General features: G+C 41.7%; 2 protein-coding genes and 1 non-coding gene across 3 annotated transcripts; 1 reads left to right on the forward strand and 2 right to left on the reverse strand.

Moving 5' to 3' along the window:
• Positions 1-4574: 4574 nt before the first annotated feature.
• LOC145416098 (pancreatic lipase-related protein 2-like) lies at positions 4575-32454 on the reverse strand. Its single transcript, XM_080285193.1, has 10 exons — positions 32341-32454; positions 24340-24623; positions 15031-15244; positions 13049-13213; positions 12047-12181; positions 9889-10019; positions 9331-9463; positions 7830-7950; positions 6746-6949; positions 4575-4873 (listed from the first exon to the last, which is right to left on the reverse strand). Exons 1-10 carry the CDS (start codon positions 32447-32449, stop codon positions 4627-4629), a joined length of 1743 nt encoding a protein of 580 aa, XP_080141319.1. The 5' UTR covers positions 32450-32454; the 3' UTR covers positions 4575-4626.
• Positions 32455-45007: 12553 nt separating this feature from the next.
• Positions 45008-171806, forward strand: LOC145415519 (pancreatic triacylglycerol lipase-like). The gene is made up of 13 exons (XM_080284755.1): positions 45008-45082; positions 45362-45563; positions 46009-46184; positions 128892-129099; positions 153166-153357; positions 156949-157232; positions 157930-158143; positions 158503-158658; positions 160091-160225; positions 168021-168148; positions 169486-169633; positions 170988-171102; positions 171587-171806. Exons 1-13 carry the CDS (start codon positions 45008-45010, stop codon positions 171804-171806), a joined length of 2253 nt encoding a protein of 750 aa, XP_080140881.1.
• LOC145417176 (5S ribosomal RNA) lies at positions 80625-80743 on the reverse strand. Its single transcript, XR_013900431.1, has one exon. It is a non-coding gene; the product is annotated as a 5S ribosomal RNA (ribosomal RNA).
• Positions 171807-280731: the final 108925 nt, after the last annotated feature.

The following is a 280731-nucleotide window of genomic DNA, read 5'->3' on the forward strand; positions in this document are numbered from 1 at the left end:
TGGATATTGTGGGCCCTCTTCCTAAGACTTCTTCAAGATTTTCTTATGTTTTGACCCTGATTGATATGGCTACTCGTTATCCTGAAGCCATTCCACTTAGAAATATCTCAGCAAAGAACGTGGTTAAGGAAATGCTAGGGTTCTTCACAAAGTTTGGTCTGCCCAAGGAGGTACAGTCAGACCGGGGAAGTAATTTCATGTCAAATGTTTTCAAGCAGTCTCTGAAAGAGTTGGGCATCACCCAGATCACGTCTTCAGCTTACCATCCCCAGACCCAAGGAGCGTTGGAGAGATATCATCAAACATTCAAATCGATGCTCAGGAAATACTGTTTGGAACATCAGAAAGACTGGGATAAAGGTCTTCCATTCGTTGTATTTGCCACTTGAGAATCTCCAAATGAATCACTGGGCTTCTCACCCTTTGAACTACTGTTTGGCCATGAAGTAAGAGGACCCCTTAAGCTACTCAAGGAATGCTGGCTGTCGGAGGAAGATGACATCAACCTGCTGGAGTCAGTGATGAAGTTCAAAGAACGGCTGTCCACTGCTTTACAGCTGGCGAGAGAAAATTTAGGAGCTGCTCAGGAGAAGATGAAGACTTGGTATGATAAGAATTCCAGGTTACGCCACTTTCAGCCAGGAGATCAGGTTTTGATTCTGCTACCGGTGCATGGGCAACCTCTTCAAGCCAAGTTTAGTGGTCCTTATTTCGTGGAGAAGAAACTCAGTGATGTCAACTATGTCATCGCCACACCAGACCGTAGAAAGAACAAGCAACTTTGTCACATGAACATGCTAAAGTTATATCACAGGCGGGACGAAAATAACCCAGTCTGCACTGTAGCTGTTCCACCGAGTCTGCAGGTGAAGTTCTCCGACGCAGCATGAACCTGAGTGATAGTTTGGGTAAGAATGCTGATATCATGAATGATCTCCAGACTAAGCTTTCTCATCTAGCTCCTAAGGAAAGGCAGGAGTGTTCGGCATTACTGCAGAAGTACCCGGAAGTGTTCCGTGCCACTCCAGGAAGAACCACTGTGTTGATGCATGATGTCGATGTTGGAGATGCAAAGCCAATTAAACTGCCTCCTTACCGTGTGAACCCAGTGAAAGTTCCTCTCTTCCAGAAGAAGCTTGGCTACCTGTTGGACCACAAGATGATTAAGCCCTGTCAGAGCGAGTGGAGTTCTCCTGTCACTCTAGTCCCTAAGCCAGGTGGGTCACAGCGGCTTTGCATCGACTACAGATGTGTTAATCAGATAACCAAAACAGACACTTACCCTCTCCCTCGCGTGGAAGATTGCATAGACAAGATCGGAAAGGCTAGGTACATAAGTAAGTTTGATTTGTTAAAGGGATACTGGCAAGTACCTATGACTGAACGTGCTAGGGAGATCTCATGTTTTGTAACACTAGGAAAGACTTTTGCATGTTCTGTAATGCCATATGGTATGAAGAATGCACCAGCCACTTTTCAGAAGCTCATGAATGTTGTAACAGAGGGTTTGGCAGGGTGTGTTGTTTATGTTGATGATGTATTAATCTTCAGTGACAACTGGAAAGATCACCTATGCCATGTCAGTAAATTTCTTGAGCGTTTGGTTCAGGCTAATCTTGTAGCTAATTTATCTAAGTGTGAGTTTGGTTAAGTTAAAGTTCAGTACCTTGGGTACGTAATTGGTGATGGACACGTTGCACCACCAGCAGCTAAGGTTCAGGTTATAAATGATCTTCCCAGACCTAAAAGTAGGAAAGAGCTACAAAGATTTTTGGGAATGGTAGGTTATTACAGGAGATTTGTTCTTAACTTTTCAGTTCTTGTATCACCACATACAGATCTACTGAAAAAGGGAGTTAAATTTGTCTGGACCGATAACTGTGAATCCTCTTTCAGTAAACTTAAAGCTATCCTATTAAGTCAGCCAGTGCTCGCTACTCCAAATTTTGCTAAGCCTTTTAAGATGGCTGTTGACGCAAGTGATACAGGAACTGGGGCTGTTTTGCTGCAAGAGGATGACCAGGGTATTGAACACCCTGTATCTTATTACAGTAAGAAGTTCACTCCACCTCAAAAGAACTACTCAACTATTGAGAAAGAGCTTTTGGCCTTGATTTTGGGTTTACAGCATTTTTCATTTTATTTGTGTTCTGGTTTTGACCCCATAGTCATTTATACCGATCATAACCCACTGAAATTCCTTAGTAAGTTTAAAGATAAAAATCAGAGATTGACAAGATGGAGTCTACTTCTTCAGGAGTATTCATTAGACATACAACATGTCAAGGGGAAAGAAAATGTTATTGCAGATTGCTTATCTAGACATTAGACAGATTGTTTTAGAGTAATAAGAAATTTCCTTTGTAAATTTCTTTTTTTTTGTGGGGAGGTGTTACATAGCCTATGATTTCATCATCCTTTGTGTAATTCTAACGTACAGTATGCTGCATGTTAGATCACGATTCGCCTCGTGGCTTCCATAGTGACCAAGCTTCCGTGTTCTACCTCACTCCCTCCTTCTCCTCCCTTATAGTAGAGTAAGTCTTTCTTTCTGTTGTTCAGAGCAGGATTGTCAACTCTTTGTTCCCTATGGCTTCATTTGCGCGTCCTTCTTACAAGTTGTATCAAGCTCTGCCGGCCCTTATAATAATGAGCTCAGTCTCTGCATTAATTGCCACTTAGATCTACTCCTCATTTTGTTCACATCTCTGTCCTCCCCTGTACAGTTGTTATTATTTTTGTGAGTGCTCAGGAAGTCTCCAACCATCTAGCAGCTGTGTAATTTGAGTATGAGTGTTATTTCATTTTGTTCTTGTACTGTATGGCATAAGGTGTTGATTCGTGGGCCTGGTAAGGTTTTTGTGGTTTGTGTGGAGTTTTTGATGTCAGCCATTGTTAATAATATTTTGTATCTGTAATAATATATCTTGCATTAACTGAGCATTATCTGGTTTTCTCATTTTATCAGGGCTGACTTAGATAAATTTATTCTTGCTAATTTCTTGTTAATAGAGGCTATTTCAGTTAACCATATATTTAACCTGTTTTTTGCCATTACATTATGCTTATGAGTCCTGAATGTTTAGTTGTTAGTTTGAGCATTAAACTTTAACTTGTAATTTTACCTAACTCTTTTGTTTTGAACCTGGAACTTTGCGGGACAGTAGTGATTTTTAGTGTTCTCACTTGAAGTGTTCATTATCTCTGTCTGTTCCGTAACAATACATATATATATATATATATATATATATATATATATCTATATATATATATATATATATATATATATATATATATATATATATATAAACCAGACGTTTGGGAGCAGTAATTTATTTTTATTGTTAAAACACATTTGAACACAAGCAGCTCACTGTTTATTGTCACTACAATACATTCATATGAATACAGGTTAGATATTATGTACAGCACATATTCATATCTTAATATACAACAGTATTTCTCTTTATTCTTGTAGTGAAAAAATAATACTATCTACCTATTTCTACGTGTCATAAAAGGCAGTTAAAGAGGCGAATTGGGATAGTGGAAAGCTGCCTTCCATTCCTGTTCCATGGTCCGTGTATTCATGCGCCAGCCCACTCTGTGTACAGGCAACCTTGATGAGGGAGGCGGGAAGACAGAAATGAGACTTTGTTTACCGACTTGTGATGTGAAGAGATAATTGGGCTTGCACTAGATCTTGTAAACCTGGAAAGCTGTGTTAGAATTTTTATGGTAGTGATGATGATGACCGTGATGCTATGATTGTTATGGAGTTCATAGTAAACTGAGTAAATGAGAAAGGTTCATGGTGCATTAACTGCTAGCTACGGAAAAGATACTTCATTATCGTGTTTTATTGTGAATATTTTTAATACGAATTTTCGGTTTAGAAAAAAAAAAAAAGTACTAATATGATTCTGTACCAACTGTCTTAAAACTAAATCGTTGAAATATAGTACAGGATTTTTTGTTTACTAAAGTTTTTATTGTGGTACTTGTAATAAAAAGCATGTAGGATGATTCACTAGTTGCCACAATATAAAAGAATAAAACAATGACGTGTTGAACAAGACATGATTTACGTAATCGAAAGAGAGACTCTCGTATACACAACTGTGCCATCTGGGGACCAAGATTTATTCGAGGATCGTATCCCAGAAGGCTTCGTATAACCTCTTCCCTAGCGATATATTTTGCATACGAGTGTTACACCGTAACATTATCTTGTATGTAATTTGTCATATTCTTATCGATATGGTTTGCACAAGTAACATCCGTCTATCTATCTGTCTGTCTGTCTATCTATCTGTCTATAGCCAGATGCCTTAATCCCATAAGGGGTGACCAGAAACAAATCGCCCCCACGTCGCCTTGTCCTCTGTCATTTGGCAACCCTCCTTCCAATTCCCACACCCCTCTCTCAATTATCTCTCCACTGCTTCCCTCCACCTCGTCCTTAGTCTCCCCACTCCCCCTTACTCACGTACAATCTCGTCAGGCATCGAGGTGTGAGTGCAGACTGTATCGCTTAAGGAAGAGGTGTTATGGACTCGCCAAAACGACTCAGAAGACGATCCCATGCCACAGAACTGAGAGCATTGTGTAGGACGACGTTGGCCCCTATCGAATGGACAGCATAGATGTTATTGAGGCGATTCCAGCACTGATTAGCTCAGCGGTGATGTTCTGGGGGCTGAAGGTGTTGATGGATGTGGTGCTGGTGTAGGTGTCGTTGGTGGGGATGAGGCATGCAGGGGACGACACCACTTTGACTGTCGCTTCACTAGCCACGTTCACCACGCCCAGACCCTGTTTGTGGCACATCACTACCTCATTCGTCCTGTCTTCTCGTCCCAGGGTGTTTTGTCTGTTGAGGAGACATAATCAGTATTATCTATGGCTGGTGAAGCAGCATGTTCGTCAAGCAAGCGTATTTAGTATTATCAGCGACTCTTGGTTCATGCATATTCAGTATTCTCTATGGCCGTCGAGCAAACATATTCAGCAATATCTGTGGCTGTTGAACAATCATATTCGGTATTATAATTATGTGGCAGTCGAACAAACGCAATTAATATTGTCTCTGGCTGTCGACCAGGGACAATAGTGTCAATCAATAACCGTACAGTCAGTGAGGCTTTGCAGTAGAAGGTGGTGCTTCCAGTGCAGCTGCAACATAGTTTGTATTCATCAGCATTAATAAGACAGTTACGAATATGCCCTCTTCAGCCTATCCACCTTGTATCCCTAGCACCTTCCCTCCTACTCTCCAGATAAGGGGAAGCAGATCGGGTAATTTGTGAACAGAGTTTTACAAGCGTCACACTGCACACCCCTATCAGTTTTGTTTCTTGTTCGGTTTAAAAGATGAAGAAAGGGGGAACATTGTTAATAAAAATGGTTTTCAGATTTCTCCCTGTTTTAAAGACTATCCCATGACACACGAGTATGTGGTGTTTCCACTCTGAGGGTTGTGCTTTCCGTCACGTTTTCATTATCAAAATATTGATCAAGTAAAATATGGATGTTACAAAAGCATACTTAAGCCCTCCGGTCCTAATACGTATTTTGTTTTATTGTTTTTATATCCAGAGTTTTATTCGTCTTAAGATAAACTTTTCGAATTGGAATGATCCCAGGCACTATCGGGATGAACAAAACATTGATTAAAATCGTCAGGTGGTGGTATGATATAAATTTGAAAGACGTCACCTGATTCAAGTGGTTGAGATTACTAAGTCTGGTTGTTATTTGTAAGTCCATCGAGCTACCGTATACAGCACTACCACCCACAGTTGTACAAATCACTCTCGGCATCAACAGGTAAAGTCCCAATCTTCCTTACATCCAAAATATGGAGTCCATTGCCCATTACGAAGTGTGGGGAGGAGTTTGGCAGTGGAAACTGTAAACTGTATGCAGTTGGCAGGTCTCAGATTTAATGTCATCTTTGGAATATGCTTTTACGTCTTGTACTTAAAATCTTGCTGGTTATATGCAAAAAATGATAATTTAGGCTAAATTATACGTACTTCTTGAAGAACAATGTGGTCTCATGAATTTCAGTTCAAACACGTGCCTTGTGTGGCTATGTTTGTGGGCAACACTGCATAGTACCTATTATCTATACAAGTGTTACACGTAACTGTCAGATGTAATTAGGATAATTACTTAATATTTAAGTAAGATGATTAGGTACGGATGAAGAAAAAGTATTCAGTAACATCTCTAATCACTATTTGTTATTAAATTCAAAACTTTCTCAAATATTATATTTTTCTTCTGCTGATTTATTTACCAGAGTACTGGGTTTCTCTGAAACTGTAATGAATAAACAATAGTGTGTAATTCAGGACTCATAGGCTAATACTGATACTCGTTTCGCGTGATGTTGTTTGCTTACCTAATATTAAGGCGTATTGGTCAAAGAAGTCCCTGATTAATGCGGGACATAACGGTAGGGTATAGGCTAGGTGCGGCATGTTTATCGAACTCAGGTTTTCACTTGCTTGGTGTTTCATTATCTAATGGAATTGTGGATTGCCGTGATTAATGATTTTCATTTTAAACAGACCTTCATGTAATAGGCGATGAATAAGGTAAAAGCTCAGCCGAAGTAAAACAGCCTCAGAGCCTCACACTACAACTTGACGAATAATACTGGATTATAAAGGTACCTATTACTTAATATGCTTGCTTGGCGGCTATGGATATTATTGAATACATCTGTTGGTCTTACGTATCAGGGATCATGTCAACACTGGTGAATGAGAGCCTGGCCAGGGGGAGGCTGGTGTCGCAGAAGAGCACACAATAGCTCAACGGGTCGAACACATCAGCCTCGTAGGTCCAGTGAACCAGAGCTTCAGTTGCCGAGCTCAGGTCTTCGTTGTGTTCCAGGAAGAACTGCAGCGACCCTCCACGTTTCACCCTTATTGGATCACTGCAAATGGCAAGATTATCTTACTACTGAGACATCTCATTTGGACCAAAGCTTATCAAGACAGAACCTCATTTTACTCCATCTCAAATCCCGGTATGTAGTGCATAGGACAAATTTGTTGTGCCTGACAACTTGTTAGGGTAGCGTATGCAAGCACGTTCCTCAACTTCCACATTTTTTAAGGCCCTACACGCAGAATGGGATTTCCAGCCCCTCGGTCCAGCCCATTTTAGTCTTTTCCATCAAATCGGAAGTTGCGGGGGAGGGGGGGGGGTTAAATATGAAGGATAACAATGGTAAAATGCACACAGATGAAACAGAAAATGGGGAAAGGTTATGAAAATCTGATGAAAAGGAAATGACAAGGGAAGAACAATGGTCAGTATGACTGATTTTGGTGATGCAAAAAGGAAGATTGAGGTGAATAAGAATGTTTCAGTGGCAGAAGTAAAAAATGCTTTGAAATATATATATATATATATATATATATATATATATATATATATATATATATATATATATATATGAATGGGGCGGAAGCAGTACTGCATTAAATAATGATAAAAAGGCGTGACGAGAATACACTGAACTGTAAATGAGTAATATTCCAGAAAACTCTGAGGGCAAATGTACCACAGCAAAAACTGTTATGAATTGTATCTACTGGCTCGATTGGTAATATTCAATGTAAATAAGTAATCAAGAAGGCACAACATATATCAGAATATTCAACGAATGGTGAAGCAGACTTGTTTGTTGAGTGGTAGATGTGTGTACAAATACAGTAACACAGTGTACAGGAAGTGAAAAGAGCTTGTGAAAAAGGTTGCAGGATATTTATGGCATACTTATATTTCAGAGAGAGAGAGACAAAGCATACCGCGGCGTGAGGTCGAACTCTTCGATGTTGCCATCCTCCCTTATGATGGACACCTTCAGCGTTCCACGCAGGCTGCCCCTACCGCTTTTGCCCAACTCTACCACCAGTAAGTAATGGTACACTGTAACGGGAGGGCATGTTGTAGCATAGACATTGGGTATATGGCTATAGGCATTTCACATTATTATCATTACCTCGATCGCTTGTCATTTTCAGAGTCCCATTAGTTTCCATACCTTACTTTGTTATACATTCATTACCTAATATATCCACCCTTTCTTGGACTGACACTCCTCCTGCCACCTTCAAACTCATATAAACCCTTTAATTCTCTTCTTACAAAATTATGTGCTAATTTTGTGCAAGTTTGCAATACTTTCATGACTGACAATAACGATGAACAGCGTAATATGTTTTAAACTGCCTCAGTCATCAAGAATGTCCATTTCATATATTCCTGGTACCTCACAACTATTCTTTTCTTCTATGGTAACCCTTTTAGGATGTATTTACTGCATATGTTAATCTCCTGCTGCGGGTTTTTGTATGTCTTAAATGAGCATGAAATCTGCCCTTAAAGAAAAATTTGCATTGAAGTATGAAGTGCGTTCAGACTCAGTATTTTTTTCTTGTGCCTGGAGCTGCAGCACTCGAGTGGTTTGTGTGGAGGAGCGTGGGTAGTACTGCATAAGATGAATGGATAGGGTGGGGAGAGGGGACCAAATGTAATTTGGGTACGGCAAGTGAAATCATTAGATGACTTAAGAATCACAAGGCCCCCGAACCCATAGGGGGTTAATATGCTTCACTCTAGCAACAGAAGAATTAAAGATACCAACAGTTTGTTGGTGGGTTGAGCGGTGTGATGGTGTTGGTGGGGGAATGTGTGAGGCTACTAACAGCAGTAATGTCCTCGCGCCGTGGAGAGGTGGAGATGAAAGTCAATAGTCTGAAGATAACGCGAATAGAACTGAAATACTTTCGTAGTTGAAAGGATAACAAGAAGTGACTTAATCATTCGCTGCTGCTGGTGCATTTGGGTATTTTATGTTCTGACTAACTCCAGAAGATTTTGTTAAATTGGACAAATTTTAGCTGTCAGAGGTTTAAGAAAGAGTTGGTGGAGGTAAGAAACTACCTCCTCCAACTCTTTCTTTACCACTGGCACACCCAGGAATTTTGTAAGCTAACATTAGACTATGCAGTTGAGGGAAACCGTGGTAATCGTAGTAATTGTTGTTTTCGTTACTGTTGTTTTAATGCAGGCTTATCTGAACGTGAACCCGTTGGACTCTAGGCTTAAGTTGCGCATTTCATGCAATTCAACATCCTTCTTTCAGGGGAAAGGGAGAGAATTGATGGGCGACTGTATACCCAGGCAGCATAGCCGCTCGGTTTTATCGGTGCCACTACGTGAGTCGTCCCTCTCCAACACCAGCCCTAGCAGTGGAAGAGTTAAACAGTGTAATGATGTAGAGGGTGAATGTATGAGGGTACTAACAGCAATACTGTGGTCCTCGCGTGGTGGAGAGGTAGAAGGGCACGTTAGTGAGGTTGCTGCCAGCCCAGGCCTCCGCTCGCAACCCCAGGCGGGCACATCGGTTCCCGTCCTCCCCACAGGTCACACACGAGCCCTGGGGTCACACACTTTAGTCCACGTTGGTCCGGGATTCACTCTGGATTGCAAAACATCGCTGAGGAATCCTATTAATATCCTTCTAATAATTCAGTCATTGTGAGTGTTTGCAAAATTTTGAAAGAGTGATTCGCATTTACTGTAACAAGTTAATGAACTTACCCATATCCTGACAAAATTACTAAAGGTATCTACATAATGACACTATATTGTGCCTACTTTAACTAGTGCTAAAATTACAAGCTCTTCATCCTAAACTCTTAGCTGTTACAAGAGTTTAACACGAGAATAATGCTGTCATGAAGAAGTGCTATGGAAAAAATGTAGGGCCTTAGGACTGTCACTCTGACCACTGAGCCATTTAAATTACGCTGCAGGAGAACAAAAAAATGGCAGTTTAAGCTGGACGACCTATAGCTTCACCTTCATGTAGGCATTATACGAGGTGCAGTAGAAGGCGGTGTAGGGACAGGAGGAGTGGATGGAGTCCGTGAACAGCTTGGCGGCCCGGTTGTGATGGCACGCGACGAATTCTTTCTGAGCAGCGTCCAGTCCTGTGTAAGAAGGCCCTTATCAAGCATGTAATCTGAACTGTCAGTATAAAACACCAAGGATATCTGATGAATCACTCATATTTGTTCAGATTTTGACCCTGGACTATATATATATATATATATATATATATATATATATATATATATGTATATGAAAGTACACGACCTGCTCACGGTTTTATTACTTTATGTTTTATATAATTCACACAAATATTCCTTTTTAACCCTTCCACAATTTTTTTTTTTTTTTTTTTTTTTTTTAGTTCTTGTTACTGCCGGGCGATTTTATTTAACTGTTACAACCTTTGGCCCCTGGAAGTGGAGGAGATAGAATTTCTATTAACCCCTTTGAAATCGCAACTTTATTTTATATTTCTTTTTGCCAGACAATTATATTCAACATCTTAAGAAATACCTCGCGAACTGAAAGGGTAAATATATCGTCAGCAATCCTTCTGCCTTCTTAGCTGCTGACTCTCTTATGTTACAGGCTACACTGTTTCTTTACCAGCACTGAATGTCACAGCAAGTGAATGTTATGTAAGGGACTTTTCTGTACATGGTCTCATCCCTATGTAAGCTACATAGCTTACCCATATACCCACATACTGAATAGTTAATTGTGAAGATACATGAAAAGGATCTTAGTTGGTCTGTAACTTATATCTTCACAGTTAACTCTGATTTCAGTATTTAGGTATAATTCCTGCATTTCAGCATCTTGCAGTACTTTGAAATCGACACTTAAGTAGCATTTTCCGAGTTAGGGCCTCAGCACACTGAGGTCTGAATTGGCCTTGATGCCTATTGTCCGATTGCACATGTCTGTCTAATACTGTAGTTGGAAGAAAAACACCACCTTCCACTGAGCCAAGTTCTGAGCTTTTGATTAATATTGCTTCACGTAATGCTGGTGACAGTGAGTAACGGAAGGCCTCGAAAGTGACCTTGTGAAAAAGGTGCTCTTCCAGCTTCGGACTTGGCATACACGATCGAACAATTTGCATCAAGATGTGGGCAGTATTCTAGGTGACATGGGAAGCTCCGTGGCACCTCATCCTTAGCTATCATTTTTGCATTTGACACTTCGACATCCTCTTGTGTACTGTTTATATTATTACGAAAGAGGGCAAAGCCCTCAGGAGTCTTGTCAAGTGGTGGCATTTTCTCACATATGAACGGCCCAACCCGGCTCGACCGTAACACGTTTGAGAAGTTTATATCTCAGCAACCGCAGGGCTGATCACTGCGTGGTTTGCACCATATGATAGCCCAATTCTTTGAGATTTGTTTTGGACAGGTTGCATCACACCCATGCGGTGCACGTGGGACACGACACGCACCAAGTGCAGCTTGTCGAAAATCTTCAAAAGAGGGCAACAGGCCAGACAGTAGTAGTAGTAATCATAGTAGTTGTTCCCTAGGCAGTCTGGCCGAACAGCCCCGAGTCCCTAAGGCCACGGCCGAGATCGGGCTTTCCCACAGAGCTCTCAAGGAGTGTATGTTGTGTTGTTGGCGCAGGTGACTGTGTTTAATAGTATGGGGTGCTGTGTTGCATTCTGGACATGCATCAGCGACGGAGTCATCCAGCCTCTTCTGGTAACTTAAGAGGGCTGGATGATCCCCACATCTTAGCCTGGCCATATGGACCCTGTCCTCACGAGGGAGATAGGATTCGGAGGGGTGGATATCAGGAGGCCAGACAGTTTGTCATAAAGGCATGAAACTTGGTAGGTAAATAGCAATTAATATACTCTAGGCATCCTCGGGGTGTAAGGTGACATTTCAATGGTTTCGGATTTAAATGGCCTCGCTCCTACCTCGCTGACAAAGGCGTTTGACTGTTTTTATATGGAAAAACAGTAGTTTGGATCAACGACATACAAGAAGATAATACCACTTAGGTGTACTGTGCAGAATAATTGGCAACGGAAGACTTGTTACGAAATCTCCAAAGGCACTTAGAAGGCAACTTTTTCCGATGCCAACGATGAACTTACTACTTACCTGATGCCCTTACCACTTACCCTCCAGCAGGTTGAGTCCGTCAGTGAGGGCGGTGAGCGGGATGCGGGCGAGGGAGTTGCACCCTGGTTGACTCCTGCCGTCGTTTGGGTAGAAGTCAATGTGGCCAGACGCCTGCCTCATCCCATACCCTGCGCCTGTACAACCACACTTTTCGTCATTTAAAGGCACACTACATTTTCATTTATGTAATTTATCCCGTGTTAATTGCATGATTGTGTCTATGAGTGCTAAACAGCAGCAATGCCAGCGGCAGTGGTGAATGTAGTGGTAACCTGAGGTTCATCTGACTGTGAACCCATCAAACTACAGAGATAAGTTTCCCCCTGCTACAGTTCGCTGTCACCATTTCAGAGGATAGCGAGTGAGTTCAGGGGTGTTTGTATAACTAAATGAAGATCTTTAACAGTAGTTCACAAACTTATGTTATATCGTGTTCATCAGTACAACAGTGAGCTTTCTTGTGAATTGTTACCATAGTTGTAGCTGTGGTTAACTACTTTATTCGTATAGATAATACTTCGACTGTCTACATCTGCGATTTCTAATACAGGCAGAATTTTGAAATAGCCTACTTTGTGACGTTATAAAATTTTGCTTTCACTATGCTTGGCATGGCATGACAGTTATGAAAGCAGAATAACTGACTAAGAATAGATAAAGAAAGGTGAAGTATGTATTGGGATCCGCTTAAGGATTACGTTCTATTTTTTAACTTGGCAGCTGTGCAGTGACTCATTTCCACGGACATAAATGAAACACTAAAAATAAATCTGACGACAGTTAGCCTGAGAGGTAAAGCGGAGGATTTCAAAGGCCTAAATGATGAATGAATAGATGTGTGGCCAGTTTCACTCTGGACCTTATGACTGTTCCTTTTTTGTTCCTTCCTTCCTATATTTCAAGATCCTACTTTGGTGAAGAAATACCCAAATGGCAAATGATGATGATCAGGCAGATTTTATTCTAAGATCATCTAGATTCATACTGTATTTCATACGTACCTATGCCGAGATTTAGTATAGAATCAATGTCAGTGTGGATGACGTCGACAAAGAGAGCATCTGATGGGTCGAGGCGGACAGATGGCGGCATGAACTGGAAGAAGGGCTCTGCGGGGTCCAGCCCTGTGATCCTGCCCAGACCCGCCACCCGCTCTCCAGCATATCCTGCATCATCACACACGCACACTCAAACACCACCACAGTAGTAAAAGAAACGGCTGTCTTTTCAGTTCGGTCTAAAGAAAATTTATAGCTGGCAGAACACAATGAAAGTCGTATCTGTACTAATGCTTGCCTCAGATGCGACTTTTCTGCTATGTAGCCTAGTCATAACATCTTGGGAAGATACCTGTTTCTATGACTGTACATAGTAAAATGGAAGATCAGTATATATTTTGCCTTTGGTGAAAGATGCTGGATCGATGAATGTAAAGTACTGTAGTTAAACAACCTTGAAATTACCACAGGAAATTAGACCTGTCAAATGCCAGGAAAGTGTTTGGTTCCACCGTTGTGTAACTGATATTGTTCACTTACATGATGTTATCAGAACTGATTTGTGTCAGCGCCATACTGGGATGTCATTTATATATTTAAATGTGTTTTGCTGAGAGTTCTGAGGTAAAATGTCATTGTGCTGACAGTGGTGATGCAAATTACCCTTTTGCAATAGATGAGCCAGAGACAAGATTTAGGGATTTTTAAGTAAGTGAGAACTAGGAGTAGCAGTTCTGTCTGACAAATGAGAAGGCTGAATGCAGTTAATAATTGACATAATTCCAGCGAGAGTTATCTGCCATTTGAACTGAAACTATAATTACAGTCCTTCTACAGTTGGAGTACTTCAGCACCGTTCGTCTAGAATTTAGGATGCGATCTATGCAATTTGGTACTTCTTTGGTCACTTCATGGATAGATTTTTGATGACAGATGAAAACATGTAATGCAAGTAATTGGTGTAATCAGGAGAAAAACATTAAATTCATGTCTCGGCACTCAAGCTGTTAGTAAGTGTGGTGCACGGAATTTATTAGCTATTTTTCATCATAAATAATTCAGATGGTTGCAGATGCAAGCAATTTTTTTTTTTTTTTATGTGTCCGACTTTGGGCAAAGGCGTCAGAGCCTATTCCCAAGTCCCAGTAGTCCTTCTTGGGGTCCAGAAGTCCTCCTACATTTCCACATGTCACCACTTCGGCGCTAACACCCACCATTATTGAATACATGCTAGGGCTGGCTCCTACAGGACTAGTGTACTGGTATTAGCAGGGGTACTTGTATGACATGTCGGCGGGTCATCAGGTAGATCAGAAAAGTTTGCTTTTCAAGAAATTCAAATCCTTTAACTGTTCCCTGCCCCAGCCGGGATTCGGTAGAGAGGCGGCCTGCAGTCCCAATGGACTGCAGGCCGCCTCTCTGGGACTGCAGGCCGCCTCTCTACCGATTCTGCCACCGCCTGCCCCGAATGTATGTACTTTGGAGGCAATCATTACACACGTGATGAATATGTTAATATTTATACCTGCTGTGTGAGAATAAGATCAATGTCAAATAATGTTAGTGTCCAGTGATATGATTTCCCACTTATGCGAGTACCCAGCGACGTGAGTGCGTAATAGTATGTGTGTGTCCAATGACGTGAGGGCGAGGTGATATTTATGAACCTATTTGCTGCGTAAAACCAAAATGAGTAGGCACTGGGAGAACTGGTGATCACGTGGTTACAGAGGTGGTCTGTTGTCTGAAGGGAAAAGAGTTCGATCCCAGGCTGAGGGAGAAGACATCTTGCTGATTCAGATTTCAGTTAAACAAACTTTACCGGTCTTCCACAAAATTCATTGATGTGTATTTGACTCAGACCATGGGTATTAGTATCAAAGCGATGATATGTGAAAGTAACACTGTGGGAGGGCTGGTACGTTTTAGAGGACAGGTTGTCAAGACTATGCACAGAGCCTAACACACATGAGAAATAATCTTACCTGCTGTGTGAGAACCAAGAGAGTGTCCAATGATGTGAACGTCCTTTGGGTCGAGCTGCGCCTTTTCCTTGAGCCAGTTTATTAAGTGCGCCACTTCGAGGCCCACCAGTCTTGTGTTGGCAGTGGCCTGCGAGTACAGTGTCTGGGACCCTGCCGACCAGTCCACCGTTATTATGTTTAAGTCCTCAGCAGCCAGCAGCGCCCTCACCATGTCCTGTGGGAGTAATTATTTTTTAAGTTCAGCTTTACCCACCCAGTAATTTAGTATCATGTACGTATATGGCATTACCATCCCCACATTGTTTTTTGTACATTAATTTGAATCATCGTATCACTGCTGTACAGTACACTACTTTGTAGTATTGTTATGCATTATTATCTTGAGCACATTATATCATACAATTCTTACCATTACCAGCATTAGCCTTTCTATGTGTTATTTAGCATTACCATCAACGTTTTCTATACATTATTTGGCCTTACCATCAGATTTCCCTATTGCATTAAATGATATTATCATCATTATACTTTTCTGTGCACTACTGAGCAGTACCATCATTTAACCTTTCTATACGTTATTAAAATCACATTATTTTATACAGCATGTAAAATACTGTTACGTCCCTGTCCCACACTGCCACAGGCTCCAACAGCAGTAGTTCACTACCGGAAGGACGTTGTCCAGTGAGTTTTTCTTCCTATGGTCAGCCTTTAGGGATACAGTACACAAGATCAGCTGAGGCATTGTAAATAAACATTGGCTTTCACTGTCTTCATTTTCCAGATAATTACACTGAATGCTTTCCAGCTTCACTTCATTATTCTCACAAGCACTGGAACTATACAAATTTTACTAACTGCAGTTACACTTAATGCTTGACAACACTTCACTGTTTTCACAAGTACCGACGATATACTGTTTCACAAGTACCGACGATATACTGTTTCACAAGTACCGAAAATATACAAACTTCACTGACACTGCACCACACTCAGACTAAACTGAAAATCGACTGACTTGCTCTAGCCTCTTCCCCATCCTTATATAGGCTTGCTTTGTTCTAGAATCATTTACATTTCTCCACAGCTCTAGTGTACTCCAGGGAGAGAGCACGGTTGCAACAGTTACCAACTCGGAGACATCCAAAACATGCCAGAGTTTTCTTACATTAAATAACACTGTAAATTATCTAGCATACAAACTTAAAATAAATTACATAATTTAACAAGCAATCACATAAATAAAACATTATAGAGAAAAAGAGCACAAAAATTAATGTACAACTTATGAAATAACAACGCTCATAATAGCAGGCTAACTGGCAACTCTGACATGCAACGGTAAAATATCAGAAACACTGAGAAACATCTGGACTACCTAACTAGCTAATCCAGCTTCTCAACACTACCCCCTCCCTAGTCCTTTTTTCGTCCCGACAAAAGTACACAATATATACAAACATAGTCCTTAATACAAACTAATTTAATTATACACAAAATAATCCTTCAACTTATTAAGTCTTCTCCTATGCTGCTTCCGACGACGTCCTTGCTCCTCCACACAGTCCACTCCTCCTGGAATGTCTTGGTCCTCTTCCTGATGCACTTCTTCTCTTGGGAAACTGTCACCACCCTCTCGCACTTCAGCTCCTTGGCCCTTCTCAAAATCCATGGTTGAAAGAGAGCACAATTCCTCGGGGATGTCCCAGTTGTTCTGTTCTGGCCCATGGTACTGCCACAGACGATTCATGTGCACCACCTTAGAGCGAGAGTTCCTGCCTTCCCAAATCCGAAATGTTACGTCTGATAGGCAGTCCAACACAGTGTACAGCCCGTCTCACGGGCTTTGCAGCTTCGGTGACTGTCCCTTCTTTCACTGAGGATTGTATAACCAAATCTGGTCATTATTCTTGAAGCTCACCTTACGTGCCTTGGCATAATACTTGCACTTCATCCTCTCCTGAAAAGTTGAGGGCTCCTCGCAACTGATGATGTACCTCAGCCAGCCTTTCCTGAAGATGCTTTGCATAGCTGGAGGTGTCTCTAGGCAGCTGTTCGCCAGGTGGTCTACCTATTAACAAGTTAATGGGTAAACGTAACTCATGGGCCAACATCAGTTTTGCAGAAGTGTAGCTGGTAGACTCATGGGATGCAGACCAATATGCCATCAACAACACAGGTAATTTCTGGTCCCATTCCGTTTGTCCCTCTATGCAGTAACGTACTTGACCAGTTCTTGTCCCAGGGTCCAGTTGAATTTCTCCACCATCCCATCTGATTGTGGCCTTAGTGGGGTTGTCCTGGTCTTCTTGATCCCCCACTAACTTGCAACACTCACAGAACACAGCAGACTCGAAGTTTCTACCCTGGTCTGGATGTAGCTCTTGTGGCAACCCAAAATGACAGAAAAACTGATCAACCAACACCTGAGCAACAGTTGTAGCCTCTTGACCAAGGATGGCGTAGGCTTCTAGCCACTTTGTGAGGTAGTCCATGGCGACACATATATACTAGTTTCCTCTTTCAGTGAGGGGCAAAGGTCCAGCAATGTCCACCGCGACTCTTTCCATCTGTGCACCCACTTGGTTCAGCTGAAAAGGGGTTCAACTACGTTTCTTGGGTCCCTTCTTGGCACAGCACACATCACAGGCCCGACACCACTCTTCAACATCCTGACACATGCCAATCCAGTAGAATCTCTGTCACAGCAAGCTTGGAGTTTTCTTTACTTCCAGGTGCCCAGTAATGATCTGGTTATGGGAGTCATCCAAAATCTTAGACTTCATCTTCTTCAGAACCACCAGTTGCCAATACTTGCTGAGGCCATTGGGTGTCTCCCACTGACGCTCCAGTAATCCGTTGTTCAAACGCAGAAGGTCCCACTGACTCCAGTAGCTCTTGGTTGCAGGGTTTAACCCAGAAACTTCTTCCCAGGATGGTCACTTTGTACTCCACTGCAGCCACTCTAGCACTGGCTGTAAATCTGCATCCTCCATTTGCATCTTCTTCAGGCCTTCTGCATCTGACGCTTGCCCGGTCATTGCAGTACAGCAGCATTTCATGCTAAGATTCCCATTCCTACTACACTGTTTGCTGTTTGTTCTTCTGTCTTCTCACACACTATTCATCAAGGTTCTTCTGCATTTCCTCAGTGGTGGGTCTTCTTGGGAAAAACTGGCTGTTGCTGCCTCTTGTCACCAGCCTTCACTAATTTACCCTTATCCTTCTCATTTAGACGCTTATGGCTGAAGTGTCCCAGCTCACCGCATGTCCAACACCCGTTTGTTGCAATCGTGGGTTTCCTTGCACTGCTCCATTCTTGTCCTGGCTTTTCACAGTATTAGCCCCTTCCTTCAAAATTTTCCATTTCATGTATCTGCATCATTCTTGCCTTGAATCCTGCACTATGACCGGCCTGAAAAGTGGACATACTGTACCTGACATGGGACTCGAATTCTAGAGCCCTGGTTCTTGCATGCTTTTGGGTTGTGCCTGTTTCACTTGCACTTTCAACTCTGCACTATCAAGATCATCGATGAACTGATCCCTCAGAAGAATAGCCAACAGGTTAGGTGCTGCTCCAGGGTACACCTTGTAGCCATACTCTCCAGGTCATGAGCGAGCTGCTATAGCCTGGACATGGCTCCCGAATCTTGCTCTGCAAACCTCAGTCTAGTATATGGTCTTGTATCTGTGCTTCAGCACTCAATCGGTAGAGAGGTGGCCTGCAGTCCTACCGGACCCAGGTTCAAATCCCCGCTGGAGCAGGGAACAGTTTATGGATTTGAATTTCAGTAAATCAGACTTTACTGATCTACCAAAAGTCCCGCCGACCTGTCGTAAAAATACCCTCGCTAATACCAATACACCAGTCCTGTATGAGACAGCCCTAGCATGTATTCAAAATGGACGGTGGGTGTTAGCTCTGAAGTGGTGACATGTAGAGGTGTATGGTATGTAGGAGGACTCCTGGGCCTTGGAAGCAGGCTATAAAGCCTATGCCCAGAGTCGGACACACACACACAAAAAAAAAACTAAAGACTGATGACTGTTCCTCTCCTCTACTGACATCTGGCCCAGAATTTCCACTGCAGCACCCTTAAGGCTAGTAGCAAGCTGCACAGACCTCTGCCTATCATTCCAGTCATTCTGGTCAGCAAGTAACTCAGAATGCACTCTACCATGCAACTCCTAAGGTTTCTTTTTAACTGGACCTCCGTTATAGCCATGCACTTCATTGGTTTGGGGCCTAAAAACTGGGGAATCATAATTAAGTCCAGGACTTTAAACTTCTCATTTCTTATTATTCAATGCTGCAATGCTACCTTTAGATGCTTGGGATCCATCAAGAGTCACCATACGCTGTCCTGAGGCTCAGCAGTGCACTGTTTCTCTACAGCCTCAATTCTCTCACTAATTATCTTCTCATGGTCGACAACATGCTTCAGCTGGTTATCTATATGCTGTCTGAAATCCGTCACTATTCCCTCATTAATCTTCAGCTTGTCATCTACATACTTCAGCTGGTCATCTAGAAGCTGTCTGAACTCCATCACGTTATTGCTTACCTCACACTTCTGTTGCCGTAGCTCAGCATATATTTCCTCCTTCAATTGTTCCTGGTCTTCCTTCATTTCCCCCATGAAAGCATTTAGCTGTCCTTGCATCCTCAGTTGTAACTCCCACTGTTGCTCCTGTAATGCCTCTTGCAGATGTTCATATACTTCGTAGTTCTTTCTGTTCTTCGTTCTGTCCCTGTAATTGTTCTTTGACTTCTTTCTGTCCTTCATTCTGTGCCTGTAATTGTTCTTTGAGTTCATTAGTTTGTGCCTGTAAGTGTCTTTTAAGTTCTCTATGTCTTCCGTTCTGTGGCTGTAGTTGTGCTTGTAATAGCATCATAATTGCGCCCACCAATGCCTCCTAGCTTGGCCTCTCGTCTGTACACCTTCTGCATCCAAGTCAAAGGATAGACTCACTGCAGTCCTTAATAATCCACACTCCTGACACCACTGTTATGTCCCCATCCCACACTGCCACAGGCTTCAACAGCAGTAGTTCAGTACAGGAAGGACGTTGCCCAGTGAGTTGTTCTTCCTATGATTAACCTTTAGGTGTACACTACACAAAATCATTTGAGGCTTTGTAAATAACACTGTCTTCTTAAGTTCACTGTCTTTATTTTCCAGATAATTACACTGAATGCTTTCCAACTTCATTATTCTCACAAGCACTGGAACTATACAAACTTTACTAACTGCATCTACACTTAGTGCTTGACAACACTTCACTATTTTCACAAGTACCAATGATATACAAACTTCAATAACACTTCACTGTTTGCCAACAACACGTCACCGTTTCACAAGTACCGAAAATATGCAAACTTCATTGACACTTCACTGACACTGCACTACCCTCAAACTGAACTGAAAACTGACTCGCTCTCGTCTCTTCACCATCCTTATGTAGGCTTGCATTGTTCTAGAATTATTTACATTTCTCCACAGCTCTGGTGTATTCCAGAGAGAGAGAGCAAGAGAGAGAGAGAGAGAGAGAGAGAGGGAGCACGGTTACAACAGTTACCAATTCGGAGACATCCAAAACATGCCAGAGTTTTCTTACATTACATAACACTGGAAATTAGTTAGCATACAAACTTAAATTACATAATTTAACAGGCAATCACATAAATAAATCTTTATACGGTAGAACCCCGGAATTCGTACACAATTCGTTCCTGGAGGCTGCACGAGTTGCGAACTGTTCGAAAGCCAAATCATTTTTTCCCATTAATGTATTTTGCATTAATCCATTCTTTAGTATGGATGAAACGGTAGATTTTCCCATACCATAATGAATGGCAAGATCGGAGACATGGGTTCCATTTTCAAACTTTGCAATGAGTTCTTTTTTCAGTTCATTTGTTGTTCTCACTGCTTTTCTTTTAGTTCCAGCTGACTCACTGATTTTCTTATGGCCCATGATTATGTACAGTTTTCTAACAAGAATACATAATTTATGACAAAATTTAATGGAGCCTGTATGACTGATGCGTAGCTGGCGGAAGACAAAGCAGGACTGACGATTATGTGGCACCTACAACTCCTCGTCTCTTAGTGCGAATAACGGGTTGCCATACAAAAACTGAAGCAATCTTTGCATGAAAAAGCTGTATGAAAACCGAGTTGTATGAGTAGAGAGGCGTACGAATTCCGGGGTTCCACTGAGAAAAAGAGCACAAAAATTAATGTACAACCTATGAAATAACTACGCTTACAATAGCAGGCTAAACTGGCAACTCTCACACGCAACGGTAAAATACCAGAAACACTGAGAAACGTGTGAACTACCTATAGTCGTTCTATTTTATGAAGGCAGTTTGGGTGGGGCAGCCTAAGACCTCACATCACTAGCTCTGTTGCCACATCACCGCCACCACACACATGTAATTACGCCTGCTTACCTCTCTCTCTCTCTCTCTCTCTCTCTCTCTCTCTCTCTCTCTCTCTCGTATTTTAAGTTAGTAACTACTTATAAATGAATTTTAAATACTCTCTATAAATGTAATAATAAAAAAAAAACAATAGTAGAGTATAAATCCGGTACGACTTGTCAGAATTGTTTTGCAACGTTGTCTGGTGGAGTGACACAGGAGATAGCCTTGTGTGTGCGGCTCATACTTGGTCAGTCTCCCGCCATGGAAGCTTGCCCATCAAAATTCAAAACAAGAGAAAAATATAAAGAAAATAAAAACAGAAGTAGTTAATATAAATATAAATATGAGAGAGAGAGAGAGAGAGGAGGGGGGGAGAGAAGCACGTGTGTGGCGGCGATGTGGCAACAGAGCTAGCGGTGTGAGATCTTAGGAGGCACCACCCAAACCGCCTTCATAAAAGAGAAATCCTTTAACTAGCAAATCATGCTTTCTCAACAATACCATCATCACGTCATTTCTGTTAGTACCATCATTACATTGCCCAGCATTTAGTATTTGCATTATTACATTACCCAACATTTAGCCTTTCTGTTACATTATACATTAAGGAAATACTAAAGCACTGTTCTGTAGATGCAAAGTGGCAGGGTGGAATGGAACAAAGTATTATAAAATTATTGAAGAGCAGTGGGATGGGACAGAATAAAATTGTGTACTGCAAATACATAAAAATTGGATGGAATATATCGTACATACATACATACATCACTTAATCCTGTGTTTCCATATGAGGAGCGTGGAAGCCCGGAGCTAGGCAAGTTGGTCCTGACATTTAAGATGAAAGTGACCAGCCTCATTCATCCCTGAGTGGCATTACGTGAGCAATAAACCCCAACCACACCTTGGATGTTAACCTATTTAAGCTCAATCTGCCAGAAGCACCTTAATTACCCATTAAACCACCAGGATCCATAGTTTGGTTATATGGTTACCACCCGGCACAGTAAATGGTCTTTTGGTGTACAGGAAACCTACATTTGGCCTGTCACTCAGTGTACAGTCACCCATAGACAGAGGGAAGAAGAAAGAATGAAGGAAAGAAAGACAGAAGAGGAAGGAAAGAAAGAAGGAAGGAAGAGAGGAAAACGCAGTCACCCGAGAACAGCACTACATTGTGAGTGGATGGTGGGTGACCCCACCTACCCGTGGACAGAGAGAAGAAAGAATGAAGGAAAGAGAGACAGAAGAAGAAGGAAGGAAGGAAGTGAGGAAAGGGCAGTCACCCGAAAGCATCACTAGCGAGTGGATGGTGAGCGACCCCACCTGCCACTGTGGAACATATCAGTGTTCATTAATTGAAGAACTGTGAGATGGTTCGGAATAAAGCACTGTACCGTAAATATGAAGCTGGGATTATATAGAATAAAACACAGATTCAGTAAAGACAGAACGCTGGATGGAATAAGGCACTGTCATTAACTGAAGAGAGGCGGGATTGGATGGACTAAAGCTACGTAAAGTAAATAAGAACCAGGGTGGGATAGAATACAGCACTGTACAGCTAATAAAGAAAAACTGTATGGAACACTAAGGGAAACTCATCTCCTGTTTCCTGTTTCTTCCTTATACTATAATTTTCCCAAAACTTTCGGTCGCCAAAGAATTTAGTGCTTAGCTCCGGGACTTACTGTTGTCCTGCAAGTGGAATGAAGTTTGAGTTTACGGTCGTTTGAAGATTAGACTAACCATATATAAAAAACCTTTTGAAGGTTCTCTATGTTTCTTGATGCATGCTCCCCACATAACAGTACTTGTCAGATTCCCAGTCTGTTGACGATCATATTTTAAAAAAAAGGGGGGGGGGGTTGCCAAACTCATATTATGTTTTCTTCCGTACACAGTTCATTCAGAGTATTTAACATCAGAAAGATACATTCAGTCACACGTAAACAGTTAAAGTTCAAGCTAAATTTCTAACAACATTCCAGATCTTACTGCACATCTGTAATCCCCCCCCCCAAGAGCTTCCAGCAACTGTTTAAGAAGCAGACAGCTGGAGTTTGTCTTTGGTTTAGCATCGAGTCACATCAGGTGTACCATGGCCGACCGCAGTTATGGTATTACTGAGCCTCTTCACTACGATGACATTTGTGTAGCTTCTTGCTGCTGCCGGATAATATTATTCAGGTTAGGAAAGCACCCTGGTAGTGAAAGGATTAATGACGGCTGTAACGCCTCCAGTTCGAAAAGTCTTTCCCAAGCCATGTAAAATAGTGTTGAGACTGCAAGAAAAAGAAAAAAGAAAAAGAAAATACGTTATCGTAGCAGAGGGATTAAAAGAAAACACGGCGTCATTTGATCTGATTTGATTTCAGCATCACTTATACATTTTCTCTAGCAGTATCCAAACCCTTGTCGGGTCCACCTCATACATAATTCATGCAGCACATAGTAATATCGGTATTTCAGCAGCCTTTGTACTTCTCATTACCAGCATCCAAAGCCTTGTCATGTGCTCTTCTGTACTTAATTTGACCAGTACATATAAACATTAGTATATCAACAGCCCGTCCACATTTCCCTTTGTGGCATTCAAACCATGATCATGTGCTCACATGTACACAATTCATCCAGCACCAATTAACCCCTACATTTCGGTGACTTATTTTACACTTTATTCTATCCACATACGTTATGCTCAATTTAAAGTAGACTTTTCGAACCGAAGGAATGAGATATACTCATCACTAATCCCTCCTCCATTTGAGGTGCTTTGTAAAAATGAAATAAAGTCGTCTGACGGCATAGTGAATAATACGGTGTCGTAGTGAAAGTCAGCGTCAGTATTTCATCACGCCTTACTTTCCCCTTACCAGCATCCACGTAACTCCGGTGTGGTCCAGGAAGCCGTGGATGAGGATCTTGGTAGGCCTGGTGGGGGTGAAGGTGGTGTTGAGAATGTCCGCCAGTTGCAGAGCCTCTACCCTCGTGCCCTGCCTCTCCTCCTGCGTGAACACCGTGAACACAACCTGCACCTCCTCCCGTCGGTTGGGGGGCAGGTTGAAGGGCCGGTGGATCGGGTGGAAGAAGTCTTTGGTCATAGTGAGGCAGCCCAGTTCCCCAAAACACAGCTCTGCCATTTCATCTTCGCCCTTCCCTGAAAAATGACATACAGGTAAGAAGAATGAATTTAAATACAGTAATGTGTTAGCATACAATTGCATTTTTTTAAAGAGAGGAAATGACCTTCACCTTCGCAGTTGCAATTCACTCTTAGTGTATAAACAGTATATCCATTTTTAGACGTCTTCTACATGAATTTTCATCGCCAAGTTGATGAAACGGCCAAAATGCATCAGACCTACTATAATTACATCAGATTAAACATATATTCACGCTTATGTTTTTGAAGGCTTTGGCTTGCATGGAGGCAGGCTTTTTTTTATTTTTATTAACAGTGACACGGTGACATGTGGAGGTGTATGGTATATAGGAGAACCGTTGAGCCTTGGGAGCAGGCTGTGAAGCCTATGCCCAGAGTCGGACACAGAAAAAAATATGTATATACTAGCAGGGGTACGCGGCGTTGCCGGGCCAAAAAAGGTGAACACTAATCTTATTTGTTCTAGTTTCTTTCTTTCTACTCCAGAAAGACCATGTACCTCTTATGCTTTTGATGAGGGATTATAAGATCCAGGAACTTTCTATTTCAGCTTTGGCAGACTAACACACAGTATTTGTCTGCACTTCTAATATAGCCTACTATAGCACTAGCCGTGTGTGTGTGTGTGTGTGTGTGTGTGTGTGTGTGTGTGTGTGTGTGTGTGTGTGTGTGTGTGTGTGTGTGTGTGTGTGTGTATTTTGGGCAAATCGCACCAAAATTGGCACAAAAATTGATAAAAAGTCGCTGATGTGAAAAAACTTGGTCCCATCACGATTGAAAAACTTTTCCTATATTTAATGAGCGATCACATTAAAGCTGCTCTCGGCACCCGGCATAGGATCTCCGTAGAATTTTTTGCCAATAGCTACAGCAGCGCGAGAGCCCTCCGCAGGAGCAAGTGCGAGGGGCCCGAAATGCCCACTAGTTCTTCTATCTATCTATCTATCTATTGCCAGACGCCTCAATCCCGTTTGGGGTGGCCACAAACAAATCGCCTCCAAGTCGCCCTGTCCCCCGCCATTTCACTCCCCTGCTCCCAACTCACACCCCCCTCTCTCATATACCTCTCCACCCCATCTCTCCATCTCATCCTCGGCCTCCCCCTCCCTCTTTCCCCCTCCACCTCACTCACATACTCTCTCTTCGTCAGTCTTTCACCCTCCATCCTCTCCACATGGCCCAACCACCTCAGTGTGTTCCTCATAACGCTTCCTATCACATCCACATCAACACCACAACGCTCCTTTATATCCTCATTCGTCAGCCTGTCTCTCCACATGACTCCACAGGCTCCTCTTAAATAACTCATTTCCACGGCTCTCACTCTTGACTTGTGTCCTTCCAACAACGTCCAAGCTTCACTTCCGTACGTTAGAGTTGGTATCACAATACTGTCATGTAGTAACTTTTTCACTTCCATGCTCACTTCCCTGTTTCTTATCACTGCTTTCTTGTGTTTACTATTACCGGTGACCTCAAATGACCTCCGATCAGTGACCTCATGGCCTCGGAGGTCAACCTCACATAGCCTATGTCTGAACCGGAGGTCATGTGAGTCTCCATGCCAAAAATTGGGCTGCTTGGTGCAGTCTTTCGAGCATGTATTACCGGTGACCTCAAATGACCTCCGACCAGTGACCTCAAATGACCTGGGAGGTCAACCTCACACAGCCTGTATCCGAACTGGAGGTCATGTGAGTCTCCATGCCAAAAATTTGGCTGCAGGGGTACCCGGCGTTGCCCGGGCCAAAAAGATGAACACTCTACCGGTGATCTCAATTGACTCAGATCTGAATTTTGACCCCCTGAGCTTGGGTCGCCCTGATTCAGAATATATGTGAATCTAGGGGTCTCTGACCCTTGGTTTGGGCGGGATTGAAGGACAAATAAACAAACAAACAAATAATGCGGCTCTTTTATATATATAATAACTCCATCACCAGCGGTGTGCATGCTACAAGTAACCTTTTCATTATGACCGTATGCCCTTTGGTGTTGCCAGCACTGTCTGTATTATCCGGTATCTATTTTTACCCTATATTATTTTCACACGGTGTGTCTGCATGTTTGTTTGTTTAATTGTTTGTGTTTGTTTGTTTATCTGTCTGTCTGTTAACAACTTTACGCGAAAACTACTGGTGCGATTTTGACTAGAATTACAGGGAGGATGGGCTATGACCCTCTGATGACCTGATTAAATTTGGGGCCAAACTGGGCCAAGGCCCAGGCTGTAAGGCCAAAAAATGTAAAAAATACAAACAAACAAACAAACACACGAGAACGGGTAAAAATCGCCTTTTCGTCATAACCTATTTCAAATTCGTCATATCTACATGAAACCAAAACTTAAACGTGCATCTTTCAAATCTGCATTCTATAACATGCCTCATTACATCAGGGGGGTCACCCCAGGTTAGCTGTAGGGGGGTCAATATCAGATGGGTCGGGCCCAGAATTTCAAGTGGGCATAAAATCGTCAATTATCACCAGATTTACTCCAAATTTGATATGTGGCATCTTTGACTATACTCCATTTCGCGAAGTTTGTCACCATCAGTGATGTCCTCAGTGCCTGTAGTGTTCATGTTTGTGATTTGCACCAAGTGAACCTCTGCTTATTACCTTGAGAACTAATATAAAAGGCAAAACAAAAAGGTATGAGAACCCTTATCAATGCTACAGGTGTTGAGGATATCACTGATGGTGCCAGCCTCGGTGATATGGAGTATAGATATCCTGTTGTGTTTATACCTCAGCACTAAAATGGCTTCCGAGGACTGGTTTGCTGTGCCTTGGCACCTCCTCTTGTTAGACTGTAAGTGTGACGTAATTGTTCAATACACTTTCTCAGCAGTTGTCACGTCAGTTGGCGCGAAGGGTTCTTCCTTGTCTTACAGAAAGTTATGTCTCTGGCTTTACCACACTTGCTGCACTCACCAAATCCTTTGTTCAGAGGTTTATTTTGAGAAATTTTGATTTTACTCAAAGTTTAACTTCTTCAGCCCGAGGACGTCTTTCTTATGTTCTTGGTATCTCTAGACAATATTATTCAGCGTACAATAGACTTTTGACCTGGAGAGGTTTGATATGGCCTTTATTACCCTTTCACAGTAAAGGGACTCTCTCGCCTAAGCCGAATGTACGAGTAATGGTCTGGTGGCAGCAGACATAAACTACATAAAGACGTCATTATCTTGGGTTAATCTAATAAGAAATCCCTTTTTTGTAACTGCTCTTCCACTTCATTCTTACACCTGTTTTTCATCTGATACTCATGAGTTTGCTGCTTAGTTATGCTCTTCCTCTGCTTCTTTCCTACTCAAACCTAAAATGTTGCCAGTCGCAGGTCAAGGGATAAAATGAGAGGGCGTTTTCATATAGTTAACTCAATAACACACTTCCTGCTTTCATTCAGATTTTAAAAGCTAGCTTTATTCAGTGTTGAGCATGATGCTTTACCTCGCTCATTCGAAATCTGGGACGTGGCTATCAGTCCTACTTCTCGATTTCCATTTATATATTTTATTTTGTTTTAGTTAAGTCAGTTGTCCTTCATTCCCATGAACGAAACATTATTGCTCTCCTTGGACATTTTTTTTTTTTTTTTAATAAGCATTTCTTCCAGAGGCGTGTGCAAGGTAATAACGGAAGAAATCTGTGCAGCATGTGAGGTGGTGTGTGGGGTGAAGAGAAGACGAAAGGGGGTTCAGCATGGTGGAATGAAGAGGTGAGACAGGCTGTGGCACAAAAGAAGAAAACATATAGTGAGTGGATGAGAAACAAGAGCGTGGAAGATGTTGAGAGATGGAAGAGAGGGTTATTTGTAGAGAGGAAGTGAGAAGGAAACGAGTAGTAAGAGAGAGTAAGAGGAGAGTGGATGAGGAATTTGGAAGGAATTTGAGTGTAAAGTGGAGGGAATGCAAGAAAGTGTTCTGGAAAGAGGTAAAGAGGGTTAGATAGGGTGGCAAAGAAGTTAGCTGAGGAGTGAAAGATAAAAATGGTAGATTACTAGTGGAGATGGGGGGAAAAGTGAGCAGATAGAGAGAACACTTTAAGGAATTGTTGAACATAGAGAATGAAAGTAATGCGAGAGTCAGTGGCTAGGGAATGGCTGGGAGAAGGAGATGTGAGAAGACAGGAAGAAATCAGTAGGATGGAAGTTGTGGAAGCAATGAAGAAAGTCAAAATGGGGAAAGCCTCATGAATTGATGGGGTGTGTGGTGAAATGCTGAAGCATGGAGGAGAGATAGTAGTAGAATGGATGTGGAAGATGTGCAGATTGGGCTGGGAGGAAGGTAGAGTCCCGGAGAACTGGAAGTCAGGTATAATTATTCCCCTGTACAAAGGAAAAAGGGAAAAAACGTGCCCTTTCCTCTCCTCAATCCTTCTTTCCTTCCATCCTCTTCTGTCATTCTTTCCTCATCCTTCTGCCTACGGTTGACTTTACACTCCCTCTTTTGTCTTTCTTTCCTTCATTCTTTCCTCTTCCATCTGCCTGTGGGTGACTCTACACTGAGTGACAAGCCAGATGGTTTCCTGTACACCATGAAACCATTTACTATGCTGGATGGTAACCATACAACCAAATTTTGGTGCCTGGTGGTTTAGTGGGTAATTACAGCGCTCCAAACGGATTGGACCCATGTAGGTTTATATCGAAGAGGTTGTTGGGGTTTATTGCTCACGTAATGTCATACAGGGATGAGTGAGGCTCGCCACTCGCATCTTAAATGTCAGGACCAACTTGCCTAGCCCCGGGCTCCTACGCTTCTCATGGGGCAATGTAGGATTGGATGATGAACGAATGAATAAAGGAAAAGGGGAAAAAGAAGTGTGTAGTAATCATAGGGGCATTTGTCTTCTTAGTGTAGTAGGAAAAGTATATGGTAGGATACTTATTGACAGAGTTAGGGAAATAACAGAGGATTTAGTTGGAGAAGAAAAGGAAGGTTTTAGGAAGGGAAGAGGTTGTGTAGTTCAGATATTCATTCTTAGATCTTTAGTGGACAAGTTTCTAGAGAAGGGAAAGAGGTTGTATGCGGCCTTCGTGGATCTGGAGAAAGCACATGACAGGGTGGATAGACAAGGATTGTGGAAAGTATTAAGAATATATGGAGTAGATGGGAAGTTGTTGCATGCCGTGAAGAGTATGTGTGTGGGTGCTACGGGCTGCAATGCGCGTGGATAGTGAACTGAGTGAATTTTTCTATTTGAAGGTTGGATTGAAACAGGGATGTGTCATGTCTCCATGGTTGTTCAAAATGTATATGGATGGGGTTATAAAAGAGATACAAGGTAGCGCAGTGGATGCTGGAGCGGCCCAAGTGAGAGAGGGCTGTGTTTGGAAACTCCCTGTACTGTTGTTTGCAGATGATATTGTGTTGTTCAAAGAAGACGAAGGGGAACTGTAAGGCTTGATGGATGAGTTTAGGAGAGTGTGTAGGAAACGGAATCTAAGGTGAATGTAGGGAAGAGGAAAGGTCTGGTCTTCGAGAGAGGTAAAGTCAGTAATTGTACAGTGAGGCTGGATGAGGAGGAAATGGAAAATGTGAATGCGTTTAAGTACTTGGGTAGTGTGATAAGTGAGGATGGAAGTTTAGAGCGTGAAGTGCTTGAAAGGGTACAACAAGGAAGAAGGTGCTGGTTCCCGAAAGCAGTGATAAGAAACAGAGAAGTGAGCATGGAAATGAAAAAAGTTACTACATGACAATATTGTGATACCAACTCTAACATATGAAAGTGAAGCTTGGAAACGTCGGAGGGACAGAAGTCAAGAGTGAGAGCATTGGAAATGATTTATTTGAGAGGAACCTGTGGAGTCACATGGAGAGACAGACTGATTTGTTTTTTTTTTATTCATTTGTTTTTCCTTCCTCTGTTCTGTTATTAAAAAAAAAAAAAGAGGAAGTGAAGGAGCGTTGTGGTGTGGATATGGATGTGATAGGAAGCTTTAGGAGAAACTCACTAAGGTGGTTTGGCCATATGGAGATAATGGAGAGTGAGAGACTGACGAGGAGAGTGTATTTGAGTGAGGTGGAGAGGGGGAGAGGGAGGGGGATCCCAAGGATGAGATGGAGAGGTATATGAGAGACCTGAGTGTGATGTGGAAACAGGGCAGTGAAACGGTGGGGGACAGGGCGACATGGAGGCGATTTGTTTGTGGCCACCTTTACTGGATTAAGGCGTCAGGCAATAGATAGAAAGATAGATAGACTTCTTCCAGTAATGTATATAGAAAACACAGCACTATCTTCCGTATATTATGCATTTTTTTTTTTTTAATTGTCGGTTTGGCGTTGTTGTTCTGTACACTTCCTCAGATGACACGTCATTTGGCGTGAAAGGTTCTTCCCTGAACTGCAGAAAGTTATGGTGTTGAGTTTACCACATTCGATGCACTGAATGGAGTTAAGAGATGCGTAGTTCTTTGTTTTATTACGGGGATTTTTTTTTTTTTTTTTTTTAGCTCAAAGTTTAAATTCTTCACCTCAAGGACGTCTTTTGTTTAGTTTTATTGTTCCTCTGTCTAAGTAATATTTTCAGTTTAGAAAGTACTTTTGAACTGGGTGGGTCCTCCTAAACTGAATAAAACTGCCTGGTAGCAGCAGTCATAATTAGTAAAACGACCCCATCTATTAATGAATCGTCTCTGTATCCGCTCTAACTATTTCACACCTTCCTACACCTGTGTCTCAACCTTATATCCTTCGTCATTTCCGTCTTCCCTTCTTTCCTGTCACAAAATATTTGCAAAACTTAATTTCGTAGAACCAGTAATATTCAATATAAACCAGCTGACATTACAAGTTATCTTAGTTACTTATACAGGTGTCAAACTCTTCATAATGGGTACTATTATTATGAGTAAAGAATCTAGGTAGGGTGAATTGAGTGTTGCCTCTTTTCCATGGATAATCTCTACTTTCTTATCCTTTTTTTTTTTTTTTTTTTTTTTTCCTGGTTTCTACTAACAACTTGTGCTGGGCAGCGTGTACAGTGAGATGATGATGGTGATGATGATGATGATGATGATGACGACGATGAATGTTACGTATGAAATTTGGTTTTAGAAAGTTTTATATATAGGCAAGGAGTTAATCATATGCATTCGACCTGTTAAGAGGAACCTTTAAGGCCGATAATACAAGGGGGATATGCAGAAGTACCTTGCTGTCAGAAGTCCTCTTTCACCGTAGTGGTTTATGACTGAGGTGAGACTTCAGGGCTTCCAGCATTACCGGTTTGACATTGTGACAGATGTGGGAAAGAAGTGCAAGAAAGCGTGGGTAAGCAGTGAAATTATTTCCGATTGGTTTCGCTTCTTCACTGGAACTGAAGCGGTATGCGAAGCGGTATGGGAATAATTCACTTTTCCCTAACGCGTTTTTCTTCCCCCTCCTTCCCACATTACTGTTGTTGTTATCATGATCTCGTATGATTTTGAGTTACGAACCAATGTAAAAGCTGTTGACTACAGTTGTAACTTCTAACTGAAGAAACCTACATTGGCTGAAGGAACTTGAACAAAACAGTGAACAGAAGACAGACTAGATTACTTGGAAAATGATGAATGCGTGGAATGTTGGTGTTGGAAATGAATTGGAAGACTTACAGAGAAACTGGGCGAATGGAAAGGTAATGAGGTTCCCCGTCCCCCCTTCCCACCCTATCTCTCTCGGATACACGCACAAATACACGCAACAAAACTTACTATTGGTGATCCTTCGCTGGAGTGGGCTAACAAGGGGCCTGTAAATGGGATGCACTGCTGCCCTCAGAACATTGCCGATGAAAGGGAGGTTACTCAGCCCCGTGATCATTGAGCCGAACAAATCTAGCCTCCGCCCTTCCTCTTCATTTTGTTCCCTCGCCGCCACCACCACCACTATCACTGCCATGCATGAGAATAAAATCCGCAGCCACAGTTGTATCGCCATGTTTTTCTTGGGTTCAGTACTAGGTAGTCTTTTCGTCTGGAGTCCTGCACAGCAACTCTGGAAGGAAAGTAGGAATGTGTTAGTATCATCGTCGTTGTTATTGTCTTCATCAGCATGGTAGGCCTAATTATTTGAATCAGTTTTTGCATCTCACCCAGTAACGCGGTGTATCATCTCGTGTGTGTGTGTGGGGGGGGGGAAGGGAGTCAGACAACAGCGTATTTTTGCCATTTTCAAAGTCACGGAGACGCCCTTTAACCTTTTCTGCAGGATATGACACTGCTGTTTTATTCTTCTCCACAGTCCTAATTACCACAGTGAACTAGGCTACATTTCACATTTATTCTCGTCACCTCCACATTTGTTTATTGCGTACTGATGGGAAGGACCTCGAAAAGTGGAAAGGCTAGAAACTGTCTCTGTTTGCCCCAGAACTAGTGACTACAATTCAGTTATATTCATGGCATCCCCAGATGTTTGTAGTAGTTTAGAAAGAAATTCGCTGTGAAAGTGGACTTGTAGGAGTTACAAGTAGCTTTCATTAACCCCTTCTATACAAACGGTCTTTCCTAAGTGGAATAAAATCGTCTGAAAGTAGCTGGAATGAATGAATTACTAGACTACATCACCGGTTTCAAGAGGTTTACCATTTTAGTACGCAAGATCTTTCCTGGAATTTGTCTGCCCGCAGCAAGAAGAAACTGTAATTACAGACTGCCAACACGCCTGTAGGAATATAGGATGGTCTCCATACAGTCAGTACATTGCCATACTTCTGTGTAAACTACCATGATGATTAACTACTTTACAAGAGCATATCATCTCAAAATTTTTCATCGTGTGTTTTGACCTTAAACCTTCTACATCCCTTTAAAAGGATTAAAAAGAAAAAGTCTGTGGGTATTTGCCCAAGGAATGATTGTACCAGATATGAAGCGAAATGGTGAAGAAATAAAGGAATGGTACCAAGTTGAAAAGTTTTTTTGGAAGGAAGCAAAAAAATAAATAAATAAATAAACTGAGCAAATGTGATACATACTGTGGAGACTTAAAAAAAAGAAAGAAAGAAAAAAAAAAGCTACCGTATTTAGGGAGATACCCCCAAGGGTAATGTGTCGCGCCAAACTAGCCGAGCCTCTGTGTTCACCCTCTGGGTGGGTGGAAACAAGAGCTGTGTGCTGTGCATGGCAACCCATTCACTTCAGGGCCGGCGTTCTGATTTAATTCATGGAGTCTCTTGGCAATTATTTGCCGATAATAGAGATTCACGCTCGCGCGTGTACACACACACACAGGTCGCCGACAGAGACGGAGCTCTTCCTGGATCTTGGGGAAGTAATCGCTGAATCAGCGACGAAAAGACCAGCCTATTTGTGATTATGTTAATGAGTGCGTGAGTGGTGGTCCCGTCGGACAGTAGTTAAAAAAACCGAGGCTTCGATTATAAAAAAAACAAGATATAGTGAAAACACAAAGTCTCCATATGGTTGATTCATGGCGGAAAGGGACGGTGCAATGTTTACAATCGGCGAGAGAGAGTTGAGGGCTTTTCTGAAGAGGATGTGGCAAATGGAAGTATTAAGTTGAACCAAAGAAGAATAGCAGGTGTAGAGAAAGCAGCAGAGAGGAATGTCCAGGAGATAAAAAAGGTATGGGCAGTAATTAAAGAGTTACAGGAACGGACTATAGAGCAGGAAAACGAGATCAAAAGTCTGCGAAATAAACTGGAGAAAATTTGTTTAAAAGTGAGCAATGAATTAGCCTCAAATGAAATAAAACAGCTTAAGAGGGAGAATAAGAGGTTGGAAGAAGAAAGAGACAGGATGAAAGGCAAACTAGATGAGTATAAATCCAAATCAAGAATACGGGACGAGAATATTAAAGAAATCAAGGAGCAACATAAGGTATGGAAGAAAATTTAGGAAGATGGAAATGTAAACTTGAAAGAGATTATAGAACAACAAAGCATGGAAAAGGTGGAGAGAGAAGTGGTTAGGGTGCTGAGAAGTAGAGAATCTTTAATTACGGATGTAGCAGATAAGAAGAAATGTGTAATAATTTCATGAGTTAAAGAAAAACGTATATCAATAAGATCAGAAAGAGAAAGAGAAGAACTGAGTAAGGTTAAAGAAATAATATCAGTAGTCATGGAGGAAAACAACGAAGCTCAAGAAGTGATTGAAGAGGTGTTTAGGTTAGGAAAGTACGAGAAAGGAGGGGCAAGGCCACTGAAGGTAAAGTTTAAGTCTCAGTAAACGAAATTATCAGTAGAACATGGAAATTATCAGACAAGGAAGGATTCAAAAATGTTTGGATAAGGAGAGATGCAAATGAGGAAGAAAGAGCTAAAATAAAGGAGTTAGTAAAGGAAGCAAAGGTAAAAAAAACGAACAGAGAACGGAGGAAGAGAAGACAGTATTTTGTTGGAAAGTCATGGATCAGAAATTAAGGAAGTGGTACCGGCGGAGAGAAGAAGAAAAGAGGGTATAGAAAACATCAAGAATAATTGGAAAGTGGCATATACTAATGTTGATGGTTTAATATCGGCAAGGCTAGAAATCAACGATTATTTGAGGGTACATGAACCTGATGTTACGTGCTTTGTAGAGACCAAATTATGAGAAGATACTGATGTTCACATGGGAGATGGTAAATACAAACTGTGGAGAAGAGATAGAAAAGAAAAAACGGGAGGAGTGATGATAGCAGTGAAGAACAACATTAATTGTAGATGCTGTGGAAATGGGAGAAGGCAGGGCCGAAGTGATAAATATGAAATTAGAAACTGGAGAGAATAGCAAGAGAGATATGGCGGTAGTGTATGTTCCTCCTAAAACAAGAGTATGGAGTAATGATGAATACCAGGAAATGTTGTCAGACATGGCTAGTTATTTACAGAAAATGACTGAGAAAAGGAACAATATAATTTTAATGGGTGGCTTCAATTGTAAAGAGGTGAACTGGGAGGAATGGGACTCAGGAGGCAGCGAAGATTCGTGGGGCACTATATTATTAAGTATAACAATGAACAATGTGATGACGCAATAGGTCAAAGAAGAGACATGGTTCCGAGGTGAGGACACACCAGCATGACTAGACTTACTGTTTACCAAAGAACCCGATGTAACACAATCCTTGAAATATCTGTGTCCTATTGGAAAAAGTGCTCATGTGGTCACTGAGTTCCAGATGATAACAGGAAACGTGGAGCCAAGAGACGAGCTTCATAGACAGGGAAGATACAACTTTGGGAATGCAAATTTACAGGATTGAGAAAATTTTTCGAAAATGCAGATTGGAGAAAATTCAGAGAAACAAGAGAGATACAGAGGAAGTGGGATATTTTTCTAGACATCTATAATTCGGAAGTGGAAAAATTTGTGCCAAGAGTAAGGGGGAAAGAAAACAGGAAAAAGTAGTTTAATAAAAGGTGTATGATAGCAAAAAAAAGGAGAGAGACATGGCATGGAACAATTGGAGAAAGAGAGGTAACAACAGAACAAAGGAAGTATATAAAAGAACTAGAAATGAATACACAAGAATACGTAGAGAAGAAGAAAGGAATTTTGAAAAAGGTATAACAGATAAATGTAAGGATGAACCCAAACTGTTTTACAGATTTGTCAATGGCAAACTGAAACAAGAAGAAGGAATCACCAAACTGAAATTAGAAGGAGAGGTCTATAAAGACGCGGCAATGCAAGCAGAAATAATGAACAAATGTTTCCAGTTAGTTTTCACTAATGAAAAGGAGTTTGTGGAAGGAGAGGGAGTGAAAAGATATTTAGTGATAAAAGATATAAAAGTGGAAGTACAGGAAGTGTATAAATTACTGGAAACTCAAGATGTAAGGAAAGCCCCAGGACCAGATGGAATCTCTAATTGGGTACTGAAGAAATGCAGAAAACAACTGGCGGATAAGATTCACAGTTTAATTGTGTGTTCTCTGGAAGAGGGGAAAGTGCCTCAAGAATGGAAGAGGGCAAATGTGGTACCAATTTATAAGGGAGGAAACAGGGAAGAACCCCTGAATTATAGACCAGTGTCCCTAACCAGCATGGTCACAAAATTGTGAGAAAGACTCCTGAAAGATAGATGGGTAAAATATCTGGAAGAGATGAATATTTTGGCTGATAGTTTGGATTTTGAAGTGCAAGGTCATGTGTTTCTAACTTGTTGAGTTTTTACTCAAGAGCGATTGATGTGCTACAGGAGAGAGATGGTTGGGTGGATTGTGTGTATTTAGATTTGGAGAAGGCCTTCGACAAGGTACCCCATAAGAGACTAATGTGGAAACTAAAGCATATAGATGGACTGAAGGGGAACCTCCTGGAATGGATGAGAGACATTTTAAGAGACGGACAAATGAGGACAGTAATAAAGGATAGGATGTCTGGATGGAGCGAAGTAACAAGTGGAGTCCCACAGGGTTCGGTGTTGGCGCCAGTAATGTTCCTGATTTATGTAAATGATATGGTAGATGGAGTGAACAGTTATGCAAGTCTGTTTGATGATGATGTAAAGATCTTGAGGAAGGTAGAGGTTGGGGAGGATTGTAAAATGCTGCTTGAGGATCTGGATAGATTACACGATTGGAGCTGGATGTAGGAAATGATATTTAATGCAAAGAAATGTAAAATATTGGAAATGGGTAAAAGTACCAAGAGGCCATCATTGAATTATTTGATGGGTAACGAACCAGTCACAAAAGCGAGAGAAGAGAAAGATTTGGGAGTGCTGGTCCAGGACAGTTTGTCACCTGAAAAACACATTAACAAGGCAGTTACAGAGACGTATAAACTGACTAATATAAGAGTAGCTTTTCATTATACGGATGAGGAGATGATGAAAAAATGGATAGTGGCCATGATTCGCCCCAGGTTAGAATATGCAGCAGTAGTGTGGTCCCCACACAAAAAGAAAGATATAAACAAGATTGAGAGAATACAAAGAACAGCAACCAAAATGGTCCCCAGTCTGGCAGATCTGTCGTACAGGGAGAGGCTGGGAAAGCTGGATTTGCCTTCCTTAGAAGAAAGTAGAAAGAGAGGCGACATGATTGCAGTGTTCAGGACCATGATGGGAGTAGATAAAATTGACAAAGAAGATCTGTTTTTATGGGATAAGAGAGCAACAAGAGGATACGGAATGAAACTGAAGAAACCAAGCTGCTTGAAGGATATCAACAAATATAGTTTTCCTTATAGATGTATAGACCTGCGGATTAGCCTGGACAAAGAGATCGTCCAGTCTAAATACTTGAACGAGTTTAAAGCTAAATTTGACTTACTGAGAAACAGAGACGGGACCCCACGAGCGTAGCTCATTTCCTGTATAGTACAATTAGGTATATACAATTAGGTAAATACACACAAACTCTCTCTCTCTCTCTCTCTCTCTCATCACAGTTAACAAATTTATCCGACAGCCTATGTCATTAACGTTTGGACTTCGGGTTGTTACATTTTTCTGTATTTTTCCACCAAGACTATGAAGTATTAATGCATCTTCAGAACGATGACTCCTTATATATTCCACTCAGGTTGCCACCGGACGATTTATCTAGCTCAGCAGACGATTTTTTTCTGGCCCAGGGGAGCGCTATCGTAGTTGTGGTGGTGACAGATAACTCCATCACGATAAGATGTTTAGAAAGGCAACTCCAGACGAATTCAGTCAGCGGATGGAAGGCCTTGCGTAGTGAATATGCAAAGCCATTAAGCACTTCCGTTCGGTGGCATTCTGTTCCCATTTCACTCTTGCTATTTACACACGATTTTATTCTGCTTAGGAGATTTTTCAAAGTGGTGAGTATTGATGAAGATATACGATTTTATTTTGTATGGGAGATTTTTTTGAAGTGGTAGATGTTGATGAAGGTATACGATTATATTTTGTTTAGGAAATTTTTCGACGTATCAGACTAATCTAGTTCGAAAAGTCTGTCGTAAGGTGAATATAATCGTCTGGAGGTAACAAAAAGTACAATGTAGTATTACATCATCGGAGAGGGAAAGGGTTAACGAACAGCTGCAACACCAAGGAAGCCAGTGAAAGGGTTGCAACATATCTGGGAGTAAGATCGATTAAGGAGGCTGAAAAAACTAGTTACTATTTCAGGGGCACATCCTATACTTGTTATATTCTAGTACAGTAGGACAAGGTGAACCCCTTTCCAGAGTGGGTCTACAGTAGACTACCATGCAACGCTACACCGTTGTTTAATTAACCTGCCCAGCCTTTAATCACTACACGGGAAAAGAGAGAGAGAGAGAGAGAGAGAGAGAGAGAGAGAGAGAGAGAGATGCAGCATAAGACCAGCCTTTCACCAGGTTTACCGTGACTCCTGACACGTACTTAGCCAGTCTGGGTTTCAAAAAAGGAAAAAAGTTTCAAAATGTCTCATCTTACATTTACCATTACTTAGTAGCCTCAAAGTGTGTATTGGATATCTTCAGGGCCAAATGCTTAATTAGTTCAAAGATAAAGCCAATGACATTTAGTATTCAGTTTGAGAAACAGCTATCTTCCCACTTTCGCGTGAAGAAAATGTACAGCTGGTGAAATACAGTGAAAACCTTATCTCTGCTTGAGCGTACGTCAGGTGTTTCGATTTCCCCGGAATATATTTGTCATACTTTGCTGAGATACGTGTGTGTCTGTCTGTACGAGCAGCATTTATGATATACATTCTTTTCAAAGGCATCCATTAACCTTTTGACTTGACAGGTGGAACCTTGTATATCAGCCTTTTTTTTTTATTTATTTTTTTTTTCTTCAGATAAGGGAAGCTAACTGCAGCAAAAAGTTTAAAGGCTGTCTCTGTTTATGTTTTGGCCCTGGAATTACGAACTTTGTATGCTTTTCCAGAAACGCAATGCGATGTGTTAACAAGCGAACAGACCGCAGATAAAGGGTTAACTTTTTTTTTTTTTTTTTTTTTTAATAACAGAACGGAGGAAGGAAAAACAAATGGAGAAAAAAAAAATAATCCATACACCAGATTACTGGTGTCCTCTGTTCATAAAATATCTGTAAGAATTAGACTTGAACAGTTGTAGGTTGAAATTTGGAGGAAAACAACTCTGGGGAAGCGAGTTCCAGAGAGATGCAGTTCGGGGAATGAAAGAATTCTGATAGGCAGAAGTTCTGCAATGTGGTTGAGTGACATTCCAGTCATGAGCGCTACCAGATGCCCGTGTAGCACGAGGGAAGGCATGGAGAGGTGGCACCATGGACGCAACTTCGTCTGAGCATTTGTCAAAAAAATATCTGTAAAATAATGCAAGGGAGGCAACATTCCTTCTTACTTGCAGGGGAGGTAGTTTATATGTAATGGCAGGGTTGTTAATGATTCTAACAGCTTTATTCTGAATTTTGTCTAGTTGTCTTAATGCAGCCTCTCCACAACCATTCCACAAGGGTGAGCAATATTCAAGCTGAGAGCGCACATGACTCTTATAAATTATAGCTAACTGCTCATCGGCGAAGAAGTTACGGACTCTGTACAATAATCCAAGTTTCTTTGAGGCGGTTTTAGCAAGTGATCTGACATGAGAGGTCCAGCTGAGGGCACTGTTAAGTGAGACACCAAGAATTTCAATACTTTTGGAGATGGGAATATTAGTAGCACTGAAGGTAATGTACGAATCTGGCAATATCTGTCTATTAGTAAACTGTATATATTTAGTTTTACTAGCATTAAAAGAGACAAGGTTGTTTTGTCCCCATTCACTGATTGTAGATAGATCTTGATTTATGGAGATGGCTGTATTGAGTTGAGAGGTAGAGATATTAGACTTTGTAAATGGATGTCTGAGTGTGAATGAACTATGTAGTGTTGAGTCATCTGCATATGAGTGAATGGGATTGTGAGTGACAGATAAGAGATCATTAATATGAACCAGAAATAGGGTTGGCGCCAGAACTGATCCCTGTGGCACGACGGCGTTAATTGAGTGGAAATTCGAATATACATCATCTACTTTTACTCTTATTTTCCTGTCACTAAGATAAGAAGAAATCAAAGGAACAAAAGACGTTAGTCCATAGCAAGGGAGTTTGGACAGCAGGAAAAGTCACTCCTCACGTGAAGAAAATCGTGTCAATAGCAAGCATAACGTAGCTAAAATTTCTACTGCCATCGTATGGTAAATTCTGTAGTTGTTGTTGTTTTCTTCTTCTTGCCCTAGGTTCATCTCAGTGAGAACCCTGTGGACTGCAGGCATAAGTACGTCTTTTGCAGGCCATCCTTTTTTTTTTTTTTTTTTTTTTTTTTTTTCGGGGAATAGGGAGGGAGTTGAGGGACATTTGTATAACCAGGCAGCAGAGCCACTTGGTTATATCGATGCTGTTGCGGGAAGGCGTTCCCCTCCAGCACCTGATATGTCTGATCACAGGAAACCATTGAGCATCAGAATAAAAATTATCGTGACATTAATCCCTTTAGCATGTTGAAGTAATCTTAGTTAAGTCTTGCTCGACTGTTTTTACTGCAACTGGGCCTAGATTTTCGTCCTCTTGCGGCTTATTTTACGTAGATGTATGGCAGAAAAACGCAATGCTGTGGCCCTACATCCTTTCCATAGCACTTCTTCGTGGTTAGTATAGCGTTTTTGCATGAATCTTTTGTTATACTTCAGCATTCAAGATGGAGAGCTGGCTATTTTAGGCCAAGTTAGTGTGAAAGGAGTGTAACAGTGGAGGGTAGGATACCTAGCTCTTCAATCTGAAGCATTTCCCTCAATATAAACTAAACAGGCATTAAATAATAAATGAATACATCTTCAAGGACGACTCTTGCAGTGAAGGAATCAAGTACTGTCTCCATCAACTCATCCGATATTTGTATCTCTTCTAACTTATTCTTGGTAGCTGCCACTAGACAAATTTATTCAACCCAGGGGAAGCTGTGCGTAGGAAAGCCTATTAAAACAATTCCATAAGTCATTAAGTACGATGAGACTCTCTCTCTCTCTCTCTCTCTCATTACTGTTGCCGCCATATATATATATATATATATATATATATATATATATATATATATATATATATATATATATATTAAGCTCGGAACCCCATTCTCAATGAAAGGATTATATATAAGTTGCTGTACTTTGCAGTCATTATTCCCTGGCTTTTTATTTTTTCCTATCTCCGTGCAGATTTATTTACTCAAGGGAGACGTCTCGTGGAAGGGTTGCCAACACGTTTAGTATAATGACGTCTCCTTTAATTATATTGCTACCACCAGACGATTTTATTATTATTTTATTCTTGTTATTTAAATTTATTTCTGTTAACGCCAAACGGTTTACTTCATATCAGGAAAAATCACTCGGGATAAAGATAAAGTGTTTCTGCAAACTCCTCCAGTACACAGAGACCCCTGCCCCCTCTTTTTTATTCCACTCCCAGACGATGATATTCAATGAGGAAACCCAAAACCGACCAAGGTGGTGAGATAGCAAGGTCATTGTTTCTTATATGGCACAAGAGAATTATTACCTTGCTCCACTGACCACGCCAGAATGCTATATTTCTTTTACACAAACTTGACCTAGATTTTTTGTGTTTTTGCAGCTTATTTCAGCTAGATCAGTAACAGAAAAAGACTACCATAGCTCTTCGTCTTTCTTTTTAATAACAGTTTCTTGACTAGCATCATATTTTTGTGTTAATCTGTTGTGACAGCTCTGCAGTTTTAGGCCAGTTTAGACTTAAAAGGGCTTAGAACCTATCTTTGACTTACCCGCCTAACAATCTCTCGACTGAGATCACTTCCTTTGTCACACAGAGCACGTAATCATTCAGCACAATCCATGGCTTTCTTGGCAGTCTTTACCCTACTGAGCACACAATCTTCGGCCCTTATAGCACAGTCTTTGCTAAACCAAGCACACATTCTTTGGCCCTCAAGGCACACAATCTATACTACACTGAACACACAATCTTTGGCCCTCTAGGTGTAATAACGAAAATTTTTATCCCACCACTGCAATAACGGAAATTTTTGGTGCACCACCATTATGATGCTGATGATTAGTCACCAGTGTAATGATCAGAATTTAGATACCTCCAGTGTAACGCCGAGAATTTTAGAGATTATAGAGAAATAGGGTAGCGTGATCTTATTTGAGAATATATGGCTTTATGAGAAATGAGGTAGCGTGATCTTATTAGAGAGGGCGTGAGTGGTTATATTTTAGCACACCTTGCGGGCCACTCAACCTCGTCTGTACCACTCCTTGGAGGATGGCAAAATTCAGACTCAGAATGACTTAACCTAAGATTTACTAAGTATTAAGAACTGAGATACAGATTACTCTTCACACTGGGAATGATACCAAACAAAATATAATGAGGATCTATATCAACGGAAATATGAATCTTCTCAAACTGAATATTCAAAGAATACTGTTACACTTTTCAGAAATATGAATCTTCACGAACTAAATTAATATTCAATAATGAGGATTTACAGTATAACTCCAGAAATGTGTATCTTTACACACTAGATTAATATTCCAAGAATACTGATATGCATGGATATAGTCCTGTGGCCTCTGACGGACTCGTCGGGAAGTAACCTAAAGATTATCACCAAAGAATATTCTCTAAGACTAAATACACGATAATTGAAGAATCTTATATAAACTAGACACAGTAATCAAAAGGACCCATAATCACATGGACCGTAATCAAATGGACAAATGGACCAGCCGATATTTACTTTGATTCCATGAACTAAAGGGGGGAGGGGTGATTTTGTGTTAGAGGTTAGGCCGCGGCTAGAACGCTCGAATCCTTGGGATGCGAGCCACGGCCCTCTATAATTCTTGTCTGCAACGATGAGCAGAGGACCAGCGATCTCATTATTCAGCACAAGGATCAGGGGAAAATATCACTAATTCAACTCACGAACGTATGTCTTAATACACGAGGGAGAAAAGAGGAGGGGGGGTGAGAGCTCGGGCACTAACCTGCAACGATGAGGAGAGGAACAGCGGTCTGGCGGTTGTCGCTGTCCTGTGCCTTTGTATGAGCATCACACACACAGTATTCGGGAATCGGCTAAAACTTTAACTGATTACTTTATAATTTTTCTGCTTCTACTCGATCTCCAAAGAATATGAAAGATATGCTTGCACTCAACATAAGTAGAAAAGTGGCTTACGATGTTGAAATTTTTGTAATAAAAGTACAGGAACTTTAATCATAATGAAGCCAAATGAATTAGAAATTCGAACAGTTTTATTTCCCATGTCGGTTACATGCCTATGTGACCGTAAACAAGACTCAGTAACATGAATTTTGCGCTTCACAAATGACAGTCTTCAATATTCTTACTTCAGTCAACTCTTAATCACCACTGCATAGTTCAAAAAGGGAAATCTATTAACTTCGGCAGGTAAATCTCTAGATTAGAATATAAAGGAAGACATTCGCTATTTTCAATCGCTGCTAAAATTTCTGCGGTTATACGTCTTTGTTGGGGAAGAGCTGGTCCATAGCCTATGTATAACAGTTAATCATATTCACATTAATACTTGAATTAGTACTGTCAATAGCAGATTCATGTTCAGATTATGAATATCAACTAAGACTACTTAAATATAGAACTTAACGGTTAAATCATGAGTTATACTTACAACCATACTTAAGCTTAAGATTACATATAGAGCACATGATCTTTGCCACACTGAACACACATACCTTTGCCACAGTGAGCAAACGCTTTGCTGCTTTCAGCACACAGGTCTACGCACGGAGCACATAATCTCTGAGACAGTCTTTGACAAACTGAGCCCAACCTCCGACATGGATGAACGCATGTCGGTCTTGAAAGTGATTCATTTGTAACCACAGCATCCACAGTGTGGTAGAACTACTGGTATCAATACGTCATGCACGTACCACTTTTCATTCACACACACACACACACACACACACACACACACACACACACACACACACCGCTCGCTGGTGCACACCGCTCGCTGGTGCAGTGGTAACGTTCCCGCTTGCCAACTGGTGGACGGGAGTTCGCGCCTCGCTCAGGTTGCGAAAAGTTTCACTGACGAAGTGGGTGGTTACTGTCCCCCTTGAGCAAGGGGACGGGTGTGTGCGTGTGTGAAGGTCACAGCCTTGCCCTTAGATCGGACTATATGAGCTCTCAGCTTCCTTCCGGGAGGGTAAAAGCTGACAATCACGACCATCAAGTGATCCTGACCGACCCGGTGAATTACACATACACACACACACACTATTTAATGCAAAATTTAACACCATTGGTTAGTATGGAATATCGCTGTATTACTAAGTGTTTGAGGCAAAAAGGTTGAATTTAGTTGCTGATTCAGTGTCGCTGATAGCCCAGATGCAATACCTGTCATTTATTCTAATTCTTTACTGACTTCGCTGCACGTGTGATTCTGCAGGATGGCATTTGGTGCACCGCTTGCCCTGCCGCCTCATACTTGCCACGCTCACAGGTCATACTTTAGGTTCCGCATTGTTGGCTTGAAAATGCGTCCAAGCAGGGCATATTTCTGGCGCTAAGCAGCAGAATTGAAGGAGTACTCATTACACCAAGCTTTACATGTAATAATAGATAGATAAATAGATTGATAGATAAAGTTATAGCTAATTACATAGGTAGACAGATAAGTACTGTACGTTGTTAGGTGGTGAAAGAGTGGACTACTATCATATCAGATCGATCTCGCCTAAATTAGGGAACACAGTGAGAATTGAAAAAAATCAGATAAAATAAACTTAATTTCTCTTCTACAGGATCCACCGAAATATAATAAAATATTCCCACTAATACCCTTACCCAGCCCCAGAAGAGATAAATACCGTCACACCAGTCCTAAAAGAGAAAAGTACCGTCACACCAGTCCTAAAAGAGAAAAGTACCGTCACACCAGTCCTAAAAGAGAAATATACCGGTACCGTCACACCAGCCCTAAAAGAGATAAATACCATCACACCAGTCCTATCTATCTATATACCTGGGCTGCATCCCCCAAGGAAAGGGAGGTAGCCGAGACAGGACGACACACTCCCCATTTACTCATCCATTCAAACACATTCATTCGCATCTTAGCCCCAAAGGGAAGAAGGGACAGATCCTCACTGCATCACACCGCACAAGGGTCAACTGCACAGTGCAATCACCAGTCCTAAAAGATAAAAATACCATCACACCAGCGGCATATCTGTATCGACGGTTCACAATCAGTCCTTAAGGGTGTGAAGTCACTAGTTGGCACGTGGAAAGACTGCCGAACCTCAGGGGACTGTCCAGCGTCCTTACTGGTACTGCACCGCAAATTACGCCACTAACAGAGCACGAAGAGTGATGAATGGGTGAAAACGAGACAACGCCTGGGGTTAGGTTAGGATGAGCAGGCTGACCCACCCACCCACCTCTCCAGCTAAGGACGGTCACAGGGCCACTCTCACCTCCAGCTCACCACACCAAGCCACACCACAACACGCCACATCATACTACACCACTTCGCACACCGTAACACCGAGCCACACCACACCACCCCGCACACCACAACACGTAACACTGAGTCGCACCACACCACCCCGCACACCACAGCACGTAACACCGAGCCACACCACCCCACCCCACACACCACAGCACATAACACCGAGCCACACCACACCACCCCGCACACCACATCACACTGAGCCACATCACACCACACCATACCATCTCGCACACCACAACACAGCACGCCATATAGCCCATGCCGAACCACACTATTATTTTATAGCCACAGCTGGAGATATTATAATCACTATTTTTTTTTCTTTTTTCACAAGCGTAGCCATTTTCAGTGACGTACATTTATTTCCAGAAGTGTAGCCTTTTTTTTTTTTTTTTTCAGTACCAAAGGCTCTTCTCACCTCCGTAGCCCTCTCATCTTGCTAGTCACAGACATAACTTTCTTTTTATTGTATATAAGAGTCGTAAAAAAACTAAATACCAAGTGTGCTTTGTAGTGTGTGTTTCTTCGTCATGCTGAGCTGAGCTGGTATTCAAAGCTACACATGTGTCCTTCACCTCTTATTAGTCACCAAATTTAGATAGATAGACTGATAAACAGATAGGTAGACAGAGAGATATATAGATAGATAAATAGTGTATATATAAAATGTTGCACATTTGTGGTGCGATGGAGAATAACACACAGGTCAAGAATTCATAATTACCAGCACCACCAAGAGAATAGGAGTTCCATTCTACAAATAATTTCAAACTTCATCGCTCCCAGGGTGCAGATGATATATTGATGGTGGTTACTTTACTGATTCAGACACTTTATGTTTGGATGAATGGAAATAACCTTGCACATTTGCACCGTGATCCTACCGTTAGGTTTTCTGTCATCCCAGAAACGGTGAGACAGATGCACGAGTGGGTTGGTAGACACGGATGAAAATGTAACCTCCGTCAACGTTCGGTGTCGGAAGTATAAAAAATGTAATTAGGGTATAAGGTTACCATTGAGAGTGTTTATAGCTGGCTGTCTACTGTACTTTACACACGAAACTCAGGTGTTACTTGTTCAGCTCAGCAAAATTACTACCGGTGCTATGCCACCTCTTGTTTCCCCTCCAGGCTCCACGCCTATCACCAGAAAGTAGTCAGCAGCTTGAATCTCTAGTTAATAATCTGATCTCTTAGAAACTAGTTTAATCTGAATATCTTATTAACACTGAGACTACTGTAACTCATCTTCAGCTGTATGGTGTTAGCTGGACAATAACAGTGGTCCCGAACATAAGAAAGTTCCAGGAAATTATTTCAGGTTCTTGTCAGGACAGAGAACCGTACCTCATGAGCATGACCGGTGCTTCTAAGGGACGTAGTGGTCATTGTGACGGTGGTATAGTTGGTCTGTTTTTATCTTCGGGAACTGGGCCTCTCCTACAGCTTGGATATTAAGTCGTGTTTGGGTGAAATTCGATGAGCCTTAATGAGATAAGAATGAGCCTCCTCCGTTAAGAGTCAAATTAATTCTCCAGTCTAACTACACCCAGCCATCAGCTGAGATGAAAAAGGTAGCAGATCTATGTCACGTTAGACTAAGCGCAATATGACAGCCTTGACCTGGTATGCTGACGGTTGCAGGTGCACCCCGCGGAGGGTCAGCTGTCGAGTCACCCGTTACCTTGACCGGATTCACTGGCCGCCGTAGACGAAAACACCTTGACAGAGGAGTGTCGTCTGCGCAGATGATAATATTCTGGTTGTGAAGGGGTTACTGGAACGTTTCGATTCCCTTCACTACTTGGGATCTCGTTTAAATTGAGTATAATCGTTTGTGTTGGCAGGAGGAAAAATTAAAGACGTTGCTGTACGATGGGGATATTGGTGAAATTTCTAACATCTTCATAACTCAGGATCTCCTTAGCTGAATAAACTACAATAGCGGTATCAAGAAACTAATGCTAATTATGTGATAAAATTTCTATCCTCCTCTTAAAAAGAAATCGTCTGGAGCAAGCAGGAATAAAATGTATACATCGTATTGATGAGATTTAGTGAAGTGTCTGACAGAGATCAGTGATAATTTTCATCGTCAGAGATGTGATTGTTTGACTGTGAGGTAAATTAAAGGAATAAGTGATTTAGTCATCTTTGGCAGGGAAAACTATTTCCTGTTCTGAGTTTCTCTCTGCTGAATGTTATCGTTTAATCCTAACCAAATAATATCCGAATATAAGTTCATTGCTTGGAAAGAGTAATTCCTTCAATTCTATTACGTACATTTTATTCATTATCTCGTGAAGATATTTATTCAGCTTACAAGAGCCCCATCATAGTGAAGGGGTTAATGAAAGCTAAATCTAACCTCTCCGGTTCTAAAACTTTTCCTAATCAAAATATAATATTTTGGTACCAGCAAGAATAAATTACTGAACTTCCTTATTGTAATGGTTATAAATTCCGTAACTGCCTTATTGTAATGGTTATAAATTATATAACAGCCTTATTGTAATGGTTAAAAGTTACAAAGAAAAGGAACACACACACACACACACACACACACACACACACACACACACACACACACACACACACACACACACACACACACACACACCATGTCTGTAGGCAGTGACGTCCCCGCTTTCACTCTCCAAGGGAAACCTCTGCTGGTAATCCACCCCGGCCTGCTAGACAGGAGCCACATGCGAGGCTTCAACATACTGTCCAGTTCTGACAGGAATACGGAATAAGAAACTCTCTAACTGTACCAGCAACACGGAACAAGAAAGACTGTCTAACTGCCAGGGATAAGGAGTAAAAAAACCGCCACACTAACCCTGTCAGCAATACAGAACAAGCCACACGCATTAACACTGCCAGCAATACGCTACAAGAAACTGACCGTGCCAGGAATATGGCACAAAAAAGACTGCCAGGAATACGGAACAAGAAACGGACAGTGCCAGGAACACGGAACAAGAAACAAATTGCTAGAAATACGGAACAAGAAACAGACTCTACCAGGAATACGGAACAAAAAACAGATTGCCAGGAATACGGAACAAGAAACAAACTCTGTCAAGAATACGGAACAAGAAACATACTGTGCCAGAAATACGGAACAAAAAACACTCTCTAACTCTGACAGGAACACAGAACAAGTAGCAGACTCTGTCAAGAAGACGGAACAAGAAACAAACTCTTACTTTCCTAGGGGTAAGGAACAAGGAACACTTTCTCTGCCAGGAATGCTGAACAACAGGACATGAAACATGAATTGTTTATATTTCCGGTATGTCCACTCCAACTTGTATGGCTCATACTGTGTCCATTATAACTTGTACTGCATATATTGTGTCCATTATAACTTGTACTGCATATATTGTGTCCATTATAACTTGTACTGCATATATTGTGTCCATTATAACTTGTACTGCATATATTGTGTCCATTATAACTTGTACTGCATATATTGTGTCCATTATAACTTGGCCTAAAATTTACTGTACATCTCTCCATTTTGAATGTAGTAATAGTCACGAAAAAATGGAAAGGATAAAGAGCCTTATTGTTGTACTGTATTTTGCCACTGAACTGGAGGAAGTAGATGCAATATTACAAAACTGTTCACCAAGTTAAAGTAAGCAAACTTCAATTTTTTAAAAAATGCCTCATATCTGTATATGTACAAATGGCGTCAACACTTGACGAGAAATTTTCTTATTCCTAAATCTTTTTCTTTATCAACAAGAATACAAAAGTACGATAAAGATATCTTTTGGCATTTTTTGTGACACGTCGTAAACATGCTGTATCATAGACATATATTCCTATCTAAAACTGTGTACGATAGAAATATAAAAAAAAAAGGTCAGGCCTTTATTGCTTTATTTTTTAACGTGGGTGAGAGTCGCTAGTTGAAACTAACTAATAAATCCTTAGAAAGCTATCCTTAGCAGTCTTCAGCATGGTCAGCCCTGTAGGAACAGTTGGTCTCATACTGTAATTTTAACCCCTTACCTGCCATTACCTACTTTGCACTTTATTTTGACTAACGTCAGACAGTTTTGATATGCTCGAGAGTAACTTAGTACGCTGAAAAATTATAGTAACGCACTTGCCGGGAATAAAGAAGTTCGTATTTTATTCCAGCCTCCGACAGACGACTTTATTCAAATGACACAAACTCACCACGACCGAAGTGCTAATTTATGAAGAGGAATGAAAACCTCCGATTCTGACGAACTTTTAAGGAATGCCGGAGTTTCGATCACCCTGCATGCAACATTACATAGTGCTTCCAGCAACGATACGGAGGCAACCCTTCAGAAAACTCTTGTCAAGAACTGTGGGCTCTCGTTTCGTCATTTAAGGTGTAACCAAATCACAACATTTGCGCATCACTGTAGATTATTTCCGCAACATCCAAGTGATTATATTCAACTTTGGAATGGCCTCTCGTATAACTGAGGTTAAGGAAGAACGAACAGCCTCCATTCATGTATTATCCATTTTTCCTTTGCCCATCAGGAGTATAATGTCCTGGGCCAGGCTACTGATTCCTATCATTTAAGGTGGGTGACCAATCTGACTCGCCCCTAAGTAGCATTAGGTGGGCAGTAAACTCCAGTCATCTCTCGGATATCAACATTAACGAGCCCCATCCACCTGGAGCGCCGTCACCAGCACACCACCAGGTTTTCAGACCACCAGGAGTCTTAAAGTCTCTAAGCTTAACAAAAATCGTCGTGGAGTTCCGAGAATTCAGTGAAAAAGACGTTATCGTACGTACTGAAGTGGTTGAGAGTTCGGCCAAGTGTTCTCTGCTTACTGACATTATGATCTTATTTCCTGTGAGAGCAGCTTCAAAGAAATGATAAAAGGAAGATAAGGAAACTATTGGTGCAGGAAGCGTCCTGGTTGTTATTTTAATTACTTCATTAATGATGAGACTCTCTCATATATATATATATATATATATATATATATAAATATATATATAAATATATATATTTTATATATATATATATATATATATATATATATATATATCATCATCATCATCATCAGCTGTTTGAGTATCCACTGCAGGACCGGCCTATCCCGACCGAAGTCGGGACGATACAGCCAATGTATCTCTACCAAGTGGCTTAGGCTGTCTGGTAGAGATTGTATGTAGGGTGAGAAGTGGTTGTAAGTGTAACTGTAGTGGCTTTGGATGTGTGTGTAGTCTGTGAACCAAGTGTAATCGGCCCGCGCAAGCCGACTGGGTGCAAGCATATTTTACAGTAAGCGACACTGGTCCAACCACAGCACCCCCTGTGTCCGCCAATGCAGTACGTGGCCGGGTGAACACTTCCAAAGTTTATTACCCTGGCGGTATATATATATATATATATATATATATATATATATATATATATATATATATATATATATATATATATATATATATATGTGTGTGTGTGTGTGTGTGTGTGTGTGTGTGTGTGTGTGTGTGTGTGTGCTTGTATATGTAGTAGCGAGTTTACAAAGTCGAGGTCGCTCTGTTCCCTGTAGATCAGAGTTCCTCAATTACATTCTATGAAGGTCCAGTTGTACAATCTTCCGATGTGTCAGGGGTCCAGACGTAAAACCTTGTATTTAATATTAATGGTGGAATAAACTACTTGCATTTATTTTAGGATGCAGAGTAATTAGTTCTTTAAAATATACCGAAACTGTGCGGAGTTAATACCCTGAGAAAAACTGAAATCGCTTCAGATATTGTCTTCTGTTGTTAAGGTGGTTATATAAGACACAAAAGTCAGTTCTCCAGACTCCCACCTTCACAAAGAGACAAGATGGCGTTCATATATTGCCCAAATTACAAATACCATCCCTACATAAGCACAGTCATTAGCACTACCACCACCACTTTAGCACCATACCGTCCACCAGTAACCAGTCTTAACACTTTCAGTAACTTTCCGTCAGTTCGCCAACTGAACAAACCTATGACAACGATCTGTGGGTACGAGTACATGCAGAGTAGCTTGCTAAATACAGAATCCTTATGAGTAGGAATCCAGTTCTCATGTTACCAATATTTAATGCTGACGGGATCACAGTGATAATATGCTATTTAGTATTATCAGACTCATGTTACTTTGATTGATGTGAGCACCTAGAGTGACAAAAAATTAGCAGCCTCTGTGTTGATCATTTAATTCATTCGTCTGCATTGTAACCACCAAGTGGACTGCAGTAGGTAAATGTAACTGGCAACCCGATGAAATTATATTTATTTGAGCCGTATTGTGGATATAACCAAAGATGCTAAATAATGTGTTTCTTTCATTTGAGGACTATGCTGAACATTCATTGATGGAAGTCGCTGGGGTCCGTACCGAAACTCGTCACGGTCCGGATTTGGCCCGGGGTCCGCCAGCTGAGTACCATTACTGTAGAAGAAACATTGAAATTGTGAAGTACATCGTCAGTTACACAGTCCTTCAGTTTTAGTGCGGGGAATTTTGATAATGCAACGATAATTTGGGATGACTGAAGAAAATTTACTTTCCGAGCATTTCTTTCCGATTACAATTACTGATTAACAGCCTGACTTTGGGCTAGGTGTTCGGATGATTTTTTTGTAGGTAACTCCCTGGGAACATTTTATTAGCAAAAAATTTCAGTTGCAATCAAACCACACATATGCAAGGTAATAGGAGCCAGATTATCGAAACATGCAAGATGTGCCCTCCAGGAAAAAAAGAAAAAAAAATCATGATTCATTCATTTCGAGATGCCTGGACACACTGATGTTTAAAATACAGGAGGTCATAGACAGAAGGAAAACAGATAGAGGAAGACAGTTCCAGAGTTGACCTGTTACATGCATGAAGAGCTGAGAGTATCGGTTAACTCTTGCATTAAAGAGTTGGACAGAGAAGAGGAGAGAGTTTGCTACAGGACGTGTGTTAGGCGCCCACCGTAATGGAGGTGGGATGCAGGCAGACACTTCAGATGTGCAGTGACTATTATAATGGCGATAGAAAAGGGATAAAGATGCAACAGTGCGTCGAAAAGACAAAGATTGAAGGGAATCGATAGGAGTAGAGCTGACGAGACAAAAACTTAAGCTTGGACTTTTGCGCTGTCATTAGCCGCGGGTCTGTGATTAATATATCTGTAACGTGTACCTATAATTTCATGTCTCATCAACCACCAAATGAAAAGTAAGTCAAAAAATAAAATAGTTGTTAGCCATGAAGCCACATTTACTTACAAAATAATGGCACGTGTGGAAGACTCAAGGGTCAGACGAGGCCGGAATACTGACGACTGACTTCTTGACAGGCTCTTGGCTGTACTGGCGCACACTTCTGTATAGATTTATTATTCCTGAATACTTCCAAATAGAGACGTATGCCAGAACTGTAGGTTTTACAACAAACACTTACTTCTCATTTTGGGACGCTTAATGATCTTTGTTATGCATGGTTCAGAGCAGAGTCAGCACTGAAATGTTGAAATCAGCAGTTGGTGTTTGTGAATCACCAGTGCAAGTATGTCCAGTATGGCGTAACTCACTATATACTGACACGGTGAAGTCGCCTCTACGGCAACCCACGCAACACTCGATACACTTTTACTTCTTCTATATATACCGTACCTCTACAATACTATATTATTTTATCTAAACTCGTAAGTAGAAACGTAACGAAATGCGTAACTGTTATTTTAGCATAATTTCACATCACTGTCAATGTACTGCATCACGTGCGAGGGGAAGACCGTCAGGTGGGAGTGTGCGAGGTTCCCTTCCTCCCTCCGTCTCCCACAACACTGGCCACACTCTCTAATCTAACACACGCCACTCAGCCCTTCCTCCCTCCCTCCCTACCGCCCTTCCTCCCTCCGTCCCTCCCTGCCTTACATCCTCCCACCTTTCCATTATTCATCGCCCCTCCCCTCGGTCTTCCTCCCACCCTTCCATCCACCCTCCCAATCTTCCTCTATCCATTCACACTTAAGTTTTTCTTCGTGTTTTTCCTTACGGCCTGCCATACCTCCATTTTTTCCTGTTTCCAGAGCCCCATCCTTCTATTCTCCTTTCCACACGCCTCTCTGTCTACTGTCTCCCTCTCCGTCTGGTTTTCCTCCTCCCCACGCTGCCTCCCATCCTTCCCTCAACCCCTCAACCAACATGTACCTTCCATCTCCACAGGTAACCATGTGAATGAAGGGGGAGAGAAGGGGAGGTGCAGAGTACGTGGAACACTGCAGTAACCCAAATTTGTATTCAGGTTAGATAATATCCCCTAGTGGTACATACACTGCCAGCTGGTTACTAAGTTTACGTGTATTGTTCTCAGTGGTTCCTATGCTCCCTCTCCGAACCTAATGACCGACAATAACGTGGGTTGGATTCACTACGATGACTTCGAACCTCCAGAAGTATTTTTAAAAAAGTATTATCACTGTACCAGAGATTCTTAACTCTAGCTTTTGATATAATTCTTAGTTGCATTTTTACAGCTTTTATTTTATTCAATCTATTTATTTTCCTGAGTTTGCCGTACATGGGAATTAGCCAGAAAGGAATGGACCTGCCGCAGAAGTATGCAGACACCCTGAGGAGAGCAGAACACCAATTACAGTCACTGGGGCAAGCTGTTTAAGTCCTCCCCTTCACCGCAACTGTTCCACATTCCTCTAACGGTTAGCCAAAGCCTTAAGTCGCTCCAGTAGCCTTAGTAAAAGAAAAAAATAATGAAAAATAAGTAGTTCATGACTGCAGTGCAAGTGCATAATAATCACATAAAAGTGATGAAAATGTACTAAAAGAATGTACTCACCACACACACACACACACACACACACACACACACACACACACACTCTCTCTCTCTCTCTCTCTCTCTCTCTCTCTCTCTCTCTCTCTCTCTCTCTCTCTCTCTCTCTCTCTCTCTCTCTCTCTCTCTCTCTCTCTCTCTCTCAGGTTTCAGTGGATGACCTCCAATACTGGGGCACAATGTCAAGTACTGTATTCATGCAAACACCAAACGATTTTATTCTGCTAAGGGAGATCCATCACAGTCACATGATTTGTTAGTCTCCGTAAAACCTTTGTTGCAAGAGATACGACTAGAAACTTAACTGAGCCAACACCAGATCATTCTATTTAGCTAAGAAATCCTGGGAGTCATGGGTTTTAGATCGATTTGTCTTTAGGTTTTTGATGTCGTGGATGGACTCAGTTGGCAATTCTATTCTGGCATACGGAGGATGATTTGGTTCGGCATGAAAAAACTGCATCTTTTTTTTACTCACTTATTTCTTTCGTTGCTTTAGGTACACTTAAGAAACTTATTCAGGTTAACACTGGATTAGTTTGTTCATCTGAGAGTCATCGTAGGGTCGAAGGGTTTGCAACAGTATCAGGCTAACACCGAATGATATTGCTAATTAAAAAAATAAATAAATGAAAATAGGGTAGTGAAGCAGCCTTTGCCAGTACACAAGGGAGGTATTTAGAAAGACTCTTAACCAGTCTTTGCCATATCGAGTCGGTTTTAGATTTGGTGTACTTATCTATTTTTCACTTTAATATCCACTCAAGTTTAAGTCTGAAATGATTTGTAGTTTTCATTCGCAGTTGACACTTGTACTATATTACAAGTTGCGTAGGGGACATCATTGCATCTCTTCCTTAGCGATTTATTTTACGTACTGCACCTTAACCTTCTCTTGTATATCCTTTATATCAACGAAGTATCGATATCGTTTGCAGCATTAACACACAATATATTACTGACGTTTAATGTGCAAAATAGATCGCTTGGGAAGAGGTGCCACGAAATCACCACACACTTAGAATCCGATTCTTAAATTCAGGAAAGTTTTAAGCAGTTCCAGGAAGATAAAAGTAAAGACCAGCAATCATACCCACGACTTGGAAAAAAAAAAAAATCCTAGGTATGGTACCACCCTTGACCACTTTCTCACCCCGACATCGCAGCCTGTAGGAGGGAGCGTGAGGTCGCTGAAAGCACGATCAAGCAAGACTGAAGGGTAAGCACTGCAAGTATGGCAAGAAATTTAACAGTAAACAAAAACTCGACTTGACCTTTATTTACTAGTGGACGCTTTGTCATAAGACAGGAGTGACAGGAGCCTGTGCCTGTGGGTAGATAGACGGGGGAGGGTAGATGGGAGCTATTACGTAAAGGGATCCCATGAGCTATACTGAAAACGTCTTACTTTCTGTGTGTACGAGCAGAAATAGTTCATGCATAGTGCTTTCTTAGCCACACCCATTAATAGACTTGACTGAGTATAATGCTTGAATGACATAGCGATACCTTAACCTGACCCAGATTTTCATCCTTTTCCAGTTTCTTTTTACATTCTTATACCTCAGCTTGACCCAGATTTTCTTCTTTTTACAGCTTCTTTCCCGTAGGTCAGTGACAGAAAGAAAAAAAAAATGCCTTTCCATAGCACTTCTTCATGAGCAGCACCCTATTTTAACTGTAATCTGTTGTTACTACACGGCATTCAAGATGGAGAGATGACAACTTTAGGCTAACTTAAAGTGAAGAATATAATTACGGAAATGGGGAATGATACAGGATATGTGTGGGGACTTTCTCCTGGTGTGGCGGGTCGGCAGTGTGGCAGGAGGCCACGCCCACTCCCTCCACGTAAGGGAAACGCTTATTGTGTACAGTACCACTCTTGTCTGTCTCCGATTCTCTAACAAGCCACTAATAAATACCATTAATTTACACTAAATTTTTGCTATGTGTCAAAAATGCCTTCCGGCATATCAACTTTTTTCTTACATGGGGAACAGGTGAATCAGCCATATAGATACCAGTGGAAAGGTAATAGGCAGCCTTAATGGAATTTACTGTGCATTTATTGAAAAAACACACAGCATATCTGACAAACCTTTCTTGGCATCTTTACATGGGTTGTCAGTCATATGGTGTGTCAGGCTTGAGTTGCGGTGTGTTCAGCGGTGTGAGGGGAGTGCGGCGAAGTGCCACATGTTGCTGTCAACATCAAACAGAAGACAAAACCAAAAGGTTCAGTGGCAAATGAAAGTCGCAACTCAGACTAAGCGTGGTAACTTTCTCTTCTGACCACGCTCGTGCGAGGTAGAACAGCTCAGTACCTACAACAGAGTTAAAGGATTATGTGAGGTATTGCATTCTTTGAAATTGAAATGTCCACTAAAAGCTACCACTGTGCTCATAGTGTTGTTCTGTGGCTGACAGCTCTAGAATATTACGGTTTAAATTATCAGTCAAGGATGAGTGAATTCTGTGTGATCCCATGTTAAACTGAACTGGTTGTTTTGTTGCCGTCACTCGTGACGTCATTCATGACATGATATTAAAAAATATGTTACGAATGAAGTGTTTACTTACTTTATTCTATTTATCACAGACACAGTATAATATTACGTATAACCAGCAAGTCATAGCTGTGGTATCCTGTAGAAAAAATAAAGTTGTTAGGCCTACCTTCTAGTTTAAACAATTTCCACCTTGTAGATGGCATTCCTCTTCATCTTTTTTTTTTCTTTTTTTGTCAGATAAGGGAGCACAGATAGAGCACTGAAAAAGGTAATAGAATATTGTAAACTAGACACACGTATGATAACTGAAACAATACTGCAGAGTTGCATAATCATTAACCCAAACAATGGCAAACAGGTGTGGAAGTGATTATCATTTACACCACACTCCCATGCACAAAAGTGCGTGCACACACACACACACACACACACACACACACACACACACACACACACACACACTCCAGCATAACTCTCGCGTACATAGAGACCAACGCCTATGTGTGCAGAAGTTTCTCATGGGCAAATAGAGAGCGATGTACTAAACAGAGTGGACAAATATGCACATTGCGACACACAGGGACGCTTTGCTATGAGGCGTCTCCCAGGCTGAATAAAATCGTGTGACGGTACCGGTATCGAGAATAACGTGAAATTACTTCTTTGTACTGAATGGGTTTATGCAGCCTTCGTTTAGCCCTTTCAGACCGGGTACGTCTTTTGTAGTTTGTTCTTGCTATCCTGTGAACTGTTTCATTCAGCTTAGGAAGGATAAATATTAGCGAGGGATTTAATTTAGGGTATAATCTAACGTTTACATTTCAGAAGTCTCCTAAACTGTATAAAATCATGTGAAGATATCGTAAAAACAAGAAATACGTCATCGGAGTGAAGGGATGGACTACTTGTAATACGAGTGATCTTCCCTAAATCAAATCTCGTGGCAGCAACAGGACTGACGTATAACAAGTGCATCACACTCAGTATTTTCACCAGCAATCCGTTCAACAGAGAGAAAAACAATAATAAGGACTACTCAGGGTGCATCAACAGCGCCGATTATTTAGCCTTAACACTTGACGTTGCATTATTACCCTGACCTTCGACCTGTTGCCCTCGAAATCATAGTACTTCATTCTTGCCTGATCCTTAACGCTTCCACCAGCTGCTGATCAAAGCTGTCTGGGTTGACCTTGCCTTGAAACTAACTTTTTACCTACTGATTTCAGTTGAATCTCATCATCCTTGGCTGACCATCAATTCTTCCACCTAGTTGGTTCAGACTGAATGAAAACAGTTTGAGTTATAAGGTACAAAATTTGGCCTTGTTCTGTGACCTTGCTCTTTGACCTATTGTTTTAAAAATCGAATCCCTTCATTCTTGCGTTATCCTCATCCCTCCTTGAAGTTTAGTCAAAATCGGATAAAAACTGTTTGACCTAATCATGTAACCTTTATCCATGACCTTTCCTTCTGACCCTGACCTTCGACTGGTTGTTTTCAAAATCGAATGCCTTTATTCTTGCCTTACCTTGAACATGTGACCTTGACCTTGATCTTATGTTCTTAAAATACAGTAGATCATCTCCTGATTATTCCCAATATCTAGTTTCTTCGTTCTTGTCTCGCCCTCAAAATTTGCACGAAGTTTGCTCTAAATCGGATTAAACTTGTCTAAGTTGATTTTGTAAGGCCAAGCTCTAACGCAGTTGTGTGACCTTGACCCTTAACTTCTTGTTCTCAAAAACAGTTGGACTATTCCTTGTCTGTTCCTCACCCCATCCGCCAAGTTTGGTTTAGATCAGATTAAAACTGGGCTAGTAATTTTAACACGCGCGTCGAGTACAGCGTATCCCGCTCTTCCTTCGCTGCCGTCAGTGTAATGAGAGGGGATAATCGACAGTAACACCTCCCTATCGTGATAATATCGCCAGTTTTGCTTCGTTCATTAGCCCTTTTCCGCGAGGAATTTCCCTTACCTGAATATGTTTATCTGGCATTCGCGCAGCAATAAACGAGTTAGTAGAAAGGTGTGAGTGTGCTTTTTGTTGCAGCTTTCCAATATGAATCCTAGAGGACAAGAAACATTGGAGAGATATGTCTGTGGAGCTTCAGCAGTAAAGAGCGACGACCATGGGTTTACAAGGTTACAACATATGCCGAAAGAATAATCCCCCTAGCTAGACGTTATTGGATTATATAGCCCTGTTAGGGTGACGGGAGAGCGCTACCCCTCCCAACACGGCAGCCTCCCCTGCAACGTACGCCGAGTAAGAGTATTCTCAACAATAGAAAACAACACTCATATGCGGTTGTGCATTTGTGTAAAACATGAAACAGTTCTGCGTCGTAAATACAAAAGGATGGAGTGACGGTAGCCGTATTGTGGCTGATGTTAGAGGTTTTAATACAACTTTATCCTGAGCGATTTATTTTCCTTCTTACACCTCAGTATTTTCTTCCACTATTTATATGTCTGATATAATATCGAAGTATGTTGCATCAGCAACATTCATAGCGATGTTTTATGTCCCTTATACGGAGATAAACTAGTAAGAAAGAAGTGAGAACGAGCTCCCAAAGCAAAGACACTGTGGTCCATTACGTGAGAGGACGAGGCTTCAGACTCTGGACATCCCGGCACGTGTTAGTCTACTCCCTGACGGCCGAATCCCACACTCCGTCAAATGTCACCACCAAGGTCATCTTCGTCACCACAAGGGATTATGCCGAACTGAAAAAAAGGGGCTTCAGTAACCCTTTCGTGACACGTAAACAATCCTTATAATCTTGCCACCAGACGATTTTGGTCAGCCTGAAGTGGCTTGGGAGAGCTGTGAGGTAAACTAGGATCAGAAATTAACTGAAGTTCTTTATTCTCAAACAGAACGTTTTTCGTGGCAACTCTGGAGTCCTGAGTTTCTCTCGAGCTTAGTAACAACCTACTTTGTTGACCCAAATAAAATGCACAAGAGGTAATTATCAACCAAGGGCTAACATCTTCATTACGATAACATACGATTATTTGTCTATTCTGGCTAACACCTGACGATTAGATTCAACTTACGGACGACATCGTGTAGAATAAAGGCTACATCCAAAACCCTTAGTTCGACAGATATCTTGAGCTGAATGAAATTGTCTGGAGGCACGTAGAATAGGTGGAAAGAATTAGCATCATACTAAAGGGGTTAAATACGTTGGCACAGGACGAGGTGAAACGAAGTAAAAGCGGCCAGGATGACACAGCGGTGAGTCGTGCCACTAACTACATCCGTCAACTATTTGCATTGCCTGCTGCTGGAGTGGGACGCCTTCACGTGGTGGCACCGATATAACTGGGTGGCTCCACTACCAGGTTATACTAACGTTCCTCAGTTTCCTCCCTGTCTCCCAAGAAAAGGATGGTGGACTGCAGAAGGACAGTTTCAGCCAGCATTTCACTAGGTTCACGTTTCAGATGAACCTGGAGCTACAACTACTGCTTTTTACGTTGCCGGATGTTAGCGGTACTACTGATAGATGAGGTACAGCCTAACTGTGGTGCACCATCTTGGAAGTTTCATTATTATTATTATTATTATTATTTCAGTGAAGCCTTAGCAAAAGTTTCCTGAATCATCGTCGTTCATTACTCTCTCCGACGCAGATATTATTCAGCTCTGAAGGCACCCCACGTCGTGAAATTAACCCCTGAAGCACGATGACATCTCTTTCATTGTTGCTTCCCTTTTAAAACGCTTATTTAAAGCTTGGGACAGATTTTTCCATTTCGAGAGATTAGATAAAGTGTTTGGTAAGCTCTGATTAACCCGAATATTTTGTTGCATACAAAATATACCTTTAAGTCCAAGGCATGAAGTACGGGATACATAGGGACTTGGCTTACAGTCTGTTTCGGGTGAGAGGTATAATATTTTGCATTCTTTTTAAGTTTTGTATATATCTTAGAAAATGCTGGATAAGGAAACATTAAAGTGTAGAATATTTTTCAGGCATAGTAACTCTGTGATAGGTTAAAATAAGACAAACACGTATACTGTATTTTACCAAGACCTTTAAGTCTTTCCGTACGCACCTCAATCTCAAAAATGATCACTGTCTACCCACAAAGTCTCTCTGTAGGTGTTCACCCCAGCCTCCACCTTGGTCGATGGTTTATATCGACGATTGAGTCCCTGATGTCCAGCAGTTCTTTTTGTTTGTAATTTGATTTGTTGTAAAGAGTTTCGTGCGAGTCAGACCAAAAGGTAACACAGAGGCAAAAAACACCAAGGAAAATGACATAAGACTGGTGCGTCAGTAACGAAGCCTTCACTCTCAGCCATTAGAGTTTGTTATGAAGCCGAAGGACATCTCCCCTAAACAAGTCCATAGTCACTAACCCTCTGCACACTACCTCCACCCACACACTGGCCACACACCGGTTCTCAGCCCCTCTGCTTTGCCTTGGCATGATCTGACTTATACCTTCATGTGCCGTACTTTTTGTTGGCTGGTTTTTAATATTTTTCGACTTATTTTTAACTACTGCTCAGATGTCGCTTCTTTTATTTACACCAAACTTCTGATTGGCACTTAGGCTAACCTTATTAATGCATTTTTATTTGTTCACCCGGATGCCCATTGTAACTAATTCTATACCTTGAACTTTTAATTCTGATTATTCTGTTACGTTTCAACCACTTTTATACGTCTGGCATTTTGTATTTAGGTCTGAGGTTAAGGTCACAGTTCCAGCACGAGATCAGAACTGTATAACTGAGCCTCGTACTGCGCTCCAACCGTGATTTCCAACATAACAGCGAGCACCGAACGTCTAGTGCTAAAACATGGCTCCAGCCTAAATAATTATTTCATATCAGTATTCACCAAGGAAAATCTAAGCCTGGTCCCTCAAGCAGCAAATATTTACCATGAGAATACGGAAAATATTCTTAGTAAAATAACCATTAGTAAGGAGGACGTATTGAAAGAAATTAACAAGTTAAAACCTCAAAAATCGCCAGGTCCGGACGATATATATGCAAAAATTATAAAAGAAACCAAAGAAGAATTATGTCAGCCACTTTTAACGTTATTTAATGACTCTTTAAGTTCAGGAGAAGTTCCCGAGGCGTGGAAAACCGCAAACGTAGTGCCCATCTTTAAAAAGGGTGATAAATCAGCTGCGTCGAATTATCGTCCGATAAGTCTAACGTCAATAGTAGGAAAAATGTTAGAGTCAATTTTGGCAAATAGGATTAGAGAACACTTAGAAAGATTTAATCTTATAAACGAAAGTCAGCACGGATTCAGGCAAGGACGATCCTGCCTCACAAATTTGTTGTCATTCTACTCGGAGGTCTATGAGGCAGTAGATAGCGATAAAGCTTACGATGTTATTTATCTGGACTTTAGTAAAGCTTTTGATAGGGTCCCACACGAAAGGTTAGTTAGAAAGGTTCGAGCACACGGTATAGACGGCGATATCTTAAAATGGATAGAATCCTGGCTGAAAGGACGAAAGCAGAGAGTATTAATAAATGGAACTAAGTCGGACTGGGGATTAGTAACTAGCGGTGTACCACAGGGTTCAGTACTCGGTCCCTTATTATTTATCATATATATAAATGATCTAGACTTAGGAGTCAATAGCAGAATCAGCAAATTTGCCGACGATACAAAAATAGGGCGTATCATTAACTCGACTGACGATTGCCATTACTTACAAAAAGACCTCGATACATTGTCCAAATGGTCTAAAACTTGGCAAATGGAATTTAACGTTGAAAAATGTAAAGTACTTAACGTAGGCAAGACCATTGGAGATACTAAATACAGCTTAGATAACAAAGAAATTAGCAAATCGGAATGCGAGAGAGATCTAGGAGTTATGATTAGTAACGACCTTAAACCTAGGCAACAGTGCATTAATGCGAGAAATAAAGCAAATAGGGTCCTAGGATTTATTTCGAGAAGCGTGAGCAATAGATCATCTAAAGTAATACTGAAACTTTATCTAGCATTAGTAAGGCCACATTTAGACTACGCAGTACAATTTTGGTGTCCTTACTATAGAATGGATATTAATTCGTTAGAAAATATACAGAGAAGAATGACTAAAATGATACATGACGTCCGGAACCTGTCATATGAAGACAGACTGAAAAGACTAAGTCTGCATTCGCTAGAGAGGCGTAGAGTAAGGGGAGACTTAATTGAGGTTTTTAAGTGGATGAATGGTATAAATAAGGGAGATATTAGCAAGGTACTTAAAGTGAGCATACAGGATAGAACTAGAAATAATGGTTTCAAACTAGAAAAATTCCGTTTCAGAAAGGAAATCGGTAGAAATTGGTTTGGTAATAGAGTAGTAGACGAATGGAATAAGCTACCTAGTAAAGTAGTTGCTGCCTCTTCCATTGAGAGTTTCAAGCATAGGCTAGATAAGCATATGACAAATAAGGGGTGGATATAGAATAAAGAAAATATTATAACCAATACTAATTCAAAAATAAATTTTCTTTTCAGGTTACACTATGATAGTCTCTATTCTCCTTTCACACTTTCCTGTAAAATGTCCACGCCAGTTTTTCTGTACGGCGTGGTGTTCTTTCTGACTTTTTCCTGCCGGCTTCGGCTGGAGGGTTTGGAGGGCGGGGGAGAGCCTTCTTCTTTGCTATCCTTATCTCATTCTAGTAGTTCAGTTACTCTTCTAGGAGCTGCCTAGCATGGGCCAACCGGCCTACTGCAGTTATCCTCTCTTCTTATGTTCTTATGTTGGAATCATAGCTACATAATTTCGGCCGGCCTACATTCTCAGAAGTTTCACAAATTCTAACGATGAACACTTCTCCATATCAACTGTATATTATAATTAGATCATATTGTTCTGTCTCATTTTCACTTTGTTATTTATTCTAGTTTGTTTTGATGTGTTTTGCAACTTTAAGACTTTTTTTTTCTTGCTACCGCCAGAGAGAAGAAACTTTTCTACATGGAGTGGTCAAATATAATGTGTTAGATATAGACGTCTTATTATTGTTTATTCTTGGTACCTGCAAACCACTTTATCCAATTTAGGAAGGACTTTTAGTAGTGATGGAAGTAGTGAAGGCTATACATGTAATCCCTACAGTTCCAAGCATATCTCCTAAGCGGAATAAAATCGTTTGACGATACGAAGAATAATCCTCAATAGACATCGTAGTGAAATATATCGAATTTATGAGTCTTTTTTAATTATATAGTCAGAAGTCTCTAGCTTTGCTTAGAATTCTTTCCTAAACGTACACAAGACAAAATGTACACACGTACTTTTGGTATACCGGGGTAGAGAAAAAAGGAAACAAAAAGCACTCGGGCCAAACACTAACAACAACAGATAACCTACACCACAACTATACTCCAAGACTGTGTTCTGTTTCACCCAGTGTATCATCCTGCCAAACCTTTTCTCATCTCACTATTCACCCTTTTGAAAGTAAGTAAATAAATAAGTAAGTAAATAAACTGACGAAGATCTCTAAGTCCCCTCTGGTCAGTTGTCGGCCACGAGAAGTCAGACAGAAAGGTCAAACTGATACCCATGGATACCATTTCTACCTTTCGACTAATCATAAGTAAGGCTCATCGAATGTCATGCAACCACGACTTAGTATTCAAGTTGTGGGAGTGGTCCAGTTCCGTCAGGTGAAAACAGACCGACTACAACACTGTCCACCCTCGCTTTCAAACCGAGGAGAGAGTGGAGTAGTGTGAGGCGATGACACTTGAGCTCCCACATCAGGTTTTTCATACCTGGCGACCCTGCCCTGAATCCTACCTTATGTTCCACTTCTGCAGCCCAGAAATCTTCAAAGGGAACCCCTAATGAGTTGAAATGAATGGTCTGGTGGCTTCAAGAATATAATAATATTAAATTGGCATCTTAATAACTCTTACCTTATGTTCTACTTTTGCAACTCAAAACTCCTCAACGGGAGGTCCCTACCGAGTTGAATAAACCCGTCTGGTAGGTGTGGGAATAAAATAAGAAAGTCGTCATGCGAGGGGTTAATGGAAATTACTTACACCTATTTGCCATGAGGGTCTCAAGATGAATAAAATTGTCTGGGAGTATCCTGCCAATACTAGAAAAAGCGACATCACAGGGAAGTGGTTGACTGTCAGGTAACGATTTATTTACTGGGGATGTAAATGGCGTGTACTTAATTTATGGCACGTGTATTCATTATAACTTACATGAAGATACCGTCATTTAAGCATGCAAATTACTATCTACATGTACAGGACGGCCCATACATACAGTAAGTCTCAGTAAGTCTCCAGTTCCAGCCCCCCCCCCCCCCGGGCGATTTCTCGTGTGTTGTGGGCACGGTTCAGTCAGTGTTGCCAGCATCAACCCCGCATCACCTATTAATTTCCTACTCTCACTGCCACACCCACGGCCTCACTGAACCGTCCCAGCCAAACACAAGATGCTGCCACGTGAACTTCTATAGCGGACCGCTATTTACCTCCCAATATAAAACAGTACAGAACTAAAAACTTTCACCTTGGTTTAACGCTTAGGCTTTCATAACTCACTCCCATAACTCACTGGCTTTAGCTGGAATAATTTTATAGAGTTATCACGATTACGAGAGGATAAAGATGGCAGCATATTTGTACTAATTAATGTAGCTTTCATATTAACTTTCTAATGTGGTCTAAACGTTTCTTTCATTTTTTTTTTTATCCAGGCCTTGTCTTTGTGTCGATTTATGTTTTTTAGCGAATTGGTTCAGTATACCGTCTTACAGATATCGACATAGTTTGCATGATGAGTAGATGGCTTGGAATCATGCTTGTCCACTGCATGAGGGTTATTAAGACAACAGTTTATTTTTGTCAAGTACCAGTCTTTTCTAGAATACGACCTGCTGTATCCGTGGCTCCAGGTGTACTGCTGGGTGAACATGGACAAGAGGCAGACACGGGGATTCCACGAGCTTTGCATTAAAGAGAGAGAGAGAGAGAGAGAGAGAGAGAGAGAGAGAGAAACAGAAAAAGAAAGGGAGAAATGCAAGTATAACAAGACAGGCTCTAATGATTCAGCAAGGACCAAGCACAATGAGTCCAGCAGTTCGACTCTGCATGAAAAAAAGACTATTAACGGGGGCTCCTTTGACTCACTTACCTGAATAAAATCGTCCTCATTGCCAGTAATAAAATGATAGAGTTACCCCGACCACAACAGGGCTACTGGTGAGCATTTCTTCTTAGGCTTCTCTCTTCACTCCCACGTGAATAAAATCGTCCGGGAGAAGCTGGAATCGAATACCAGAGTTGTCCGAATCATGAAAGGGTTAGCGTGCCATATCCAGAAATAAGCTGAAAGACAGAAATGGTAGTGAATCTCCGAAACCGACGGAAAGGGGCTCCGAGTGCGTGAGAGAGAGAGAGAGAGAGAGAGACAGACAGACAGACAGACAGACAGACAGACAGACAGACAGAGACAGAGACAGACAGACAGACAGACAGACAGACACACACACACACACACACACACACACACACACACACACACACACACACACACACACACACACGGTGAAGTTCAAGGTTGGAGGGGACCCGAGGGGTTTGGCTGTGAGTGGGGGTGGGGAGTTGGTAGCGTGTCACGGGAGGTGCTGCTTTTTACTGAAGTTAAGAAATAGTTGGAGTTCTTATCCTCGAGGCCACCGTTACAATCGTTGTTCCTTTGCTTAGAAATAAATGACAAACGGAAAATGCTGTCAAATGAAATCGTTCTGTTCACATTCCACTGAACTTTTAGGTGACGATAATCTTTTGCTGGTTCGATGTGTCCTAATTTTTGTTAGAAGCAGATGAGATCCTCGATAAGAAATGTATACCACTGGTCGTACGGCAAGGTGTCATATACAGTGGGTCACTTCAGACTTAAAAGAACAAGGCATTTGTAGAACTTATGAACGGATTTGTCCAATATTTTACTGCCAGAGAGCTTGACATGTTTTGTCACTAATGTCATTATACAGAGACCCACTGAGAGGCCCATGGATCAGAATTAGAAGCCAGATGCTCCTTGAAACTCTTTAGTTGTCTGTCTTGTCTGTATCTATCGCCGAGTTTGTATGTTTTTGTGTTCCACCTTTAATTCCACAGAGGAACGAGTTAAAGACCTGAAACACACACATGCATCATTAGTTCCACGACAGCCCACCGTCGTACGAAAATGTGTTTCTAAATGCATATACAGATTATTCTAAATTCCTTAAGTAATGAATTACTCCAGGTTACAAAGTAAGCCATCCGCAGTCAAAAGTCCCTTTGTAACCACCAGTGACGTGGAACCAGTCCACTGACAGCCGACTGAGAGAGAGAGAGAGAGAGAGAGAGAGAGAGAGAGAGAGAGAGAGATGCTTCCCACTTCTTATTTCTCGCACTTCCATTTATTTCGCTAATTTATAAGAAATTTTGCTTTCTCAGCTTCCCTACCTCGTTTGCTCACGCACTCCCTGTATATTATGAGCATCAGTGTTGTGTTGCGCTATTTAACGATCAGTGATTTAGTGTAAATATTAATGTACTGTGATAGGAAACATATTGTTGACGGAGAAGAAATAATAGACGTGAATGGATTAGTTACCGCCAGTGTTGCCAACCGCTGGTAATGAGTACGATATTTTAAGTTTCTATAATCTGTGTTTTATTGCCGGAAGAACTTAGTTTTTTTTCTCGTTTATCATAGTGTTTTAATACGTGTTTTTATCGTCCAATCGTGCGTTTGGATTCAGCAGGTGTAGTGAGTGGTGAGTGGTGGTGCCTCTTGATACTGGCTCCTGAGACGAAACAAAAAACCCTCACAAAAGAACCAGGAAATCCCGTCACTTGGCCACACCAGCCTCAGGTAAAGAGAGATTGATGCGTGTTGCACTGCCTGGTTACCTGTGCTTGGTTCAGTATGTACATGCAACAGATGAAGGTGATGTTAATGACTGTGATGGTAAAGTGAAGAGCACTCACAGCTGGCGGGACTAGAACGGATGTTATGTTTTGACTTGAGCCAGTGGTGTGTGTGTGTGTGTGTGTGTGTGTGTGTGTGTGTGTGTGTGTGTGTGTGTGTGTGTGTGTGTGTGTGTGTGTGTGTGTGTGTGTGTGTGTGTGTGAAAATGCAACTCAGGCAGTTTTTAATTGATTTAACCAAACGTGGTGGAAAAGTGGCAGCCCACAAGGAAACTTTTTCTTCTTTAGGTCAGTGGGTCAAAGGTCAAAGTCACAGACGTAGGTCAAACGTTGACCTATTAAAATCGACTTAAACAGTTTTTATCCAGAACAGACCAAACTTGATGGAAAGTTTATTAGGTAAGAATGAGGTCACTCGTTTTTTTTTTTTTTTTTAGAACTGTTCGACAGAGGTCAAGGTCACAGAGCAAGGTCAAGGTTGGGTGTGGTAAGAAAAATAGCTCAACACAGTTTTGATCCGATTTTAACCACACTTGGTTGAACTGTTGAGGATCAGCCAAGGAGCAAACCTAATGTTTTTGAGAATCATAGGTTAAAGGTCAAGATCAAAGGTCAACTTAAACAGTTTGTATCCGATTTAGAATGAAGTTTGTGGAAGGGTAAAGATAGGGCAAGAATGAAAGGATACAATTTTGAGAGGAATCAGTTAAGGTCAAGGTCACAAGGAAGGGTCAAAAGCTAAGGTTACAAAGCAAATGCAACGAAAACATTTTTCATCTGATTTGAACCAAAATTTGTGCAAGAGTTAAGAGTCAGGCAACAACGAAGGTCAGGGCTAAGGACAACGGCCAAGGACACAGAGCAATGTCCAAGTTCCATCCTTGTGTCTATATGTGAACAAAATAACTTTAAGAAAATATGTGTGATTTGGATTAAAGCTGGTGGCTGAGTTAAGGATCACCCAAGAAGTTGACGTGTTTTTTTTTGGACAATAGGTCAATGTACAGTTTTTTATCTGATGTAGACTAAACTTTGTGGACGAGCTCACGTTAATATTGAGATACAGAGATTCGATTCCGAGAACAGTGTCAGTTTTAGGTCACAGGAAAATGTCAAAGGTCAACCGAAATAGCATTACTCCTGTATGAAGGGTTAATGATGTGGCAAGAATGAAGTAAATCAATTTTGAGAGTAATCTGTCGAAGACGAAGGTCACAGTCAAATATTCGGCCCGTACACCTGTTGCTGTGCGTAGGGTTGTACTGTCGCACTGTTTCTTTTTCTTTTTTTTTAGGTTTACTAACTTATATTTCATTACGTACAAGCGTTATAATAAAAATGCATTGTGGAACTTCGTCCATTCAGAGACAAAAGGTCAGTTATAATTCCACTGCATCTCCCTCACACTAGAGGCATGTCCGTTACTGATGCATCTTATCAAAAGACAATCATATCGGTCAGACAAACATACCAAGCCTCTCTCAGCTTAGAAGTTATAGCCAACAATGGAAACTGAGAAGTAGCAGAGATATAGTATTATTTGAAATCCCCTCCGGCAATGCATAAAATAATACGGGTGGGTAAGTAAAGGGATGTGTATTCAAGGTTGCTAATGTAATTTTAAATGGTCGTGGATGTTCAACAGAGCGCAGCTAATGATATGCATGTACTAGAGGGACTGCGTCAAGAACGCCCACAAACTCTTTGGTACGTATGGACTCTACTTGTATGTGGCCAGAAACTGAAATTATTTATATATTTAGAATATGTGTATCTAAGATTGATTCATCCGGCTAACTATGTTCATTTTACTCTATCCTGACCTAAAACTGCCGTCGCTTCATCTTAAATACTAAATTGCAATACTAACTGAATACTAGAATACAATGTCAGTGACGAAGAAAAGCTAAGCAAAGCACATGAAGCCATCCCATTGTCTTTTTCTGCCAGTTGGCTACGTTCAGTATGCCGTAACAGGAAGACAGTGTGGACCAACTTACAATGAAAAAACTGTTGCACTTACAGTATCATCATTCACTATCACCACCACCCTCCCATGTATTAGTGGGAGAGAGGGGAAGGATGATGACGATGATGATGATGATGATGATTATTATTATTATTATGATGACGCAAAAGCTGGTGGGTTCGAAGGATCCGTTTTGGGTACATTTTATGGCAATGACGTAAGGATTTTTTTTTTATTTTTGCCACTGAAAATATTGTATAATTCGTACAACAAGCGTTTTATAGCAGATGTAGGATGCTTATGTCAACAGATCTGCCCTTTTTTTTTCATGCAGATGAGAGATAAGGTAAAGTTACGGTTACTAATCAATAAACACGTCAAGGGAAGTTAGGTGATGAGATTGCAACCCTTTCATTATGCTCGAATATTACTTAGGTTGTGACAGTTTCAAGGAGGTGTAAAAGACAAAAGTTCGTTTACTACTCCATTCCGCCTTCTTCACACTTCTGACATGTCCGTCACCATATCTCTTCCCGTAGATATATATACGGGAAGAGAAATATATCATGCCTCTCACAACCAGGGAATATCAGCCAGCAGAGTAAAGCGAGATGTAAAAGAAGTGAACCTTTAGACGAACTTTTGTCCTCGATTGTACACAGTGACTGGGCCGTAATATAAGTCGCACTGTAGAACTTCGTAATTTCTTTTTGTTTGTGATTTATTTTGGATACAGCGCTTGAACATTCTCTTTTATGTTCTTTATATCAGTGTAATATCGATATAGGTTACGGAAATAACATGCAAGGGAATATTGAGGCATAAGGTGCAGAATAAATCGCGGAAGAAGAAGTGTTCACGAAGTCAGCCAGAGCCACTTGTAATACGATCCTGTGGCATGTGAATGAATGATCACAGTTGTATACACGACACTGCATCATGAGCAGTTGACCTCTCCACCTGATTCCCACGCACTGACCGTTCTCGCAATCCTGACAACCTTGCCTTGGCCACCTCCATTTAGTGATGCAATAATGCCTCGCCACTACCAAAGTTGTCAGCGGCTTATTATGTACTCTCAGTGTATAAACACACTCTAGCATCAGCAGGAACAGAATATTGGTGTTGTTCCGACAGTATTAAAACTCCGACTCTTTATCCCTTTCTCTTTTGTTAAATACCATAGCCTGGTGTTAGCTGGACTCAAATACTAAAGTTGTCCCGTTCCTGAGAGGGTTAGTGATGGCAGTATACACACTCACGCTTCGATGATCACTCGAAGCTGCATGAATTTTTCTGGTTGTAGTTGGCATATAATACGAGAGAAAACCCCAACGTGAGAGGGTTTATGGTAAATCACTGAACATTTTTAACTGCACTGAATTAAATCTTACCGAACATCGGTATATTACATTTATTCAAGCGATGTACGCGCTGTGGATTGTCAGACTGCAGAGTATTCCCTTGATACTGAACTTGGCAAAGAGTGAAGGTGCACAAAGCTTGATAATCCCCGCCAGGTGCCGTGCTGAGGCAAGAGTGACTGCCGCCACACTGACTGCTCCACTACAATCTATCCATCTATCTATCTATTGCCAGACGCCACAATCCCGTAAGGGGTGGCCATTTGACTTTGAGTTATTTGTTTTACGGGGAGGGGCACTAACCTTCCACCAACCCGCTTGTTGACACGTAGGGAGCACGTATGGTTTGGTTATATGGTTACCACCCAGAGTTGTAAATGGTTTTCTGGCTTACAGGAAACCATTAGGTTTGTCACTCAATGTAAAGCCACCTGTAAAGGAAAGAAAAGCAATAAGAAGTGACAGGAAAGATGGGAGAAATAGGAAGAGAGGAGGGCAGCCACAGAAAAAGAATGATAAAAGCTAAGGAAGGAGTAGGCAGCACTACATCAAGTGAGTGGATGATGGTCGCCACCATCTGCCTGTTTTTTTTTTTTTTTTTTTTTTCCTCTGGTGGTCGAGTGGGTAGTGTTTGTATTTACCGATTCTGCTGATTAGGGTTCACTTCTACCCAGGAATAGACATTTAAGAGGATTCAGTAGTGTGGCCTTTGAATGTGACGTCAAATGTTCGTACCCAGTCTAGGTTTCCTTGATGGCATATAAAGACACAAACACAGCCACCTACGCCACATTTACTACATGCACTTGTCACCCGACTCTCCAATATTCTTCTGCATCTGTACCCATGCGTGAAGCACTGGATCGGGGTGAATAACTTCCCCTATAATTGAGAGTGGCGTGTCCCGGTCATAAGGAACAGGTTCCCCTCAAAACCCCTAACGCATGGCTTGAACGTGTTTAGTAGAGTTGGCCACCGTTGCTAAGCGCTTACATACACACTGACACACACACACACACACACACACACACACACACACACACACACACACACACACACACACACACACACACAAACACACACACACGTATGAAATTATCTAGACGATTTTTAACGCTTTGTAGAAATCCCTTGTAGTGACGGAGTTAGAACAAGTCTCCATTAACCTCTTCATTACCTCTAAGCTGAATACAATCGTCTGAAGATAGCAAGGATATATATATATATATATATATATATATATATATATATATATATATATATATATATATATGTATATATGAAGTAATGTGAGTGGAGGGGCTATGCATCGGAGGTGTGTAAGGAGGAAGAGATGCACTGCGTTGCGGTGCAGGTGAGGGTAACGGTACACATGACTGGACTGGGTTAGTGGTATGCTGGCCTGTGTCGCTGCACCCAGGCACCTATTCCCGTCTGGCGAGTAAAAGCCTTAGCACCGTTTCCCTACCGAATTATCTCTGCAGAGGACTAATTAGTGTGGTCTCGTATGTTATTTATGATAAATCTATCGGTATTAAACATGTAAAAAATATATTTAAAAAAAAGTATCAGTTGCAATGCACAAAATAAATTGCTGAGAAAGAGATGGTAGCAAACCTGCTAACGTGAAGAGAATACAACCTTTCGTCACTGGTCATGAAAACAGGATATGGACACAGCGTCATGGCCAGCACAGTACCTCCTGCAGTGGTGGAGGGAGTAGAAGGAGGTGTTGGTACTGAGTTAGGTACATTTACTGGAAAATCATTACACCCACGTACCGAAACTGTACATACTGTACAGATCCATCAGTTTAAGCACGATTTGAATCCTCTGCAGGTAGGAATAGGGACTGAATATGAGAGAGAGAGGGGGGGGGGAGGGCTCACAGGGGCCAAGGTGTAGGGAAAAATACATTGCAATATTGCTTATTCTCGTGTTAGGTCAAAGCTGCTTTCTCCCACCCTGCGCCTCCACCCCCCCTCCTCCTCCTTCTCCTCCCTCCTTTGTGGTTCCCCTTCCCAGTCCTGATCGCTTGGCTGTTAAATACTTGTTCTGAGGTAACGTCATCGCTGAATTCATTGAAAAGGCGTCAGCGTACTTGCCAGAAAGTACCGTCATCGGCAGTCTGTGTATACGAGTGTGATGCATTTGGCTCAACCTCATGCATTTATCGTTCGATATTACTGTCTAATTTGTGTATATTCCAGTAAACGTCATGCGATTTCCTTCAGCTGGGATTAGGAGCCTGAAAATGTTTATGCTGATGCCATTAACCTTTTGCAGTTCGAGATAACGCTGGTATTATTCAGCCGAGGGTGAATCATGGGACTCTGAAAGTGTTATGATCAATCAAGAGGTAGTGGCTATACGGTAGTCAGTTTGTCTTCACCTGACGGAACTGGATCACACATCCTGAACACTAAGTCGTGTATTGTAACATGAATTTCAATGAACCTTCGCTGGGTTAGGCATGAGCCCGTGGTTACTAGTCAAATCATTAGCCCACTCTAACTGCAACTGGCCACCAACAAAGCTGTGAGGTCAGGGATCAACGCCAGGTTAGAGCAAAAGCATTATAATGATCCTTCCAGTAATTTTGGTGTAACACAGAAACCCTTATTCTTGTTAGAAAGAAAAGTTACACGTAAAGTTAGTCAGAGCACTTGACGAAGTTAGGTTCACTTAATTTGCTTTACATATGGCGACAAACAAGTAGTCGCCAAAGATTAATAGTTTTCACATAAGACTGAGGGGTAGTAAATCGGACAAACTTAATGTGACATGCGTGTTTACTTAAACATCCAAAAATCATCACCACGTCATTTAGGTCAGATTTATGGCTGGGATGATTATGATGATGATGGAGTGACAAGTTAGAAAATAGCCTGAAACATTTATATATACCGGTACATATATCTATCTATCTATCTATCGAATCGCCTGCATGTCACCCTGACCTCCACCATCAGGCTGCCCTATCTCCAACCCACGCCCTTCGCTAATGTCTCCATCCCATCCTTGGTTCCCCATTCACCCAATTCAGTAGAAAATAATATAAATAAGGCAAGATAAAACAATACAGAGATTATCACAACCCTCCAGTATCGTGACCATCTAACCTGAAATACTTGTTTACGCTCACCTTCACCCAGACTGCAGGGTTTGTCCGAATTAGCAGGTTTTAGGTGGCATCACAGTGGGTATCAATGGGTCAGCTCAAGGTGAAGGAGATATATAGGTGTTTATGTATCAGATGTCGTCTGTGTGTGTGTGTGTGTGTGTGTGTGTGTGTGTGTGTGTGTGTGTGTGTGTGTGTGAGAGAGAGAGAGAGAGAGAGAGAGAGAGAGAGTGAGAGAGCGCATAGGGCTTCCCTCAGAACAACGTCGTCTGGAAAAAGTGAGAGAGTAATTAGTGGATATTCAAAGTAATTTACCCTAACGCATTGCTCTGTGTGACTCACTCTTAGCTAGATATATTTTTCTGATGTTCACAAAAATTATCCCGACTTTCAGAGGGTGACTTCACTTCTTAGGTTATTCTTGCTACGGTCAGATGATATTATTCAGTTAAGGGACTATATATAATAGTGAAGGAGCCAGTAAAGGCTTCTTCCGTTTCGAAGTTTTCCAAGGCTGTATACAATTCTCTTTAGACAGAGGAAACAATATTAACTAAAATACTTCATCGTTGTCAAGATATTAGTGCGTGCGTTAGATTTGATGTATTGAGTAAAACAGTTGAGAAACAGATTGATGGTTTTACTTGTTACAAGATTTTTACTGCTGTAATATTCACCCTTGCGTAGTCTGAAGACTTCTTTTGTATACAGGACAGCTTTTGAGCGGTTTTTTAAATGGAAAGATTAGATATTGGCTAGAGTAACTTTAGCCTTCGCTTGCAATCCTCCCTGACTTGTGTGGAATTGACTGGAAATTGCCTTTTATGAGCATAGCAGCATTTTCTTTGGTACACACACACACACACACACACACACACACACACACACACACACACACACACACACACACACACACACACACACACACACACACACACACACACACACACACCATGTAAAGTGGAGATACTGAGTAACAACGTTTCGCACTACTAAGCTTCGCCAAAGACAGTCTTTTTTTTTTTTTCTTTCTTTCTTTTAACCAGTTCTGCCGACATTACTTGCCACGGTTTTCACATCCACATTTTCTGCAACAGATCCTTCATAAACTGAGTATAATAGACTTATGTTAGCCTGAATACAGAAACACAAAATTCATGGGAGTGAAGAGGTGGTAGAAGCGAGCACAACATGAGCCGCATTTATAAATTCTTCTCAAGCTTAAGGTGTGTCTAAGATTGCTTCAGTATACCTTTGCCCTCATATCTTACGTACAGTTATCAAACATCAGGCAGTTAAATTAGTGAATACTGAAGTGACAAAATACGAAAAAACCACGACGGATCTGATATTAGGTAACCGTTTTTGAGACTTGTTTCTCGTCAGCTTTGGTTAGGATCCATTATAAATATGGCCCTGGATGTGTTACGGTAGTTTTCTTGCCGTGAAGGATTAGTTAGCCCTGCCGGGTTCTTCTTAAGTTGAATATAATCGTATGGAGACAGCAAAAAAAGAAAATGCAGAATATACGTCACTTTATTTGGTGATCAAGACAGCAGGAGTGAATGTATGTTCAGCTTTCTTGCCTCGTGCCGTTACTTAGCCCCTACAGAGTGGTATAAAACTAATGAAATTGTCTGTAGATTGCCAGAGTGAAGCAGAAATATACGTCACTGGAGTTGGAGATCACAATAGGACACGATGCTTTTTCTGTACAGTTTTGTTGCCTTGAGCGGCTACTTAGCTCTGGCATGAATCAGGAAGTGAAACTCAGAAGTCAAATCTTTTTACTTTTTTACAATCAAAAATTATTTTAGGCTGCGTAAATCTCACGTGTAACCCCCAGCTATTCTATTGTCCCTCGTATTTATAAAAGATTCTAGCCACTTGGTAGGCTAAACGAGTCTTTATCAAATATTGTATTGACAGATAGTTTAGGCTGTTTTTTTTTTTTTTTCAAGTTAATAATCTCTTTAGTTGGTTGAAGGGTGTTTGGTAGATATATGAGTCTTGTCAAACGTAGATCTTGTACAGTAGGCCATATTGGAACTTGTCACTGAAGCAGAGGTAGAGCCACGCTTTCCGGCAGATGCACATCACAGTTTCATGGCCATTTCATCTAACAGTAGCAAGTTCATTCATTTTACTGCCACCAGCACACATGTGAAATAGTCAAGGTTGTCAGGTACACCAGAACTTCGCTGCACACTGATGCTGTCCCGGGTTCATATATGGCCACTTGTACATAGACACAATCTTCTACGCAGACTGATCTTTTAAGAGAGCTTATCAATACGATCCCTGACCGGCGCAGCAGACGTCCCCTTCACCCTTTCTACCATCCTGGGTGATGGGGACATTGTTATGACTGATAAATTGATGGCTTTCCTGAGAGAGACCGGGCTGATCAGAGTGATGTGACTTTTTTGCTATATGGTTATAGTTTTTATTACCTGTAAATATGTATATATAGTACTGTTAATTAGGGTTGACAGTTGACGTATTTGAAATAGTTCCTCCACCCACTGATCTATTTCTAATATAGATGTCCCCTACATTAAACCCCGTTCCTCGACTGACAGTCACCAGCTGATGAGTGTAACTGTTCAATATAGAAAGGTATTGGGCACTTGCAGTCGATGGTGGTCTGTTGGCCGAGGTTCTTCACTTTTTGTACAAATTATGTAAATACATTATACCATCTTGCTTAAGTTATTCTAATTAGGCCCTACAGCTGATGTATATGGAAATGTTCCTGACTCGTCTGGTTCCCTTTCATATATTGATGTTCCCTATATTAGGTTGTGCCTTGACTGACGGTCACCAGGTGATGAGTGCAGGTATGTCATGTAGAAAGGCATTACATATCTGCAGTTAATGGTGTTCTCTTGGTCAAGGCTTTTTTAACATTAGTGTAGGTCTAGTTATTTGTCTCTTAGTATTTAGTATAGGTTAGCGATTTGTATGTTAGGTGGTTAGTTTTACGGTCTTTAGATTAGATATTTTTGATTATAAGTAATATAAGGTTAAAAATATAAAAAATTTAAAAAAAAATAATAAAAATAAAAATATAAAAAATTAATAAATTAAAAATTATTATATATATATATATGTACATGTGCATGAAAGTGTGTATGTTCATATCCATGGATGTGTATATATATATATATATATATATATATATATATATATATATATATATATATTTTTTTTTTTTTTTTTGCCTTAATGACCAGGGGCTCCGGCCTCAATGGTCGATACGGAAAAAAAAAAAAAAAACTAACGACAAAGTTGTTGGCCTAGTGAAGACGGGACGCAAAGTTAATGGTCTAGTGAAGACGGGACGTTGGACTTGGTAGACGACGATGAAATTCCAAATATGCATATTTAACAAGAAATATCAGTCCAGGGCCAAGGACCACGAATTAACGTATGAATATTTCCATGTAGTGAGTGTGATTTATTTATTTATTTATTTATTTATTTATTTACTTCTTTGGCGGGAAGGACCAGAAAACCATCGCAGCCGGAGTGTAGCATCGTGTAGCATCTCTGACGTTAATTGACAAAAAATATACGATCACTTCCTTGTGAATGTGAGTTGTTTTTGCGGGGAAGGCAAGGAACACATCACAGCTGGAGCCAGACTTCCCCGACGTTAATTCACAAACAAGCACATGACCACTTCCATGTGGTTTTTTTTTTATTCTTACCTGTAACACAAGACGCTGGGTAAATGAGAGCAACGCCAATGTTCACCTTCCTGAAGAAAGTTTTTATTTTAACCTTTACTGCACTCAAGAAGTCATTGATCGTATACAGCATTCATTTTCACAGGTTATAGCCTACTTACATGGACCCTCTTGACACCCCACCACAACTCCAGCTCACCCCACCCATTTCTTTGTCCCTCATGCCCACTTCTTTGCTTCCCATCCCTCCTCCCAACACTTTCATTCTTGGAGGATATTTTAAAATAACCGTCATAGCACTCAGACCTTTTCTATTCTATAGCATCCATTTTTACACGGTATGTTTTTCTGTCCCAGACCCACCGCCCAACAAATTTTCGGGCAATTCCATCCATTCTTCTTCTCACGACGTCGATTCTTAACCCCTCTTCGGCGGTGTGATGGCGCGACACAGTTCACACAGACGACCAACGCACATGTTGCTGGAAATGGAAGGCATCACATCATCACACCCAGAGCGTAGCATCTGTGGCCTTAATACACCAACTACAGTCACTTAATAATCATTTACCTCTCTTAATGAAGATTTATTTTTGGTGGATGAGTAAGAGAGAAGTGGAACTCTGCTCTCCCCTTTCCTTTTCCTTTCTGGGAAAACAAATAAGTTACGGTAAGGGTACTAATAAGTTTGTGACTCTCGGCCAATGTCCTAGATTTGTTGCCTGTTAGAGTTTTAACTTGATCACTACAGTGATGGCCTTTTTTTTTTCGACTTTGGACGATTTCATTCAGTCTAGGAATGACTTCTTGCACTGAAAGGGTTAGTGAAGGCACTATTTAACACTTTCAGTCTGAAGTCTCTCCTTAGCTAATTAAAATCCTGTGAAGATAGCAAGAATATTAAAAAAAAAAAAAAAAATCATAGTGAAGGAGTGGAACAGCAGAGGGCAGCTAAGGAGGGGAATGGGAGAAGGACATGGTGAAAAGACCCAGTTCCCCCTCTTTATTTACTGTATTTATTTATTTGTCTCAGTACTGACATCAACAGTGGAGAATGATGTCGCTGAACGCCAAACATGAATGGACTGACTATGACAAAGAAAATTATAACTTCATAATATGAGTTGATGTAACCATTGTTGACACTACAGCAATGTTTATATATAGACTGACGAGTTTGCACGGAAGCACATATGTATGGATGGAAGGTGATGAGACTTTAAACAGTTGTCTGAATGATAATATAATGGGCTAGCGAAATTAGAAAAGAGGGCGAAAATGTCCCTCAGAATATCCCAGTTTATCACTTTTACTGCAGAGACCTTTTATTTCGGCTGCCACCAGAGGATTGTGTTGGTCTGGAAGGTCCTGTGGTAGTGAAGGGGTTACTCATGGCTAACTCCTGTAATTAGAAATATCTCTTCTAGTCAGAATTAGATGGCCGGGATATAGGAAGGAAAATAATAGAAAAGACTCCCTTGGCTAAAAGAGTTAACCTCATCAATCTGGCGACGTATTATCAGTTTATTCTTGTTAGCAACGAACGATTTTTTCCAGGTTAAGAAAGACTCATCGTACTAGAGGGTTTGCGCACTGCCAGCTTGAACATTTTCACCACAGGAAATTTTTCCAAAGGTGCACAAAATCGCCTGGCAGCAGTAAGAGTAAAATACAAGTAACCTACTGGGCTTGCAGAGGTAAAAAAAAAAAGAATAAATAAATAAATTCTCCGTCGAGGTACCGAGACAACGCAATGACAACCACTATTCAAGATTTTTTTCTTTCTTTTTTAAGCGAGGTAACAGAAAAAAATCATAACCCTGTGACCCCGATTACTTATTTAATATAATGTATTAATGTTATAAAATACAAAATATCCATTGCTGGTGGTTAAAATCGGTTCGTTTGAAGACAGAATCAGTTATTTCGATGGTGAGAGCGTGTGAGGTGTGAGATCATTGTGGACTGTATACTGCATTCATTCATTGCCAGACGCCATGTATCCCAAATGGGGTGGCCAAGGGCTTAGAGTTAACTGTTTTACAGGAAGGGGCACTAATCCTCCACCAACCCCACTTGACACGTAGGGATGCCAACAGCATCTGGTGTTTCCAGGCGGTCACCCATCCAAGTACTAACCAGACCCAACGTTGCTTAACTTTGCTGATCGGATGGGAAGCGGTGTACTCAACGTGGTATGGCCGTTGTATACTGCAGCTGACATGAAATATCAATACAATTCACTACGATAAAGAAACAGTGAGCAGTGACTTTCGAAACGCAGTAATGCGGTCATCGGCGTCCATCAGACCCTTCAGAATGTGGTATAGTGGTGCCGTATTTATTTGACAAAAATTGGAGAGATATTCTTGTCTACAACTGGAACCCCTTCTCCCCCCCAAAAAAAAAAAATAATAATAATAATAATAATAATGATAAATAAAAGAACAGTTCCTGGGATTCGATGGATATCTGAATGAGCAGATTCCTGAGGCAGATGTTTCTGTTAAGATGGTATATCAGGCTATACGTTATCCTGTATCATGACATTTGATGTAATGTGGAATGCCAAAATGCCTAGGATAACTTATTCATTTACATCATAAGATGGTTAAGGTATCATATTTTTTCCCTCCTACTTCAGAATGTCCAGTGCTGCAACGGACGGTGTACACTTGTAAGATGTGTACTACTCTTGTTACTTGGGACTTTTCAAGAGCTTCTGAGGCAGTATCAAATTGTAATAATGAAAAGCTATGTCCGCCAGACAATCATCTTCAGGCTGAGGTATGTACTTAATGTCATGATTGACACATTTTGGTTTTGTAGTCTTTCATCTTGATTCTGATCGTAGGTTTGTGGCACTGAGACTTTTTCTTAGCAGCCTGAAGCTGTAACTAAAGACACTGTCTGGACGCTGTCAAAAGAACAGTCAGAAATTATTTCACTGGTGTTTTAAAGCTACCCTGGTTTCCTCTCGTGCATATGTGTTGCAAGTTGCATGCTGCAGACTGTTTATTGATTCATTAGTTAGAAAGATATTGTATAGACATTAAAGTCTGTGAATGCAGTTTCCCTATTTTAGCTAATGCAAACGGGTATGTTAAGCCATTCGAGGGGCACGTTTACTGGGCGGTTCCGTAACACCAGAGTATCGGTCCAAAGATCAGTAATAATAATAATAATAATAATAATAATAATCCATCCGTTGCCCCACGAGGAGCGTAGGAGCCCGGGGCTAAGCAAGTTGGTCCTGACATTTATGAGTGAATAATAATTATTATTATTATTATTATCATCATCATCGTCATTATTATATTTACTATCAGTTGCCTCAGGTACATATAGCGCCAGGCCTCTTTTTTTAATTGTCTTGTTTCAAAATTTGTAGAGATGGCATTTTATTTCATATTGTTATTCTTTATTGTTTAGTTTCTTCATTAATTCCTGTTTGTGTTGTTCACGAATCGTAGGCTACATTTTTGAGCCATTTCGTGCAAGGTCTTTTGTATGTACATTAAAAACCATAAAAGGTGCTTCGGGTTTATATTTCCGGATTTGTATTTTTTTAACATTAAACGTCTAAGGATGTAGCGTACATGAAGAAGCGCCTGAGAAAGACCTAAGCTACAGTGTATGAGAGAGAGAGAGAGAGAGAGAGAGAGAGAGACTTGCTACGCGCCTCGCACAAAGTTACCGTAGTCTATGCTACTTAGAACGATTTTCTTTGTAATTTAAGTTTAAATGGCATATTCTACGCCTGTGTAAACTAAACTATTTCACGCATTGAACGTATATTATAATTCTTGCCATTTCTAGACGATTGTATACAGCTTACGAGAGGTTTTTGTAACTGGAGGGGTTAGATACAACCATCATCAGCTCATTCAGTGTTAACCTTCCAGTATTGAGTATAACCGGCTGGAAGCAATAATAAAATGAAATAGACATTATCAAATGGAACGGGATCAAATGCAGATTGATATAGTTCTTTTGTCAATGGCACTGATTTTCGTCCTTTATTACAACTTATTTCAGGTAGCTCAGTGACAGGAAAAGACATTACTACGTACGACTGGACATCCTTTCCATAGCACCTCATCCTGACTAGCACGATGGTAGGCTAACATCATACTCCATGGTTAATCTTTTATTACGTCTCAGAATTCAAGATAAAGTAGTGATATAGGTCAAGTTAAAGTGAAAAGAGTATATTAAGAAAATCATGTGGAAAAATTCTAATGAAAGCTGTGGTGCGGTGACCGTCGTTCCGTTGGGTAGAAGGGCATTTAAACATCAGATAACCCTCTCATGTCAGGAACAGTTCTAGCATTCTCTTTAACCTAACGCCAGACGAATTTATACCGTTAAGCGTGAGTTATTGCTGCCATTAACTCGCTTTATTTAAGAACAACTCTAATATTTTGTTTCGTGAGGTGTACCGGGACATTTACACCACAGCGTGCGGTGTACCGGGACATTTACACTATATCGTGCGGTCGACCGGGACATTTAGGCTACACTATAGCGTGCGGTCTACAGGGAGATTTACACAATAGCGTGCGATGTACCGGGACATTTACACAATAGCATGTGGTGTACCGGGACACTTACACAATAGCGTGCGGTCTATCGAGACTTTATTGCGTGCGGTCTATCGAGACTTTTACGTTATAGCGTGCGGTCTATCGAGACTTTTACATTATTGCGTGCGGTCTATCGAGACTTTTACATTATAGTGTAATATTTACCTGGACTTGTGCATTATTGTGTGAGGTTTACCGGGACTTTTACATTATACCGTATGGTCTACAGGGAATTTTGCATTATAGTGTGCACACTCGTAGACTGTGATAGTGTGCTGTGTACCGGTTTGCTTTATACCGTACTGTTAGGATAGGATAGGATAAGATAGGCTGGGTTAGGATGTTAGGATAGGTTCTATCCTATCTTATCCTAACACAATATAACCTATCCATCCTAACCGCACGCTATACTGTACATGTCCAGGTAAACAGCACACTATAGCAGCACCCACATATGAAACCGAGAGAAGTAACGAAGTACTTGACACATTTCCTTCATTCTTTCTTTTTCTTTTGTTTTCTTTTTCCAGCATCATACAGGAAGGCGCTGATATCCCAGGTTAGGTTAGATTAGTTTAAGTTTGGCAAGGCATGGTGTTTACCTTGTAATTTCCCTCAACTGTCAAGCCCTCTTTTTTCCCCCTCTGTATAGTTCTACGTGAAGCTCCAAGCCTGTCCCTAAACCCCTGCAGTCGCATGACGTGTTTTCGTTTTATTCTTCCTTCATCCTAAGCTGATGACAAGCGTCTGGATATAGCAAGAAAAAAAATTAAAATAATCCATCGTACTGTACAGAGGGGGAAAAAAGAGGGCTTGACGCAGGGATGTTCTGCCCAGAGACCCAATATATCGTACCGTAGCATGAAAATTATCGTATCTTAAGAGCTAATTTTCGAACGGTATTCCACAGGGAGATTAGCTATTTGAGGGAATGCCAGGTCAGTGGGGATCCCCAGGTCATAGGTCAGGCGCAGGAAACAGGTGGGGATGTCCGTCAGGTGTCTGTGAGGGGGGAGGTGGTAGATAGGAATGTAGTCCAGGTGACGGAAATTAACTCAGCTCCAGTACCAAACAGACGTTCAACCAGTGAGAAGTATAACGAGTTAATAAATATAATACACGGAGGCCAAGATAGATATATTCCTTCAAAACCGTTTAGAACTAATAATTCAGAACCAAGATGGTTAAACAACAGATTAAAATCTCTCATAGGCCAAAGGAAAGGAATATATAGAAAAATAAAACGTGGAGAGGAGCACTTACGTAACCGATACACGATTTGAAATAGAGAAGTAAAGAGGGAGATAAGAAAAGCAAAGAGAAGTTACGAAATTAAGGTTGCAAGTGAATCAAAAGAAAACCCCAAGGGTTTTTATCAAATGTACCGTACGAAAAATAAAGATAGGATAGGACCACTCAGAACAGAATCAGGTGACATTACTAGTAAAGATAAAGAAATGTGCTCCATCCTAAATAATTATTTCATATCAGTATTCACCAAGGAAAATCTAAGCCTGGTCCCTCAAGCAGCAAATATTTACCATGAGAATACGGAAAATATTCTTAGTAAAATAACCATTAGTAAGGAGGACGTATTGAAAGAAATTAATAAGTTAAAACCACAAAAATCGCCAGGTCCGGACGATATATATGCAAAAATTATAAAAGAAACCAAAGAAGAATTATGTCAGCCACTTTTAACGTTATTTAATGACTCTTTAAGTTCAGGAGAAGTTCCAGAGGCGTGGAAAACCGCAAACGTAGTGCCCATCTTTAAAAAGGGTGATAAATCAGCTGCGTCGAATTATCGTCCGATAAGTCTAACGTCAATAGTAGGAAAAATGTTAGAGTCAATTTTGGCAAATAAGATTAGAGAACACTTAGAAAAATTTAATCTTATAAACGAAAGTCAGCACGGATTCAGGCAAGGACGATCCTCTCTCACAAATTTGTTGTCATTCTACTCGGAGGTCTATGAGGCAGTAGATAGCGATAAAGCTTACGATGTTAATTATCTGGACTTTAGTAAAGCTTTTGATAGGGTCCCACACGAAAGGTTAGTTAGAAAGGTTCGAGCACACGGTATACAGTAGACGGCGATATCTTAAAATGGATAGAATCCTGGCTGAAAGGACGAAAGCAGAGAGTATTAATAAATGGAACTAAGTCGGACTGGGGATTAGTAACTAGCGGTGTACCACAGGGTTCAGTACTCGGTCCCTTATTTATCATATATATAAATGATCTAGACTTAGGAGTCAATAGCAGCATCAGCAAATTTGCCGACGATACAAAAATAGGGCGTATCATTAACTCGACTGACGATTGCCATAACTTACAAAAAGACCTCAATACATTGTCCAAATGGTCTAAAACTTGGCAAATGGAATTTAACGTTGAAAAATGTAAAGTACTTAACGTAGGCAAGACCATTGGAGATACTAAATACAGCTTAGATAACAAAGAAATTAGCAAATCGGAATGCGAGAGAGATCTAGGAGTTATGATTAGTAACGACCTTAAACCAAGGCAACAGTGTATTAATGCGAGAAATAAAGCAAATAGGGTCCTAGGATTTATTTCGAGAAGTGTGAGCAACAGATCATCTAAAGTAATACTGAAACTTTATCTAGCATTAGTAAGGCCACATTTAGACTACGCAGTACAATTTTGGTGTCCTTACTATAGAATGGATATTAATTCGTTAGAAAATGTACAGAGAAGAATGACTAAAATGATACATGACGTCCGGAACCTGTCATATGAAGACAGACTGAAAAGACTAAGTCTGCATTCGCTAGAGAGGCGTAGAGTAAGGGGAGACTTAATTGAGGTGTTTAAGTGGATGAATGGTATAAATAAGGGAGATATTAGCAAGGTACTTAAAGTGGGCATACAGGATAGAACTAGAAATAATGGTTTCAAACTAGAAAAATTCCGTTTCAGAAAGGAAATCGGTAGAAATTGGTTTGGTAATAGAGTAGTAGACGAATGGAATAAGCTACCTAGTAAAGTAGTTGCTGCCTCTTCCATTGAGAGTTTCAAGCATAGGCTAGATAAGCATATGACAAATAAGGGGTGGATATAGAATAAAGAAAATCCTATAACCAATACTAACTCAAAAAATTTTTCTTTTCAGGTTACACTATGATAGTCTCTATTCTCCTTTCACACTTTCCTGTAAAATGTCCACGCCAGTTTTTCTATACGGCGTGGTGTTCTTTCTGACTTTTTCCTGCCGGCTTCGGCTGGAGGGTTTGGAGGGCGGGGGAGAGCCTTCTTCTTTGCTATCCTTATCTCATTCTAGTAGTTCAGTTACTCTTCTAGGAGCTGCCTAGCATGGGCCAACCGGCCTACTGCAGTTATCCTCTCTTCTTATGTTCTTATGTTCTTATGTACTGAAGGGGCCAGGGTAGGGTAGTGTTGTTTCACCATGGCTTAAATGTTTGTATACAGAGAGAGAGTTCCCAGGGTGGGGACGATCAGGATGATGGTCAGATAAACAGGAGTTTAAACTCTTTCAGCTTGAGGACGCCATCATTGTAATCTCCAGTGAGATTATTCAGATTAACCCCTTTAGTCCGATGACGTATTTTATATTTTATTGCTCCCTGCAAATGATTTTCTGATACTTATGGAAGACATCTTGTAGTCGAGGGATTAGTGAATACTGTATTGATCTCTCTAGTCTGAAGAGTCTCCCCAAAGCTGAGTAAAGATCTCTTGGCACACACACACAAAAAAAATGTCATCGTGTTGAAGAAGTTAATACAGTACCAAAGTAGATACAGCCTTCATTAGAAGGCTGTATCTTAACCCTCCAATTCGATAATTGTCTTAAACGTGAAAATAACAAAAGTCTGGAGATAGAAAGAATGTACTAAAAACAAAGTCATGGTGGTTAAGGAGTTAAGTGTTTGTACATACAAGTTTATGGAATCCTAAAAGTGGAGAAGGTTAGGACGTAGGCTGAGTAAACAGTAACTTGAATGACAGTTGGAAGTGTGGTCGTCGTTTGGTTATAAGCTGATACAGAAGAAAATTTGATGCTGATGTTTGTAATTCTTCTTGATATTGTGTAGGGTGTTAGAAAAATCTGTACACAGGGAGACGAGAGGTGTAGCAGTGTGAGGTGTGTTAGCTTGAAATGTGACAGTGTGAGGCATGCTAGTAGATGGTGTGGTAGTGTGAGATTCGGCAGTGTGATGTGTGGGAGTGTGTGAGGTGCGGCAGTGGTGTGACGTGTGCTAATGTTTGGTGTGGCAGTGTATGAGGTGTTGCACTGTATGGCGTGGCAGTATTAACTGCGGTGGCATGAGGTATGGTAATGTAAGGTGTGTCAGCATGGAGCATTGCAGTGTATGGTGTGGCAGTGTAAGGTGTAGCAATGTGAGCTATGGTAGTGCAAGCTGTGTCAAGGTAAAATATAGTAGAGTATGGTTGGGACTCTGTCATGCTAAATTGACTTATGATGCCGCGTAGGTTTTCTATATATTTTCAAAGTAAAAACACTGAGGCTGGATGAATGTTGTGAGAAGAAGCGCCTGATCAGGGACCTGGTTTTTAACGTGACAGCGTTCGGATTGACTCTGTCGGATACGTTTATGTGAAGCTACAGAATATAGTGAAAGTTTTTGGCGCATCGGATAGAGCCAGGATTCCGGGGGCTTGCACTGGGCAGACTTTGGCTGTCTGAACGTTGTTATTCCTTACCCCGCCCTAGGGTGGGACAGGAGGTCCGGATGATGATGATGATGGTGATGATGATGATGTTAATGGTTATTATTATTATTATTATTATTATTATTATTATTATTATTATTATTAAGTTGTTGTTACGGTTTTTATTTACGATCAAGTCCACTGGAAATTACAGAATGACTGAAAATTGAAGTTCCACAACTATGTTTACAACTGATTTGCCACTTTACTCCAGTTGACAGTAGACGTGGTAATGGAAGAGTCCGTGAGATTTTTTGCATCCATGCCACACATAACAATCGCTGCTTGTATATGAAGACAAGACGCCATGTTCTCAGAGGCGTGAAGTCCCTGCCAGTGACCCGTATTACAACCTCTTCGGTCCGATGACGTCTATCTATTTATCTATTGCCAGACGCCTTAATCCCGTAAGGAGGGGCCACAAACAAATCGCCTCCATGTCGCTCTGTCCCCAGCCATTTCACAGCCCTGCTCCCAGCTTACACCCCCCTTCTCCCATATACCTATCCACCCCATCCTTCCATCTCATCCTTGGCCTTCCCCTCCCTCTCCCCCCCTCCACCTCACTCACACTCTCCTCGTCAGTCTCTCACTCTCCATCCTCTCCACATGGCCAAACTACCTCAGTGTGTTTCTCCTAACGCCTCCTATCACATCCACATCCACACCACAACAATCCTTCACTTCCTCATTTGTCAGTCTGTCTCTCCAGGGGACTCCACAGGCTCCTCTCAAATACCGGTAACTCATTTCCACTGCTCTCACTCTTGACTTGTGTCCCTCCAACAAGGTCCGAGCTTCACTTCCATACGTTAGAGTTGGTATCATAATACTGTCATGTAGTAACTTTTTCACTTCCATGCTCACTTCCCTGTTTCTTATCCGTTCTTTCAAGGAACCTTTCTTCCTTGTTGTACCCTTTCACGCACTTCACCCTCCAAACTTCCATCCTTACTCATCACACTACCCAAGTACTTAAACGCACTCACATTTTCCTTTTCCTCCTCATCCAACCTCACTGTACATTCACTGATTTCACTTCTCTCGAAGACCATAATCTTACTCTTCCCTACATTCACCTTTAGATTCTGTTTCTTACATACTCTTCCCGACTCATCCACCAAGCCTTGCAGCTCCCCTTCGTCTTCACTTAACAACACAATATCATTTGCAAACAACAATACAGGGAGTTTCCAAACACTGCCCTCTCTCATTAGGGCCACTCCAACATCCACTGCCCTACCTTGTATCTCTTTTATAACCCCATCCATATACAGATTGAACAACCATGGAAACATGACACATCCCTGTTTCAATCCAACCTTCAAATAGAAAAATTCGCTCAGTTCACTATCCACACGCCTCAGCACCCTCATACATACTCTTCACGGCATTCAGCAACTTCCCATTTACTCTATATATTCTTAATACTTTCCACATTTCTTGTCTGTCCACCGTCACATGCTTTCTCCAAATCCATGAAGGCCGCATACAACTTCTTTCACTTCTCTAGAAACCTTTTCACTAAAGATCTAAGACGTATTTCTGATTTCATTCCTGCTAGCTCTAGAATTTGCTTATCAGCTGAGTGAAACTTTTCGAACATCATTCACCCCTTTGGTACAACAGATTAATGCAATCGCCTGGTAGTAACTTTAATTAATTACTAATACGTCATCAGATTGGTAAGGTTAATTTGGAGGAATGGGAGAATGTAAATTACATATAGTAATTTATGTTAAGATGTTTGAGGAACTGTGGAGCAGAGCAGTGAAGTGAGGGCAAAGAAAATGAAATAAAGACCAGAAATGTGCAAGAGAATGAGAGTAACCAGAACAGAATAGGATGAATGGAAAAAAAAAGAAAAGTAATTGCGAGAGGAAGGAAGGAGCAGAGCAACAGGTAGGAAAGTAAAAAAGAGTGGAAACCGTGAAGGAAAGAGGGACACTGTGAGAGGAACAGGGAGCAGTTTTTATTCTAGGAGACTTGAAATTGGCTGCTGGTATTTTTCCTCGAAGTTTCTATTTAGTCGTATATAATGTACTGAGCACAATGTTACCAGTGTTTTGCATAATTCACTTGAGGGTAGAAATCACGTAAACCTTTTCTGCACTACTTAACCAAGCTATGTAAGGCAACCATGAACATTTAAAGTAATGTGTAGTGCGTGTCTTAGCCTCATCAATCCTGTGACCTATTCATTACTTAATTTTCCCTACTCCATACAATTTTATATTATAGAGAGTTTCCGAAGTGTGGGACTGGCTGACTCCCTCACTACAAAGCTTCTCTCCCAAGACGAATAAAATCGTCTGGAGATGGTAAGGTTACAGCAAATACGTTCTGGGAGTGGCCAGGTACGCATTCTATACCCCGCCATGTGGTCCCTGGACGGCCTTCACACTCCTTATTGTCTGTAGACGTCCTTCTGACTTGCCTTCACACAACACTCATTTATTTACTTATCCACTTATCGTCTGTAGACTCTTAACTGGCCCCCACACAACGGCCGGCTCCCCCCCCCCCTCTTTCTCTTCACACACACACACACACACACACACACACACACACACACACACACACACACACACACACACACACACACACACACACACACACACACACAGACCAATAATTCTCAGTAGCTTCGAAGGCTCACTAGAACCTCTTCTTTACTGGCCTTTTTTTCTGTATATGGAACACTGATATGTTCATAGGCGATAATAAAGCACTGAATCGATATCAGAAAGACGTAATTACCATTAAAGTTTACAGTAGGGTGCAATAAAAAAATAAATCGCTAAGGAAGAAGTGCTGTTAAGCCCAATAACAGTACGAGAATACGAACCACAGAACTTATGGTGGTCCTGTCCATAGATCGGTGTGTAACACTTTCAACGTTTGTACTTCCCCTGCTGACCCACCAGGAAGCCTTGACAGGGTTATTACTGATGCAGAGAAAATTAAAACTGTTATGGCTCTGGAACCTTTATCTTTATCTAACTTCTACACGTCATTGGTTCTCTAGTTTCTCCTTTCACTGTTCACTGTCCATCCGTCACACCACTGAAACCTTTACAAGTAACATTTGCCCTTCCAGACAAATCCTGAGACCATCACTGACTCCCAAACAACTGCAACTCTCCCTCGGAAATATTTCTGTAGGCAAGTGTAATGTTAGCGATCGAACGTCAACGACCAGTGACACCATCATTTTGGGAGGTTTGTTCCCACCATGATCATGCATTCTTTGATGCTTAGGTCCTGGATTCCTATTCCTAGAAATAACACTCGTCATAAGATGCAGTTTTGGTAGCAGTACCAGGACCATAGGATTGTACATGAATAAAAATAAATGTAGCTCAAAGTGTTGGATTCATTGTCCTGTATGGCCTGCTGAAGTCGAAGGAAACTGGGAGAAAATGACTATGACGGTTGACAGCAGTGTGAGTGGAAATCGTTGCAGAGGTGGTTATTTACTCACGGACAAAGTGTGATATTTCACGACAGTATTCATGACCATTTGGAGAACTCAGTGAAAAAAAAAAAAAAATCACCAGCAGTCATGGAAAACAAATGAACTTTTTTGGGGGGAGGGCACAAAATTAATGACGGGACACATTTTTCAGCCGTACCTTACTGTAGGAATGAAGCCGAGACGTGGTTTTCCATTTCATATCCCCTGTCAATATCCAGACTGTCTTTATATTGCCTGACATGAACTTTTCTCCTTCCTGCATTGTAATATTAGTCAGTAGGGTGTCATAATACAGTATTCTTAACATAGGATTCTGTGAGGTCTAAAATATGTTTGTTGGTTTATTTCATTATTGCGCAATAACAAGCGCTGCCGAGCAACAAACACATCTTGATGAGCAAGCGAAGATCACCTAATTATGCTCGTCTTCGTACATTCATGTTCTGTTGTACTTCAGCATCTGTCAGCACCGACACAACGAACTTTTTAAACTAAAAATGTTTCATTTTTATCCGGTAGCTGTGGACCCACTCAGGCTTACTCACAGACCACAGCTGGTCATGGCCTAACAGTCAGTAGAGGTTGAAATTAACCTTGTCTGTTGGATATCTCAGGGCGTAATTCAGGGGTCTGTATTCTTGTGAATCAATAACATTTCTCAAAACTTACAGAAACATTATAATATATATATATATATATATATATATATATATATATATACTGTATATATATATATATATATATATATATAAGGGTTCGGTGTGTGTGTGTGTGTGTGTGTGTGTGTGTGTATATATATATACAGTATATATATATATATATATATATATATATATATATATATATATATATATATATATATATATATATATATATATATATATACACAGGCTGTCACATGACTTGACGTATTAGCTCCAGACAGTGACTCTACGTCTGTTTTTAATTAAAATATTTTATACCAACATGGATTCAATTCTCAACAGTTGTGGTAAAAATATTCATGAGCTCATGAGTTTACTATGAGGGAGACATTTTCGTCCATTAGGTCATCAATAACTGTAACCCCGTAACGATTAAGAGTCAACTTAGGGATGGTAAAATATTTCTTTAAATAGTAAAATTAGCCCTAGAATCACCACCTGAAGTTAGTGCGACAAGTCCCGGACACCGTGTGTGTGTAATTCACCGGGTCGGTCAGGATCACTTGATGGTCGTGATCGTCAGCTTTTTACCCTCCCGGAAGGGAGCTGAGAGCTCATATAGTCCGATCTAAGGGCAAGGCTGTGACCTTCACACACACACACACACACACACACACCCGTCCCCTTGCTCAAGGGGGACAGTAACCACCCACTTCATCAGTGAAACTTTTCGCAACCTGAGCGAGGCGCGAACTCCCGTCCACCAGTTGGCAAGCGAGAACGTTACCACTGCACCAGCGAGCGGTGTGTGTGTGTGTGTGTGTGTGTGTGTGTGTGTGTGTGTGTGCTAGTGACCTTCCTTAACTAAATATAACAGTCGATGGCAGCGACAATGACGTAATGTCGTATAAGCTACAATATATTACCTATATCCGTCCATAGCACCAATGGGTGTCAATACTTAACATGTCAGGGGATTTTTCTGTCTAAATAAACCTGCCTGAGAACAGTCACAGGGATATTGTCTTGCAAAATGAATTACTTAAATATGTCCAGAGCAGCAAATCATCTGACTTTTGTTAGGGATTTCCCTTTGTCAATCAGCTGGCAGTAACTGTTAGTAACCAGAATAAAAATCATTAACTTCTGCAGTTGCGTTTCGATCTGCAAAAGTGTTAATCAAGACAGTTCTCAATATGCTTGTGTATCTGAAATATCACGAAAATCATATTACCCTCGTACCATCGCCTCAACAAACTGCGTGATAAATGCGATTAAAATATTTTACCTCTTCGTCCTTCTCACTTACCTTTACTGGTAAATATTCCTAAGGTGGCAGTGGCGCATTATGCTTCTCTGCCAACAGATTGTTCTCTTTGATATAATGTGTAAGAGGGGGAAGTGACGAGCTTGCCCTAAGTGGGAAGTCAGCTCACTGAAATAACAGATGAGCTTTCCTCCCAGACTGTACATACCCAATTGCTGTAGAGCTTCCATCCTTTTGTCTGTAAGGCTGTGTTGTTCACATTTCCGTCAGTTTAACTTGCAGCAGTTACATCACAGCAGGCGGATGGTAGGCTGGTCTTGATCTACTTCTGTTTTCAGCCATTGTCTCATCTCGTCTCATACTATAAATTTTTCGAGTTATCTTTTGTATCGTCGTCACGGGTATTTTAGGGAAGAACGTCACTTGAATTGTTCAGAACGTATTATGCTCAAGGGCTTGTATTCTCCATATGAAGAATACTTCCTAGCGCCTCTTTATTTCCTGCTTTACTCTATATATTCATTCGGTATTCCCTGATGGTATGGATGCAAGCTAAGTCGATCTTATATAAAAGAAAAAATACATGACACAAGAGAATACTGGAGTGTCATATGCAAGAATGAACTATTATGAAGGAGGTGCTGGAAGACACTCCCAACCCATGCAACAAGAGTGCAGCCCAGCTAGTGTTGATTTCTTCCCCACTACCCTCACTACCCCTTTGTGTGATAACGTCTTACACACACACACACACACACACACACACACACACACACACAAACAATGGGTGATTATAAACGTTATTAACATAGTCACTGCAGTGTCCGCATTCAGTTATTATATTCAAGGTTACAGCGCAATATTTAACACCGGCAAGCAGTTTTAATTCAGCAGAGGAATACCTTCAACCGGCAGATGAATAATTCTGATCATTTTCTTTGCTATGGATGCAGACGGATTTTTTTTTTTTTTTTAATTCACGCTAATTCCAGGCGATTTTGCTCAACTAAATAATAAACTGCCACTCAGAAGATTAAATCGCCAGGGAAACTTGCTCTTGGCCTTCATCTAAGCTGCTCGCAGTTTCACTGCCTGCCATCGGTGCTGAACAGTCAGTGTGGAAGGTCGTGACTTACTGTTTACCCAGAGGAAGCCAAGTGTTACATGTGTGTGTTTGGTTGTTTTACGCGGTTCACGGATATTCCTGCGTTGACTGGCACCAGTGAGCCTCGTTATCCTTGAAGCCCTGAAGGACAAAGTTGGTACTCCTCCTTGCAAACTGACACGTAATTCAGTACGAATGGCTTTGTCAGTGAGACGGGGGGGGGGGGAGGTTAACCTCTTTACTTCGATACATTTTTTTTTTTTCTTACTCGCTACTTTCAGACGATTATATATACCTTAGGAGAAACTTTTTGAATTGAAGGGGTTAGCACAAGCCCTGGATGCAGCCTTAAACAATCCTTTCAGTGCAAGAGATCTTTGCTAAGTTGAAAAAAAATTGTCGTCTGGAGGAAGCAAGAATTATATATATATATATATATATATATATATATATATATATATATATATATATATATATATATATATATGTAAAGGTGAAAGAGTTTTAGGCTGTGTTCCTTGTGTGGTAGGAATCCTCAGTGGGCAAGCAGGTAGGTGGCCGGGGCAGGTGTGGGGACGGGGAAGAAGACTAATCAAAGGCCGTCTCGACAGCTATACTTGAATTCCTTGAGAAGCGGGGAAAAAAAAAAAAAAAAAACTCGCAGGCACACCTATAAACTGAGTGGTAAAACAAGCCGCTCTTAGTGTTGTTACAGGATCGCTCGGACATTGACATCCCCCTCCCGCCCTGTGCAGTGGAGAGTTTTGTTTTTTGTTGTTGTGAGTCGCATAGAGTCTCTAGGCATCGGGAAGTGTGGATTGGCATTGGCAAGGACGATCAGTGTGCGTGTAAGGGTTGTAGCGCGCGGGGAGGTTGCGGTAGTGTGTTGGTGGTGGTGTGGTGTAGTAGTGTAGGTGCTGGTGCGGAGGTGGACGCATGGCTGGTAAGTTACCCACGTGTTTTGTGTTACTGTGCACGTGTTAAAAGTGTTACATTACCCAGTTCGGAAGTTCTTGCGCTTCGTTTTGCAAGTTTTGTACAGTTGATGAACCCTCTGAATTCGGGTGACGCCATTTTTAGTTTGTTATTGGTACTACCTGACGATTTTATGCAACCTTTGATAAGTCAGTCGTGTTGAAGAGGTTAACTATAGCAAAACCTAACCCTTCCTGTTCGAAAAATCTATTACAATCCTAATATAATCGTCAGGTGGCAAGAATACAACGAAAAAGACATTTTCAAGTGCAGTGCGCTAATTTACCTACTTCTAAAGCTCCTGTCTTTATCGTACACGTTTTTATGATGTTACTTATGTTACCCAGTTGGAAATTTCTTGTAGCACTGTGCCTGTGTTAATGGTTGCTGGTGAAATTATCGGCTTCAGAGGTTTCTATAGTGCTACTTAATCAGGCTCGTGTTAATTACGTTCATTGTATTACCCACCTCAGAAGTTCTTGCGTTCACTGTGTTCGCATTTACGGTGTTCCTTGTATTACCCAGTTCAGAAGCTCCTGTGTTTCTTTGCTTACGGTTTTCCATTTATTACTCACTTCAGACATTCCTGCGTCTCATTATACACGTATTTATGGTGTTCCTTGTATTACCCATCTTGGAAGTCCTTTGCGTTTTATTCTGCTCGTATATGTGGTGTTCCTTTTAGTACTCATTTCAGAAGTTCCTCAGTTTCATTGTGCTCGTATTCATGTTCTTTTCTTACCTGTTCAGAAGTTGTTGTGTTTCATGAGTTAACACTGTGTAGAGCCACTTCCATCAGTAATGTGCAAGTGTTTATGGTGTCCCTTATCTTTTCCAGTCGAAAACGTTGATATTTATTTATCACTATTATTATTATTGTTATTGTTGTTGTTGTTATTATTATTATTAGTAGTAGTAGTAGTAGTAGTAGTAGTAGTAGTATCATTATTATTATTATGGTTATTATTATTATTTATTAATATTAGTGTAATTATTATCATTATTATTTTAGTATTAGTCATTATTTTTATTATTATTATTATTATTATTATTATTATTATTATTATTATTGTTATTATTATTATTATTCTTATTATTATTATTATTTTGGCTTATTATGACCCACTTTTTATCAGTGTACTCTATGGCATTTTCTCGTCAAATTAAGAGAAAACCGAAAGTCAGAGCAAAAGTAAAAAGTTGAGTTAATGTAAGAAAAAAAAATCCATTGTGTCATATACGTGTCATCATGCACGACGTGTGGTGCTGATTGCTATACACCTGTCCAGAAATTCCTGCAATTCATTATACAGGTGTTACTGTTATAGTACTCACTGAATTATACAATGTACAGTGTTCTGCGCCAGTCGTGCTGGCTTTTACGGCCCTAATTAAATAATGTAGTCTGTAATTTTCTGAATTTTATGATTTACGTATTAAATGTACTGCATCGGCTTATCATGTATGGTTTATGGCACGTCTTTAAATTCCTGTGTTTTATGAATTGGTTTATGGTGCTGTTTAGTGTAAATGTAAAGTGCTAAAAGCAAAGTGCTTGACATGGTCAGAACCGTCGAAGATACCAAGTACAACTTAAACAAAGACGAAATTATTAAATCGGAATGCAAGAGGGATCAAGGAGTCATGTTAGTAAAGACTTTAAACCAAGGCATCAATTTATTTATGCGAGAAATGAAGCAAATTGGGCCCTAGGTTTTATTTTGCGAAGCGTAAGCAATAGGACATCCAAAGTAATACTCCAAATTTATGTAGCATTAATAAGGTCATTTTTAGACTATGCTGTGCAGTTTTGGTGTCCGTACTATAGACGGAATGTAGATTCGTTAGAAAATGTATAGAGAAGAATGACAAAAATGAGGCATGATGGTCGGAACCTTTCATTCGAAGAAAAGCTGAAAAGACTAGACCTGCAATCACTAGAAAGGCGTAGAGTAAGGGAAGACTTAATTAAGGTGTTTAAGTGGGTAAAGGGACAAAATAAGTGAGACAAAAGCAAGGTACTAAAAGTGAGCATACAGGACAGAACCGAACTAATGGTTTCAGACTAGGTAAAGTCCGTTTTATTAAGAGGATATGTTGAAATTGGTGTGGTAATAGAGTAGTGGACGAATGGAATAAGCTACCTATGTGATACATTTGCTGCCGCATCCACTGAGAGTTTGAAGTATAAGCTAGATACGCATATGACAGGTAAGGTTTGGATATAAAAACTATTCTAGTTAGTAATTCATTTTTCCTTTTCAGGTTTTACTGCGGTAGTCTCGTTTCTCCTTCAGCACTTTCTTATAAACTTTCCAAGTCAGTTTTTCTGTACTGCGTGGAGTTCTTTCTCACTTTTCTGCCGGTTTTGGCTGGATGATTTTGTGGGCAAGGTAGAGCCTTCTTAGCTATCGTTTTCATATTTTAGTAGTTTATGCATTCTTTAGGAGGTGCTTAGCGTGGGCCAATTGGCCTACTGCAGTTATCCTTTCTTCTTATGTTCTTATGTCATATTTCCACTGCTTGCACTTTTTATGCACGTGTTTATGCTGATGATTCAATCGCGCCGACCACAAGATCCTGCGCCTCATTATAGCTGCTTATATGATGCTGCTTAGTGTCATCATGCACGCGTTTATGGTGTGCCTTATATTACTCAGACCAGAAGTTTTCTTGTTTCAATGTACACGCGTGTATAGTGCCAATTAAATTATCCAGTTCAGAAATTCAGACGTTTCATGATGTATACTATACACGTTTTTTGCACGATTTTCTTCCACCATACACGTGTAAATGGTTTTGGATTATATATTGTACTTCCACTTTATTGCGTTTAGCCATGCATAGTTTATGTATAGCCTTGCATGTTACTCATATCAGAACTTGCCGCGTTTTTTCATGCATATATTTGGAGTGCTGCTTATATTACCAAGTCCTGTACTTCCTGTCTTTATCCATGCACGACTTGTGGCCATTATTTTTTTTCCTAGTAGCTTAGTCACACTCTTGCAGGAGGTGCCTAGCGTGGGACAACCAGCCTTCTGCAGTTATTCTCTCCCCTTAAGTTCTTTTGTACTTATGATCGTTCCCTTGTCGTTAATAGGGATTGTTTTATAGGAAGAAATGGAGATATGGCAAAATCCTGCATTCCCTTCTCCTTTTCTCTCTCACAGAACGGCGCAGCTTTAGATTTTTCTCGAAACTGATATTTGTAGGAAAAACAAGAAGTATGGAAAATCTCTGCATTCTGCTTTAGTTGCCCTTCCTGTGCAAAACAAACATGGTTGTAAGGGGGAAGAGATCGTAAATGTGTTCGAGAATCCCGCCCCAGAACATCCTGCACTGAGTGACAGAAAATAAGATAATAATAATAATAATAATAATAATAATGATAATAATAATAATAATAATAATAATAATAATAATAATAATAATCAGAAGAAGAAGAAGAAGAAGAAGACGAAGAACGGGAGCAATCCGAGATTGCAAACCTCCACCAAAGCGGAGTGTGTGGTAGATCTTATGGAGATGTTATTATATAATTTTTGTGCAAACATTGTAGGCATTATTTGTCAAGTTAAAGGCAAAAATATTGAAACTGCCACTATCCCGCAATGGTAGAGAATCCCTTAAAAAATTCGTATATCCGGATGATGATCCCGATCACCACCAAAATCTAATGGATTTTCCCTCCAAAAAATTTCGGCAGTCTTTTCATAACTTTTTGAGTAATCCTGCTAACAGACAAACAAACCAACGCCGGTAAAAACATAACCTCCTTGGCGGAGTTCATGATAATAATAATAATAATAATAATAATAATAATAATAATAAATAGTCACACGAAAGACGTCACTGGATTCAAGGAGTTAAGCTAAAGGTTAATTATTGTGCGCCGGTATACTGCTGTGCGCTTATTACACCACACTGAGCAAAATGCAGTTAATGAATGACGTGCTCTCTCTCTCTCTCTCTCTCTCTCTCTCTCTCTCTCTCTCTCTCTCTCTCTCTCAATATCATGTGTAATCGAGGGAGTCTGTTTTTTTTTTTTTTTTTTTTTTTTTTCTGAACGACATAGGCCTGAAATGGGAGAATATGTGAAAGTGAAAATTTCTTGGAGTCCACAAACCTATTGTGAGTTTCTATCGGAGCAGCAATGGTGGTCCAGGACAGGAAACTACTATAATTAATGGTCGTAGAATTTTTGACAATATCTAATGATGATAGTGTAAATATGTTCTGGTAATTTATAATGTCATTATGAGAGTTATATTTGATTATGGTATTAAATGCCTGGCGTATCTAACGTTCTTTGTCGGTTGTTAAAAATATTTTTCTTACTGTTAAGTAAGTACAGTCACAAGTGGAAGTGCCAGGAATTCACGACTCTGTAATTATTGCTGTAGATGTTACCCTTTACTGGATGACAGCAACAGCCACCACCCACGACATTACTTGACAAGTCCATTTATCTTTACCTGTGGTTTGTGTTCGTCAGCTGAACGAAATCGCTGGGCGTTAGGTATCATTAAATACAAATTACTAATGTTTAGGCGGAACATTAAGCAAGAGAGTACATAATTTGTTATGGTATATTATATGTCATCCGTCAGTCGCCGACATGACATACTATAAGCTTACATTTCTCTGCCAAAAGCTTAGTGGCAGTAGGCGCAACCCAAGACTTGTCTGAATGTGAACCCAGTTGACTGCAGACCAGAGTTGTCCTTTTGCAGTCCATCCTCCTCCTTTTGGGAGGCAGGGAGGGGTCTGTGGGATGTTTGTGTAACTAGGAAGCTCCGCCGGGAAACCATAACTGTGCCACCACGTGAAGGAGTCTTTTATCACCACCAAATGGTTAATTTTCATGGAAGAACAAATTCCGTAGGGTGGCGTGCATAAGGTTGGGTGATCGTTCTTCCGGTATCCAGTGGTGTCCTATGTCAGAGTCTGGGCTGTTTTTTGCCTGGCCTCTTACTCATCAGACAGCCCTGTCCCGCCCTGCCAGCGCTGGCTCTGCCCTTTTAGTCCCCTCCCAGTCCCTCTTCCCCTTCCACGTTCTCCACTCTTCTCCTCCCCTTCCCTGACTTCCCTCCCCACCTCCTCTCGTCCTCTAATCATCTTTCCTCTCCTTTCCCGGTGCTCTTCTCCTTTCCTATCCTTGTCTCTGACAGATAACATAATCACGCTGGTTTTTACCCATCCTGTAACAAACAGGCTCGAAAGGATCAAACGATCTGATGCCGTTTTCTTTTCTTTGTACCTTGATGTACATTGTACCTTTGTACTTTGATGCTGTTTGCTTTTCTCCCTCCCCTTATCCTCTTCTCTCCTCCTTCCCTCGCCTGACTTCACTCCATAGAGGTAGGAATAGGGAGAAATTAGTGTTAGGAGCAATTTACAGATCTCCTAAATTAAGTAGAGCTGATAGTAAATACCTCTGGGAGGAAATTAGGAAAGCATCACGGTCCAGCTTAGTAATAATTGTAGGGGACCTTAATCTACCAAGGATAGATTGGAGAAATCAGACAGGGGATGCAGAGTCAGAGGAATTTCTAGAGGTAGTACAGGATAATTTCCTTTATCAGTATATCAGGGAGCCCACCAGAGGTAATAATATACTAGATTTGGTTTTAGCTAATAAAGAAAATATCATTAGCGATATAGAGGTTGGTGGACGACTTGGTAATAGCGATCATGAAGAAATTAAGTTCAAATTTATTTGGGATGTCTGTTCCACTGAAAATACCTCCACCGTTCCTAATTTTCGTCTAGGAGATTTCGATGGCTTAAGAACTTATTTTCGAACGGTATTCCACAGGGAGATTAGCTATTTGAGGGAATGCCAGGTCAGTGAGGAACCCCAGGTCATAAGTGTGCAGGAAACACGTGGGAATGTCCGTCAGGTGTCTGTGAGGGGGGAGGTGGTAGATAAGAATGTAGTCCAGGTGACGGGAATTAACTCAGCTCCAGTACCAAGCAGACGTTCGACCAGTGAGAAGTATAACGAGTTAATAAATATAATACACGGAGGCCAAGATAGATATATCCCTTCAAAACCGTTTAGAACGAATAATTCAGAACCAAGATGGTTAAATAACAGATTAAAATCTCTCATAGGCCAAAGGAAAGGAATATATAGAAAAATAAAACGTGGAGAGGAACACTTACGTAACCGGTACACAATTTTAAATAGAGAAGTAAAGAGGGAGATAAGAAAAGCAAAGAGAAGTTATGAAATTAAGGTTGCCAGTGAATCAAAAGAAAACCCCAAGGGTTTTTATCAAATGTACCGTACGAAAAATAAAGATAGGATAGGACCACTCAGAACAGAATCAGGCGACATTCCCAGTAAAGATAAAGAAATGTGCTCCATCCTAAATAATTATTTCATATCAGTATTCACCAAGGAAAATCTAGACCTGGTCCCTCAAGCAGCAAATATTTACGATGAGAATACGGAAAATATTCTTAGTAAAATAACCATTAGTAAGGAGGAAGTATTGAAAGAAATTAATAAGTTAAAACCTCAAAAATCGCCAGGTCCGGACGATATATATGCAAAAATTATAAAAGAAACCAAAGAAGATTTTTGTCGGCCACTTTTAACATTATTTAATGACTCTTTAAGTTCAGGAGAAGTTCCCGAGGCGTGGAAGACCGCAAACGTAGTGCCCATCTTTAAAAAGGGTGATAAATCAGCTGCGTCGAATTATCGTCCGATAAGTCTAACGTCAATAGTAGGAAAAATGTTAGAGTCAATTTTGGCAAATAAGATTAGAGAACACTTAGAAAGATTTAATCTTATAAACGAAAGTCAGCACGGATTCAGGAAAGGACGATCCTGCCTCACAAACTTGTTGTCATTCTACTCGGAGGTCTATGAGGCAGTAGATAGCGATAAAGCTTACGATGTTATTTATCTGGACTTTAGTAAAGCTTTTGATAGGGTCCCACACGAAAGGTTAGTTAGAAAGGTTCGAGCACACGGTATAGACGGCGATATCTTAAAATGGATAGAATCCTGGCTGAAAGGACGAAAGCAGAGAGTATTAATAAATGGAACTAAGTCGGACTGGGGATTAGTAACTAGCGGTGTACCACAGGGTTCAGTACTCGGTCCCTTATTATTTATCATATATATAAATGATCTAGATTTAGGAGTCAATAGCAGCATCAGCAAATTTGCCGACGATACAAAAATAGGGCGTATCATTAACTCTACTGACGATTGCCATAACTTACAAAAAGACCTCGATACATTGTCCAAATGATCTAAAACTTGGCAAATGGAATTTAACGTTGAAAAATGTAAAGTACTTAACGTAGGCAAGACCATTGGAGATACTAAATACGGCTTAGATAGCAAAAGAAATTAGCAAATCGGAATGCGAGAGAGATCTAGGAGTTATGATTAGTAACGACCTTAAACCAAGGCAACAGTGTATTAATGCGAGAAATAAAGCAAATAGGGTCCTAGGATTTATTTCGAGAAGCGTAAGCAATAGATCATCTAAAGTAATACTGAAAATTTATCTAGCATTAGTAAGGCCACATTTAGACTACGCAGTACAATTTTGGTGTCCTTACTATAGAATGGATATTAATTCGTTAGAAAATGTACAGAGAAGAATGACAAAAATGATACATGACGTCCGGAACCTGTCATATGAAGACAGACTGAAAAGACTAAGTCTGCATTCGCTAGAGAGGCGTAGAGTAAGGGGAGACTTAATTGAGGTGTTTAAGTGGATGATGGGTATAAATAAGGGAGATATTAGCAAGGTACTTAAAGTGAGCATACAGGATAGAACTAGAAATAATGGTTTCAAACTAGAAAAATTCCGTTTCAGTAAGGAAATCGGTAGAAACTGGTTTGGTAATATAGTAGTAGACGAATGGAATAAGCTACCTAGTAAAGTAGTTGCTGCCTCTTCCATTGAGAGTTTCAAGCATAGGCTAGATAAGCATATGACTAATAAGGGGTGGATATAGAAAAAAAGAAAATCTTATAACCAATACAAATTCATAATTTTTCCTTTTCAGGTTACACTGTGATAGTCTCTATTCTCCCTTCACACTTTCCTGTAAAATGTCCACGCCAGTTTTTCTATTCGGCGTGGTGTTCTTTCTGACTTTTTCCTGCCGGCTTCCGCTGGAGGGTTTGGAGGGCGGGGGAGAGCCTTCTTCTTTGCTATCTTTATCTCATTCTAGTAGTTCAGTTACTCTTCTAGGACCTGCCTAGCATGGGCCAACCGGCCTACTGCAGTTATCCTCTCTTCTTATGTTCTTATGCTTCACTCCGTCTTCTTCTCTGCTCCTGTCCCCATCTGCTGTCCTTCCGTCACCTCCCGCCTATTTTAATCCCCTCCCCTAGTCCTCCCTGTCCTTCCTCTTTGCTCTCTCCCCCCCCTCCCCCCAGAAAAGTCGAACCTACCTGAGTGTGTGCGTGTGTGTGTGTGTGTGTGTGTGTGTGTGTGTGTGTGTGTGTGTGTGTGTGTGTGTGTGTGTGTGTGTTGAACTGGCTGTTTTCCGATATAGCTTGGTAGTCAGTAAATGTGTGGTCAGACTTTTGGGCCTTGCCCCTTTTGCTTTCCAATCATCTTGTCTTGATTCTTACTCTTCTTACCCGTCTGCTTATACTTATCGCTCATCTGGCTTCTTACTTCTTACTCCTCTTGTTTCTTACTCCTTTTGATTCTTACTTCTTGCGTTTTACTCGTGTCTTCTTCTTTGCTATCCTTATCTCATTCTAGTAGTTCAGTTACTCTTCAAGGAGCTGCCTGGCATGGGCCAACCGGCCTACTGCAGTTATCCTCTCTTCTTATGTTCTTTTACTCGGCTTGCCATGTACTCGTCCGGCTTCTTATTCATCTTCCTATTTTATCTCAAGTTATTTTTACATGTATCTTATGCATCGATATTAAGTCAGGCACCAATGACTCACTCAGCTTAGCAAAATCATCTAACGGAATGCGGAATAAACGTTTGAGCTTTCCTGATCATGAGCATTGATGTTTACAGCACTAATACTTTCAGGTTCATATAGTCACTCAGATGAATAAAATCGTCTGACTTCTGCTGAAATAGAATACTAAAGTTTTTCTACCATGGGAAGGTTAAAAAGAAATACAGAATATAAAAGAATAGTAAGATATAATATGCAGAATTAACGCTCAGGAGGAGATGCTGGAACGCCTTATAAGCCAACGAGAATAAATGTCGATATCTGGTGATGCGCCTTGGTGGATGTGACATATATTTATTTATTTATTTTGCTGGCTTATTTATTGTATTTATTAATTTGTATTCATTTATTAAGTCTAGTTTTATTTGTTTTATTTGTGTGTTTATTTGCTGTATTTATTTGTAGTCAGTTGTTATTATTATTATTACTATTATTATTGTTATTTTTTTAGCCAAGTGAGCCATTGTGTCTTGAAGAGGAAGTGGAAGTTTAATATCCTTGTTCCAGGATTGACAAACAAACTTACGATGTTTTGCCTCTCGTAACTCAAGGTTTGTTTTGCAGGAAGAACTAAACACAGGAAGTATTGTCACTTTTATTTTCATGTCCTTCCTCTTAATATAAATCCAGTACTCTGTTCACGTTACCTATACTCCTTTAACTTTAACTTGGCCCAGACTTTCGTCCTTTTGCATCTTGTTTGGCGTAGCTTTTGGGCAGAAAAACACAATGGTACGGTTCTACATCCTTCTCACGGATGTTAAAACTCAGCATTCAAGAGGGAGAGATGGCAGTTTTAGGCCAAGTTGAAGTATGAAGATTATAAGAGTAAATTTGCCTTTTTGAATTGACTTGTGATAACAGATCAACGGTCGAATGTTATTAGTCAAGAAAAAGTGCTTTGGAAAGGGTATTGAGCCGAAGTAGTGCTTTATTCTGCTATTGAGCCTCGGGCCCCAAAAAAACACAATGTCTGCCTAGTTCACGTGAATTACGTTGGGAAATTTACCGCAAGTGAGTATGTGAATCCCAGTCCTTATTTTGAAATGATATCAGGTCACTTGAGTTTTCCTGTTAGTTTTTCCTGTCGTGTAGCTTGGTCATGCTGGGCGAGGGAAAACTGGTGTGACCTATTTGTTGTTGCTGTCTGAACTCCAAAAATTTTCCTTGTCTCCTTCTCCCAGTCTCTCTCTCTCTCTCTCTCTCTCTCTCTCTCTCTCTCTCTCTCTCTCTCTCTCTCTCTCTCTCTCTCTCTCTCTCTCTCAAATATATATCAGTATTGTACATCTTAACTTTCTTAATTATACCAAATTTAACATAAAACGTAATATACACATGTGGTACGATTAAAAGAACTTATAAAATAGGAACATACACACGTGAACATTGATTTCGATGAAGCTACGATTATTCACTGGTGTGGCTGCCCTAACGAAAGATATCTTGAGAGTTACAGACAACACTATGAGTTAAAATGATGACCTGTGCAGTATAGAGAATAAAATGTTAAAACTATTACTGAGAGACGAAAAAAAAAAAAAATCAAGCCAGCCATACGTCCCTGTCCTCGTGTGTTCAATGCAGACCAATGTATAAATAGCCTAGTGGTTAATGACGTATTCCCCCAGGTATTTAATGAGGTATAAATCCCCAAGGTGTGTAGTGAGGTATTGTACAGCCTCGTGATCTGACGTGAGTGGCCCAGCCCAGTCAGGTTTCCTCCTTGTGTGTACGTTTATATGTAGCTTGTGTGTTGTTATGTTTTGTGAGTTGCTTGACGATTAGATGTTTACGTTTTATGCTGTTGGTGTAATTAGGAGGGTTCAGTTGTACGGTACTGATGGACGTGTGTGTGTGTGTGTGTGTGTGTGTGTGTGTGTGTGTGTGTGTGTGTGTGTGAGTGTGAGTGTGTCGTGTGTCTGTGTGTCTGTGTCTGTGTGTGAGTGTGTGAGAGTGTGAGTATGTGAGTGTGTGTGAGTGAGACAGTGTGAGTGTGTGAGAGTGAGACAGTGTGAGTGTGTGAAAGTGTGAATGTGAGAGGGTGTGAGTGTGAGTGTGTGAGAGTGTGAGTGTGTGAGAGTGTGAGTGAGAGTGTGTGAGTATATGTGTGTGTGAGAGTGTGAGTGTGAGTGTGTGAGAGTGTGTTGTGTGTGTGTGAGAGTGTGAGTGTGTGAGAGTGTGAGTGTGTGAGAGTGAGAGAGTGTGAGTGTGAGCGTGTGAGAGTGAGAGAGTGTGTGTGAGCGTGTGAGAGTGAAAGAGTGTAAGTGAGAGAGTGTGAGTGTAAGTGTGAGTATGTGAGTGTGTGAGTGTGAGAATGTGCGTCTGAGATTGTTTGTGAGTGTGTGTGTGTGTGTGTGTGTGTGTGTGTGTGTGTGTGTGTGTGTGTGTGTGTGAGAGAGAGAGAGAGAGAGAGAGAGAGAGAGAGACAGACAGACAGACAGACAGACAGACAGACAGACAGAGACAGAGACAGACAGACTGACTGACTGACAGAGGATGGAAAGAACGTAAAATTATTGTGCAAAAAACGAGTACATTTGGCGGCCACGTAATGTCACTGGGATATTATAATTCTGAATACCTTCTTAATAGTATCCTACTCGTTTGTATTGATGTGATTGATTTAAACAAGTAATAGTCTTAGAATGAAGTTTGTTCTTGTTTTAATAATCTATTCTGTGTTAAAGCGATGTGATTATGAATTCATACATTCTTTTCACCACCTCCATTTCCTGCCCTTTCACCTCCTTCCCCCACAGCCCTTCCTACCTGCCCCTCCTCCTCTCATTATCCTCCATCTACCTGTTCTCTTCACTTGAATTTCACTCATCCCTCTTTACACTTTGTTGTTCCTTAGCCTTCCAGCTTATTAATTTCATCTTATAATTTTTCCATTATCTTTATCTTTCTTCCACTCCTCCCACCACCACCACCACCACCACCACCACTTATACCACCACCACCGCCTCCTCCTCCTCCTCCTCTCACTTCATTATCACTTATCCATTTCCTCTTCGCATTCCTTTTCTCTCAGTTCACTCTCCCTCATCTCTTCTTACTTACTCTCCTGCTCTTCTTGACTCTCCTCATTCTCACTCACCATGCACGCACTCTCATCTTATCTCCTTGAGTCACTTTCCTTGTCTCCCCGTTCACTCAGCAGTTCTCAGCTCACCCTTTTTCTTCTGCTAAGTTCCCCAGTTTCCTTCGCCATTCGTCATTCTCACTCACCATTTACCTACCTTTATCTATACTCACTGACTCACTTTCCAGGCTCTCTACTCTTTCACTCAACAACCCTTACAACTCACACTTGTTTCATTATCCCTGCCTCTTTCTTCATTTACTCTCACATTCATTCACCCTCATCACTACTTCTTGAATCACTTTCCCTTACTTTTTCCCCTTTCACTCAACTCTCAGACTCATCCTTTTCCTATCCTTCTCCCTGACTCTCCATTTCACATCCTTCTCCCTGACTCTCCATTTCACTCATCATTCCCTCATCTGTCTTTCCTCCCTGACTCACTTCTCATTCTCACTCATCATTCACTTCATCCCTTCGTCCTTTCCCAACCCCGTCCCTCACACCAACCGTGCTGCCTCCCTGGGGAATGCAGCAGCATCTTTGTGGTCCCCCTTCCCTTCCCTTCTCTCTCTCTCTCTCTCTCTCTCTCTCTCTCTCTCTCTCTCTCTCTCTCTCTCTCTCTCTCTCTCTCTCTCTCTCTCTCTCTCTCTCTTATTTATTTTGACAGCTCCTGACCTCAGCTGTTCCGTAGCTTCATTTCCGCTGTTGGTAGGTGTATGGCTGTCTTGGGTTCCCGCGCTGGGCACATCACTTGCTTTTTGTGAATGGATGAACAGAGATCACGTGATGGGATGCAGTGGAAGTTTGGGTGGGCATATCAGTTACAAAAATTACGTGGTGAGATGCAGTGGGATTTATGAGACTAGATGCTTGGTGGTGTGGTGGGTTAAGGCGCTCCAGTCCGATGTGGTCCCTAAGGGTTTACATCTGAGTGACTTAGGGATATTGTTCGTAAAATGCCACTCAGGATCGAGCGGCTGGTCACTCTTGCCATAAATGTCTGGGCAGACTATCCCCGCAGGCCCTCTTCCTTCTTGATGGGGCTGTAAAGAATTGGCTGATAGATAGGTAGATAGATGAACACATAGAAAGACAGCTAGGTAGATAGATAGACAGATAGATGGAATGCCTTGACCATCCACACTTCACTTGTACATCAGAGAATATAAAAACTATCTTCCCAGTATCGTCTATAGAGTACCCCATGCCAGGTCCTGCCCCATGCCCTAAGTGTGACTGTCTACGTACGCGGCTTCCCTTATATCTGACTCACGCGCTCGGCTCTGGAGACTTCGTAACACCTCTCCTTAGGCTATTTATTTTGCACATTACACTTTAGTATTGTCTTGTATGTTAATAATGAACACAGTGTCAATATTAACATGATGTAAACTGTATACAAGGATGTTAAAGTGTAATATACAAAATAAATCGTTGAGGAGAAGGAAGAGTAAGTAGGTGGTGTACCAAGCCTTCAATTTTCCGATTATTTTTGGATGAGGGTTGAAGGTTGTGCGTGACCCGACAGCGACCTAACAGGCAAACCACCACACGATCATCTCACCTTCTCTAACGTCACCTCCTCACCTTACCTCACCTCACCTCACCTTGCCTTACTCTATCTTATCTCACCTTGCTTCACCTCGCCTCACTTTACATGTAGGAGCGATTTGACTTCCTCATTTATTTATATTCCCAGTAGATTTATGCTGCTCGTTTATTTCCAGTTTATTGTGCTGTAAACTGCAAGCTCCTGCCGCTTCCTCCTATACCATTTTCTTATACCAGTTATTGGCTAAGGACTTAATTTTTCACGAAGCGACGAGGGCTGTCCTTGTGCCAGGAAAGGAACTAAACATAAAAGAATATGTTTACCTCCTCACACATACACATCTCTCTGTTTACCTGTCTACCTGCCTGTCTCTGTGTCTGTATGTCTATCTATCCATATCTATATCCATCCTATCTATCTATCCATCTGTCTATCTATTTATATATATCTATAGCTATCTATCTACCTATATCTATCTATCTATATCTTTATCTATCTATCTATATCTATCTATCTATTTCTCTCTCTCTCTCTCTCTCTCTCTCTCTCTCTCTCTCTCTGTATATATATATATATATATATATATATATATATATATGGAGCCTCTGTGGTACAGTGGTAAAGTGTGCGTTTTCGTACACTGAAGAACGAGGGTTCGCGCCCCGCCAGGGTAATAAACTTTGGGAGCGTTCTTCTGGCCACGTACTGCATTGGCGGACACAAGGGGTGCTGTGGTTGAACCAGTGTCGCATACTAAAGTATGCTTGCACCCAGTCGGCTTGCGCTGGCCGATTACACTTGGTTCACAGACTACACACATCCAGAGCTACTCCAACACTACAATTACACTTACAAGCACTTCTCACCATACGTACAATCTCTACCGGACAGCCTAAGCCATATGCATTGGGTGTATCGTCCCCACTTCGGTAGGGATAGGCCGGCCCTGCAGTGGACACTCAAACTGTTTTTGATATGAGATTATATATATATATATATATATATATATATATATATATATATATATGCAAGCATGTTGGAGCCTTTAAAAACGAAACGTGTATATATATATATATATATATATATATATATATATATATATATATATATATATATATATATATATACGTTTCGTTTTTAAAGGCTCCAACATGCTTGCATGAGTCGGCCTTGGCAGCTAATGGCGGCTATCCATGCTGCTTGATCTCTGGCAGCCTCCCTGTTCAGTCCCTTATCCCAGAGGTCACATTCAGTGACCACGTCACAGGTCTTTTTCGGTCCACCTTTCGCAACCCTATCCCTAACTTTAACACTTCACACTTTTTGCACTCAGTTGTCATCCCCCATCCTCTTTAAATGCCCAAACCATCTTAATCTACCCCTCCTCATTACAACACCAATACACTCAACTCCCATCCTACCTCTTAACTCTTCCATCGTAAACCTAGCCCACCCCCAGACCTCACACTCAAAGACGCACTGCACATCCCTCTAATCATTGTCATTTTTGTACGTTTGATCCTGCGAATATCCTCTTCCTTTACTACCCAGGTCTCACTTCCATACAGCATTACTCCCCTAATACATGCCGCATATAGTGATCCCCTAGCGAGTAGGGAGCGCCCTCTATATGTCAAGAGTGGCAACAGCTCCCCAAACTTCTTCCAACCGCTCCTCACTCTTGCCACAGATCTAGCTCCAGCCGCTCCTCCAGCGCATAATATTTCCCCAAAAAAGCAAGACTCTTCCACACACTCGAGAGACTCACCAGCAAGATCAGTCCTTTTAAGCCTTATAGTCTCCACATGCTCTCCCTTACACACCGTACACATGAAATCAGCATTATCTCGCATTCTACATCTAATATCACTACATCTGTTATGCATCCACTTGTCACAAACACTGCACAAGATGGAATTACTTCCCACGCCCTTGTGGCAAACCGTACATGGCCACTCTCCCTCTTCTTTGACAGAACCGCAATCAGCCCTAGATACCATTACCTATGTTTTATCTGCATTTACTCCCAAGCCCTTGTCCCCTATACCATCTCTCCACTTCCTAAGTCTTTCCTCCGCCTTCCTTTCATTCTCTGCAGCCAGCACCAAATCATCAGCATACATCTCCCACGGGAGTCCGTTTCTGAAGTCACGTGAGAGGGCTTCAAGCACCATGATAAAGAAGGGTCTCAAGACTGACCCCTGATGCACACCAACATTAAAGGAAAACTCATCAAAATCTCCATTCACTCTTACCTGGGTGCGAGCACCCACATACATAGCCATAACCACCCTAACCAGTCACTCCTCGATCCCAAGCTTTCTCATTGCCCTTGTGTGTATATATCCCATTGGTTCCCGGAGTTCCTGGGCTGGCAGGGTATTAAACGTACCGCCCTCCGCCTATCGGCTCATAGTCGCAATGCTCACAGGTCCCTACCCGGGGGGTCTCTACTTTATTAACTTTTGAAAATTCCCAGTTCCGTCCTATATTGAGGACACTGGGCTCAGATGGATTTTATATATATATATATATATATATATATATATATATATATATATATATATATATATATATATATATATATATATAAGCAACTTTAGATGGTTTAGCTATGTGCAGATAATGGTGAATGAGAGACTGACTAAGAGAATGTGTGTGAGTGAAGCAGAGGGGGTATGGGAGGAAAAGGGGAAACTGAGGGTGAGATGGAATGACTGGGTGGAGACGTATAGGAAATAAGGGACTGTGAGGTCGGCCAGCCTGATGTACCAGGAACTGGCTTTAGGTAGACACGATTTTTTTTTGGAGGGGGAGGGGACACGCAACATTACTAGGTATTTTTCCTTTATTTCATAAGCTCACGGACACTACCCAAGCATTGTGTATAGTAACGATGATCCACTACTGTAGGTACCTTGGACTTCTCTTAGATTACTCCTGTGTCTTGAATGCTCAAAAATTTTACAGATTTTATGGGAAGGGAACGTACATGTAATAAATGATAAAAAATTAATTACCGTTATCTCTTTGCCATATCTGAGACAAAGCCTTTCATCCCAACAACTTATTTTTATCTTCATATTGGCATCTCGTGATAATTTTATGGATCTTAGGATAAGCCATTTGTGATGGAGTCAGTCAAAGCTACAGGTATAGCGTTAAAAAAAAATCCCTCCTAAACTGAATAACATTGTCTGGAAATAGCAACAACATGCGAAAAATTACACCGATTCAAGGAACTAAATAAGAAGAATAAGCAGAATAAGCACAAAATAAAAAGACCTATTCAAAAGGCTAAAAATAACAAGAATAAGAAAAAACACCAATTCGAGGAGCTAAAATAACAGGAATGAAAGAAAAATATAAAAGTCACGGATTCCAGGAGCTAAAGGTAACCAAAGTAAGCGAGAGGTGAAAAAAGTTACGGATTCCAGGAACTACAGTGGGCAAGAGATGGGACCTGGCCTCCTCTTTTCCCCTCTCCTCGTCTCCCTCGCACTTTGTACTGGCGGGATGTAGCAACCTCACCTGCAGGTCAGGGTCGACACTGCAGGTAGCCTATGTGCATGCAGTCTTATTTGCTTAATAGGGCACAGGAGGAGAAGGGGATTGTATCTAACTTTCTCTCTTCTTTAGGATGGTTTGACTGTGTGGAGAGAATGGAGAATGAGGTATTGACTAAGAGAATGTATGTGAGTGAGGAGGAGAGAGGAAGGGGGAGGCCGAGGGGTGTAAGGATGGGGTGAAGGGACAGATGAGTGAGGGGGGTGTGAGTTTGAGACAGAGAAGCCTGTTGGCGGAGGATAGAATGAAAGGGAGGCGATCCGTTTTGCGGCCACCCCAATCGGGATTAAGGCCGGTTCACACGAGCTTAATCGCGGCCGTTTTTTTCGCCGATTTGCGGGAAAAAATGCCGGTTTTCGGCATTTCTCCCGGAAAGGTGTTCACACGTACTGGGACTGCAGAGGCAGGAGCGCTGCAAGTGTTTACAAGGATGGACCACCGTACTCGTACTAGGTGTGCAGCTCTTGTGCTTTTCCAACTTCAAGATGAGCCCTCACGGTCGCGATTTAGCTCTGTGAATAGGCCTTCCCTTACGGAATTATGGCGTCTGGCAATAGATAGATAGAATAGGCCTTTACTGCCATTCAACTTTCCGGTGGCTTCAGGGGCCGTTTGCATAAATTTTCTTAAGCTTAAATCATGTACAAGATTCCTTTACCTTTAACTCATACTTAAATCATCATACTTTTATACTCATGCTCATATTAGATACACCCAAACTGGAATGAACGCTACGGTGAGATCAGTTGTGGTAGTAGTGTAAAGAAGATGTCGTATTAGTCTTCGTTCCCAGAGCTTTGCCTCGTTCGGTGCTTCCATTTAAATCGGCCTGGCTTCTTTCTCCCGATTCCGGCAAAAAAAGACCGACATGTCGGTCTCTCCATACCGGCGAAAAAAGCAGCGGGAATTTCTACCGGGAAGCAAATTCCGGCAAAAAACGACCGCGATTTTGCTCGTGTGAACCGGCCTTTAAGGCGTCTGGCGATAGACAGTGATTGATAAATAGGTCCCCCAATGTCTTCCAGTAAATATGGGTAACGTATTCAATTGTATAACCCGATTATAATGAAGGATTACTTTTAGAATCATATCTCATGCCTCTTTTAAACTTACTAAAAGAGTACCCTTGGTGGTGCACAGTTTACCATTTTTGAATATTGAAGATCAAATGTAATCATATCCGAGGGTAGATTTGACTGTAATTTTCATTTTAATCTGGCGTAAAATTGCCGTATCTTCACATTCAGTGCTGAATTACAGCAATAGATTTTTACTGGAATGTGGTGCTAGTCACGGAAAGTTCTTTGGAAAGGATGCAAGGTCGTAGCATTTCTTATTCTGCAGTTGAGCTGCTAAAAGACGAAAATATCCGGCAAGTTGGGAAACAGAGAGACGTCTTTCTACCTCATACTTAAGGCTCACTGAATGAAGTCAACGCTGAATATTCATGTTGTATGTGTGGAAAGCGACTGTACAGTAGTGTTTTGGTATGCACATGACGGTGGGTGGAGACCTTGACGCAGCCTGCCTGTGTTGATTATACTGTTGTTGTAGCTTCTCCTGTTTATCACACACACACACACACACACACACACACACACACACACACACACACACACACACACACACACACACACACAAACCACCAAAACACTTTAAAGAGCCTTGTTAGTGACGACTTTTACGTAATGATGTGAGTGATCTTGCTGCTGATAAAAAATAGGAAAAAGAAAAGAAAAGACGTTGAGTTGTGGGATGAGCTGATCAGTCGGTATCTTAAGGTATCGTATAAGATTGTGAAGCATCTGTCGTTTCTTAGATTACTTCCCTTACCCGAATGTCCTAGAAGCGATACATATATACTTTTTGTTTACATATAAGCTGTCCTACTAATTCTTGTCATGGTTGGAACACCTCTAGTGCTGCACATCAAAGGCTCCTGTGAGTCACAGGAGCCTTTGTATTTAATGGGTATTTCACTTTGGTTAGTTTTTTTCCACTCATGTCCAGGTACTGTGCAGTGTTTGATTCAAAATTTTGTCAGCTGGGGATTTTGAGACGAAACTTTATTAGTGGTGCAAAATAAAATGGAATATACAGTTTTAGTGACAAGATGTAATCATATAAAATCGCTCCACGCCCTCTTCCTTTTCCTCTTTCTCCTGTTTATCTCACCCATCCCCTCTTCCTACTCCCCCCTCCTTGTCGGTACATCTTATCTGTATTCTTTCCTGTCGTCTTCCCTTTCGTCTCGCCAAATTGTGCAAATAGGAATGTCTGTCTAATCTGTTTAACTCATAGCAACTGTGTGTGTGTGTGCGTGTGTGTGTGTGTGTGTGTGTGTGTGTGTGTGTGTGTGAACTTTGCAATGCCGCTTTTGTAACTGTTACGGCCTTACCACTTTGCCTAGGACGTTGGAAGTGTATGATCTATCTGTGCTGTATAACGTGGTGCACAATAACGCTCTCGCTGTACGTGCGTCAATGTGAACTGTGCATTCTCGTGAAGCTGATGCAAGACTGCATTTTATTTAAGTCTCTAGTGTGTGTGTGTGTGTGTGTGTGTGTGTGCAGAGAAAGAGAGAGAGAGAGAGAGAGAGAGAGAGAGAGAGAGAGAGAGATCTTGCTTGGTACCTTAAAATTACTATAATAAGCAATAGATCCCTCACATCCCCAGTTGTACACTGGGTCACAAAAGTACTGGCGTACAGGGGGTCCGATGCCCACCGGAAACATTCGATCAACTGCTGATGGTTACCAACGTCTCACTGTGTATGAACAATGTCTGTTTATATAAACCTAACATTTGCTATATGTTTGCAAGAGTATATTGCTAGTTGGTGATATATAACACCTCCCAACGTAGGGCCACCAATGTGTGGTGGGTCGGACACCAATATTTCAGTGACCTTCGTTCTGTGTTCCCAAATGTTTCACGTATATTGTGCATCGATACTTTGGTGACCCATTGTACGTGCAGGTTACAATGACGACAAATGCTAACACGGCCAAAGTTTATTCCCCTTTAATCTGACCGCTCAATATATATATATATATATATATATATATATATATATATATATATATATATATATATATATATATATATATATATATATATATATATATATATATATTCAGCTAAAAAACAATCTGGAACGGAAGGGGTTATACACAGTATCCAGAAAGTATTTTTATGGGAAGTTATTGTTATGGTTATTCTCTTCGGCTTTAAAAACTTCTCCGGATTAAAATTTTTCCGAAACGTTAGGGATTTAAGACAAAGGGGCTGAATTTCTAGAACGATTTTTTTTCTCATTTAGGCTGTTTGGAGACGATTTATTCAGCTCAAGGAAATATCAGATTCCTTTAGTATGAGATTTTTTTTTTTTTTTTTTTTGCCTACCTTGAGAAGTTATTCATCTGAGAACATTTGCTTCGTCAGTATGAGAATGCAGTTTTGTGTTTTCATATGACGTCCCCGAGATGGTTTATGCAACTCAGGAGAATATTTACTCCATCAGTAGGAAAGTTTATTTGTCGATTTATTCTGGCTGCCCCGAGACGATACATTCAGCCTGGGACACCATATACTCTTCCAGTAACGACATCTTTTTGCTTTATAGCCGCCACGAAACTGACATAATTCATCTCAGAAGGCACCATTAACCCTTTGAATATGTTGGTGCATTTTGTTGAGTTATACTTACTGCCTGGCGATTATTTTGTTCAGCTCTGTGGTACCATCCCGTTATGAAGGCGTAAATGAAGACCCTCTAGCCATTCCAGTTCGAAATGTCTTTCCATTGCTGAATAAATTAGTCTGGAGATGACAAGAATATAAGGAAAACGTCACCGGACTGAAAGGGTTAACGCCTGAACGACGAAAACAACTTAATTCTGGCAACTCTCGGAGACAGTTAAATCTTTAGTGCCTCTGAGAGCACTTTTATTATTATTATCATTATTATTATTATTATTATTATTATTATTGTCCTGGACGACTCTAAGACGATATATTCAGCATTACGACTACTGCTCAGTCACGTCACCTGAACTGGATGCCAAGCAGGTGTCAAGTCATTTCTCGCAATAACCTCAGCCATGACCTTGTCGCCATCAGCAGTCTCGGTTAAATGGTAGGAGCAGCAGGGCGAAAGTAGTATAATCCTATGTAATCTTGTCTTGTGTTTCTCTGGATTGATTTAGAAAGTCTAGCCGTAATTTAGCTAATCTACATCTTGGTAATGGTGATGAGAATGATGATGATTATGGGAACATAAGAACATAAGAACATAAGAAGAGAGGACAACTGCAGTAGGCCGGTTGGCCCATGCTAGGCAGCTCCTAGAAGAGTAACTGAACTACTAGAATGAGATAAGGATAGCAAAGAAGAAGGCTCTCCCCCGCCCTCCAAACCCTCCAGCCGAAGCCGGCAGGAAAAAGTCAGAAAGAACACCACGCCGTACAGAAAAACTGGCGTGGACATTTTACAGGAAAGTGTGAAAGGAGAATAGAGACTATCATAGTGTAACCTGAAAAGAAAATTTATTTTTGAATTAGTATTGGTTATAATATTTTCTTTATTCTATATCCACCCCTTATTTGTCATATGCTTATCTAGCCTATGCTTGAAACTCTCAATGGAAGAGGCAGCAACTACTTTACTAGGTAGCTTATTCCATTCGTCTACTACTCTATTACCAAACCAATTTCTACCGATTTCCTTTCTGAAACGGAATTTTTCTAGTTTGAAACCATTATTTCTAGTTCTATCCTGTATGCTCACTTTAAGTACCTTGCTAATATCTCCCTTATTTATACCATTCATCCACTTAAAAACCTCAATTAAGTCTCCCCTTACTCTACGCCTCTCTAGCGAATGCAGACTTAGTCTTTTCAGTCTGTCTTCATATGACAGGTTCCGGACGTCATGTATCATTTTAGTCATTCTTCTCTGTACATTTTCTAACGAATTAATATCCATTCTATAGTAAGGACACCAATATTGTACTGCGTAGTCTAAATGTGGCCTTACTAATGCTAGATAAAGTTTCAGTATTACTTTAGATGATCTATTGCTCACGCTTCTCGAAATAAATCCTAGGACCCTATTTGCTTTATTTCTCGCATTAATGCACTGTTGCCTAGGTTTAAGGTCGTTACTAATCATAACTCCTAGATCTCTCTCGCATTCCGATTTGCTAATTTCTTTGTTATCTAAGCTGTATTTAGTATCTCCAATGGTCTTCCCTACGTTAAGTACTTTACATTTTTCAACGTTAAATTCCATTTGCCAAGTTTTAGACCATTTGGACAATGTATCGAGGTCTTTCTGTAAGTTATGGCAATCGTCAGTCGAGTTAATGATACGCCCTATTTTTGTATCGTCGGCAAATTTGCTGATGCTGCTATTGACTCCTAAGTCTAGATCATTTATATATATGATAAATAATAAGGGACCGAGTACTGAACCCTGTGGTACACCGCTAGTTACTAATCCCCAGTCCGACTTAGTTCCATTTATTAATACTCTCTGCTTTCGTCCTTTCAGCCAGGATTCTATCCATTTTAAGATATCGCCGTCTATACCGTGTGCTCGAACCTTTCTAACTAACCTTTCGTGTGGGACTCTATCAAAAGCTTTACTAAAGTCCAGATAAATAACATCGTAAGCTTTATCGCTATCTACTGCCTCATAGACCTCCGAGTAGAATGACAACAAATTTGTGAGGCAGGATCGTCCTTGCCTGAATCCGTGCTGACTTTCGTTTATAAGATTAAATCTTTCTAAGTGTTCTCTAATCTTATTTGCCAAAATTGACTCTAACATTTTTCCTACTATTGACGTTAGACTTATCGGACGATAATTCGACGCAGCTGATTTATCACCCTTTTTAAAGATGGGTACTACGTTTGCGGTTTTCCACGCCTCTGGAACTTCTCCTGAACTTAAAGAGTCATTAAATAACGTTAAAAGTGGCTGACATAATTCTTCTTTGGTTTCTTTTATAATTTTTGCATATATATCGTCCGGACCTGGCGATTTTTGAGGTTTTAGCTTGTTAATTTCTTTCAATACGTCCTCCTTACTAATGGTTATTTTACTAAGAATATTTTCCGTATTCTCATGGTAAATATTTGCTGCTTGAGGGACCAGGCTTAGATTTTCCATGGTGAATACTGATATGAAATAATTATTTAGGATGGAGCACATTTCTTTATCTTCACTGGTAATGTCACCTGATTCTGTTCTGAGTGGTCCTATCCTATCTTTATTTTTCGTTCGGTACATTTGATAAAAACCCTTGGGGTTTACTTTTGATTCACTTGCAACCTTAATTTCATAACTTCTCTTTGCTTTTCTTATCTCCCTCTTTACTTCTCTATTTAAAATTGTGTACCGGTTACGTAAGTGTTCCTCTCCACGTTTTATTTTTCTATATATTCCTTTCCTTTGGCCTATGAGAGATTTTAATCTGTTGTTTAACCATCTTGGTTCTGAATTGTTAGTTCTAAACGGTTTTGAAGGAATATATCTATCTTGGCCTCCGTATATTATATTTATTAACTCGTTATACTTCTCACTGGTCGAACGTCTGTTTGGTACTGGAGCTGAGTTAATTTCCGTCACCTGGACTACATTCCTATCTACCACCTCCCCCCTCACAGACACCTGACGGACGTCCCCACGTGCTTCCTGCGCCTGACCTATGACCTGGGGATCCCCACTAATCTGACATTCCCTCAAATAGCTAATCTCCCTGTGGAATACCGTTCGAAAATAAGCTCTTAAGCCATCGAAATCTCCTAGACGAAAATTAGGAACGGTGGAGGTATTTTCAGTGGAACAGACATCCCAAATAAATTTGAACTTAATTTCTTCATGATCGCTATTACCAAGTCGTCCACCAACCTCTATATCGCTAATGATATTTTCTTTATTAGCTAAAACCAAATCTAGTATATTATTACCTCTGGTGGGCTCCTGATATACTGATAAAGGAAATTATCCTGTACTACCTCTAGAAATTCCTCTGACTCTGCATCTCCTGTCTGATTTCTCCAATCTATCCTTGGCAGATTAAGGTCCCCAACAATTATTACTAAGCTGGACTGTGATGCTTTCCTAATTTCCTCCCAGAGGTATTTACTATCAGCTCTACTTAATTTTGGAGATCTGTAAATTGCTCCTAAGACTAATTTCTCCCTATTGTTACTAATTTCAACCCAGACACTTTCTGTGTCCCTATTTACTTAATGTCTGCTATATTGTAACAGTTTAATGAATCCTTTACATAAATAGCTACCCCTCCCCCTTTCTTCCCTGACGGTTTGACACAAAAATATTATAGCCTTTTATCTGATATTCTGCTAAAAATTCTCGAGTGTCTGTATTCATCCAAGTTTCACTAATAACGGCAATGTCTATTTTCTCTGTACAAATTAAAGCCCTCAGTTCATCCATTTTATTACGTAAACTCCGGCTGTTTGTGTAGTACACTTTCAGATTATTACGAGTAGTTATGCCTTTACCTTGGCATTTACTGTTATTTATTTTATTACTAACTGGGAAACTCTTTACTTTACTAATATAACAATTTTTTGTACTATCGCTTATCGCCCTTCTATCATCGCTTGTTCTATCATCTATCATCGCCTGCTCATTTTGAGGTGCCTGAGTGGATGTATCTACACTATTGGTTGAACTTTTGTTCTTAATTTTGCAAGTATCGATGCATCTATCCAAACATGGTAATAATGATTTCTGACTGTAGTTGCTGCATCTTCCTGTACACCTACTTCTCAATCTCGAAAAAATCCCTCCAACTCCCTATCTATCATTCCAGCTAAAACAGTAACTCCTTGCCTGCTAAGATGAGTCCCATCCCAACTATACAAGGCACTTCGTCCATAAAACCGGTCCCAGCTGTCTATGAAAGGTATTGCATTATCTTTGCAATACCTTTCAAGGCGGCAATTAAACCCTATTGCCCTGCTCAACCATTCCCTTCCAACCCGCCACCTTGGTAAAACACCAAGCACTACAGGGGTTCCTCCCCTCTCCCTAACCTTTTCTAACATCAACTTGTACCTTTTCCACAGTACCTCACTCTTACGGCTACTAATATCATTGCCTCCTACACTGAGGCACACAGTGGGTTTGTCACCACTTTCCTTTACGATATTTGAAATTTTATCTACCACATTAGCCACCCTGGCCCCTGGAAGACACACATGTTTAGCGAGTGGAGTATACATGGCCCTGTTCAGATATCTCACCTGGGAGTCTCCAACAACAACAACATTTTTCTTACCTTTCTTGTTCTGTTTATACTTACCTGTACTGGAAGTTCTCTCACCGTCCTTCTCCTCTACTTCCCTCTCTGCCTTCCCTTCACATTCGTCCCGTAGTGTGTCGAATGTATTAGTTGTCTTAATTTCCGTTTGCTTTCTAAGAGTGAACTTCGTTGCACCCTTGTTAACAAGTGTCCAACCTTCAGCCTTTTTCTCTTTCTCCTCCAACATCTCCTCCAACAATTCCCTCATTTGTGCCTTCTCCTGCCTGAGAATTTGTACCTCCCGCTTCAGTTCGAGAAGTTCCTCCTTTAATTCAAGGTAGTCCTTTTCAGTACCTGCAGTGGGGACACAACTCTCTGCCGAGGAAGCCATTACGCACTAGTTCACACAAGGTAGCACACACTATCACGGGTCACTACGGGTCACCACAACACACACACTCACGGATCACTAGCACAGCACTATCGCTGATCACTACAACACACTAACACAACCACTATCACAGATCACTAAAGCACACTAGCACAACACTACCACAGGTCTCTAGCACGTCTGAGCTGACTGGCCTCACGAGAGCGACTGACTGGCCTCACGAGAGCGACGATGGTGACTGATGATGATATAAAAGATGATGGTGTTAGTGACAGTTATTGACTAAATGATGGTGATGATGATAATGATTGTGATAATATTAAAGATGATGGTAATGGTGATGGTGATGATGATGATAATGACTGTGATGATGATATAAAAGACGATGGTGTTGGTGATGGTTATTGAATTAATGATGATGATGACAATGATAATGATTACGACGCAGACAATGATATTGATAATGGTCAGGGAAATGAGTTGATGATAAAGTGTTGCTAGTAATGTTAATAAATACAATCTTCTCCTCTCGCACTGTCAAATCTAGAACGAATTACCTCCCCGCTCCCCCCCCCCTCATCTCGCAAGAAGTGGCCAGCCTTGACAACAGGAGCCCCCCCCCTTTTTTTTTTTTTTTTGCTACCACTGATTTTATGAATCTTGAGAGAGACATATTTTAGTGATTTAGTTAAAAAAAAAAATTCTCCTATACCAAACAGAATCGTCTGGGGATACCAAGAATAAGCTAAAATAAAAATAACGCAATAAATAAGATGCCACTCAGGGGTTAAGGCATTATCTATCCCCCCAGTTTAATAAAAAATCTATCCTGAGATGCATTAATTCGTATGGAGACAGGAATAAATGATAAAATACGTCGTCGGAGTGAAGAGGATAACACAGCTTTGTATTCAGCGCTGAGCTCATACGCGTGGTGCTGGGGAGGGATCGCTTACAGTCGTGGCACCAGTATAACCGAGCTGCTGTACTGCCTGGTTATGCAAACGTCCCTCATCTCCCTCCCTATTCCCCGAAAAGAGGATGGTGAGGTGCAGGACAAGGACACCTTCACCTTGTAGTCCACCTGGATCACGTCCAGATGGGCCTGATGTTGCAACAACTACCGCTGCTAACCTACTCATTGCACCACCATTCTTTCAGGGTCACTCCATGCAGTGACGTGCAATTTGATGCTTGTACAAATTAGGTGTTGTCTTAATGTTTTGTTAAATTTTTATTTTGTCAGCAAATTACAGTTTTTTCATGCTACAACCGAGAGAATTTGCTCGGCTGAGAGAAATCTCAAGTCATGCAGAAGGATACCTGTACAGTTTAAGTCTCGACTCTATGCTTTGCTTTACTTTTTTAAGCTCTCTATATTCTCTGTTGTTGACTTTACATTTTATTTGTTTGTTTATTTTTTTACTTTCATCATACTACAGTCAGATGAATTTGTTAGAGAGAAATCCTACAAGTCATGCAGGCTGTTACCTGAATAACTTTTTTTTTTTAATGCATTTTGTACATTACGTTTTTTTTTTTTTTTTTTTATAGCATACTTATGCATGATATTACATGCCAGGTTATTCATGCCGCAGGCAGATGACGTCAACACAAAAGAACTTTCTGCAGTCAGTGGATCACAGCGGTTCTCCATAAACCATATCGTTGCCCTGGACACATACTTATGTTGGCCAAAACCTTTTTTTTTTTTTTTTTTTTTTTTTTTTCCCACGGTTGTGAAATTCTAGTTGCAAAAGCTTAGTAAGTTTGCTATCGTATTATGTTCGTGCCTTGTTATTTTAATCAGCTCATCTCGAAGAGCTTGAGTATATTGTGTTCCCCTGTCATTTTGTTATTCATTCCATGCAGTCAACAGTCGTAATACCAACCTGCTCTGCTGCTCTAAGCAACACTGCAGGCGCCACCACTCCCCATATTTGCCAGGCAAAACAGTTTCCAAAACATCATCTTCTGTGACAAGCTTAACTCTCGTGTAATGATAAAACTTGTAACATATTTTATTGATTTTTAGGACCAGTGGCGACCCTTCACTGGCTTGTGTTTCCTTACCTTCTAAAATATGCTGTCTATTCAGCGATAGGCTTTCATTGTTTTAATCTGTTTTTATTATATATTTTTTCGTGACGTTCAGTCATCAACCAACCAGAGAGAGAGAGAGAGAGAGAGAGAGAGAGGGGGAGAGAGAGAGAGGAAATTTTGAATATCGTCACACACATCTCCATTTGCACTGTACACTTTCCCTCTTGCTTCTGTCTAAGCTGTAACAGAAGGTCAGTTTTAATGGTATCCTGCACTGCCACACCCTTTTCCTCTCTTGCTTACTGCCTCTCCATCTTCTCCTTCTCCATCTGCCTCTCCACTTCCCATCTATTTGACCTTCATCTCATTCCTCTCCTCTGACCATCCACATCTCCCTTCCTTGTAATTCTTTTCTTCTTTCCTGGCTCCCACCATTTTTACCTTTTTGCTCTTCCACTTCCACCTTCCTTGTCGCCTCTTCCCCCTCCGTTTCACCCTTCCTATCCTGCTGGTTCTCCACCTCACTCCTCCCTTCTTGCTCTTCTCCGTCACTCCTCCACTCCTTCCCTCTTACCTCCTTCGTTCCTGTCCCCTGTCCTCTCCCTTCTACTCCTCCACCTTATTCCTGTATTCTTATCTCATCACTGTTCTTCTGCCCTGCGTCCCTCCCTCTTCCCTCTTCCCCGTGCTTCTCATCTTTTCCCTCTTCCAGTCCTTCCCCTCCGTCCCCCTTCGTTCCCCTCCCACCCTTCCACCATTCCTGCCGCTCCACTCCTTCCAGTTTTATCATATTCCCCCATTCCTTCTCTTTCCCCTCCTTCAGTCCTTCCCTCCCCACCTCCCCTTTTCCTCCCTCCCCACCTTGCCCTTCCCTCCCTCCCCACTTCCCTTCTTCCCTCCCGTCTCATCCACTTCACTCTTCCCCTCAGCCCCTCACCGTCACTCCACCCGCTATTGTTTTGACACTAGGGCTGGTAACCTTGACATTTCACATTTTTATACACTAATCTCACTGTCCCTCATCCGCTTCTCATGGCTCTTTAGAAATCTTGAGTTTTGAAAATGTCGTGGCTGTTAAGAGATGACACATGTTTTGGGAAATGTCTCGTCTCTTCAGAAATGTAATACGTGTCTGGGAGTATATTGTTTTAGATTTAATGTCTGTTAAAAAATGTGTTTGTAAATGTCATGGCTGTTTGGAAATGTCACGTCCATCTGGAAATTTCACATCTGTTAAAAAATTCAGTGGATGTTGTAAATGCTCTCAGTTTAGAAATGTCACGTCTGCTTGTAAATACCATATCTGTTTGGAAGCGTCATGAGTTTTAAGAATGTCATATCTGTTTGGCAATGTCACCTTCGTTTATAAATGTCAAGGTGCAAGAACTGTAGCCTACACGTGTCTTAATATATTATGCAAGGAGCCTTGGTGTATGCATGAAACCGGGCAGTTATTCCAGTTTCATTTCATTTTTCGGCGATCAAATTGATATTCAGTATGCATTTGGGGTACAACACACACACACACACACACACACACACACACACACACACGATAATTATTTGGAAGCAGCCCCTACCAGACCAATGTAATGAACTATAAACTGTCAATATTAGAGTTGTTGAAGGTCAGTGCATAACTACCGGAAGTGTTGACGAATGACTTGTGCTGCCTATTATTCAACCATTTTCATTTACGTAACCACACAACATCGCTTAGCCTAACTCTTATTATTATACCTCATTATTCTAGCCAGACAAACATCCTTCATCCCTATCAGCTCAGTTGATGGCCATGTGTAGTGAGATTGTTGGGTGAATTTTACTCGTAACCAAGGAGATTCATTCCTGCTTCTTAACTACAGTAAGGCCCATCGAATTCCATACAAACACAACCTAATGTTTAAGTTGTTGGAGTGGCCCAGTTCCTTCAAATGAAAACAAACCGACCCTATTCGTCAGTAAGGGAGGCCAGAAGTTCGTATTCTACCCAAGTTTCTGACGTCTTTTGGTATTAACGACTAGCTTTATCAGTGCTTATCATTTCTATAAGATAAACACAGAGTCGATTAACCATTATATTTTTAGCCGTAGATAAGTCAGGTTCATGTTTCATAATCTGCACATGTTACTGAGTTTATTTTAGGCCTATGTTTATTGTGCACTGCTACATCATGGACTTGTATCATGGAAGAATGGAGGTGGACTGTCTCAAGGTCGCGGTTGTGTTATGGAAACGGCCTCCCATCTCCCCTCCTGCCGGGAGTTACTAGTATATAGCGTAGTACATACCAATGGGTTATATAGGTCTGACCGCAGGTGATCTGAATGACAGAATTTGTTGGGATCCTGTACGTGATGTAATGGACCGCCTTGGCGTGCCGGGGGTTATTAATGACAGGCGTGGAAGAGAGATACGTGTTAGGGAAGAATGTTATGTATAATTCATATTTTATGCGGACGAGAATATCTATAAATACTGTATAGATGTCATTGAGAAAGTGAAGTAAATTTAAAAAGTAACCTGGTAATATACTTACTGCTTGGGTATCTTAGTGACAATGGATAGAACGGTGTGGAGGATTATCTGTTTATATGATTGTAGTGTGTCAGGCGAAACCGACAGAGACACGCAAGACATAAGAGGAGTGGCTGATCATTTTGAAAGAACAAACGTGGAAAAATGTAGAAAATTGTAGTGGGTGAATATGAGTAATAGAAAAGGGACGAATAAGTGTCAGTGAACCGGGTTGAAATTGGCTTTGAATATTTGTGGAATGCGTTCAGACAATACAGTAGCGTATTTGGTTAACAATATTTAATGTGTATTATTGCCAGAATGACGAGTAATAAGAGAGGGACATTTTGCTAGTACTGAGAATTAGAAAGGGAGGACTAAGGAAAGGAGTTCTTATAACAGAAATAGAAAGCATACTGAAAGTGAAAAAAAAAAAGTTACAAAAATGAAGTTCGGAAAGAAATGAAGTGCGAAATTCTCTGACAGCTGGTAACTTTCGGACAGAGTAGCGAAAATGTAGATATGAATCCAGGAAAACAATGGTGGACTATGAGGGGTGAAGGTGAAAAAAATAAAATAAAAAGTGAGACCTGGGCATTTTACATGGAAAAACTGAAGGATGGAAATGATGAGGGAAGTGCAACAGTTAACTTGACTGAGTTTGATGGTGCACATAAAAGGAATGATATTAGAAGCGAAGAAATACGCAAAGAATATGAAGAAGGGAAGGTAGCACGCGTTAATATGACATGGAGAACTGATAAAAGAGTGCCGTGCGACACAGCCAGACGCCTTTTGCATCACCTGGCGTATCCATTCTGTGTGCCCACTCCATCTGCCAACACTCTTCAACCCCTTCATCAGCACACTTCCATTCTCTACTTCTTTCATGTATCAGGCTGTGCTGGTATTTATTTTTTTAGCATATCTGATATTACTCTGTTTAATGGAATGACGCTCAAAGATGGAACTAAGCAGCCTTATCCACGCACATATTTCTGATATATTGAAAACTTGGGACACTGAGTTAGGGTGACTATGTTGCCGATAATTTTTATGATTCAGAAATAAAACGTCGCAATCTGTAGTCGATTAAAAAAAAAAAAAAAAATCTGGAGAAACTGCCCTCTAAAGGTCGCCCTTTCAGCTCTGTAGATGGAAGGAGTGGTAGACGCAATGGACAACAGAACAAACACGATGCGGGAGTAATGCATGCAAATAAAATGTTATACCAAGGACAGGCCTGCAATGAAAGTAGCTGATTGACTGAATAAATGAAGAGGGGGAAAAATCAAGAACTGGCGTGGGACGGAAGTAACTGATTGACTGATTGATTACAGAGGCAAGAACAATTGTGGGGCAGAAATAACTGGAAAGAATGGAAAAAAAAAAAAGATTGAGGCGGAAGTAATGGACTGATTGACTGATGATAGAGGAAAGAATGATCTATCAAGGACTAAAGTAGGACGAAGCTAATGGGGTTATATTAATAGCTTCGGAAGAAAATAGTGCTGTTATTAATTTTGACAGCTTGGGATGAAAATAGTGGTGTTATTTGCTAGCCCGTTGCCGAGGCGGATTGAGGCCAGTGACAAACATCAACAACTGACTCGAGACCGCTGGGAGGTTGTGCAAGCAGACACAATGGTGGGGTCCTGAGCTGACGTGACCCTTGTTTGCATTGCAGTTTCCCGGCAGGAGGGAGGGAAGGGTGGGGGTGCTTCAGTGAGGGAAGGGGAGAGGAGGCGAGAGAGGGGAGATGTGGCAGCTGCGACCTTGAGATGGCAACGAGACGGTCCACCTGCCAGCCATCCACTGTTACAACTCACTACCGCATTGTTTTTACCGGGTTGTACTGACGATCAAGGCCAATAAGACTATTGGTCTTGCTGACGATATTGCTGATGTGCTTGATGATGAAGCTGACGACTACTTGACAACTGCCATTTAATTATTTATTGTGTGTGTGTGTGTGTGTGTGTGTGTGTGTGTGTGTGTGTGTGTGTGTGTGTGTGTGTTGTGTGTGTGTGTGTGAGAGAGAGAGAGAGAGAGAGAGAGAGAGAGAGAGAGAGAGATTGGCAGGGCTCCGTTAGAACACGCCTATTTTCATTCTTAGATTTCGTTCAGAACAAAATGTAAATGAGATTTGTGCGTATTGACGAGTGTAACAAAAGAAATATTGAGATATGAGGAAGTAGTGGAGAGATGGTGCAGATGTGGAGATGATGGAGTGGTGATGATGGAGAAGTGGAGATGATGGCGGTGTGGAGTTGATGGACAGCTGATGATCCTGGAGTGTTGAAAGTGTGTGCGCAATAAACACCATTTTTTCTTCTGCTGGAACGCTCATGGGACACACACGGTCGGAGCTGCTTATCCGACAACACCACCAGATGTCCAATTACAGGTTATGTGGTTACCAGCCAGCGTGGTGAATGAGTTCCTGAAGTCAGGATACCGACTGACATGACATTCAGTGTACAGTACAGTATGAATGTACTGTAGTAACCGTTTGGTTGGACTACATGCAGTTGAATGGCGGCCACCCCACCTATTGGTAAAACAATGCAGAATATTTTTTTTTTTTAGTGTTACACACATTGGACGATATTTACAGCATAATTATATATATAGATAGATAGATGGATATAGATAGATAGAGAGAGAGAGAGAGATGGATGGATAGATATAGACAGATGGATAAATAGATAGATAGATATAGACAGATGGATAGATATATAGATAGAAATAGATAGATGGATAGATAGATAGATAGATATAGACAGATGGATATATAGATAGATAGGTAGATATTTAGATAAAGATAGAGAACAACGACTCCAGTATATAATAGCAAATACACCTGAGTCCAACCACCTCATATGATTTTATCCAAACTAACTTTGCAAATAACTGCCGCAGGAAAATCAAGCTAAATTAACGTATCAACCAAAACCTCCAGTTGCTTGTAATTTAAACATTTACTGGAGACACTGACTTACCTGCACTGACTTAAAACTGAGATTATCTTCTCCAATGCGTCATATGTATTTTTGTTTTTACGAGATCCAGCATATACTGGTACCGTAATGGATATAAAAACTGCTCAGATTATCAGCAGTTTTTGTAGAGATTAAAACTGTGTTAAATTGTTTTCATTTGGCTTTTTTAGAACACCTTCATTGTGTTAAGTAAACCCTTTCACTATGAGGACATCTTTTTGACAGGCATTGGAAGATTCCAGGTATGTGAGAGCAATGCAGGCTTGTTATTGTTGTTGTTGCTGGAGAAAACTGAAACAGACCGTCGCTGCACTCCGGCCATCACTCCCACAGCCCCCAGTGTTCTCACGGCCCCACCCACTCCAGACCACGAGTCCAGTTTATTCCACCCTTTTCTCTGTCCCTACGCCCATTATTTACCCACTCGCCCTGACACTCATTCTTGAAGGATATTTTGAAATAAACCTTCTCTGCGCGCAAACCACTACTCATACAACACCTATTTCAACACAGTATTCTTCCTGTCCCAGCCACACCGCTCCCCAAAATTTCCAGCACATCTCACCAGTTCCTTTGCTCGCCTCGCCCATTTCTTCCCTACCCTCCCATGAAGCGGCGTAGGTCATGAGGTCAACGAACGTGCCTGTTTCGTATATTGTTACTTACCTTGGACGATGTGAGTCAGCGTAGGGGAAAGTATACGAGTTGGAGTTAAATGTAGCCTTCATCAGTCCCTTCACTGTGCCACGCCTTTCTGATTGAAGGAAATAATCTGGTGGTAACTTGAAAAAAAAGACGTCATCATACTTAAGTGGCTAACATTGAAAGTTTTGGATGGAAGTAGTTACAAGTCAGAAAACAAGTATCACTTAACTTCCTTCAGCCCGATGACGTTTTTTCTTGTTAGCTTTGTTACTTCTAGACTGTTTTTTTGAGCTTGGGATGTGCCTCTAGTATTCATAGTATGATTAGGGCTGTATCAAAGCCCTCCAGCCCGAAATGTGTAGCTTGGTCTGAGTGAAATTGTTTGGAGATGGCAAGAACTGAAGAGCTGAAATACGTCATGCGACTGAAATGGTTTACACTGAAAGTCCCCCAGTGGTACAGCGCTTTTACTGTAACCTGACGGATCCCACCTCCTTTCAACTAGGATGATAGCCAAGTGTAGTCAGGGTGGAGTGTTGGCCGGATTGGTAGCTAAAGAGATTCCTCCCTACCTCAGAACGAAGGCTTATCGAAAATCATTTAACTACGACATGGCATTGGAGCTCTGAGAGTGGCCCAGCACCGTCAGATAAAAGTAAACCGAGTATAATAGTTCCATGTCAGAGAACAAGGTGGAGTTTCTCTCAAAATTACTCCTCAAGGTTTCGCACATGCAGGTCAAGAGTGAATAATGTTGGTGTTGTGGTTTTACTCCGTTTAAGGCATGTGAATACGGATGACATGTGCCCTGGGTTTTAAGTGGGTAACCTTTTGATACGAGCAAGAGAGAGAGAAAGAGAGAGAGAGAGAGAATATGCGTGCGTGCGTGTGCATGCGAGAGACAAACTGCGTATAAAGGGATAAAGTAAATCACCAAAGAAGAAGAAACGAAAATACGACCTTACAGTAGCGGTAAGTGGAAGCGTATATTTATGGTTGATGGCAAGGCTAATCAGTCATTGAGGGTGATGGTGTGATGGGCCGGCCAGTCTTCACACAGCTACAAAACCTTCACGTTACCTGAGCATGGTGCCGGCTTCTCACGCAGGTGGACAGGGAGCGTGACGGGCAAGAACGGCGCTGTTTAGGTAGTTCATCTGCGGGGGAGGAAGTCTTATATTTGTAGTTGCCGGTCTTATTTTGTTTGTTTATTATAACCGGATTTCCTAATGCAAACACGTTCGTCGACCGTGTACAAGCAACGTGCTGGTGTCACCTGTACCAAGTTCTTGTATACACAGTGTACCCTGTACACAGAAGCACCTCGTCCGTGGTTTTTGGTCATATAATCCTAAACAGGTGATTTTCTATGACAGCAGAGGGAAAATTTTACTTTGTACACAATTTCTCCCTCTGTCTATCACAGGAAGTATATAGCTTATTTACGAGTAGTTGTATGTGCCCTCAAAGAGTGATGCATAAATTACTTTGTGCATCCATGAACTTGGTGAATGTGATGTCGGCATAGTCGTCTATTGGCATATCTGTAAGAATAGTAGTCATTAATTCATCCGCGTGAACTGGAAAGATTCAAAATAAATTAATCCTCTGTCAACTCATGTCACTGTAGGTACTGTTAGATTAATTCTTTTGGGTCGAATTAGTCATGTTCACACCCAGTCAGTGCAATCTGAGTAAATCTGAGTTCATTCAAGTCAGTCCAGCATTCACCTCCACATCCAGCCTGGGCCAGTCCTGGGGAATATGCGGCAAGGAGTGAATGGGATGAATGGGTTGAGCGAGTGGGCAGGACGGGACGAGTACACCCTGTGAATATGATTGCTGTATGGACGGTGGCATTGTTGCTGGGAAGGTGTCATTGATAGAAATTCACTGTGTGGGGATGGGGGGAGGGGGTGAGTAATAAAAATGTGGAATGGGTGGAGGGAGACAGGACAGGCTGAGATTTTGGTGGTTGGTGAGACAGGGTAGCGATACGACGACCTGTGGTGATAGGCATTCTGTGTTCATGGCGATCATTTATTTTACTCCAAAAAGTTCTCTACGAACAAGAGCTGAATAGTCAGCACGAGACGTTCACATATACTTTAAGATCTCATAACACTAGTAAGAATCACTGGACTCTCCTACCTATGCCAGTGGAACTTTGACTTAGAGAGAGAGAGAGAGTGAGAGAGAGAGTTTCAGTTATGCCTCTCAGGACCATGGCACCAACCAGAGGCATTACAAACAGATTCACGATCTATGCTCAGCCATAAGTAGTTTCATTTTACAAGAAGAACCAAGAAAGGAGGAGTACAGTACATAGTCTTGCCTTGTCTCTAGTTCATGTTGCACAAGCAAATCATAGGTTTGTGAATCTGGGGCCGCATCGCAAATTTATGACCAGTCCCTTGACGTGACTGTGATTTGTTTTCCCACGAGGGCCAAGGACAGTGCTAAATATTTCCGTTTCATAAGCCCCTAATTACGAAAGAATATTTATCAAAATTTAGCAGGCATCTTTCTTTGTTTCTTGGAACGGAATCTTCCCTTGTCTCTTGTTCTTCCTGCAAAAAACAGATCAAAGTTGTGACAGAGATCGATCGTAAATTGTGTTCGAGAATCCCAACCATCGCTAGACGACTCCTTGGCCTGTCAAGCTCATCACGGGTTCACTTCCCACAAAAACAAATATAAGTCGTTTCTCGAAACATTTTTTAAATAGGAAGATTGAGTAATGTGGCAAGATAACACACACTCTTGCCCTTGTCCTTTCTGCAGAATATATATATAGTAGTTGCAAAGGGATAAAGTGATCTTGAGGTTTGTGAATCTCAATTTTGAAAGATAAAAATACAGGTTTCTTTCTTCATATAACTGAGGTATTTGTAATGCAAGGTACTCTTTGCCATCTTTACTTACCCCTTCATAACGATGCCGTCTTCTTTTTTATCGTGTTACTTTGAGACGGTTTTATCCATTTTACGAGAGACTTTTCATACTATAGGGGTTAGATTCAGTTTATTTTTAAAATACGGTAGCAACCAGCGCTCACTTAAACTGTATAACGTCTGTTGCTTTCTCAGAGACTGGAGGGAATTTAATGACCTTAGAACAAAATAGCATCACCGTTGGTATTATGCTTTCTCCCTTCATGGCCACCCTGTCACACACCCATCTTACACCGCATTTTTTTGTTTCCTGGGGTTTATAAAAATGAAGTACCAGAAATACAGCACACACACACACACACACACACACACACACACATATATATATATATATATATATATATATATATATATATATATATATATATATATATATGGAGCCTCTGTGATACAGTGGTAGAGTGTGCGTTTCGCACGCTGGTGGACGAGGGTTCGCCTCCCATCAGAGTTGTAAAAACTTTGGGAATCGTTCACCGAGTCACTTGCTACTTTGGCGGATATAAGGGGTGCTGTGGTTGAACCAGTGTCGCATACTAGTATGCTTGCACCCAATCGGCTTAAGGCGGGCCGATTACACTTGGTTCACAGACTACACACACATCCAAAGCCACTACAACACTACAGTTACACTTACAAGCACTTCTCACCCTACATACAGTCTCTACCAGAGAGCCTAAGCCACTGAGTAGAGATACATTGGCTGTATCGTCCTTGCTTCGATAGGGATAGGCCGGTCTTGCAGTGGACCTCAACGGCTGATGATGATGATGATATATATATATATATATATATATATATATATATATATATATATTTAGTATCTCTAGGAGTGGTTCTGTTCGACTTGTCGAGTTTCGGACGCGGGGTGCCTCATTCCCGATGACTTTACCGAAGTCACAGCACACACAATCACTCTTCTCCACACGCCAGCACATCAATGGCATTAACTGAAGGGCCCTGACACTCCTCCACCTAGTGCTGTAATATTTGTTCTTCTACCATTTAGATTTTATAGCTTATTGTTGGAATAGTTACATATTCTAGAGTGACAGTCTCATGTTCAGACTCTCATGTTCACCCACCCATATCATCATCATCAAACAACAGTCCGTAACATTCCACTGTAGGACTTAGGTCTCTCCCAGACGATTCCACTTTTCTCGGTATTGTGCTTGCTCTTTCCATTCCATAACTCTAAGATCTCTAACGAATTTTCTGTCTTCATCGCTTGCTCTGTGCTTTTTGTCTGGGACCCTGTATCTCCTGCTGCAGTTTTACAGTAAATTTAATGTTCTTTGGCTTTGCTGCCTTCCCTCCTGTTTCAAGTGCTGCTGCCTTCAGTATCTTGAAGTTTTCATTTATTTTGTCAACATCGAAGCTTTCTTCATTGTTAAGGACTGAGTACCTGCTTTGGATGCTGATACTAACTTTTGTTTCCTGTAGTTAGAACGCATCACATGTAAGGGGTGTCACGGGGTTTTTATGTACATACAATATTAAAGAATAATTATTCAATAATACTTAAGAACAGGACAATGAATTGTCTTGTGAAAATCAAGCAATGATTACTTCGCCGATTCTCTAAGGACGAGAATTTATAAACTTTCTCAACAGTACACATCAGAGACTAATGACTCACTCATTCTGTTTATTAGTACTGTTGGCCTCTGGAGAAAGTGACTCCACGCCTGACAATCAATAACTAATGCTATTAATGATAACAGGTTCTTGATGGTGCAATTAGCTCCTAGATGGCACAACAGATTTAAGCTAATAAAAAGGAACTGGCCTAAGTACCAGTTATGAATAATACAAAGCATTTATGCAAGCTAGGAGCTGCAACTAGAATAAACTTATGGAGAAATAAAACACGAGTTTACATTACATTAAGCTCAAGAAAAAGAACTGTTAATTTATTGATTACAATGAAATAAATTAATGTTACACGTTTCAAAATGAATTCAAAATAAGATCGCGCTCACTCGCTCACTCGAAAGCCAACTCTTAAACCTAGGAAAAAATGGAAAAAAATACTGGTCAGAAAAGTGGACAAAGCGGATGACTGGGCGTGTTGCTGAGGAAGGACGCTGCACATGCTGAGCCTCTCGCCAATCATGCTGGGTGGGAATTCAACGGCGGCGGCGGGAACTAGGTGTCGTTGCTGAGGAAGGACGCTGCCACACACACTACCTGCTTCCACGGTGCTCAAATCTTGACTGATTCAAATTATGGGAGAGAGGCGAGTGTCGTGGTCACACTTGCTAACGGCCAACGAGTGTGAGCGATACACACCCTTAATATCACTCAGCGAAGGTGCTAACATCGCGCACAAGGACGATCACTTATGAAACAGTGAAAAATGTCCTGAAAACCACTCCCGATCGGGTGAATACGTGGCGGTTGACTGAGTGATAAATACTGGGATTCCACTAGAATTCGCGGTTTCCCACCAAAGTTTAATATTACGAGTTTATTCAAATATAGGACGCGCCGACTTGTGACATTACTCCCCATCAAAAATGATTTTTTTTTCTCAGGAAAAAAATTTCAATATACATACATATAAATCCTAAATCAGTCACACAAGATTCACAGTGGTGTATGTGTGCTATCCTGCTACAGGAGAAAGTCACAGTCGCCAGTGAGCGAAAAAAAAACTTGTATTTACGTTAATAGAAGCAAGCTTGAGGGAAAAACTCCGTGACGACAGTGAAAAATCCTGTACTCAGGTCAAACTGAGCGAAAAGTTCGCTACATTTACATTAACAACTAATTGTTATGTAACATGATGTATGTAATACACGGTGTAGGTGTGACAGTTGTGGTGTAACTGTACCTACATGTAAAATTACATAATGCAAATTTATATTAAATAATGACGACGAGGCAGAAGAGAACAGACGGCAGCATGCGACAGGGATGACCAGCTGATCTGCACGACAATGCTGCACCCACCAGCTGCACTTCACGAGCATCTTTCTCACGTTGTTGCTCGTAATTAAACCGTGAGAGGACGCAGTTTTGAATTTTTTCAGGGTCACTAAGCCCCATATCTCTAGCTTCCTGTACATAGACATTGGCAGCTATGATGCTAACTAAATCTAAGTGAACTAGCGACTCAGTACTGACTGCAATTTTGCAAAGAAAGAAGCCAATAATCAAGAATATAGGCACAGGTTAGTGGTGACAAGTTTTATCTAATTAAACTGGTAAAGAAAGAAAATTAAACAAACAACTGACTGTGAAAACTATTACATAAATTAGTAAAAATGAATTATTAATCATCAGTAAGACAGTGCCTATAGACTTTAATGATAAATACCTAAGTATGAGTGAGTGAGTATTATCTCGTGAATAGCTTTAGAACTAGGAGTTAATATCCTGGAATGAGGTCGCCAAATGTCACGGGGTTTTTATGTATATACGATATTAAAGAATAATTATTCAATAATACTTAAGAACAGGACAATGAATTGTCTTGTGAAAATCAAGCAATGATTACTTTATGCCGGCTTACTTCGCCGATTCTCTAAGGGCGAGAATTTATAAACTTTCTCAACAGTACACAGCAGAGATTAATGACTCACTCGTTCTGTTTATTAGTACTGTTGGCCTCTGGAGAAAGTGACTCCAGCCCTGACAATCAATAACTAATGTTATTAATGATAACAGGTTCTTCTATCTATCTATTGCCAGACGCCTCAATCCCGTTTGGGGTGGCCACAAACAAATCGCCTCCAAGTCGCCCTGTCCCCCGCCATTTCACTGCCCTGCTCCCAACTCACACCCCCCTCTCTCATATACCTCTCCACCCCATCCCTCCATCTCATCCTCGGCCTCCCCCTCCCTCTTTCCCCCTCCACCTCACTCATATACACTCTCTTCGTCAGTCTTTCACCCTCCATCCTCTCCACATGGCCAAACCACCTCAGTGTATTCCTCATAACGCTTCCTATCACATCCACATCCACACCACAACATTCCTTTATATCCTCATTCGTCAGCCTGTCTCTCCACGTGACTCCACAGGCTCCTCTTAAATAACTCATTTCCACTGCTCTCACTCTTGACTTGTGTCCTTCCAACAATGTCCAAGCTTCACTTTCGTACGTTAGAGTTGGTATCACAATACTGTCATGTAGTAACTTTTTCACTTCCATGCTCACTTCCCTGTTTCTTATCACTGCTTTCAAGGAACTAGCAACCTTTCTTCCCTGCTGTACCCTTTCTAGCACTTCACCCTCCAAACCTCCATCCTTACTCATCACACTACCCAAATACTTAAACGTACTCACATTTTCCAATTCCTCACCATCCAACCTCGCTGTACATTCACTAACTTCACCTCTCTCAAAGACCATCACTTTACTCTTCCCTACATTCACCTTTAGGTTCCGTTTCTTACACACTCTCTCAAACTCATCCACCAAGCCTTGCAGCTCCCCTTCGTCTTCACTCAACAACACAGTATCATCTGCAAACAACAGTACAGGGAGTTTCCAAACACTATCCTCTCTCACCAGGGCCACTCCAACATCCACTACCCTACCTTGTACCTCTTTTATTACCCCATCCATGTACAGATTGAACAACCATGGAGACATGACACATCCCTGTTTCAAACCAACTTTCAAAGAGAAAAATTCACTTAGTTCACCATCCACACGCACTGCAGCCTTCGCACCATCATACATACTCTTCACAGCATTCAACAACTTCCCATCTACTCCATATATTCTTAACACTTTCCACAATCCTTGTCTATCCACCCTGTCATATGCTTTCTCCAAATCCATGAAAGCCGCATACAACTTCTTTCCCTTCTCTAGAAACTTTTCCACTAAAGATCTAAGAATGAATATCTGATCTACACAACCTCTTCCCTTCCTAAAACTTTCCTGTTCTTCTCCAACTAATTTCTCTGTTCTTTCTCTAACTCTGTCTATAAGTATCCTACCATACATTTTTCCTATTATACTAAGAAGACAAATGCCCCTATCATTACCACACACTTCTTTTTCCCCTTTTCCTTTGTACAAGGGAATAATTATACCTGACTTCCAATCCTCCGGGACTCTACCTTCCTCCCAGGCCAATCTGCACATCTTCCACATCCATTCTACTACTATCTCTCCCCCATGCTTCTGCATTTCACCACACACTCCATCAATTCCTGGGGCTTTCCCCGATTTAACTTTCTTCATTGCTTCCACAACTTCTATCCTACTGATTTCTTCCTGTCTTCTCACCTCCCTCCTTCTCCCAGCCATTCCCCAGCCACTTATACTCGCATTACTTCCATCCTCTACGTTCAACAATTCCTTAAAGTGTTCACTCCATCTGCTCACTTTTTCTCCCTTCTCCACTAGTAATCTACCATTTTTATCTTTCACTCCCCTGCTAACTTCACTTCCACCCTGTCTTACTCTTTTCACTTCTCTCCAGAACATTTTCTTACAGTCCCTCCACTTTACACTCAAATTCCTTCCAAATTCCTCATCCACTCTCTTCTTACTCTCTCTTACCAATCTTTTCACTTCTCTCTTCCTTTCCACATATAACTCTCTCTTCCGTCACTCAACTTCTTCCACGCCCCTATTTCTCATCCATTTATTGTATGCTTTCTTCTTTTGTGCCACAGCCTGTTTCACCTCTTCAGTCCACCACGCTGTTCCTTGCACCCCCCTCCGTCTTCTCTTCCTTCCACACACCACATCACATGCTGCACATATTTCTTCTGTAAATATCTTACACATACCTTCCACGTCTCCCATCTGCTCCAATTCATATTTGCCCAATCGTTCCTCCACTTCTCTCTTATACTCTGCCTTCTTCTCATCCTTTTGTAACCTTTCCACTCTCCTTGCAACTACTCCTTCCTCTTGTCTTTCCCTTCTTCTATTCCTCCATCTAACTTGCATCCTAATTCTGGCCACCACCAAGTAGTGGTCAGAAAGTCCACTCCCCCAACCTCTATACACTCTTGCATCCTTTACACATCTTCGCATCCTTTCATCCACACACACATAATCAATCATTGCCTTCCTTTCATTCAGTTCACCACCCACCCTTCTCATCACTCGCCATGTATACCTGTGGATCACTTTATGCCTGAAGAGGGTATTGGCTATCACCAACCCCCTCCCAGCACAAATGTCCACTAACACACTCCCATTCTCATCTATCTCAGCAGGCACACCCCACTCACCAACTATTCCATCCACCTTCACATTACCAACTTTACTATTCATATCACCAATCAAAAACACTCTCTCATTCCTTCCAAACTTTTCCATGCACACTTCCACATTTGTCCAGAACTCTTCTCTCACTCTTCTAGCACGATCTTGCGTTGGCGCATACACATACACAATCGCCCACATTTGTATTCCAACTTTCAACTTTACCCACACAATCCTTGACCCAACTGATCCATACTGTCTTATGCTCTTCTTCCATCTTTTACTCACAACTATACACACTCCTTCCTTTGCCCTCTCATTCTCATCTACTCCTGCACATATACCCCATCCATACTCCCATTCTCTCACACTTTCTCCTCTCCATTTTGTTTCAGTTATTCCACATACATCCACTTTCGCAACCTCAAGCACCTGGACAATCTCTCTCTCTTTCACCTCATCATTCGCTCCTCTTACATTCCATGTACTCATTACCAAGTCCTTTGTCCGGTCCTGGGTCGTCATCGTTTGGTCAGTCCTTGTCTGAGGCTTCTTGTTTGTTTTTTTAGTTAGTTGTTTTCCGGGGAGGGGCACTAACCCTCCGCCAACCCTTTTAGTCGCCTTTTACGACAAGCAGGGATACTGGGGGAGTATTCTTGCTGGTGCAATTAACTCATAGATGGCACAACGGATTTCAGTTAATAAAAAGGGACTTTCCTAAGTACCAGTTATGAATAATACAAAGCATTTATGCAAGCTAGGAGCTGCAACTAGAATAAGCTTATGGAGAAATAAAACATGAGTTTACATTACATTAAGCTCAAGAAAAAGAACTGTTATTTTATTGATTACAAGTAAATAAATTAACGTTATATGTTTCCAAATGAATTCAAAATAAGGAGATCGCACTCACTCGCTCACTCGAAAGCTAACTCTTAAACCTGGGAAAAAATGGAAAGAAATACTGGTCAGAAAAGTGGACAAAGCAGATGACTGGGCGTCGTTGCTGAGGAAGGACGCTGCACGTGCTGAGCCTCTCGCCAATCACGCTAGGTGGGAATTCAACGGCGGCAGTGGGAACTAGGTGTCGTTGCTGAGGAAGGACGCTGCCACACACACTACCTGCTTCCACGGTGCTCAAATCTTGACTGATTCAAATTATGGGAGAGAGGCGAGTGTCGTGGTCGCACTTGCTAACGGCCAACGAGTGTGAGCAATACACACCCGTAATAACACTCAGCGAAGGTGCTAACATCGCGCACAAGGACGATCACTTATGAAACAGTGAAAAATGTCCTGAAAACCACTCCCGATCGGGTGAATACGTGGCGGTTGACTGAGTGATAAATACTGGGATTCCACTAGAATTCGCGGTATCCCACCAAAGTTTAATGTTACGAGTTTATTCAAATATAGGACGCGCCGACTCGTGACATTACGCCCCATCAAAAATGAATTTTTCATCTCAGGAAAAAAATTTCAATATACATACATATAAATCCTAACTCAGTCACACAAGATTCACAGTGGTGTGTGTGTGCTATCCTGCTACAGGAGAAAGTCACAGTCACCAGCAAGTGAAAAAACCTTGTATTTATGTTAATAGAAGCAAGCTTGAGGGAAAAACTCCGTGACGACGGTGAAAAATCCTGTGCTCTGGTCAAACTGAGCGAAAAGTTCGCTACATTTACATTAACAACTAGCTGTTATGTAGCATGATGTATGTAATACATGTTGTAGGTGTGACAGTTGTGGTGTAACTGTACCTATATGTAAAATTACATAATGCAAATTTATATTAAATAATGACGACGAGGCAGAAGAGAACAGACGGCAGCATGCGACAGGGATGACCAGCTGATCTGCACGACAATGCTGCACCCACCAGCTGCACTTCACGAGCATCTTTCTCACGTTGTTGGTCGTAATTAAACCGTGAGAGGACGTAGTTTTGAATTTTTTCGGGGTCACTAAGCCCCATATCTCTAGCTTCCTGTACATAGACATTGGCAGCCATGATGCTAACTAAATCTAAGTGAACTAGCGACTCGGTATTGCCTGCAATTTTGCAAAGAAAGATGCCAATAATCAAGAATATAGGCACAGGTTAATGGTGACAAGTTTTATCTAATTAAACTGGTAAAGAAAGAAAATTAAACAAACAACTGACTGTGAAAACTATTACATAAATTAGTAAAAATGAATTATTAATCATCAGTAAGACAGTGCCTATAGACTTTAATGATAAATACCTAAGTATGAGTGAGTGAGTATTATCTCGTGAATAGCTTTAGAACTAGGAGTTAATATCCTGGAATGAGGTCGCCAAATGTCACGGGGTTTTTATGTATATACGATATTAAAGAATAATTATTCAATAATACTTAAGAACAGGACAATGAATTGTCTTGTGAAAATCAAGCAATGATTACTTTATGCCGGCTTACTTCGCCGATTCTCTAAGGACGAGAATTTATAAGCTTTCTCAACAGTACACAGCAGAGATTAATGACTCACTCGTTCTGTTTATTAGTACTGTTGGCCTCTGGAGAAAGTGACTCCACCCCTGACAATCAGTAACTAATGCTATTAATGATAACAGGTTCTTGCTGGTGCAATTAACTCATAGATGGCACAACGGATTTCAGTTAATAAAAAGGGACTTTCCTAAGTACCAGTTATGAATAATACAAAGCATTTATGCAAGCTAGGAGCTGCAACTAGAATAAGCTTATGGAGAAATAAAACATGAGTTTACATTACATTAAGCTCAAGAAAAAGAACTGTTATTTTATTGATTACAAGTAAATAAATTAACGTTACATGTTTTAAAATGAATTCAAAATAAGGAGATCGCACTCACTCGCTAACTCGAAAGCTAACTCTTAAACCTAGGAAAAAACAGAAAGAAATACTGGTCAGAAAAGTGGACAAAGCGGATGACTGGGCGTCATTGCTGAGGACGGACGCTGCACACACTGAGCCTCTCGCCAATCACGCTAGGTGGGAATTCAACGGCGGCAGCAGGAACTAGGCGTTGTTGCGAGGAAGGACGCTGCCACACACACTAAAGTAGGACTCGCCTAAGTTTGTGGCTGTGGTTTGGCCTGCACTTGTGTACAATGGTGCCACGTTTCCCCAACTTGCGATATGAAACGGAAGCTATTTATGTGCAAGGCAACACAAATACGATAAATGCAGATGAATAAAACTTACACTTGTGTATTTTGATGGATGAATCAACAGTAATCTTCTTATGCATAAAATATTTATACAGTGACACAGAAACATAGCATACATATTGTACATTGTTGCTAAAAGAAATTTTTGTCACTTTTAATGTTTTTTAGCGTAGTTTTAGGGTGGGTAATAATATTACAGTAATGGATATAAGAGAATGAGCCTGAAAAAAGAAGAAATATGCCAATATCCAAAGTAAAAGAAATAATTCATATAATTCTTTGAGTGGCAACACTGACACACCCAGTCTGGCCTAAGGTAAAGTACGTACCTCCATAGATCCAAGCATAGGTTGTACAGGTGTTGCTAGGGATGATAAATATCACTAAATATAACATAACCAAATTAACAAATGAAAGCACAATTATAAACAACTTATAAAGGAATCAAAAGTACTTAGGGTGGCTCACATCTCCCGCCAGTAGAGAGAGAGAGAGAGAGAGAGAGAGATAACGGTATAGAAAACGTGGCATCACTGTACACAGGTGTGGGCCACACCACAGCCGCAAACTTAGGCGAGTCCTACTGTACCTGCTTCCACGGTGCTCAAATCTTGACTTATTCAAATTGTGGGAGAGAGGCGAGTGTCGTGGCCGCACTTGCTAACGGCCAACGAGTGTGAGCGATGCACACCCACCATATCACTCAGCGAAGGTGCTAACATCGCGCACAAGGACGATCACTTATGAAACAGTGAAAAATGTCCTGAAAACCACTCCCGATCGGGTGAATACGTGGCGGTTGACTGAGTGATAAATACTGGGATTCCACTAGAATTCGCGGTATCCCACCAAAGTTTAATGTTACGAGTTTATTCAAATATAGGACGCGCCGACTCGTGACATTACGCCCCATCAAAAATGAATTTTTCATCTCAGGAAAAAAATTTCAATATACATACATATAAATCCTAACTCAGTCACACAAGATTCACAGTGGTGTGTGTGTGCTATCCTGCTACAGGAAAAGTCACAGTCACCAGTGAGTGAAAAACCTTGTATTTACGTTAATAGAAGCAAGCTTGAGGTAAAAACTTCTTGATGACGGTGAAAAATCCTGTACTCAGGTCAAACTGAGCAAAAAGTTCGCTACATTTACATTAACAACTAACTGTTATGTAGCATGATGTATGTAATACATGTTGTAGGTGTGACAGTTGTGGTGTAACTGTACCTACATGTAAAATTACATAATGCAAATTTATATTAAATAATGACGACGAGGCAGAAGAGAACAGACGGCAGCATGCGACAGGGATGACCAGCTGATCTGCACGACAATGCTGCACCCACCAGCTGCACTTCACGAGCATCTTTCTCACGTTGTTGCTCGTAATTAAACCGTGAGAGGACGCAGTTTTGAATTTTTTCAGGGTCACTAAGCCCCATATCTCTAGCTTCCTGTACATAGACATTGGCAGCTATGATGCTAACTAAATCTAAGTGAACTAGCGACTCAGTACTGACTGCAATTTTGCAAAGAAAGAAGCCAATAATCAAGAATATAGGCACAGGTTAGTGGTGACAAGTTTTATCTAATTAAACTGGTAAAGAAAGAAAATTAAACAAACAACTGACTGTGAAAACTATTACATAAATTAGTAAAAATGAATTATTAATCATCAGTAAGACAGTGCCTATAGACTTTAATGATAAATACCTAAGTATGAGTGAGTGAGTATTATCTCGTGAATAGCTTTAGAACTAGGAGTTAATATCCTGGAATGAGGTCGCCAAATGTCACGGGGTTTTTATGTATATACGATATTAAAGAATAATTATTCAATAATACTTAAGAACAGGACAATGAATTGTCTTGTGAAAATCAAGCAATGATTACTTTATGCCGGCTTACTTCGCCGATTCTCTAAGGACGAGAATTTATAAGCTTTCTCAACAGTACACAGCAGAGATTAATGACTCACTCGTTCTGTTTATTAGTACTGTTGGCCTCTGGAGAAAGTGACTCCACCCCTGACAATCAGTAACTAATGCTATTAATGATAACAGGTTCTTGCTGGTGCAATTAACTCATAGATGGCACAACGGATTTCAGTTAATAAAAAGGGACTTTCCTAAGTACCAGTTATGAATAATACAAAGCATTTATGCAAGCTAGGAGCTGCAACTAGAATAAGCTTATGGAGAAATAAAACATGAGTTTACATTACATTAAGCTCAAGAAAAAGAACTGTTATTTTATTGATTACAAGTAAATAAATTAACGTTATATGTTTCCAAATGAATTCAAAATAAGGAGATCGCACTCACTCGCTCACTCGAAAGCTAACTCTTAAACCTGGGAAAAAATGGAAAGAAATACTGGTCAGAAAAGTGGACAAAGCGGATGACTGGGCGTCGTTGCTGAGGAAGGACGCTGCACACGCTGAGCCTCTCGCCAATCACGCTAGGTGGGAATCCAACGGTGGCGGCGGGAACTAGGCGTTGTTGCTGAGAAAGGACGCTGCCACACACACTAAAGTAGGACTCACCTAAGTTTGTGGCTGTGGTGTGGCCCGCACCTGAGTACAATGGTGCCACGTTTCCCCAACTAGCGATGTGAAATGGAAGCTATTTATGTACAAGGCAACACAAATACGATAAATTCAGATGAATAAAACTTACACTTGTGTATTTTGATGGATGAATCAACAGTAATTTTATTATGCATAAAATATTTATACAGTAACACAGAAACATGGCATACATATTGCACATTGTTGCTAAAAGAAATTGTAGTCACTTTTAATGTTTTTTAACGTAGTTTTAGGGTGGGTAAGAATATTACAGTTATGGATATAAGAGAATGAGCCTGAAAAAAGAAGAAATATGCCAATATCCAAAGTAAAAGAAATAATTCATATAATTCTTGTGAGTGGCAACACTGACACACCCAGTCTGGCCTAAGGTAAAGTACGTACCTCCATAGACCCAAGCATAGGTTGTACAGGTGTTGCTAGGGATGATAAATATCACTAAATATAACATAACCAAATTAACAAATGAAAGCACAATTATAAACAACTTATAAAGGAATCAAAAGTACTTAGGGTGGCTCACATCTCCCGCCAGGAGAGAGAGAGAGAGAGAGAGAGATAACGGTATAGAAAACGTGGCAACACTGTACACAGGTGTTGGCCACACCACAGCCGCAAACTTAGGCGAGTCCTACTGTACCTGCTTCCACGGTGCTCAAATCTTGACTTATTCAAATTGTGGGAGAGAGGCGAGTGTCGTGGCCGCACTTGCTAACGGCCAACGAGTGTGAGTGATACACACCCGCCATATCACTCAGTGAAGGTGCTAACATCGCGCACAAGGCCGATCACTTATGAAACAGTGAAAAATGTCCTGAAAACCACTCCCGATCAGGTGAATATGTGGCAGTTGACTGAGTGAAAAATACTGAAATTCCACTAGAATTCGCGGTTTCCCACCAAAGTTTAATATTACGAGTTTATTCAAATATAGGACGCGCCGACTTGTGACATTACTCCCCATCAAAAATGATTTTTTTTTCTCAGGAAAAAAATTTCAATATACATACATATAAATCCTAAATCAGTCACACAAGATTCACAGTGGTGTATGTGTGCTATCCTGCTACAGGAGAAAGTCACAGTCGCCAGTGAGCGAAAAAAAAACTTGTTTTTACGTTAATAGAATCAAGCTTGAGGGAAAAACTCCGTGACAACGGTGAAAAATCCTGTACTCGGGTCAAACTGAGCAAAAAGTTCGCTACATTTACATTAACAACTAACTGTTATGTAGCATGATGTATGTAATACATGTTGTAGGTGTGACAGTTGTGGTGTAACTGTACCTACATGTAAAATTACATAATGCAAATTTATATTAAATAATGACGACGAGGCAAAAGAGAACAGACGGCAGCATGCGACAGGGATGACCAGCTGATCTGCACGACAATGCTGCACCCACCAGCTGCACTTCACGAGCATCTTTCTCACGTTGTTGCTCGTAATTAAACCGTGAGAGGACGCAGTTTTGAATTTTTTCAGGGTCACTAAGCCCCATATCTCTAGCTTCCTGTACATAGACATTGGCAGCTATGATGCTAACTAAATCTAAGTGAACTAGCGACTCAGTACTGACTGCAATTTTGCAAAGAAAGAAGCCAATAATCAAGAATATAGGCACAGGTTAGTGGTGACAAGTTTTATCTAATTAAACTGGTAAAGAAAGAAAATTAAACAAACAACTGACTGTGAAAACTATTACATAAATTAGTAAAAATGAATTATTAATCATCAGTAAGACAGTGCCTATAGACTTTAATGATAAATACCTAAGTATGAGTGAGTGAGTATTATCTCGTGAATAGCTTTAGAACTAGGAGTTAATATCCTGGAATGAGGTCGCCAAATGTCACGGGGTTTTTATGTATATACGATATTAACCCTTTAACCGCGGGTGTCATTCCAGAATGACATTGCAAAAACTGGACCAAACCGCGGGTGTCATTCTCAAATGTTTGTGAATATTTTGAATACCCCGCGTTTTTTCCGTGCGCCAATTGTTTCAAGGGAGAGTAGCTATTAAGTTCTTTCACTCCAGCTGACCTCCACCTCCCTCCTCCCACCCCCCGGGCCCCCACCTCCCACCCCCTGGGCCCCCCACCCCACCCCTGATCAACACGCATCAGTATCTGTCCATCTGTGTGAGTGACAACATCGCTGATGTGGCAGTGAAGTGAGGGCAATTACAGTGCCTTTTACCTGCCTCAGTGAACACAGAGTGGGTGTTTATCATATGTGCAGTGTTCATATGTGTATAGTATTATTATCAGAATGAGGTTGGCATTTGGTTATGGTGTGTGAGCGAAAAATAGTGATTACAACACCGCTGATGTGGCAGTGAAGTGCGGGCAATTACAGTGCCTTTTACCTGCCTCAGTGAACACAGAGTGGGTGTTTATCGTATGTGCAGTGTTCATATATGTTTATAGTATTATTATCAGAATGAGGTTGGCATTTGGTAATAGTGTGTGAGCGAAGATAATGATGTGTGAGCGAAGGTAATGGTGTGTGAGCGAAAAATAGTGATTTTAGATCGCTCACTTCTGACGGCACTGCCCATCCAGTGATAGTCAACGAAATCATGAAACCTACATCAATGCAAAGCCGAAGGTTAGTACTTTCTAATGGTACCTTATTTTTCACTCTAGATTTATTCTGTGAAGAGTTATAAAGGTTTAAAGTTTGTTTACATTTTGGCTGGAACCCCCGCGGGAGAGGCCAGTCGGGGCAAAACAATGCCCGCGGTTAAAGGGTTAAAGAATAATTAGTCAATAATACTTAAGAACAGGACAATGAATTGTCTTGTGAAAATCAAGCAATGATTACTTTATGCCGGCTTACTTCGCCGATTCTCTAAGGACGAGAATTTATAAGCTTTCTCAACAGTACACAGCAGAGATTAATGACTCACTCGTTCTGTTTATTAGTACTGTTGGCCTCTGGAGAAAGTGACTCCACCCCTGACAATCAGTAACTAATGCTATTAATGATAACAGGTTCTTGCTGGTGCAATTAACTCGTAGATGGCACAACGGATTTCAGTTAATAAAAAGGGACTTTCCTAAGTACCAGTTATGAATAATACAAAGCATTTATGCAAGCTAGGAGCTGCAACTAGAATAAGCTTATGGAGAAATAAAACATGAGTTTACATTACATTAAGCTCAAGAAAAAGAACTGTTATTTTATTGATTACAAGTAAATAAATAAACATTATATGTTTCCAAATGAATTCAAAATAAGGAGATCGCACTCACTCGCTCACTCGAAAGCTAACTCTTAAACCTGGGAAAAAATGGAAAGAAATACTGGTCAGAAAAGTGGACAAAGCGGATGACTGGGCGTCATTGCTGAGGACGGACGCTGCACACACTGAGCCTCTCGCCAATCACGCTAGGTGGGAATTCAACGGCGGCGGCGGGAACTAGGTGTCGTTGCTGAGGAAGGACGCTGCCACACACACTACCTGCTTCCACGGTGCTCAAATCTTGACTGATTCAAATTATGGGAGAGAGGCGAGTGTCGTGGTCTCACTTGCTAACGGCCAACGAGTGTGAGCAATACACACCCTTAATATCACTCAGCGAAGGTGCTAACATCGCGCACAAGGACGATCACTTATGAAACAGTGAAAAATGTCCTGAAAACCACTCCCGATCGGGTGAATACGTGGCGGTTGACTGAGTGATAAATACTGGGATTCCACTAGAATTCGCGGTTTCCCACCAAAGTTTAATGTTACGAGTTTATTCAAATATAGGACGCGCCGACTCGTGACAAGGGGTTATCCTTTTCTGTTATTAGATTAATTTTCAGTTCACACTTAATCATTCTATGACCGCCACCAACATTTACTTTATTGGCGACTGTTACATTTTTCACGTTATCACGTCGGTTTGTAAGCCCGAAATCAGATTAATTTTTTACGCCTTCGGGAGACAAGTCCCGTTTCTACATGTTCTCTTTTCAGAGAAGGTATTCATGGTTTTTCTGGAAATTCTACCAGACCTTGACCTCTTTCATTTCTTGAGCCTACACCATGATTCCCAACTGAAGTCTGCCCTGCTACATTTTTTCCTATACAGTATTAGCACTGAAGTCAACCATGATCACAGTGTAGTGGGCCTTTATCTGTAACGAACTGTACATCTTCATAGAACTTAACATCTTCATCGTTATAACTACTTGCTGGCGTATACACTTGAACTACCGTTAATTTGTATCTATTATTCAGTTTTATTGTGACAGTAGCTACTTTTTTCATTAATGCAAAAAAATTATGTAGTTTTCTTCTCAAGATGTTTGGTAACTAGGAATCCTACTCCGTGCTCTTCCTTACTACCTTCAGGTTTGCCTCTCTAGTATAACACATGTCCACTGTTTAATATTTTCTGCTCTTCACCTAATCTCCGTATTTCACTAAGTCCTGTGACATCCCATCTGATGGTGAACAGTTCTTTTAAGTTATATCAACAGTTCGACTGCCGTTCTCCTAGTCCTGATATTGTAGGTGCAGCTGTTCATTAACCTATAGTTAACCCTGGAGATTCTTAGCACCAGCTGCACCTAAGTTATTATGATTACCACCGTCACCAAAAGTTCTTTTGATACCGGGTATGTGGGTCCTTTGTCTTAGGTATTTGTCCATGGTTTATTTGGAAGGAAAACAGCCAATATTGCTCATCCCAGCTGGCTTATAACTGATGTGTGGGGGAAGTGTTTTTAGTCAGACTGCTGCTAGCAGTTTCTTTACCTTGAACTGCACCTATCTAGTCTGGCCCTACTAGCCCGAAGCAGTATTCAGTCCTGCTCCCCAGTGTACGGTAACACTCCACAAGCTGGCTCATCTCCAGCCTCAAAATAAGGTCGGGTATGAGGTGACCTACCTGACCGCCTCCGTGCCATCCTCATCCTTACCTTTAAAAAAATCACCTCCTTAAATCTTTATTTATTCATTTATAACATATTGTTAAAGTCTGCCAATGTGCTTTGTTTTCCTAACGAACGATGACATTTTCACATTAATATTTTGTCCTTTCCGTTTCATGCAGGTGGGGAGAATGTGGGCGTTGGCGTGGATGGTAATGCATGTACTGTATTGATCAGTTTTTTTGTTTTTTTTAATGCTAGGAAGAAGGAACCAGAGGCCATGAGCCCACAATAACAGTTCCCTCCTAGAGAAAAACAAAATACAATAGAGAACCAAATTCAAGATCCGATCACTTCGAGATGCCTGGACACTGCGTTTGAAAGACTGGAGATCATAGGCAGCAGGAAATATAGACAGAGGGAGACAGTTCCAGAGCTGACCTTTTCCATAAATGAAGGACTGGGAGTAACGGTTAACTCTTGCATTAGAGAGTTGGACAGAAAAGGGATGAGAGTTTGCTGCTAGACGGATGCTACGCGCCCGTCGTAGAGGTGGAGGAATGCAAGCAGACAGTTCAGAGGAGCAGTGACCATTAAAGTAGCGATAGAAAAGAGATAAAGATGCAACAGTGCGGTGAAGAGACAGAGGTTGAAGGGAGTCAGTAAGAGGAGGAGAGTTAATGAGATGAAAAGCCTTTGACTTCACCCTATTGAGAAGAGCTATATGTGGGGAGCCTCCCCACACATGAGAGTTGTACTCCACACAGGGGTGGATAAAACCCCTGTATAGAGTCAACAATTGTGCAGGGGTAAAGAAGGAACGGAGTCGGCTTGGCACACCTAATCTCTTGGAAGCAGATTTTACAAGAGATGTAATATGATCATTCCAAGATAAGTCCCGAGTAAATGAAACCCCAGGCATGTTCAAGGATGATCCAAGATTAAGCTGAATATTATTAAACATTAGTGGGTATACCTGTGGAAGATTTTGTCGGGTTGATAGGTGTAAGAACTGAGTCTTAGATGCATTAAAAACAACCAGATTATTTTTACCCCAGTCAGAGATATGAGCCAAGTCAGATATTAGGTGTACCATAGCCTCATCCCTTGTTTGTTGAAGTAACTGCTGAGATGGGCGTTGCGGGAACCGAATGGAAAGGTGAAGGATGGAGTCATCAGCGTATGAGTGGATAGGGTTAGATGTACAGCTTAGAAGGTCATTGATGAATAAAAGGAAGAGAGTTGGTGATAGGACAGAACCCTGAGGAACATCACTGTTGATAGATCTAGGAGAAGATCGATGGCCGTCTACAACAGCGGCTATAGAACGACCAGAAAGGAAGCTAGCAATGAAGGCACAGATAGAAGGATAGAAACCGTAGGAGGGCAGTTTGGAAATTAAAAATTTATGCCAGACTCGATCGAAAGCCTTAGAGATGTCAAGTGCAATGGCAAAGCTTTTGCCAAAGTCCCGAAAGAAGGATGACCAGGAGTCAGAAAGGTAAGTGAGAAGATCGCCAGTGGAGCGTCCCTGACGGAACCCATACTAACGATCAGAAAGAAGGTTGTGATAGGAAAGATGCCTTAAAATTTTTCTATTGAGAATTGACCCGAATACTTTTGAAATACAGGATGTTAAAGCAATTGGACGATAGCTGGAGGGTTGGGAGTGGTCACCCTTCTTTGGGACTGGCTGAATGAGAGCAAACTTCCAGCAAGAAGGAAAGGTACAAGTTGACAGACAAAGGCGAAAGAGTTTGCCTAGGCAGGGTGTAAGCACAGAAGCACAGTTCTTGAGAACAACAGGAGGGACTCCATCAGGCCCATATGCCTTGTTGGTATCGAGGCTAGTGATGGCAGAAAATACATCAGCTGAAGAAATTTTAATGTCAGCCATGAGGAAGTCAGAGTGGGGAAGTGATGGAGGAACAGCACCGGAATCATCTAAGTTGGAATTGGAGGAGAAAGTCTGTTTGAAGACATTTGCTTTATCAGTAGAAGAAATAGCTTTAAAACCATCAGAGTGAAAAGAGGAGGGAAGGATGATGAGGCAAAGTTTTTTTGAAAGGTTTTTGGCAAGGTGCCAGAAGGAGCGGGAAGAATTCGAGTTTGAGAGTTGAGAGCATTTAGTATGGATGAAATTATTTTTAGCAGAGCGAAGAACAGACTTAGCATGATTCCGGGCAGAAATGTAAAGATGATGTGATTCAGGGGTGGGTTGGCTCCAGTACATTTTGTAGGCCCTCTCCTTGTTGCGGACAGCATTAGAACAAGTGTGATTAAACCAAGGCTGTCTTGCGTTAGACAAAGGATACGAGAAAGGAATGTATGCTTCCATGCCCGAGAGAATAACCTCCCTAATGCGCAAGGCACACCCAGATGGCTCCCGGCCATGGAAGCAATAATCATTCCAGGGAAAATCAAAGAAGTACTGCCTGAGGGCCTCCCAATCCGCGACTCCAAAATGCCACAGACGACGTTACCCTGGAGGGTTCACAGGCTGTACCGGAGTGATAGGACAGGTTAAGGTGATAAGGTTGTGATCAGAGGAGCCCAACGGAGAGAAAAGATTAACAGTGTAAACAGAAGGATTAGTTGTAAGGAAGAGGTCAAGTATGTTGGAGCGCTCTCCAAGGCTGTCTGGGATACGGGTGGGGTGCTGTACAAGCTGCTCTAGGTCATTAAGGATAGAAAAGATGTAGGCTTGTTCACCAGGTGGATCAGTGAAAGGAGAGGAGAGCCAAAGGTGGTGGTGAACATTGAAATCTCCTAAAATGGAGATTTCAGGGAAAGGAGAAATGGATAGAATGTGTTCCATCGTAGAAGTAAGATAGTCGAAGAATTTTTGATAGTCAGTAGAATTAGGGGATAAGTAAACAGGACAGATATATTTAGTCAGAGAATGACAGGAAAGTCGAAGCCAGAGTGTTGAGAATTCAGAAGAATCGAGTTCAGGAACACGAGAGCAAGATAAGTCGTTGCGTATATATACACAACAGCCACCTTTGGCTTTGAAATGAGTATTGAGAAAGTAGGAGGATACAGAAAAGGGTTTGCTGTCAGTTGCTTCAGACAGAAGAGTCTCAGTTAGAAAAAAAAGGTGAGGTTTAGAGGAGGAGAGGTGGTGCTCAACAGAGCGAAAGTTAGAGGAAAGGCCGTGAATGTTGCAGAAATGAAAAAGAAGCGAGTCAGAGAGTGGTTCCAGGTAGCTCGAGTCGTCACCGAGAGAGGGGCGGAAGGTGGGGGCATTTATGGTCCCCCCCTCCCCCGGGGACACCGAGGCTGAGTGTTGAGACGCCATGATTTTTTTGAATTTTGGAAAAGGAAGTGTAATGTGTACTGTGCATGTAGTTTGGTGTAGATAGAGAAATTTGTATTGGAGAGCATGCTGGCCTACTCTCTGTGTAACTGAGACACTGAAAAAGTTCAGCAAAGGGGGATGGTCAGGAACTAGTCCTGAGGGCTGATGAAACGGGAGCTCCAGCACTCCGTCATCAGCTTTCCATCCATCCCGGGAGTACTGCCCTGCTCGACTGGTGCTACAGTCTACTCCACACTTTCATCACTAAACCAACACAATTCTGTGTTTACTCTGTCCATTTCATTCAGGCAGGGTGAGTGTGGGTTTGCGGGTGTATACAGTATATCTATATCAATCTGTCTATCTATGTATCTATCCATATTTTTCTATCTGCCAGTTCGTCTATCTGTCTGTCTGCTTATACATCTGTATCTATCTATATAGATATCTGTATCTCTATCCATATCTATTATCTATCTATTAATGTATGTAATTAGCGTACTGAGAAAATTCCTCTTACTGTAACTGTCTGTCAGCAGTGATTGATAACATATTTTCAGATTTACTTTCCTCATTTCATTCAGGTGGGGAGAGAGTGGACGTTCTAACTCGAACAATTATTACTTCATGTATTGAGGAAGCCCCGGTGTTGTGCTTTGCTTTCATCAGGGAACACATGGCACATTGTCGCATTACCCTCCCTATTTCATTCAGGTGGAGTGGATGTGGATGTGCGGGTGTGGGCGGCTGTGGTGGTGATGGTGGGCGTGATGGTTGCCCCCGCCCACACCGACAATCTGGGTCAGGTGGTGGCAAGGCTGCTGCAGAGTATCCCCGCTTATAAACATACCATCATCAGCCAGACACACCGACGCCCTCAGTCAACGCGCCTGCAAGAGAGAAGTGGTTAGTTAGGGAAGGGAGGGATTATGGGGATTGTAGTGGATGAAGATTTGAGGTGTTCTTACCTAATTGAATCTTTACAGGAATGAGTCAAGCTCGTACTGCCCCGTGTCTTAAACCATATTTCTCGTACATATCCTTAAATTTGTGAATTGTTTTGGCACACACTAATTCATTCGGTAGTGCATTCCATTGATCAATTGCTCTGTTTGGGAAACTGAATTTCCTTACGTCTTTATCACCTCTCTTCTTATGCAGTTTTTTGCAGTGTCCTCTTGCTGATGCTTCTCCATATGTTAAGTAATCATTTATGTCTATTTTCTCCTTTCCTGATATGCACTTATATAGCATTATCATGTCACCTCTTTTCCTTCTCTCCTGTAGTGTTGGTAGATTCAGTTTATTTAGTCTTTCTTCGTAGCTTAGGTCCCTTAAGCTTGGTATCCATCTTGTAGCGGCCCTTTGAACTTTTTCAATCTTGTCTATATGCTTTTTGAGATGAGGACTCCAGACTACTGATGCATATTCCAGGGTTGGTCTAATGAATGATGTTATTATCCTTCTTAGCATGTCTTCATTTATGTATGTCAATGCTATTCTCATATTTGCAAGCAGTGTATACATGTTCCGTACCTTCTCGCTGATGTGGTCAGCCGGAGATAGTCTGTTATTGATAATCACACCTAGGTCTTTCTCTCTTTCCGATGTGTATAGGGTTTTATTTCCTAACTTATAATCCCAATCAGGTCTTTTTCCACTTTTACCAAACTTGATTACATGACACTTGTCCACATTGAATTCCATTTGCCATGTACTACTCCATTCATGAAGTTTATTTAATTCTTCTTGTAGCTTCCTACAGGAGTCTGTGCTAGTAATTCTCCTTTGTATTTTTGCATCATCTGCAAACATATTCAGATAGCTCTCATTTCCAGTGTTACTGTTTATATCATTTATATACACTAAAAACATGATTGATGCCAGCACTGAACCCTGTGGTACTCCACTAGTCACTTCTTTCCATGATGAGTAGTTTCATCTTAGTACTGTCCTCATTTCTCTTTTTGTGAGAAAGTCTTGCATCCAACAAAACAGTTTGCCTCGAATTCCTCCTCGATGGTACAGTTTCCATAAAAGTCTTTGGTGTGGTACTGTGTCAAAAGCTTTCTTGAAATCTAAATAGATACTGTCCACCCATCCTTCCCTTTCCTATATTGTGTTTGTTACTCTGTCATAGTAGCTCAACAGATTAGTAACACATGATTTTCCTTTTCTGAAACCAAACTGTCTTTCTGTTATCATACTGTGTTCTTTTAGATGATTTACCCAAGCTTTTCTTATAAGCTTTTCTAATACCTTGCTTACAACACTGGTCAGTGATACTGGTCGGTAGTTGAGTGGATTTTGTCTATTTCCTTTCTTGAATAAGGGGACAATATTTGCTTTTTTCCAAATATCAGGTAGTTTACCTTGACTCAAGGATTTCTTGAAAATTAAAAATAATGGTTTACTTAACTCCTTTGCACATTCTCGTAGTACCCAACATGAAATTTCATCAGGACCACTTGCTTTTCCTCTGTCTAATCTACTTAACTCCTCCTGTATTACTTTTTCTGCTATTTGTATATCTGGTAGTATGTGTGGACATGCGTGTTCCACATAGTCCCTCTCAACATTTTTTTCTTCTGTAAAAACTAATTGGAAATTCTTATTTAGTGCTTCACAAATATCTTTCTCTTGTGTATAAGTGATTCCCTCGTCCGTAATGGATTGTATTATATCTTTTACTTTGGTTTTGCTTCTGATATAGCTGTAAAACAGCTTTGGTTGATCACTACTTTTATTTATTATATCCTCCTCAAACTGTTTTTGGGCTTCCCTCCTTATTCTTGTATAGTCGTTTCTTGCCTGTTTGTAATTATTATACGCCCTTTCACTATTGTGTCTTCTGTATCTATTCCACAACAAATCTCTTCTTTCTTTTGATTTTTTACATTCTGTATTGAACCATTTCTGTATTTTCTTATCTGCTTCTTTGTGCTGTGGGATGTACTTCTGGACTCCTATTTCATAAAATTCACAAAATTTTTTATATACAGCATTTAAATCTTGTCCTCTAAGCTCATTTTCCCAATCAACTTCTAAGAAATACTTCTTTAGGTCTTGATAATTTCCCTTTTTATAGTTTAGGCTCTTTTTGTAACTGTCATTGCTGTTTACTATGTCATATGCAATCCTGAAGTTATAATTTAGTACTGCATGATCGCTTTTGCCGAGTGGAGGGTGATATATGAAACTGTCAATATAATTTTCTTGCCTAGTAAATATTAGATCTAGCACTGAAGGTACATCAAGTCCTCTTTTTCTGGTGGTTTCCCTCACATGTTGCGTTAAGAAAAACTCTTGTACGAGATCCAGGAGCTTTTGGTCCCAACAGCTTTCTTGGTTATTATATCTAGAGTATTCCAATTTATATTTGTATTGAAGTCCCCAGTCAGTATAATTCTTTCCGATTTCTCTTCCATTTTATGTAGCAATGATCTTATACTCTGAATTGTACTCTCTGCCAGGTCCTCATATTCGTCTCTTTCCCATGTGTTTGATCTGGGTGGCATGTACAAATTGGCTACAATTACTTTCCCTTCAGATGTGTTGATCTCTACTGCAATCAATTCTACTTGTGATGGTATATCTAGTTTTATTTCATTGACTTTTAGATTTTTCTTAGTTAATATTATAATTCCTCCTCCTTTTTTTAAATTTCTGTCTCTTCATATATTGTATTCCTGTAAGTTTAGTATGTCATTGGATATCCTTGGTGTTAATTTTGTTTCAGTTAGGCATATTATTTGTGGTTCATTTTCTCTGACATAATCATACATCTCTAGTAATTTAGATACCATTCCATCCACATTTGAGTACATCAACTTTATTATCTTGTTTATATACTTGTCGTGACATGGTTCTACTACCTTCCTCCTTTTTCTTCCATCCTGTTTGTGTACCACTTTCGTACCTGCAATCTTATTACTCTGTAAAAAAATTTCTTCTTCTTCTCTTTTGATCTTCCCTCATTTTTTGTTTTTGCTTCTTCCCTTTTCTCTTTCAGTAATTCCAGTTCCTCTTGTGTTAGGCATCTTTTTATCCATACATTTTGTGTGTGTGTGTGTGTGTGTGTGTGTGTGTGTGAGAGAGAGAGAGAGAGAGAGAGAGAGAGAGAGAGAGAGAGGAGGACTGGTGATGATAAATACTAGTAGTGATGAGGATGGTAATGAGGATGATGATCATGAAAGGAAGATCATACAAGATTAGGTGTCCTTACAAAATGTCAAGGTGATGACCTGATATAGTAACTCTCAGTTTGTAGAGATGCATTAGCTCCTTATTGTACGTCAAGATGCATTCATAATGATATGCACTATAAATTGAAATAAAGCTTTAAAAACAACGTAAGTATGAGAGCAGTGCAACGTTGACAGAATTTTTAAAATATATTTTAAACTGAGTAGCATTAATGAACAAAGTAAAGGTGACATGACACAAAAACACTGTATATTTCCTTGTATAATGATTTTACTTTCTTTTCCTCTGAAGGCACCACCAATGAAGTGGTGGAACGCTTTTGCTTCGGTGAGCTTGGCTGCATAGAGACGGGCCCGGATTTCTTTCATCCACAGCGTCGACCCTTCAACATGGCCCCCGACACACGGGAAGAGATCCAGGTCCTGTTCACGGTGCGCTCCAGAGAGGACCCCAGGGGCGTAGTGGTGCCTGGGCTAGACGTCCCCAAGATCCTCACATCATCCTTCTCCTCACATAGGCACACTAAATTGGTTGTCCATGGATACCTGAATGGACGTGATATGCCATGGTTGACGGTAACTGTTTCCATTTCCCTGCATTCAGTAAGATTAAGAACAGATGAATTTTTCCCTTAATGCAGACATTACCGATTAAAATGGAAGATAAAAGTTAGTTATACTTATATAGCACCTAAGGTGGTTAACAAAGTGAATAACGTTCGTTTTCAGTAGAACTGTAAAAAAAAAAAAATAGTGTTTTAGCCATAATTGTATGCCCGGTGACAAAGAGTTACTCCTTCCTTGTAAATTTATTATACTTTACAACTGCCTCCACATCTGCAGGAGGTAACTTACCAGATATCTTTTGTTACACTAATGTATTTGTTTACATCTGACGTCTGCTGTGCTGGAGCAGACCTGTTAGAGTAATCTAACTACATGACATGTATGACGCAAATGCTGTAATCTACACTGATGCCACGTAAGACCCCCAACACGCCACCCCCTGTAGTACTTAGAAGTAGAGGCGATTTTACATACTACTGTATACCTTTATATTCTCTTATGTGCCACTCATATTTTTTATATCAATATAATTTGCATCAGTAACCAGTGAGAGGATAATAAGGGATGAAAGGCTAATATATATCGCAGGGAAAGAGTATAAACGAAATGTCTTAAGTCTATGATGCAATGGACCAGTGAAAACAGCCGTTCTCCTTCTTCCCTTATAGAGGACAACATTGGTGAACTGTAAACTCCCCTGCCACAGGAAATCATGGATGCATACCTGAAGGCGCAGGACGTGAATGTGATATACGTGGAGTGGACAGGGGGCTCCATCGGCCTCTACCCCCAAGCGGTGTCCAACGCACGGGTGGTGGGGCTGGAGATAGCACATCTCATCAATTGGCTCAAGGACAACACAGGACTCAACCCCCGGGATGTCCACATCATTGGACACTCCCTCGGGGCTCACGTAGCCGGTGTGGAGTGATATCTGAACTGTCTGATATGAAGAGTTTAGTACAATAAGGAAAAATGAGTGATAGCAAAGTTGAGAATGACAGTATATTATCCCTTTCAGTCTGATAACGTCTTTCATTTATTTATTGTTCCATTATATCCAAATTATTTTTATTAACATTTGGGTATATTCCTGAAAGTGGAGGGGTTAGATATCACTGACATTAACAACTTTCCCGATGAGAGATAATTCCTCAAACTGAAAAAAAAAAAAAATGGTTATAGACTGAGTGGAAGTGGTCTGATTATTTTTTATTTTTTTTATTGTGGTCCATACTACTACAGTATTTACATATCTCAGAGTGTACTTGTGCTTCAGGGTATGCTGGGGAGCGGGCGGAGGGCCTGGGCAGGATAACAGGACTGGACCCAGCTGAACCCGAGTTTCAGCACATGCCGCCCTCAGTTCGCCTTGACCCCTCTGATGCCATCTTCGTCGATGTCATCCACACCGATGCCGGAACCTACAGTCTTGGTGAGCCTCAGTGCTTCATGCCCAATTCTGGAGTTTATCCTGGGCGACCATAACAAAAACTCCTCCGAGTCTCGTTATATTAACTCATCCAAGCCACTGCATTCTTTGTATTTGCAGGATCACAGATATCCATAGTAGTTAAATATAAGAAATTATTGTTTTTTTCATCATCTTTGTATTCTTTTACACTTTCACTCTAGTTTGGGCGTGAAGTGTTTGAATGAAGACAAATGTATAAACAGTCAGTCTTACACACAACCTAAGCTCAAGAAACCCCGTAAATATGGAACCATATGTATATAGAAAATACTGACTGTAACTGTACTTGTTTGCCACCCGATACAGGAGGGTTTTATGGGTGGTGACAATCAGTAGGCTATGTGGACTTCAATCCTGCTGAATCCCAGACAGTTTAGAACTTTAAACATGTGGAGGAACTGCTGACAGTAACTGTGCCCTATCTCCTGATCCAGTGGGTGGGTACAGACTGTGACAACCAGTGGGATGCATGGACTTTGACCCTGATGAACGCCAGCCTTGAAACCTAGACAGTGCAATGACTGACTGTAATGAACGCCAGCCTTGAAACCTAGATAATACATGCACTTTGATCCTAATGAACGCCAGCCTTGAGACCTGTACAATACATGGACTTTGACCCTGATGAACGCCAGCCTTGAAACCTAGACAATTTAGAGCTCAGACTGTGGACATGTGGAGGAACTATTGGGCATAAATAAACCACCATGTCTTTTGACCCAGCGGAGGGATGATGGCTGCAGCATACTGTACTATAGGATACATGGACTTCAGACATAGTGAACCCTAGACAGCTTAGAACCTCTAGTATATAAAGAGTTATGGACATAACTGTACCTCCCTGTCACCTGATGGTGTGGCAATGGGCAGGGGGTGGGGGGTTATGAGTGGTTACAGCCAGTGAACCTTCTATCCTATTGAGTCCCAGACAGTTAAGAACCCCACACATGGTAATATAGGTGGAAGGAAATAGGAAAGAGATTTAAGTTATCTTTTTTCGTAAGGATTCACTTTCTACAGAGTTGATCTCTGTTAAGATATACTCTGTGTAGTCTGAAATGTTAGATGAATGAAGAACTTAAGGTCTTTCCTGTTTCGTTCCGTCCAGTTTTACCCATTTGTTATTGTGAATCATTTGCAGCCCCCGGGAACTTTTGACTCGAATGAACTCCAGATAGTTTTAGAACCCGCTAAATGTAAAGGAAGATTTGACCAGAACTTCTTCCTTGTCTCCCAGTGGCATAGTAGTGGAAGAAGGCATGGGCTGCAACAACCAGTAGAACACCTGATGTACTACTTGTACCTTATGAAACTGAAACATTAGCCCCAAGTATGTAGAGGAAAAATTGACCATAACTGTACGGTACCCCCTTGTCTTCCTGTGGCGTGGCAGTGGGTGGGTATGGGTTGATACAGCCAGTGGGACATCTGGATTTCTACCCTAATGGTGGGACGCAGCAGCCGGGATGTGACGGAACTGCCAAGGAGCCTTTGTGGCCACTCCTCCTCCTTCACAACTTCACCAGAGGTAAGGTTATGCCTCATCCTAACTATTTATTTTTTCATGCCGAGACATCTTAATAATTTCAAAAGAATATAGGAAGAGACTCACCAGGGCTTGTGTATACATCTTTATCTTTATTGGCTTACGTTTCGGTACAATACTTTTACCATCATCAGAGCCTAAAAAAAGAAATAAGACTACGTGTAATATTCTTCTTTACTGTATTTTAGTCATAAGTAATAAAATAAAATTGCATTAATTTCTGCATAAAAGCCTTAAGGTGAAACGTGCAAAATGAATATTTTTAGGTGAAATTAACTTACGTTAAATAAAACTAGAATGGCACTCACTAGAGTGCATACCTCCGCCAAAGCCCAACATGCAGTTCCTTTTAATTCAGTCAAGTCTACTGTAATCCAATATCAAACTCATAATCCTATAAGTTGTAACACCATAATTTTAAATTACCCATAGCTCGTAACCATAGTTTTTTTTTTTTTTTTAACTCACTGCAACAGCCAACAAAACAGTGCATATCATTTCGTAATCTGCATTATGGAAGAATAGTAGGTTGATACAGACTGTACACATTCGTAGATACCAATATCCTAAATATGCCTGATTTTTTTCATCAAGATCCATGCAATATTCACTGGAAATTTTACGAAAATGTCGAAAAACGACCTATCTCGCAATGGTAAAGTTAAAAAAAAAAAAAAAATCCTGGATCCGCACCTTTGCCCGGATCCGCACCAAAATTAAATGGAGTCTATTCTGGGCCAAGGCTCATTCTTCTACCAAGTTTCGTGGAAATCCGTCCAGTAGTTTATGTGTAATCTTGCTCACAAACCAACCAACCAACAAACGGACAGGGGTGAAAATATAACCTCCTTGGGGGAGGTAAAAATATGAAGTCGGGTCTGGTAAGTAAAATTACTATTAAAACAAAGTAAATAAATAAAATCACAAGCCTTTACAAAGTGTGTCAAGAATTCATTAACGTATCAGAAACTTTCGTACATACTAGTATAAAAATCCTATAAGTAACAAAATAAAAAAAAGCACTAGACGACACAGTAGTTAGCAAACTTTTCTTTCTTCAAAAAGAAAAAAAAATTAAAAGAGTCCAAGACATAGAATATGAAACACAGTAATTCTGTAGATACCTCATTATCGCAGATAGTAGGTTTGTCCCTGTATGCAAGGAGGGATTCCAATATTAACAGGTCACTGTCTGAGGAGGGACTGGTCAGCAGAGAAAAGCTCTCCGTGGACATAGGGTGGTCGTGGTGAGCATGTTTACAAATAGCTGAGAAAGGTGGGCTGGTGATGGGTTAGTTTGTTCAGACAGACCGACCAGTGTTCATAGATGAGTGTTTTGAGGTGCCGTTTCGTCTTCCCCATATACAAAGCACTACAGCTTTGACACTTATATTGGTATACAATTGACGATTTCAGCTCCCCAGGAATCACATCTTTGAACTTAAAAAACGATTGGCTAGTACAATTTGCCTTGAAAACTACTCTGAGATATAGCTGTGGATAATATTCACTTAGGAAGCTGCTTAAGCGTTTACGAAGTGAATAGCTGCCTTTCCCAGCAAAAACAATAGGGAAATAAATCACATCTCTAGGTACAGTTAACATTGGAGTCCCTTCTGTCATACAGGGACAAACCTACTATCTGCAATAATGAGGTATCTACAGAATTACTGTGTTTATAATCCTTTGTCTTGGAGTCTTTTTTTTTTTTTTTTTTTTTTTTTTACGAAAACTTTTGCCAACTATTGTGTCTAGTGCATTCATTTTTTTTTTTTTTTTTTACTTTTAGGAATTTTTTATTAGTATTTACGTAAGTTTTTGATACGTTATTGAATTCTTGCCACACTTTGTAACGTCTTGTGATTTTATTTCTTTGCTTTTTAATAGTAATTTTACTTACCAGACCCGACTTCAGATTTTTCTGTTATTATTTGACCAGGAATGATTTTTTAAATTCATTATTTTCACGTAGGTTAATTTCACCCAAAAGTATTCATTTTGCACTTTTCACCTTTAGGCTTCTATGCAGAAATTAATGCAGTTTTATTTTATTACTTATGACTAAAATACAGTAAGGAAAAGTATGACATGTACAGTCTTTTATTTCTTTTCTAGGCTCTGATGATGGTAAATGTATTGTACCGAATCGTTAACCAATCAAGATGAAGATGTATACACAAGCCCTGGTGATTCTTCTCCTATTTATACTGAGCTTTCCAAGCAACAAGTCCGTGGCTGACAAAAGAATATACAGTATACGTGTAGTTGTAATCAGTCAGTTGAACTTACTCGTCCTAGGCGAGACCTCTTATAGTCTGTTGGTAGCAAGAATGTTATAAGTGTAGTATCAAAGTGTAGTTTTAATCAGTGCCGGTCCTAGCTTTTCTGAGGCCCTTCGCTGAATCTCTTTTGCCCCCCCCCCGCAACTCTTTATTTACATTTCTCCCTTTACCCTATGTATGCACCCCTCAAGTTATATCCCTATCCTGAGCAATGTAAAGTAAAAAACTTGCACTGCATAATCTTTAATTCTTTGAATAAAAATAAAATAATGATACCTTGTGTGAAGCTATAATTTACAAGTAATTATTACTCAGATATATCATCATCATCATCATCATCATCATTCGGACCTCCTTTCCCACCCTAGGGCAGGGTGAGGAGTAGCAACGTACAGACAGCCCAAATTTGCCCAGACCAATGGGCCACGCTTCCATTCACTCATCATTCAAGCCCCCGGAATCCTGGCTCTATCGGAGATATATAAAAACAGAAATGATATATAAAAACAGAAATGGTCATTGCCATATAACTCCATAGTGGCAAAAAGGCTACAGCGTATATATATATATTGTAAGATTATGAACTACAACTATTAGAAAAGGAAAAATTTATATCTAAAATGCTTAATAGTGGCATACAGGTTGCAACAAAAATATTGAAACAAAACCTGCAACATCAGTAAAAATACCATTATAATCGGTAATAATTCTGACATTTACACCACAACGCTGTAGGCTCTCATATATAAGTAATCATAATCCACAGAAAGTTTGAAGATTGTAATGTTATACTATAAATAGCGATAATGAATATTATTATTATTACACGAGGAATTTTAGCAATGAATTTAGACTTTCACCCTCCTGCATTTTCTTGAAGCGAAGTCATCTATTACATCATTAGAGTTAAAATGCTTCTCTAGCTCTCTGTTGATGCTAATGACAGCAAGTGAAATGAAAAAGTTACCATTCAGCTAAATGGGACCCCCTATGGCTGTCACCCGCGGCGGGCCGCCCCCCTGCCCCCCCTTAGTGCGCCACTGTATCTGGTTATTAGGGGGATTAGTCTTTGCGGTAGTATGGCGAACCAATGAACCAAAATCAAGGGGGTTTGATTTTGTTGGAATAGACTGGTGTTTACGCTTGAAACCACTACTGACACTTGCATCTTTCTTAGAAGCCATAGCCAGGGTTAAGTATAAGTGAAATGAGGTAAGAAGAAGACAAAATTCTGGGATCACACCAAGACATGTAGTGTAATCCAAGTCATCACACCTTCACTCAACATTGTGTGTGGCCGTCCGGTAAACTGTTCTCATTTTCACCGAGTCTGGCACCATCAGTGATGTCCTCAGCGCCTGTACTGTTGATGTAAATCCTCTGCACTAGGTGAGCCTCTATTACATTACCTTGAAAACCTATATAAAGGCAATACAAAAAGACATATCCAGTGATGGGGAGTTTTATCAATGCTATAGGTGTTGAAGACATCACTGATGGTGCCAGACTCGGTGAAGTGGAGTATAGCACCAGAATGCAGTCCACAGAACTTAAATAGATAATTCATAGAAATGTACTTACTCTTGCAGAGAATAACTCCATAAGACCATTTAAAATTTTTATTCAGTGATCACCACTATATCAGCCTTTAAGATCCTGATCTGTCAAACTGTGGAACAACTGTGCATGATTAGCTATGAGTGCAAGCATATGTTTAGAGTGAGTGAATCTGACACATGGCCCTCGTGAATTTTTTAGGCGTTCTGATGAACGAAGACCTCCATTTACAATTTTGGTTTTTGGCCTACTTCTTAGCCTGGTTTTGAGAAGATTAACTTTGCTGAATACTCTTTCACATTCAGCATTGGAATATGTGGCCACAAAATTTACCGCCATCCTAGCTTTCAACCCAAAATTATCGTACCGACCGTACGATAATAGAAAATGGTACGTACATCGTTCCAGAGGCAATGTTATCGTAAACATACGATAATTATCGTACGTGTGGCAACACTGTCAGCGACTCGGCTGATCTGCAGTGCAGCACTCAGGATTGCCGTCAGCATTTAATGTTAAATCCCAGTAAACAAATTTCTAACTACCACTCGTTTTTGTTGCTCAAAAAGACTAATATAATTTTTGCCTGCAATCATTCAGTTATTACTGTTTATACAACGTTCATGCAAGTGGAACCAATTAATCAATATAAGCACCATTCTCGACTTACTTCATAAGAAACAGAGGCATGAGTGTTGCAGCTGCACGAGGCTTACATGAAGGAGTGTTAGTGCCAACTTTTACATGGATGTGAGACTATGATGTGGCATGAAAATGAAGAGCCAAGAGTAAGAGCAGTGGAGATGGGACTGCTGAGGAATGTATGTGGAATACAGAGGGTGGATAGGATACCAAATAATGTGATTCGTGAAAGATGCGGAGTGAGGAAGTCGGTGGACACCAGAATTGAAGAGAGTGTACTGAGATGGTATGGTCATGTGAGGAGAATGGATAACAATAGAGTGGTGACGAAGGTATATCTGAGCGAATTCGAAGGAGGGAAGAGGCGAGGTAGGCCAAGGAGGTGGAGAGATATGGTGGATGAATGTCTGAGGAAGAGAGGTTTGGAAGTCGGTGAGGCTAGGGAACTGACAGGAGATCGAGCTCCTGGATGAATTTTGTGAGGAGATATGCATGATCAGGGATTTTTGGCACCCCTTTTTAACGTGGCAGCGTCTGGATTGACTCTGTTGGATAAGATATGTGAAGCTACAGAACGTGGTGAATGTTTTGGGCGTATCCGATAGAGCCAGGATTCCGGGGGCTTGAATGATGAGTGAATGGAATCGTGGCCCATTGGATTGGGCAGTTTTGGGCTGTCTGGACATTGCTACTCCTCACCCTGCCCTAGGGTGGGAAAGGAGGTCCGGATGATGATGATGAATTATTTATTTTTTTTAATACACATCCTGAGGACGGGAGGCCTCACCATCGATTGGAGGCCCTACGCCCTGAGCGTAGTGAGCGTATAGGAAGGACCGGCCCTGGTTTTAATGTAAAGGAATCTGGCACTCAGGAGCAAGCCTTTCAGCCACACTACTCGGTATCACTATGAAGGTATTAAGTAACTATGCTGGAATTGTTATCAGTAAAGAAACTTTAAAGAGCATTCATAAATGGCCATGGCAGATACCTTTTCCCCTGTTCTTCCTGACCCCTCTGCTCCTTCAGCCTATCATCACTAAGCTGAAGAAACTCTGAAGGCAGCAAGAATCTTTATTATAATGATCCGATTTCCACATGTTTGTTTGTTTGTTACCGTAACACAGCAAAAACGGCACATGTGGCACAAGTTTTCGTTAGAGCAAGGTACCGTTAAAATGCTGTAGAGAAGTGACTCAATTTAGCCTTTTGCTTCGAATTTCATTCTTACCTTTCGACTGGAGATGGGAAGTGACTTGACATTGAGCGGAGGCCGCTGAAGGCAGCTTTTATGTGAGTAAGTTTTAAAAAGAAATATCCGTGGACTGAAGGAGCTAATCATTCTTCTTAAAGAAGGTCCCTAAGGTTATCATCCTTCTCTGAACACTTTCTGTGTAATTAATAATACCATTAGGAAAGCTTCAAAGACCAAGTAAAATTAACGGGTTGTACCAAGAAAAAGGAAAAAAAAAAAATAGTATTGGGCCAAATGGTTATCCCCTTCAGTGCAATAATGACTTTTATCATATAGTCTGGCTGCTGTAAAATATTACCTCGCCATGAGAGGGCCTCTTTGATCCCTTCAGTTTGACAGCTGTTTCTGTTTTACTCCTGCTGTGTCTAGGCCGATGTATTGGATCGCTTGTAGTAAAGTGTAAAATGATAGGCATCTCCCCTTGCTGTCAGAAATAGCCCTGATGCTCTGACAACATTTACTTTGCACCTCAGCATGATGTTTCTTTAGTAACCAAAGCAGTAGGAGTGATAACTTTCATGTAGTAGCTGTAATGGGTGATGCACGTGTTACCCGAGGATGAGCATCTGGCCTCTCCAGTATAAGGGATGTGCGAGGTATGAGCAGAACAGGTATGGGAAGAGTGTGAGTGTAACGTGAGTATTATATGGTGATGTACGGCATTTGTGGGGAGGGTGTGAGGCACGTGTGACAACCGGCGGAACAAATTTGGGTAACTGGCCCAGGTGTAGGGAGAGTGTGGGTACATAAGAGAGTGGTGGTGTAGGCCTACGTGAATGGGGAAGCGTAGAATAAGTGTGTGCGTGTGTGTGTGTGTGTGTGTGTGTGTGTGTGTGTGTGTGTGTGTGTGTGTGTGTGTGTGTGTGTGTGTGTGTGTGTGTGTGTGTGTGTGTAAGGAGAGTGCGAAGTATAAGGAGAGTATAAGGAGAGTGTGGTGGTGTAGGACATGTGTGGGGAGAGTATAGGAAAGGGGTGGTGAGTATGGGACAGGCGTGGGGAAGTGAGAAGCAGGTGTGGAGAGAGTATGGTGGTGCAGAGAGTGTGGTACAGGTGTGGAACAAGTATGGAGCTTAGGGCAAATGTGAGGGGTATGGGAGTGTAAGGAGAGTGTGGTGGTGTAGGACAGGTGTAGGGAGACTGTGGGACAGTTATGTACATGACTGCCTGAAAAACAAATAAACACACACACACACACACACACACACACACACACACACACACACACACACACACACACACACAAAATAATAAATTTAAAGTTATGTATGACAAACATGGTTCAAAACACGGGACAGTACGAGCTTGACTCATTCCTGTAAAGATACAATTAAGTAAGAACAATTAGGTAAGAACACACACACACACACACACACACACACACACACACACACACACACACACACACACACACACACACACACACACACATCTCCTTTCATAAATCATAAACTTATTCGTAACAGCAATCAATCATGTTTTATTTGACTGATATGAGCAGATGGCAAATGTTCACTTAAAAGAAGACAATTTAATGTTGTGCCACGTCATCGTTCCGTAGAGGATGTTAAGGCTTCGGGGCATCTGGAGGCTGGAGGAAGTGGATGAGTGGGGACATGAGGGAGAACTGCTGTTAATTTCCTCTGTTATTTATTTATTTATTTTGAAGAAGGTTATTCATTATCTTATTTTATGGCGTTATCATTCTTTGGATCCGGCTCTAAAAAAAGACAACCCCCAAGCTTTGAAGGTCATTTATAAAGCCCAGAATGAGAGGTGACTGTGTTTAGCCTCTGCCACATTGCTCGATACATTTCATTATGAAAGTGGTGGGATTGCAGTGTCAGCAGTATAAAGTATCAGCTATCATTAAAACGTTGGTAATATAAGCATAGTATGAGCAGTGTCAATGATGCCAGTACAAGAGTGAAGGCAGTGTAAAAACATCTCTCGGGGAATATATTCCCCGAGAGATAGTGTAAACAGTATAAGTGAAAAAGACAGTATCTGGTGTTAGTAAATGATTTGTGTATTATCCCTCCAGCATGGCGGTCAGCGGAAGAGTCTGTGGGATGCAACCACGTGAAGGCAGCAACCTTTTTCGTGGACTCTATCCTTTCCTCCTGTCCATACGTTGCCTTCGAGTGTTCCTCCTATGAGCAGTACCGTAAAGTGAGTCATAACACAGTACTTGCGTTCTTGTACTTTTATCACTGTAGTTCGTCCACCTTAACGTCAAAGATTTTCATTCCTTTGCAGCTTATTTTCTGTAGGTCAGTGGCAAAGTGAGAAATACTGGAGTTCATCCATTTTAAATTGGTGGAGATTTTCATTCTTTTTCTCTTTATTTCCTATAATAATACTACAACTCTACATCCTTTCCATAGCACTTCTTTATGACCTTATTTTGGCATAGCAGCTTATATATCATAGCTCAGTGGTGGAATAAGATTATACCACAGTTCATTATCCTTTCTGTAGCACATCGCGACCAGCACCACAGTCTATGACAGGATTCATCTGTTGTTGCAATACAGCATTCAGTATGGAGAAACAGTCATTTATGGTCGAGTTAATGTGGTTGAGTATAGTTTCATTGTATTTGTTCCACACAGACTTAGCTCAAGAAAGTCAGTATCTCTGAAAAATTTGTGCATTGTATACAACAGTTCATGATTAAGAGTCATATTTATACATGGGAGTCATAATCATGAATTTGTTTGAACTATTCCTCTGTCAAGAGTTTTGAACATTGTGACAGCATCTTATCATTCTGTTCATATAACTTTTAACCTGAGGATGTATTTTAAAAATTTCGTGCTACTTCCAGAAGATCGTATAAAGCACAGGAGGGATCTGTGGGACTGAGAGAGTTAGATATGGTCGTCATTAACCTCCTTCAGTACTGCGGCGCCCCTTTTTAGTCGAATAAATTAATCTGCTACATCTAAGAATATTATTTATGCTAACGTCAGAAGGTTTTGTTAAGCTGCGAAAAATTCTAACACTTTAAGTATCAAGAAGTCATATCAGTGTCAGCTTAGCAGACTTCTGAGCTGCACTTCTTTATCAGTTTATGTCTCCATATGCTATGTTAATATTCACCTGCATTCCATTAATGCAGTTTTTGTCAAGATTGCAAAGACATAACTGGCATTCTAAAGATATTAAAATGAATGGGCAAAATAAACTTATAAGAGGTGTTAGAAAGCCTCCTAAGCCAACAAGAATGTCCCAGAGTGTTTGCATGTGTTCCTGTGTTTGTGTATACAGGGTGCGTGCTTCAGTTGAAGAATTACAGTAGTGGCTGTACCTCTTGCCCTCTGCAATTCTATACTGGAGAGACTTTTCAGACTGGAGGGGTTAGATATCGCATTCATTAGCCCCTTTACTCTTCTGGTATTCTCTTTAAGTAAAATTATCTCGTAGCTGCAGTAATATAATAAATGTGGGGTAAAAAATATGTAGGTTTAGATGATATGAATGTATTCTTATGTTTGTGTTTGCAGGGTAAGTGTTTCAGCTGTGGCAGTGACGGCAGCAAGTGCGCCTCGATGGGGGATGGGGCGAGTAACTGGCCAGCATTAAGGTCAGGCCGCCTACCTCCAGCTGGCCTCAAGCTTTACCTCGCCACAGCAGTTGCTCGACCCTTCTGCCGTGAGTCCTGCATGTCTGTTATCAAGGCATTCAGCTGTATAACTTCGTAATGCATTTACAGTTTGTCATTAATCGATCATTTTAAGCATTATTATAACTCAGCAACATATTCATTATTATTTTGTCTGACGTATTTTCATTATAATATTGTATTAAAAATATTGTTCTTTTAATTTGTCAGCAGTACAGTACGAAAATATTCATTAAAAAATCATCGTAATAGTTGTCTGTAAATACTTTATCATTGCACGATGCCATTATTGCATCGTAAATTCTTCAAATACTCGTACTTCCTCATTGTACCTTTGCTTAATAAGCTGTTAATTCCTTGGTGTGCCACTAATAGTTAATGTAGTTTGTTATCCCTCCGTTATTGTTTTTGTCATTGCCATAGACACAGCAGAATGTGAACCTGGTACATTGTAGTCTGAAGTTGCCCTTGTCTGCAGTCAACCTTCCTCCTTTTGGGAAATAGGAAGGGAACTGAGGGAAGTTTGTGTACTTCCCAGTTGCTGTATAGCTAGATATGAATGAGGTACTACATAGCAGTATCACTGCTGAAGGTGTTGGAGAGGAATACCTTCATGTGGTGAGCTGCTCCACAGCCTGGTTATACAATCATCCTTCAATCCCCCTCCCTATCCCCTATAGGGAGGATGGTGGACTGCAGAAGTAAGGCCGTTTTGGCTTGCAGTCCACCAGGTTCATGTTCAGATGAGCCTGGGGTTGCAGATACTACTACTATCACTACTAACTATATCTCTGTTGCCTCCTTAGTGTGCATCTGTCTAAAATTGCCTGTATCTCAGAGGTAGAGGTCACTGACATATTGTCTCTACATCATCCTGTCCTCCACCTTCAGACAACCCTATCTGCATCCCACACTTTACAGCATATACACATCGTTGTACAACGCTCCCAAACTTCTCACTTTTGTGTCTGTCTCTCCTTAATTGTAATTCAACACCCTCCTGTCATTATATATATATATATATATATATATATATATATATATATATATATATATATATATTTTTTTTTTTTTTTTTTTTTTTTAATAAATTCCACTCCTCCTACTCTCAGTTTGCACTCTTCCCACAGAGACTAAGCTTCACCTCCATACATTAGTGTTGAGATCACGTGCAAAGACTTCGTTACTTCCATGCTCGCTTCCTCATCCCATGTCACTCCTTTCATTTTGCATCCAACCATCCTTAATATAACGCTTTTAAATGATGTTTTAATTCCTCGCTTTTTAAAATAGTCTCTTATTTCTGTATTGCATCACTACTGTGTATTTTTTTTTTTTTTTACTTCACCGTACCACGACTGAATAATCGCTGCTGTTCCTCAGTATACCACTACAAGCTGCGAGTGGAGGTGGGACCATCTGGGTGTGGCGTAGGCTACCTCAACCTCACCTTTGTCTCCCCTAGTGGTAGCAATGTCCACTTTGACCTCACACGCAGGTTAGTATTTGAATTCTTAGCCACCCAGCACTCTTGCTAATCTGGGATCTCTAAACATCCTACAAGGATTTTGTTTCCATTAACTCTTTCAAGATCTTTTTTTTAATTACTGGACTGACATGCATTTTTATTCAGCTCAGGAGTACTGTCATTCAGTGTTATTAAGTTTAAGATAAACTAAAAAAAAAAAAAATAGATACAACCTTCATTACCTTTTCACTACTGGAGGTCTTCCCAAAACTAAGGCAGCAGGAGTGAAGGAAAAAAAAAAAAATGTAGTACAGGGATTACAAATATACCATAGCTACGAGGCTTGTCAACAAACTATCAGTAGTGTTGGTGGGTTATTGTCCAGAATTTTAGATAAATGATTCTGATCCCAATTTTATAGTGAATATTTGATGAAGATGATTGCATTATGAAATTTTGGAAACCATACTCATGCAAAATCTAATGATAAATTTGAAACATTCGGTCTGTTCAGGTCACCGAAAAGATTTGAGGCGAGCAAGACGTACTCATTTATTCTGGAGCATGGACATGACTTGGGCTTGAGCGAGGCAGTTCTGGTCACCTGGAACCAGCTGGGAGGTGACACACGCTCCTGCAACACCTCCCACCCCGCCGCTCTGCCTCTCACTGGCCTCTCAATAATGAACCTGGAAACCACTGTTCAGAGGTCAGTTTTAGAGTTAAGATGTTAATGTCGATCAGTCCTACTCTACTTGGCCGAGCAGACCCATCAGCCACAGGCAAGCAACCACCCCTGCAGGGCCATTCTGTACACTGAACTGAAGTTCCCTTGTTTACAATATGAATTGCATACTGAACTAGTTACAGTACTGTGTGTGTGTGTGTGTGTGTGTGTGTGTGTGTGTGTGTGTGTGTGTGTGTGTGTGTGTGTGTGTGTGTGTGTGTGTGTGTGTGTGTGTGTGTGTGTGTGTGTGTGTGTGTTCTTTTCTACCTAATTGTTCTTCCCTAATTGTATCTTTACAGGAATGAGTCAAGCTCGTACTGTACCGTGTATTAAACCATCATACATATCCTTAAATTTATGAATTGTTATGGCACACACTATCTCATTCGGTAGTGCATTCCACTGATCAATTGCCCTATTTGGGAAACTAAATTTCCTTACGGCTTTATCGCCTCTTTAATATGCAGCTTTTTGTAGTGTCCTCTTCCTGATGCTTCCCCATAGGTTATATATATTCATTTGTGTCTATTTTCGCCTTCCCTGATATGCATTTCTATCTATCTGTCTACTGCCAGACGCCTCAATCCCATACGGGGTGGCTACAAACAAGTCGCATCCACGTCATCCTGTCCCCCGCCATTTTACTGCCCCGCTCCCAATTCACACCCCGCCTCTCTCATATACTTCTCCACTCCATCCCTCCGTCTCATCCTTGGCCTCCCTCTCCCTCTCTCCCCTTCCACCTCACTCACATACACTCTCCTCGTCAGTCTCTCACTCTCCATCCTCTCCACATGGCCAAACCACCTCAGTGTGTTCCTTCTGAAGCTTCCTATCACATACACATCCACACCACAACGCTCCATCACATCCTTATTTGTCAATCTGTCTCTCCATGTTACTCCACAGGCTCCTCTCAAATAACTCATTTCCACTGCTCTCACTCTTGACTTGTGTCCATTCAACAACGTCCAAGCTTCACTTCCATACGATAGAGTTGGTATCACAATATTGTCATGTAATAACTTTTTCACTTCCCTATTTCTTATCACTGCTCTCAAGGAACCAGCGACCTTTCTTCCTCGTTGTACCCTTTCAATCACTTCACCGTCTAAACTTCCATCCTTACTCATCACACTACCCAAGTACTTAAACGTACTCACATTTTCCATTTCCTCATCATTAAACCTCACTGTACATTCACTGACTTCACCTCTCCCGAAGACCATAATTTTACTCTTCCCTACATTCACCTTTAGTTTCCGTTCCTTACACAGTCTCCCAAACTCATCCACCAAGCCATGCAGCTCCCCTTCGTCTTCACCTAAGAACACAGTATCATCTGCAAACAGCAGTACAGGGAGTTTCCAAACACTACCCTCTCTCATTAGGGCCACTCCAACATCCACTGACCTACCTTGTATCTCTTTTATAACCTCATCCGTATACAAATTGAACAACCATGGAGACATGATACATCCCTGTTTCAACCCAACCTTCAACCAGAAAAACTCACTCAGTTCACTAGCCACACGCACTGCGGCCTTATCACCCTCATACATACTCTTCACAGCATTCAACAACTTCCCATCTACTCCATATATTCTTAATACTTTCCATAATCCTTGTCTATCCACCCTGTCATATGCTTTCTCCAAATCCATGAAGGCCGCATACAACTTTTTTCCCTTCTCTAGAAACTTTTCCACTAAAGATCTAAGAATGAATATCTGATCTACACAACCTCCTCCTTTCCTAAAGCCTCCCTGTTCTTCTCCAACTAATTTCTCTGTTATTTCCCTAACTCTGTCATTAAGTATTCTACCGTATACTTTTCCTATTACACTAAGAAGACAATTGCCCCTATGATTACCACACACTTCTTTTTCCCCTTTCCCTTTCTACAAGGGTATAATTATACCTGACTTCCAATCCTCCAGGACTCTACCTTCCTCCCAGGCTAATCTACACATCTTCCACATCCATTCTACTACTATCTCTCCCCCATACTTCAGCATTTCACCACACACTCCATCAATTCCTGGGGCTTTCCTCATTTTGACTTTCTTCATTGCTTCCACAACTTCCATCCTACTGATTTCTTCCTGTCTTCTCACCTCCCACCTTCTCCCAGCCATTCCCCAGCCACTGACTCTCGCATTACTTTCATTCTCTATGTTCAACAGTTTAGTAATGTGTTCTCTCCATCTGCTCACTTTTTCTCCCTTCTCCACTAGTAATCTACCATTTTTATCTTTCACTCCCCTACTAACTTCACTGGCACGCTGTCTGACTCTCTTTACCCCTTTCCAGAACATTTTCTTACATTCCCTCCACTTGACACTCAAATTCCTTCCAAATTTCTCATCCACGCTCTTCTTACTCTTTCTTACTAATCTTTTTACCTCTCTTTTGCTTTCTACATATAACTCTCTCTTCCGTCTCTCAACATCTTCCACGCCCCTACTTCTCATCCATTCATTATATGCTTTTTTCTTTGGTGCCACAGCCTGTCTCACCTCTTCATTCCACCATGCTGTTCCTTGCACCCTCTTTCATCTTCTCTTCACCCCACACACCACCTCACATATTTCTTCTGTGAATATTTTGCACACACCTTCCACGTCCCCCGTCTGCTCCAATTTATATTTACCCAATCGCTCCCCCACTTCTCTCTTATATTCTGCCCTTTTCTCATCTTCTTGTGACCTTTCCACTCTCCTTGCATCCACTCCTTCCTCCAGTCCTTCCCTTCTTCTATTTCTCCATTTTACTTGGACCTTGATTCTGACCACTACCAAGTGGTGCTCAGACAGTTCACTCCCCCAGCCTCTCTATGCTCTTGCATCCATTACACATCTTCGCATCCTTTCATCCACACACACATTATCAGCCATTGTCTTACTTTCATTCAGTTCACCACCCACCCTTCTCATCATTCGCTATGTATACCTGTGGATCATTTTGTGCCTGAAGAGGGTATTGGCTATCGCCAGCCCCCTCCCAGCACAAATGTTCACTAAAGCACTGCCATTTTCATCTATCTCAGCAGGCACACCCCACTCACCATCTACTCCATCCACCTTCACATTCCCTACTTTACCATTCATATCACCAATCAAAAACACTCTGTCATTCCTTTCAAACTCTTCCATGACACTTCCACATTTGTCCAGAGCTCTTCTCTAACTCTGCTTGCACGCTCTTGCGTTGGCGCATACACCCACACAATCGCCCACATTTGTAGTCCAACTTTTAATCCTATCCACACAATCCTTGAGCCAACTGATACATACTCTCTTGTATTCTCTTTCCATCTGTTACTCAGAGCAATACACACGCCTTCTTTTGCACTCTCATTCTCACCTACTCCTGCACATGTACCTCATCCATACTCCCATTCTCTCACACTGTCTCCTCTTCATTTAGTTTCAGTTAATTCACATACATCCACTTTCACACCCTCAAGCACCAGAACAGTCTCTCTTTCACCTCACCATTTGCACCCCTTACATTTCAAGTAGCCATCCGTATCATGTCCTTTGTTCGGTCCTTAGTCGTCATCTTTTGGTCAGTCCTGGTCCGAGGCTTCTTGTTCATATTTTTAGTTAGTTGTTTTCCGGGGAGGGGCACTAAGCCTCCGCCAACCCACTTGCTGTCACGTAGGGAACACGTGTCGTTTGGTTATAAGGTTACCACCCAGCGTTGTAAATGATTTCCTGGTTTACAGGAATTCATTTGGCTTGCCATTCGATGTAGAGCTACCCTAAAAACAGGGTACCACTAAACTAAGTGGGTGGATGATGGGCGCCCCCACCTACCACATGATTATGCTGTATAAATGCATATCCTTCTCTGATATGCATTTATATAGCATAATCATGTCTCCTCTTTTCCTTCTGTCCTGTAGTGTTGGCAGATTCAGTTTTTCTAGTCTTTCTTCGTAGCTTAGCTTAAGCTTGGTACCCATGTTGTTGCGGCCCTTTGAACTTTTTCAGACATATCTATGTTTTTTTGAGATGAGGACTCCAGACTACTGATGCATACTCCGGGGTTGGTCTGAGGAATGATGTTATCTTTCTCAGCATGTCTTCGTTTATGTATGTGAATGCTATTCTCATATTTGCAAGCAGTGTATACATGTTCCGTACCTTCTCACTGATGTGGTCAGCCGGAGATAGTCTGTTATTGATAATCACACCTAGGCCCTTCTCTCTTTCTGATATGTATAGGGTTTTACTTCCTAACTTATAATCCCAATCAGGTCTTTTTCCACTTTTACCAAACTTAATTACATGACACTTGTCCACATTGAATTCCATTTGCCATTTATTACTCCATTCATGAAGTTTATTTAATTCTTCTTGCAGCTCTGTACAAGAGTCTGTGTTAGTAATCCTCCTTTGCATTGTTGCATCATCAGCAAACACATTTAGATATCTTTCATTTCCAATGTTACTATGTCATTTATATGCACTAAAAACATAATTGGTGCCAGCACTGAGCCCTGTGGAACTCCGCTAGTCACTTCCCTCCATGATGTGTATGGTAACAAGGAGGAATACTTGTCTGCCAAGCGTAGGGATAGAAGGGAGGTATACAGGGTATAGTCTGAGTCACAGAGACTTTTACTTGATAACCTAAATCAATGGGAAAGGAAAAATATTTTATTTAAGGTGGCAATTCAGGTGAGATAATCGGGATATTATAGGTAAGCAGTGTGTGAAGAATGATGAAGGAAGGGTAGTGATGAACAGTGGAGATATTAAAGATGCATGGAGAGAGCATTATAGCCGGTTGTTGAATGAGGAGTTTGACTGGGACAGGGAAGGTTTGGAGCCAGCAGATCCAGTGTTTGGCCCTTGGCCTTTGATTGATGCTGCTACTGTGAGTGAGGCAATAGGCAGGATGAAGGTGGGGAAGGCAGCAGATGTGTCTGGGTTGACTACCGAAGTGTTGAAGGCCTCAGGAGATATAGAGGTGAGGTTAGTCACTGACCTGATAAATAGGATTATTTATGAGTGTGTTGTCCCAAATGATTGGCTGAAGAGTGTAATTGTAAATGTGTATAAAGAGAAGGGTGATGCCCTGGAAAGAGGAAATTATAGAGGTATATTGCTTTTAGATCAGATAATGAAGGTAATGGAGAGAGTTTTAGAAGGTATGATTAGAGAGTGAATATTGATGAGATGCAGTTTGGGTTTATGCCAGGTAGGGGGACTACTGATGCCATATTCATTGTTCGACAGTTTCAGGAAAAATATATTGGTAAGAAAAGGGATCTGTATCTTGTTTTTGTTGATTTGGGAAAGGCCTTTGACAGAATCCCTAGTGAGGTGGTGAAGTGGGCAATGAGAAAGCTTGGCTTGGAGGAGTGGCTGGTTAGGGTGGTTATGGCTATGAATGTGGGTGCTTGCACCCAGGTAAGAGTGAATGGAGATTTGAATGATGAGTTTTCCATGAACGTTGGTGTGCATCAGGGGTCAGTTTTGAGTCCCATGTTGTTCATCATGGTGCTTGAAGCCCTCTCACGTGACTTCAGAAACGGACTCCCGTGGGAGATGTTGTATACTGATGATTTGATGTTGATTGTAGAGAACGAAAGGGAGGCGGAGGAAACGTTTAGGAAGTGAAGAGATGGTTTGAGGCACAAGGGCTTAAGAGTAAATGCAGATAAAACAAAAGTTATGATATCTAGGGTTGGTGGCGGTACTGTCAAAGACGAGGGAGAGTGGCCATGTGCAGTCTGCCACAAGGGCGTGGGAAGTAATTCCATCTTGTGCGGTGTTTATGATAAATGGGTGCACAAGAGATGTAGTAGGATCAGAGGTAGACTGCGAGATAATGCTGATTTTATGTGTACGGCGTGTCGGGGACAGCAGGTGGAGATTGTCAGGCGTGAAAGGATTGAACTTGCTGGTGAGTCTCTTGAGTGTGTGGAAGAGTTTTGTTATTTGGGAGATATGTTGTGTGCTGGAGGTGGGCTGGAGCTAGCTCTGTGGCTAGGGTGAGAAGTGGTTGGAAGTAGTTCAGGGAGCTCTTGCCTCTCCTGACGTGCTATGTGGTCTTTGTACGCAGCATGTATTAGGAGTGTAATGCTGTATGGTAGTGAGACTTGGGCAGTAAAGGAGGAGGATATTCGCAGGCCCAGACGTACAGAAATGACAATGATTAGGTGGATGTGTAGTGCGTCCCTGCGTGCAAGGTCTGGGGGGGCTGGGTTTACAATGAAAGAGTTGAGAGGTAGGATGAGACTGGAGTGTATTGGTGTTGTGATGAGGAGTGGTAGATTGAGATGGTTTGGACATGTGGAGAGGATGGGGGATGATAATTGAGTGAGGAAGATGAGAAGTGTTAATACTGGGGGTGGGATTATGAGGGGTAGACCGAGAAAGTCATGGGACGAGGACATTAAGTGTGACCTCAGGGTTAAGGGACTGAACAGGGAGGCTGCCATAGATCGCGCAGCATGGAGAGCCGCCATTAGGTGACCAAGCCCGACGCATGCAAGCATGTTGGAGCCTTTAAAAACGAAAACACGAATAATAATAATAATAAGCCGTATATGCACATATATCCCATTGGAGCCCAGCGTCTCCAGTATTGGACAGAACTGGGAATTTCCAAATCTTGATAAAATAGGGAAACCCCGGGTAGGAACCCATGAGCTACACGACTATGAGCCGATAGGAGGAGGGCGTTACGCTTAGGATCCTCCCGGAACAGTGCCTCGGCCAGCAGCTCTGGGATTCAATGGGATATGAGCACTCAAAACTTAATTGAGAACTTCAGTGATACAGCTGAAATTGCATTTTTGCTTTGATGCTAAAAGGCTTGTAAAAACTAATTTGCAAAGAAAGGTAGATGAAACTGAAAGAACCCCCAGAGAGACAGTTTATTTGCCGATTCCAAGGCAGTGTCCTGTTACTACGCTGAACTCCGCCAAGCTTTCTGAACGAAATGTGTACGACAAATTAGCTGCTGGTACTACATTTGAATATTAACCTTTCACTGCCTCTAGGTATATATTTCACACGAAAATTTGGTGGGGAAAAAGATGCCTCATGAATATTACCTCCGGAAAAGTACTATTATATTTAATTGTCAGTGACTTAAAATATCGTACTTAAGATTACCTATAGTCCCCCTGAAAGTGCATCACGGCCCCCAGAGTGAGAACCACAGGAAGAATCGCCTAAAGGCACCACTACGTAGAGCAAGCGGATGATGGGGTGCCTTCACCGACCAATAATGCCAAGTAATACACTAAAGCTGGGAAAAAAGAGATATAACAGTGTAATATGTTTCAGGTCTAACAGACAGTGGCTTCCTCTCAGCCAAACAGAATCATGCTGTGTTAGCCTAAATGAAAAACCCAAATATATGACAAGTGGGGAAAGAAACTTTATTGCATATGTTACATATGTACATATTTGATTCTGAGTACAGTATCTGTATATCTTTTTCTCACCTGACATACATACATACATACAGTACTTACATAAATACAGTACATACATATGCTGTACATGCATTTATACATAAGTGATTCTGATTACTGTATTTTCTTTCAGCAGACATATTTGTATGCTTGAAGTGGTCTGGATATGTGGATAGAATGAGGATGGAACTGAGTGAAAAGATCTCTAGGAATGTGCAGGTAGAGAGTAGAGCACCAAAAGACCTACGAAGAATTAGGGTGAGGTCCTACAAACTGAACTCTAGGCTAAGAAATTGCTTGAGATCCTTTGGCATAGACAGATGCTATCATGCGAACAAACCTGACACATTTAAGAATGTGCAAATGTTTTAAATATCAAATGAATCAATAAACATCATTCCAATCATCTTTTCTCTTTTAAGCATATTTACAGTACATACATGTGCATACTTCGTTAGGATTTTTTTTTTTTTTTTCATAAAAGATATTTTGCCCACACTGATATCTATTAAATTCCGTATTATTTTTCCTCTGAGCGATGTATATATTTGCAATGTATACGTGCATACTTACTTCTTATAACATTTCAGACAGCTGAGTGGGCGATCACTCAGAGTGGCATCCGAGATGAGTTTCTGTCCCCCTGGTGGTGGTGGGATAACGTGGGTGAACAATGGGGAGACAGAGAAGATGTCGGCTGCGGCGCATTGTTCGTCATCTGCCTCTAGTTTTCAGTAAAGCGCAAGTCACACTAGCAGTCCAGTTCCAGTAATAGGCCAGTGTCATGTCCACATCCGCCAGCATGTCCAGGTTTCAGCAGCAGCCCATCTCTACCACGTCAGTGTCTCAACATCAGTCCACCTCCAGCTTGTCAAGATTTCAGTAGTTGTGAAGTCTCGGTAGCAGTCCTCCTCCACAGTCTCAAGGTTCGTTCCATTGGCAGCACAGTCTCAGCGGCTGCCTGATCTCAGTAGCAGCACAGTCTCAGCAGCAGCACAGTCTCAGCAGCAGTCATATCCCACATCCATCTCCAGCATTCCGGGTTCCAGTAGAAGTCCATACAGTACCGTACTCACTACCAGTCATGCATCAGCACCAGCCCAGTCTCATCAGAAGTACAAAGTTAACACTTATATACCGCACTTCAGTAGCTATCTTGCCTTGGTAGCTACTCATATAAGTAGAGTTTCTTGTCACAGCAGCTGCACAACAGAAGCTACCTTGCCTCGGTAGCTGCTTGTCTCAGTAGCTACCTTGTTCCACTGGCAGCCTTGCCTGAATAGCTACCTCACCTCAGCAGCTACTCCTTCACAGTAGCAATGGGTCATCCACCTTAACTTGGCGAAGATTGTTGTCATTTAGCAGGATATTTCCCTTACTTCAGTGGATGCTTTAATTAATATCACAGCTTTGCATCCATATCATAGCACTTTTTTGTACGACTAGCACCATGTTCTAGTGTTTTTCTCTTGTTGCAGCTCAGTACTGAAGATGAAGAGACGGCAATTTGGGGCCAAGTTAAAGTAGACGAAGTATACCTTATTCTAGTAGCCACTCCTCATTTGTAATTAATATCTGGTAAATGTTTGTTTTTCTCCTGCTTGTTTTGTTTTGTTTTGTTTTTATTTCCTCCTGGATTGGTTCCAGCATTATTCTCTTTCATTTTTAATGTGTTCCAACAAAATTTTCCGTCCTCCTCTCGTCACCTGAAGCCTAACTCCAAAAATAAGACAGGGCTTGAAGAAAGAAGGAAATCATGAAGCAAAATCACATCAAAGAAGGAAAACTAACTGAAACATTCCTGTAATACTAAAAACAACATAAGAGTAACAAGACCCTAATCTGATCCAGCAAATTTAAAACTTCCTCTTTTTAAACTAGTCACTGAACCGAAAAATCATGATGACTAGAAGAACATAGAGCATAAAGTGAACATTTACCCTTAGTCACTTCAGATGTTACCTTGTTAATAGCCTCCCAACATAGCAGATACCCGTCACAGTTGCTAAACCATATTATGTAACATCTGTAATAGCTATGTATCAGTACCTAGTAGCTACCCATCACATTTACTACCAAGTACCTTATGTCTGTAACTACTTTTTCACTTGCTCCAATAGTTGTGTTTCTCTTAAAATACTCTTACTTGAAGTATTTATTTGACACGTTAGTCAAAATGAATTATAATGTGAATTTTGCATTTCTGTTTTTAGACAAACTTAATGTATGTGTTAAACAGAAAAAATAAATAAATTTAATCATCTGTGTTTACGTGTTTAACATTTGTGTAGTCTATTTTCTGTGGTAGCTTTGGTCTTGGGTTGTACTTGAGCTGGTTATTTCTGTAAGCTAAACTTTTAGTGTTTCTCTGGGGGGCATGTTTCTGTGGGCGTGTGGGGGTGTTTGTGTGGGTGTGGGCGTGGGCATGTGTGTGTGTGTGTGTGTGTGTGTGTGTGTGTGTGTGTGTGTGTGTGTGTGTGTGTGTGTGTGTGTGTGTGTGTGTTTCTTACCTAATTGTATCTTTACAGGAATGAGTCAAGCTCGTACTGTCCCGTGTATTAAACCATTTTTATCATACATATCCTTGAATTTATAAATAGTTTTGGCACACACTACTTCATTCGGTAGTGCATTCAGCTGATCAATTGCCCTATTTGGGAAACTGAATTTCCTTACGTCTTTATCACCTCTCTTTTTATGCAGTTTTTTTTGCGATGTTCTCTTGCTGATGCTTCTCCATATGATATATTCATTTATGTTTATTTTCTCTTTCCCTGAGATGCATTTATATAGCATAATCATGTCTCCCCTTCTCCTTCTCTCCTGCAGCGTTGGTAGATTCAATCTTTCAAGTCTTTCTTCAATGCAAAATGTATATGAAAGAGCTGAACATAAATTTTGACAAACTTGAGATTATGAAAATAGAAGAATTTGTAAACTGTATATATAAATGGACGAAAAATGTTGGAAATTGGATATGGAGGATAAACAAAGCTTAAATATTTACAGAAAATGGAAGAAAACTCTAGGGCGAGAAGAAAGCATATATGACAACACACCAGAATCAACTACATTCCTTAAATGCCGAACAAACTCGCTGAACCTAAACGATAAGAACAGACACACCAACCAAGATACTAATTGCCCATTTTGTGATACTGATCCAGAGAACCTACAACATTTCATACTGGATTGTGCAGAGTACTGTACACTCAAAAGAGTACTGTATAAAGTACTGTATACTCAAAACTGCGATATAATAGGAAATTCTGTATTCTAGGTCAGAAATTCAACCGTATTAGTCTTTCGAACATTTCTGGCGGTCTAGGGGTCTCCCGCGCAGGGTACAACTGTCTAAAAGAGAAAAGTAGATATTTCGGAGTTAAAGGTTCGAATATGGAGGGTGAATTCAGCTGTGGGGCTTTTCGAATGGCAGAGAGAGAGAGAGAGTAGAATCTTCCCAAGTCTCTCGCTCACCAGACTACTTCATGGGTGAAAAATTATCATGACCTTTATTTCTCTGATTTTAGTAGAATGAGCAAGGGAAGGGAATTGCAGAAACTTCCTATGTGTGTAGTATGTTCCCTAAGTGAATATAAGTAACAAAAAGGAAACACACACACACACACACACACACACACATGGAAACTGTATCACATCAAATTTCGTAGCTTCCCATGTGTCTTGTTCTATCTATAACCGCGACTGAGAGTTCTAAGAGGTGGAATTTGTGTAGCGTAAGTCTGTGAAGCTAGTGCCTCTATCATGCAGGGGCGTCAATTGAGGGGGGCAGCAAGGGACGCTCGCCCCCACCCCCCAAGCTTCCTGAGGGGGCCTCCAAATCAAGTACAATTAATGAAAAAAAAAAAAATAAGGTTAACAGTGAAATTAAAATTAATTTGTGTTTAGCCTCAATGCGTTTTGAGTGAAATATATCGTGTTGTGTGTGTGTGTGTGTGTGTGTGTGTGTGTGTGTGTGTGTGTGTGTGTGTGTGTGTGTGTGTGTGTGTGTGTGTGTGTGTGTGTGTGTGTGTGTGTGTGTGTGTGTGTGTGTGTGTGTGTGTGTGTGTGTGTGTGTGTGTGTGTGTGTGTGTGTGTGTGTGTGTGTGTGTGTGTAATAATCACAATAATTTACTAGGTATATTAAAGGATGTCAATGTAAATTGTTCCTAGCCCGCTGATCACTTAAAGTAACTTCAGCATCAAGCTGCCTTTTTTATTGTATTCTGGCTAGCATTAAAAGCTTTTATTCATCTTAGGAAGTACGTACGTGTCTTTTCGTGGACATAATGAAGGTGGTGAGCCACTGAATTCAGGAAATTTGTAGCAATTCTTCACCTAATTGCTGAATCAAATCCCTCTCAAAAACAAACGTTACATCGACGATATGGCCATCACACAAGTCCTCAGAGCCAGAATGAGTTGATATTAGCTGTTGGAAGACACACCAAAGACACAAACTGTGCTGGAGCACAAGAAACCAAGTACTTTTCAGTTATGGTTGATGAAACGAAAGACTTGTCAAAAAAAGAACAGATGGCTATTCTTGTGTGGTACTTCAGTGAAGGAACGTGTCATTGGAACCTATCACGTGGAAAAGATTGATGCTGCAAGTTTAGCTGATTCCAAATATAAGGAGATAGAACAATCTGGTTTAATTTGGTCAAACTGTGTGGCTCAGTGTTATGATGATGCTAGCGTAATGAGTGGATGCTTTAGCGGGATTCAAGCAAGACTACGGGATAAAATTCCCCAAGCAGTATACATACTCGTACATTGCCATGCACACAGGCTGAATTTAATACTGGGCGACTGCATAAAGAATACCAGTGGCCTCTCTTCATTTTTTTCAGTTATTAAAACACACATTTATTACTAACAGTAACACAAGGAACCAACTTTTCATAGAGGCACAGAAAGTAGATTTTCAGGTTTTGACACTAGGTATCAAAGGTTAAGCTTTGCTATGGGAGTTTGCTATCAGTGCTTCATACAGTTTCGGAGGTTTCTGATTCAGAAGCTGTGGCAGAAGCAACTGGACTGTACAAAAAGTTAGTCTTTCAGGTTCGTAATGGATCTACATATTACTGAACAAGTCCTTGAGAGTTATCAATAGTTTGTTAGATCAGCATCAAGCAAAGGAAGCCTTACTATCTGAAGATGCTCTCTCATACAGTCAGCTATTAAAGAACTGCGAGTCATGAGAACTGACAATGCTTTCTTTGATATTTTTGACAAAGCTAAAGATTTTTTTTTTTTCATTCATTCATTGCCAGACGCCATGTATCCCAGACAGGGTGGCCAAGGGCTTAGAGTTAATTGTTTTACAGGGAGGGGCACTAATCCTCCACCAACCCCACTTGACAAAGATTTTGCTTCAACATAATTATGTGATTGATACCAACTTGGAAAATTCAAATCAGCTGGGCATACCTAAGAGAATTCAGAAGGTATCATCAAGACTAAAAAGCTTTTTAACTGATTCAGCGCTAGGGAGAAGTGAGATGAATACTTGTATTGCTCCAAAGACTGAAATCAAGAGAACCTATATTGATATATTAGACAGATTTCTCTCAGAGCTTGATATTCGCACCACACAGAAATGCCCTTAATAGAAGCAATGAATGCATTTGACTGCAATTCCAGGGACTTCCTAGAATATGAGAAGCTTTCTATTATAGTACAGTCATACATATTCTTCTAGTTTCCCAAATATCTGTTGCAAAAAGACGTTTTCTAAGTAACAGTGACAAGCAAAAGCATCTGTCTGAATTATATGATTAACTCAAACCATTAGATTGTGTTTATTCAGAAATAGTGAAAATTATCAAAATTCTTATCACCCCTCTAGTAACTACTGCAGGCAATGAACGACTTTTTTTCAGTACTTAGCTTAGTCAAGACATATCTAAGAACCTCAGTGAGAATTGATCGCTTAGTGACTTGCTACTTATGGCCTCAGAAAAAGGAACTTGTTAAAAATCTTAACTCTGACACCCTGGTTGATAACTTTGCAAAGCAGAGAACACGGAGATATCCGCTGTTGCAGTAGTTTATTCATTTTTCAATGCAATAAATATACGTAGTTTAGTTTTCAATTTTCTCTGATGAATTCTAAAATTAATATACTATTCTTACCTGAGCCTCCTCCAAATTTAAAAACCATCATTTTATTTCTGCCACCTCTTAGTGTACAGCTTACTTGTTCACATTACTTTATATGGTTCATGGTATTTTGGGGGCTAGTAAGATAACACCTTTCCATTTTATGTTCATTTACAAGTTTACATCTTTTCATTCTCAATTTTATATTCATTATCTTTTCATTAGGCTGTAAGAATGAAGTCAGTTTAAGCTTTCACCAACAGAAATATTTTAATTGCCATTTGGTCTATTATCCAAGGTCATTAGCATATAATGCAATGATATGTACTTAACCATGCACTGTCATACATATTCAACTTCACAGAGAAATACTGCCAGTGCTAGAATATCCATTAGTGTGTGTCAGGAAGTAATTGTTTTAATAAATAATTATATATGAGTGTGGTTGGTGGGGCCCGAGATCGAAGCAGATAGGGTGCAAGTTTCCCCCCTGGGGGTAGGGTTTTTTTTTCAAGAATACTCCCCCAGTATCCCTGCTTGTCGTAAAAGGCGACTAAAAGGGTTGGCGGAGGGTTAGTGCCCTTCTCAGGAAAACAACTAACTAAGAAAACAAACAATAAGCCTCGGACAAGGACTGACCAAATGATGACGACCCAGGACCGGACAAAGGACTTGAAAATGGCTACGTGGAATGTAAGGGGAGCGAATGATGAGGTGAAAGAGAGAGAGATTGTCCAGGTGCTTGAGGGTGCGAAAGTGGATGTATGTGGAATAACTGAAACAAAATGGAGAGGAGAAAGTGTGAGAGAATGGGAGTATGGATGGAGTATATGTGCAGGAGTAGGTGAGAATGAGAGGGCAAAGGAAGGAGTATGTATAGTTGTGAGTAAAAGATGAAAGAAGAGCATAAGACAGTATGGATCAGTTGGGTCAAGGATTGTGTGGATAAAGTTGAAAGTTGGAATACAAATGTGGGCGATTGTGTGTGTGTATGCGCCAACGCAAGATCGTGCTAGATGAGTGAGAGAAGAGTTCTGGACAAATGTAGAAGTGTGCATGGAAAAGTTTGGAAGGAATGAGAGAGTATTTTTGATTAGTGATATGAATAGTAAAGTTGGGAATGTGAAGGTGGATGGAATAGTTGGTGAGTGGGGTGTGCCTGCTGAGATAGACGAGAATGGGAGTGCGTTAGTGGACATTTGTGCTGGGAGGGGGTTGGTGATAGCCAATACCCTCTTCAGGCATAAAATGATCCACAGGTATACATGGCGAATGATGAGAAGGGTGGGTGGTGAACTGAATGAAAGGAAGGCAATGATTGATTATGTGTGTGTGGATGAAAGGATGCGAAGATGTGTAATGGATGCAAGAGTTTATAGAGGTTGGGGGAGTGGACTTTCTGACCACTACTTGGTGGTGGCTAGAATTAAAATTCAAGTAAGATGGAGGAATAGAAGAAGGGAAAGACGAGAGGAAGGAGTAGTTGCAAGGAGAGTGGAAAGGTTACAAGAGGATGAGAAAAAGGCAGAGTATAAGAGAGAAGTGGAGGAACGATTGGGCAAATATGAATTGGAGCAGATGGGGGACGTGGAAGGTGTGTGTAGGATATTTACAGAAGAAATATGTGCAGCATGTGATGTGGTGTGTGGAAGGAAGAGGAGACGGAGGGGGGTGCAAGGAACAGCGTGGTGGACTGTAGAGGTGAGACAGGCTGTGGCACAAAAGAAGAAAGCATACAATGAACGGATGAGAAATGGGGCCGTGGAAGAAGTTGAGAGGCGGAAGAGATAGTTATATGTAGAAAGAAAGAGAGAGGTGAAAAGATTAGTAAGAGAGAGTAAGAGGAGAGTGGATGGGGAATTTGGAAGGAATTTGAGTGTAAAGTGGAGGGACTGTAAGAAAATGTTCTGGAAAGAGGTGAAAAGAGTAAGACAAGGTGGAAGTGAAGTTAGCAGAGGAGTGAAAGATAAAAATGGTAGATTACTAGTGGAGAAGGGAGAAAAAGTGAGCAGATGGAGAGAACACTTTAAGGAATTGTTGAACAAAGAGGATGGAAGTAATGCGAGTATAAGTGGCTGGGGAATGGCTGGGAGAAGGAGAGAGGTGAGAAGACAGGAAGAAATCAGTAGGATAGAAGTTGTGGAAGCAATGAAGAAAGTTAAATCGGGGAAAGCCCCAGGAATTGATGGAGTGTGTGGTGAAATGCTGAACCATGGGGGAGAGATAGTAGTAAAATGGATGTGGAAGATGTGCAGATTGGCCTGGGAGGAAGGTAGAGTCCCAGAGGATTGGAAGTCAGGTATAATTATTCCCTTGTACAAAGGAAAAGGGGAAAAAGAAGTGTGTGGTAATCATAGGGGCATCTGTCTTCTTAGTATAATAGGAAAAGTGTATGGTAGGATACTTATTGACAGAGTTAGAGAAAGAACAGAGAAATTAGTTGGAGAAGAACAGGGAGGCTTTAGGAAGGGAAGAGGTTGTGTAGATCAGATATTCATTCTTAGATCTTTAGTGGAAAAGTTTCTAGAGAAGGGAAAGAAGTTGTATGCGGCTTTCATGGATTTGGAGAAAGCATATGACAGGGTGGATAGACAAGGATTGTGGAAAGTGTTAAGAATATATGGAGTAGATGGGAAGTTGTTGAATGCTGTGAAGAGTATGTACGACGGTGCAAAGGCTGCAGTGCGTGTGGATGGTGAACTAAGTGAATTTTTCTCTTTGGAGGTTGGGTTGAAACAGGGATGTGTCATGTCTCCATGGTTGTTCAATCTGTACATGGATGGGGTAATAAAAGAGGTACAAGGTAGGGTAGTGGATGTTGGAGTGGCCCTGGTGAGAGAGGGTAGTGTTTGGAAACTCCCTGTACTGTTGTTTGCAGATGATACTGTGTTGTTGAGTGAAGACGAAGGGGAGCTGCAAGGCTTGGTGGATGAGTTTGGGAGAGTGTGTAAGAAACGGAATCTAAAGGTGAATGTAGCGAAGAGTAAAGTGATGGTTTTTGAGAGAGGTGAAGTCAGTGAATGGACAGCGAGGTTGGATGGTGAGGAATTGGAAAATGTGAGTACGTTTAAGTACTTGGGTAGTGTGATGAGTAAGGATGGAGGTTTGGAGGGTGAAGTGCTTGAAAGGGTACAGCAGGGAAGAAAGGTTGCTGGTTCCTTGAAAGCAGTGATAAGAAACAGGGAAGTGAGCATGGAAGTGAAAAAGTTACTACATGACAGTATTGTGATACCAACTCTAACGTACGGAAGTGAAGCTTGGACGTTGTTGGAAGGACATAGGTCAAGAGTGAGAGCAGTGGAAATGAGCTATTTAAGAGGAGCCTGTGGAGTCACATGGAGAGACAGGCTGCCGAATGAGGATATAAAGGAGCGTTGTGGTGTGGATGTGGATGTGACAGGAAGCGTTATGAGGAACACACTGAGGTGGTTTGGCCATGTGGAGAGGATGAAGGGTGAAAGACTGACGAAGAGAGTGTATGTGAGTGAAGTGGAGGGGGGAAGAGGGAGGGGGAGGCCGAGGATGAGATGGAGGGATGGGGTGGAGAGGTATATGAGAGAGGGGGGTGTGAGTTGGGAGCAGGGCAGTGAAATGGCGGGGGACAGGGCGACTTGGAGGCGATTTGTTTGTGGCCACCCCAAACGGGATTGAGGCGTCTGGCAATATATAGATATATATATATATATATATATATATATATATATATATATATATATATATGTATGTATATTTGTTTACTGCTTTAATTCCCCGACCATAGCTATGCATATGGCTTCAAAATGCTCGCTCGTCACCCCACCCATGTGGGGAGTTGGAAGCAGGGAGGGCCTCTTAAATAGCCTATGTCCCCCCCCCCCAAGAAAAATTGAAATGATGCCCCTGATATCATGACATCTAAGATGATTTCGATACAAAAAGTACACAATATTCATTATCATACAAAAGAAAATAATGAATAAATGAGCAAAAGCTAACTCATGTCCTACTCTTTCTTGATCACCTTCTTCCATCATCCCTTTGAATGCGGTGGCGTGTTTAGTTCTTTCTACCTCCAGACGATTTTATTCATCTTATGGCAGAGATTTCAGCGAATAGGTTAATGAAAGCTACATATGACCTCTCTTGTTCGAAAAATATATATATGTTGCAGTTAAATCCCGAAATTAGTCAGAAACTGGTTTAAACTAGTCGAAACCAATGTACTAGTGTACAACTAGTATCACCTAGGCATAACTAGTTGCACCTAAGGATGTTGGGGAAAACTGAAATGTCAAGATTAAAAAGGTTAAACCTAGCTTTGGCTGAACGTTTTAGTCAAACGTAGTTTCAGCAACAGCTTTGTATGACGAAACTAGGTGTAACAAATCACACACTGAACAGAGATAAAAATAGACAAAGATTTAAATTTTGTAAACCTGTAATAACATACGTAAAAATAATATACACTGCCAGGATTCTTTACTTTATTAAAACCGATAATTACACCTTCACTTTACTAATACTGTACCTTTATGTTCCACTGCAAGGATTCATGCTAAGTAAAAATATTATGTAGTTATAAGTATTGAGAAAAAATAAAGGCACTGCATTATTTATTTTTGCGTGGCATAATGTTGTGACATTTTGAATTACATAACAATTTACATTTCTTGCATTGGCATATGTTGGTTGCACAATGTTTTGTACAATGACATGTAAAGAAACCTTGACCTATTACCACATTTGACAAAGCAGCAACACTTCTTAACGATATTTCTTTGCCTTGAGGGACATCAGTCAAGGTCAAGAATGACTGTTTACAGGCATCAAATTCAGACCGACTGTACAGTTACAAGAGAACACCGTCTTTAGTTCCTATTTTATACATTCCATCCTCACTTCTACTTATAATAACTACAATAATATTTCGAAGATTTCCTTTTCCCCTGTCATCTTCTGGAATTGGTACTGTAACATTTTGCCCAATACTTGATGGAGGGTGAGAGGCATCAGATACTGTTTTCATTCCTTTTGGCTGCTTCTGCAAACTACTGCCTGCTACTTGCCGAACATGAGATATTCGTGCTTCAGTATTACAGGTAGGACACATAACTTCTGAACCGAAGACCTCCTCGCTACTCTTGATTTTTATCCCACATATTACATGAATATTAGACCCACATTTTGCACAGGAATGAGCTCCACTTGTCTCTTTTTCACACACACAACACGAGATTACTTCAGATTTACTGTCAGATATTATGTTATTGTTAAATTCACCTGCACTCTGCAAATCATCAACAGTTCCATTTGTGGTTTCCTTATGCACGTTTGCAATGATCTTCTCTAGATCCTCCTCACTATGTAAGTTTTTACTTAATTCTAATGGAAGACATGTTGTTGCCAGGCCAACCCATGCTTCAACACCAAATATTGCTTTGTATGGGCTTTGATTTATACCAGAATGCTTCGCTCCGTTCCGTATAATTTGAACAAAACGTAGACCTTCGGACCACTTCATTGTATTATTGTTTTTCATCCATCCACTCAACATATTTTCAGTATTTTGATTTGCCCTTTCCACAGACCCTTGACTCGGACTATGTCTTGATTTTAATTGCACAATTTTCAACTCTGGCCACAAAGAAGCTAAGGACGTTATGAGAGTGTTCACAAATTCTCTCCCGTTGTCACTGTGCAATACATGGTGCTCCAAAAATAAAAAATGTCAACATGGTGATATGCAACTTCTTCGGCGTATTTATACTGCAATGCACGAAGTATTACAAATTTTGTTAAATGATCTTGGTATACCCTTATGAACTTATATTTTCCATCCGGTAGTGTCTTCATGTCCATTAGGTCCACTTGACACCGACTATTTAGCTCGGAATGGAAGATAGGCTTGAAAACCAATCTTTTTTTCTTTTTTGTTTTCTTGCTTTGACACACTTCACACGTGAACAAGAAGAGCATAATCATATCAGCAGAAACATTTGCATATTTTCTAGCAACTTCACATTTCAGTCTGTCTCGACCACCATGACCGACAGCTAAATAAGATGTTTTAATTACCTCAGGTATCTCAGGAGCAGGCAAGTAGTAACGAACTTCATCTTTGTTACTTTTATCAGTCAGTTTCTGAACACCACCAGTTTCAATAACATCAAACCGCTTTAGTCTTCTGTACTGTAGTGTAGTTTTCTCAGCAGTTTTAGCGTCTTTCACTTCCTGGAGAAGTTAAGCATACATGTCTTGAGTACGTATATTGTAGTGTGATGCTTTGCTTTTGTCCCACTTCAGTATAGTTTGTAAAAACTTCTCCTTCCATCCAGTTTCTGTTCCCGATTCAGCAGGGTGGTCAGGTGAGCTGGAGGTTGCCATTTTGTTTAGTATCTCGGCACTGGAGTCAGCAGCATAATATCTCCTGACGGCTCACGATCAACTAAATGACGGCGAACAAGCCACCCAACACAACCACAGTGACTGAGTGACTGAGTCGGCCAACCATATGACCAAACCATATGAACCAAACATGACCCGACTGTTACTACTGTTAATGACGGCTATGCTGGTCGTCAAGTAGCTTAATAGGCATGACATTTTTTTCACACTACACCCAAGTGGATTAAATATACGATCAAGATACCGCTAATCTTATTATGTAGATAAGATAAACATAATTTATAGCACCTAGTTTTCACTGAGGTGTGTGGCAGGTAAATACCAGAACACCTAGTTCTCTCAGACAAAGCAGTTGTTGAACTAGTTTTGACTGAAGTGTTTAGATAAAACTAGGTATAAAATCACTCCAGTCCTTCATTTCGTGTTTTACCCAGCCTCCTTTGGTGCAAGTAGTTCCGCCTAGGTAATACTAGTTGTTAAGTACTGTACAACAAATGTCACTTCTGGTTTCTACTAGTTTAGATTCCGTTCCTTACATACACTTCCCAGCTCATTCGCCAAGTTTTGCAGTTCACATTCATCCTCACATAACAATACAGTATCATCAGCAAACAACAGCACAATACTGAAAGTTTCCACACCCAACCCTCCCGCATTAGACACTTCAACATCCACTACCTTACCTATTACCTCTTATAACCCCATTCTTATATAAATTGAACAACCACAGAGACATGACACACAGAGACAAATTTTTATCCTTGTGCAGATTAATTCTCAGAACCACTTGTTAAAGTAAAGAAAGCAGAATACCAGGTTCATGTTCAGATGAGCCAGAGGCCACGAGAATAAGGTGAAGTACCTTATGTGTTTACCTTGGTGGGCGGCTTAATAAAGGTTTCATCTCATCTCTCTAGTCTGAAAAAAGTCTCCAAGTTGAATGTCCGAATATAGAACAAAGAAAAAAATACGTCATCATTGAAGATGTAGGTGCTAACTACATTTTTCTTTTTTTTACCATTGGTAAGAGTCGCTCGGAGGCAACAAGGATATATAGTTTTAATGCAAGGAAGAAGGAACCAAAGACAGAAAGCCCTCTAGATTGTTACCCCACAAGAGGGAAAAAAAATCCGTTTAATTCGAGATACACGTACGTTGCATATATGAAGGACTGGGGGTATCGATTAACTCTTTCATTAGAAAGTTGGACAGAAAAGGGGTGAGAGGACGGGTGTGTCCTCTATAATGGAAGAGGAATGCTTGCAGACAGTTCAGAAGAGAAGTGACCATTGAAATAGCTATAGAAAAGAGATAAAGATGCAGCAGTGCGGCAAGAAAATGAGGCTGAAGGGAATCAGTAAGAGGAGGAGAGTCCGAGACAAAATGCCATTGATTCCACCCTGTTGAGAGTTGCTGCATTTGGGGAGTCCCCTCCCCCCCCCCACCACCACACAAATGAAAACTATACTTTACACAGGGGCGAATAAAATCCCCGTATATAGGCAGCAAGAATAAAAGAAACCAGTTGCATGGAGATAATAAGAAATTGAGTCGGTTGCAGGTAGCAAGAATGTTTTAGATGCAGAACTTTAGGCCCCTTCAGTTAATGCTCTTGAGTGTGGAAGGGTGATTTGGTGTGGTGTGGTGTGAGCGAGTGACATACTGTAGGGTGTGGTGTGGTGTGGTGTGAGCGGGTGACAGCGTAGGGTGTGGTGTGGTGTGGTGTGAGCGGGTTACAATATGTAGGGTGTGGTGTGGTGTGGTGTGGTGTGGTGTGGTGTGGTGTGAGCGGATGACATACTGTAGGGTGTGGTGTGGTGTGAGCAGGTGGCAAGGTGTGTAGTATAGTGTGGTGTGGTGTGAGTAGGTGGCAAGGTGTGTAGTCTAGTGTGGTGTGGTGTGGTGTGGTGTGGTGTGGTGTCGGCAGGTGACATGGTGTGTGGCAGTCTAGCCTAACCTAACCTAAGGTACTCTTGGATATCAACATTCTGCTCTCCGAAGCAAACGCAAATAAAGTCAATGTTAGTGAAAATATGAGCAGACCTGTAGTCAGACTTTTTGAAGGGAGGGGTGGAGGTCTTTTCTGCTGCATCTCGACTTCCATAGCAGTGGGCTGGCCAAAAGTCTGCCGCATGCTTGCTATGAGTACTCCTGAACAACGGAGGGTGACTATTTGCATCGATATTAAAAACACACCGTGAGAAAGTGAACCTTTAGGTAGCTGAGGGGTGTCGTCTGCCCCCCAGCAACGGGCCTGATGGGCATTTGTTAACTACTTGTTCTCGAAGTCTAATAATCTTTTCACTCAGATGCAAATGCAGTCTACCAAAAGGTACACAGCAAAATCTCAAACCCAGAACAACTGCGAATGAATCCTAGTCTTAAGTATGTGGGTTGGGTATGATAGTTCAGGACACATAGCCGTTTTCAATAAGGAGCAGGCAAAGAAAACTGAAACATTTGAGTACTATTACATCCAGCGTTTCCGAAAACATCATGGTTCAGCTGCTTCCCACTCTTCAGTTGTGCTAATAATCTTCAATAGAAAGAGAAATGGTTAATTATCAAGATGAGGATCGATTATGGACCACCTTTTTTGTTGTTTTGTTTTTTGTATTATCGGTTCTTTTTTGTTTGGCCCATATGTTGCAGGTGGTCGACTGAAAAAAAAAGGAAAAAAAAAAAAAGCCAGGTGGTGAAATGAGTAAAGAAGGAAAATTCGTCCTTGGACTGAAATCAGTCCTCTCCTATTCGGTACTCAGGTTTTTTCCATCGATTACCGAAGACGATTTCATACAGTTTTGGGGAAGCTTCATTTAATGACATTGTTAAGTGGGAAAAGTGGTCGGGATGAAGCTGGTGGTGGTGGTGGAAGTAGTGATGATGATGATGATGATGTATATAACTACCCGAAAAGCCTCTCCTGCGCTAAATAAAATCGTATGAATCTTACTCAGCTCACGGACAGATTCGTTATAAAGACGTTCTCGTAGTGAAGCCGTCAGCAGGAAGTGACAGTCATTAATTCTTGTAGTATTATGACGTCTCACATTCTATTACTGCTAACGGCAGACGATTTTATTCATTCTGGGAAGGGCCTTTCACAGCGAAGGATTTAACGGAGACTGTCTTAAACCCCAAGTTACTACGAGAGATTTTCTTTACACTGAATGATGCCATTATCATGACGCAGGTAACGCCTACTGAACTGGTTAAAACACCTCGTTCTTCCGAGTTTTGCCGTGTTACTTTTACTTACCGCACATATTATGAGTGAACAAAAGGTTTATTTTTCCACGCTGACATGTTTATAACGCAAATTGGGCCCGCGTTAAGTGAGGGTCTACTGTACATGTATCATATTTTACCCACCCGTGTTCCTATAGCATTATTATTATTATTATTATTATTATTATTATTATTATTATTATATGAAGGGTGGGGGGTCAGTAGGACAGAGCACAAGCTGTTGCATCAGGTAGTATTGTGCAGAGTGTTGCAAAGGTGTATTCGGTCCTTCCACTCGCACAGTTAACAATCATACATTTAAACACTTGTTACATTATTTATGGCATATAATTCTCATATATGTATTTTAAGACCAGCCTGAAGGAACTATACGGTGTTAATTTTTAACTTTGATTATGACATCTAAAATCCGAATGAGTCCATCTTTATTAAAAGCATGCTGGTAAGTGATGGCGACGATTATCCTCTACCTTGATGTAGTACTGTCTGCTTCGTCCTTCCCCTACCTCATTCATTCTCTGTACCTCATCCTATTTCTCCGATTCTTCTTGTAAGTTTTTATTACTGTTCTTTTCATTTCAGGTAGCTGTACCCTCAGCGACAGGCCAGTTAGTCCCTGCAACCTAGAAAACTATTTAATGACACTGTATGATAACCATATAACCAAATAACGAGGTGATGTTGCGCCTATTTTGGTGCCTATGTTAACTAGGTGGAGAGACACAAATGCAGCGTTCATCTGGGAACTAAACCTTCGGACTTCCCTACACCTCGCTGTGGCGAGGGAGCATCAGCTTTGTATGGAACCGTCCTGCAGGGGCAGTTGCCTGCCTGCAGTTCATGGCTATACTCGGTCAGACAGACTGGGATAACTCAGCAACAAACCAACTTTAAAGTCGGTCAGACCACAACGTTCATTTCTTTTCAATACATATTCAGACATGAAGGTCACAACTCTTAACCAACATCCACCTCCTTAAATAAATGCATAGAGGCATGCCGCATAAGCTGTGCTGCTAGATTGATAGGATCTCACAAACACCGTGAATGTTAGAGAAATTAGCATATTTTTGCGTCAGTCACCCGCTTCCCCTCCCCCTCTACATTCTCAGAAGTAATGACAGATGGTCCGAAAAGTAGTTGATTCTCAAAATATATATCCCCCTATCCCCCACCTTCATATATATGATGAAGTACCTGACGTTACAAATTACAATACATTGAGAGAGCTATTACAAAATTTTTAAGGACTGCAGCACTCAGATTATGCTCAAAATTTGGTGCAGTTTTTGGATGACTCCAGACTCCAGGCTGTATGGCAGGTGGTGTTGTTGTTAGAGAACTCGTCTACTGTCCGAAAATGGGTTTAATGGCAGGTGTGTGCAGGAAACTGTTTATACAAAATTCATTAAAGTAGACGTTACTGATCTTCCACATGATCCACTGATATGTAAAAAGAAAATAATTATTATTATAAAAATTAATCATCATTCATTCATTCATCGTATAACCCTGTGTTGCCCCAGGAGAAGCGGAGGAGCCCGGGGCTAGACAAGTTGGTCCTGACATTTAAGATGAAAGTGACCAGCCTCACTCATCCCTGAGTGGCATTATGTGAGCAATAAACCCCAACCATCCCTTGGATATAAACCTACACAAGCTCAATCCGATTGGAGTGCCTTAATTAACCATAGACCACCAGGCGCCATAATTACCTCCGCCAAGGAGGTTATGTTTTCACCCCTGTCCGTTTGTTTATTTGTTGGTTGGTTGGTTTGTGAGCAAGATTACACAAAAACTACAGGACGGATTTCCACGAAACTTGGTAGAAGAATGGGCCTTGGCCCAGAATAGACTCCATTAAATTTTGATGCGGATCCGGATAAAGGTGCGGATCCAGGATTTTTTTTTTTTTTTACTTCCTTTAACATTGCGAGATGGGGCGTTTTTCGACATTTTCGTAAAGTTTTGAGTGAATATTGAATGGAAATTGATAGCGGAGGTATGCGCTCTACTGAGTGTCATTCTAGTTTGGATATGTGGTTACCATTCAGCGTTGTAAATGGTTTCCTGGTGTACAATAAACCTCAGTGTAGAGTCACCCGTAGACAGAAGGAAGGGGATAGAATGAAGGAAAGAAAGACAAGAGGAAGGAAGGAAGGAGGGAAGGAAAAGAGGAAAGAGCAGTCACTCGAGAGCAACACAATACATCGAGTGAGTGGATGGTGAGCGTCCCCACCTACCACAAAAAATTAATAATTATATTAATAGTCATTACAGTAACAACAACAATATAATAATAATGCTAATAATTAATAATAATAACAATAATAATAATCATCATCATCATCATCATAATCATAATAATAATAAAATAAAACATATCTGCTACTAGCCTAGCATTACATCAGTGCTGAGTGACGCAGGCGTGGCAGGCATTCAGCAAGAACAGCAGTTATTTGTGGCCCTGTGTTGATTTATGATGTGTGTGGCACGTACCACTGCTGACCCTCAGGAACTTGACTATCATGTCGATACCCAGATTTGGGAAAAAAGAAAAAAAAAATCAGCATAGCTTATTAATTTCCACGGGACTCATTTTCTTATCAAGCTCTTATTCGGGCCGCACGGACATAACCTGAAAATTTGAGATATGAACGGTAAGGTAAGCTAAAATTTTGCCTTTTTTTTTTTAAAGCAACTGTGCTTGTTAGTATGTTCATTTTTTAATGAATATGTATGGAGCAACTATGGCCGTTAGATGTGATTAACTACCATCCCATATAATGCAGTCGGTAACTACAGCAAAGTGACGAGACACATTCTACCTTTGTCAACTCGCGTTAGAAATTATCATTAAAAAAAAAAAAAAAATGGTGCAGTGAACTGACCTCCTGTGAGAGCCAATAACTCTTCATGTGTTTTCCAGTGTTCCCTTCGTGACTGAAGTTTCAGATATGCAGTAGTTAGTGAGTATACAGGCAAGATATATGACCAATAGTTATGATGGGCTTGTGTATGAGAACTACTGTATATTTTCCAAGTTACCCTTTGTATGTCCTCCTACCCAGTAAGCACGAATTGGTTGCATTTTGTGATTATGAATGCACCTAACACTTCCATTGGTTGGACCGTTGCAGCGTACATTATATGATTTAATTACGGTAATTTGCAACTGAAATGAAGTGGAGGTGCAAATTTATTTGAAATATTGGGAAAAACAAAGCTCCTGACCCACAATATACATCAGTCATTACTAAGAATCCAATCATGAATAGTTTATAAGAAAATGTTCTAAAAAATCAGCTCTCATTAGCCCATTCAACTGCTTTCTTGCAGCTACGGTGAGGTCAAGCTGTGAATGACAGCGCTGACCTGCAGCCGGAGGTTGTGTGCCCGACGTTGGTATGGGTGGACCAGTACCGGTGTGACGGGCTCTGTGTCCCCGCCCTCCTGGCTGCTCATCATCACAGTGACCACGGTGGGCGTCAGCAGCAGCGCCATCACAGAGAGCGGCAGGTACAATGCACCAAACGTCTCGGGATCGGAAAAGTCAATGGTGTTTTCGATAGCGGTGGTGGTAGAAGGCCAGAATGAGCGACACTCCCACAAAGTACTGCCCAATTGCGGCACCAGCAGCGCCGCCACCAGCAGCACCACAAGCAGCAGCACCAGCAACAGCTGCCACGCGTCACAGCTCACCCGCCGGATGCGGCTCAGCAACTCTTCCGTCTTGGTGACAAGGTGGGCGGGCATGACATGAAGCTTGAGCAGCAACACCAGCAGCTGCAGTGCCACTGTCCGCACCACGCTCTCCACACCTGCTATCAGCTCACTTGCATCCACCCTGTCTCCACGGAAGTCTCCATTGTGCTGGTCCACCACGTGCTGTAGGTGGCGGCTGTGCTAGCTACTGCGCACCACCACTGTCACCTGCAGGGCCAGCACAGTGCTGTTGAGGGCCAACACTCGCCAGCCTGGTGCCCAGGGTTGCAGACCCAGCAGGTGTCGTGTCTCTGCCAGCAGCTGCAGTATCGTGATACCCATAAGTGCCATAAGGGCAGCAGACACGAGGTGGGAGCGGCTGTCACGGAAAAGGAACGTGTCACTGTTGGAAGCCTGCTTCACTGCCTCTTCCTCAGGGTAGACGAAGAAGGCCCTGAGAGCGGACACCTTCACATGACTGTGGATGATCCAGGTATCGTCCATTCTCTCATATCCAATCGTCAGCAACACAAACACATTGTCATCCTGTTTGTGCAGTGCCATTTCCAGTACCACAGCAGTTGCATTCACATCCACCCAGTCCTCCCCCAGCGCTTCCAGCCGATCTTCCACAATACTCTGTGGGCTCCTCCTACCCTCACTCCCCGACAACAGCACAGGAGCAAGGACTGGGCCTCTTTATACACCCTGGCGGCCGCTGTAAGAGGCGAGATGGAAATACTGGGGTGTGGCAGAAGGCGGGGCGGGGGACGTGGCAGGGCTTGGATGGTACTGTCGCAGGGTCAAGTTCCCCACCAAGTCGCGGTAGGTCAGCTTGTAGTTCCGAGGGCGGATTTCTGGGTAGAGCACCTCGATCTGAGTATGTATGTAGCGCATCACATCCTCCCGCCGCAGCCGTGCCCCTTCCCAAAGGCGTGCATCTGGGCCGCAGGGGTAGGTGTTGGAGACTCGAGCTGAGAGGGGAATTCTGACGGGCGGGTTGGCCGGGTCGTATGGGAGTGGGCGTGCACGTTCAGGGCAGCGGGGCGCCACGTGCACCAGGACACTCGTGATGGCCTTCTATGTGAAGGACAGGCCCTGGTACTTGTCTACGCCAATAGCTGCCCACACCAGCAGCCCCACCGTCACCAGGTGCACTGTCCCCCACACCACGCCGCTTACCCGCAGGGGCTACTCTGTCACCCACAGAAACCACCACCTCACATTATTCACCCACCCAGACACCACCCTCACCACATCCACTACCCGCCCTAGCACACCAGACATTACCTTTTACAGATTCAGGCAATAACAACTTTAAGAATTGGACGAAGTAAGAAAAAGAAGAGAATGTGTTGGGCAGTGTCGATATGCGGCAGAATTACGTAGGACCAGGATGAAATGGAACTAAGCGCGCGCGCACACACACACACACACACACACACACACACACACACACACACACACACACACACACACACACACACACACACACACACACACACACCGTCTCTTTGAATGTTATCAGAATCACAAAGACACATAGGCTACCAAGTTGGGACGTACCGTCGTATATCTGAAACAAAAGCGAGTGTATGTACATAATGCTAACTAAAAGGGTTTTAGTCATATATATTCTGATATCTTTAACTCTGCTATCACTGCCCAGACTTATAAATAAATACAATTATCATCATCATCATCCATAATACGTATCATGTTCAGACTAGTCAATGGGGATGAGTAGAATCCAGAAAATATGCGTGGAAAATATTACTTTCAGAATGACCAAGAGATAAGCCAGTAATAATGGGTCAAAGATTTATTAGGGCTTGACTGATATGTAAATAGTATCACGGCTCATGTCATCAGCAGCTGACAGCTCGCCCACTTTTCGCGTTTTTCCTCTTATTTTTGTCTCCTACCCACTGCATCACTGCATTTAGTAGTAGGAAATAAGGTTAATAAGAACAAAGGATATTAGTTGGCTGACAGTAAACATGTGTGTACAGGATGTGGATACTGTGCAGATATTAGCCTTCTTTGCTATCCTTATCTCATTCTAGTAGTTCAGTTACTCTTCTAGGAGCTGCCTAGCATGGGCCAACCGGCCTACTGCAGTTATCCTCTCTTCTTATGTTCTTATGTAATGTTTGTGGATAGTTAAACAGAGGCACGCTCTTTAAGCCCCTCCTGAGCTGAGTAGAGTCGTCAAACGGAGACAGTAATAAAATACAAATGGATGTGGTACTTAAGGTATTTTTCACAAACATGACTTACTTTTTTTTTTTTTTTTATATTTTAATGCTGCTACGGCGAAACGACTTTATTTCGTTCGAGTAGGCGTCTCGTTGTGAAGGGAATGTTCTCTTTGGCGATTTATTATGCTTGGTTCACACTTATGTCCTTGCATTTGTTTTTTTACCCATTACACTGAAGACGCCATTTTTATTTCATTATTAACATCTAATCATTTTAATCAACCTTGATTAGATTTTTTGAACTGGAGGAGTTAGTGGTAATTGTTGTAGCCTCAGGTTCATCTGAAACGTGGACCAATGGACCGCAGGGCAGCTGTCTTCCTGCGGTCCACCATCCTCTTTTGGGGGGATAGGGAGGGAGCTGGGAACGTTTGTAGGCCATAACCGGGCAAGGTGGCCGTTCAGCTATATCGTTGTCACCACATCAAGGCGTCCCTGTCAAGCGTGTAATACCAACATAGGTTGCGTATACAGCAAACACTGGTGGCTTAGCTTCACCTGACGGAACTGGGCCCTTCCATCAGCCTGAATATTAAGCACGTGGTTGCATGAAATTCGATGAACCTTTGTTATGAAATAGAAATGAGTCTCCTTGGTTACAGGTAATATCAATCCTCTAGTCTTACAAAATGTGGCCATCAACTAAGTTGACAGGGATTAAGGGTCTTTGCCAGGTTAGGAATCAAACTTTTAAGGAAGAAACGCTAGAGAGACTCCTTAACGAAGGAGAAAACTGGCCTAGGTGTACATGTACTGTACAGTATTTAAAAAACATTACTCTGTAAGTTACGCAGTTTTAATATGATATAATCTTTTTATACTTGAAAAAAGTGATTAAAAGTTGTACATAGTATCGAGTCTGTATCTCATCCTTGGTTAGACAGTACGTGAGCCTCGGTTAGAATGACCCAGTCGGAGTTATGGCCTTCCATAGGTTCGATCCCCAGGAGGTGACTGGACACTTTCGATCATATGCCCCCAGAGGAAGCGTGCTGGTCATCGTCCCTTAAATCGTTCCTTACTGGACTACTGCAGGCCAGCCTCAGGCCCTTACACTTTAAGGGAGGTATGGCTGTCAAGTCTGGACGTACAAAACAGTGTTTGAAATTTGCCATCTTTTGATTCTCAAAAAGCACAGGGGAAGCGGGATCCGTGACAGGACTTTTGTTGGCAACTGTATGGTCGATCAAAAAGTATCAGTAGACACTTCCCGCCAAGCAGTATGAGACCACAGATAATATCCATCCTGGGACCGAAAAGTGGTCATTCGAAAGGGAACATTAGTTCACTGCGCGGGATGGGCGGCTGGGCCTGCACAAGCGGTTGCTTGCCTGAGGTTGAGGGGTCAGCTCGGTCAGATAGACTGAGGTTACTAAGCAAAAATAATACAAAATTCCCTATTTCTCCCAGAAGTTATCTGGCTTTAAATAAATACCTGATACCTTCATAACAGGGTACACTTATGTATAAGCCATTAGTATAGACGATGCACAGTTGTAAGGTAATCTCTTAAATAAGTAATGGAAAGTAATTAGCATATGTCCTACATCACACCGGAATGCTATAGTAGTTCTCAGACTAATAACTTTATAGGCTTAGTTACCACCACCTGGAAGTGTGTGGTATGGTCGTTAATTCGTGCTTGTCTGCAGGTAGCACTCTGGAGAACTATACTGGCATACCATTGTACATATTCACTTCCTCTTCTTGTGAGTCTAAAGAACCACTGTCTAACAGACAACTCCATGCCGTTCTTCAGCCAACGGCGGTTTGCAGGGGTCAGATCAAAAGCGAGTAAGCTACTTCGAAGACCTTAAGAAGTCACACATGCGCTGCACCACCTGCGGATGATCTCCAACGCCATTACCTACGAGGCCAGGGAGCAACTCGTGGGGAATTTTTGAGGCAGGAATATTTCAAAAACCCTCTGGCTCTACTAAACACCAGCCGTGCTAAGATATTCCTCATCTTGTCTGTTGATCGAGTTCGGCCAGGTTTTCTTCTTCCTAGACTTTTTTTTTTTTTCCAAGCTCGTCTTGCAACTTCTTACGTCCTACATTACCAAGAACGTCCTTACTAACGCTATTCCAGTTCCAGACGTTTCAATCCTTCCTGTTGTTTTATTTCTTCCCATTTCCATTCACCCACAGTACAATCTGTTACGTCGTCCTCTAACTTCCTCCTCAGTTATCTATAACATCTATGCAATAGGGCCACCTTCATTCAAGCAGTTTTTGACATCGAGTCGTCTCACCCATTCATCTTCCTACTCACACATATATACTTCCAAAGAACCCTTCCTTGCCTTACAGTCACCCTCACATAGGCTTTTATTCTGTCATCACACATTGGATGGCTGTGAGTAATCAACCTCCATTCTTCAAACTCCACCACTCCCAGTACCTTCCACGATAGATGCCGACCTGCTCTGTCTGTTGCTTTCTCCAAGCCCATTAATGCTACAACAAATAACTTTTTATCTATTTCTAAGTACCTAGCCGTCAGAGTCATACGCATACATGTGCAGTACAGTAGGCTACCTGATCCATTACATCTGTTCCCTTGAAGCAAATCAGTTCTTTACACAGGCTACTAACTATACTGCGACTGTCAATCTGTCATTACTCTTTACTCTGGCAATAGTTCCACTGTTGTGAAACGTGAACCCCCTCTATCTCTGTCTATTTAGATCTATGTAGACTATCTATCTGTCTATCTCTGTCTGTCTTGTTAACTCTAACATTACTTCACTCCCTCCACGAACTAATCACCCCATCTCTGGCTGCTACTGCTCCGAGTACTACTACCACCACTATTACTAGCATTACTACTGCTCTCTCTCTCTCTCTCTCTCTCTCTCTCTCTCTCTCTCTCTCTCTCTCTCTCTCTCTCTCTCTCTCTCTCTCTCTCTCTCTCTCTCTCCAGTCACCACTGCGCACCACTAACCACATACCCTACTCAGTCCATGCAGTCCAGTCATCTATACGCACCACTCCTGGACTGACACTGTACCGTCTCTTTCCTCAGGGTAGGTCTCTCTCTCTCTCTCTCTCTCTCTCTCTCTCTCTCTCTCTCTCTCTCTCTCTCTCTCTCTCTCTCTCTCTCTCTCTCTCTCTCTCTCTCTCTCTCTCTCTCTCTCTCTCCCCAGTCTTATGCAACGTGCCACACTTTAAGTAGACACAACACATCCCTTCCTCCTCCCCCTCTTCCTGTTCTGCAAATGGTACTGATTTTTTTTTTTAATCCTGCAGTGGCGTTTTAGTTTTGTATATTTTTGTTATCCTTCAACAGTTCCATACAGCATGTGTCCCACGTGACCATCACTTGCCTTTGTGTTGTTTACTGCATGTGTGTGTGTGTGTGTGTGTGTGTGTGTGTGTGTTTTTCCCTGCACTGCGCTTTTTTTTCTCTTTTGATTTATTGCTTGTTATCCCACGTGATTTTATGAAACACAGCATCCACTATGACATCAATTCTCCTCCTCCTCCTCCTTCTTCTCCTTCTCCTCCTCCTACTTCTACTACTGCTACTGCTACTACTACTACTACTGCTGCTGCTGCTGCTGCTGCTATTACTACTGCTACCCCTCTCTGATCTTTTTGTTACTTGACTGGTTGCTATTCTTTTTATCATACACAATTTGCACTAATTTTTACCCACAACACATAACCAGGTTCCTGCTTCGTTCGGGTTCTCGGTGATTTTTGCTCTTTTATCGTTTAAATTTCTGTCATTATTGTATTTCTGTGTATTACGAAACATTAGCATACCAAACCAAACGTCATTCAGTAGGGATAGAAGGAAGTTAATTAAAACACTGAGTTTGACACACACACACACACACACACACACACACACACACACACACACACACACACACACACACAATTATCTTAGTCTGCCATCACTTGGGGTCTGACATCTCAAAGAGTAAACGAATTCTCAGCTTAGGAATTGCTACCGTATGTTATCATTTTTTTTTTTCTGCTTTGAATTCATGTCTAAGAAAAACGTTCATACGTGTTACCTCCCCCAAGGAGGTTATGTTTTCACCCCTGTCCGTTTGTTTATTTGTTGGTTGGTTGGTTTGTGAGCAAGATTACACAAAAACTACAGGACGGATTTCCACGAAACTTGATAGAAGAATGGGCCTTGGCCCAGAATAGACTCCATTAAATTTTGATGCGGATCCGGATAAAGGTGTGGATCCAGTTTTTTTTTTTTTTTCTCTCTCTCTTCACTTTCTTTAACATTGCGAGATAGGGCGTTTTTCGACATTTTTGTAAAATTTTCAGTGAATATTGCATGGATGTTGATGGCGGAGGTATTCGCTCTACTGAGTGCCATTCTAGTTTAGATCTGCAGCGTTTATTTTGTAATTCAAACTCTTGGCAGGAAAACACAGAACTTTGACAATAATCTCCATCCGTCTAAAAATTTCATTTTTACCTTTTCTTGCTGGTACCAGGCGACTTTATTCTCCTCAGTTCGACAGCTCTCTAGTGGCGACGAGGTGAGTTAAAGATTTACACGAAAAAACTATCAAAACCTGAAAAAATCGTCAGGAGAAAGCAGTATTACAGGCAGTCCCGTGCGATGCGTGAGAAACTTCACGAGGTTATTCTCTGGCTAACTCAGCATGGGTTCATTTGTCAACGCTAAGGCAGAGGTCCCAGGAAGTATCTTACGCCACCAAGAATATGGCGCGCTAGCTGCACTGTCTCATGAATAATGAAAAATTCGTTCCACATAAATTTCCTGTATGTGCTGTGATCACGCAGAACGCGGTGATACTGTATTTACTTATGAAGGCGAAAAAGACGCACTGAATATTTTCTTCATCTTCTTTTTCATCCCAGAAAATACAGCGAAAATCCATTCAAATAAACGCAGTGAATTTAATAACAGAGTAAGTATTGACTTCACAGTGCAGTGAATTATTCACAACGTATGGCAATGTTGTGCACTGACATACAATAACTTCCGCCCAGCCAGAAACCTCTCCGGCCAACAGAGTCGGACCCAACACTCTGGAAAAGAAGGACGTGATTTCTAGCAGAATTATCACTTAATGCCTTTAAACAATCAAAATGTACTTTTTAACTGTAAAAATTTTAAGAATGTAATATTACAGGCAAGTGCAAGTACAGTAATATAATTATTGCATATAATATGGTAAATAATACTGTTCTTTATTATAATCATTAATCTGCTCAAGGCTGCGAGGGGGGCGTACACCCTCACCCCCAAATCCATGCCTGGACAACGTGTGTGTGTGTGTGTGTGTGTGTGTGTGTGTGTGTGTGTGTGTGTGTGTGTGTGTTATAGGTGAAGATGAATGAGAGAGGGCGGGGTGGGGTATTCTACCATGACAACTTCACAGTATCCAATGTGCCAAGTGTGAGACACAAGATGATCTCTTTGTCTTTATCCTAAAAATGCAGACTGCGAGAGGCTTGAAAGGCGGCGGTTGAGGTGAATCTTTCTCACAGGAAACCCTACATGTAAGACAATAAAATACATAGGCAAGTCACAAACACTCAAGCCATCATCATCAAATTGGAATAGAACTGGCCTTGATTTTACAGTGCAATGTTCTTATACCCACATACTGAGTTGTTCACTGGACCCTCTTTGAAGCACCTGCATTTACTGTATATACAGCAAGGTGAGGAAGGGAAGTGAGGGAGGGCAGGTAGGAAAGGTGGGGAAGGGGAATGGCGGGAGGGTTCAAATCAGGTCGACACTACTTTACCGTCACAATAATGACAGCAACAGTATGTGTGGTTATTACATACTCTCAGGGACACAGCCCAGTTGCACCTTGTCGATGGCTGTTCAGTTGCGTTACTAAAAAGATCATCCTTACCTTCCTGCCACCGTGTACTTGCTAGTTTATGGCAGTGTTGGAATACTGGACGCCTGATAATGCAGTGGGTTAAGGTACTCCAACCGGATGTGACATAGAGTTCATGCCCTAAACACGGTTGGGGTTTATTGTTCACATAATGCCGCTCAGGAAGAAGCAACTGGCCGCACCCTCCTATAGACTATGCGGCCTAACTACTGTACGGGTCTCTAAGCTCCTGACAGGGTAATGAATGACTCGAAGGTGGACGGATGAATAGAGGAATGGTTGCACATTCTCTGGAACCCAGATGAGTTACACGTGTCGTTGCTTGTCCAGTCCCGTGACCACAGTGTTTATTTTTACCCTGCAGCCACCATGTACTGGGGTATTTACTTAACAGTGTTAGAATACTGTCAATCTTTCAACCGCACTGTGTCCAGGCATCTCGAAATGAACACACCTTGAAATTTGCTCTCTGTTATTTTGTTTTTTCTTGGAGTGAACAATCTTGCAGGTCTCTGGCCTTTGATTCCTTCTCTCTTTCATTTAAAAAAAAATAAAAAGGCTATGAATTCTCGGTGTTCTGCAGCTACTGTATCTCAAGCCTACCAATCAGGAACTGAATTCAGTCCTACCCCTTGATAAGCAACAAACTTTGGTCCGTCTCATTAAAACTTAGTGCGCGACGGTTAGGACAAGCCACTAATATATGACGATCATTTATGGGATACCAGTTGTTTGATGTCACCACTAAATTAACCTGCATGCCACATCAGAGTTCAACCAGGGACAATATAAATTTACAAATGGTTAAAAGTTTCTCGCCAAAAATTGGGAGCTCGCCCACACTTCACGTTTACACCTTTAGTATGATGGTGCTTCGTCATATCCCCTGGTGTGGTCATGTGGTCAGTGCTTTGTCCACGACGTTGATGAATTCGGTGCCCGGGTGGTGCAAGTACGATTTTCACACACGGAGCCGAGTAGTGTCCTGCATATTATTGCTATTAATTATTACTGTTGGTAGTTTCGAGATAAGAGAGAGAGAGAGAGAGAGAGAGAGAGAGAGAGAGAGAGAGAGAGAGGGTATAACCTGAACAAAAACGACACAACACATGCTACTGATAGCAGTCGAGTGAGTAATGGGCGAGTTCCATCAGCATGAAGGTATTCTCCGGGAAGTATGAATAAATAACTTTTCACATGATCTGCAATGATTCCTTCACGGTGAAAACATTGATCCATCATGCCGAGGGAGTTAGTTCATGGATTACCTTCGGGTAGTGAACTTCCGCTACCGTGGGGGTGAGAAGTACAACACTGCGATACTTGCAGCTGATACATAGCACGTTTCGTAAATTAACCCACGCAAGACGGTGGCGTTTTAAATCAAGTTTTCCTGACTACTATACAGCTAAACGATTTGCAGCACTTAGGGTAGAACTGTCTGACATATATACAGTAGGTATAAAACGAAAAACTTACCCCCCTCCGACCAAGTTTCACCCATCACTACGTCTGGGTCAGTGAAGGAGAACTGTGTCCTGATGAAATTTGATCCACTGGCACGTCAGGTAAAAGGCGCGGGAAGTGAAATGTTATAAATGATAATGTACGGATGGAAAAATGTCAAGAGAATGAAGGAAACAGGACGTCTAAAGTGAACGAATACAGTACTGATCAATAGTTCCTGTTCATCCTCTCCTCCTACACCCTGGCTGAAAGGAGATCGTAACCAGGGTGTCACACGCAATGAGGATCCTTTGTTCGTAATCCAAGTTATTTTTCACTCTGCACTAAAATCATTCTTATCACTAAATGTTCCTCATGCAGTTTATCAAAGCCTCGAACTACAAACTTAACACTGGACAAGATTTCCTCATTCGCTGTACAACCCTGGCCACGACCTCCCTCAGGCCTGGAGTATGTGGACAGAATAAGCTGAAGTTATGGCTTACAGTCGCACATGAAGAAAGACGACTTGAGTTGTGCAGGAGGGATAAAAAATGAATGATGATAGGGGAACTTTATGGCTGTTAGTGGAGACAAAACTGACCTTACTTCTCTCCACCTTTTTCTTCCGGACAGGTTGGTATTGTAACTGAGAGCGACATGGCTGCCCTATCTTTCATCCTCTTCTTTGTCGTCTGCTTCATAAAGTAAGTATGTCTCCGCTCTTTTCCTCATATTCAACAACCTTCCCCTCCCGATACTTTTTACATATCTTCCATCCACCGTCACTGTACAGCAACTCAATATTACGTTAAGAACTAGTTAGTTGCCGCCACTCTTTTTCTTTTTTTATATATCCTTAAACCATGTCCTTCAAGTGCATGGATTGGCTAGCGTTGCCCCGGCCCCGACGCTCCAGATTAAGTAATAAATGTACGAATATAACGGCAAGAAAAATAATTAAATAATTTTTAAAAACCGGGTGAGTTGTGGTACTATCAGTGTAACCTTGAAGTGTAGCGTAATAATGTCTTGAAGACAGTCAGCTTAATAGCTGTCCCGTACTTTTCTGTCCTGAAGTATATCAACAACCACATAACAGTCCCACAGGAAAGGCAGCTGAGAGTGGAACATCAATCTCAGCACTTTTTGGATGTGTGAGTCAGTACACCAGGAATTCAGTGTTTTTAAGGTCTGCGTGACTTCATTTCATACATAATTTCTATCGAACTTTTTTTTTTTACAGCAAGATACTGAAAATATGGCACTTCTGACGTCAGATTAAACTTTAATGTAGAAAAAGCGTTGGGAACAAGACATTTTTTTCAGGGAGGTGGAAAGTGGTGTGGTTTCATAAGTTTATTTATGACTTCTACACAGATATCTTTCTCAGATATTCATTAAATGAGAAATGCGTCCGAAGCCACACGCACACAAAAGGTTCACAACGACAAAGGGGTGTTTAGTACTCTGAAGCATGCCCTGAACAAATATTGATTTTTTTTTTTTTCATATTTCACAATTTTCCAGGGAGTTCTGAGCAGTAACTACTTTACATCTGGCAGGAATAAAATATAATTATGACAACAGTCCTGCCTTATATTTTATTATTTTTGAAAATTATGTAAACTTTGCTAAATACCTGACGACAGATTGGGGACAAGTAATTTTCCATTTTTACAGGTAAAATCGAGGAGTAAATATATACCGGTTGTTTTTAAAAATGTCTTTTGGCTGTAGCTACTTTGGAAGGAGGTTTTAAGCTTTAAGTCACGATTTTTATAGATACTTCTAAATTTTTGTTAAAGTTGAAGTGTTATGAGAAAAAAAAGTTCTAATAAATATTCTGGACTTCCTGTATACCAACTGAATAAAATAAAAAATAAAAAAATCGTCATTTTGTAGCAGGACCTTATAAGGCGACGCTAACATGTCGCAGTCTGGGAGAATGCTAGGCTGCCTTCCTTGTCTGTCACGTTCCCAGAGAATAACTATAGAAAAGTGATTTGTATTCAACTTGCTTCAGCTTTTTCTTACTTACAAAAGAATTCATGTGTTCTGTAAACTGGAAGTAATGTTATGGGTTTTCTGCTTGTGAATGATCCTGGGAATGAATGTAAGTTATCAGATATATAAATACTATTTAAAAAGTTCGTGTTCATCAGAATTACTAAATATCCATGAGTTTTATATATTACACATACTTAACAATTATAATCTGGTCATTTGTTTCTTAAAAGAGCCCGTTCTTTCTTAAGAAATTAACTAGCGTTCGAAACAAGCTTATACTTTAATAATCACTTGAACTTTTACTTCACTCATGTACAACACAAATTCACCAATAAAAGCGGCAGCAATTAAACCCTATAATCATCCGCCACAATACATCATTCCGTAGCTTCTTAAAAAAAAAAAAAAAAAAAAAAAGTTTTGAACTACTTAAAAAATTCAGCATAGTCATTAGCCTTATGAGTCACGGAAACTTATTATACAAACTTGAGACTGTGTAGGAAAAAGGTCGATCAGCGAAAGATGACATGAACAGTTTCTGGCCCACCAAGGCGCAAGGAACAGTCTTCACTTCGTAACAAGACATGCTAGTGCTGGCGGAAGTTTTAACAATTTCATTTCGGGAAGATACTTCGGTTCACCAAACATAAAGAACCTTGAGAGTAATTCTGTTCTAGTCTTTACTGGCAATCAATGAAAGTCAGGTAGAATTAGCGTAGCCGAGTTTCTTGGGGGAGGGGAAAAATATTTCAATAAATATATAACATTAGATAACACTGCAAAAATTCATGTAAAAAGAATATAGTACAGTAGTAAAAACAGTGAATGAAAAAATATTGACAGATTTGATGAAGTATCTTCAATTCCAGGATTTTCTTCATATTTGCCTGAAAGTGTTCCAAGCTGCGTTCCATGGTAAAGCCAGAGGTGTGTGGGCTTGCACAAACACATAATTTCACTTCGATTTTATAATAAAGGTAAATATAACAGAATTCCGAGCCATTTCCTGCACAGTCTACAACAGAGTTTAAAAACGAAGAGCGAGACACGACCGTAGAGCAGGGGACCCATTTTGTTACATGTATTACCCCCTGGGGGTAAGGGGGATTTTCAAGAATACTTCCCCAGTATCCCTGCTTGTCGTAAAAGGCGACTAAAAGGGTTGGCGGAGGGTTAGTGCCCTTCTCCGGAAAACAACTAACTAAAAAAACAAACAATAAGCCTCGGACAAGGACTGACCAAACGATGACGACCCAGGACCGGACAAAGGACATGGTAATTGGAACGTGGAATGTAAGGGGAGCGAATGATGAGGTGAAAGAGAGAGAGACTGTTCAGGTGCTTGAGGGTGCGAAAGTGGATGTATGTGGAATAACTGAAACAAAATGGAGAGGAGAAAGTGTGAGAGAATGGGAGTATGGATGGGGTATATGTGCAGGAGTAGGTGAGAATGAGAGGGCAAAGGAAGGAGTATGTATAGTTGTGAGTAAAAGATGGAAGAAGAGCATAAGACAGTATGGATCAGTTAGGTCAAGGATTGTGTGGGTAAAGTTGAAAGTTGGAATACAAATGTGGGCGATTGTGTGTGTGTATGCGCCAACGCAAGATCGTGCTAGAAGAGTGAGAAAAGAGTTCTGGACAAATGTAGAAGTGTGCATGGAAAAGTTTGGAAGGAATGAGAGAGTGTTTTTGATCGGTGATATGAATAGTAAAGTTGGGAATGTGAAGGTGGATGGAATAGTTGGTGAGTGGGGTGTGCCTGCTGAGACAGATGAGAATGGGAGTGCGTTAGTGGACATTTGTGCTGGGAGGGGGTTGGTGATAGCTAATACCCTCTCCAGACATAAAATGATCCACAGGTATACATGACGAGTGATGAGAAGGGTGGGTGGTGAACTGAATGAAAGAAAGGCAATGATTGATTGTGTGTGTGGATGAAAGGATGCGAAGATGTGTAATGGGTGCAAGAGTTTATAGAGGTTGGGGGAGTGGACTTTCTGACCACTACTTGGTGGTGGCCAGAATTAGGATTCAAGTAAGATGGAGGAATAGAAGAAGGGAAAGACGAGAGGAAGGAGTAGTTGCAAGGAGAGTGGAAAGGTTACAAGAGGATGAGTAAAAGGCAGAGTATTAGAGAGAAGTGGAGGAACGATTGGGCAAATATGAACTGGAGCAGGTGGGAGACGTGGAAGGTGTGTGTAGGATATTTAGAGAAGAAATGTGTGCAGCATGTGATGTGGTATGTGGAAGGAAGAGAAGACGGAGGGGGGTGCAAGGAACAGCGTGGTGGACTGAAGAGGTGAGACAGGCTGTGGCACAAAAGAAGAAAGCATACAATGAATGGATGAGAAATAGGGCCGTGGAAGAAGTTGAGAGGCGGAAGAGAGAGTTATATGTAGAAAGAAAGAGAGAGGTGAAAAGATTAGTAAGAGAGAGTAAGAAGAGAGTGGATGAGGAATTTGGAAGGAATTTGAGTGTAAAGTGGAGGGACTGTAAGAAAATGTTCTGGAAAGAGGTGAAAAGAGTAAGACAGGGTGGAAGTGAAGTTAGCAGGGGAGTGAAAGATAAAAGTGGTAGATTACTAGTGGAGAAGGGAGAAAAAGTGAGCAGATGGAGAGAACACTTTAAGGAATTGTTGAATATAGAGGATGGAAGTAATGCGAGTATAAGTGGCTGGGGAATGGCTAGGAGAAGGAGGGAGGTGAGAAGACAGGAAGAAATCAGTAGGATAGAAGTTGTGGAAGCAATGAAGAAAGTTAAATCGGGGAAAGCCCCAGGAATTAATGGAGTGTGTGGTGAAATGCTGAAGCACGGGGGAGAGATAGTAGTAGAATGGATGTGGAAGATGTGCAGATTGGCCTGGGAGGAAGGTAGAGTCCCGGAGGATTAGAAGTCAGGTATAATTATTCCCTTATACAAAGGAAAAGGGGAAAAAGAAGTGTGTGGTAATCATAGGGGCATTTGTCTTCTTAGTATAATAGGAAAAGTGTATGGTAGGATACTTATTGACAGAGTTAGAGAAAGAACAGAGAAATTAGTTGGAGAAGAACAGGGAGGCTTTAGGAAGGGAAGAGGTTGTGTAGATCAGATACTCATTCTTAGATCTTTAGTGGAAAAGTTTCTAGAGAAGGGAAAGAAGTTGTATGCGGCTTTCATGGATTTGGAGAAAGCATATGACAGGGTGGATAGACAAGGATTGTGGAAAGTGTTAAGAATATATGGAGTAGATGGAAAGTTGTTGAATGCTGTGAAGAGTATGTACGATGGTGCGAAGGCTGCAGTGCGTGTGGATGGTGAACTAAGTGAATTTTTCTCTTTGAAAGTTGGGTTGAAACAGGGATGTATCATGTCTCCATGGTTGTTCAATCTGTACATGGATGGGGCAGTAAAAGAGGTACAAGGTAGGGTAGTGGATGTTGGAGTGGCCCTGGTGAGAGAGGATAGTGTCTGGAAACTCCCTGTACTGTTGTTTGCAGATGATACTGTGTTGTTGAGTGAAGACGAAGGGGAGCTGCAAGGCTTGGTGGATGAGTTTGGGAGAGTGTGTAAGAAACGGAATCTAAAGGTGAATGTAGGGAAGAGTAAAGTGATGGTCTTTGAGAGAGGTGAAGTCAGTGAATGTACAGCGAGGCTGGATGGTGAGGAATTGGAAAATGTGAGTATGTTTAAGTACTTGGGTAGTATGATGAGTAAGGATGGAGGTTTGGAGGTGAAGTGCTTGAAAGGGTACAGCAGGGAAGAAAGGTTGCTGGTTCTTTGAAAGCAGTGATAAGAAACAGGGAAGTGAGCATGGAAGTGAAAAAGTTACTACATGACAGTATTGTGATACCAACTCTAACGTATGGAAGTGAAGCTTGGACGTTGTTGGAAGGACACAAGTCAAGAGTGAAAGTAGTGGAAATGAGTTATTTAAGAGAAGCCTGTGGAGTCACATGGAGAGACAGGCTGACGAATGAGGATGTAAAGGAGCGTTGTGGTGTGGATGTGGATGTGATAGGAAGAGTTATGAGGAACACACTGAGGTGGCTTAGCCATGTGGAGAGGATGGAGGGTGAAAGACTGACGAAGAGAGTGTATGTGAGTGAGGTGGAGGGGGGGAAGAGGGAGGGGGAGGCCGAGGATGAGATGGAGGGATGAGGTGAAGAGGTATATGAGAGAGGGGGGTGTGAGTTGGGAGCAGGGCAGTGAAATGGCGGGAGACAGGGCGACTTGGAGGCGATTTGTTTGTGGCCACCCCAAACGGGATTGAGGCATCTGGCAATAGATAGATAGGTAGATTAACCTCTTCAATACAATGACATATTTTTATTGCATTATTCTGGCTACCTCTAGAAGATTTTTTTCAGGTTGGGAAAGTCCTTAGCTGTGCAGGGGCTGATGAGGCTGTATCTAATCCTTTCAGTTCCAAATGTCTTTCCTAAGCCGAATAAAATCGTCTGTTAGCGGAAAGACTAAACTATAAATGACGTACACAGGCTGAAGAGGTCAATTTCTGAAAAAAAGAAAAGAAAAAAAAAAAGAAATCCAGGAAATAGCTGATTAAACTTGATCACGTCGTACCTAGTCGTCCTGATTATCCCGGCCATGTTCTTCACAAATACATGGTCTGAGAATGATCCAGAAATAAGAACATTATAGCACTGAAGATGAAGAACTAGTAACAAAATGTTCATCAAATCGGGTCACTTCCAGTCCTCGGAATTCTTGGCCTTGACTGGCGCAATACTGGTAAATCCTGGATAATATACAGCCAAGTATCCGGGACAATGAAAATATATACTGTAAGATCGTCACTTACTGTACTCACACACACCACAAAGCCAGTCAGGAGACAGGACGTGTGTGCTGGGCAATCCCCAGGTCCTGTCCTCCCCACTTACTGTTTTTTAATCAGCCCATACACCACTGACCGGGCTAATGTATGGCCCGGCCTGCACTATACAGTATGTGCAGGGAATCCTTCAACAACAACAACCTACTGTACTGTATGTATGTGGAAGGTTAGGGAGGGGGGGATGATAATAATGTGGAAGGAGGAATCAGAACTCATATAAGTAGGTGACAGAATGATGTGGTGTGTATGACCCAAGACAAGGTTGTGTGGAGGGGGTTTTATTGCGACTATCTTGATACCATCTGATTTTCAGTGTTATGCAATACCCAGACACACGCGACCTTCCGCTAAAGAAACAAAGTTCAAATGAGTTTTCGCGTAATGTAATTAAAATGAAACAGAATGGACAGTGTTTGATGTTAGAAGCCACCTAGATAACTGCTAATTTGCGGCATATTACTGTATAATACGAAGACATGCAAGATCGTCCCCTTAGTAATCTGCGAATCCATGTGAGTTTTCCGTGGTGTGTGTTGGTGTGAAACAGCAGGATGAATGATGAACAAATGGTACTGTGGTGTTAGAGTCTATCTAAATAACTGATGATATTGTCAGTGTTATGCAATACGCAAACACACACGACCGTCCGCTGAATAAACTACTATCGGGACTCCATTGCCGTGGTGCAATTAAGGGATAACATGATGATGAATGATGAATGGACCGTGCTGTAGTGCTGAATGCGATCTTGGTAATTCCTGACCGGAATTACGCAATACACAAATATGCGCGATCGTTTACAGAAGAAACTATTAGTTGTATGATTAAACCGAGAGCGAGAAAAGGTGTGCAACAGAGAAATCTCTGATTTGTGAGAGCTAATTTTAAACATTTGTGAGGAATGGTTAGATTGCATCGGCGTAAAAAGTTACAGTTCTTTTAATTTTCCACTATGTGTTATAATAATGATATCGCGGGTTTTTCTTTGCCTTCGCGATCTTAGACTTCAATCTCTGGAACCCACGTGAAGTACTTTTTAATTTATTCTCGCCGCTACCAGACGCTTTTATTCAGTTTACGAAAGCCCTCTCGTACCTGATTCCTTTAGTTCGAAAAATCTTTCCTAAACTGAAAAACCGTCAGGAGTAGGAAGAATAACAGCGAAAAAGACGTCCCGGGGCTAAACAGGTTCATAACACGGCCCACTGAGACCACCTGAGCGTTGGCCGGGGTGTGCGTTGATAGGAAACAGGACATTGCTCCATCAGGCACTGAGGACTTCGTAGCACATTTTTCTTAGCGATTTAGTACGCCTATTATACCCTGATATTCTCTCTCATGTTATTCATATATTTAAGGTACCAGTTTAGTCTGCCTCAGTATTATGCAAGAGATCTATAAGTTATAAAACGCAAAGTAAAACGCTAAGAAAGAGGCGTAAGGAAGTTCCCTGTGCCAGCTAAAATATGGCCCATATAATTAGACTGATCAGTATAGTGTTGTGGTGTTGCAGGAGGGTTGGAGGACAGACTATGGCGAAGGGCAGCGAGGTGGATTCCGGGAATGTGACGAAGGAGGAAGGGAATGGCTGGCAGGGGTACACGGGTCCTCACTACCGCAAGGAAGTCTTTCCACCCGTCCCTCAAGGTAATTGTGAGAGTGGCCCGTAGTCTCGTAGGCCTGGCAGATCTGATAACACTTCTCCCTCTCTGACTTAGTTTACTTAAGTTTGTGGAGTCAAGATTCCGGGGGACTGAATGGTACCTGAGTGAATGTGTGGCCCATTGACTCGGGCAAACTCTGATTAGTTACTCCTGTTTTTTTTTTTGTTTTTTTTTTCCTTTCTTGACCATACCTCACTCCGGATGATGACGATGGTGACGATGATGATGATGATGATCATGATCATGATGATGATGATGGCGATGATTATGATGATGATGATGATTATGGTGAGGACTACCTTTATCTCCTCTTTTATTTTACTGCGGCAAACTGTATCCATGTTTAAGACGCTGCAATTATATAAAAACCATGTAAGTTGAGGTATGCAGAATAAATCGCTAAGAAACAGGTGCTACGAAGATTCCTATGACACCAGAGCAGCACTGTGCTCGGTGACACAGAAACAATACCACCATTTTGCGTGTTTAACCACATCATACTTCAGGGGATTTGCTTCGCGCCTTCTTCTTAAGATCTCTGTTACACACCAGAGTTCATTATTGCCTGATACCTGACTGACTGAAACTTTCTTCAGTATCTGATTTTGCATTTTCAGCACCAGTAAAATCCTTTGTCTCAACTCGTTCTGGTGTCTAGAGATAAAAAGCGTTTGTTGCCTTGCATGGACATTGTACTTGGCTAAAGTTCATAAATGTGACTACTATAATTCAGTATTTTTTTTTTTCCTTTTCAGTTCGATCAGTATCACCAGTGCTATTTATAATCGCTTGGGGTTGGCAGGAATAGAACAGAAAAAAGGGGATCGTAAAGAAGGGGTTACGGGAGTCTTTAACTCCTTCTTTATGATAGATCGTTTGGCGGTAGCAGGAATAAATTTTCTGAGACGTGATCCTACAGAGGGGGTTAACGAAGATCGTCTAATTCCTTCACTGCAAGAGGTTCCCTATGTTAAAAATACATAATCCCTTGGCAGTAGAAAGTAACGGATTATTAAAGGCGGGATCGTAAAGAAGGGATGATAAGACCGTTTCAAACCGCTTCACTGCGAAAAGTCTCCCCTAAAATCGGCTGATGGTAGGAACAGTAGGCTATAAGACGGGATCGAGTAGCAGGTATTGATAGTGGCTGTTTCTTACCGATTCATGACGAGAAGTCTTCATTAATCTCAACATAGTTGCCTGATAGTAGAAAGAACAGAGTGAGAAATGAGGCAGGCTCATGAAGGGGTTAATGGATATCGTACGTAATCCTTCAGTGAGGGAGATCCAGGGCTAATATAATCATCAGGCGGCAGCAAGGACGGAATTAAATAACTGCCATTGTCTGACGGGATAATCAATTATGCTTGTGGGAGCCGATGGCTCAAACGGTAGAGGGGTGGCCTGCAGTCCTTATGGACCTGAGTTCGAATGCCCGCTGGGACAGGGAACAGTTTATGGACATGAATTTAATAAAATGTAGACTTTACTGACCTACCAGAAGACCAGCCGGCATGTCGTAAAAACACCCCCGCTAATACCAATACACCAGCCCTGTATGCAACAGTCCTAGCATGTATTCAAAATGGACGGAAGGTGTTAGCGCCCAAGTGGTGACATGTGGAGGTCTAGGACTACTAGGCCTTGGAGATATGCCCTGGTGATAGGCCCTGAAGTCTTTGCCCAGAGTCGGACACATAAAAAATAAAAAATGCTGCTATGAGTCTCTACTAGTCTGATAAAATCGTCTGCTATTTGGTGGAACCGAATACTAGATTCGTCTGACTCGTTCATAGTTGAATACAATCGCTTGACATTCAGTGGAACAGAATACTAGAGTAGCCCCGATCGTGACGGGGTTAAGAGTGTAAGAGCAGGTCTTCATTATGGTGAGAAACGATCAAATATTCGATGTTGCGTGTGTTGGGTACATGGAACGGAATGTCAATCAGCACCGTATTTTATGACATCGGAGAATTCGCAGCACCTCTTCCTGAGCGACTTACCTTTCATATTGCACCACTACATTCTCTTGTACGTTATTTTAATCACTTTGATGACATACTTTGGATTAACAACACAAGAAACGGTGTCAAGGCACAGCAAATTCGTACTCGGCAGTCATTCTGATGCTGACGTATAAACACAACAGGATGTCTAGTCAAAGATGTCACATATCAAATCTGGAGTAAATCGGGTGGAAATTGACGATTTTGTGCCCAGTTGAATTTTAAGGTCCGACCCACCTGACACTGACCCTCCCCCCTCTAGCGCTAACTGGTGGGTGACCCCCCTGATGCAATAAGGCATGATATAGGATGCAGATTTGAAAGATGCACCTTTAGGTTTTGGTTTCAAGTCAATATGACGAATATGAAAGGCGTTATGGCGAAAAAACGATTTTTCTTTTTACCTTTTTTGGGCCTACAGCCTGAGCCTTGGCCCAGTTTGGGCCAAAATATAATCAGGTGATTAGAAGATCATAGCCCATCATCCCTGTAGTTTTAGTCAAAATAGGACCAGTAGTTTTTGTGTAAAGCTGTTAACAGACAGACAAACCAAATGAAAATAATACCCGTTCCCAAGCCCCTCCGGGGCGGGGTTGGGTAATAAATAGGAGATACGAAGGCGTAAGTTACACAATAATTCGTTAAAGAGGAGGCGATACGAATTTTCCAAAGGTAATACACTCCCTCACTACAAGGAACAGGTCATCACAGAGTACTATCAACCACGAAGAACAGATGTGAAGGCGAATAAAGTCCTCTCTGGATACTTTTGGGAACGGGATAAAGTGAAACACAGACAATACTGTATCTACTGATGATCGGAAGAAAAATATGAAAGTATCTTAACAAAATTCAGTCATAACAATACGTCCTGAAGGTGCAAGATTCATCAATGTATGGCGTCTCTTGACAACTCTATATTTCCGGTTCAAAATTAATAAGACAACAGGAGAAAGTTATTAATAAGTCAAATCGCACATTCCGATACGCACCTATACATTACGCATGACACAGCCAGATTGTATAGTGTCCCAAAGACAAAGAACCCATGGCCCGCCTGGGATATATCCTTTTTTTGTTCTTATGGTCCATGACGTCCACAGTCGATCAACCTACTATCCCCCCTGAAAAAAAATAAAAATAAACTAGAATGGCACTCAGTAGAGCGCCTACCTCCAACAATGCCCAACATGCAGTTCCTTTCAATTCAATCAAGTCAAATCCAATATCAAATTCCTAGATCCACACCTTTATTCGGATCCGCACCAAAATTTCATGGAGTCTATTCTGGGCCAAGGCCCATTCTTCTACCAAGTTTCGTGGAAATTCGTCCAGTAGTTTTTGTGTAAACTTGCTCACAAACCAACCAACATACAAACGGACAGGGGTGAAAACATAACCTCCTTAGCGGAGGTAATAAATCCGGTTAAGCTTTTCAGAACTGAATAGACAGGATGAAACCACAAAGACAAAAATAAATAAATAATTTTAAAAACGCAACCAAAACATTACCTAACTGCCATACGGAAGGCCATTTTGAGGGGGACTTTGAAAAGATGGTGGTGTGCTGGGAAAGAAAGGATCATTAAGAGGGAAACGGCTCATGAGTCAGTTGTCAAGGCCACTCTTACAAGATGAGGAGTAAGACAATTTAAAGAGGTACAAAGGCAGACAAACATAGGTAAATCTTACATGTTAGTGGCAGGTCCTAAATTAGCTACTACACAATCACACACGCAGTTGCAAAACCACTGAATAAGCACTGGATCAAGAAAATACACACACACACACACACACACACACACACACACACACACACACACACACACACACACACACAAGTGGAATAGACAAAATCCGCTCAACTACCGACTAGTATCACTAACCAGTGTTGTAAGATACTGGAAAAACTGATAAGAAAAGTTTGTGTAAACCATCTAGAAGAACACAGTATGATAACAGAAAGGCAGTTTGGCTTCAGAAAGGGAAAATCTTGTGTTACTAATCTATTAAGCTACTATGACAGAGTTGCAGAAACATTACAGAAAAGAGAAGGGTGGCTGGACAGTATCTATCTAGATTTCAAGAAAGCATCTGACAGAGTACCGCACCAAAAACTTTTATAGAAACTGTACCATCAAGGAGGAATCCGAGGCAGACTGTACTGTTGAATGCAAGATTCTCTCAGAGAAAGGGAAATGAGAACAGTACTAAGGGGAAATCACTCATCATGGAGGGAAGTGACTATATTCTGTCTCAGGAAAGATGAGGGTAGAATATCGTCTATTTTACTCCAAAGTCACTGTCAAAGGCCGAACGCACTTGACTTAATGACCTGTGGGAATACAGGCTGGCCAGGGACAAGACCTGAGGGCAAGAGGCACACACACACACACACACACACACACACACACACACACACACACACACACACACACACACACACACACACAATGAATGAATGCGTATAAGTGACCCGCTATGCTCACAGGTCAATATGAACTGTGGTTCCTGTTTTTGGATGCAACTTTTTTTTTTTTTTTTTTTGAGTTACAAAGCACTAAAAGTAAACGAAAAATATTGGACCAGTTATTCGTTGTATATTTAGATTTAATAGCATATTATTCCTTTTATTTTACTTTTTTTTTTTTTTTTGAGCTTGATTCGTCTGTCATCAAGAATTTGTAAGTTGGCATCTCAGGTCACAGCACCTCCTGACTGACTCCTGGGAGATGACAAGACAGAGTTGTCTGCAGTTTTCCCCTTGCTTCAATCAGAGCTGGATATCCATATTTGCATTATCCCACAGTCCACCACCCTCCTTGAGACTTGAGAGAGAGAGAGAGAGGGAGAGAGGAGGTGGCAAAGGAAAGATGGAGAGAACATGAAGGAAGGAAGGACGAGAGAGAGAGAGAGAGAGGAGGTGGCAAAGGAAGGATAGAGAGAGCATGAAGGAAGGAAGGACGAGGGGAGAGAGAGAGAGAGAGAGAGAGAGAGAGAGAGAGAGGAGGCAAAGGAAGGATGGAAAGAACATGAAGGAAGCAAGAGAGAGAGAGGGAGAGAGTGAGTGTATTTTCAATGTAAATTTTAGAGGATAATGCATATTTATTAAGGAAATGCTACTGTTGATCCTTCGATCAGTAAAACTATTGTAAATCAGTTTATGTTTTTTCATAACATTTTTTTTCATAAAGAATAGTAATAAAACAATACAATAAAATAAAATAAAATTTTTCTTCTTCATCTTTCATGGCTATTTCATTGGCTTCCTTACCCTAACCCTCCCCACATTCCGACCCGGGCCACTCCCATCCTCCATCCCTCCTCATATGGACCGATATCTGGGCACTGATAGATAAATAGAGGCTACACATTGTTTTATTAAGCGTCGTGTGTGTGTGTGTGTGTGTGTGTGTGTGTGTGTGTGTGTGTGTGTGTGTGTGTGTGTAGAGGAAAGAAAATGGAAGAGGGAAGGAGGTAGGTCCAGAATCCCGAGGGGACCTGTTAATCCTTCACACGGTCACTCATGTTCCGATTTGGCAAAGGCTTTGTAAAATTCTCTCCCTCATGTTTCCTGAGACAGACTATAGCGGAGTTTCACAGGGCTCAGTGCTGGCACCAATTATGTTTTTAGTGCATATAAATGACATAGACAGTAACATTGGAAATGAAAGCTATCTAAATATGTTTATTGATGATGCAACAATGCAAAGGAGGATTACTAACACAGACTCCCCTACACATATCGGAAAGAGAGAAGGACCAAGCTGTATTAGCAATAACAGACTATCTCCAGCTGACCACATCAGTGAGAAGGTACGGAACATGTACACACTGCTTGCTATAGTAGCCGCAGCGAGAAATGAACGCTGTGGTGGGGCAGGCGGGATGACCTGGGATTCCCCCACTGTAGCCATATCCACATGTCACCGACCATCGGCCACCGCTGCAGCCCCGCTCCATGATCCTTACCCTGTGTCTCTGGCTTTCTCTTTCTCTCTCGGTTTCTATATAAACTGGTGTATTTCCGAAACTAATTATGAAATTATTATGACTTTTGTTCCACACCACCACTGAGGTAAAAATCAAGGAGAGTTTTCTGTATAAAGGTTTCCCCCCCCCTCCTAAATGTGGCATATGAGCGGGGGAGTGCGGCCTTGCCGATACCTCCGCCTGACCTATAATTATACACTCGCCAGAACTGACCTGCCCTCAGACAAGGGGGGGGAACCTTTATACAGAAAACTCTCCTTGATTTTTACCTCAGTGGTGGTGTGGAACAAAAGTCATAATAATTTCATAATTAGTTTCGGAAATACACCAGTTTATATAGAAACCGAGAGAGAAAGAGAAAGCCAGAGACACAGGGTAAGGATCATGGAGCGGGGCTGCAGCGGTGGCCGATGGTCGGTGACATCCTACCTCTATGGTCGGTGACATGTGGATATGGCTACAGTGGGGGAATCCCAGGTCATCCCGCCTGCCCCACCACAGCGTTCATTTCTCGCTGTGGCTACTATAATATGAGAATAGCATTCACATACATAAATGAAGACATGCTGAGAAAGATAATAACATCATTCATCATACCAATCCTGGAGTATGCATCAGTAGTCTGGAATCCTTATCTCAAGAAACACATAGATATGATTAAAAATGTTCAGAGGACAGCTACATGATGAGTACCAAGCTTAAGGGATCTAAGCTACGAAGAAAGACTAGAAAAACTGAATCTGTCAACACTACAGGAGAGAAAGAAAAAAGGTGACATGATTATGCTCTATAAATGCATATCTGGGAAGGAGAAAATAGACATAAATGAGTACGGTATATTACCTATGGGGATGCATCAGCAAGATGACACTGCAAAAATATTTATAAAAAGAGAGGTGATAAAGACGTAAGGAGATTTAGTTTCCCAAATAGGGCAGTTGTTCAGTGGAATGCACTACCGAATGAAACGGTGTGGGCCATTAAAGAATATTATGGTAATGGCTTAATAAACCGGACAGTACGAGCTTGACTCATTCCAGAAGAGATAAAATTAGGTAAGAACACACACACACACACACACACACACACACACACACACACACACACACACACACACACACACACACACACACACACACACACACACACACACACACACACACACACACACACACACACACACACTGTCACGTGGACGCATATTTTGTGTAGGTAATTGTTCCCCTTCGCGCCACGTGTATAACTAGCTAGTTAAGGTGTTGCTAAATTAACGAACTGGCGACCCAATGAAGTTGTGGTAGGCCTGCATATAAGCCCAGGCGCAGAGGCTCGGCTCTCTCTCTCTGTTTCCCTGTCAGTGACGCCGGCTAGCTCTGGGTCGTCCAGGTTTAAGGTTTGTGTATGTCCTTGGTTAGGGATGTAGGATGGACTTTAGCAAGTTTATGCTCTTGTCCAGTAGGCAGGGTGATGTTTTGTGTTTTGTTTTCCCACTGTTGGTTGTAAGTTAAGGTAGTTTAATAGATTATGTTAATTTTGTACGTGGTGTTTTGACTCTCCTTAAATGTTCATATGCTAAAGTAACTCCAGATCTAAGTAGTACAATATGGTCTTGTCGTACACTCAATTATCATTCTATCGTGGTTTTACTCAGGCCGTGCACCCTGTCCACTTGGTGATTGGGTAGTTTGCGACAAATGGGGGCCTGACCGGGATCGAATATGTATACTAGCCTGTATATTTAGCTACATTACACGTTCCTGTGTACTCCCTGTGCATTGCAATTTAGCCTTTAGCAACAACTGTTTCCCTCATATTTGAGTTTGCTTTATGAAACAAGTGTTCTCCCTGGTAGTCCTAATTGTGTGCACTAGTGTATACGCGTGTAGCTAATTCCTGCTCAGTTACCTCATTCAAGAGCTGTGTTCCGTTCACGAAACTGTTCCTAGAGTGTTGTTGCTTTACAACTCTTTGTTTGTTCTACTCTGTCTGGGCATATGGGTCATGTATATTGTATGATCTATATTATTTGATAGTGTGGTGTATAGTGTTTTGTGGAGTTTGTTGTCTTAGCTCCATACACACCACTATCGTTATATTTACTATACCAGTTGTTTTACTTGGATCTATTAGGAGAATATTACATACCCACGTACAGCAAAGATTAGTACTCCCACTTTACTGGTGACATTGTATTCCCCACGTAATTTTTGTAGTGTGTGTGTGTGTGCGCGCTACGTTCCCGTGTGTGGTGGAAGGTTTATTGTCCCACTAGGTGAAGTGGTTTACTGATATTTGAGTGATTACACTATCTAGCTAGCTAGCTTATTTTCGTTGTCCTTCCCTTCTCGCCGCCATCATGTTTGTGTTGGAAGATTTTGTTTCTAATCCTACAGTGACTGCTCTTTCTAGGTTAACCAAGGTTCAGTGGGAAGTGCTGGCAGCTTATTATAAGCTTGAGCTTCGTCCTAGGTTGAAGAAAGATGATATAAAGCAGTTAGTACTTGCACACATGGTGAGGGAGGAAATTTTCAGTGAGGAAGAAGTGAACATGTTGGAACATCCTAGTGATTTGATGGCTTTGAGGAAAATTGAGCTGGAGGAAAAAAGGCTTGAAGTTGAGAGGATGAAAGCGGACAATGACAGAATCAGTCTCTCTCGTAGTCCCACATCGCCTGAGTGTGAGCCAGATTCCTTCAAAATTGCTGCAGCATTAAAGTTTGTTCCTAAATTTAATGAGGAGGATCCAGAAGATTTTTTCACCCATTTTGAGAAGTCGGCTGAGCTCCATTCTTGGCCCCAGGATAAGTGGGTGTTGCTAATACATAGCTCATTTACTGGTAGAGCTCAGGAAGTGTTTACCGCACTGGATGCCACTCAAATTGAAGATTATTATTTTGTAAAAAAAAACTGTATTGCATGCATACAAGAAAGTGCCCGAAGCTTATCGGCAACAGTTCCACCGCTGCCGTAAGACAGAGGGACAGACTTATGTAGAATTTATCCGCCGCAAACAACGACTTTGTAAAAAATGGGTTGAGAGTGAGTTGACTAGTTTGACAGTTGAGGGCTTGCTGGAGTTGTTTGTGCTGGAGGAAGTGAAATCTTGCCTCCCAGCTAGAGTAAGGTCACATGTGGAGGAAAAAGGGTTATGTACGTTATCTGAGGCTGGCATTGCTGCCGATCATTTCTCCCTAACTAATAGTGAACCCTTCCACAAGTACAGGTTGACTGCTCCCCAGCATAAGCCAGCCAGCACTTCACAGAGTGAACGGCCCCTGAATAAGAAGCTGACGGAGACCCAGGGACCTTCTTTTAAGCTTGATCCCACTGGTGAGTGCGCTGGTGAGGAGGCTCGTGGAGTTACTAATCAAGACGTGAGGAGGTCTCTCTTCTGTAGGTACTGTAAGAAGCCTGGCCACATCATAAAAGACTGTAGGAAGTTGGCCAGTAAGTACAGCCCCACCCAGGGCAATGCAGTTCTCCATGCCAGTGCACTCACCCAACCAGTGGAGGTGAGTGACCCACAGGTTAGTGATTTACTTGTTTCGGGGGCCATGTGAACATTCAGGTGATTCCCTTGAAGTACCCTCATCATTTAAACCATTCTGCTCGAGAGGTGTAGTATCAAAACATGAGTCCAGTAGATTCTCGGCTCCTGTTGTTGTGTTGCGTGACACTGGATCTGATCTATCTTTCATTTTAAAGGAAGATGTTCCCAATTTTGATTGTTATACAGGTGAGACTGTACTAGTGTCTGGTCTGCCAGGAGAGGCTAGATATCCCCTTTGCTCAGTGTATCTTCGGTCTGTGTTTGTCACAGGTCCTGTACTACTAGCTGTAGTAGATCACCTCCCCGTTAGGAACATTTCAGTATTAATTGGCAATGATTTAGCTGGTTCCCAGGTTACCGCTAACCCCATCGTTTCAGACAAACCTGTTGATATCAACAACACTACTGACTTAGAGCTGAAACACCCTAATCTCTTCCCAACTTGTGCTGTTACTCGTAGTCAGAGCCAGAGGTTGTTGGATGCACATACCCCTGCTGTAGAGCCAGAGGAAAACACACCCGAGGGAGATTTTTCCCTTGCGGAATTGTTTGATGATACACTCAGTAAGAGTAGTTCTGGTCTCCTTGACTTTGGTAGCACCCCTATCACAAGGGAGAGATTAATTCAGGAACAGTCTAGTGACCCCGAATGTAAGTTGTTTCTTGCACAGCTTACTGAAGGTAATGAAATAGATGAGGTTCCACACTGTTTTTATCTCAGTTTGGGGGTGTTGATGCGTAAATTCAGACCACCTAAGGCTCCTGCCAATCACACGTGGGAGACAGTCCATCAGATCGTCGTCCCAAAATCTCTACGTATTGAGATATTGAAGGTGGCACATGATGGGGTGGGTGGACACCTGGGAGTCCGTAAGACTTACCACAAGATTTTGTCTCATTTTTACTGGCCAAAGTTGATGAAAGATGTTAGTACCTATTGCCGTACCTGTCATGTGTGTCAGATTAGTGGCAAACCAGGCACTGAAGTCAATCCTGCACCCCTTCAGCCCATTCCTGTCATGGAGGAGCCCTTTAGTAAGGTAATTGTTGATTGTGTGGGCCCTCTCCCAAGGAGCAAACGCGGGAATCAGTATTTATTAACCATAATGGATGTTGCCACTCGTTACCCTGAGGCCATACCTCTCCGTAGTATCACTAGTAGGAATGTTGTCAGGGCCCTGATCAAGTTCTTCACACAGGTTGGGTTACCTGCCATCGTGCAGTCCGACCAAGGGTCTAACTTCACCTCCAGGCTGTTTCAGCAAGTGATGAGGGCCCTGGGAGTCCGTCAGTGTAAGTCAACCGCTTACCATCCCCAGAGTCAAGGAGCCCTGGAACGTTTCCATTCTACCATTAAGACTATGATACGTACTTATTGTTTGGAAACGGGTCAGGATTGGGATGAGGCTATTGATCTTTTATTGTTTTCAATTAGAGATAGTGTAAATGAGAGTCTAGGCTTCACCCCGTTTCAACTCATTTATGGACACCAGGTCCGTGGTCCTCTCAAAGTCTTGAAAGAATGCTGGTTAAATGACGAGAGTACTGTACCGATTGCTGCATATGTAACTCAGTTCCGCTCCAACTTGCAGCGTGCCTTAAAGTTTGCCCATTCTAATCTCAGTCATGCTCAAGTACGAATGAAAGACAATTATGACAAAATTCACAAGGCACAATCCCGCATTTTTCATGTTGGTGATCAAGTTTTAGCTCTGCTACCAGTACCAAAGCAACCTCTTCAGTCTCGGTACTCTGGGCCGTATCATGTTTTGAAGCGGGTTGGAGACCTTAACTATATCATTGCTACGCCAGAGAGGCGGAAGAAAAGGCGAAGTGTCCATGTCAATTTGTTGAAAATGTATCACTCTCGTGACCAATCACAAGGAAGGGAAGTGGAACAGGTCACCTTAACAGGAACTAGAGTAGTGGAAAAGTCAGAGGAAAATGACCCTACACCATTCGTAGGCAGTAAGTTGTCAAATCGTGAAATTCTAACAAATCTTATGAGTAAATTAGAGCATCTGCCCCCCACCCAGGCAGGCGATATTGACTGTCTTCTACAGGAGCATCCAGACCTCTTTGGTGACACCCCTCGGCTCTGTACCCTGCTGCCCCATGATGTGGATGTTCAAGGAGCCCCTCCGATCCGACAAGCTCCATACCGTCTCAGTGCCGAGAAGAGGGAATTCCTGCAGTACGAGGTGCAGAGGCTAAAAGAGCAAGGTTTGATCCGTCCAAGTATGAGTCCCTGGGCCTCACCTGTAGTATTAGTCCCCAAGGCTGGAGGAAGTTACCGCCTTTGTGTAGATTATAGGAAGGTCAATGCTGTTACCCTGCCTGACTCCTTTCCACTACCCAGAATGGATGACATTATTGATGACCTAGGAGCGGCCCGCTACGTCACTAAGCTTGATCTCCTCCAAGGGTATTACCAAGTGCCCTTGACAGAACAAGCCAAGTCAATCTCTGCCTTTGTCACTCCAAGCGGCCTTTGGGAATTTCTAGTTCTTCCCTTTGGCATGCGGAATGCCCCGGCCACATTCCAAAGACTAATGAACTATTTGATTGCAGAGTTGCCTGGCGTCCGTGTGTACCTAGATGACTTAGTTGTCTGGAGTGACAATTGGAAGGAACACCTTGAGAGGCTACGAAAGCTCTTTGATGTCCTGGAGGAGGCCAATCTCACAGTGAACCTTGCCAAGAGTGAGTTTGGGCACGCCCACGTCGTGTACCTGGGGCATGTGGTCGGACAGGGCCAGCTAGCCCCTGTTGATGCAAAGGTGGATGCCATCTTACAATATCCACCACCAGCTGACCGAAAGTCTACCATGAGGTTCCTTGGGATGGTGGGTTACTATCGTCGTTTCTGCAGGAACTTTGCCCAGGTCGCTGCTCCCCTTACGGATCAACTTAGCTCCAAGAAGACGTTCCATTGGACAAATGAATGTCAGCAGGCATTTGAGGGTTTGAAGGCCCTGCTGGCTTGTGCTCCTGTGCTCCGAACCCCGGACCCACATCGGCCCTTCATCATTAGAGTCGATGCAAGTGATGCAGGGGTGGGGGCAGTGCTCTTGCAAGAATATTGTGAAGTGTTACATCCCGTATGCTACTTTTCCCAAAAGTTTAAGGTTTATCAAAAGGCTTATGCCACCGTTGAAAAGGAGGCTCTTGGAATTGTCATGGCAATAGAAAAATTTGAAGTATATCTGTCCAGTAGCGCATTCCCCATCACGGTGTTCACAGACCACAACCCCCTTGTGTTTATTGAAAAGGTCAAGTTTAAAAATGCTCGAGTGCTGAGATGGGCTCTAGCCTTGCAACCGTATAATATAAAACTGCAGCATATTCGTGGCAAGGACAATACCATTGCAGATGCGTTGTCAAGAGTGTGAACAGAGTGTAGGTTCCCTATGATTTACCATGTCATTTACCCATTCTATGTTTTTAGGTTTAAGGAATTTTTTTTAATATTGAAGTAAACCTACTTTTGTACCTATAATGTTTGTACATGTTAGAGTAACTTTTTCCGGCTTGGTAAAAAGTTTTTTTTTGGGGGGAGGTGTCACGTGGACGCATATTTTGTGTAGGTAATTGTTCCCCTTCGCGCCACGTGTATAACTAGCTAGTTAAGGTGTTGCTAAATTAACGAACTGGCGACCCAATGAAGTTGTGGTAGGCCTGCATATAAGCCCAGGCGCAGAGGCTCGGCTCTCTCTCTCTGTTTCCCTGTCAGTGACGCCGGCTAGCTCTGGGTCGTCCAGGTTTAAGGTTTGTGTATGTCCTTGGTTAGGGATGTAGGATGGACTTTAGCAAGTTTATGCTCTTGTCCAGTAGGCAGGGTGATGTTTTGTGTTTTGTTTTCCCACTGTTGGTTGTAAGTTAAGGTAGTTTAATAGATTATGTTAATTTTATACGTGGTGTTTTGACTCTCCTTAAATGTTCATATGCTAAAGTAACTCCAGATCTAAGTAGTACAATATGGTCTTGTCGTACACTCAATTATCATTCTATCGTGGTTTTACTCAGGCCGTGCACCCTGTCCACTTGGTGATTGGGTAGTTTGCGACACACACACACACACACACATCATTTGGGGTCTGGACAGACCACAGCGTAAACGAATCTCAGCTTAGGGATTGCTACCGTTTATCTTTTTTTTTTTTTTTTTTTTTGCTTTGAATTCATGCCTAAGAAATAAGTTTATATTTGTTTAGATCCTCAGCGTTTATTTTATAATTCAAAATCTTGGCGGGAAAACACTGAACTCTGACAATAATCTCCATCCGTCTAAAAATTTCGTTTTTACTTTTTCTTGCTGGTACCAGGCGGCTTTATTCTCCTCAGTCCGACAGCTGTCTAGTAGTGACGAGGCGAGTTAAAGATCTATTCGACAAAACTATCCAAACCTGAAAAAATCGTCAGGAGAAAGCAATATTACAGGCAGTCCCGTGCGATGCATGAGAAACTTCACTAGGTTATTCTCTGGCTAATTCTGAGGGTGAAGATACATCAGCATGGGTTCATCTGTCAACCATTACGAAGCTACAACTGCTGACGACATGGGTACATGATGAAGGGGGCCATTTTTGTCCATAAGACCATCAGTAATTGTAGCTCGTGATGGGTGACAACTGGACCCATGCTGATGATACGAACTTCAGTCCTAAAGCTGAATGGATAAACATTAGAGTAACACAGGTCTAGGTAGTCAAGTACACACAGTCCTAAACTTTATGAACACGCAAACAGACCACGAGAAAATAGATAAAAAGAGAGAAATGAATTCCCCAAGCTAGACCTTGATCGATCGTAATATTATAGCCCCGCTAGGTGACAAGAGAACGCTACCTTTCCCAGCAGGGCAGGTACCCTGGCTGGGAGCTAACTCTCGACCCTTTGATCTTGAGTAAGGCGCTCTACCACTGAGCCACCCTGTCCCCGAGAGAGAGAGAGAGAGAGAGAGAGAGAGAGAAGGGGGGAGGGGGTAAAGGGTGGAGCAGTTACGTAGGTGACCATGATTATTGAAGTGCTGGGCTTTGTGGCTACTTCCCGCTATCGATGATGTCAACACAGCCCGTTCCTTTACCTCCTCTGATGACTTCCTTACTCAATCCCTCCTGCCGTAGTTATACTCCTACTCTATTTCTCTTCCTACCCCCCTTGCCTTCTTGTTCTGTTTCCCTACCACATTCATAATCAAATTTTCTTCTTACCAGATTGATTATCCTATGCCCCTTTCCCCTCTTCACGTACTGTACATTTTATATCCTTCAATCGCATTTTCTTCCCATTCCACTTCTCTTCAAAGACTATTTCTGTGTTTTTACCCAACAGTACTTCTCTTCCGATCCTCTTACTCTTCCCTCCCTATGCTCCTACCCCATTTCTATTTTTTTTTTCTTTTTTATTATTCGTTATACATATGGGTCCGACTCTGGTCATTCGCTTTGCATCCTCTTCTATGACAACCAGCAGTCCCCGTACATACCACACACCTCCACAGGTCACTACTTTGGGGCCAACATCCACCGTCCATACTGCATACATGCTAGGGCTGTCTCTTACAGAACTGGTGTGTTAGTAGTAGCGAGGGTGTTTTCACATGTCGGCAGGAATATAGTAGGTCAGTGAAGTCTACTTTTAACGAAATCAAATCCTTTAAACTGTTCCCTGCCCTACCCGGGATTCGAACTTGCGTCTATTGGGACTGAGGATCACTTCTACCGACTCGAGAGAGAGTGAGAGAGAGAGAGAGAGAGCAACTGCCTAACGGTTATTATACTGATTGAACTGTGGAATCAATGGACTAATATTGTTGTAGCCATCGACCGCCACACACCCTACCACCACTCCATAACTTACACTGCCACTGAGGCCAAGGAAGTGTTATGTGCATTTACCAAGGATAACTGGTTAATGAAACTCAAGGCTTAGGTTAGGTTACGTTAGAGTATATTATATTAGGTATAGTACGTTATGTTGTGCTATGTTTGGTTAGGTAACGTGAGGTTTGGTTAGGTTTCGTTTTGGTTTGGTCAGGTCAAGTGAAGACAGGCCATTTTGTCCATTTTGTGTTGCTAGGTTTGTTTGTATATGTAATTCAGTAGGGTGATGTCTTTCTTACTTGATTCTTACTATTTCCAGACAACTCTGTTTAGGTTAGGTTACGTTAGGTTAGGTCACGTTAGGTTAAATTTGATTAGTTTGTATACGTTTGACCTCTTCGGTGGGGTGACGTTATTTATATTCTCATTTCCTCCAGACGATTCTAATCTATTTAGCTCAGGAAAGACTTCCCGGTTAAAGACAGCCTTCACTGCCCCCTCCGGTGCTGGAGAGGGACGCCTTGATGTGGTTGCACCGATTCAACCAGGAAGCTCAACTGCCTGGTTATACAAACGTCCCTCAGCCACTTTCTTCTTCCCCTACTAGAGGATGGTGAACTACAAGGAAGGAATATCTTCAGCCTGCAGGCCACCGGTGTCACATTCCACATGAACCTGAGGCTATGACTGACCTGTGCAGCTGAGATGTATGGGGCGAGTGGGGTGTGTTTGACTTGTTGCTGCTGATTGGCCGCCGATGATTTTAATCTACAGCTCTTCTTATTTCAGAACATATATATTTATATCTTTTTAATGCTTGCAACATAAACAGCCAGTTCTAATATGGGATATTTTCCGAAGCTAAAGAGGTCAAAATTAGCTTTAAAAGTTAGCTTAAAAAGTTTACTGTTATCAAAGGAAATTAAAGTTGTTTATAAAGTTTTATAAAACGATGAATGACGTTTGAAGTAAATTATCCACCCACGGTGTACACCCACGTCCGCTTGTTGCATTGCATCCACCCACGGTGTACACCTACCTCCGCATGTCTTACTGTAATATCCACCCTCAGTGTACACCTACGTCCACAGTGCACTACAGTACATACCTGCATTTACTTCAGTGACATTATCGGCGGCCAATCAGCAGCCGCGAATCAAACACACCCTACTTGCCCTAAACATCTCAGCTGCACAGGTCAATCAATCAGACTACACCACGACTACTATTAACAGGATTTCCACAGGATGTGTATAATCGTCTGGAAGGAGCAAGAATACATCGAAAAGACGTCAACGTAGTGAAAGGGTTTAAGTGGTTCTGTTCGTATTGTGTGAGGTAATACCTAACAATCACTTTCATTCCTCTTTGAACACACCAAAGTTTACAGTACAAGAAATTTATCAGGCTTCAGGTTTTTTATCCTTAAACTGGAACAGAAAAACATACTGAATATAATTATGCATTTCTTTTTATGCATAAAGGCATGGCTTACTTTTGGCGGAAGGATTACTCTTCGTATTTTACTCTACCACCAAAAGCGTTGTATTCCACTTCTGTTCCTTGTCTAATTTTGCTGTGAACTGAGATCGTCTGGCCTGCGTCCAAGGTGTACAGATCGGGTATTCTGGGTACTCTTTACCATACTCCAGCTCTTCGTCGGTAAATTTTTGTGTTAAAGCCTAATGACTGCTATTGAACAAACATTTCATGTTCTTCACATCCATCTTCTAATATACTATAGCAGTTGCCGTGTGTGTGTGTGTGTGTGTGTGTGTGTGTGTGTGTGTGTGTGTGTGTGTGTGTGTGTGTGTGTGTGTGTGTGTGTGTGTGTGTGTGTGTGTGTGTGTGTGTGTGTGTGTGTGTGTGTGTGTGTGTGTGCGTGTGCGTGTGCGTGTGCGTGTGCGTGTGCGTGTGCGTGTGCGTGTGCGTGTGTGTGTGCGTGTGTGTGTGTGTGTGTGTGTGTGTGTGTGTGTGTGTGTGTGTGTGTGTGTGTGTGTGTGTGTGTGTGTGTGTGTGTGTGTGTGTGTGTGTGTGTGTGTGTGTGTGTGTGTGTGTGTGTGTGTGTGTTTGTTTTGGGCAGCCGACACTACACATTCAAATCGCACCAAAATTGGCACAAAAATCTCAAAAAACTCGCTGATGTAAAAAAAAACGTGGTCCCATCACGATTGAAAAACTTTTACTATATTCAATGAGCGATCACATTTTGACCAAAAAACGCTGCTCCCAGAGCCCGGCATAGGATCTCCATAGAATTTTTTGCCCACAGGTAGAACTAAAATAAACTGGGTTCCATTACCGAAGTTGCAATTAACACGATCAGTTGGTTAGCTGCAAAAAATCCAAGTGACAACTTTACATTAGAACAGCACATAAACGTGAGAGCCTTCTGCAGGAGCAAGTGTTCGTGGGCCCTTTGGGCCCATGAACACTTGTCTAACATACTATAGCAGTACGTGTGTGTGTGTGTGTGTGTGTGTGTGTGTGTGTGTGTGTGTGTGTGTGTGTGTGTGTGTGTGTGTATTTTGGGCAGCCGAAACTACACATTCAAATCGCACCAAAATTGGCACAAAAATCGCTGATGTTGAAAAACTTAGTCCCATCATGAATGAAAAACTTTTACTATATTTAATGAGCGATCACATTTTGACCAAAAAACGCTGCTCCAGGCGCCCGGCATAGGATCTCTGTAGAATTTTTTGCCCACAGGTATAGCTAAAATATATTATAGCAGTGCGAGAGCCCTCCGCAGGAGTAAGTGCGAGGGGCCCTCCACGAGCACTTGTCAGTTCTAAAACTCTGGAGGACATCTAATCCATTTTTGTCTATATAACCCGGTCGATTTTACTCAGCACTAAAATACTTCGACAGCTCTGCGGGTTAAGCCTACTTTGGTCTCTTCAGCCTGCTAATCAGCCTACTTTCAGTCTGTTCAATTCGCTGATCATTTCCTGCAGCTCCTTCTGTGATTCACTAAAATTTGCAGTCATCGGCATTACTGACACCTAAAACTGCTGGATTCCTCCCTGCTTCCTGTAGTTTCTGTTATAACTTGAACTCAGCCTGTGCCCGACCCTCCACCATTCACCTCTTATGTCACCCCAGGGAAGCCGTTGGAGATCGGGGTGTCAGTGGAAGTGAGGAACCTGCACAAGATCAACGAGGAAGATGGGGTGAGTGTGTACTGTGTTGTCATTCATCTGTACAATATCGGCTGTTATTCTGTTTCAGGTGTCCTGTTTTAGACATGTAGCACTCATCTGGAGAGAAAGAGAGAGAGAGAAACTCATTCAAATCCATTTTTTTTTTAATTCTCTCTATAATCAGGCATATTGATTCAGCTTAGAGAGATTTTTCGAAGTAAAGGAGTTTGATACAGCATTTATAAACCTCTTCAGTACGACACACCTTCCCTAGCCTGAAAAAAAAAAAAATTTGGAGATGGCATGAAATGAGAAATACACCATCGGAATGAAAGGCTTTAAACTGCAGGTGGTGAGCGTGGAAATGAACCTACGAGTACGATGGCGCGACAGCAGACTACGGCCTCCCCCTGACCTTGAACCCCAGCAGTACGCCCCCCTCGACCCTGCCATCATGAAGCACGTATGGGTACCCGACCTTTACTTCGGTACGTCCATCCTTGACTACAGCGCGTTTAATCTAGCCTGACAGTGATCCTTCTTTTCAGACTAGATACACTGGAGGATAAATTTTAACTATACTTCTTTCACATTAACTTGGCCCAGATTTTCGTTCTTTTGCAGCTTATTTCCCGAAGTTCAGAGGCAGACTAAGGCAATGCTGTGGTTCTGTGTCTTTTCTATGGCACTTCGTCGTGTCTAGTGCCATATTCAAGTGTTAATCTACTGCTAAAACTCAGCATTCAAGATGGAAAGATGGTAATTTTAGACCAAGTTAGAGTAACTGGGCATAGTAACCAAGGAAGCTCTCTCTTGCCTCACTGAATTTCAATCAACCACGATGTAGCCTTAAAACTGTGGGAATGGCCTAGCTCTGTCAGACAAAAAAAAAAAAAAAATGCAGACACCGTATAGCAAGAGATCTAACACTGACAAATTATACTTTTATTTCGTAACATTCCAGTACATACTGTATGTTTTTCTTTGTGTGATTATTCTTTGTCGATCAAACAGCTTTCCAGTATTTACATACTAGCCTACTGCTTAAAAGCTTCTGAGTAGAGTTCATGCTTGCTCTTCTTTCCGTATCCATCAAATTGTTTTAACTGGTTCCATTCTTATTAGATATGTTTAACGATGGCTGTACCTGACCCTCTCATTTCTTGACTAAACTGACTAAGATCGCCTACAGGAAGCACAATTAAATGAAACAAAAGTCATCCTACAGGATAAGGTAAGGAAAAATGCCAATCGTACTGAGGGTCGTATTCTAAATGGCTCTGGCGATACTGGAACACACATTTTTCTTGGCGATTTATTCTGCACATAACATTTCAGCATCCTCTTGTATGTCACTGACGCAAAGTCGGTATTGAAAAGATATAAATAGCATAAACGATCATGTTTAAGTTTAGCTGACACAATAAATAGCAGGAAAAAAGAAGTTACGATGCCTACAAAGCCATTCAGCGTAAGGTCCTTAGGTCACGTCCACAGTGCCCTCGAACATGAGTTGACAACACAGCTGACAACATGTCTGAATGCATGTATGCAGCAGTATTTGGACGGATGTGTGCAAACATGTTTAAGTGCTGCTTCGGGCTTACTGGCAGCAGAGGTAATGCGATAAGTGTGTCCATAGGAGACAGCTGAGACTTCATTATGATCCTGCAAACATGGTCTGGCCGCCGCTGTTCCGTGCATGTCTGCAGCTTGTTCGTTATTGTATTGTTTACATATTGCCAGCACTTGTTCCAGCACATGTGTGGACGCGACCTTAGGGATTTTTTTTTTTCCTCCAGCCAACTAATTTACCTGCCTTGCCTTAACGATAATACAATGTTATAAATAACGAGAGAGAGAGAGAGAGAGAGAGAGAGAGAGACTGTCAAGATGTAAGAAGCATAAGAAAATCGCCAAGAAGCTACGAAACGCACAATGCCCTAAAAATACAGTCCTCAGATATATTCTGTTTATACCTGCTAACACTGAGTGCAAGACTAATGGTATCCTGGAAGCAAGGAAACCATTTACAACGCTGGGTGGTAACCATATAGCCATCTTACGAGGTGAAGCGGAGTCTAATATTAACTGGACGCAAATGTGGCGTCTATCAAGGAACTAAACCTTCACACTCTTCCCCGCGCCTCGCTGTGGCTAGGGGCTGTCTGCGGTAACGTAACATTGGTTCACTACACTGAACGGCCCTGTAGGGACGACTGCTTGCCTGCGGTAGATGGGTCTGCCCTGCCACACAGACCAAGGTACAGTAACTCAATAACAACAGCTTCACCCACTTGCCTTGCCCTGACGATAATAAAACGACACAGGCAACATAAAGCAGACGGGCTGGCAGTGACAGGCATAATACTTCGCCAACACAGTATCTACTTACACCTGCAAACTCATCTCACCTGCCTTGCTTTGACGATACTAAGACGACAGGAACAACATTCAAAAAAATATCATACGCATAGTAAGTGGCCAGTACAAGTGAGCTACGATGCAAACTATTTCAACTTTACGGCCCTTACACACCATCTGACTCACTCACCTTTCTTACCTTGACAGTATTAAAACGATGTAAATAACATACACATAAGTGCTTAGGTCTAACAGGCACAATAAATCGCCATGAAAAAGGAGCTACGAAGCCTTGTATGCCACTGAGAATACGCCCATTGACACTTTTTTATTTATTTGTTTACCACCTGCTAACTCACCTTCCCTGCTGGCCAGACCGCAGCGAGGAGGCCACCACCCCATCCGTTCTCACCCTCATCGCCTCGGTCTGGATCTATGGCGATTCTACCGTCGATTTTTCTGGAAAGTAAGTAAAGAATTGGTATGTGTTACTGGCTTGGCTTAATTACACTACTTTGGGTCAATTTCAATTTCAATTACAATTATCTAACTAAATATATAATTACAAATACAAGTACATGGTTCAAAATATTCTTAAATTCCAATTCCAATTTCAGTTACATGAAAGTTAAAACTAATTATTGACGTACTGTGTATCTAGATTGTTTCTTGTTTGTGTTTCATGTCACGGTAAATTTTCTGCAAAACCAATCAAGCCACGACTGGGTTCATGCAGTTTGAAGGTGTGGTTGTTGTTGGTGTTGATCAACTCATCTGTCTGGCCGAACAGACCCATCAACCAGAGGCAAGCAACTGCCCCTGCAGGGCTGTTCCATGCGGTGAACCAATGTTCAGTTGCAGCTGACTCCAACTCACCACAGTGAGGTGCGTGGAAAACTTTGAAGGTTTCGTTCCGGAATGGAAGCTTCTTTCGCGTCTCTCCACCCAGTTAACAGGAGCATCATAATGTGATTGCTGGTTCAGCTTCACCCTTTAATTTGGCTGTGTACGGTAGTTACCACCCAGCATCGAAATGGTTTCCTGGATTATAGACAACCATTAGGCTTGTCACTCAGTGCAGAGCCATTTGAAGCGGAAAGAAGAGTAGCGAAAAGTGACAGGAGGGAGGGGGAAAAGTAGGAAGAGAGGAGGGAAGACAGAGATTGAATGAGGAAGAAGAAGGATGAAGTAGGCAGCACTACATCAAGTGAGTGGATGATGGTCGCCATCACCTACAACCAAGCAGTTTAAAGTGTTTTCCGTTTACAGCTCGCCATTTGCTGACACTTCTGTCGCAGATTAACTCCTTGCCCCCTTTGAGATTATGAATCTTCTCTGGAGTCATTAATAACCTCAGCGGTCATTTGCGATGCAAGAGTCATGGAAGAAAAGTGGGTAATCCTTAAGGAGACAGGACCACACTGTTTTGCAGTTTTCTTTTGTTTTTCCTTACCTCAGATCTTCATGGGATTCTTTAAGTATTTTCTGATTGCTTTTTCAAGTTGCAGTATTTTTTTATTCTTTTAAGTTGTGGTGTATATTACACTACAAAGTATTGTACCTCACATTCATCTACACACTTGGTTTCCTTCCCCCGTGGTTTTTCCCTCATGTCACCACACACACGTGGTTTCCTTCACTCATGGCTTTTTCCACACCTCTTTCTCGGAATCAGCATCACTATTGGTGCTGCTACCAATAGAACTCAATTTCTCTTCCCTCCTCACCTGTAGTGGTGCCTAAACCTATCAATTTTGAATAGTCAGGCGACCTAGGCTTACCAATGCTCCGCCCACCTCATTAGGGGGCTTAAAACCGAGCAGGCGACCTTCTCCGGCCTTCTTTCTACTCTCAGCTTTGTCCCGGCTACTACCTTCTTGCTCTCTGTCTCTTCTGGTAAAATCTGGCCATGTGGTACAACTTTACATATACAATACACATAAACACATCAGCCCAGCATTCCCGTTTCTCACTAAATTCATTACTCATACTTGTAGTCTGTTACTATTTTATCCATGTAATTGATCCACACATGCTGTACTGTAATGACCTTGTACTATTTTGACATTATGCAGTAACTCTGTATTGTTCCAAGTCAATAATCACTCCCCTGTCTGCTTCTTCCCAGCACATTTGTGTTTATCTATCCCTACCATTTGCCTTGGTGTAGCCCCTAGTAAAATATTCTCATAACTAAAAATACAGTGGTGACTTCCCGGAGTGTATAAAGAACATGGAGACCTTACCTTACATCCATCTATCCCTTCCTATATTCACGTAGGATAATAACACGTGGTTTACACAAGTTGATGCCGTGTGGCCTGACGATACCAGTGATGATGACAAATTCAGAGCAGTTGTCCGCACTCTCCCAACTGAAGTAGCTGCCCTTGTACAGGACGTACTCCTGAAACCACCTACAGGGCAAAAGTATAAAACCCTCAAGGAGAGTTTGCTGCAGGCCCTGAGCAAATCAAAGCAGGCACTGCTAATGGAGCTGGATGCAATTCGCTCCCAACAGCAGTGCCCCTCAGCCCTCCTTGCCCACATTCAAGCCACCCTCACGGCAGCTGGAGCGACCCTATCAGATGACCTCCTCCGGCACAGACTCCTCCAGCTCATGCCACCAGACTTCTGACTCCACCTAGCATCCCTGGCCCCTGGCACGTCCCTTGCCGAGTTCATCGAGAGGGTGGACATTCTATACAAAACTCAACAGCATCATGCCAACCACCCAGTAAGTGCACACTCCTCTCTTTCCCCTGTCATAGCCCCCAGTGCTACCCCCAGTGAAACAGTGGTGTCAGTGAACAGTGTAGCTAACAAAAACGGTTCCATGTCAGAGCTGTGTACCTTGTTAACAAATTTAACAAATAGAATAGACAAGCTGGAAAGTAAAATAAGTGGCTTCACCACTCAGACCCCCAATGTTGCAAATCATTCCCCAGCCCCACAGTGTTCCAACAGTGCCCCCCCAGTGAACCGTGGTCGTAATGCTAATCCCCAAACAGCAAGGGACGATTTTGTGTTGTGTACATATCACAAACGCTTTGGTATGGAAGCCAGACGATGTTCACCACCCTGCATATTCACGGGAAATGCATATGGCGGGAGACAGTCCCAGTAGTGTCTCCCGCCACACACACCAAATGCTCCCTCAGGATCAGCACACCCAGAGCCACAACATGTTCCACTGGCTCCGGGGAACTACTATGGGTTAAAGACGCTATCTCAGGCATAAAATACCTTATTGACCCTGGAGCCTCATTCAGTATAGTCCCTCCTACCTCTGACCACAAACGGCTCAGCAACCCCAGCTTGACCATGCGGCCTTGGCACGGGAGCAGGAGGATGATCAGGAACTCCAGGAATTGCTGCAAGCCACGACCTCACTTCAACTACAACAGTTTGATGTCACCGGCACACCCCAGAAACTCTGGTGTGACATATCCTGTGGGAGAGCATGGCCCTATATTCCCCAATGATTCCGAAGGCAAGTCTTTAATCATTACCACGAGATGGTGCACCCAGGCATTCGCGGCACGCACAGCTTACTTAGCCGGTGAGTGGTATGGCCAGGGATGGGCATGACACCACCAACTGGGTCCAAGCATGCATGGCTTGTCAGTCAGCAAAAGTGCATCGCCACACCAAGACACCACTTAAACTGCTGCCCACGCCAACTCAATGTTTCCACATGGTCCACATTGACATCCTCGGCCCCCTCCCCGAATCTAGGGGTAACCGCTAGATCTTAACGTGCATAGACAGGGTGACAAGATGAGTCGAGGCCATGCCCAAGCTGGACACTATGACTGACCATGTGGCATATCACTTCCTGACCTGGGTCGCTCATTTTGGTGCCCCACAGGTCATCATCACAGACATCATAGAACATCACAGAATCTTGGGCCTGGCAGGACCTAATGGACTTCCTGGGTGCCAAACGCCACAGATCCTCCACATATCACCCTCAGGCAAAGGGGATGACTGAGTGCTGCCCTCGTCGCCTGAAGGAAGCACCGAGGGCACTTCCCCACCCAGTGAACTGGGTGGCCGCGCTGCCAATCATCCTCCTAAACTTGAGGGTTACAGAGAAGGAGGACATCAGGAATTCCCCAGCGAAGCTAACATACAGGGAAGACTTGAGGCTACCGGGGCAGTTCGCCCTGCAACCAGGCACGCCAGCCCTGGTTTTCCTCCCAGAGCTCCAGCAGGCAATGCAGGCACTACAACCAGTCCCTCCCCGTTCTCGCCAGCACCAGAAGACATTCATCCCGCACTCCCTACCAGACGCCGAACAGGTCTTTGTGAGGAGGGGTCGTCAACGCACATCACCACTCCAGTGCCCATACGAAGGCCCATACCCTGTGATCACAAACTCACACAAGACAGTCACAGTATACAAACACGGGAAACCATCCACAATCTCTGCAGACAGAGTCAAACCGGCCACACCACAAACCCAGTTACAGACAACACCTCACACATAATCCCCCACCCTTGCAAGTCCACCAACAACATGCCCACAACCAACACCTCATATCCCAGCACCAACACCTACATGCACCACCCACACACACACACACACACCATCCCCTTTGTCAACTCATACCCTCCGCTACCTGTCATCACCACATCCCAACTCAGGCGTTATGCAGACAAGCACACCTCTACCACTGATGCAAACACTTCCTCACCACCACTCACACTACCGTCCACAAACCTGACCTCCAGCACTAACCCCTACCATGCCTCAACCCGTCCTTACACCTCATCCACCCTCTCCGTCAACCTCACAAGATCCTACCTCACACCTTACTTCCCCACCCACCACCCCTCAACCCGTCCTTACACCTCAACCACCCTCTCATTCAATATCAACACCTGTCGTTCCAGTAATCCCTCCACCACTAACCACAAACCTACAAACTGCACCAATAACTACCACATTTACCTACACTCAGTCAGGCCGTCTCAGCAAACCACCACAGTTTTACACTCCAGCATAATCTGACACCAAAAACCGCACACACTCCATGTCATCACACCTTCGTTGCATCCGTATGGTACAGAATTGTTTTTTGTGTTTGTGCTACCTTACATAAGAGCTCAATTGTAAAGGAGGGCATAACTCACTCATTCGTTCTTTCATCATAACTAAGCACTAGTCAAATGTTTATACAGAAAGTTATGCCCAGCTACTATTGCTTAGTTTATAGTCATCCCCCCCCCCCCATTTAAGACGTTACTCCATCACACATAGCCATGGAATGGACTTGTCATTAGAAACTCTCCTGTCTGTCACAACTATTTGTATTTACCGCATCCAAAGCACTTTCAAATGTTCGCTCACTTTGAAAGTGGTATATATATATATATATATATATATATATATATATATATATATATATATATATATATATATTGTACCTTGTACCCCAATCATATTTTGTTTGTTTCTCTCTCTCTTTTCTTCCTGTTTGAATGCCATAAAATGGAGGGGGGGAGGGGGAGTGCTGTGGCGTATATTACACCACAAAGTATTGTACCTCACATCCATCTACACACTTGGTTTCCTTCCCTCGTGGTTTTTCCCTCATGTCACCATACACTCGTGGTTTCCTTCACTCATGGCTTTTTCCACACCTCTTTCTCGGAATCAGCATCACTATTGGCGCCGCTACCAACAGAATTCAATTTCTCTTCCCTCCTCACCTGTAGTGGTGCCTAAACCTATCAATTTTGAATAGTCAGGCGACCTAGGCTTACCAATGCTCCGCCCACCTCATTAGGGGGCTTAAAACCGAGCAGGCGACCTTCTCCGGCCTTCATTCTACTCTCAGCTTTGCCCCGGCTACTACCTCCTTGCTCTCTGTCTCTTCTGGTAAAATCTGGCCATGTGGTACAACTTTTCATATACAATACACATAAACACATCAGCCCAGCATTCCCGTTTCTCACTAAATTCATTACTCATACTTGTAGTCTGTTACTATTTTATCCATGTAATTGATCCACACATGCTGTAATGTAATGACCTTGTACTATTTTGAAATCATACAGTAACTCTGTATTGTTCCAAGTCATTAATCACTCCCCTGTCTGCTTCTTCCCAGCATGTTTGTGTTTATCTATCCTTACCATTTGCCTTGGTGTAGCTCCTAGTAAAATATTCTCATAACTAAAACGTTACAAAGTGACGAAAAGCTTTTTTATTTATTTATTTTTTTTAAGCGGTTTGTTTACAAACGGACGCCATCTTGTGGCGTGCGATGACAGCCAGGTGCCATCTTAGAACGCCATTTTTAAACGAAATTATCCTTATCAGTGCCTGTTTATCAAAGTCTAATACAATTTTTCGTAACTTAACCCAATCTTATTTATTCTAACCTAACCAAACTTATCCTAACTGAACCTAATCTATTACTTATGTAATTATACTTTCTTTGTTTACTGATGGATCCTCTTCATGCTTGAAAACGCACTTCTGTACAAAGTCAATAAATCAGTCCAAAGGTAAGTAACAATTTATGTTAGTTTTTAAAAGGGGGTCCAATGTCTCCTTAAATATGGATTACCAAAGTGTTCGCAAATGATGAGACAAACAGGAAATACTTCAAACTACTTGAATTCCAGTTGTGGTTTCTGTTAAATATTATCCCATGTTACTGTTTATGCTTTCCTCTTAGCAGTGGCTGTTTTATGGAGTTGCCTGGGGTGGCCACAGCCACCTCTGAAATCTCACTGGCCTCCCTTGTGGCCACCCAAGATGTGATATGTAGTTGGCAAGTTCATCAACACAATAAGGTGGGACAAACGTTGATCATTTAACGCCACTTTCTGCTTCCTGTTCGTCAGCCAGTTCCTAATCCATACTGGTACTTGTTCACAAATACAGTGGTTGCCGCTTAATAAGCAGTCCCGTAGACCTCCAAATTTGATTGGTCTTGCGTTTAGCGCTTCAGCCAATGATCTGACGATTTTATTGTTATGGTACGCGACTTTTGCAAAGGGAGACCCCACGTGTTTGTCTGTTGAGATTCATCCATCTAAAAAAAAATAGCACGGACACAGGCAGATGAAGCCCGTCAGGGAAATAAGCAAATCAGATACAGGGGGTGTACTTATCAGGATGGGGGGTATAAAGAAATGGTGTTGAGCAGGGCTGAGATAGGGGATATAAGGCGACGATCTCAGCTACTGTATCAAATTCTGAAACTCGTCTTACAATGGCGTCTCGTAAGTTGGAACGAAGGGCGGCAGTGGAGGGGCAGTCTAATAAGTAACAAAGGGGGGGACACTCGTCACTGTGGTGGCAGTAGGGGCACGGTCCTGGGTCATTTTTGGTTATTTGGGAAAAGCAGGGGAAGCCCAGTCGCACTGTGAAGTAGTTTGGGGTGGGTGGCAGGATGGCGTGTTGATCGTAGCGAGTAGCTCTTGCATACCAATTGTCAGAGCATGAACCCTCTGCCACTTGCTCTTCATGATCTTCCAGAGTTAATGTGTAGATGGTAGCATGTGCATTGTAATTGATTTGCAAGAGGTTTGCACTAAGAGGGTAAGTGATGTCGGGGAGTGTGGTGGCACAGCGAGCAGCGGCATTAGCCAGCTCATTGCCAGCAATGCCTACATGACTGGGGATCCAATGGAGAAATATTTCACCTCCATTTCTTTTGATGACGTCAGCCACTGCTGCAATAGAGGTCAGCAGGCCTATATTATCAGTGAGGTGTCATGAGCGAATACTGTGCAGAGACGAGAGCAAATCTGAGTGAATTACTATGCACCTGTGATGGCAACAGAGTGCATTTCTGAGAGCGCCTAGGATGGTGGATGGCGACGAGCTCCATCTCATACATGGTGGACCCGGAGGGGAGTCTCCAGGTCTCGACACGATCTTCGCTGAAGAATGCAGCACCTGCTGCACCCTCAGCAGTGACTGACCCATCAATGTAGCACTCAGCTGTCCCTGGGATCCAGAGTGATGTTATTCTCAGGAGCCCATCCTGACGTAGGAGGGCTGGCAGAGATGCTCCAGGGCGGTCGTCAGGTGGGGCAAGACTCTGGATCGCCGGGGACAGCCATGGAAGGGAAGGAGTATAGGTGGGTCAGGCAGGTCGGGGCCTCCCTGAGGGGCATTGGCGATTTTATGGTGGTGGATTATGCTGGCAGTGTGGTGTGCCCAGGCCTTCCTTGGGTGAGGATGGGGGGGCTTTGCAAGGGTGCATTGCATCAGCTCAGAGACAGGTAGTTGCGGCCTGAGCTTGCAGAGCTGTGCTGTGACTGCTGCTGACTGACTCCATACTCCGTGTTGCAGTAAGGTGAAGCCATTCGCCATTTGAGGTTCTCAGTACACATCTACAGAGGAGCTCCTAAAATCACACATAGTGCAGTGTTTTGTAGGACCTCAAGGGAGCGAACTAGCACACCTGAAAGCCCTACAAGACAGATCACACTAGTTGACAAGAAAGTGGATAGTGTGTGAGCAGAAGGTCCTGAGGACATGATGTGAGGCGCCCAGATTGCGAAAGGAGAAAGCTTTGAGTGCAGAGATTCTGGGGCCTGCTAGCTCCCACAGGTACAGGACGTGAATGTTGAAAGTAATGTGACTATCAAACCACACCCCCAAGTACTGATGGCTGCGAACAATTTCGAGCTGGTGTCCCCCTAGGTGGAGTGGGCATTCAGGGGGACATAAGCTGAAGGGCACGCACTTGGTCCTCTCAAGATTAATCTTGAGGCCCAGTTCGCAGCATCTGTCATGGAGGCAGGTTAGAGCAGTCGGTGCATGACTGTAGCAGTCCCTATGGAAGAAAACGAGCACCAGATCGTCTACATTGCAGAGCAGGGAGATGCCCCTGCCGAAGTCAATCGACAGCAGGTTCTCTACAAGGATGTTAAAGAGCAAAGGACTGAGCACACTACCTTGAGGGGTGCCACTGCCATGTGGGTAAGAAGGAAAAAGCTGTCTCTGAAAGCAGACTCTAGCAGCACATCAACGAAGAAAGTTGTGGATTCAGGTGAGGAACCTGCTGCAGACTCCTTTACTGACAAGCACTGCAAGAATGGCACCGGGATCAGCTAGCTCAAATGCCTTCTCGAGATCGAGGAAGACAGCCATTCCCCCGCTGTTTCTCAGTTCTCTCAGGAAGGATAGGCACTGTTGGGCGCTTCTGCCAGGAAGGTAGGCAAAGAGCTGAGAGTGCAGCAGGCCTGGTTTCCAGGTGAGACAAGAAAGGACCAGCCTTTCAGCTGTCTTTGCCAAGCAACTGAGGAGTGATATGGGTCTCTTGGCATCAGGCTCGCATGGCTTGGGGATGGGGTGTATGATGGAAGTGTAGTTAGGCATCGGCCGGGAGTTGGGGGGGTCACCTCTAGGGGGATTTCCTCCGGGGGTAGGTGGAGGGCTCGCTTTCCCTCCTCGATCTTCGCTGTGGCGGGGGTAAGCTCTGGTTTGACGGTAGGCTGAGGGTTAGGGTGAGGCAGAGATGGATGTGTGGGAGGCACGGAGGTGTTGAAGATAACTGTCAGAGGCTTTGCTGGTGGGGTGGCAGGTTGTTGGGGGGGTGGAGTTTGTCTTCCACCACCTTCTGCACGATAGAGTCTACTGCCTTCACAAGCAGCCTGGTGTCTAATTGCTGGCCCAGGGCTTCCCCTATGGAATGAGCCACACATACCACAATATCTTGGCACACCAGATGGAGTTGCTCCATTGTGAAGATGATCTTGGGAGAGCTGGAGTTGTGTCTGGTGTCGTGTGGTGGCGAGAGTAGAGGAGTGCAAGCCATGGTCAGAGTTGTATTCTTTAGGCCTTGGGTCAGAGGAGGGGTGGGGGGGACGACCGCCGCAGTGGAGGAGTGAGGCCGGCGGACGGGATATGTCATGTGTCATCAATAGCTCAACGATTTTATCACAGATGCAATTTCTGGTTTGAAATTGTTACTTTACAGTTTTTATAATTGAATTTTTAGTTGTTGTGGTCAGCATGGCACATATAATTTAATGTTGTATTCTAAAATGCAAAAATAACAACCTGGCCGTGAATACAAACATTACGATGGATTCTAGCATGAGTTTTGAAATTCATTTATGAATCATCTGTGCACAGGATGAAGAAACTGCCATGCATTGAATATTTGTATTTACATATTTTGATCACCTATCATTCATTAAGGTTCGCCATGCCACACTAGCTCTGTGTCCAATCTTGGCCACCCCAGTCAAAATGTCCTGGATGCGCCACTGCCTCTTAGATATTTATGATTGTTATGACACGTGGTAACGCTTATGTCCCCACTGTCAGGAACTTTCCCATGACACGCCAAGATCTTCATGTCTTCTTGTGTCGTCGCATGTCATCATGAATAACCTGGCGTGACTTAGCGATGACATAGGTGTCGTAGCAATAGCTTGGAGACCGGATCCTGAAGACCTGCTACGACACACGAAATTATACCTACAACAGACAAGTTATACCTAAGACACGGTACGACAACTTACACACGGCCATCGTCATGTATCGTCATATGTCCTGACAATCTCCACAGTGACTTAGCTGTAACTTAGCGGTTGGTCCATGTATATAACACTCCACTCCACCAGGCGATTTTTATGTTGTGGGGGCGGTTTATTGTTTTCAGTACCTACCCTGCATTATCTATTCACTTCCTACTCCAAATGCCGCAATCACGCCCACACCAGCAGACCGAACTGTCCCTGGCCCCCTGCAATACCTACGGGACTGCCAGGTAAGTGTCTAATGCGGCGCTATTTACAGCCCAACCTGTAGTCAAGATTTAGTAGGAATAAAACAAAAACCGTCATCGTTGTACGAGGGTTAAAATCTTTAATGTTCTTTATTTGTATCCGTCCGTATAAAGTCTTGTGCAAGTAGGGAGAGTGATAGCTAGAATTTAACCGTTCCTTAAGCTAGCCAAGTTTGAGTCAGGATGGAGTGTCTGTAGGTGAGAGTAATGCACATGGAAGTTTGTGTGTGTGTGTGTGTGTGTGTGCCAGTGTTTCTATTTGCCATCGGTATGTTCTGGCAGGATATGAATATAAGCTAACAAATGAAAGGACATACACCCAACACCTACTTTAAATGCACGCAACAGTATAGGAATCGAACCCAGACTCAGAGCACTGTAGAAGGAAGGCGAACACGACATGCACTGTGTAACCTTGGCTTCTGTTCATTATTACTGGAAGATTATCGGACAGCTCCCATATCGTAAAAAATAATGTATATTATCAGGAGACACCGAAAATTAGCCGGAAATGACGGCTAATTTTCGGTGTCTCCTGATAATATACATTATTTTTTACGATATTATTCAGCTTCGGTACTAAAGGATCTGATTCAGGCTCTAACTGCTGCCGTTCAGGAAGTCTCGCCTAAGATGAATTCAATCATCTAGTGGAGGCAAGAAGAAATTTTAAAATGTCACTGGATTAACCCTTGTAAGGTAATCTTGATTTTGTTACTATTTTAGGTAACGTGGGGTCTGACAGACCCCACGGAAAAAAAATAAAAAAAAAATACTTCCGTTTGAGATATTTCAAAATGCTTCAACACACAAATAATTCAACCCCTTGTCTGTAAATAGGGCCAGAAAAAATAAAGTTTAATAGAAAAAATATATATTTTTTTTAAATTTATACAAAAATGGTTAAATTTTAGGTATAAAAATTTTAAAATTAAATCTTGCAAAATTGAAAACTAATATCATGATTCCTTGGGTGGTCTGCAGTGGACCGATGTTGGGACCTTCTGTATACAAAAGGAGAAAGATAGCAAATTGAAATAAAAGAATCACAAGAGGGCTCAACTGAGGTTACATTATAGGTAATCTGGGGTCTAACATACACCAATGGCTCTATAGAGCAAAATCAGAGCCAGGTACAGCTATGACTCCATCATCCCCATGAAGAGCATCACTAGGCAGGAAGGTAATGAGACGGACAGATCTGTAGACCTTATGCTCATATTTTTTAAAATTAAATTTCGGGGACTGGGGTCTCTGAGACCCCACATTACCTATCTAGGGTTAAAGGAGTTAAGAAATTATGAAAATTTTATGACGGGGACTAACTTCCATAATTGCGTAATTCATTTATGACACCCAGATACCTAGCAAATTACTTTTATGGTACTAAGAACACAATTTACGTTTGTTGACATTGGTGGTGGTGTCATACTCAGGGCATGAAGGCGATTTGAACCAGAAACCCATTCGACCCCAAATCGTTCCAATCTGTTAGGTTTGGTTAAATTAGGTTAAGTTTAATTAGGGTAGGTCAGGGTAAGTTAGGGTAGGCTGGGTTAGGTCATATTAGGTTAGGAAAGTAGGAACGAAACGATGCGTTAGTGATGGCTTGACCTTGGTACCGAATCAATCTGAAAGACCAACAAGGCGGACGGCCATTTGCCAAGGTTGTGTTTAAAAGTGCTGGGGTTTTGTGTTTAATACTTTCAAAATTGATCATCTCGGCAACTTTCTGAATATATCACAGTGATAATTCGCCTATGATTTATTGAGATTAAGTACAGTTAAAATTTTTAGGTATGGGAGTTCTACAGTTTCATCGAATTATCAATGGCCTCATAGGCTACACTCCATCTTCCAGAAGGTAATATTTTTACCACATCAATATATGTCACACTTTAACCTTTATCAGTGGCCTAGCCTTTGCTTTATTCTGGGCTACATCGATAGTTACCGCCTTGTGGACAGAGCCATGAATCTTACAAATGCATTTGCCAGGGTCTTTATCGGTTCTGTGCTGGCACCATAACGGCCAGATGATTGACGGGGATCAAAACTAGATTTTCTTCTAAATCTGCTTAGCCTAAGGAAGTTATTATTATTATTATTATTATTATTATTATTATTATTTTTATTATTATTATTTTACAGTTGCTAGCAAGAGACTATTTACTCAGCTTCGGATAAATTGTTCGAATTGGAGGATCAGGTAATCATAGATATAAATAAGAGTAGATACCGCATCTCCTACTCTTTAGTACAGCGGCGATGCGTCTGTGCGGCCGCCATATTGGAGCGGTCAATCATGTAATAGTGGGGCATGTTTTAGAGTGAATTCAGACTATGAAGATGAATGTTGTTGTTGTGGAGGTGGTGATGGTGGTTACTGTTGTTGTGGTGGTGATGGTGCTTACTGCTGTGGTGGTGGTGATGGTGGTTATTGTTGTGGTAGTGGTTGTTGTTGCTGTGGTGGTGGTGGTGGTGGTGATGGTGGTTTTTGTTGTTGTGATGTAAGAAGTGGTTATTGTGGTGGTGGTGGTGGTAGGTGTGTTGGTGGTTGTTGTTGTGGTGGTGGTTGTTGTGGTGGTGGTGGTTGTTGTGGTGGTGGTTGTTGTGGTGGTGGTTGTTGTGGTGGTGGTGGTTGTTGGTGTGGTTGTTGTTGTTGTTGTTGTGGTGGTGGTGGTGGTGGTGGTTGTGGTGGTGGTGGTTGTTGTTGTTGTTGTTGTGGTGGTGGTGGTGGTGGTGGTGGTGGTGGTGGTGGTGGTGGTGGTTGTGTGTGTTTTTTTTTTTTTTTACGTGTCCGACTCTGGGCATAGGCTTCACAGCCTGCTATCAAGGCCCAGCAGTCCTTCTACATACCATACACCTCTCTACATGTCACCACTTCGGTGCTAACACCCACCATCCATATTGAATACATGCTAGGGCTGTCTCATACAGGACTGGTGTATTGGTATTAGCGGGGGTATTTTTATGATATGTCGGCAGGTAATCTGGTAGATCAGGAAAGTCTGCTTTTTTTTTTTTTTTTGTAATGAAATTCAAATACTTAAACTGTTCCCTGCCCCAGCCGGGATTCGAACCTGGGTCCATCAGGACTGCAGGCCGCCTCTCTACCGATTCAGGTTGTTGTGATGATGGTTATAACGGTGGCTTTTGTGGTGGCAGTTGTGGTTATTGTTGCTGTTGTAGTGGTTGTGGAGGTGGTGGTGGTGGTGATGGATGTCGTGGTTGTTGTTTTGGTGGTGGTTGTTACGGTGGTGGTGGTTGTTACGGTGGTGGTGGTTGTTATGGTGGTAGTTGTTGTGGTGGTGGTTGTGGTTGTTGCTGTTGTTGTGGTGGTGGTTGTGGTTATTGCTGTTGTTGTGGTGGTGGTTGTGGTTGTTGCTGTTGTTGTTGTGGTGGTTGTGGTTGTTGCTGTTGTTGTTGTGGTGGTGGCTGTGTTGATGGTCGTAATAGTGGTGGTGGTTGTTGTGGTTGTTGCTCTTGTGGTGGTTGTGGTGGTGGTGATGCTGGTGGTGGTGGTGGTGGTGGTTTTATTGGTTGTTGCAGTTGTGGTGGTGGTTCTTGTGTTGGTGGTTGTTGCAGTTGTGGTGGTGGTTGCTGTGGTTGTGACGGTTTTTGTTGTGGTGGGGGTTATTGGTGTGGTGATGGTGGTTGCTGATGTGGTTGTTGATGTGGTTGCTGATGTGGTTGTTGTTGTGGTTGATGATGTGGTTCTTGCTGAGGTTGTTGCTGTGGTTGTTGTTGTGGTTGTTGATGTGGTTCTTGCTGTGGCTGTTGGTGTGGTGGTTGCTGTGATGGTGGTGGTGGTGATTGTTGTTGTTGTGGTGGTGGTTGTGGTGGTGGTGGTGGTTGCTGTTGTGGTGGTAGTTGTGGTGGTGGTTGTTGTGATGGTGATGGTTGTTTTTGTGGCAGTTGTTGTGGTGGTGGTTACTGTTGTGATGGAGGTGGTCGTGGTGATGGAGGTGGTTGTTGTGATGGTGGCGGTTGTTGTTGTGGTGATGACTGTTGTGGTTGTGGTTGTTGTTGCTGTTGTGGTGGTGGTTGTGGTTGTTGTTGCTGTTGTTGTTGTTGTGGTGGTGGTGGTGGTGGTTGTGGTGGTGGTTGTGTTGGTGGATGTGGTGGTTGTGGTGGTGGCTGTTGTGTTGGTGGTGGTTGTTGTGGTGGCAGTGGTGGTTTTTTGTGGTGCTGGTTGTTGTGGTGGTGGCTGTTGTTGTGGTGGTAATGGTTGTGGTTCCTGGTTCATCATAAACGTGTACTTGGTGGACTGCAGGCTTAAATTTCCCTTCTGCAAGCCATCATCCTCTTTTCGGGGGATAGGAAAGCAGCTGAGGGACGTTTGCATAACTAGATAGATGAGCCGCTCGTGCTATCGGTGCCACCATAGATATATTCCCACGCCTTCTACACCCAACTGCAGCACACTGCTGCTGCATTTCCAGGTAAATTGTGGTCAACTTTGCCCATTCTCAGGAACATGACTTCGTCTGCCTCGACCGTTCCAAGATGGCGGCCGCGCAGACGCATCTAGAGTAGTGTCATGCGGCATCTAGGCTTATTTATATCTATGCAGGTAATAGTCTTTATCAACCCCTTCTATACGACACCCCTTTATTACGTTCAATAAAATCGTCTGGAAGTATCATGAGAAAAAATGCCAACTGATTTAAGAGGTTAATCAAGGAAAAAATAATGTACAGTGTGGTCCGTAAATTGCGCTCCACTATATACTCACCTGGCAGTATTTTAGGTGTTGAGAGGACGGCTCAGTCTGGTGATGTGGGCGTGGGTGTGGCAGTGGCAGTAGGAAATGAATTAATGATGGAGAATGGAGACTGATAACAGTGACTTAGCCGTCCCGCATACACACAAGAAATCGTCCGGTGGAGTGGATGACGAGCGTTAGATATGAGTCATTCTATGCATATTGGTCTCAACCCATTCAGTAATCCCATTAACTGAAGAGTAAAACAAACGCCTTCATCGACCAAAGAGCTATGAAGTGTTTGTCAGTTTACGTGGCATAACAGGATAGATGGCCAGAGCTATGAAGTGTTTTACAACAGCCGAAGTGACCTATTGGTTATTCACTTTGACTGACAGAGCAAATGGCCCACGAGGTATGCAGTGCTTCTCAGAACAGTCGAACTGAACTACCACAGTAACTACAGTATTCAGGTGGCCCAGCAGGGCAAATGCCTAGAGGCTATAGTGTTTGTAATAGATGTGAATGGCAGAGCGCCATGGGAAGAACGATAATGGAATGCATTTGAAGGTGCTTTACGACAGGCTGTGCATATTAATCAACACTTCAAACACAAAGAAGCACTTAAGTGTACATAGTACAGAGAGGCTGTACAGAATGTTGAAAGGAGCCTGTATTTGTACGGCGAAAGATGTCAGCAAATGCTGGTGATACAAAGGCGGTGAGAGAATGATGTGGAAGTTTATCTGATCATATGAACTCCTAACGCAACATTTATCTTCACTGATGTCACTGCAGCCTGTTCGTGTGTCTCTCCTTCCCCATGACCCACTCTGACCTTATGTAACCCAATCTGACCTTTTACTCGAAACCACAATTAGTGTCGTTGCAGTTTGTTTATGCAAGAGTCACGCCCCATATCCTAACTACAAGCTAACCTAACTAGTCGTATGCTAACCAGTGGTCATTACAGCCTGCTTGTGTGAGTGTTCTGAAATGAATCAATCAAACCTTATCACACATATTAATCTAACCTAATGTTTGCCGGCACTGGTGTCGCTGCAGTCAGTTCGTGACCATGTCCCGTCCTGTGAAATAACCTACCCTAACTTAACCTTACCTTACCTAACTTAACCTAACTTTACCTTACTTCATCTTACCTTACCTTCTCTAACCTAACCTAATCTAATCTAACCCAACCTAACCTAATTAATTTACATAATTAACCTAATACTTATACCCACTGGTGTAGCTGCATCCTCTTTGTGCCAGCGCCTGCCCCAAGGAGTAACTTAATCTAACTTTCTAACCCAATCTAACCTCACCTTACCTTCTCACCTAACCTGACCTAATGCTTACCTGGCCTGGTGTCGCTGCAGTCTGTTCGTGCGAGTGTCGTGCCCGATGAACTACGAGTGGTTTCCCCGCGACCACCAGATATGTGACGTCAGACTGGAGAGCTGTGAGTCACCCGCTGCTGCAGTACTGTACAAAATAGTCATACATCATCTTATCTGTCACTCACAATCCCGTTCACTCATATGCAGATGACTCAACACTACATAGTTCATTCACACTCAGACATCCATTTACAAAGTCTAATATCTCTACCTCTCAACTCAGTACAGCCATCTCCATAAATCAAGATCTAGCTACAATCAGTGAATGGGGACAAAACAACCTTGTCTCTTTTAATGCTAGTAAAACTAAATATATACAGTTTACTAATAGACAGATATTGCCAGATTCGTACATTACCTTCAGTGCTACTAATATTCCCATCTCCAAAAGTATTGAAATTCTTGGTGTCTCACTTAACAGTGCCCTCAGCTGGACCTCTCATGTCAGATCACTTGCTAAGGCCGCCTCAAAGAAACTTGGGTTATTGTACAGAGTCCGTAACTTCTTCGCCGATGAGCAGTTAGCTATAATTTATAAGAGTCATGTGCGCTCTCAGCTTGAATATTGCTCACCCTTGTGGAATGGTTGTGGAGAGGTTGCAATGAGACAACTAGACAAAATTCAGAATAAAGCTGTTAGAATCATTAACAACCCTGCCATTACATATAAACTACCTCCCCTGCAAGTAAGAAGGAATGTTGCCTCCCTTGCATTATTTTACAGATATTTTTTTGGCAAATGCACAGACGAAGTTGCGTCCATGGTGCCACCTCTCCATGCCTTCCCTCGTGCTACACGGGCATCTGGTAGCGCTCATGACTGGAATGTCACTCAACCATATTGCAGAACTTCTGCCTATCAGAATTCTTTCATTCCCCGAACTGCACCTCTCTGGAACTCGCTTCCCCAGAGTTGTTTTCCTCCAAATTTCAACCCACAACTGTTCAAGTCTAACTGTTACAGATATTTTATGAATAGAGGACACCAGTAATCTGGTGTACGGATTATTTATTTTTTCCTCATTTGTTTTTCCTTCCTCCGTTCTGTTATTAAAAGAAAAAAAAAATCATCGTCATCAACATCATCATCATCATTATCGCAGTTTTCATCATCATCATTAGCATCATCATCTTAATTTTCATCATCTTCATCATCATCGTAACTTTCATCATCATCACCATCGTAACTTTCAATATCATTATGATCATCGTCATCACCATAGTAGTTTTAGCTTCATTTCCTACTGTGAGATAAATAAAAGAACAAAGGAAAACGGCATTTAAAGTTTAATGAAGAAATCATTTATACAAAATCGATAGAATTACGTTGGAAAGTGAAATGTGCAAAAAAATAGTAAAATTAAGCAAGAAAATTTAATTCATGAAACTAAACCTAACAATAAATTTAAACATCAGTAAAATAAAACACATATCCAATTACATAAAATTACAAAAACCATGGCCATGAGAAAAGTGAATGAACGGAAAAAATGAGCAATACAAAAGCAATACTGAAAACCACTCAAAACAAATCAATATGAACTTCAGGAACAAGTCGTGATTCAAGCAAAAATATCCGTTCCCCTGCGCAGTAAAAAAAAAAAAAAAAAAAAAAAATAGGGTGGGGGGGGTTCTACTGCCCAATTGTACAAACACCTCTCAACCCCCTCCCTATCCCCCGAAAGGAGGAGGGTGGGCTGTCTCCACTGAGTTCACGTTTCAGATGAACTATGGGGTGGAACAACAACAACACGTACTACTACTACTACTACTACTACTACTGCTACTACTCCTGCTACTACTACTACTGCTACTAATACTACTACCACTACCACTCCTACTACTATACTACTACTACAACTACTACTACTACCACTACTACTGCAACTACTACTATCTAGAGGGCTTTACTAAGTAGACTAAAATCGTCTGGAGATAGTATGGATAAAGAAAAGATAACGTCCTCGCAGTGAAGGGGTTAGGTAAGTATGATAGGATTTTTATGATGATGGAGTCTAATTAAACGGTTATAAATCCATCTTTTTAATTAAGCATGTGTCTGATAACGATGAAGGCACTGTTATGGCGCCATACGTGATGAACCCTGGGATTAGGCGATTGGCGATAGATGATACAGTAAGATAAACAGATAGATACAATACAGACAATCAGACAGACAGAAAAACCGGGACATACGTACACTGCGATGTACCAACAAACATGGACAAACATTTATGGAAGGAAGGAGGGAAGGTGAAGAAAAGGACAGGCAGCAGACAGACAGATGGATAGATAAATGGACATAGACAGATAAATAGATGGATAAGCAGATAGGCAGATAGATATAGACAGACAGACAGACAGGCAAAAAGATAGAAAGAAGGATAGACAGACAGATGAAGATAGATGGATGGATAGAAATATAAGCTGTGCACCCAGCCAGGCAAACAGACTAATAAACAAACAGTCAGACTCACTATCAAAGACGTTTGTAAGAGCAATATATCAGATAGAATGAGAGACAGATAAACGGATGGATAGATATGTAAAATGCACACCTAGCCATGCAGATGGAGTGATATATAGTCAAACGAACAGTCTTTCAGGGTGGTTTCTAAGAGCAATATATTATTATCACCACTCAGTCCATTCCTTGGCCATTCTTACCAACACCCAGCTATCGATCGTCGTAATGAATGCTATTATTACTCGTTTCTCACTGTGTCTTTCAAGTTCTTATATTTTCTGTACAGAGCTACCGGTTCAAATCGATGGTGCATATTTAACTATTTCACCACAATGCCGTCTTTGATTATTTTACTCCTAATGGGCCCATACCATTTTATTCAGCTTAATGTACCCTAATTCTAAGGGATATTAATGAATGCCATATCTATCCTCCCCAATTTGAAAAGCTCTCTTGAACTGAGCAAAATAATCTTGTCTGGAAGTAGCTAGGATTGAAAATAAAATAAATAAAATAAATGTTATCGAAATGAACATAGTCTCCTGATACCAAGTTTGTGTTTTGCACTGAACCCAGAAGAATAACTGGTGATAATCAACTCCTTCATTCCGGTGACGAGTGTTTCATATTATTCTTGCATCACCAGGCAATTTTATTCAGCTGAAGGGAGTACTTTTATCGTGAAGGAGGTCCGAAATGTCTCTCCTAAGCTGAATAAAATCGTCCGGAAGTGGGAAGAACGCAAGTGAAAAGACGTCATTAGGCTGAAGATTTTTTTTTTTTTTTTAGGTGATAGGTTCGTCTACTTGAAACTGACTATACCTTGTTCCCCAACCGCTTTAGTACGAGACGTCAGTTCATAGCCTAAGCCCGTCATTCCGAGGAAGTATCTACATAAATTGTTGTTGTTCTTACTGACGATAGTGTTCAACTCAGGGACAAGGATCATGCTGTGAGTGGGTTATAGGAGACTTTCTATCTCCGTCACTACAAAGAGACTCTCCGAAATTAAGAAAAAAAGGTCTAGGGGCAACACGAATAACTCTACACTTTTTACTCTTACCCAGATTTTTGTCCTTTTCCAGCTTTTTTCATGTAGCTCAATGAGAGAAAAGAACAACAGTACGACTCTGCATCTGATACATCGCACTTCTTCGTGACTGGCACTGTTTTTTTTATTGCTAATCTTCTATTATAGTTCAGCATACAAGACAGAGATGGCAGTTTGAGGGCAAGCTAGAATAAAATAAGAATGGTAAAAAAACCATCGGATAACAGTGCGGCTCTACATCCTGAGGTGGTTTGGCCATGTGGAGAGGATGGAGGGTGAGAGACTGACGAAGAGAGTGTATGTGAGTGAGGTGGAGGGGGGAAGAGGGAGGGGGAGGCCGAGGATGAGATGGAGGGATGGGGTGGAGAGGTATATGAGAGAGGGGGGTGTGAGTTGGGAGCAGGGCAGTGAAATGGCGGGGGACAGGGCGACTTGGAGGCGATTTGTTTGTGGCCACCCCAAACGGGATTGAGGCGTCTGGCAATAGATAGATAGATAGACTTCTTCGTGACTGGCATCATTTTCTAGGCGCTAATTTTCTGTTACAACTCGGTATACAAAAAGGGGAGATGGCAGTTTTAGGCCAAGGTAGAGTAAAAGAAGTATCATGAAATCGGCTTCAGGGGGTAAATAAAATCGTGTGTGTTAGCAGCAATAATACTAAAATCAATGTGGTGTTGAGTGGAGTGAAGGAGAAGGCTGTTGACCATCTGTTCATTAAAAGATCCTTGCTGAAGTAACTTAAAGGTCCAGACTGTATTTAGCTTAGGCGTTGCTGCTTGTGGTGACGGGAGTATTGAAAACTATACACAGGCTGATCCGTAAACAGTTCTCTACTATATAGAAACTTATCTGGCAGTATCTTATGTGTTGCGGGGACGGCTTGGGCTGCTGGTGTGGACGTGGGTGTGGCAATGGGAGTACAATATGAGGACGAATAAATGATGCAGGGTAGACACTGATAACTAACTCTGACTGGGCCGTTCCCGCAACACAAATCACCTGGTGGAGTGGAAGAAGAGCGTTATATATGGACCACCCTGTTAAAACATGAGAGGTGGGTGGGGGACACCTATCATCCACTCACTTGGTGGTGTTACATTACAGTGACTCTACACTGAGTGACATCCAAATAGTTTCTTGCAGCCCAGGAAACCATTTGCTAAGTTGCACAATGGATGATAAACGTATAACCAAAGAGACGCCTGGTGAACTGTAATGTTTTTTCTCTAACTAAAACTGTCATCTCTTCATCTTGAATGCTGAGCTGTGACGGGAGATTAACACTAAAACATGCTCTAGTCACGAAGAAGTGCCATGAATAGAGTGTAGAGTCACATCATTGTTTTTTTCTGTCCCTGAGCTACGGGAAATAAGCTGCTAAAGGACGAAAATCTAGGCCAAAGGAGTAAAAAGGGATTAGTATGTACAGGCGCCCCAGCAGGTGTGATCTATATTGGTTTAGATCCGAGAGATGGTTGGGTATATTGCTCCCATAATGTCACGCAAGGAAGGGCGACTGGTCACTCTCGTCTTAAATATCTAGACTATGTAGTTTAGTCCATGGCTCTAATGCTTCTGAGAGAGTAATAAAGGACTGGATGGTTGATACATGCACACAGATACACAGACAGATAGATGGATAGACAGATAGATAGAAAAATTAATTGACAGACAGATAGACAAAGGCAGGCAGACAAACACAGACACAGAAAGACAGACAGACAGACAGATAAACAAACACGAACAGACAAACAAACAAAAACTCCAACTAAATAAAATAATCTGCATATATCACAAAATACAAGTGCTTTAAATAACACCCCATCTCCTCCACAAGTGCTTCAAATAACACCCCATCTCCATAAGTGCTTCAAATAACATCCCATCTGCACAATTGCTTCAAATAACACCCCATCTCCACAAGTGCTTCAAATAACACCCCATCTCCACAAGTGCTTCAAATAACACCCCATCTCCTCAACAAGTGCTTCAAATAACACCCCATCTCCTCCACAAATGCTTAAAATAACATCCATCTCCTCCACAAATACTTTAAATAACACCCCATCTCCACAAGAGCTTCCAATAACACCCCATCACCTCCACAAGTGCTTAAACTAACACCCCATCTCCTCCGCCACTCACAGACGCCTACACAGTGGATCGCAACGTGTACCTGTGGATGCCCCCTGGCCTAGAGGTGTCCAGGGCCATACCCAATGAGCAGTTTCGCATCAGGTTTGAGAGGATGGAGCATTTCACCAGGGAGCAGGATGTTTATGGTGAGATACGTGTGTGTGTGGTGGAGTGAGTGTGTGTGGGTGGCGGGTGAGTGTATGTGTGGGTGGTGGGTGAGTGTGTGTGTATGTGGGGGGGGGTGTTTGTGTGTGTGTGGAGAGAGAGAGAGAGAGAGAGAGAGAGAATGTCAACGCCTATTTCTCAATCTCGTCACCACCACACGATGTAACTCAGCACTGAGAGCACTGAAAGCCTTAAAAAAAAAATCTGAATTAAGTCTCGCAGTATCATGACGTCATCTTAATTCTTCCACCTTCCAAATTACTTTACTTAGATACTGGAACCGTGTGTAGTAAAGAGGTTAAACATGATTCTTTATTCTAGTCTGCAGGTCAATTCTGGAACTGTCTTTTTTTCAGCTTATCTTTCACTGCCTATGATACCCAGTCTTTTAATAGCACAGTTCTGGCATCTCGAAATGATCGGATCTTGATTCTGATTTCCCCTCCCTTTTATTTAAGGAAGAAGTTTTGCATACTCTAAGCTTGAGATTTTACTTTGTTTTTTCACTAAAAAAGGTAGCTGCTTAAACGTTCGATTTTAGGAGCAATGATTGGCTGAGTGGGTGTAGAATAATTTAACACCAGGTGAGTAACTTTTACCTACCTCTTGACAGCGATGAGTGTATGAACGTTAATACCATCCACGCCATACATCGCTGGCAAAATTAGTGATGCATGTAAACGATATTTAAAAAACAACGCTTGGAAGGAAGTTGACTACCGTGTATTTCACGATGATCACAGTTTTTATTTCATACATACCCCTATTAATGGCGCAAAGGAATTGCCATGATTAACCAGTTGACTATGATGATATATTTTCTCCTTTATTCTTACAAACTCCAGACGAGTTTATTCAGCTAATGAGAGATTTTCAGACCAGAGGTGCTATGTTGAACTTTCATAAACTCCTTCACACAAGGGCCCTCTCTTAAGCTGAAGCAGAAAGAATGAAATAAAAACCAAACCCTCTGACTGAAGTTGTTATAAAGAATCATGCTGGTGAGTGTTGCATTTTGTGCCCGAATGCCCATCCTAATATCATCTAATAACCACCTATCTGCCTGAAACATATGCTCTATCGGTAAAATGCCCGCGTTTTAACTCACCACACCAAGTAATCATACTGTAATTTCACATGTGTAGCATCAAGGTCAAGTACTTAAAAGGTTGACGCAGTTTACTCCTCAGCCCAAGGATGGTCTTTTTTTTTTTTTTTCCCCTACTATCTGACGATTTTGTCCAGGTTATGACAGCTCCGTGGGAGTGAATGGTCTTTATTCAAACCATCTGGCTCAAAGGTTACTCCGAAGCTGAACACAGATGACTGGAGGTGGCAAGACTGAAATATTAAGACAAAGGACTGAAGGTGTTAATCATCTACTTGGATCTATCTCCTTCAGTATTGACGGACGGCTATAAATGAAGGCCAAACAAACAATAAATATTTGATCATGATTGGTTGATGCATATTACATGACAGAGATAAGCAACACACCCTGACCCAGATACTGATAATCGTTTAATACTTTCAGTGTGCTGGAGAGGGACGCCTTCACGTGGTGACACCTACATAATTGAGTGATGAAGCTGCCCGGTTATACAAACGTCCCTCAGCTACTTCCCTATCCCCTGAAAGGAGGATGGTGGACCGATGAAGGATTCGGCGAGCAGTCCACTGGGTGCACATTCAGAAGAACCTGAGACTACTACTGCTACTACTACTACTACTACTACTGCTACTAGAACGATTGCTTTTTATACAGTACTCTAATCTTCCCCTCTCCAGACAACTTTACTGTCTTGGGTACGACATATCGAAGTGAGGGGATTACAAGCAATGTACATTACTTTTTGCAGTACAATAGTATCCTTTCATTCTGATTACTATTGTCCTTTCACCTTAACTTGCCCCAGATTCTTTTCTTGTTGCAGATTACTTGACTTAGCCCAATGGTAGGGTAAGACAGCACTCCGGCTCTCCAACCTTTCCATGGCTCTTCGTGATCAGCAGTATATTCTAGTGTTTAATATTCTGGTTACAGCTGAGTGTTAATGATGGAGAGATGGCAGTTTGAGGTCAAGTTAGAGTCAAACGGGTGTACCAGACGATTTTATAATTATGCTTTAGAGGAGAAACTCTCATACTAAGGACGTTATCTTGGTTCCTATAAAAAAGGATGAACGTTTCAGGTTTTATTCATGTTTCTCGTTTCTTTGTTTCACACACACACACACACACACACACACACACACACACACACACACACACACACACACACACACACACACACACACACACACACACACACACACACACACACACACACACACACACAGTGCAGTGGTAACGTTCTCGCTTGCCAACTGGTGGACGGGAGTTCGCGCCTCGCTCAGGTTGCGAAAAGTTTCACTGACGAAGTGGGTGGTTACTGTCCCCCTTGAGCAAGGGGACGGGTGTGTGCGTGTGTGAAGGTCACAGCCTTGCCCTTAGATCGGACTATATGAGCTCTCAGCTCCCTTCCGGGAGGGTAGAAGCTGACAATCACGACCATCAAGTGATCCTGACCTACCCGGTGAATTACCCGCTTTATTTAATCTTAAACATACAGTATGCTGAAATATAACATTGTAATATAATGATCTGACGAACTGACACTGTACAGGTAAAAGTAATCATAATTACAATTACGTTTCGAATGTATTCCGTTACAATTACTCTGCAAGATTATAAATATAAAATATACAAGTAACAAAGATTTCATGACCTAAAACCGATTATGATAACAGATAACAACTACCCCATGTCTGGTGGTAGTAGTAGTAGTAGTAGTTGTAGTAACAGTAGTAGTAGTAGTAGTAGTAGTAGTTGTTGTTGTTGTAGTAATAGTAGTAGCAGTAGTAGTAGTAGTAGCGCAAGTTGTTGCTATTATTGTTATTATTATTATTGTTGTCGTTGATGTAGTTAGCCTATACCCGCAGGTTCATCTGAAATGTGAACCCAGTAGAATGCAGGCTTAAGTTACCCTTCTCCCACAGTCCAACATCCTCTTTTCGGGGGATAGGGACGTAGATGAGGGACTGTTGTATAACCAGGCAGTTGAGCCCCCCAGTTATATCGGTGCCACCACGTGAAGGCGTCCCTCTCCAGCACCCCCCATGTGCAGTAAAAAGAATCATCAAACTAAACCATCACTGTGAAGGAAGGAGCGATGTTAGCCAACCTGTTCACTACAACAGGAATCCACTACGCTGTGTGAAGTTACCCTCCCACTACCCCAGCCTGGTGTCCATGTGTCCCATTCTGTTCTCTTATCTGTGTATCTCCATCGTCTATTCCTCAGCCCCGTATCTGTGTCCTCTCTCTCTCTCTCTCTCTCTCTCTCTCTCTCTCTCTCTCTCTCTCTCTCTCTCTCTCTCTCTCTCTCTCTCTCTCTCTCTCTCTAAGACTCGTACCTAAGTATCCTCATTCTTTTTCACTTTCCTCTTCAAATTTATATCTGCGTTCCCACACTCTTACATCTAGTTAGGTTAGCTTAGGTCAGGTCAGGTTAGACCAACTCGAGTGGGGTTAGGTTAGGTTAAGTTCAGTTCAGTTTGGTTAAACTGCATTACGTAAGATAAGGTTAAGCTGGGTTAATATAGGATAGGCAAGTGGTTCCCAAACTTTTTTGTTTTGTGGTTCCCTCGGACTAAATACGATAACATCTGTGGCCCTTATCTTCATGTTCATGTGAAGAACCAAATAAAGGAACAAAACGCGAAACAGCATTTTGGAAATGAGATTCTAACAACTCGAATGACTAAAAATAAAGATGCGGCGCAGGCACATAAAAGAACATTCAAATTAGTGATTTTATGACATATCGTGCAGTAGAAACTGCATTTTTGCTACTAAGTGGGATATCAGTGGTTGAGACACAGAAAGGTTTAAAAGAGATCATCTTCCAGGTGGAACTGATTATATTTTTTCACTTTCGTGTTTAACAATTTGAAAATAACCGTTTTACAGACAAAGGCAGATAAAACTGACAGCAACACCCAGACAGCCACTTTGCTGACACTAAGGTACCGTCCCAGTCTTACCCCAAACTATTCAGGTTCTTCTTTACAAATGTGTCTGTGTCAAATGAGTCGCCTCTGAGTGTGAGGACTTTATCTTGCCTCTGTGTTTGTTGTGCGCAGGATGCTTTACAGAATAAAGATTCATAACAAATACCGCCTTTAAAAATTATTATAATAGTGTGTGACAGCTGAATTCAGATACCTGTAGGCTACTTAATATTGCCTCACGCCCTCCAGTTTGAGAACCACTGGATTAGACTAAGTTCTTTCTATTTCTTTATTCCTTCTCTCTTCCTCCCCCCAGGCTCCTATCCAGCACTGGGGTTCCGTGTACATCTAACGCGTCGTTTGACCTACATGCTGCTGCAGGTGTATCTACCATCTGGTCTCTTCGTCGTGGTGGCCTTCGTGTCGCTGGTGGTGCCTCCTGAAGCCATCCCGGGACGCATGACCCTCTGCATCACCACCATCCTTACCATGTCCGCCCTACTCGGTGTTACCATGTCAGTACACAGTGTTATGACCGGCTGGTTTTCATCTGACAGAATTGGATCTCAGCTCTAATAACCAGTCTTGGTTGCGTGAAATTCGATAAGCCTTGGTTATGAGACAGGAAAGAGTCTCCTTTGTTAGTGTACTCTTTTTACACTAACTTGGCCCAGATTTTTGTCATTTTGTAGCTTATTTCACGTAACTCACTGGCAGAGGAAAGCGAACACCACGTCTCTATATTCTTTTCATATCAATTTTCCATGACTAGCATCATATTCTAATTTAATTCTACAGTTATAACTCAGCATTCAAGATGGAGAGATGGTAATTTTAGGCCAAGCTAAAGTGAAACGAGTATCACTAAATTTACTCTCTAGTCGAGCTACACTTTGCCATCAACTAAGCTGAAAAGGGGTACCGGTACACATCTTTGTCAGGAAGGAAAAAAACGCCAGAATGTACCACACCACAATGACCGTCTTCCTCGGATATTGACTGATTGGTTGTTTACATTACCTGACCCTGGGGTTTTCCGTTCTATGTATCACTTTTGCACTTTATCATATCCGGGAAAGTCTAGGCTAGGACTGCTTTGTTTTCTTAGTATCAGGCTGGTTAGTTTGTTAGTCTCATAGGTTAATCTGTTAGGTTAGGTTTGGATAGGTTAAGTTAGGTGTGATTAGAAAATAAACATGGAAGAATGATTGTGGGAAAATCAGACTTATTACGCGTAGTGAAAAAAGTGGTATACAGAACGGAAATCTACATCCTGGCAACATAACATCAAAGGTCACTGCCGCCGTCTACCAAGAACAGTATTAAAACTGCAATAAACATACACCCCACACGTTCAACTTCCCACACAAAGGTCATATACAAGCTTTAAATTGTTTCGTTTCGTTTCGTTTATAAAGGCTCCAACATGCTTGCATGCGTCGGCTTGGTCACCTAATGGCAGCTCTCCATGCTCCTCGATCTCTGGGAGCCTTCCTACTCAGTCCCTTATCCCTGAGGTCACACTCTATGACCTCGTCCCAGGTCTTCTTCGGTCTCCCTCTTGCAACCCTACCCCTAAGTTCACACTTCTTACTTTCTGCACCCAACTGTCATCCCCCATCCTCTCCACATGCCCAGACCATCTCACTCTACCTTTCCTCATCACAACACCAATACACTTCAGTACCATCCTTCCTCTTAATTCTTCCATCAAAATCCTAGCCCCCCCCCCCCAGGTCTCGTATTCAAGGAAGCACTGCAGATCCACCTAATCATTGTCATTTCTGTACGTTTGAGCCTGTGAATATCCTTTTTCTCTACTGCCCAGGTCTCACTACCATACAGCATTACTCTCCTAATACATGCAGCATACAAAGATCCCTTAGCACGGAGGGAGAGCCCTCTCAGTGTCAGGAGAGGCAACAGCTCCCTGAACTTCTTCCAACCACTCCACACTCTAGCCACAGAGCTATGCTCCAGACCCACCTCCAGCACAAAACATGTCTCCCAAGTAAGAACACTCTTCCACACACTCAAGAGACTCAACACCAAGATCAGTCTTACGTCAGACAATCTCCACATGCTCTCCTCGACATACCTCACACATGATATCATCATTATCTCGTCGTCTGCCTTTAATACTGCTACATCTCTCACGCACCCATTTATTATAAACCCTGCGCAAGATGGAATTACTTCTCACGCCTTTGTGACAAACATCACATAATAAAACGTGTCAGCATATCACTACACCAAGCAACTACACCTTGTTCATAAACCGCGCCACATTGCTGACAATGCCTGCGTATCAGTACGAGATACGGTTATGATGATGATGATGAAATCAAGATTCATGATTTTAATTGTGATGATGATGATAACGATGGCGATGACATTGAAAGTGATAATGACAAGGGTGAAATATGATGATAATAACGACCCTAAAAAAATAATGATGATATAATAATGTTGGTAATAATGGCAAAACTGATGATGATGATGATGATGATAATGGTGGTGGTGATAGTGGTGGTGATAATGACTGTGAACACATCCCCCCTCCCCCTAGGCAGTCAACGCCGCGAGTGAGCTACGTGCGTGCCATCGACGTGTGGCTGCTGTCCTGCCTCACCTTCGTCACACTCGTCTTGTTTGAGTTCGGACTCGTCATCAGGTAAGTCTGCCACGTCACTGTCTCCCAGCACGTCACCTATACCAACCCTCTCGCCTGAAGACTCTGTTACAGACTCCTATTAGAAAGTTGGTGTCTTAACCTTTCCTCTTTGGGCAGATACAATTCTTCCCGTCTTCCATCTAGTAACTTAAATAGCATCTTAATTCCCACCCACCATCCAGTCTTGTGTTGTTCCATAAGAGGCGTAGGGGTCTGAAATTTGACTGTAGTATTTTAGTTCAGGCATTTAGGGCAAGACTGACTATAGTGCATTCACCTTAACTTGGCCCACATTGTCATCCTTCTGTAGTTTTATTTCATATAGCTTAGTGACAGAAAAGGACAATGCTGCGGCTCTATATCCTTACCCTTGCACTTCTTCGTGACTAGCATCGTATTCTAATATTCATTTATTTCTACAACTCAGCATTCAAGGTGGAGACAGCAATATTTGGCCTAACTGGTGAAAAGTGGTATACTTACATAACCCTAGGCAGCTAAATGTAACAAAAAAAAAAAAAAATCTCGAAGCTGAATTCAGCTGGGTTACATTCGCTTGTAGTGTCTTAACCCCCTGTTGGCCAGGGCTCCTGTGCGGGGGATTTTCCTGGGAAGACACATAGGCTACCGGCATCCGCCTACCGGTTCGTGGTCGCTAAGCTCATGGGTCCCTACTCTTGAATTTTCTTCTCTATTATCTCTTGCAGTTAGTCCATTCCAGCGCCTTTAAATGACCCTGGCCACCTACTAAAATATCATGCGTCCATGCGTTCGTTACTCCCGGTATATGATTCCCTGGTGTGTTGGTAACCATTTGGAATGTCCCTCACTGTAGAATCAACTCCATGTAGTACTACATCGAGTGAGTGGATGAGGGGAGCCCCAACCAACGGCAAAACTTATTGGTTGTATAATACTTCTGAATTATTTCAAGTGAATCTAAACTAGTTTGAACATCCTTTACAGAAAAAGGCAATATAACTATAAGTGAAAATCAAATTTCTTGCGGACACTTTTGAGTATAGATGCGAGCCAAAGTTTATGGAGTAATAAGGAATACTGAGTTACTGTCGTGTATCTCTTCCCCAGGCTTCAGGTGCTAGCCAAGAAGGCGTCCCCTGCCACCACCACCACCACCACCACCACCACCACTACCAGCAAAGCGACCACCACGGTACTGTACAGTCAGTCAATCAGTCAGCCCTTCTTTCTATCAGTCTGTCTATCCGTTGCCTGATGTCGCATTCTGTGAGGGGTTGTCGCCACAAATCAACATCAGACGTTCCTGTCCCCATAAGTTACCAATCCCTCTTTCCACGACAAACCGTACACCTTCCTTACTCACACCTCATGTCTCTCCGTTGCTTAGAATCTCGCTCTCCTTATCCTCATAACCATCTCTGCAAGGGTAAAAACTCCTCTTACAGATATGGAACAAAATTTAAGACACTGTCATTATTACTGATAAGTTTGGCAACGTCTCTTTTTAAGATATAACACTATTCGCAGTCTGGACTGTACCAATCTAAAAATATTTCACGATGCATTTTATAAACCTCCTTATGTACAAGTAAAAAGTATATTTGTCCATTCCCGATCACCTCATGTCGTGTAAGTAAGCCTCTATTCCGGCACTGCACAAGAATTATGTTGCTGTTACGTGCATCTACCAGATAACCCGCCGACATGTCATAAAAGTACCCCCGCTAATACCAATACACCAGTCCTGTATGAGACAGCCCTAGCATGTATTCAATATGGACAGTGGGTGTTAGCGCCGAAGTGGTGACATGTAGAGAGGTGTATGGTATGCAGGAGGACTACTGGGCCTTGAGAGCAGGCTGCGAAGCCTATGCCCAGAAGTCGGACACATAAAAAAAAAAAAAAAAAAAAAACTAACTTAGATTTGTATGTATCGGGTTTTTTCTCAAATAGGTTTAAAGACAGGGAATGATGTAATTATCATTCTCTCTTTACATAGATCGAACACTGTCAGTGTTATATACTTGTTTTTTTCAAGTACTATTAGTATTTTGAACGGATCAAATCCTCCAAGAATTTGAATGATAAAACGGCACTTCCGTGTTACTGATGAAAAAGATATGCTACATCGTACAGTGCGAGTGCTTCATGAGATTAATATTTCCATTCAAATTAAGTGTGGTCAAGGCTAGCCATTTATCCCTTAAATAACCGTATTCTCCAGACCCTGCTCGAAGTAAGGGGCCGCGTACACTGTTTTCCGTTCCGTGTAACATTTTTGCATTTTTTCTTATCCAGGAAAGTCTACGTTAGGTTGGATATGTTTTCTTAGTACTAAGCTAAGTTGGTTTGTTAGTCAGTTAGGTTAATCCGTTCAACTAGTTTAGGACAGATTAAGTTGGGTTAGAGAGACATGAAAAAGAAAAATGGAAGGGTGATCATCCAGGGGAAATCAAACTTAGCAAGTAATGTCTGTAAAAGTGTTATACAGAACGCAACGCCGCCCCCCATACTATAAACAGACAACAGCGTTTTCCCTGTAGTCTCATCACACTGGCTTAACGGGTGGCCGGAGTTAAATGCCACTGCTACTGAACCTCATAATCTTTTAGCCTACATCCCTCAGAGCCACCACACTGTGTGTGTAGTCCTGCAACTTATGCCGTATATAAGGACATCAACCCTTAAGTATGTGTCGGGCACCAAAGTGTGAGACATATCACTACCTTTATCTCTCTTTCTCTCTCTCTCTCTCTCTCTCTCTCTCTCTCTCTCTCTCTCTCTCTCTCTCTCTCTCACACACACACACACACACACACACACACACACACACACATATTGTGCGTTGAACATTGCATACTTATTATACATTCCTCTCTGAAGCTTACAAACAGAGACTGAACTATAAAGGTCAATTTTACGATTAACACCTAGAAATGACGTGCGATTAAAAGAAACTATTTCAACAAATTGTTCAAGCAAACACGCACGAATGTGCAATCAACCCACGCTACCACCATCATGATAAAAGAGAATTGTAAATGGAGGCAACACAAGGCAATTTACAGCGCCTTCATACGTTGTGAACAATTCCGTGAAGAAAATTACAAATACTTATGGAAATTAGCACAGTGAATTAGGATAATGAGGGCAAACAGGAGTGGACGTGTAAAGGGCTGACAGGGGCATAGTACTTCTTGCCACGCACCGATAATAAGTCAGATCTGTACCTGGTGACGATCAAGGACTCTGAAAGCCTAGGCAGAAGGCAGTCATTACAGATGAGATTAAGGCTTAAAAGCAGTGAAATTAAAGCTTTATTAACAAGAGATTGAGAGGAGTCTATTGCTTTAAATCAAACAATGAATATACTTTGCTCTCATCATCATCATCATAATCATCATCGTCATCATCATCATCAATAACAACTACAACAACAACAATAACAACAACAAAACCTTTCTTCCCACCTAAAGATGGGTGAGGAACTAGAAATAATGGATTAATGGTTACTGTGTTTTGGCCACGGACAAGGAATGGGATGCCTGTGAATGTGAAGATGGATGTGAAAAGACTGAACAAGAGGAAGGCAGCAGATGTTGATAAGGTATATGCTGGAACAGTGATAGATTGTCGGGAGGTTGCAGTAAGCTGCTCAAAGAATATGTGACGCAGACTGGACGGGTGGAGCCGTACCAGTGGTGTGGCAAAAGGCAACTATAACTACACCCTTGTACTAAATATACCAGCAATCAGAGGAAAAATATCGTGGCTGTATAAAAATTTAGTGGCGTGAAAACCTATAATTTACTTTACTAATAATAGACTTTACATGAATGCTAAAATCTCTCGGGAAACAACACACATCAATGGGACGCCATTATCCTATTCAGTCAGTCCAGTGGCGTGTTTTACCCATATATTCATGTTCCCTCCAGACGATGTTATTATTATACTTAAGGAAGATATATTTTGTTGTGAAGGAATCATTGAAAACTGTAGTACTGTATGCAGGGTGACCCCTAAACTGGGCTCCGCTAGAAACTCACCTGGCGGTATCTTACGTGTTGCGGAGACGGTTCAATCGACTGGTGTGGGCGTGTTGTGTCATTTGGATTCCATGCATGAAAGATGCAGAGTAGATATCAATAACTGTGACTGAGCCGTCCCTACAACGCACGAGAAGTTACCCCGAGGAGTTTAAGTGGAGAGAGTTATGTGAGTCTATGGGTCACCATGTATTTATAATCTGCGCTTCGAAGAGTCTCACCTAAGTTGAACCAAGTCGTCTTGAAGTAGGAGGAATAAGCTAACATGAACGTCCTCGGAATTTAGGTGTTAAACATAGATTTATCATTCCACTAACCTGTTGTCATGTCTCCTGTAGGTGGAGTCACTCGTTCCCGGTACTGTCGAGGAGGAAAGCGAAAAGTCTGGGGGTGGCGGAGGTGAGGCGTACCTGGCGGGGGCACAGAAGGTGGAGCAGGTGGCATCCATAGCCTTCCCTTCTGCATTCCTCCTCTATAACTTGGCGTACTGGTGTTGGTTCCTCGTGGGGTCGGAGGCGGCCATTCCGGATCTGAAGTCCACAAATTTTACAGGCTGAGGCACCCTCAATATATCATTATGAAATCAACGCTGACTGAGAGAAGGGAGGCCGGAAGAAGTACAAAGAAAAGCAATCAGCAACAGATCTAATGGACAAGGAACAAGATGGGAGGGTGAATGAAACAAGGGTAAAAATTGGAAGACGCAGATCACCAACAAGATGGAAGAATGCCGACAGGAACATGTATGAATCTTGAGTGAGTGGAAAAAGAAGGAAAGACTGGCCCAATACAGGGCAGGAAATAATACGATCGAAGGATTATGATAGTTTGTAGCTGAAAGAAGAAAAACTAGATGGCAAAAGACGAACACGGTAGTAATGGAAGAATGTATGGCAGAATGCTTGAAAAATTTATGTACACCTAGAAGGCGAAGTAACAACACGAGGGATGTTGTGTGACGGCTGTGTATTGGAAGGGGCAGACCGAGAACAAAGTATATGGGGGATGGTTTGTGATGAATGTGTGGCTGGAGGAAATAATAGGCCAAAAACACGGTTAAGTACATTGGGGATGATGTGTGATGGTTGTGTGGTTAGAAGATGTTCCGAAAACCTTGAGTATCACTGTAGTACAATAGGGGACTAAAGCTGGCCTAATATTTCACCGCCTTTGATCCTCACTATTTCCTGCTGGCTGGCATTCCTATGCTGAGAGAGGCTTGGTAAGTATTTCTCTGTCCACAGATGATTCTCTCCGATACGATACGTCAGGGAGGACATTCACGGATATTAAGCGTCCAGTAGATGTAATGGAATACAGTAGTAGGAACACGCATGGCCCTGACTGTACATGAGAGAAAGTATGCGACGACTGGGTATTTAGAAAAAAAAAATGTATAGAATGAACACACTGAGGCGATTAGACAACCAACAAGCTACGGTTAAGGTTCGCGAATATTTTGGGAGAGGGTGATGTCTCGACTCACTGGGATTCGAGCTCGTTACTAGTTCAAACTCTCTCTCTCTCTCTCTGGGGATTTAAGTTTTCCGTCCCTAAGTGTGTCACTGCAGTTTTCACTAATCGAAACGTACCTAATTTGTGCTTGACTTTGGATAATCAGGCGGTACCTTTTCAAAATTCTGTAAAGTTTTTGGGAATACATTTTGATCGTCGTCTGATCTTTAAAATTCATGTTAATAATTTGCTTGCTCGTTCAGGGGCGTCATTTGGGAGGGGGGCAGCGAGGGGCGCTGGCCCCTCCAAGCTTTCTGAGGGGGCCTCCAAATCAACTACAGTTAATGAAAAAAAAAAAAAAAAAGGTTAACACAGTGAAATTAAAAATAATTTGTGTTTAGCCTCAGTACGTTTTCAGTGAAATATCTTGTGTGTGTGTGTGTGTGTGTGTGTGTGTGTGTGTGTGTGTGTGTGTGTGTGTGTGTGTGTGTGTGTGTATAATAATCACAATAATTTACTAGGTATATTAAAGGACGTCAATGTAAATATGTTCCTAGCCCGGTGTTCAATTAACTTCAGGATCAAGCTGCCTTTTTTTATTGTATTCTGGCTATCATTAATAGTTTTTATTCATCTTAGGAAGTACGTACCTGTAGGTAGGAGTCTTAAGAGTTCATCTAGATCAGTGGTTCCCAAAGTGGGCGTTGCTTTACGGTTCAAGAACTTGAAGCTCCACAGGCATCATCATCCTGTATAGTGGAAACTGTTGCACTGAACCAAGATCAAAAAGATACAAAAGACAGTCCATCCACATCACAAACTCCAGCGACTCAAGCAGTTGATATATCTAAGTCCCCTTATGATAAACCCAGTCAACCAAAATTGCCAAGCTACCCAAGCAATCAGAATAATAGGAAATTTAGAAGTCCCTATTTTGATATATTTTCTTGGTTAGAATACTCGGTCTTACAAGATGCGTGTTACTGCTCTCCATGTAGGCACTTTGCTGGAGCATCTGTTCGTAAGGAGGAAGGATTAGGTAGGACACCGTTTATTGATGCTGGAACAAGGAAATGGAAAGATACCAATACCCTTCTAAGACAACATCAGGCAAGTGAAAGACACATTAATAGTATGATTGCTTGGTCTGATGTCAAGGATATTCAGTCAGGGTCCACTCAGTCTGTGGCATCTTCTCTATCTTCAACTAGGCTACAAAAACTCGATGACAACGGGGAACATGTAAAGTTACTTTTAAAAGTCACTGTATTACAGGGAAGGCAAGGCATGTCTTTTTGTGGACATAATGAGGGTGGTGATGCATTAAATTCAGGAAATTTTGTAGAAATTCTTCTCCTAATTGCTGAATCAAATCCCTCTCTAAAACAAAAGTTAGATCGACCAGAATGAGTTAACATCAGTTGTTGGAAGACATATCAAGGACACAATTTGTGCTGAGGCACAAGAAGCCAAGTACTTTTCAGTTACGGTTAATGAAGGGAAAGATGTCAAAAAAGAAACAGATGGCTATTCTTGTGCGGTACTTTAGTGAAGGTATTGTGAAGGAACGTGTCATTGGAACCTATCACATGGAAAAGGTTGATGCTGCAAGTTTAGCTGATTTTATATATAAGGAGATAGAACAATCTGGTTTAATTTGGTCTAACTGTGTGGCTCAGTGTTATGATGATGCTAGCGTAATGAAAGGATGCTCTAGCGGGATTCAAGCAAGACTACGGAATAAAATTCCCAAAGCAGTATACATACATTGCCATGCACACAGGCTGAATTTAGTACTGGGCGACTGCATAAAGAATACCACTGGCCTCTCTTCATTTTCTTCAATTATTAACACACTTTACACATTTATTCAACAGTAACACAGGGAACCAACTTTTCACAGAGGCACAAAAAACACAAGATCTTCAGGTTTTGACACTAAAAGGACCTGCCATAACTAGATGGTCTGACTATTATAGTTCAATATCAAAGGTTAAGCTTCACTATGGAAGTTTGCTATCAGTGCTTCATACAGTTTCAGAGGTTTCTGATTCAGAAGCTGCGGCAGAAGCAACTGGACTGTACAAAAAGTTAGTCTTTCAGGTTCGTAATGGATCTACATATTACTGAACAAGTCCTTAGAGTACCAATAGTTTGTCAGATCAGCTTCAAGCAAAGGGAGCCTTACTATCTGAAGCTTGCTCTCTCATACAGTCAGCTATTAAGGAACTGCAGGTCTATTGAACGGATGAGGCTTTTTCTGATATTTTTGACAAAGCTAAAGATTTTGCACCAACATATGAGGCAGATACCAACTTCGAAAATTCAAATCAGTTGAGAAGACCTAAACCTAAGAGAATTCAGAAGGTATCATCAGGACTACAGACCTTCTTAAATGATTCAGCTCTTGGGAGAAATGAGGTGAATACTTGTATTGCTCCCAAGACTGAAATCAAAAGAACCTATTTTGACAGATAGGTTTCTCTCAGAGCTTGGTATTCGCCTCACACAAAACATGCCCCTAACAGAAGCAAAGAATGCACTTGATTGCAGTTCCAGAGACTTTCTAGAATATGAGAAGCTTTCTTTTATAGTACAGTCTTACAAAGATATGTGAATAGATGAAATTCTTCTAGTTTCCCAAATATCTGTTGCAAAAAGACATTTTCTAAGTAAGTGTGAGAAGCCAAAGAATCTGTTTTAATTATATGAACTCAAACCATTAGACTGTGCGTATTCAGAAATAGTGAAAATTATCAAAATTCTTCTCATCCTTCCAGTAACTACTGCAGGCAATGAACGACTCCTTCCAGTACGTAGCTTAATCAAGACATATCTAAGAACCTCAGTGAGAATTGATCGCTTAGTGACTTGCTACTTATGGCCTCAGAAAAAGGAACTTGTTAAGAATCTTAACTCTGACACCCTGGTTGATAACTTTGCAAAGCAGAGAACACGGAGATATCCGCTGTTGCAGTAGTTTATTCATTTTTCAATGCAATAAATATACGTAGTTTAGTTTTTAATTTTCTCTAATGAATTCTGAAATTAATATACTATTCTTACCTGAGCCTCCTCCAAATTTAAAAACCATCATTTTATTTCTCCCACCTCTTAGTGTACAGCTTACTTTTTCACATTACTTTATATGGTTCATGGTATTTTGGGGGCTAGTAAGATAACACCTTTCCATTTTTTATTCAATTACAAGTTTACATCTTTTCATTCTCAATTTTATATTACTGTAATTATCTTTTCATTAGGCTGTAAGACTGATGTCAGTTTAGGCTTTCACCAATACAAATATTTTAACTGCTGTTTGATCTATTATCCAAGGTCATTAGCATATAATGCAGTGTTATGTACTTTACCATGCACTTTAAATATTCAACTTCACACAGAAATACTGCCAATGCTAGAATATCCATTAGTGTGTCTTTCAGGAAGTAATTGGTTTAACAAATAATTATATACAGTATATATATTTGTTTACTGCTTTAATTCTCTAAATACAGCTTTGCATGTGGCTTCAAAACGCTCGCTCGCCGCTCCACCCATGTAGAGAGGTGGGAGTAGGGGGGCCTCCTAAATAGCCTATGCCCCCCCCCCCAAGGAAAATTGAAATGACGCCCCTGTGCTCGTTGTGATAAACCGTCAATTGTCCTCAAGTACCTAGCGGGTACTACATGGGGTGCCGACAGATAATATTTATTAATGGTGTAGAAGTCCCTTATTAGATCCAAGCTAGACTATGGCGCACAGGTGTATGGCTCGGCATCCGATGCCACGTTGAAAAGGTTGGATGTATTGCAGAATAAACGTTATGCGAATGTGTCATGGAGCCGTCAGGTGCAACCGTGTAGCTCGTAAGAAAGTGGAAGCGAATGTGCCTCCCCTCCGTATTCGCCGTGACCACCTGGCCTTTTCCTATGGCCTACGAACATCCAGGAAATGTAATGTCGGCAAAGTGGCCTGTGCCCCCCGCCTCCCGCGTCAATACCACCATCTTATGTGGGGGGGGGGGTGTCGACCACTTGCCATTCGCCTTCACTTACTAACTCAGGAGCTTGGTGTGGACCCCAGTGACTGTGACAAGTTGGTGCTTAAAAATATAGCGCCTTGGGAGCCACCCGGCTTTACTCTTTATGTGTCGTGACTCCCAGCACCTATGACTATGCCGCCGGAGGCGGAGGTCCACCACTTGTTTCGTAACATCATCGTGCGTCACTTGGGGTCCCACCAATTGTACACCAATGGCTCCAAGTCGAGTGAATGTGTGGGTGCAAGTGTATGGTCGACCGAATGTGCTCTCCGGTATCGGTTGCCAACTCACACATCTGTGTTTACCTCCGAACTTTTTGCAATTGATAAAGCCATAGACTACGCCCTACATTCTCGGCATGACTCGTTTGTCATATTTTCAGATTCAAAATCAGCCCTTCAGGCAATTGCATCTTGCACTACGGATTCTAATGAGATCCAGGGCCGCATTATTAATAAATTGCATGCATTCATGCAACAAGTCCTTCACGCTGATCTGGGTGCCTGGTCATTGTCGTATCTACGGCAATGAGCAGGCTGACTTACTTGCAAAGTCAGCTGTAGAGCTTAAGGAGACTTGGGACGTTCCTCGTGACCTACGTTCGAGTTTCTCTCTCGGAAAGAAATCAATAAATCTTCCGTGGCAAAGTCAGTGGACCAGACTCAATATTCCAACATGTAAGCCATACTTGGGTGACTGGGATACTGCCAACCGTCCCAGTCGCCTAGAAGAAAAAGTGTTGGCACGATTACGGCTTAATGCAACCATCATAATTCACATGAAACCACATATGGAAAGACGATTCCCACCGCACTGTGACATCAATGATGCGGTGTTATTTATCAGTCTTATCATCCTGCGTTGTCGGCGATTTATTTGTGAACGCGCTTCACTTATAAATTACTGCAGCGCAACAGACGTCCCCTTCACCCTTTCCACCATCCTGGGTGATGGGGACATTGTTATGACTGGTAAGTTGGCTTGCTTGAGAGAGACCGGATTGATCAGAGTGATGTGACTTTTTTACTATATGGTTATGGTTTTTATCGAATGTATGTAAATATTGTACTATTAAATGGGATTGACAGTTGACGTATTTGAAATAGCTCTTGCTTACGACTGATCTATTTCTGATACAGATGTCCCCTACATTATACCCCGTTTCTCGCCTGACAGTCACCAGCTGATGAGAGCAAGTGTGCAATATAGAAAGGAATTGGGCACTTGCAATCGATGGTAGTGTGTGGGGGAGGTACTTCACTCCTTGTATGTATTATGTAAATACTTTATACTATCTTTTTTTTTTTTTTTAAATAACAGAACGGAGGAAGGAAAAACAAATGGGGGAAAAAAAAAAATCCATACACCAGACTACTGGTGTCCTCTATTCATAAAATATCTGTAACAGTTAGACTTGAACAGTTGTGGGTTGAAATTTGGAGGAAAACAACTCTGGGGAAGCGAGTTCCAGAGAGATGCAGTTCGGGGAATGAAAGAATTCTGATAGGCAGAAGTTCTGCAATATGGTTGAGTGACATTCCAGTCATGAGCGCTACCAGATGCCCGTGTAGCACGAGGGAAGGCATGGAGAGGCGGCACCATGGACGCAACCTCGTCTGAGCACTTGCCAAAAAAATATCTGTAAAATAATGCAAGGGAGGCAACATTCCATCTTACTTGCAGGGGAGGTAGTTTATATGTAATGGCAGGGTTGTTAATGATTCTAACAGCTTTATTCTGAATTTTGTCCAGTTGTCTCAATGCAACCTCTCCACAACCATTCCACAAGGGTGAGCAATATTCAAGCTGAGAGCGCACATGACTCTTATAAATTATAGCTAACTGCTCATCGGCGAAGAAGTTACGGACTCTGTACAATAATCCAAGTTTCTTTGAGGCGGCCTTAGCAAGTGATCTGACATGAGAGGTCCAGCTGAGGGCACTGTTAAGTGAGACACCAAGAATTTCAATACTTTTGGAGATGGGAATATTAGTAGCACTGAAGGTAATGTACGAATCTGGCAATATCTGTCTATTAGTAAACTGTATATATTTAGTTTTACTAGCATTAAAAGAGACAAGGTTGTTTTGTCCCCATTCACTGATTGTAGCTAGATCTTGATTTATGGAGATGGCTGTACTGAGCTGAGAGGTAGAGATATTAGACTTTGTAAATGGATGTCTGAGTGTGAATGAACTATGTAGTGTTGAGTCATCTGCATATGAGTGAAGGGGATTGTGAGTGACAGATAAGAGATCATTAATATGAACCAGAAATAGGGTTGGCGCCAGAACTGATCCCTGCGGCACGCCGGCGTTAATTGAGTGGAAATTCGAATATACATCATCTACTTTTACTCTTATTTTCCTGTCACTAAGATAAGAAGAAATCAAAGGAACAAAAGACGTTAGTCCATAGCAAGGGAGTTTGGACAGCAGGGAACGGTGCCATACTCTGTCGAAAGCTTTAGAGATATCAAGAGCTATTGCATGAGTTTCTCCAAAAAGATCAATTGATTGATGGATGGTATGAGTTAAGAGATTGAGTATGTCAATGGTGGATCTTTCGTGGCGAAAACCGTATTGTCTATCACTAATTAAGTTGTTGGATTCAAGATGTTTAACAATATGCTTATTAATTAAAGTTTCAAATACCTTATCAAGAGAAGATGTGACAGCTATTGGTCTGTAATTGGAGGAGTCAGACGAACTTCCTTTCTTCGGAACTGGGTGGATATTGACTTCTTTCCATGAATTTGGGAATAAAGAAGTACGTATGCATAGTCTGAATAATTTGGCTAGGACAGAGGCAAGTTCAGGGGAACATTTTTTCAAAACAATTGGAGGAATTCCATCTGGGCCTGGAGCTTTGTTGGTAGGTAAATTGTCTAGGATGGATTTTACGAATCTTGTCTGTATTTTAAGTGGGGCAATTTCGGGAGAATCAAGTTCCAGTACTGAGACATTCTGGCTGGTATCATCTATAGTAGAGTTTCTTGCAAAGGTACTAGCAAAGATATCTGCTTTCCCACGTGGGTCATTTGTAATATTGCCAGCTGAAGATTTTAGTGGGGGAATGGAAGATGACTTGTTAAAGTTATTATTGAAAGAATTAAGAGTTGACCAGAATATTGTATTGTCATTAGGGATGTTAAGTAGTTTTGATGCTTGCTTTTGAAGAAAGTTTGATTTAGATAGATTTAATACAGCTTTTGCATGATTTTGGTTAAGTTGCATGATTTTGATTGCATGATTTTGGTTAAGTTGTGCTAATTAGGGCCTACAGCTGATGTATATGGAAAAGTTCCCGACTCGTCTGGTTCTCTTTCATATATTGATGTTCCCTATATTAGCTTGTGCCTTGACTGACGGTCACCAGGTGATGAGTGCAGGTATGTCATGTAGAAAGGCATTACATATCTGCAGTTAATGGTGTTCTCTTGGTCGAGGTACTTTTACCATAAGTGTTGGTTTAGTTATTTGTCTCTTTAGGCTTGAGAAGAGGTTAGGGATTTGACTATTAGGATATTAGATTTAGGTTTTTTAAATTAGGTTTATATATATATATATATATATATATATATATATATATATATATATATATATATATATATATATATATATTGTTACATAGCCTATGATTTCATCATCCTTTGTGTAATTTTAACACTCAGTATGCTGCATGTTTGATCACGAGCGTGTTCTGCCTCAGTTCCCCCCTTCTACCGTTATAGTAGAGTAAGTCGTTCTCTCTGTTGCTTAGAGCGGGATTATCAGCTCTTTGCCCCCATGGCTTCATTTGCGCGTCCTGCTTACAAGTTGTATCAGGCTCTGCTGGCCCCTATATAATGAGCTCAGTCTCTGCATCATTGCCACTTAGATCTGCTCCTCATTTTGTTCACATCTCTGTCCTCCCCTGTACAGATATTATTATTGTGAGTGCTCAAGAAGTCTCCAACCATCTAGCAGCTGTGTGTAATTTGAGTATAATTGTTGTTGCATTTTTTCTTGTACTGTATAGCATAAGTTTAATTTGTAGGCCTAGTGAAGTTTTTGTAATTCGTGTGGGGTTCTTTATGTCAGTCATTTTTGATAATAGTTTGTATCTGTAATTATTTATCTGGCATTCACTGAGT

This window comes from Coenobita brevimanus, chromosome 13 (genome assembly GCF_032717465.1).
Source record: "Coenobita brevimanus isolate Jiangsu-jjx chromosome 13, ASM3271746v2, whole genome shotgun sequence".
In the NCBI taxonomy this organism is placed as follows: domain Eukaryota; kingdom Metazoa; phylum Arthropoda; class Malacostraca; order Decapoda; family Coenobitidae; genus Coenobita; species Coenobita brevimanus.

What these genes read in the sequence shown, in the direction of transcription:
- LOC145416098 (XM_080285193.1), bottom strand. Translation starts at nt 32,449, where the DNA reads ATGATCACGGGGCTGAGTAACCTCCCTTTCATCGGCAATGTTCTGAGG. An exon ending in CCGGAGTTACGTGGATGCTG is followed by an intron (nt 15,245 to 24,339) that starts GTAAGGGGAAAG and finishes TTACTCCCACAG; the next exon opens with GACATGGTGAGGGCGCTGCT. An exon ending in GTTGACATGATCCCTGATAC is followed by an intron (nt 4,874 to 6,745) that starts GTAAGACCAACA and finishes TCTCCTCAACAG; the next exon opens with ACAAAACACCCTGGGACGAG.
- LOC145415519 (XM_080284755.1), top strand. Translation starts at nt 45,008, where the DNA reads ATGGCATTTGGTGCACCGCTTGCCCTGCCGCCTCATACTTGCCACGCT. An exon ending in CACCCCGCACACCACAGCAC is followed by an intron (nt 46,185 to 128,891) that starts GTAACACCGAGC and finishes TGGCTTTTTTAG; the next exon opens with AACACCTTCATTGTGTTAAG. An exon ending in TGCCGGAACCTACAGTCTTG is followed by an intron (nt 158,659 to 160,090) that starts GTGAGCCTCAGT and finishes GTGGCGTGGCAG; the next exon opens with TGGGTGGGTATGGGTTGATA.